General features: G+C 36.6%; 5 protein-coding genes across 12 annotated transcripts in view; 4 read left to right on the top strand and 1 right to left on the bottom strand.

The window, feature by feature from the left end:
* Positions 1-37,142: 37,142 nt before the first annotated feature.
* Positions 37,143-137,165, top strand: LOC141404342 (uncharacterized). Of its 8 annotated transcripts, none has more exons than XM_073987871.1 (7): positions 37,143-37,291; positions 58,412-58,803; positions 85,662-85,703; positions 110,902-111,256; positions 128,386-128,474; positions 128,532-129,328; positions 129,399-137,165. In XM_073987871.1, exons 5-7 carry the CDS (start codon positions 128,468-128,470, stop codon positions 130,569-130,571), a joined length of 1,977 nt encoding a protein of 658 aa, XP_073843972.1. In that variant the 5' UTR covers positions 37,143-37,291; positions 58,412-58,803; positions 85,662-85,703; positions 110,902-111,256; positions 128,386-128,467; the 3' UTR covers positions 130,572-137,165. The 8 variants fall into 8 exon arrangements, with proteins under 8 accessions (XP_073843972.1, XP_073843967.1, XP_073843968.1 ...); XM_073987866.1 differs by having other exon boundaries at positions 128,548-129,328; XM_073987867.1 differs by having other exon boundaries at positions 37,145-37,296; positions 128,548-129,328.
* Positions 137,166-164,711: 27,546 nt separating this feature from the next.
* Positions 164,712-165,789, top strand: LOC141404343 (uncharacterized). Its single transcript, XM_073987874.1, has 4 exons — positions 164,712-164,815; positions 164,882-165,024; positions 165,310-165,534; positions 165,618-165,789. Exons 1-4 carry the CDS (start codon positions 164,781-164,783, stop codon positions 165,749-165,751), a joined length of 537 nt encoding a protein of 178 aa, XP_073843975.1. The 5' UTR covers positions 164,712-164,780; the 3' UTR covers positions 165,752-165,789.
* Positions 165,790-171,876: 6,087 nt separating this feature from the next.
* On the top strand, positions 171,877-187,184 carry LOC141404344 (uncharacterized). The gene is made up of 3 exons (XM_073987876.1): positions 171,877-171,999; positions 172,068-172,472; positions 187,000-187,184. The coding sequence occupies exons 1-3, from the start codon at positions 171,951-171,953 to the stop codon at positions 187,062-187,064; spliced, it is 519 nt and encodes a 172-aa protein (XP_073843977.1). The 5' UTR covers positions 171,877-171,950; the 3' UTR covers positions 187,065-187,184.
* Positions 187,185-187,588: 404 nt separating this feature from the next.
* On the top strand, positions 187,589-198,001 carry LOC141404345 (uncharacterized). Its single transcript, XM_073987877.1, has 2 exons — positions 187,589-187,738; positions 196,959-198,001. Exons 1-2 carry the CDS (start codon positions 187,714-187,716, stop codon positions 197,918-197,920), a joined length of 987 nt encoding a protein of 328 aa, XP_073843978.1. The 5' UTR covers positions 187,589-187,713; the 3' UTR covers positions 197,921-198,001.
* A 37,431-nt stretch (positions 198,002-235,432) lies between these two features.
* Positions 235,433-288,358, bottom strand: part of Dscam4 (Down syndrome cell adhesion molecule 4) — a 349,041-nt gene continuing 296,115 nt past the window's right edge. Inside the window, exons 19-32 of the mRNA XM_073987499.1 lie at positions 287,158-287,275; positions 276,033-276,195; positions 270,253-270,750; positions 269,908-270,054; positions 250,163-250,315; positions 250,003-250,097; positions 249,055-249,941; positions 248,820-248,989; positions 245,540-245,683; positions 245,124-245,458; positions 244,991-245,063; positions 236,293-236,373; positions 236,050-236,218; positions 235,433-235,931 (exon numbers count right to left, since the gene is read on the bottom strand). Coding sequence (XP_073843600.1) covers positions 235,784-235,931; positions 236,050-236,218; positions 236,293-236,373; positions 244,991-245,063; positions 245,124-245,458; positions 245,540-245,683; positions 248,820-248,989; positions 249,055-249,941; positions 250,003-250,097; positions 250,163-250,315; positions 269,908-270,054; positions 270,253-270,750; positions 276,033-276,195; positions 287,158-287,275 — 3,181 coding nt within the window. The 3' untranslated portion in view covers positions 235,433-235,783. The remainder of the gene's footprint in view (positions 235,932-236,049; positions 236,219-236,292; positions 236,374-244,990; positions 245,064-245,123; positions 245,459-245,539; positions 245,684-248,819; positions 248,990-249,054; positions 249,942-250,002; positions 250,098-250,162; positions 250,316-269,907; positions 270,055-270,252; positions 270,751-276,032; positions 276,196-287,157; positions 287,276-288,358) is intronic.

Consider the following 288,358-nt stretch of genomic DNA (forward strand, 5'->3'; position numbering starts at 1 on the left):
GAATATTTTAAATCCTGTAGAAATGGGCGGAACTTGCCACGCCTATTTAGGTTATTTCCCGACGTAAACTTTCAATACGCCGATACACGTGTCTTCTTTTATTCGGTCCTCTTTCATAATCTGACCGAGTTATCGAGTAATTATTTTTTGTGTTGTACAGTGTAATTTTCCTCAATGGGAAACCTTCTATGAATATGAAATTATTGACATTTCCAATATACCCAGCCCAGTTAGTCATTATTTAACCTATTACAAAGAAATGTAAACAAAATTAACTAATTATATTACTCCTTACTAAGTTATGAGTACGGTGGCACAGAGCGTTGTGTCCGACTACAAATCCTAGGATTATGTATTCAACGCTCATCGTCGGCATGCGAGCTTTTTATTGACAAAATAAAGAACAGATGGTGGTTCACTTGTTAGCGTTTAAACAACCTTTAATCTTCGTACGAGTGTGTAGTGTTTTCGGCTAGAAACCAGAAGTTCGCATGATCAAATCCAGCAGAGAGTGAAATAAAATAAAATATGAAGTGTCTTGAAATTGAAAACAAATTCCACCACAGCTCTCCTAAAAATAGAAATATTTTTAGCTTATTTTTGAACTTCTAGTGGCTACAGAATAACTAATTATTCTGGTGATCATACAATAACTTGCAATTCAATGCGAAATGCCCTTGTTAAAATAGTGGGTTAGTAGGGGGTTTTGTATGTAGTTATCACTACAAAAAAGTACTATAAAAACCCGTTATTTAGTAAGGATTCTGTTTGCTGGGTAGTATCCCTTGTAGTCCACTTTCAGTGAAACACAATTTGTCGTTTTTTTAGTCAATTGAAAATATTTTAAGCATTATTATTCAAGTGGGTCAATGGTATGCACGCCCGCCTTGCACGCAGAAGGTCGGGGGTTCGATTCCCCGGCCAAGCAACATCAAACATGTTTCAACGGTGGCAAAATACCCCTCAGTAATGTTGGCGACATTTCCTGAGTATTTCAGCCTTGAAAAACTTCTCCACAAGTGGTGTCTTAAGACACGCCGTTCGGACTCGGCGATAAACAGTAGGTCCCATATCATTGAGCTAAATATGAATCGGGGTGCATTCATTGATATGAGAGAAGTCTCCCTTGTCCCGTATTGGATGTTGTGGAACAATGTTTTTGTTTTTTTTATACTCTCCACCATTTGTAACTACTCGAAATAATCATTGTAGACCCCACAAACTATATATATTCTTGATCAGCGTGCAATTCTACATCGATATAGCCATGTCCGTCCGTCTGTCTGTCTGTCCGTCTGTGGAAATCACTCTAGCGTCCGAACGGATTGACGTAGGTGGATGAAATTTTGGGAAAATCTATTGTATGTACGTAGGACTTTTGGTATTGAAAGCGGTCTATGTTGGTTCACGCTTTCGTATAGCCCCCATGCAAAATGACGCGTGACCAGCGTTGCCGACAGTTTTTGGTCGGAAATCGTCAAATCGTCAACAAAATTTGGAAAATCGTCATAAAATCGTCATCATGATCCAAAACTAGGTTTGGTTACCGTTTAATGCAATTTTTTAGTCGATAGGTTTGTCAATGAGACCGACAACATAAAATATACAACCCACAGCAATAAATATAACCCAATATCACTTAAAGGGTTATCCCTAGATGGGCAGACCACAAAAACTAATTTTCTTGAATTGTTTTCAAAGAAACTACCATTTTTTTACTTTTGGTATTTTTGTTGTTGAAAAATATTGCAAAGTCTTGTGGTGAATGGCTATCTGCGAAACCCCTTTTTGTAAAAGCGTTTTGCGATGCCAACGATGACTCGAAAACGAATGGGTCGATTATTGCACCTGGGTCGATTATCGCATTTTAAACAAACTTTTTTATACAAAAAAATTAACTGTCAAAGTCAAAATTTTGATTTTAACAAAAAAATTGACTGTTTTTTTTTGTCAAAAAATCTGGCAATTTTTTTTTTAAAAACTGTCTCTATTAAGGGCATTCCTTTTATTTATTTAATAAGCTCACCAAACCATGTGAAGATCGGTCAATTCGATTTCGAGCTATCGTTGGCACCGACTTCAAAAATGCCATTTCGAAAAAAACGCGTTCAAAGTATCAAGAAATTGTTCCCTCAAACATCGCTTGCTTGACAGTGTGACCGTCCATGTTTGTCGGTACACGTACATTTGGTACATTAAAGAGGACATGGGTCGGAAGTATTATATCTCGAACAATGTTCAAGGAAGATTTTCATTCATTAACAATCCTACATGAAAATGTTCAGCTGATGTAAATCCAATATGAGGCAAAAACTATGAAAATGCCTCTATTCCAGATATGTATGTGCCTAAATAAAGCTATTCTGTCTCGAAATTGTTTAAAAACATTAAAATATCTCATGAAACCGAGTTTGGAATATTGCTTTCCTTAAAGACTTTGGTGAAATTCTGGTCAAAATATAGTTATCATGTTTTATTTCATGCAATTCGGGATTACATGAAAAATCGTCATTTTGTACCATAAAATCGTCAAATCGTCATTTTTACAATTTTAGACCAAAAAACGTCAAAATGACGATAAATCGTCAAATTCGGCAAACACTGCGCGTGACGCGTCGTCGTTTTAAGGAATTTTTAAGATATTTGTCCCATTTAACCTCCGAATTGGTTGTAATTTGGTATTTTGTGCCTCCAGAGACCAAAAAACATTCCTACCAAAGTTGGTTTATATAGGTCCACGTTTTGGTATAGCCCCCCATATAACGCCCCATATAAAGTGCGCGTCATTTTAATATATTTTGAATGTATTAGTCTCATTTGACAACAGAATCGGTTGTAACTTTGTATTTTGTATTTCCAGAGGCTAAGAAACATTTCTACCATAAAACTTTTATATAGGTCCACATTTTGATATAGCCCCATAGGACGATATCTCCCGATTGTCGGTATTTTGAAGGTTTTGGCCTCATTATCACACCGAGATGGCTGAAATTTGGTATTTAGTGTTCGTTGGGGGTATGAAACTTTTCCCCAGAAATTTGGAGGTATAGGTCCGCGCCATCATATAGCCCCCATAGAACGGTACCTTCCGATTTTCGGTATTTTGAAGGTTGTGGCCACATTAATCCACAGAAATGACTGAAAATTGCGGTGGAGGGTATAAAAAGTTCGGCCCGACCGAACTTAACACTTTTCTTACTTGTTGTTATTCAAGTGTTTTGTTGGGATCTATAAACTATGCTATAATCATCGAGCAGAAATAACGAGGTAGCCTCAATACTAGGAGCGTTCATGATATTATAATAATGTTATTATACCCTCAGCATTTATGCTAACGAGAGTATATACACTTTCATACGGGCAAAATGTGCCTCATCGAAATAATGGTTTTAGACCCCATGTATGATTGGACGAAATGTGTTTCAGACAATTTGGAGTTGATTTAGCAATGTCCGTCCGTCTGTCTGTCCGTCTGTCTGGCTGGCTGGAGCGCACGATAACTCTCGAACGGATGAGCCGATTGGGTCCAAAAATTGGCTTTCGTAATATTTTGTCCAAACTTAGTTTAAGTTCGAAGATGGGTCCTTCGGTCCACTCCTTCCGGTGCCTCCCCACAAAAGTTAGAAAATCTTCGGAAAATTTGTGCGCACGATAACTCTTGAAGGGAATAACCGATTTGGTCCATACTTTGCACATCGTGAAATTTCTACCAGACTTAGATGAGGTTCCAATAAGGACTCAATCGGTCCGCTCCTTCGGGTACCTCCCACACAAAATTTCGGATAAGTTCACTTTAAGACCTGCTCTCGAATTATTTTGATTTTTGTTGAAGCGATTTGCATTCGCTACCTCCATTACGACGGTAAAAGTTTTTTCAGGGACAAGTCCATATTTCTTAGGAAAACAGACCGAAAGGTGTAAAAACCCCCTATGTCACCATATGTACCGGTCGGAGAGCACGATAACTCTCGAACTGTTCAACCGATTTGGTCCAACATTTGGTCTTCGTCATATTATATCCAAATGTAGTTTTATGGGGCAATACCGGTCAACAACTTCCGGTACTTCTCCACAATATTTAAAAAATTTCACTAAAATGCTAGGACGATATCACTTGAATGGGGCAACCAATTTGGTCCAAACTTTGGATCTGCTAACAGTTTGTTAAAATTTAGTTTAACTTTTAAAATGGCCCATATCGGTCCTCCCTAAGGGTACCTCCCACGCAAAAGTTCAACATTTGTGTCTTAGTGCAGTTAATTCCTAATCCACATTTTTGTCGGCAAGTTCAAACTGGCTTCACATTGGCTGAGGGTATATATCTGTCGGCAAAGCCGACTGACACTTTTTTACTTGTTATTTTTATAATTATAATTATCTCTTACGAATCAATTTAGTCTCGTGGCAAATGAAGTATAAATAAAAAACTATTTAATTGAAATAATATATGTACTTGTAGGTTTCAGTTATAGTGTACTTTTCTTATCAGTTTTTTTATTGGAAAAAAACCACAGAGCGTGATTCAGTTTTAGCTGTCTTTAGCATCAGTTAAGACGTAGGGGTTTGTTGAATAATTTGACGGTTGAACTAAATATGTAATGTCGAATAAAAGCGAACCTTTAAAACTCGTCGCTTTAAGCAATGGAAATTACTTCGCATGGGTATTATTCAATTTTTTTTTTTGGAACGCAATATAGCAAATTAATTTACTGAAATATTTGTTCAATACTGCAACAACAACAATTTGCCCCCACTGTATTGAATTATGACATTTCTCTTCGTATCATGACTGTGCTTGTGATTAACTAATTAAATGACTGGACGTGATGTCTCATCGATGCATGCGCATTCAATTGCACCAGACGTAACGTAAAAGTCAACAACATTGTTATCAGACATGTGATTGTTTCATTTATGGGGCAATCACACCGAGACGGAATTCAACGAATCATCATACGATTCCAAGATCAAAATGCAAACAAATACTCACGCCAACAACACAAGCCAAGAAAAACTGTTTCATCAATACTACTGCATCTTATATTCAGCAGCGACTTTAATCTGCCATTTTTATTCAAAATAATGTCTTTTATCATAAATTCAGCCACAACGAACTTTCGGATGATTTGGTCAGTTCTTCAATTGCATTTTTCATTCAAATTTTTATTTATTTATTTATTTATTTCAAATATTTATTATAATAAAAAATTACAATAAAATTATATAAAAATAGCACTAGCATCTAAGGCTATCGGCTAAATCATTCAAATTCTTTATAAGAATCGACCAAATCGGAAAACCTAACTTTTCTCGTCGGCGTTAAGGGTATACATGAGGCGCTCAGCGCCAAAACGGCCTAACCCGGCACTCCGTTCGTTACATTTTACAAGCATGCAAGGTAATATGTAGATACCTACAAACAACTACAAATTTTTTCCAAACATAAAAATAGTGAAATTCTGTGTGAGAGGTACCAGAAGGAGTAGACAAAGTCCATATTCGAACCTGATCTACATCTGGTAGATATATTAGGATGTGCAAAGCGTGGATTACATCGGTCACTCCGTTCAATACCGTACTTCCCGAATTATCGTACGCTCATTTTTCAACTTTTGTGGGGGAGGTACCTGAAGGAGTGGACCGATATGGCTTATATTCGACCTTAAACTAAGTTTGGACAAAATATTACGAAGACCAAATTTTGGACCGAATCGGCAGATCCGTTCGAGAGTTATCTTGCGCTCCAACCACTACACACGGCGTCATGGGGTTTTTATAATTTTCAGGCTATTTTCTCAGGAAGTATTGACTTGCCCCTTATGAAACTTGTACCGTCGTATAGGGGGCAGTGAATAAGAGTTGCTACAACAAAAATCAAAGCGATTCTAGAGCAGATCCGAAACTGAACTTTTCTGAAATTTTGTGTGGGAGGTACCCGAAGGAGTGGACCGATTGGGTCTATATTAGAATCTCATCTAAGTCTAGTAGAAATTTCACGAGGTGCAAAGTGTGGACCAAATCGGTTACTTCCTTCAAGAGTTATAGTGCGCACAAATTTTCTGAATATTTCCGAAATTTTTCTGGGGAAGTACCGGATGAAGTGGACCGATATAACCCATTTTCGAACTTAAACTAAGTTTGGAGAAAATATTACGAATGCCAAATTTTGGACCAAATCGGTTCATCCGTTTGAGAGTTATCGTGCGCACCAACCAGACAGACGGACGGACATACTTATTTGGGTCTAAACCATTATTTCGATGAGGCACATTTTGCCCGTATGAAAGTGTATATACCCTCTTTAGCATAAATGCTGAGGGTATAAAAAGATTGGCATATTATTCCTATTTTTAAGATACGACGTTGAGGAGGTAAGGCATCGATATTCCTTTGCATAATTCTAGGTTGTACTACCTGCTAAAGTAATGCAATATGGATTTTTTTAGTATTTATTTCAAGAGGTTGCGGTTAAATCTTTATAGTCAGTTTGACTTTTTTGGGCATGTGGGTTAGGCCGTTTTAACGCCGAGCGCCTCATATAAAGACCTACTAAACCTTAAATATAGATAGACGATATAATAACAATAACCCAGTAAAAAGTTTGCCTCCAAAGAGGCAGTTTAATCATATGCACAAGCGATTTGGAAGTGCATCAAATTATGCATTTTCACTCATGATTTTTTCAAGAGCGTGACTACTGAAAGTATGCCTTGGATTTATTCAGTTCCAAGATGCAATGCAAATGCAAGCCATTACAAAATATCCCAGAATAAATAAAAATAATTTATAATAAGAACTTTAAATAATAATAAGAACTTTATTACATTAACACAAATTATGAAATTTTTACATAAAATTCAATCGCAAATGAGTTTGTTTCCGCAACTCTCCATTTAATCCAAACTGAACTGTTCTTTCATCACCTACTTAAGGGGTTCTTATATTGTCTTCCCATCACCGGTTGAGATTTCGAGATGTCCACCAGCAGCACTCCATTAGCAAATTTTCTTTTTGAGTTACCGCAAAAATTTTCGCAAATAAAAAATATATTATTTTATAAAAAAAAATTTGGAAATTTACTTGTAGGGATCTGAAATCAACTGCTTTTTGAAGTGTAACGAACGGAGTGTTATTTTCACGACTCCGTTGAACTGCATCCCGACGCTATTCTAATGTGAGAAATGGATGTTGTAACGTGACCGTTTCATACAATTCTTACATCTCATTCGACCCGCATTGATATCCATCCCGCCTTAATATTTCCAATTTACAGTCAGTATCAAACTTACAAACTTACCCCATACTCAATAGTGGCCTATCATCCATCATATAGCATATGTTGGGTTTAGTGCAGTCAACAACAATCCCATTCAATAATAATTCTCATTCACTTCGTCCAACCACCCGAATATGTATTCTGGTTTTATTCACCCAAGTCGTCGATCACCAGCCGACAAAGTATGACAAGACGTGTGGCTCGTCCGCAGTCTCGTTACTCGTTAGCTACGATTCGAACACGCTCTTAGCAAGCTCCAAGCCTCTTAGCAAGCTCTAAGCCTCCTAGCAAGCTCCAAGCTCTAAGCAAGCTCCAAGCGTTTTGGAAAGCTCCAAGTCTCTTAGCAAGCTCCAAGCTCTTAGCCAGCTCAACGCTCATAGCCAGCTCCTAAATATTAACCGACCTCTTTCCCCCACAGCAACCCGAGCCGAGTCACACATCCGCCGACTGCCGACAACAACCCGAATACGACAGAGCCGCATACGCGACGATTGCCAACGAGCCGACAGCAACCGGAATACCGCAGAACCGATCCACATACCCAACGAGCCGACAGCAACCCGAGTCTTGTAGAGTCGAGCCACGATTGCCAATGAGCCGACATCAACCCGAATACTGCAGAGCCTAGCCACACACCCGACGATTTTCAGCGAGCCGACAACAATCCGAACGCCATAGATCCGAGCCATACACCCGACGTCTGCCGAGTAGAGAGTCACCCGAATAGCCGACAGCATCCGAATACACCAGAGCCGACGCAAACATACACGATTGCCATCGAGTCGACAACAACAACCCGGCTACCATCGAGCCTATTACAACAACGCGATTGGCACTAATTACACTGTAGAACACACAAAATAATTACAAGATAATTCGGCCAGATTATAAAAGAGGACCGAAAAAAAGAAGACACGGGTATCAGCGTTTTGAAAGTTTACGTCGAGAAGTAACCTAAATAGGCGTGGCAAGTTCCGCCCATTTCTACAGGTTTTGAAATATTCGACATCAGATTTCTTGAAATCCTTGCATTTTTGGTATAAAGTGTCTTTGGCAATATTACTGACAACAATGCGGGATATCTTTTTATGAAAAAAATTAAACCTCATGCGATTCACTAAAGGGGTCTTTTTGGTCCATTTTTTCAAAAACGTTTAAAAACTCCTTTAAAATGAGATCGTACCAGATCAAAATATTCTACAAATTTATTTGTCATAAAATTTTACTATAGGTCCACGAATACACCAAAACTCTAAATCGTACCTAAACGCCAGGAATCCGCCGAAAGTAAAATCACGTTTTAGGGTTAATGTTGTACTTTATCTGAGTTTATTATGTTTTGTCCCACAAAACTTCATTCTAGATAGAAGACGTCAAAGACAAAAATATTCTCCATCAAATTTCAATATAAGTCGCCGAATAAATGAAATATGTATGTATTTACAATATATATCAAGAAAATATATACATCAAATTTGCCAACAAAACACCCAAATATTTTTTGAATAAATTAGTTTTGGTCTTTTTTCGGGTTGAAGCATGAAAGTAACATGAAATTTAGTTCTAGACGAAAGTTGTTAAAAGAAGAAATATTCTACACACAATTTCACTATAAGTCCCAGAACAAAGTATATATCTAAGTAAAACGCTTTGCTAAGAAAATGACGTTACAAAATTAGATATTATAGGTAGATATTATTTGTTAAACTTTTAGACTCTTAATTAAAATTTATTCCATACTGAGTCAAAATCTACTTAAATACCGCACTTTTTGGGGGTTGTGTCAAAAGAAGAAATATTCCAAATCAAATTTCATTATGAGTCTCTAAACAAAAGAAATTTGTAGCAATAACATTTAACATCTCCAGAAGCTTTCGCTTTTTATACCCTACACCACTATGTGGGGAGATAATACCCTCCCCAGTTGGTTTTGGCCAAAAAGTTTGTAACGCATCGAAATAATGGTCGTAGACCCATACTTATATATACCAAAATGAATATCTCGACGTGCTGAGTCGATCTGGCTATGTGAGTCCGTCCGTCAGTCCGTCCGTCCGTCTGTCCATCTAAACCTTGTAATCACGCTACAGGTCGCAATTTTGATCGGATCGTCACGAAATTTTGGACGCTGATGGGGTTCCCGGAGGGGAAGAAGCCTATTGATTTTGGTGATGGTCGGATAATATTTAGAGGTCGGAAAGGGCAAAAAACTTAGGTGGATAAAAAGACAACGTTTTTTCCAAAGCGAATATCTCAGCTTCTGTATTGGGTATGCCAAAAGCAAAACCTGACAATGATAGTAGAAAATATCGGCTTTCTAATGATGTAAAGTAGGTGCTCGTAGGTGATCAAACAACGAAGATATCACAATCGTAGCAAATAAAACCCCAATTTTCATTTTTGCGATTTTAATTATTTTGACAAATATCATAGCTTTGGTTGAAAACTTTCCAAAAGCAAAGCCTGACTATGAAAGTAGAAGACCCCGTCTTTACAATAATGCAAACTAGGTCGGCGTAGGTAACCAAATAACGGAGATATCGCAATAGTCGGTAATACATCCAATTTTTCTATTGTTTTGGAAATCACGCTACAGGTCGCAATTTTGATCGGATCGTCACGAAAATTTGAGACGAAGAAGCCTATTGATTTTGGTGATGGTCGGATAATATTTAGGGGTCGGAATGGGCAAACACTAATTTGGAGAAAAGTCAACAGTTTATTTCAAAGCCAATATCTCTGTTTCTTTAAGAGGTATATCAAAAGCAAAACCTGGCAAGGAAGGTAGAAAATATCACCTATACAACGATGTAAAGTGGGTTGTCGTAGGTGGTCAAATAGCAGAGATATGGCAATAGTCAATAATGCATACCATTTTCCGATTTTTTTGTAATCACGCTATAGGTAGCAGTTTTGATCGGATCGTCGCGAAATTTTGGGGGTTAATTGGGGTCCCAAAGAGAAAGAAGCCTATTGATTTTGATGGTGGTCGGATAATATTCAGGGGTCGGAATGGGCAAACACTTATTTGGGGAAAGATCAACGTTTTATTTCAAAGCCAATATCTCTGTTTCATTAAGAGGTATATCTAAAGCAAAACCTGGCAAGGAAAGTAGAAAGTATCACCTTTACAACGATGTAAAGTAGGTTGTTGTAGATGGTCAAATAACAGAGATATGGCAATAGTCGATAATGCATCCCATTTTGGTGGTTAATGGGGGTCCCACAGAGGAAGAAACCTACTGATTTTAATGATGGTCGGATAATATTCAGGGGTCGGAATGGCTAAAAACTTATTTGGAGAAAAGGTCTACTTTTTATTTCAAAGCCAATATCTCTGTTTCTTTAGGAGGTATATCTAAAGCAAAACCTGGCAAGGAAAGTAGAAAATATCACCTTTACAACGATGTAAAGTAGGTTGTCGTAGGTGGTCAAATAGCAGAGATATGGCAATAGTTGTTAATGCATCCCATTTTCCGATTTGTTTGTAATCACGCTACATGTCGCAATTTTGATCGGATCGTCACGAATTTTTTGGGAGTTGATGCGGGTCCCACAGAGGAAGAAGCCTATTTAGTTTGGTGATGGGCAAACCGAGATATTGCAAAATTCAGTAATATACCCAATTTTTCCATTTTTATAATCACGCTAGAAGTTGGAATTTTGATCGGATAGTGACGAAATTTTTGGGCTTAGATGGGGGCCCCACATAGGGAGAAGCCTATTGATTTTGGCGATAGTCTGATAATTTTTAGGGGTCGGAATGGGGAAAAATTCATTTGGAGACAAATTCAAAGTTTTATTCTTTGTGAATATATCGGCTTCTAGTATGGGTATTCCAACGGCAAAGCCTGTCAATGGAAGAAGAACATATTACCTTTACATTGGTGTAAAGCAGATTGGCGAAGGTGGTCAAACAAGGGAGATACCAATTCTTCCATTTTTTGATCGGATGGTCACGAAATTCTGGTTGCTTATGGGGGTCCCAGAGAGAAAGAGGCATATTACGTTTGGTGGTAGTCGGATTATATCCCCCAAAAAAAATGTTTACCAGTGAAAAGCTTATGCACAGGGGTAGTGGTGTAGGGTATCACATGGTCGGCCCCGTCCCGACTATAGCCTTTGCTCACTTGTTATATATGATTTAGGACAATATTCTACCATTTTTATTCACATTTTCGTTATCTGCGGTCACAAAATATATTTTATTGATGTTTTTTCATAATAAATTCTTTCAGAAGATTATGTGTGCTCGATCCAAACTTTTTTTTGAAATATCTATGGTGAACATATATAGTGAAAATATTGACAACCCAGATCGGACTTTGAAAATTACGTATTTTAGTACTATAAACTAAAATAACGTCATGAGGATAAGTCATAGGTTCCTGATATTGTATGTGAAAATGCGGGGGATAGTTTACGGCTATTGTCCAGTGAATATATACCTGACATACGAGTCTTAACATCCATGGTTTTGGCATGGTCCCAAATACTCTAAGAGTACTCTAAGAGTATTTGGGACCATGCCAAAACCATGGATGTTAGGACTCGTATGTCAGATATATATTCACTGGACAATAGCCGTAAACTATCCCCGCATTTTCACATACAATATCAGGAACCTATGACTTATCCTCATGACGTTATTTTAGTTTATAGTACTAAAATACGTAATTTTTCAAACTAAACTAAATTTCATGTTACTTTCATGCATCAACCCGAAAAAAGACCAAAACTAATTTATTCAAAAAATATTTGGGTGTTTTGTTGGCAAACTTGATGTATATATTTTCTTGATATATATTGTAAATACATATTTCATTTATTCGCCGACTTATATTGAAATTTGATGGAGAATATTTTTGTCTTTGACGTCTTCTACCTAGAATGAAGTTTTGTGGGACAAAACATAATAAACTCAGATAAAGTACAACATTAACCCTAAAACGTGATTTTACTTTCGGCGGATTCCTGGCGTTTAGGTACAATTTAGAGTTTTGGTGTATTCGGGGACATATAGTAAAATTTTATGACAAATAATTTCGTAGAATATTTTGATCTGATACGATCTCATTTTAAAGGATTTTTTAAACGTTTTTGAAAAAATATACCAAAAAGACCCCTTTAGTGACTCAAATGAGGGTTAATTTTTTTCATAAAAAGATACCCCGCATTGTTGTCAGTAATATTGCCAAAGACACTTTATACCAAAAATGCAAGGATTTCAAGAAATCTGATGTCGAATATTTCAAAACCTGTAGAAATGGGCGGAACTTGCCACGCCTATTTAGGTTACTTCTCGACGTAAACTTTCAAAACGCCGATACACGTGTCTTCTTTTTTTCGCTCCTCTTTCATAATCTGTGCGGGGTTTCTTGTAATTTTAAAAAAAGTTCAATTTTGTTGTACAGTCTTATCAACACTCACATCTCATCCATATTCCTCACACATATTGTTCGTATATCCAACACCAAGAGTTTTATAATAAATATTGAAATTGTAAACACTCGTGTTTTTACTTAAGGTTTATGGGTCCTTAGGGCAACCCTGGCAGCGGCTGAGTTTACTTCAGTCCTAGACAAAACCATTGGATCGCATCCGAACGCGGTTAAAATGTAAGGAATTGGAGTGCCTTTTTCAAGGGATGTCAATCATTGGATCGCATCCGAATGCGGTCAAAATGTAAGGAATTGGAGTGCCTTTTTCACGGCTCTGTTTGAACTGGATCAAAGCATGCCGTGAAAGAACTAGTCAACATTGCGCTACTTTCCATTTATTTTGCTGGGAACTTGTACAATTATTTTATTTTTTTTTTTTTTTTGTTTTCCTAGACTTTACGCACTGGCAGTAAACATGTTTTTTGCCATTGGAAATTTTCATAACCGTGACGAAATTCGCAATATTGTTGCAACAACAAATTTTATTGAAGCCAAGCATTAAATTTTGCCTCGACCAACAAAAAATGTTGGCATTTCGATGTTTCTCTTCTTTGCGCTTCGCTAAGTTTTTGCTATGTGCAAGTCGTAAACAACTTACAATAGACAAGCGGCTGACAACAAGCGGTACTTTGTACTGTCATAATAAGCGATCGTAATGAGTAATTTTGAGATATGATTTTATAGTTACATGAAGTTATAGTTCTAAGTATTTTGAGGTTGATCAGAATTTCAAACCTTTGACTGAAGTTTGTCTTAGGGTTAGCAACAATTCGAAATAATGGTTGTCTGGTATCTTTTGATTTCCGTATTTAAATTGCTTGAATACACTTGCGTTTCAATTATATATGTGGTCAAATTTTGTTAAAAAAAACCTTTTATGTATATACTATCTTTGTTTTATCACTAAGAGCTCGAAATACCAAAAAACATCCAAGTACTTGGTCCTAAACGTAGAACTATGTTGACAGAAAACCTTAAATCAGGGATTGTCGATGTATGGGAGATATATCCAAACCGTCTATACCCAGACATTCAATGGGTTATGTTACGAGGGCTACTAGATAAGTTTAATTTTGAAATTTTTATAGTGACTTGAAAAAATCAATTTACCAAAGAAAGGAATTTACCTGTGAACATTTTCGTCCGATAATTTTTCACGTTTATAAGATTGTGAGTGTTCGAAGACGAACCAAATCCAAAAATAGTTGTTCGTAGAAGAAGCATTTCGAGGCACGTGGCGACTATTCCGCTAAAGCAATGTAGGACGGTCTATTCTGAGTGGTACACCATAATTTGATTGCCTGTAGTTTTGGGACAAATTCGAAAAACGAACAAGAGAAGGCGAATCATTGTGCACCATGACAATGCGAGTTCGCACACGTCCCCCAGTGGTTCGGGATGAAACAAACAAAACAAAACATGTCGGAGCAAAAGTATATAATATCTGAAAGTGGACACTCTCAGCTATCTTTGCGTAAAAATAACTTATTTTGGATTTAAACTTCTAGGCCCCTGTAGTTTGAATTAGACTAAAATATTGTACTTATAAAAAATAAAATAACCCACCTCGTCTAAACGCTAATGTTTCTTAAATACTACAAAATTATCTATCTATTAAAACTCTAAGGCTATATTGATAATACTTTCAGTGATCGGACTATTTTTCTCACGTCACGCACCCAACGCCAAAAATGTTTTGGTCAATCCCACGTCAGCGGGTTATCTCGTACCGGATTGACCCGGAACGACACAATATTCTTGTTCCGGCCATTGGCTGCCACCAAGCTCAACAACAACTGTAGCTTACGAGGGCGGTTCGGAAACTTCTTAGCCTATCAATGAAAGAGAATAGTTAGTTTTTCAAAAATATTTTTATTTTTCAATATAATCTCCTGAAACTTCAATACACTTAGTCCACGCTTTTCTAGCAATTCTATCCCTTGATTAAAATAGTTTTCCTCAAGGTCTTCAAAATAGTGGTTTGCATCTGTAATTGCATCTTCATTTGAGGTAAAACGCTTGCCAGCAAGGAATTTTTTTTAGATTTGGGAACAAGTAAAAGTCACTGGGAGCTAAATCAGGAGAATAAGGTGGGTGTTCAAGCAACTCGTACTTTAATTCGTTGATTTTAGCCATTGTTAAAACACTCTTGTGCGCTGGTGTGTTGTCTTGATGAAAAATTATTTTTTTGTGTTGTAAGCCAGGACGTTTTTATCGAATTTGTTCATTTCATTGATCCAAAAGGTTGCAATAGTACTCTGAATTTATTGTTTTACCCTTTTGCAGATAGTCAATCAATAAAATACCTTTGAAGTCCCAAAAACCGTTGCCATAACCTTACCAGCCGATTGAATTGTTTTTGCATTCTTTGGGGCACTTCCTCCAGCTTCTGTCCATTGTTGGATTGTTCTTTTGTCTCTGGAGTATAGTGGTGGATCCATGTCTCATCAACAGTTATGAAACGACGCTTAAAATCAATTTTATTATACCCTCCACCGTAGTATGGAGGGTATATTAAGTTTGTTTTTCCGTTTGTAACGCATTGAAATACTCATTTGCGACCCTATAAAGTATATATATTCTTGATGAGGGTAAAATTGTGAGTCGATCTGTGCCTGTCCGTCCGTCCGTCCGTCTGTGGTAATCACTCTAGCATCCACAAAAATGGAGATAGGACGCTGAAATATTGGGCAAATGCGTCTTTTGTTTGCAGGCAGGTCAAGTTCGATGATGGGCTATATCGGTCCACGTTTTGGTATAGCCCCCATATAACGGTACCCCCGATTTACGGTATTTTTTATTTTTAGCTACATTTTCAGACCGATGTAGCTATAATTTGACATTTAGGGTTCTTAAGTGTCAATAAACTTATATAACAAAAGTTGTGGGCATAGGTTCACGTTTTGGTATAGCCCCTATATAACGGTTCCCCCGATTTACGGTATTTTGACGTTATAGCTACATTTTCAGACCGATTTAGCTATAATTTGACATTTAGGGTTCTTAAGTGTCAATAAACTTATATAACAAAAGTTGTGGACATAGGTCCACGTTTTGGTATAGCCCCCATATAACGGTGCCCTCCGATTTACGGTATTTTGACGTTTTTAGCTACATTTTCAGGTCGATTAAGCTATGATTTGACATTTAGGGTTCCTAAGTGTAAATAAACTTATATAACAAAAACGTGGACATATGTCCACGTTTTGGTATAGCCCCCATATAACAGTACCCCCGATTTATGGCAGTTTGACGTTTTTAGTTACATTTACAGACCGATTTAGCTATAAATTGACATGTAGGGCTCTTAAATGTCAATAAACTTATATAACTAGTGGACATAGGTCCATGTTTTGGAATAGCCCCCATATAACGTTACCGCCCGATTTCAGGTATTTTGACGTTTAAATTCACATTTCTAGACCGAATTAGCTATAATTTGATATTTAGGGTTCTTAGTGACCAAAAAACTTATATTCGAAATAATTATGAACGTAGGTTCATGTTTTGGTATAGCCCCATATAACGGTACCTCGGTATAACGGATTTCGGGTCCCCATATAACGGATTCTCGGTATTTTGAGAATTTTACCTACAAGTTTTAACCGAATTATCTGTAATTTGAACATTTGACATTTGAAATTCTTAGTCACCACACCTCTCCACCAAAAATTGTCAAGAAAGGTCGAGGTATTGATAAAGCTCCCATATAAAAGTACCTCCCGATTTTCAGTAATTTGATGATTTTAACTACAATATTAAACCGAACTAGCAGTAATTTGACATTTGAAGTTCTTAGTGGTCACAACACCTCTCCATTAAAAATTGTCAACATAGGTCCATGTTCGGATATAGCTCCCATATAACGATACCTCCCAATTTTCAGTAATTTGCAATTTTAGCTAAAATGTTTAGCCGAACTAACTGTAATTTGACATTTGAAGGTTGTAGTAGTCACCACACATCTGCATCAACAAATTTTCAACATAGCCCCAATATAACGATACTCCCCGATTTTCGGTACTTGAGGATTTTACTTAAAATTTTTAACCGAACTTAGGTCCATGTTTTGGTGTAGCCCCAAAACAAACCTCCCGATTTTCCGTACCTTAGCTTTATTTTTTGGACGAACTTTCTGTAATTTGAAATTTAAAAGCCAACAAAGTTGTTTATTTAAGTTCATATTTTCGTATAGCCCACATACCTCCGAACTAGCTGTTAATGACATTTGAAGTTCCCACGTTATGTACCGATTTTCGGTATTTTGAGGATTCTAGCTACAATTTTTAATCGAATTAGGAGTTATTTGACATTAAAGGCTCCCAACAAAAACTGTCAACATATGTCCATGTTTTATTATAACCCCTATATAACGGTACCTCCCAATTTCTAGCCCACCAAAAATTGTCCACATACATAGTTAGGTATAGGCACCATAAAAAAAGGCCTATCGAATGAAACATTTTATGTATATTATCTGACTTTTTAACGTACCCACTTAAAGTTGGGGACAGGAATGAAAACTAATTATTTCATTTTAGTTCAGAATATTTTATGGTGGAGGGTATGAAAAGTTCGGCCCGGCCGCTTTTTTACTTGTTTCGCTTAAAACGATCCAAACAAGCTTGAGAAATGTTCATTCTTATGCGTTTTTGATCGACTGTTAACAAATGCGGCACCCATCTTGCAGAAAGCTTTTTCATCTGTAGTTCTTCATGCAAAATTAAATGGACTCGATCATTTGAGATGCCCATGATATTAGCAATTTCACGCACTTTTATTCGTCGATCATTTAATACCATATCATATGAATGAGCACTATCACCTAACACATTCACCATATCATTATGAATTTCTTGTCCCGATAAACCTTTTTTATGTAAATATTTAATGACAGCACGCATTTCTAATTTTTCCATTGTAAAAAAATTGCGGATGCGTCTTTTTTGAACACCTGTTTCTAGATGAATGAGTTGCCAGATCGAAACAAAATTTAACAAAACAATTAACTTTTTTCTGTTTATACCGCGCTTTTTGTGCTAGACTAAGAAGTTTCCGAACTGCCCTCGTACAGCGTTATGATGGTTACAACGTTTGGTGGTGGATGTGGTGGATTAGTTTGCCTACTGCACCAGTCTGTTCAATAAAGACCTTTCTCAAGCGAGACTCTAATGACCCGTACATGGAATGTATGAGGGTAGCAGTTAGGTGTGGAATTGCCGAGGTAGAGTTTCTGAACGTATACACCCTGCCAATAAATAGCAGTATTTCAGGTTACAAGCCTAACACTAGACGGCTTTTGGTAGGTCATAACCGTATGGTCTTGGGGGACTTTAATCCACCTGGCAAAGCGTCATTTCTTTTGGATCAGACCATTTCCCCATAATTGTCCATTAGCAGACGGCCTGATTTCCTCACCTCTGAACGTCGCACTTTCGTCAATCATGGGAAAACAGATTGGCCGAGTTTCAGAGAGTGCACTAATCACCGCTTCAGAAGTATGCCCAATCCTTCTGATTTTCGGGTGGAGGAAAGGAAGTTCCGAAACGTCATCACTGCTACAGCCGCTCGCCATACGTCGAATACACGAAGTGAGACCAAACTTCCCAGCAGAGGCTACGGGATTAGCAAATGGGCGTGATGAGCTTCGTCGAGTCAACCCCAGTGACCTTCGAGCCAGGGAGCTGACACTGGAAGTTAAGAGGTTGGTCGACAAGCATAAACGGAACAAGTGGTTAAATCATCTGAAGAGTTGCATCATTTTAGCCGGTATAAAATAATTGTGGGGGACGGTTAAGACACTCTCGAACCCTGGAAAAAGGAAGATAGTGCCTCAGTCACGTTGGCCACGTTACGTTGACTGACTCGAATAGGTACGCAAGTTATTTCAATCGACACTTTGTCGAGCAGCCCTGGAGTGACAGGGCGAAGAGAAGAGTACTACGTCCCATCAGATCTCTTCCTGTCGATGATGAACCTCTTCAGTTCGCAATCGTCCAAGGCGTTTGGCCATGGTGTAATCTCCATTGTAATGCTAAAACAGTTGGTTGTGCGTGGAGTGAAGTATCTCACTAAAGTTCTCAAACTGTCGCTAGCCACCCTCATTTTTCCCGAAGTCAAGGGTTCCTTAAGGCCTTAGTCCTTCCTAGCGTCAGAAATAGCTATCCAATTGCCGGTCATCAGCATAGATTCCGTGAGCAACAATCACGACAACAGTGCTGCACATCATTTCCACATATATTTGTCGAGGACTCAACCAGGATATGTTGTGTGATAGAAACTGATTCAGGAACAAGAAGGCCAAACCCCGTAGAGTGAAAAAGGGAGTTCCCCAAGGTTGGGTGATATCTCCGGAATTGTTTTACCTCTACCTCTCCTGTATTCCGCCCCTCCAGGCGGCAACGAGATCGTACCGTAGGCGGATAATTGTACAATCCTGGCGTCAGATACCTTCCCTGATGACATTTGTGAAAGACTGAACTCCTATTTAACCGATATTACCAATTTTTTCCACGCGAGTAATATTCAGATATCCGCCACTAAATTTATGGCCACTCTGTTCGCCACATGGACGGCGCAGGTGAGAATAGAGTTGAATGACGAGGTCGATGGTAGTAGAATTCCGACCACAATCTAGGGGTCACATTCGACAGCACCTTCTCATCGTCCGCGTATGCAGCAGCTAACTGCGAAAAACTGAAATGAAGGAAAAAGGTCCTCAAGTCCCTAGCCGGCAGCACTTGGGGTGCAGATAAAGAAATCTTGTTGACCACATAAAACGCGATGGCTCGATCTGTTTTAAGCTATGCGGCTCCAGTTTGGTTCCGGGGGTGTAAGTGGAACGCGAAAGAAAAATATTCAAACTTGTCAGAATGCCGCCCTGAGAACAGCAATAGAGTGCCTCCTAATGTGTTCAGTGGACCATCTACATGAGTACAGCAAAACAATGCGAAGCTTTCCCTGCAGTACTTACTCGGGTGTTACCGTGAGACCCATCCAAATCACTATCCGGAAGTTAGGTCCGAATTTGGTATTTAGTCTTTGGGGCTGCAAAACTTTTCTCTAGAAATTTTTCGGTACTAGATCACGGTTTGATATAGCCCCATAGAACGGTGCCAGCCGATCTTCGGTACTTTACAGGCTTACCGAACCAAAATGACTGAAAATTGGTATTTAGGCTTTTTCAGGGCTACAAAATTATCCCCCAGGAATTTGTTAGTAAAGGTCCACGTGTTGATAACGGTACCTACCGATTTTCGGCATTTTCAAGGGTTTAGCCTTATTATCACATCAAAATGGCTGAAAATTAGTATTTACTCTTTTTTGGGGTAACCAAAAATTTCCCCAGTAATTTGTCAGTACATGTCCAGGGGTCATTATTTTACAGAAATGGGTAAAATCCGTATGTAGTTTTCGTTGGGAATATACACGATTACTGCAGAGAAATGTCGGTATAGGTCCATGTATTGATATAGACCCATCGAATCTAACTCCCAATTCTCCCAATTTTAAACCTTATAGCCTCATTATCACACCGAAATGGCTGAATATTTGTTTTTAGTTTTTGAAAGCTGGTTCTCAGCTTGAATGGCAAACGATACAGCCTCATGTTGAATCTTTTAAAATCTTTAGTATTTCGGATTCTTAAATATTCTTCGGATTCTTATTGATATTCTTCAGTTAACATATTCCACTTCTCCTAGGCTTATGCCTTGCCGTGGCAGTACAACTCGTGGTGGAGGGTATAGCCCCGGATGAACTTAGCGCAGTTATTACTTGGTTCACTTTAGTTTCAATGGGTTTTCTATCTAATTCCCTATATATTTCGAACCCCTAACTAACTAATTATACAATTCGATTCGATCAAAAATGTGCTTCATCGAAATAACTGTTTTATACCCCAAGTATGTTTGGTCGAAATTCGTTTCAGACAATTTGGAGTCAATTTAGCCATGTCCGTCCGTCTGTCTGTCTGGCTAGATGTGGCACACGATAACTCTCGAACGGATCACCAATTCGAACCAAATTTTGGGTATCTTAATATTTTGTCCAGACTTAGTTTAAGTTTGAAGATGGGCCATATCGGTCCACTCCTTCTGGTACCTCCCCCGCGAAAGTTGAAAATTTTTCCGAAGTGGTGTTAACGATAACTCTCGAAGGGATCAATCTATTTGAACTATATCGGTCCACTACTTCGGGTACCTACCACACAAAATTCGGATAAAGTGAAGTTTAAGATCTCCTCTCGCATCGTTTTGAAATTTTTTTAGTAGGTTGTCCTTGCGGCTCCCTTTACGACGGTACAATTTTTTCCATACTTCCTGAAATATTGACCAAAAAGCTCCAAAAAACCTGACGGCACCTGACGCAAGATAATTTTCGCAGGGAGTTTCAGATTGGTGCAGACTTTGCACATCGTATTATTTCATCCAGTCATCTATCAGGTTGGAATATGGATTATATCGGTCCACTACATCGGGTACCTCCCACACAAAATTCGGATAAAGTGAAGTCCAAGAGCTTCTCTCGGATTATTTTGATTCTTTTTTCCGTAGACTGTTCAAGTGGCAACGGTACAATTTTTTTCCGGAGTGAGTCAACACTTCCTGAGATAATGGCCTAAAAGCTCCAAGACCCAAGATAACTCAAAAACTTTTTCAAAAATGTCATCAAAACTAAGTTTAACGTAATTTAATATTTCGAGTCCCTTTGGTTACTAAACATGTTTGGTATATATCAATGATTTGCTTCCAAAGCAAACTCGTGATACAAAATCAATATATTTTTTATACGGCATAATTATTGTATTTGGTTTTTTATACCCTCAGCCTTTAGGCTATGAAGGGTATATACACTTTCATACGGGCAAAATGTGCCTCATCGAAATAATGGTTTTAGACCCCAAGTATGTTTGGACGAAATGTGTTTCAGACAATTTGGAGTCGATTGAGCAATGTCCGTCCGTCCGTCTGTCTGTCTGCCTGTCTGGCTGGCTGGAGCGCACGATAACTCTCTAATGGATCAACCAATCCGGTCCAAAATTTGGCTTTCGTAATATTTTGTCCAAACTTAGTTTAAGTTCGAAGATGGGTTATATCGGTCCACTCCTTCCGGTACCTCCCCCACAAAAGTTCGGAAAAGTTCGGAAAATTTGTACATACGATAATTCTTGAAGGGAGTAACCGATTTGGTTCATACTTTGCAAATCTTGAAATGTCTACCAGACATAGATGAGGTTCCAATATGGACTTAATCGGTCCACTCTTTCGGGTACCTCCCACACAAAATTTGGGAGAAGTTCAGTTTAGGGCCATCTCTCGAATCGCTTTGATTTTTGTTTTTGCAACATGTATTCACTGCCCCCCATACGACGGTACAAGTATCATTAGGGGCAAGGCCATACTTCCTGAGAAAATAGCCTGAAAGATGCAAAAAGCCCCTATAACACCGTGTGTAGTGGATGGAGCGCAAGATAACTCTCGAACGGATCTGCTGATTCGGTCCAAAATTTGGTCTTCGTAATATTTTGTCCAAACATAGTTTAAATTCGAAGATAAGCCATATCGGTAAACTCCTTCAGGTACCTCCCCCACAAAAGTTAAAAAATGTGCGGAAAAATTGTGCGCACGATAACTCTTGAAGGAGTGACCGATGTAATCCATACTTTGCTCATCTTAATATATCTACCAGATATAGGTCAGGTTTGAATATGGACTATATTTGTCTACTCCTTCTGGTACCTCTCACACAAAATTTCGGATAAGTTCACTTTAAGACCTGCTCTCGAATCACTTTGATTTTTGTTGAAGCGATTTGCATTCGTTACCTCCATTACGACGGTAAAAGTTTTTTCAGGGGCAAGTCCATATTTCTTAGGAAAACAGTCCGAAAGGCGTAAAAAATACCCTATGTCACCATATGTGGCTGTCGGAGAGCACAATAACTCTGGAACTGTTCAACAGATTTGGTCCAACATTTGGTCTTCGTCATACTATATCCAAACTTAGTTTCATGGGACAATACCTGTCCACAACTTCCGGTACTTCTCCCCAATATTTAAAAATGTCACTAAAATGCTAGGACGATATCACTTGAATGGGGAAACCAATTTGGTCCAAACTTTGGATCTCCAAATATTTTGCCCAAATTTAGTTTTACTTCAAAAGTGGCCCATAGGGTACTTCCTAAGTGGCCCATAGGGTACTTCCTAAGTACCTAAGGGTACTTCCCCCACAAAGGTTCGACATTTGTGCTTTAGTGAAGTTTATTCCTAATCCACATTTTTGTCGGCAAGTTCAAATGTCCAAATAGGGCCACAAAATTCTGAAGAGACCTTAAATACATTCGATTCGGTGAAAGTTTCAATTCATATTGGCTGAGGGTATATATCTGTCGGCAAAGCCGAATGACACTTCTTACTTGTTTTTTTCATGAATGGCTGAGGGAGGGTATATCTCCGTCAGAACAGCTGACTGATACTTTCTTACTTGTTATACCCTCCATTATACCACCATTATATGGAAGGTATAATTAAATTTGTCATTCCGTTTGTAACACATCGAAATATTCATCGGAGACCCTATAATATATATATATATATATATATATATATATATATATATATATATATATATATATATATATATATATATATATATTCTTGATCAGGGTAAAAATGTAAATCGATGTCCGAGTGTCCGTCCGTCCGTCTGTTGAAATCAAGATACAGCTTGCAACTTTTAAGATAGAGCTTTGTAATATGGTACATAAGGTTTTATTACTCCTAGGATGTTTGGTATTGCAAATGGGCTATAGCGGTCCACGTTTTGATATAGCCCCTCCTGATTTTCGGTATTTTGAAGGTTTTGGCCTCATTATCACACCGAAATAGATGGAATTTAATACTTAGACTTCATTGGGGGTATACAAATTTACCCCAGAAATTTGTCGGTATAAGTCTACGCCTTCATATAGCCCCCATAGAACGGTACCTCCCGATTTTCGGTATTTTGCAGGTTTCGGCCACAGCAACCCATTAAAATGACTGAAATTTGGTATTTAGTCTTTGTTGCAGGCAAAAACCTGTTTGAGTGAATTTTGTCGCTATAGGTCCACTTTTCGATATAGTCCCCATAGAATGGTACCTACCGATTTTCGCAATTCTGAAGGCTATTACCTTAAATCCCACCGAAAGGCTGAATTTTTATACCCTCAGCATTTATGCTAACGAGGGTAAATACACTTTCATACGGGCAAAATGTGCCTCATCGAAATAATGGTTTTAGACCCCAAGTATGTTTTGACGAAATGTGTTTCAGACAATTTGGAGTCGATTTAGCCATGTCCGTCTATCTGGCTGGTGCGCGAATGAACCGATTTGGCCCAAAATTTGGTTTTCGCCATATATTGTCCAAACTTAGTTTAAGTTCGAAGATGGGTTATATCGGACCACCCCTTCCGGTACCTCCCCCACAAAAATTCGAAAATGATCGGAAAATTTTTACGCACGACAACTTTTGAAGAGAGTAACCGATTGGGTCCGTACTGTGCAAATCGTGAAATGTCTATTAGACTTAGATGAGCTTCCAATATGGACTCAATCGGTCCACTCCTTCGGGTACCTCCCACACAAAATTCCACAAAGGTTCAGTTTAGGACCTGGTCTCGAATCGCTCTGATTTTTGCTACAGCAAGTTGTATTCACTGTCCTCTATACGACATTAAAAGTTTCATTAGGGGCAAGTCCACACTTCCTGAGCAAATAGCCTGAAAGACGAAAAAACCTCCTATGACACTGTGAGTAGTGGCCGGAGCGCAGAATAACTCTCAACGGATCTGCCGATTCGATCCAAAATTTTGTCTTCACAATACTTTTACCAAACTCAGTTTAAGTTCGAAGATAAGCCATATCGGTTCACTCCTTCAGGTACTTCCCCCACAAAAGTTGAAAAATGTTCGGAAAAATTGTCCATACTTTACGCATCCTAATGTATCTACCAGATATAGATCAGATTTGATTATGGACTATATTTGCCCATTCCTTCGGGTACCTCCAACACAAAATTTCGGATAAGTTCACTTTAAGACCTGCTCTTGACTAACTTTGATTCATGTAACACCTCGAAATATTCGTCGGAGACCCCAAATGTGGTATACCAATCTTCATATATCGACGAGATAAAGCGATTTTGAGATGTGTGTCCGTCGGTCTGTCATGTTACACCTCGAAATATTCGTCGGAGACCCCAAATGTGGTATACCAATCTTCATATATCGACGAGATAAAGCGATTTTGAGATGTGTGTCCGTCCGTGTGTCCATCATAAATTGTTAACACGCTCCAGGCCGCAAATATGGACCAATCGTCACGAAATTTAGTATGGAGGTCGGGTTCAGGCCAGAATAGATCCCTATTCTTATTGGTGATGATTGGGAAATATTTAGCGGGTGAAATGGACCGTAAACATAATATTTATCCAATTTTCTAGCGGCTCTGTAGGCCTCAATAATAGTCCGATCAATGCGTAATTTTAAATAAGGTAAGAGTATATCACAAAGGAGAAGCTTGCAATTTGAGATGGCGATCGGATAATATTTAGAGGGTTAAATGGACCAAAACTTTTGTGTGAAAATTGTGAAAATTTTTGATATACAGCTTACATCTTAATACCTGGAAGTGACATTCCGGACAAGTGAGATATACTTGAAAGTGGAACGCTTGACCTTTCAATTGACGCCAATTATGTTGGTGTGCATGATCAGATAACAGAGTTACAGCCTAATATATTCCGTTATTTGTTTGTAGTGTAATAATAAACTCGCTAGAAGTCGCAATTATACATCAATAGTCACGAAATTTTGCACCGGATAAGAGCACAGGTCGAAAAAGATGCCTACAATTTTGAATGATGATTTGATATTCTTTAGCGGGTGAAATGGACCATTACTTTTGTATAAAAAATATAAAAATTTTATTTTTGGTCGATATTTTAATTCCTTGAGGACATACATATTTCGCAAAGTAGCCTACATATGGAAAAAAACTACTGACCTTTCCTCTGATGTAAATTGCAATAAAGTGTTTGCTAGATAATGGGCCTACTGCCTAATATATAATGGGTTCTGTGTAGAGAACCACATTTGTATCCCATGCTACATATTGTCTCTCCAAAAGTTTATGTAACACCACGAAATATTCGTCCTAGACCCCTTATTTGGTATGCCATAATTCATATCTCGACGAGATAAAGTGATTTAGAGATGTGTGTCCGTCCATTAAAAATTGTATACAAGCTTAAGGCCGCAATTATGGACCGATTGTAACGAATTTTTTAAGGAGGTTGGGTTCGGGCCAGAATAGAAATGATTAATTTTGGTGATGATCGTGAAATGTTCAGGGGATGAAATGGACCAAAAACAAAATTTTAACCAATTTTGTAGCGGCTCTGTAGGTCAAAATAATAACCCGCAAAATTTTAAACAAAGTTTGAGTTTATGATGAAGAAGAAGCGTACAAACCAACGTGAAGATCAGATAATACTTAGCGGGTTAAATGGACTGAAACTTTTGTGTGAAATTGGTACAAATTTCAATAACGTATCGGTTAAACAACGGAAGTAGTAGTACTACATAAGTGGGTTTCATTACATTTTAGTTTGTGTGAACTAAATTTTCCTTTCCTGCTACAAAAATGTCTTTGTCATGCTAGATAACTTTTTGGTTTTGGTCATAAGTATTATACATTACATCTCTGATATTTGATAATTAAATTTTCACAATCATTGAAAAGAAGTTCCGTGGAAAGCGATTGTCCAGGGATAGTGGTAGAGGGTATCCCATGGTCGGCTCCGTCCGACTGTAGACTTTTCTTATTTGTTTTTTACTAAAATTGTTTAGGACGGAATAGTGAAAACAGCTAGAAAATCATCATTATTTATCCTGTATAATTTAACTCTGCGTAATGGTCTAAATTAGTAACTTAATAAAATTGAGCAATTCTCATTGGTTCTCATTACCTTCGCTTACTGTTATTTTGTTTACAAAACAACGATCATTTTATAACCAATAACGCCTTCAAATATTTTTTTAAGATTTTCACTGACCACTCCCATTAAGCAACAAAAAAGTCCTGTCATTTATGCTTCAGAAATGCTTTGATCCGCCCATTTATGTTAACCAATTGACTGGCAATTTCGGTGAGTGGCCAAATTCCCTTTGTTCACACAGCACCACACACACACACCATACAAATCAACTCAACCGAGCCCTTCGGTAAAACTCTCTGTTTATGGGAGCCGACAATGAACATGACCCAGCTGCATGAACTTGAAATGGGTCACAGTAACTCTGAAAAGCATATTTTGAGTATGAGTAGTAGTTGGCTGATTGGTGACCATGCAGAAGATATATATTTATGTATGTGTGTGTATGGATTTCCAAACACATGCATACGACTTTTCGGCTATGTGCATTATTGAGGACATTGTTGTCCTCGTTTATCTTGCGCGTTGCATCCTGGAATGGGGTGATTTGTTTTGTAAGAAGAAAAGGCAACAAAAAAAAAAAAAAAACAAAAATATTGTCACGAAAAGAGAGTAGTGTGAGAGTTAATTCAAACGTAACAGAAATGGTGAAAATAACGAGAATGAAGTAGAGTTATTTATTTGTCTTTAAAGGATTAACAAGAAACAACAACAATGTCCTTGCATAAGCATAATATATGTTATGACATTTCAATTAATTGACAATTAAATTGATTCAAATTAATATTGTAAAGAGGCCATATGTGAGCTGTAGACCCCAAAACGTCCGTAATTGTGTCAATATTGGATATGCGTCATGTCTGCACGTGAGTGCATTTTATTTGTTTTGTGCAGCTTAAATGTCGTTATGCCACACTCGCAAAGAGCACATTACCGAGAGAGAAGAGGCGAAAACGCATAGATGTTTCGAGAGAAGTTTTAGAGGTTTTGTTTACTCGTTTATTGAACTCATTCCAAGTTGAAAGTACTTTTCACACAGGGATGGATATTTGAACATTAAAGGAATAGTTAATTTTGTAGTCAGTTGTAAAAATTAATATATTTATTTATAATTAGGAAAATATTATTGTTTTAAGATAAATAGAGTATGATTTACGCGCATATACTATAAATGTAGGAAGATAACAACAAAGGTGTTTTTAAAACTTCATAATATACAACTCTCTCTCTCTTTCTTGGAAACATAGCGTATGATAAATATATTAATCATACACAACAATGGTATATGCATTTATATAACATGTTCTCAAATCGTCTTTAGTTTCATTTAATGTAGACTAATTAGGGCGAAGATCGTTATTTGTAGATTTTTAATTAGTTTATACAATTAAGAACGGAGCACAGTGGTTCGGAATCGTTCTTCCTGGTCAAAACTCGGTAACTTTTGAACGGACGCAATGGACGATGTCAAAATAACAATGTCAAAGTTAAAATTTTAAGTATTTTTTCATATTTTGCACTAAAATATGAATGATTTTGAGTTATTCAAATGTTCCAATCTATTAAAAAAGGTGAAACAACAATAAACAGACCACAAAAATACAAAACAAGTAAAAAAGTATCAGTCGGCTTTGCCGACAGAGATATACCCTCAGCCTATGTGAATTGGAAATATCATCTGCGGACAGATCTAATGTATTTAGGGTCTTTTCAGAAGTTTGTGGCACTTTTTGGGCATTTGAACTTGCCGACAAAAATGTGGATTAGGATTAAAGTGGACCGACATAGTGCATTGCGGAAGTGGATCTTATTTTGAGAGTCATATCTTTTCGATAGATATCGCGCCCACTAATCATTTCAGTGGCATACTGGTCCAACAGGTGTACGTTGCACCAGTATGTCAGGAAGCATGGACTTGTCCACGGAAAACATAATGTGGGTGTAAATAGGACCACAAAGAACATCATCGGAATACATTTCCAAAGAATCTCCGAACAGACCCTAAACTGCACTTGGACACAAATGTTGAACTTTTGTGGGGGAGGTATCCTAAGGATAGGACCGATATGGGCCATTTTAGAAGTTAAACTAAGTTTGGACAAAAGTTGGCGAAGGCCAAATTTTGGACCAAATCGGTTTATCAGTTCGAGAGATATTGTGTTCTCCAGCTAATACATATGATGCCATAGGGGTTTTTACAACTTTCGGGCTGTTTTTCCAAGAAGTATGGACTTGACACTGAACAAAATTTTACCGTCGTAATTGAGACAACGATTGCAAGTTGTTTCAACAGAAATAGTCAACAGCAGGTCTTAAGGTGAACTTATCCGAAATTTTGTGTGGGAAGTACCCGAAGGAATGGTCAAAAATAGTCCATATTCAAACCTAATCTATATCTGGTAGATATTTAGGATGCGTAAAGTATGAACCAATCCGGTCACTCCCTTCAAGAGTTGTCGTGCTAACAATTTTCCCGAACATTTTTGTACTTTTGTGGGGGAGGTACCTGAAGGAGAGAACCGATATGGCTTATCTTTGAACTTAAACCAAGTATGGACAAAATATTATGAAGGCCAAATTTTGGATCGAATCGGCAGATCCGTTCGAGAGTTATCTTGCGCTCCAACCACTACACACGGTGTCGTAGGGTTTTTTGAACCTTTCAGGCTATTTTCTCAGGAAGTATGGTTTTGCCCCTGATGAAACTTGTACCGCCGTATGGGGGGCCGTGAATACAAGTTGTTACAACAAAAATCAAAACGTTTCGAGAGTAGGTCCTAAACTGAACTTTTCCGAAATTTTGTGTGGGAGGTACCCGAAGGCGTGGACCTATTGAGTCCATTTTGGAACCTCATCTTAGTTTGGTACAAATTTCACGATGTGCAAAGTGTGGACCAAATCGGGTACTCACTTCAAGAGTTATCGTCCTCACAAATTTTCCGAACATTTTCGAACCTTTGTGGGGGAGGTACCGGATGGAGTGGACCGATATAACCCGTCTTCGAACTTAAACTAAGTTTGGACAAAATATTGCGAAAGCCAACTTTTGGACCGAATCGGTTGATCCGTTCGAGAGTTATCGTGCGCACCGGCCAGCCAGACAGACGGACGGACATTGCTAAATCGACTCCAAATTGTCCAAAACACATTTCGTCCAAACATACTTGGGGTCTAAAACCATTATTTCGATGAGGCACTTTTTGCTCGTATGAAAGTGTATATACCCTCGTTAGCATAAATGCTGGGGGTATAAAAATGATCTTCGCCCTAATAGGCAAAATGTTCAAACAAATAAAATCAGCTAAGTCAGGCTGGGGTTTAAACCAACGTCCTCGAAAAAATACAGGAAAAATTGTGTTGCCACGGCGTGTTAGCGTTCAGAGCCAAACTCATTACTTTCAAAGGCAGCGCTAAGCGTTTGTCATAAAAACACAACTAAATGGGCAAATACCCATTGTTGTTGTAAAAAATAAGTAAAAAAGTATCAGTCGGCTTTTCCGACAGAGATGTACCCTCAGCCTGTGTGGATTGAAATAAGTTTTTTGCCAAAAAAAAAACATGTATTTTGGGGGGTTTTCAAAATTTTGGGCATATGAACCGACAAAAATATGGGTGAGATTAAAGCTCAAAAATTTGCGGGGATACCGATAGATAGGGAGGTACCGGAAGGAGTGGACCTAAAAGCACCAGCTTCGAATTCCATATAATATTCGAAGAAATATTACGATATCCAAAGTGTAGACGAACGTAGTATTCGAGCTCTCCAGCCACCACCTATTGTGCCATAGAGGTTTTTTACAACTTTCAGGCTGTTTTCTCAAGAAGTATAGACTTGCCACTGAAAAAGCTTTTAATGTCGTAATTGAGGAAGTGAATGCAAGTTGCTTCAACAAAAATTAAAGTAATTTGAGAGCTGGTCTTAAAGTGAATTTATCCAAAATTTTGTGTGGTAGGTACCCGAAAGAGTGGACAAATATAGTCCACATTGGAACCTGATCTATATCTAGTAGATATATTAGGATGTGTAAAGTATGGACCAAATCGGTCACTTCAATCAAGGTTTATAGTGCGAAAAATTTTTCCGAACATTTTTGAACTTTTGTGGGGGAGGTACCTGAAGGTGTGGACCGGTCGGGCTTATCTTCGTACGTAAACTAAGTTTGCACAAAATATTATGAAGGCCAAATTTTGGATCGAATCGGCAGATCCGTTCTAGAGATATTTTGCGCTCCAACCACTACACACGGTGTCATAGGGGTTTTTTGAACTTTTCAGGCTATTTTCTCAGGAAGTATGGTTTTGCCCCTGATGAAACTTGTACCGCCGTATGGGGGGCCGTGAATACAAGTTGCTACAACAAAAATCAAAGCGATCTGAAAGCAGGTCCTAAACTGAACTTTTCCTAAATTTTGTATGGGAGGTACTTGAAGGAGTGGGCCGATTATGTCCATCCATATTGGAACCTCATCTAAGTCTGGTAGAAATTTCACGGTGTGTAAAGGATGGACCAAATCGGTTACTCCATTCAAGAGTTATCGAGCCCACAAATTTTCGGAACATTTTGGAACTTTTGTGGGGGAGGTACCAGAAGGAGTGGACCTATATGGCCCATCTTCGAACTTAAATCAAATCTGGACAAAATATTTCGATACCCAAAATTTGAACCTAATCGATTGATCCGTTCGAGAGTTATCGTGCGCACCAGCCAGACAGACCGACAGACAGACAGACAGACATACGGACGGACATTGCTAGATCTACTTAAAATTGTCTGAAACGGATATCGTACAAACATACTTGGGGTCTAAAACCATTATTTCGATGAGGCACATTTTTGGTCGTATCAAAGTGTAAATACCCTCTTTAGCCTAAAGGCTGAGGGTATAATTACTTTTGAAAGAAGACAAGTTCGATGACAGTGAAGCCGCTCCACAGCCGATATGTCTGAAGAGCCTCCACCAAAGGCGAAACATGCATGTCGAAGAGTGGTGGTTGTGGGGGTCGAATCTTCGGCTTTCCTCATTGACTTGCAAAAATAAACGGTCATTAAGCTCGATTCCAACGAGAAATTAATTAAAATTAATATTAACATGTAAGAAGGCGGCCCGGCCGAACTTGTTATTCCCTCCACCACGAGTTGTATTGAAGCAAAATGGAACAATTAGAAGAAGACTAAATTCAAAATACCGAAATTTGGGAGATACCGTTCTATGTTGGCTATATCAAAACTTCGATCTATACCGACAAATTTCTGGCGGAAAGTTTTTAGATGGGGATATAGGAAAATGTGGAATATTTATAACCCCATGGAAGACTAAATAACAAATGTAAGCCATTTCGGTGGGATATTGACGTCACAACTCTTAGAATTACGAAAATCGGTGCCGTTCTATGGGGGCTATATCGAAAGTGGAACTATACCGACGAATTGCAGCCGCAATGGCTTTTACCTCCAACGTAACCTAAATATCAAATTTCAGCAATTTCGGTGGCTGATTTTCTGTATTTGAGGGTTGTGGCCACAGACCTTCAAAATACCGAAAATCGGGATGTACCGTTCTTTAAGGGAAATATGAAGGCGTGGACCCACCCATACCTAAAAATTTCACGAGGAAAGTTTTGTACCCCCAACGAAGACTAAATACCAAATCTCAGCCATTTTGGTGGATTATTGTGGCCACAACCTACAAAATACCGAAAATCGGAAGGAACCCTTCTATGGGGGATACACTAAGGCGTGAACAGTTGCCGAAACAAATTTGGGGGAGGTAACTAAGTAACAAATTTCAGCCATTTCGGAAGAATATTGAGGCCACAACCTTTAAAATACCGAAAATCTGGAGGTGTTGTTCTATGGGGGCTTTATGAAGGCGTGGACCTATACCGACAAATTTTATATGGAAAATTTTATATCCCAAATGAAGACTTCATACCAAATTTCAACAATTTCGGTGGAATATTGATGCCACAAACTTCAAAATACCGAAAATCGGAAGGTACCGTTCTATGGGGGCTATAGGAAGGCGTAGACCTATACGGAAACATTTTGTATGGAACGTTAGTACCCCAAATGAAGACTAAATACAAAATTTCATCCACTTCGGTGGATTACTGTGGCCACAACCTTCAAAATACCGAAAATCGGGAGGTACCGTTCTATGGGGGCTATATGAAGGCGTGGACCTATACTGACAAAATTATAGTGGTAAGTTGTATACCCCCATAGAAGACTAAGTACCAAATTTCAGCCATTTCGGAGGAATATTGTTGCCACAACCGTTAAAATGCCGAAAATCGAAAGGTATTGTTCTATGGGGGTTATATGAAGGCGTGGACCTATACCGACAAAATTCTAGAGGAAAGTTTTATACCACCAACGAAGACTAAGTACCAAATTTCAGCCATTTCGGTGTGATAATGAAGCTAAAACCTTCAAAATACCGAAAATCGGGTGGTACCGTTCTATGGGGGCTATATCAAACCGTGGACCGATATAGCCCATTTGCAACGAGGACTGAATGCGAAATTTCACCCATTTTGGTGTGTTAATGAAGCTAAGACTTTAAAAATGCCGAAATCGGGAGGTACCGTTCTATGGGGTCTATACGAAACGTGGATATACCTTATGTCGACTTAAAATTTTATGCTGATCAAGAATAGGGTCTTCGACGAATATTTTCATTTGTTACCATCTTATGGTGGAGGGTATAATAATATCTAAAGAAGTCCCACACGTCCATCCAATATCATATCTTCTTCCGGTATCTCCCCATAAAAGGCCAATATTTATACCCTACACCACTATGTGGAAAGGGTATTATATTTTTGTTTTGGTAAAAATTCATGTAACACCACGAAATATTCGGCGGAGACCCCCAATGTGGTATACCGGCGAGATAAAGCGATTTTGAGATGTGTGTCCGTCCGTGTGTCCGTCTGTCAATTATAAATTGTAATCAAACTCCAGGCCGCAATTATGGACCGATCGTCACGAAATTTGGTATGGAGGTCAGTTTCACATCGGAATAGATCGCTATTTTAATTGGTGATGATCGTGAAATATTTAGCGGTGTGTAAATTGTGAAAATTGTTAATATACAGCTTATATCTTTTTTTCCTGGAAAAGACATTCCGGGCAAGTAAGCTATACTTGGAAGAGGAACGCTTGACCTTTCTATTTATTTCAATTGTGTTGGTGTACATGATAAGGTAACAGAGTTACAGCCTAATATACCCAGTAATTTGTTGGTAGTGTTATCATAAACACGCTAGAGTTCGCAATTATCGCTCAATAATCACGAAATTTTGCACGAGGTAAAACTTTAGGTAGAAGAAGATGCTTACAATTTTGGATGATGATCTGATATTATTTAGTTAACCCGCTAAATGGACCATTTCTTTTGTATGAAAAATACAGAAAAATGTTTTTGGTCTATATGTATTTTATTTTCTAGAGGGTATATGCCGGAAAAGTAGACTACATATGGAAATAGAACTACTGATCTTACCCCTGTTGCAAATTGCAATCACGTGTCTGCTAGATAACGGGCCTACTGCATAATATATAATGTGTTTTGTGTAGAGAACCACATTTCCCTATTCCCAGTTTTTGCAATATTGCAAATTACATGGTGCCCTAACGTTTTTATTGTCCAATTGGATTTTTATACATACATTGCAGCATGGGCCGCTTTGCCACCCTTTTGCAAAACGATTCTCCAGCCAGGCAAAATCAAATTTTCAACGGTGGAAATATCTTCAGTAAGGCGACATTTTCTGAGTATTTCAGCCATATAAAACTTCTCTACAAGTGGTGTTTTAGGGCACTCCGTTCGAACTCGGCGATAAACTGTAGGTCCCATATCATTGAGCCGATGTGAATCGGTGTACACTCACTCACTGATATGAGATAAGTCTCCCTTGTCCCTTCTGAGATGTTTGTGAAACAATTATTATATTATTATTTCAGAATCCACAAAGTTATTTCTTACAATAAGTTTATTTGTTCCACAAAGAAATTTTGATTTATGAAAGGCTAATTCCCAGCGGTAAAGGTGTAGGGTATTACATGGTCGGCCCTATCCGACAGGGCTTACTTGTTATTTATGTATTGGTATATAGACATATCTATTGGTGATTGCTTACATTGACATCTGGAATTTTTACCGTAAAAGCTCTCGTTATGCCGAACACGTTGAATTTATTATTTCATAAACGAAATGAAACAAGTTGTTCCCTTTTACTTCAATAAAACTCATGGCGGAGGATATAAATTAGCCCAACTTGCGTTAAGCTGTCTGAATTGCACTGGGCAACAAAATTCTATTTTTTCAAAATTATGGGAAAAACTCAGAAGATTATAAAAGAAGAGCTAAAAATATGAGACACGTGTATCGGCGTTTTTAAAGTTTACATCGGAAAGTAAACAAGGTAGGCCGGGCAACTTCCGCCCATTTCTAGTTTTTTTTTCGAGATATCTTGGAATCCTTGCAATTTAAGTATGTTAGCAACTTAACAGTGGGAAATATTTTTGTTAAAAATGTTTACCCTCATGCGGTTCATCAAAGGGGTCTTTTCTTCTTTTTTCGAGTTGTTACATGCAAGTAATATAAAACTTGGTTTTACGTGGAAAGTGTCAAAAGAATAAAAAATCGACACAAAATTTCACTATGAGTTTTAGAATAAACCATATATTTAGGTATACTATTTTCTTTAGAGAATTAGATTAGAAATTTATATATTTTAGAATGAAATTATTTGTTTTAATGTTGGACTGTTAATTCTACATAATTCCATACTGGATCAAAATCTAACAAAATCCTTCACTTTTTGGGGATATGATAAAAAGAAGAAATGTTCCAAATCAAATTTCACTATAAGTCTCTGAATAAAAGAAATCTGTAACCATAACATATAACGTTCTTAGCAGCTCTTGTTTTTGATATAGGCTTAAGGGCCATATTTTACAAATTTAAATATCTTATTAATGGTTTTTCGTTATGAATTCATACGGAAGGTGTTGTGCGCTCCATTTAAATAGCTTCTGAAATATTTGTGGTGAATATGTATTTGAAAAATATAGTAAAACCCATATCGGAAGTTGTAATTTGCGTATTTTTAGTACTTTTAACTTAAATTACGCAGTTAGGATAAACCAATGGTTGTTTATATTGTATGGGAATATATAGGTGTCATATGGGCTCTCATATACACTATTTGTCGTGGTCGAAAATAATACAATGAAGGGAGTAACTTCTGCTTTGCCGACATTTACGGAAGTAACCCTAGAAATTAATGGGTTATTCTGAAACTCATTGTGAAATTTTGTATAGAATTTTTCATCTTTTGACATTTTTCACATTGAGCCAAGTTTTATATTACTTTCATGTATCAACTCTAAAAAAGAAGTTAAAAAATCATCAAAAAAGTTCATGTTTTTTCAGCAAAATTGATACTGATATTTTCATGATATATAATGTAAATATACATTTCATTTCTTTGGTGACCCATACTGAAATTTGACGAAGAATATTTTTGTCTTTGACGTCATCTCTCTAAAATTATGTTTGGTGGGACAATTTTGAATAAACACAGATGAAGTCCGACTTTAACCCTAAAACGTGTTTTTCATTTTTAGAAATTCCTGGCGATTTGATAAGAGTTGCAGACTTGATGTATTTTGAGACCTATAGTAAAATTTTATGGCGTTGAATATTTGGATTTGACATGATGACATTATAAATGAGTTTTTGAACGATTTTCGAAAAAAGGGCCAAAAAGTCCACTTTAATGAACCGCATGAGGGTTAACATTTTTAACAAAAGTATTCCCCACATCCTCTTCTGTACAATTGCCAAAGACACTATATACCTAAATTGCAAGGATTCCAAGATATCTTAACTTGAATATTTCGAAAAAAAAACTAGAAATGGGCGAAACTTGCCCGGCCTACTTTTGTCACTTTCCGACGTACACTTTAAAAGCGCCGATACACGTGTTTCATATATTTAGCTCTACATTCCTAATCTACTCAGTTTTCTTTATCATTTTTTTTTTTGTTGCACAGTGTTATTAAAGTGTCCATTCAGCGTTAGAAATAGTATCTCGTATTAGTGAATAACAAACAGGATCGCACACGATTTTTGTTGTCTTGAACTCTTTAGCGATTCGGATAAATTTTTGTTATAATATATTCCAATGTTTTTTACATCCGGCCATTAAAATGTTGCATATGTGCTTCAAGAAACGTCATTGGTGTTTGTAGTTGCACACAACATCCCATCTCTGATGTGACTGTCAAACGACAATGTTTTCTGTACAGCTTAGCGAGTTACCTTATGGAAAGGAGAGAAATAAGGAAAAAAACATGCACTCACGAGTGCAAAGCTGCGAGTACAGCTGAAACCCCGCTAAGTTGCAATGTGCAAGAAGAAAAAAACAAACACAGTTGCTTATGCACTACAGCTACGAGTACAACAACGTTGCAAACTGGCCGATAACCCAACCAAGTGGAATCGTAAAAAAAACGTTTCGCGACTCGTTTGTCTGTCCAATAAAACTTCGGTATTTTCCATGATGTAAATCAATTTAATGTGAGGTTCTAAAATCAAATTTAAATAATTTCGTATGAAAATACTAATCTGTTTATGAAACAAAGACTGTGGAAAATTTGTGATATGAAAATCGTAAAAAAAATCAAATGCAAAGTTTAAGAAAATATGAGAAAACACCTATTTTTTTCATTTTGCAAGTGTTGGCTGCTGCTGCACTGGAGTGTTATTGATTTTCTTCGTGGACTCGTTCGTCTTTCAGTCTGTGCTTTGTGTCATCGCTGTTGTTGTTGTTGCTGTATTCATTCAGTTGCACTTTAGTTCGTTGAGTTCGTTTTTTTGTTATTGCTCTATGCCGTGTGGTGGTATTGCAAAATCTGTGAAGGAATGAAAAAAAAATCACTTAAACTTTTATTCTTTTTTAATTTAAAATAAGAAAAAAATGGTGGTGTTAAAAATTAATTAAAATGTGTCGACGACAATGAATTGCAACAAATATTGAATAGAATTATTATGGTGTTAGAGTGAAATATAACAAATATTTATTATTGTTTATCAAGGAAAACTAAGTGTTGCCCTAAAACTGCATCGCGATTCTGGAGAAGAGTGAAGCTAAGCATTTGTGGGATGAAATAGACATATGCGAACAATACTGCCGGACATAACAAAGATTAATCATTAATGAATAGACATCGGATTTTTGCATGTTTCTTATTTCTTATCCGATTGGACTCAGGCGTTTGGATCTAGGCGTTTTAAGGGTCAATTTTTCGATATTTGGGGTCATATCAAAACATCCAAAAAATATGCAAAAAATATGCAAAAAAATTTGCAAAAAATATGTTCTAAATTAAGATAGTTGGCCGTTTAACGTCGATTTTTTAGCAGATTATTGTGTTATCGAGACATCTTACGACAGTGTGGTGTAGGGTATAAAAGTATGGTATTGTAATACTATTTTTTTTTAATTTTAAACTATAACAATAATATAAAATTTGATGAAATATCAAGTTCTATGTAAAATTCAATATTTTCTTTGTCATAATTTTTAGCTGGGTTGGTTTTTGTTCAAAGCGAACAAATCGATGTTAACACGTGCCACTGGGGTCTCGAAGTTATGAAAATCTCGATTTTTTTTGGCTATTTGGCGACTTCGGCGAACCATTTCTCTGGAATGGTTAAAGCTTTTTGTCCATATTAGGCATTAAATTAAAGACCACTCATTTTTTTCTTCTTAACATTTCTTGCTGAACAACAAAATACGTAAGTATTACTGAATTCGAGATAATAAAGCCAATGTCCCGAAAAACGTGACTAGGTACGGCTTAGGACGAAAATGGAGTCTATTAAAAAAAACAATGTCTTTTAAATTTTGTTCTAATTTAAATTTACTCAAGCGTCAGCCAACGTGTGGTTTTGGAGCTATCTGGGTACAGCTGACTACTTGAAGAACGATCTTCTATGTAGTTCGCAACTTTTAAGTTGTTTACCATCCCAGCAAAATAAATTGGAAGCAGTGCAATGTAGACTACTTCTATCACGGCATGTTTTGATGCAGTTCAAACGGAGTCATGAAAAAGGCACTCCATTCCTCACATTTTAACCGCTTTTGGATGCAATCCAAAGAATCACATCCATTTGCAGTTAAAATGCAGTGCCAAGGGTCAGTTAAAATGCAATGCCAAAGGGTTAGTTAAAATGCAGTGCTATGGAGTGCATCTTTCAGTAGTCTCGCTCTTGTAAAAATCATGAGTGAAAATGCATAATTGGATGCACTTCCAGATTACTTGTACATATAATTTAACTGCATCTTTGGAGGCAAACATTTTGCTGGGATCCTTTGCGCCTCCTGGAAATTCGGAGTTAATGATTAATCTCTTGAACAACAAGAATTCCCACATTTAATTATGCCAGACTTTTTCTAGGAATTTTGGCAGTTGCTCTTTTTGAAGTTTTGATCGAATATTTCTGAAGAAATTTCCATCTTTGCTTTGTTAAAATTTTTGTCGCCTTTTGGCTCTATACGGTGTTTTGCACCGTTGGATCAAAAAATGCCAGGTCAACAAGTTCATGACTAAGATACCACAGATTACTAAACATGTTGTTCTTTCCTTTTTCTGATATTTGTGTGTCAATGTTTTCATATTTCAATAGATTTTCAATTCTTTCAATTCTTGTTTTGATGCTAAACGTATCGTAGAATCTGAAGAACCATCTGTTCCGAAAAGAATCAAGCGTGGCTTCAAGAAAATCGTAACTATGAAATTGTCATTGGCACTGGACCCCTGTAAGGTGTCCTATAGAAACGTTACTAGTATCATTTTGGCTACAGTAGAAGCCATAGGAGAGAATCCCTACAAATATAAGATCTCTAGAAGCTTTATCCGTGGTCAGCGGAGAATAAACCGTGAAAAATACACGCAACAACTTCAAGGAACGAGGCTATTTGCGTGCACTGGCATGGAAAACTATTACCATGTATTCTTAAAACAGAGCAGAAAGAACGGGTTGCTGTTCTGGTATCACATGGGGGTAAAGAACAACTCCTAGGCGTTCCTGAAACTGACAGTAGCTCAGGGGAGAAACAAGACCTAGCAGTGTACAAATGCCTAGAATAATGGGGTCTCACCAGCTCGAGCAGATATTAGGTCGAGAGCTTCTGTACCACCGTACAGACTTATTAGAAAACTTGTTGAGAGGCATTTTTGACTGCAAGTTTGAAGCACATCCGTACATCAAACAAACATATTCAAGCGATTTCTATAGGAATAGTCTGCGATTGACAAATCAAAGTTCGAGGTAGGCGGGAATGTTTTAAAACTACTGACCAGCTCAGTTCCCAAGAACAAGAGGATAGCCCCCATATAACGGTACCTCCCGATTTTCGATATTTTGAGGGTTTAAGCTACATTTTGAAGGAACTGCCCGCAATTTGATATTTGTGGTTGCCAGTGGTCGCAAAACTTCTACATCAAAAGTGATCAACATAAGTCCACAAGAAGAGAGGCTATATTGGGTAACATTTTGGTATAGCTCTCATATAACGGTACTTCCCGACTTTCAGTATTTTGAGAATTTGAACTACATTTTTTTTGACTGAACAATCCGTAAATTGAGATTTGAGGTTCTTACGGGTAACAGCACTTCTTCACCCAAAAAGCCACAAGTGGTCGCAAAACTTCTACATCAAAAGTGATCAACATAAGTCCACAAGAAGATAGGCTATATTGGCCCACAGTTTCTCATTTAATGGAACTTCCCGACTTTCAGTATTTTGAGAATTTTACCTACATTGTTTTGACTGAACAACCCGTAATTCTGTGTTCACGAAACATCTCCACCAAATATTGTCAATATAAGTCCACACTGGGTGACATCGTGTTGCTATAGTATGCACACCCGCCTTGCACGCAGAAGGTCGTGGGTTCGATTCCCCGGCTAGGCAACATCAAATTTTCAACGGTGGCAAAATACCCCTCGGTAACGTTGGCGGCATTTCCTGAGTATTTCACCCATGTAAAACATCTCTACAAGTGGTGTCTTAGGACACGCCGTTCGGACTCGGCGATAAACTGTAGGACCCATATCATTGAGCTAATATGAATCGGGGTGCACTCATTGATGTGAGAGAAATCTCCCTTGTTCCGCCTGGGATGTTTGCGTAACAATTTTTAAGTCCACACTTTGATATAGCCGCCATATAAAGTTACCGCCCGATTGAAGACAATTTTTGATACAGAGATATAATTGAACAAAAGCTTTATAACCATATATATGTATCATTACACCGGATCGTCAAACACACCAGACAGTCAAATATTCATGTTGTCATTGGAGAGAATGAATATTAGTGGGATGGTGTCCTTCTTGCGACAGGAGTTGTAAAAGTCTTGCATAATTTTGATCGCACGCTCACAGCACGTGTTGCTTTGGTAAATTTTCATTGGACATTTATCTTTTTCCAGTGGGTCTTCGAGCATTTGAGAGTTACAGATATTTCTTTTAAATCTTCCGTGCGGAACTTTTTCCGGTTCTCAGGCATACGAAGAGCTAAAAAGGGCACGAGCGTTCATTGAATATATTTGCGATCTTCTTCTCTCACTGAAGTGACGAAAGGCACGAGGAAGGGGGAAGACAAAAACCGATGACTCACCTTAAGAACTATAGTTGGAGGCCGAAGGATTTTTATATATAAAAAGTATACTGTCGTAATTAAGACACGAGGACTACCTGCAGTAATAATTTCATGTCTATAAATTTCACATTTGAAATTTTGTGTGGGAGGTACTAGGAGAAGTGGTAATCTATATTCGAAAGGGATTTAAACGTAAAAGAAATATAACGAGGAACAAAGGTTGGGCCAATGTCAATTACTCTTTTCGATAGTTATCGTGCCCATCATACAATTTAGTTGGTCACCTTAAATTTTTCAGAGCTTTTGAACCATTATCCACTATCCTCGAACAACACTCAAGCTGCAGCTAAGTAAAAATATTGAACTTTTGTCGGGGAGGTACAAACAAATGTATTCCCATATTAACTTCATGGAATTTGATGTACGTTTGAAATAACTTTTACGATGTGCTAAGTTGCGACCGAATTGAATACTTATGGCCTGTTTCTCTAAGACGATTCGAGTTCAAATTCGTTCGAATAACCCCAAATTCCTGTTGTTGTAGGACATTTTTGTTTGATTGAAAATAAAAACAATTCAAACATTTTTCAAAAACAGAAGTTTGGTAGTAGTTCGAACGAATTAAGGTTCGAATCGTCTTAGTGAAACTGTTGGTGCCGGCAGGTTTATTAGAACTTTTCGAACATTATCTCAGGAAGTATGGGCTTGCCCCCATAAAAACTGTACCTTCATAAAAAGTTGCGGCGAGCACAACCAGCTGCAAAAAAAAATCATGCCGATCCGAGAAGTATTCCTAAACTGCACTGGTGCCAAACATTTTGAAATTTTGTGTGGGCGGTACTCGAACCGGTGCACAGTGCGAAATATGAGCACTTTAGCGGAACTTTACTAATAACTCTTAAAGGAAAGGGCGTAGATTCCTAAAATTTTGCAGAAATGTCTCTTATATTAGTGGCTAGTGTGGGGCTCAAATTGGGCCACATAGGCCCGCGGTTTCCCGTAGCGTTCATGTAACGCCGGCTGCCGTTTTTACGTTTTACATTCATTTTTAAATCGATTTTGCTGCAAATTGGTATATTCAGTTTTCAGCGGATAGAAAGCTTATGTACAAAATATTATCAATATAGGTTCGCGTTTAGGTATAGCCCCCATTGAACGGTACCGGTAGATGGGACCTATTTTAAATGTTACAGACACATTTTCCAATGTATTTGGTTGTATTTTAGCATTTTATGTTCTTCGTAGATAGAAAACCACTGTGCGAAATATTAGCATCGTAGATACACGTTTTTGGTATAGCCCCCATATGACGGGTTCCTTCATGTTAGGTATTTAAAATGTTGAAGACAAAAATTGCAACCGATTTTGATGCAAATGTGCATTTTAAGATATTAGCGAATAAACATCCTCCTCACATAAAATCTGTCAACATTGGTCCACTTCTGGGTGAAGTCCCACAACCCAACACATCTATTAAGGAGTAAAATGTCAATTTTTTGGTTTTGATTTGTATCTATAATGTTTATTGGTCCATTAAGCAGGTCTGTACCATTAATTTTGTTAATAATGTCTTTCAGATCAAGTTCAGGTCTGCACTGCATTACAATTTTAACGTATTTTGGTATTTGTACCGCAGCATCTAAAAATGTTGCACTATATGTAAATCACCAACATTTAGAAGTCAAAACTATCAAAAATTGCGAGAGGTTTCTTAATTTTACAGAAATTATCACTGTTAGAATTAGTGAGTCCATTTCTTCAAAACACAGTCAACAATGGCGTTCATTGTCGCGTTTACCTTCCACCTTTGGAAAATGCAACAGAATAAAATTCCCGAAGTCTTTTTAGAAAATCTTGAATATCTCCAAAGACCGCGCGATACCGCACCAGTTTTATAGCTTTGCGAACAGAGGAGAATCCAATCTTTCAGATTATATATATCTTAACACGTGAATGTACGTAATTCACTTTTGAAATGACTACGGAAAATAAAAAATTACAATTTTGAAAACATCAAAAAATCACTTCTTTCCGACTAAAATTGCACGAAAACAATAAGGGTTTTTTGCATTTTTTTAAAGTGTAAAATATCATAATTGTTTTGTAAAATATTAAGAAAAATTAATCATGGCATACTGAATTACCATATGTTCGCGCCACGCTATTTTTTTAATGAATCCAAATTACATATATTTCTTAGAAAAACAATTATGAAACAAAAGTGCAACTTTAAGTGCATTTTTAAGTCGTTTCGCGGAGTAAATCGCAAAACTGAGTATGGATCATTTGCAGTGGAGTACTTAGCTAACGAATTCAATTAAAATTTAATTAATTTTATGTACTTCAAAATTCCTTAAAGTTCCACTAAACTTCCCATATTTCGCACTGTGCGGTGGGCCTATATAGTCCATACTTGAAGCTAATCAATGACTGGAAGAAGTTTGGATGCAATCGTTTACTCATTTCGAGAATTATTGTGTGGTGTGCAACATTGTAGCAACAAGTTTTAATTTCTTTGTGGGGGAGATCTCAAGATAATTCTCGACCGGATCAACTAATGTTGTCCAAACATAAAATCTCTTAATATTTTGTCCAGTCTGATCTAAGTTCGGAGATAGCTCATATGGGTATACTTCTTTGGATACGTACCTCCCACATAAAATGTAAAAAAAATTCGGTAAAATGGTGCGCACGAAAACTCTCGAAGCGAGTAGTAACAGATTTGTTTAAAGCCTTGCTTATCGAAACATTTCTTCCAGATATATATGAGGTTACAGTATGGATTCTGTTGGTCCAGTCCTTCTGAAACCACCCCCACAAAATTTCAACATTTTTTAGCCAAAGTGCTATTTTAGGACATGCAATTCACATGTTTCAAGAAGGTCTATATCAACAACATCTTCGGGTTCGTTTCTCACAAAGGTTCAATCACTTCGATTAAGTGAAATTTAGGTGTTCGAAATTGTAATCGAAAGTGGTCCTTGTGATTCTGATTGAACTGAAAGCTCTAAAAATTCTACGGTAACCAACTTATACCGTTGGTTGGCAAAACAACTGTCGAAAGGAATGACTCTCAAAATAAGGTCAAGTTCGATGGACCATGTCGGTACATTCCTCAAGCTACCTTCTCCGAAAATGCTCAACAAATTTGCGCTATAATCCAGTTTAAGAGCATTTCTCAGGTCGCATGTAAACTGTAACATTGTACATATACATATATACATATTTTTGGTAGCCAATACTTCTTGAGATATGGATCCCGAAAATTTTTAATATTTTACCAAATATTTTAGTAGTATTTGTGGCTTTTGTATTTCACTGTGTGTACTTTTTTGAGTCATGTGTTATTCTGGCTCCACAGTGTGATAGAACACCAAAATTTAGAAGACACGTGTCTCGCCGATTTTTCCTATCTCATAAACATTCGCGGTTATTGACCTCCAAAGGTTTGAGGCTTTGATGCAAAAACGGTCATTTAGTCAGGACTATATCTTCCAAACCGTTAGGAAATTTGAATTTATCTCAGAGGCAAAGTTGTAGCTATTGTCTTAAAGAACAAAAATTGTGAACACACATAACCCATCAAAGTTCTTTTGTAAGGTCAAAATCGCCACGGACAAATTTCTTTTAAAATTTTTCTCAAGTTTTGTAATACAGCTATCAAACCGTTCAAATTTTATGCAAACAACCAACTACAAAAATGTACCTCAGATCTCAATAGACATCTTTCTAGAATATAAGAACCCTGAAGGAACAGGTCTTAATGGTCAAAATAGCAAAACAAATGCGATTTTTATCGTCTTTTCTCGGCTTCTGCTCCATAGATATTAAACCGTTCACCGAGTTTTCAGTGCAGTGTCATGTTACCATAATAAAAGAAAATCACTAATAGCACAAAAAAACATTATATTGAACATAAATATAATAAAGGATAATGGAAATACTTAAAAATATTCCAAACAAGTAAAAATGTATCAGTCGGCTATGCCGACAGAGATATACCCTCAGCCTATATGAATTTAAACTTTCATCTAAGGACAGAATGTACGAATATATTTAGGGTATTTTCCGAATTTTGTGGCTCTTTTTGGACATTTGATCTTACCGACCAAAATGTGGAGTAGGATTGAAGTTCAAAAGTGTTGCGGAGGAGGTAATTAAAAGAATGGACAGACTTGGTCCATTATGGAAGTGGATCTTATTTTTGGAGTCATATCTTTTCGATAGATATCACGCCCACTAGTCACTTCAGTGGATGACCCACTTTTAGACTAGTATGCAAGGAAGCATGGACTTGCCCACGGAAAATATAATATCGCTTTAAACAGGACCACAACGAACAGCATAGGTATACATTTTCAAAGGATATTCGAACAGACCCTAAACTGCACTTAGACACAAATGTTGAAATTTTGTGGGGGAGGTACCATAAGTGGAGGACCGATATGCGCCATGTTAGAAGTTAAATTAAAATATTAAGAGATCCAAAGTTTGGACCAAATTGATTGCCCCGTTCAAGAGATATCGTGTCATACCATTTCAGTGAAATTTTTTTAATATTGGGGGGAGGTAGTGGAACCGGTCAACTTCGAACTGAAACTGAAGTTTTGACAAAATATACGAAGGCCAAATTTTGCACCAAATCGGTTGATCAGTTCGAGATTTATCGTGCTCTCCAGCCACTACATATGGTGCCATAGGTGTTTTTACACTTTTCGGGCTGTTTTCTCAAGAAGTATGGACTTGCCACTGAAAAAACTTTTACCGTCGTAAGGGAGGCAGCGAATGCAAGTTGCTTCAACAAAAAAAGGTCTTCAAAAGGTCTTAAAGTGAACTTATCCGAAATTTTGTGTGGGAGGTACACGAAGAAGGGGACAAATATAGATCTGATAGACATATTAGGATGTGTAAAGTATGGACCAAATTGGTCATTCCATTCAAGAGTTATCGCACAATTTTTCCGAACTTGAACTTTTGTGGGGCAGGTACCTGAAGGAGTAGACCGATATGGCTTATCTTCGAACTTAATTCTTAATTTTTGCAACTTTCAGGCTATTTTCTCAGAAATTATGGACTTGCCCCTGATGAAACATATACCGTCGTATAGGGGACAGCGAATGCAAGTTGTTACAACAAAAATGAAAGCGATCCGAGAGCATGCCCTAAACTGAACCTTCCGCAATTTTGTGTGGGAGATACCCGAAAGAGTGGACCGATTGATCCCATATTGGAACCTCATCTAAGTCTAATAGAAATTTCACGATGTGCAAAGAATGGACCAAATAGATTGCTCCCTTCAAGAGTTATCGTGCACACAAATTTTCCGAACATATTCGAACTTTTGTGGGAGAGGTACCGGAAGGAGTGGACCGATATAACTCATCTTCGAACTTAAATTAAACTTGGACGAAATATTACGAAAGGCAAATGTTGAACCGAATCGGTTGATCCGTTCGAGAGTTATCGTGCGCTTCAATCAGCCAGACAGACGGACATGGCTAAATCAACTTCAAATTGTCTGAAACACATTTCGTCCAAACATACTTGGGGTCTAAAACCTTAATTTCGATGAGGCACATTTTGCCCGTATGAAAGTGTATATCCTCTCGTTAACATAAATTCTGAGGGTATAAAACCGGGCTAAACTTTTGGCTATAACTGTTAAAATCGCAAATGCCCGAAAATAGTTTAAACTAGTAAAAAAACTTTTAGGAAATCCATACATCTGTATTACATATTTTCATTATGACCAATATTACAACTAAAATAGTAGGTAACCCTTGCAAATCAGAGGAATAAATAATAAAACGAAGCTTAGCAGATTTACTAAACTATTCAATTTAAGTTAAGGCTTCAATAACAGTCCATTTTTTCTCATTTTAAACAAATTATTTTTTAAGCCTTTTTTCTCTCTAAGAACCGCGAAAAATGGGATAATAAGTTGATCTTTAACTTTTTAGAATGGTGACATGCATTTATTTATTTTTGTCGTTGGGCACATCCACTTGGCATTGGTATGAAATTGGAAGTCGATTATCGAAGTCGAGTTCTCAAAATTTGAGTATGTCTATGAAAAACTATTTCACTATAGGTTTAAATTTTGGAATACCAAGCTTCCACATTCTAAGTTTCTTTCACTTGAAACGCTAAAACAAATTCTCTCTCACTCTCCACCATTTAATGTACATATTTGAACACTACTGTTGTGTTTTTCAATGGGTGCTGCTATTGCCACCGAAGAATTCAAAACCAAAACAAAGTTCTCCTATTAAAAACAACAAAAAAAATAAATAAAAACAAAAACAAGACACAAACTCAACTTACACTAACAAATTTCCTACTTACATTAGGTTATGTCATGAAATTACCTACCACAAAACCTCATGCCACCATCTCTTGGAAAATACCAACTCTATCGTTTACGTATCTGTCTCACAGATACTCTCGCACGCACACATGTAAACTTCCGCCACCTACTGACTTTGGTGCTCAGCTTATGTTTGTTACTCTCGTCGTAGTTTGGATGGAAAATAAACAACATCGATACGGAAACAAGAACACAACCAGAAATGCACACGTATTCCAAACACAGCTATGATTCTTTAACGGTTGTCGTTGATATATGGGGTGACCAACACCACCACAATACTTATATTGTTTTTATTGTTGTCTGGCTGTTTACATGTGAAACGTTAGAGAAGAGCTTGTTAAGCAGTTGAGAGCTTTGATGAAGATTGAGATACTAATTTCAAAATATACTCTGAACAATCTGTTTGAATGTAGTGGAAAAAGTGTTGTTAATTCTTAGTGGTGAAAAAACGCAAATGGGGTTTTTAATAATTTTGTTAGAAGCTGCAAGAAAATTGAGTCAACATTGCATCATTTTATTTTACTACTACAAAAAAGGAAATTATGTAAGTTTTCGAAAGTAAAATCTGTGAATTAGGTAATTTTTTGTGTTAGAACTTCGGAGCGTATGATTAATATAAATTAGATATATTAGAATACGAATAATACGCCACCGTATTTGAACGTTAAAAGAAAATACAAAAGTTTACACAAAAACAAATAACAACGACGTTAAGTACGAATAATACGCCACCGTATTTGAACGTTAAAAGAAAATACAAAAGTTTACACAAAAACAAATAACAACGACGTTAAGTACAGCCGGGCCGCATTTTTATACCCACCACCAAGAATTGTACACGGTGCTCTTGAACCAACTTTAAATTAAAGAAACTTACACCTGGGAAGTTTTTGCTGATTCTAATAAAAAAAAAACGGCGGAGCGTTTTTGAAATAAATCGCGGTCAAAGTTCACATTTTTAGGGGTTTTTAGGTGTTCGCAATTTAGCTGGGCAACCACAAGCCGTATCAAAATGGAACTAAAGACAATGTTGTTGCAATGAATATTCTTTACAAGATTTCCTTTATGCTATTTTCATAGGTTTTATAATTTTTGTAGTCACGACATTGTTTTATAAGGAGGCGATACAGTCAGTGCATTGTCCCATTTAGAACTTCTATATATCAAAAATAGTAAAACCAAGGAATAAATCATAATCCTCTAGAGAATTTTCACAGCTACAACATTATTTCGATAGGACTTGCGGTTTCTAAGCAAAATCGTGAAAAACTAAAATTGTGAATTTTGAGCGCGATTTATTTAAAAACTCTTCGCCGTTTTTTTATTTTTTGTCTCATCTCTGCTCTCTCATTGTAGTTTCAGAATCCGCAAAAAACTTCCCAGCTCTAAGCTCCTTTCGTTAATGTTGGTTCAAGAGCACCGTGTGCATTGAAATAAAATGAAACAATTATGTTGTTTCCTTTGGGTTATGAAAGTAATAAGCCCTTCCCCCACCCTAACTGAAAAAATTGCTTTCTGATCATTGTCTTCGGGGAGCTTTTGTAACTTTTGAGAATCTGAAATACAAAGTTGCAATCAATACGGTAGACTAATCCTTTAACAGATTTCATATCGAGAGGTATCGTAGTACCTTGCAATCTAAGAACCCGCAATACCTATACTATGGGTCTTATTATATATGCCCACAATTTTCTGTAGGCATGTTTTATACACATATCAAATACTAAGTACCAAATATAAGTCAATTCAGTCGGATAATGTGGCTAAAACCTTCAAAATACCGAAAATCGGGAGGTACCATTCTATGGGGGCTATATCAAAACGTTGACCGATATAGCCCATTTTCAATGCAAAACATCCGAGGAGTAATATAAACATCTATACCAAATTATAATGCTCTATCTTAAATATTGCGAGCTGTATCTTGATTTCAACAGACGGACGGACGGGCGTATCAACAGATGGACATGGTAATATCGATTAAGAAATGTATGCTGATCAAGAATATATATACTTTATAGTATCTGCGACGAATATTTCGATGTGTTACAAATCGATGCCTTACTTTCTCATCCTCGTATCTTAAAAAATACCACTTTTCAGGAGAGATAAAAAACGATTTATCGTTTGATACATCGGTGTTTGGGTAGAAGATTAAATGCAATTATTAGGGAAACGATTACATTTATGCATAATAATAGAAATAATATAAAAATTTAAAAAGATTTAACTGACATCAAAACAAACATTGGAAACATATAAAATCCATAAAACGTGATCTTGAAGGTCAAAATCGGTTATTGATCCTACTGCCTCGAGACCTTGATATTAAGATAAATTATTTTTTCAGGCGTATATCTTCCAATCCTCATACACACCTACACCTTAATAGGAACCCTCACTCAAAATTTCAAGATTCTAGATCAAGCCGTTTCGCCTCTGTGTTGATTATAAGTAAATCACTCAAATCGTTCAATTTTAAGCACATTTTAGTTCTATTCGAACCCTTCTAGTACGAATTTCCAAAAACTTTGCCTTATCACACACCTAATCCACCTTTGACAATGTTATGCTGTCTAGCCTGGGAAATTCTCCTCGGTACTTCTATTCATTAGTTGTGAGATTCGCATTTTTTAAGTTTCATAAATTTTTTGGATACCGCATAAAATCGGTAAAATAAAAATGCTTATAACTTTGTTTATTAACGAAATTTGTCGGTAAGTTAGCCATCAAAATGAAGTTGTCGCAAAGTCCTACCGATAGCAGCAGTGTGGTCAACTTTTATTTGTGCTTTTCATTTATAATTTTTCGTGTTGATTTACCGATTTTTTCGGTGACCAATTACAGAATTCCACTACAGGTTTAAAATGTGAGGGAAACAAGTTCTAAGAGGCGAACATTTATTACGAATGATTTAGGTTTTTTAATTGTTGACGCTAGAATTACCGCGAGTGGTATCACACCAACTGTTAGAATATGAAATGTCAAATCCCTTTATAAAAAATTATTTTTGTTGTAACTTCCCCAACAACATAAAGAAAATTTTGACATTTCATATTCAAAATTTTACGATACCACTACCTGGGTAATTGTGCCATGGTTCAGATTATTTTTTGCCATAAATTGTACGTACAAATAAAAGGATTTAATTTAATTTTAATTTTTGAAAGTTGAGTGTTGTCAAAGGTAAACTTATAAAAAATTTTAATCATATGTTTGCATGACTCTACCTCTATTATTGTGTCATGATCGAAATGTAAAGTTCTGATGTTTTGGATTGTGCTTTTAAATTTGTAATAGTACATTTATATATAACCAAACCAAACAAACCCACAGGGTTTGAAATGTCAATTCCATTACATATACGTCAAACAAATCCTCAAGAAGAAGGTTAACCCTGCAAAAGGCTATAATATAAACATGCCCTAAGTTATTAAAATATTAATTTCATACCTGAAACCAACATAAGATTTCGGGCCGAAACGAGGATATCTCGAAAACTAGAGCAGATAGAAAAAAGCAGAAAGAGCATACGCGAAAAGCCTAGAAACCACCTATATCTCAAAAATGAGGTATGGAACACATAAGCATGACAACGACTATAATAAGTCACCTCCTGATTTTCTATTTTGAGGATTTAAGATTCATTTTTGACCGAACTACCGACTCATACTGGCTCAATGATATGTAGACAGAGGAATCCTATGCAAATGCGTATAGTGTTAGGATGGTCGTAGAGAAAATCTTATTAGACAGAAACTCGTTTTATCACAAAATAAAACGAATTAGGCATAGAAATTTTTGCATATTTTGCATATCGTGAATATATTGACATATTTTTAAATATTTGCATAAAATGAGCATTTGCAAAAACGTATGCAAACATATATACAAGGATTTGTGGTCTGAAAATCCCAACGAAATTTGTCAGTATAGGTCTACGTCTTCATATACGGTACCTCCCGATTTTCGGTAGTGTGAAAGTTGTAGCCTCAATATCATCATCGAAATGACTGAAATATGGTATTTTGTCTTCCTTGGGGGTATAAAACTTTCCACCTGAAATATCTCGATATAGGTCCACGTCTTCATATAGCCTCCATAGAACGTTACCTCCGAATTTTGAAGGTTGTGGCCTCAATATGCCTCAGAAATGGCTGAAATTTTTTATTAAGTCTTCCTTGCGGGTATAAAACTTTCCATCTGAAATTTGTTGGCATAGGTTCTCGTCTTCATATAGCCCCCATTGTACGGTACCTCCCGATTTCCGGTATTTTGAAGGTTGTGGCCTCAATATCCCGCCAAAATGGCTAAAATTTGGTATTAAGTCTTCTTTGGGGGTAAACAACTTTCCACCTAAAATTTGCGGGTTTAGGTGCAGGCCTTCGTATAGCCCCCATAAAACGATACCTCCCGATTTTCTGTATTTTGAAGGTTGAGGCTGTGGTTGTACATTTCACTATTTTATTGACGTGTCTGAAAAGAACTTTAAACAGAAAAATTGTACATTCAAACATTTTTGTACCTATTATTGAAATATTTGCTGCATAAGAAAATATGTAAAATGCGTATGTCATATGTATGTTTTGTTTGCAATTTAATCAGAAGCCAAAAATAAGCCCAATCCCAAAATTTGACATGAATCAGACCAAAAATAGGGGTTGCATAAAATTCCGCTGTCTAATGATGTGGGACCTACTTCTTATCACCGAGTCCGGACGGCGAGTCTTACGACACCACTTATAGAGAACAACAGTAGGGTAAATGCACAAAACGACCACGAAAACGCGACAATTTTCTGAGCGACATTTTTGCAGAATATTTCGAAGCTGAAAAACGTTATCTTGTGGTACTTTTATAGCGACTCTTAAAATAAAGTACGAAAAAGACATTGAAGGAAGCGAGTTAGAAGGTCGAAGTGCTCTACGAAAATAATCCTCATTCATTTTGACTGAAGACATGTCATCTCAAAAAATAAGCTAAATCAACAGTGAACAAAGTATAACGCTATTTCCTGATGGCTTACAGGGTCTCTAGCAAAACCTTCATCACGCCATAACGCGGAAGTTCGACTCACGGCGGATCTGTCCTTCGGGATTCTTAATATACTCATCAAGGGCTTTCATCTCCAAAAGGAATTATCTCTGCTCCAAAATTTGTGTTCACAGTGTATTTGAATGGAATAAACGTTGCTTTTGTCGTTAATAGGCAAAAGACCAGAAGTGGTAACATTTGTAAATGCTAATTTTTACCTAATGCTTGCGCCAAACTCTTGTGAATCATACTCAATCATAGAAATGTGCATTCTGCTCAATTTCGCAGACTATACCTGTATCTAATTTTGAGCATATTTTAATCAAAATTGACAGACATAGAACAACTATTCTAAATCAGGAAGTGTGTATTAATTTTTGGCCTGATAGGACTTTTGTAGGCGCTTTTTCTGAATGAAATCGGTGACATTATATATTCAAATCTGAACTAATTTCAAAAAGAATATACTTACTTTTACATACATATATACTTTTGTCAATCGGACAATATATGGGCCTTATTGTACCAAATTAACAAATGTTGAAACTGAAGTATGGGGTATTGCAACTCACGAACATTTGTACTATATCATACGTTTTGAACGCAATTCTGTAAAATCAACTGTTTTAGTACGATTCACAGAGGGACTTTTTAAACTAATAATTTGAGCGGAAGTTGTGGTCGTATTAATGAACAAAAAAAAAATAGGAAAACTACTTTGAAGGAAAGGAGTTTTTATACCCTCAGCCTTTAGGCTAAAGAGGGTACTTACACTTTCATACGACCAAAAATGTGCCTCATTGAAAAAATTGGTTTTAGACCCCAAGTATGTTTGTACGATATCCGTTTCAGACCATTTTGAGTAGATCTAGCAATGTCCGTCCGTCTGCCTGTCTGTCTGTCTGGCTGGATGGTGCGCACGATAATTCACGAACGGATCAATCGATTCGGTTCAAATTTTGGTTATCGAAATATTTTGTCCAGATTCGATTTAAGTTCGAAGATGGGCCATATAGGTCCACTCCTTCAGGTACATCCCCCACAAATGTTCAAAAATTGCCGCAAAACTTGTGCGCACGATAACTCTTGTAAGGAATAACCGATTTGGTCCATACTTTGCACATCGTGTAATTTCTACCAAACTTAGATTAGTCTCCAATATGGATTCAATCGGTCCACTCCTTCGGGTACCTCCCACACAAAATTTCGGTAAAGTTCAGTTTAGGACCTGGTCTCGAATCGCTTTGATTTTTGTTTACGCAAGTTGTATTCGCTGTCCTCTCTACGACGCTGTAAGTTTCATTAGGGGCAAGTCCATACTTCCTGAGAAAATAGCCTGAAAGTTACAAAAAACCCTATGACACCGTGTGCAGTGGTTGGAGCGCAAGATAACTCTCGAACGGATCTGCCGATTCGGTCCAAAATTTGGCTTTCGTAATATTTTGTCCAAACTTAGTTCAAGTTCAAAGATGGATTATATCGGTCCACTCCTTCCGGTACCTTCCCCACAAAAGTTCGAAAATGTTCGGAAAATTTGTGTGTACGAAACTTTTGAAAGAAGTAACCGATTTGGTCCAATTAGTGGCTTTTCTATACAATGTACAGCTTAATGTTTCAAAAAGAAGTTATGGAATACACTTCAGAGATGAAGTTCCTAATGTATGATTTTTTTGAATTTTGCCTCTATTTTGGACGCGCAACTGGATTTTTCTTAAAGCTTATTATGTGATTGTAGTACTTGCGCATACACATTTTTGCATGTATAGCTCGAGAGTGTAACCTTCACAGGATCCGAATCTAATAAGCCATGGCGCGTACCTCTCAAATTTCGAAAATTTTTAATAAATGTTTTTGAAAATTTCGAGTATTTAAATGCGATTTGGATGTGTAATTTCACCTTAAATAAATAGAGCGATACACCTGTTTAAAATGTGCGGAAACTGGTTTAAAAAAACTATACAGACATATAATAGGTTTTTCCTGTAAACTGAGTGCGATGCTACATCCATCATCATATTCAATATAGTTTTATTTTAATTTAATGCCACTATTGGAGTTCCTTTTGATTTAATATAATGATCAAAAAATATTCGCCAATAGGAATACTCTAAGGTAAAAATTTTTTGCAACCGAATATTTATTTATGGGGAGGGTATTATTGCTTTTAGCCAAAAAGTTTGTAACGCATCGAAATAATGGCCGCGGACCCATACATATACATATATGTATATATCAAAATGAATGTCTCGACGAGCTGAGTCGATCTGGCTATGTGTGTCCGCCCGTCTGTCCATCTAAACCTTGTTATCACGCTACAGGTAGCAATTTTAGTCTGTTCGTCACCAAATTTTGGCTATTGATGAAGGTCCTGGAGTGGAAGAAGCCAATTGATTTTGTTGATGGTCGGATAATATTCAGGGGTCGGAATGGGAAAAAAACTTATTTGGAGAAAAAGTCAACGTTTTATTTCAAAGCAAATATCTTCGCATCTATAAGGGGTATATAAAAAGTAAAACCTGCTAATGAAAGTAGAACATATCAATTTTACAACGATGTATAGTAGGTTGTCGTAGGTGGTCAAACAACGAAGATACCACAATAGTCGCTAATACAACCCAACTTTTCATTTTTGCGATTTTAATTATAAAGACGAATATCACAGCTTTGGTTGCGGAGCTTCCCAAAGCAAAGCCTTCCTATGTTAATGGGGTTCCCACAGAGGGAGAAGTCTATTGATTTTGATGATGGTCGCATAATATTCAGGGGTCGGAATGGGAAAAAAACTTATTTGAAAAAAAGGTCAACGTTTTATTTCAAAGCCAATATCTCTGTTTCTTTAAGAGGTATGTATATCAAAAGCAAAACCTGACAAGGAATGTAGAAAATATCACCTTTACAATGATGTAAAATGGGTTGTCGTAGGTGGTCAAATAACAAAGATATCACAATAATCGGTAATGCATCCCATTTTCCTATTTTTTTGTAAACACGCTACACGTCGCAATTGTGATTGGATCTTCATGAATTTTTTGGGAGTTGATGCGGGTACCACATAGGAAGAAGCCTATTAGGTTTGGTAATGGTCAGATAATATTCAGGAGTCGGAATAAGCAAAACGCTTATGGGGAGAAAAGGCAACATTTTCTTATAAATTTTCTCGTTTAAAGTTAAGACTGATGATCGAAATGTTTTTTTTTTCAAGTGAAAAAAGAAAGCCAAGGACTCCAGCCCACACAGTCACCAAATTATGTGACCTGGTTTCGCTGTTAGTTGAGCAGCTCTCCAGACATATCGACTGTGGAATGGCTTCTCACGGTGCGACTTAACTAATTTCAAATGAAAGGTGCTTACACCTGGGATGAGAAAAATCAAAAAACGAAAAAAATCGCCGAAGGGATTTTCAGATAAATCGCGGTCAAAGTTCAAATTTTAGGGGTTTATTAAGTTTTTACGATTTTGCTCAGAAACCACAAGCTTTATCGAAATCAGATAAGAGCGAATGTAGTAGCAGTGAAAATTCCCTATAAGATTGACCTTAATGTTATTTTCGTAGGTTTTACCATTTTTGAGATACAGACGTTCAAATTACATTTCTTATGCGAATATCTCCGCTTCTGGTAGGTGTATTCGAAAAGGAAGGGAAGAAGAAAAGATATCCTTTATATTGATGCAAAGTATGTTGGCGTAAGTGGGCAAACAACCGAGATATCGCAGAAGTCAGTAATATATCCAATTTTTCCAATTTTTGAAGTCACGCTACAAGTCGGATAGTCACGAAATCTTTGGGGTTGATGGGTGCCCCACAGAGGAAGAAGCCTATTGATTTTGGTTATAGTCGGATAATATTTAGGGGTCGGAATGGGAAAAAACTCATGTGGCGACATATTCAAAGTTTAATTCTTTGTAATTATATCGGCTCCTAGTAGGGGTATTCCAATGGCAAGGCCTGTCAATGGAAGAAGAAAATATTACCTTTACATTGGTGTAAAGTAGGTTGACGAAGGTGGTCAAAAAAGGGAGTTACCAAATATTCGCTAATGCATCCAATTCAATTTGTTTGCAATCACGCAACAGGTCGCAATTTTGATCGGATGGTCACGAAATTTTGGTTGCTTATGGGGTCCCAGAGAGAAAGAGGCATATTATGTTTGGTGGTAGTCGGATTATATTCCCTAAATGAAATGTTTACCAGTGAAAAGCTTATGAACAGGGGTAGTGGTGTAGGGTATCGCATGGTCGGCAACATTTTTTCAACTTTTCCTATAAAATAAAAAAATCAAAAATAATAGAATTTTTATTTTTTTCTTTAAAATTTCTTTGCATTTTTGCAAATGACATGTTTATTATTGCTCCGAACTTCACGACATAGGCTTAATTTTACAATCTCTGGATGTTGTTGTAATTCTTGTATTTATGTATATTGTAAGCATATGCGCTACTATTTCACAAAATATGGTTGCAAATACGTACACTTTCGTCATAAATTTGATATTTCGCGAATCCATTTAGGCATTTCGGTTTGATTTTTGCATCATCGCAAAGAGTACGAATTCAGTTAACGTTAATGATATATAACAGCCTATTATATCAAGCCACGATTTTTTTAGAATTTTTCTAAACATTCGAATTAAATCGTCTACATTTGATTTGGATGAAGATTTTTTTTCTTTGTCTATGTACAAAAAATCATGCATGTAGAATCAACACTTTTTTTGATTTTTTTTAAAGGAAAACTCAATTTTACAAATTTTTGCCCATATGCGGTTAATATAAGTTTTTAAATAAACTTTTAACATGAATTTCCCTATAGGTAGCCCTTAATTTCCGTCAATTTAGTTTTATGAAAAATTATGTTGGCATCACCTTCAATGAGATTTTTTTTTAAATGAGAGAATTGTGGAGAAATAAATTTACTCACACCTTGAAAAAACTTCAAATTATTCAACTACAAATACACTGCGCCATATAAAAACCACTATCAAAGGCCGACGAAAGTATCTCAGAGATGAGCATAACAACGAATTGTTGGTGTGCGCAAGTTTTATAAATGCTGGCTGGCATGTGACTGTGAGTGTGGTGTGTACGAGATTTCGTTCAACCGTTTACATTCGGTACATTCGGCGTACTCAAACGTTTAGTTAGTCAGTAGCCGTAAGATCATCTTGCGTGCCGGTTGTTTGGCGGATAAAAAATACCACTGATAAAAGCAAATTTAAGCTTTACACAATTTTCGCGAAAAGGAAAAAAACACAACATAACAAAAGTATCTCATTGTTGTTGTTTTTATACGTACGTGTTGATTACAATAGCTAGCAATTGTAGGCTTCCTATACAGCAGCAACAATAAGCAAAGTCACTTTGAAAATAACATGCAAATAATTCGTTAAATAAAAAAATACTACAACAACAGAAATTACAATATAATATGAAAAGAATAAAAATAAATAATAATAATAATGTCTGTCTACGTTCCTATATAATGAAAAGCAAATTTTATGAAATGAAATTGAATTAAATAAAAAAATACACATTCCTATTGAAAAAAAGTTGAAACAAAATCTTATTACAAATCTATATTCTTTTATTAACAACAAATAACAAAAAAAAAATTATTCATATTTAGGAAAGATGCAAATAAATTGTCTGCTAATTAAAATATGAAACGTTCAAAATTATCCAAGCGTCTAGAAGTTTTCTAAACAAAATAGTATCTAAAAGTAAACATAAAATAAAAAAAAAAATATTATAATAATAATTGCCCGAGTGTGATTTGGTGATTAAATCCAAAAAAATACCTACCTATCAAACAACTTCAACCAATTTAAACCCACTAACATATAAATAAAAAAAATCAAACAAGTGTTTTAAGCAAGAGAAAAGTTGCTATAAAAAATCAAAAATTTTGATATACAAATAATTTGATTTGTGCTAATTTGTTTGTGAAGAAATAAATGCCATTTTACTTGGATTAAGCGACAAAAGTGTGGTTGTCTTTCATCAAAGTCCCATCCAAAGGTGAGTAAGAAACAACTGCAAAAAAAAATGTTATGCCCACTAGAAAAAAATACAACTATAACTAGTTATTAGTTGTTTGTGTACCCTACACTATAAAGTATATATTGTGAAAGAAACAAGATTTATATTCAAAAATGGCAGGGTATTTAAGGCACCTACCGGTCGAACTTCCCTAAATCCAACTGTTGATTAAATAAAAATAACCTTCATTAAAGCCATAAAATTCCGTTCATTAGTGTTTCATTTTTGTTTTTGTGATAAAGGTGCCGAAACCGTTGTTATTTTTCAAATAACGTCATAAGTTCCGAAGTTTTAATAACCTTCACCATAAGAAAAGCTTAAAAAGCAAAATTAGATTTTTGAACTTTTCAAGTTGTATTAAAATCGTTTGTGTTACTTTGCTGTCAACGGAATATGCAGTTCTAAAATTTGCCTTTGAAATTATTTGTTTTAAATAATTTAATTATTTTATAACAATTAGATTTTTGAACCTTTCAATTTGTATCTTGAACTTTGAATCTGTCTTCGGATTTTGTCTTTTCAATTTCGATTAAAATCGTTTGTGCTACTTTGTTGTCAACGGAAAATGCAGTTCTAAAATTTGCCTTTCAAATTATTTGTATTAAATAATTGAATTATTTTATTTTAATTATTCTACCCTCAGCATTCATGCTAACGAGGGTATATACACTTTCATACGGGCAAAATTTGCCTCATCGAAATAATGTTTTTAGACCCCAAGTATGTTTGGACGAAATGTGTTTCAGACAATTTGGAGTCGATCTAGCAATGTCCGTCCGTCTGTCTGGCTGGAGTGCACGATAACTCTCGAACGGATCAACTGATTATTTTGTCCAAACTTAGTTTAAGTTCCAAAATGGGTTATATCGGTCCACTCCTTCCGGTACCTCCCACACAAAAGTTCGAAAATGTTCGGAAAATTTGTACGTACGATAACTCTTGAAGGGGTAATCCGATTTGGTCCATACTTTGCACATTGTGAAATGTCTACCAGATTTAGATGAGGTTCTAATATGGACTCAATCGGTCCACTCCTTCGGGTAGCTCTCACACAAAATTTCAGATAAGTTCAGTTTAGGATCTGCTCTCGAATCGTTTTGATTTTTGTTGTAGCAACTTGTATTCACTGACCCCCCCCCCCCCATACGACGGTACAAATTTCATCAGGGGCAAGTCCATACTTTCTGAGAAAATAACCTGAAAGTTGCAAAAAACCCCTATGACACGGTGTGTAGTGGTTGGAGCGCAAAAAAACTCTCAAACGGATCTGCCGATACGGTCAAATATTTGGCCTTAGTAATATTTTGTCCAAACATAGTTTAAGTTCGAAGATAAGCCTGCAGGTACCTTCCCCACAAAAGTTGAAAAATGTTCAAAAAATTGTTCATCGGTAACTCTTGAAGGAAGTGGCCGATTTGGTCCATACTTTACACATCCTAACATATCTACCAGATATAGATCAGGTTAAAATATGGACTATATTTGTCCACTCATCCGGTACCTCCCACACAAAATTTCGGATAACTTCACTTGAAGACCTGCTATTGAATCACATTGATTTTTGTTGAAGCAACTTGCATTCGCTGCTTCAATTACGATGGAAAAAGTTTTTTTGGGGGAAAGTCCGTACTTCTTGAGAAAGCAGCCCGAAAGGTGTAAAAATCCCTATGGTACCATAAAATTTATTTTATGGCTGGAGAGCACGAACTGATCAACCGATTTGGTTCAAAATTTGGCCTTCGTCATATTTTGTGTCCAAGTGCAGTTTAGGGTCTTTGGAAATGCATAACGATGCTATTCGATATGGTCCTGTTTACAGCGATATCATGTTTTCCGTGGACAAGTCCATGCTTTCTGGCATACTGGTCCAACAGTTACATAATGACCCACTGAAGTTACTCCCAAAATAAGATCCACTTCGATAATGGACTATGTCGGTCCATACTTTTAGGTACCTCTCTGCAACACCTTTGAAATGTATTTCTAATCCACATTTTTGTCGGCAAGTTCAAATGTTCAAAAAGTGTTTCAATTCACATGGACTGAGTGTATATCTCTGTCAGTAAAGCCGACTGATACTTTTTTACTTGTTTTGCACTTTTGTACTTGTCAAGATGAACCATGACCTTTTTTCGATTAAATTTCCATTAATATTTAAGATCGATTTAAGGTCATCTTTGTAATACGAGGGCTACTAGAAAAGTTTCTGGTCTGATAATGAAACCGAGAAATTTTAATATTTATCAAAAATTCAGTTTTTTGCGGTTGAACAATGATACTAGAAACCGGGAGTACCGTTCTATGAGGGGTGTATCAACACATCGACCTATCACAAGAAATTTCTGGAGGAAATGTTTGCCATTCAAACGAGTGCATTTCGGTTTGACATTGAGATCACAACTTTCAAAAAAGCGAAAATCGAAAAGTACACTTCTGTGGGAAGCTATATAAAAACGTGGATCTATACCCATAATTTTCTTCTGGAATATTTTGTACCTCCATCGAACACTTCATACCCAAATTCATCCATTTAGGTTTGATAATGACGTTGAAACCTTCACAAAACCGAAAATCATTATTATTTAATTTGAAATTCGAATTTTTCTATTTGTAACTCAATTTATTCACGGTGCTCTTGAATCAAATTTAAATAGAAGGTGCTTACACCTGGGAAGTTTTTGCGGATTCTGAAACTACAATGTTCATAGATGAGAAAAATAAAAAACAAAAAAAAATCGCTTTTTAAATAAATCGCGATTCAAGTTCACATTTTTAGGGGTTGTTTAGGTTTTTACGATTTTGCTTAGAAACCGCTAGTCCTATTAAAATAAGAATGAAGAAAATGTTGTAGCTATGAAAATTCTCTACAAGATTGACCATTACGGTATTTTCGTAGGTTTTACCATTTTTGAGATATTGAAGTTCAGATTGGAACAATGCACTGACTGTATCGCCCCCTTATAGAACAATGTCATGAAGGGTGCGCCTTAACTAACTTTTAATGAAAACCGCTTACACAGGGGAAGTTTTTGTGAATTCTGAAACAGCAATGTTCATAGATGAGAGAAATCCAAAAACAAGAAAAAATCGCTGTAGGAATTTTTAAATAAATCGCGGTCAAAATTCACATTTTTGGGTGTTTTTTAGGTTTTCACGATTTTGCTTGGAAACCGCAAATCCAATAGAAATGGAGCTAAAGAAAATGTTGTAGCTGTGAAAATTCTCTACAGAATTGACGTTTATGATTTGTTTTCAGGCTGTACCATTTTTGAGATAAAGAAGCTCGGTTTACATTTTTCGGTTTTTTTGTTAGCGTTTCGCGATTTTCTTGAATACGGCAAGTTTTATCGGCATGGGACCTGAGAAAATCTTATAGCTGTGAAAATTCTCTACAAGAGTGGCTTATGTAATTTTTCCTAGGTTGTACCATTTTTTTTAGATATATAAGTTTAAGTTGGGAAATTGCAGTCATGACATTGTTTTATAAGAAGACGATACAGAATTGAATTGAATTTGAAATGTCCCAATTTCAACTTCTATATCTCAACAGTTGTAAAACCTACGAAAATATCAATAAGGTCAATCTTGTAGAGAATTTTGATGGCTACAACATTTTCTTTACGTCCATTTTGATAGGACTTGCGGTTTCCAAGCAAAATCGCAAAAATCTAAACAACCCCTAAAAGTGTAAACTTGAATCGGGATTTATTCAAAAAGCGCTCCGGCGATTTTTTTTTTTTGTTTTTTGATTTTTCTCATCTATGAACATTGTAGTTTCAGAATCCGCAAAAACTTCCCAGGTGTAGGCACCTTCCATTTAAATATGATTCAAGAGCACCGTGTATTCCATTTGTAATTTGAATTATTTCATTTGTAATTCGAATTGCTTTATTTGTAATTCGACCGTTCTATGGGGCTATATGAAGACTTGGACATGTACTGCCAAATTTCTGGTGTAAAGTTTTATAGCCCCAACGAAAATTAAATAACAAATTTCAGTCAATTCGGTTGGATATTGAGGTCACCTTATATATAACCTTTTACATAGCGAAAATCGGTAGGTAGCCTCATATGGGGCGATATCCAAACGTGGTCCAATACTCATAATTCCATTCAAAAATATTGATAATGACGCTCAAACCTTCAAAATACCGAAAAGGTACCGTTCTGTGGGGGGCTATATGAAGACTTGGATCTATACCGACAAATTTCTGGTATAAAGTTTTATACCCCCAATAAAGACTAAATACCAAATTTCAGCCATTGCGGTGGGATATGGAGGCCACAACCTTCAAATTTTCAATACAAAACTTCCTAGAAGTAAAAGAAACTTCTATCGCTAATTATAAAGCTATCTCTTACATATTGCGAAAAATTATGTATTTAGAATTTTGGACGTATGAACTCGCCGATAAAAATATGGATTTAGATTAAAGCTCAAACATGTTGCGATGGAGATACTTGAAGGAATGGACCGACATAGTCCATTTTGGAAGTCGGTCTTATTTTGGGAATAATACCTCTCGATAAGTTTTGCGCCCACCAGTCATTGCTCACGAAAAACATAATATCGTTGAAAACAGGGTCAGCAGAAGCACCTTCGGTAAAAAAAATTCAAAGCTGTCTTTACACAGCCCTTAAACAGCACTTAAGCGAAATTTTTGTCCGGTATACACAGTTTTTTCGTATTCATAACATTTCACTTGTAATTCGATTATTCCATTTGTAGTTCTAAACATTTCAATTGTTATTCGCGAATTCCATTTTTAGTTCGAATTATTCTATTTGTAATTCGAATAATTTAATTTGAAATTCGATTTTTTCTATTTGTAACTTGTAATTTGAATTACAAATAGAATAATGCAAATTGCATATAGAATAATTCGAATTCAGAATGGAATAATTCGAATTATAAATGGATAAGTTCGAATTACAAATGGAATAATTCGAATTACAATTGATATATTCCGAATTACAAATGGAATTCTCGAATTACAACTAAAATGTTACCAATTACGAATGGAATTCAGAGTTTTTAGGTCAATTTCTCAGGAAGTATGGACTTGCCCCCCAAAAAAGTGTACCGTCGCAACTCTTTCCAAACTTTGTGTGGGAGGAACCCGAAAGTGTAATCAGTGATTACTAATCACACCAGAAGTTGCAATTTTAGTGATACCGACTGAACATTTTGCTTACAGTTAGCCCTCTCATTAACAACGGTATTGAATTTCGTTGAGATCGAGAAATATTTAAGGATCAAAATTGAGTAAACATTTTTGTGTAGAATTCCGGATGAATATCTTTCGTCTAGATGAGGTTTTGGGACGGAATTGCCTTATTTTAAAAGGTGAATATTTCAAAAAAAAAAAAAAATGAAAAATATCACGATATAGATCCTCGACAGTACTTGTTTGTGGTTACTGATTTCAACGCCAAAAGTACCATTTTAGTACTTTTTCAATTTTCTTCCATCCCTGCTATATAATCTCGTTGACCTAAAGGCTGAGAGTATAAAACTTAATTAGCACATGAAAAACTTGAGATTCTTTCAATACAAAACCAATAGCACCAAAAAATAATGGTTTTAGACCCGAAGTATGTTTGGACGAAATCCCTTTCAGGCAATTTGGAGTTGAGTTAGCCATGTCCGTCTGTCTGTCTGTCTGACTGGAGCGCACGATAACTCTCTAACGGATCAACCGATTCGGTCAAAAATTTGTTTTTCGAAGATGGGTTAAGTCGGTCCACCCTTTCTGGTACCTACCCCACAAAAAACTTCAAAAATGTTCGGAAAAATTGAGCGCACGATAGCTCTTGAAGGGAGTGACCGATTCGGTCCATACTTTACACATCCTAATATATCTACAAAATATAGGTTAGGTTCGAATATGGAATACATTTGCCCACTTCTTTGGATACCTCCCACACAAAATTTTGGATAAGTTCACTTTAAGACCTGCTCTCGAATCCCTTTGATTTTTGTTTAAGCTACATGCATTCGCTAAAAAACCCCTATGGCACCATATATAGTGGCTGGGGAGCAAGATAACTCTCGAACTGTTCAACAGATTTGGTCCATAATTTGGCCTTCGTCATATTTTGACACAAATTCTGGTGCTTCCCCCAATATTTTAAAAAAGGCACTAAAATGGTATGCACAATATCTTTTGAACGGGGCAATCAATTTGGTCCAAACTTTGGATCTCCTAATATTTTATCCAAATTTAGTTTTACCTCTAAAATGGCCCATATCGGCCCTCAACATTTTTGTTAGTGTCAGTTCGAAAATCCTTTGGACATGTTGCCGCCGCTGTTCGTTGTGGTCCTGTTTTCAGCGATATTATGTTTTCCGTGGACAAGTTCATGCTTCCTGTCATAAGATGACCCACTGAAATTACTGGTGGGGGCGATATCTATCGCAAAGATATGACTCCCAAAATAAGATCCACTTCCTTCATGTACCTCCTCCGCAACCCTTTTGAACTTTAATCCTAATCTACATTTTTGTCGGCAAGTTAAAATGTCCAAAAAGGGCCACAAAATTCTGAAATGACCCTAAATACATTCGATCTGTCCGTATAATAAAGTTCCAATTTACTTAGGTTGAGGATATATCTCTGTGGGATCATTAAGAACTTAATAATCTTGTACTTAAGCAAAACGGAAAGAAAAAAATCATTAAAAAAATTGTGTACTGTCGAATTCAAAATTTCGATTTAACTGAAAATATGGATAGTTTTTTTTCGCCATAGATTTCAAATAAATAAAATCTGCTGCGCCCGGCTGGGGTTTGAAGCCAAGTCCTTGAAAAACACAAGAAAAATGGTGTTGTCACGGCGTATTAGCGTTCAGAGCCAAACTCATTACTTTAAAGGCAACGCTGAGCGTTTGTCATGAAAGCGCAACAAAATGGGAAAATAACCATTGTTATTGTAAAAAAAAACAAAAAAATTGCATTGAAAGAAGAAAAGTTCGATGACAGAGAAGCGACACCACAGCCTATATGTCTGATGAGCCGCTCTACCAACGCCGAAACATGCATGTCAAATGGTGGTGATTGTGTGGGTTCGAATCTTCGGCTTTCCTTCTTCACTTGCAAAAATAAACGCTCATTAAGTTCGATTCCAACGAGAAATTAATTAAAATTTATATTAAAAATGATCTTCGCCCTAAGAGGGAAAACTTTCAAACAAACAAATATTTTCGATTTTCTAAAATTTGCAAGTGGACCCCCACCCCCCAAGAAATAAACTATGCAGCATTTTCCCCGTCCAATGTATTCAAGTCTTCGAGACTTAACGTTAATTTTGCAACTTTATTCAATCAAGGCGAACCTCCGACAAATTTTATTGTGTAGGGTCTAACAAAGTCCGTCCAGCCGAACTTTACTCTGTTTTCATTATATGTTGTTTATATGCATTTTCGTTATTATTACGAAAAGCAAATCCTGTTGTGTGCGCTATGCACGTGCATAACGCTGAAACTCTTCTCTCGCCATTCTCAATTTCTTTAGGAGTAGTTTTTTTTTTACATTTTGTTTTTCTGTTTTTTCCTTATGTTTTTTTTTGTATTCTTGCGATTCCTATTGTTTAACTTATGCATTACATCCATCCAGCGCAGCACCTAAAGCGTTTGTATGGGTATAGTTAGTCTCTTATTCACATACATACATACATATGTACGTACATATAAAACATAGATGGCAAATATTTATTTGCATACAACGCACTTTTTCTTTATAAGAGGGATAAGAATACGTGTACGTATATATAGATGTCTATGTTTGACTGCGTATCGACCCAAATAAACGTAAGGTCTCTTAAAATTTTTAAAAACACTTTTTTTAAGACTTAAGCAGTTCAATCCCTGATCAGAACATCAACATTTTCATCGTTGGCAAATCCCCTCAATGTAATGGTGGCTTACATTTTCTGAGTATTTCAGCCATGAACAACTTCTCTACCAGCCGTTCGGACTCGGCGAAAAACAGTAGGTCCCATATCATGAAGCCAATTTGTTTGTGCGTGCACTCATCGATATGAGAAAAGTTTTCCTTATACTTTGGGGGTTGTTGTGTATGTGAAATTATAACCACGTTCAGTTTTTAAGTGACAGCAATGGGAAATTTAAATTGCGGCAATTATAATCACAACATAATCTCTGTTCCAGAACCAGCAAGAATGTATAAGTTAATTATAATAGGGTAAATCACAACATAATAAAATTGTTCCAGAACCAGCAAGAATGTAAAAGTTTTACAAGATTTTATCACATTTTCTTCATCAATTTGAAAAGTATTTTTGTTCGGGATCACTTATAAAAAAATTAAGAAAATTATTCTGAATTTATAACAAATCTCAAAATTTTAAATATTTAGTTAATTTATTCTTTCTACGTTTTCTGTGCGTAATGTCAACTTTTTCAACACCCATCGTTACTTTTAAAAAGAATGAATACTGCATACACGCCTTTTACATACTTACATGTATGTGCACATATGCATGCATATTTTCTATGCACATTTGCTATGTGCATATACAGCTATATGTATGTCATAAAGCTGTGAATCATTATGTAAAGAAAAGAAAATAAAAAACAACGTTCGTTGAACTTTATAAGAGTATATGTATGTATGTATGTATTTACATGGCATAACACCAAACATTTATATTCATACAAAATATGTTCTTATATGTTGAACTCTTACTAAAGTTCTCTATTGTTAATTCACAAGACTTTTGTTGTTGTTGGTGTTGTTGTTATGTTTTAAAGTCTATTCTATATCTGTCATTTTAATTAAGAATATAATATGGCATCAACAGCACCAGAATATATCTACGATATTAACATAAAATACATTTCTAAAGCACAATTATTCACAAAAAAAAAAAATGGTCGGGTTCAATGATAATGAAATATTAAATGCTATAATTTGTTGGCACTTTCAGTTACCTTAGTTGAATCGATATATAATAAACCGAAAATAATCTCGTTTATTTGAAAATGTTGCCTCTTTTAGGCGAAGATCATTTTTTTGGTATTATTTTTTTAATTTTTTAATCGAGCTTTATGATCTATAATGCACGTGAAAAAGGAAAGCCGACGATTCGAACCCACACACCCACCACTATGTGACATGCATGTTTCGCCTTCGGTAAAGGCTCTTCAGACATATGTGATGTGGAGCGGCTTCGCTGTCCTCGATGTTTGCCATGTTCAACCACCTGGTACGTTTAATTTCGATAAGCTCGTAACCTTTGAGATGTGACACTCTTTGCGTGAATGAGCGATATATTCGTGTGTCTATAGATCCTCGTTTCTATTCAAACTTGCACTTCTATTCACACTATTAATTACATTATAGCCCAGTCAAAATAGACATTGAAATAGCAAAAATTCCCACAAAGCTTAATTTTGGTGGAGAGGTTGGGTTTGCCATTAGAAGCAACGTCCTAAAAGTCCCCATCGATCCCATGTGTGCAAAAAAAAATTAATTCGGGGTCGTTTATTATGTCGACTTGTGCCGTTAATCGAAATTTTAATTTTGACGGTCCGTTACTATTTTTAAATGGTTAAGAATATTTATACTTATCATAACTTCCGATTAACCTTGTTGTTTGTAACATATATAACATCACGGTGCTCTTGAATCAAATTTAAGTGGAAGGTGCTTAGACCTGGGATGTTTTTGCGGATTCTGAAACTACAATGTTCATAGATGAGAAAAATAAAACAAAAACAAAAAAATCGCCGGAGCGCTTTTTAAATAAATCGCGACTCAAGTTGACATTTTTAGGGGTTGTTTAGGTTTTTGCGATTTTGCTTGGAAACCGCAAGTCCTATCAAGATGGGAATAAACAAAATGTTGTAGATATCAAAATTCTCTACAAGATTGACCTTAATGATATTTTCGTAGGCTTTACAATTTTTAAAATATAGAAGTTGAAATTGGTACAATTCAAATTCAATTCAATTCTGTATCGTCTCCGTATAAAACAATGTCATGACTGCAATTTCCCAACTTAAACTTATATATCTAAATAAATGGTACAACCTAGGGAAAATTACATAAGCCAGTCTTGTAGAGAATTTTCACAGCTATAAGATTTTCTCAGGTCCCATGCCGATACGACTTGCCGTATTCAAGCAAAATCGCGAAACCCTAACAAAAAAACCTAAAAATGTAAACTGAGCTTCTTTATCTCAGAAATGGTACAGCCTGAGAACAAATCATAAACGTCAATCCTGTAGAGAATTTTCACAGCTACAATATTTTCTTTAGCTCCATTTCGATTGGACTTGCGGTTTGCAAGCAAAATCGTGAAAACCTAAAAATCACCTAAAAATGTGAATTTTGACCGCGATTTATTTAAAAATCCCTACAGCGATTTTTTTTGTTTTTAGATTTTTCTCATCTATGAACATTGCTGTTTCAGAATTCACAAAAACTTCCCCTGTGTAAGAGGTTTTCATTAAAAGTTAGTTAAGGTGCACCCTGCATTACATTGTTTTACAAGGAGGCGATACAGTCACTGCATTGTCCCACTTTGAACTTCAATATCCCTAAAATGGTAAAACCTAGGAAAATACCGTAAAGGTCAATCTTGTAGAGAATTTTCATAGCTACAACATTTTTTTCAGTTTCATTTTGATAGGACTTGCGGTTTCTAAGCACACTAGCGATTTATTTAAAAAGCGCTCCGGCGTTTTTTTGTTTTTTGATTTTTCTCATCTATGAACATAGTAGTTTCAGAATCCGCAAAAACTTCCCAGGCGTAAGCACCTTCCTTTTAAATTTGATTCAAGAGCACCGTGACATATATATATGTATACATATATTCTTGATCAGCATAAAATTCTAAGTCCACATAACCATGTGGCTCCCTCCGTCCATGTGTCTGTTGAAATCTAGATACAGCTCGCAATATTTAGAGCTTTATAATTTGGTATAGAAGTTTCTATTGACACTAGGATAGTTGGTATTGAAAGTGATCTATATCGGTCCACGTTTCGATATAGCCCCCATAAAACGGTACCTCCCGATTATCTGTAGTTTGAAGGTTGTGGCCTCAATGTCCAACTTAAATGTTTGAAATTTGGCATTTAATATTAGTTAGAGGTTGAAAACTTCCCCCAGAAATGTGTCGCTGTAGGAACACGTCTTCATATATCCCGATATAAGGGTCCCCTCGCGTTTTTCGGTATTTTGACGGTTGCCTTTGTGGAAATTCGACACTTAGTCTTCGTTTTCGTTATAAAATTTTCCACGTGTTATTTTTCGGTATAGGTCGAAGTTTGCATATAGCCACCATAGAAAGGTATCTCGGGATTTTCGGCATTTTGAAGGTTGTGGCCTTAATATCCACCGAAATTGCTAAAATTTGGCACTTAGTCTTTCCACCTGAAATTTGTCGGTATGGGCCTACGTTTTCATATAGTCCCCATAGAAGAGTAAATCCACATTATCGGTAGTTTGATGGTTGTGGCCTCACTATCTTACATTTGGCATTGGAGGTTAATTACTTTTCACGAGAAATTTATCGGTATTTAACATACCACCTGACATTCGTTGGTATAGGTCCACATCTTTATAAAATCCAAATAAAACGGTACCTTCCGATTTTCGTTATTTTGAAGGTTGTTGTCTCAATAATAAAATTGTTCCAAAAACATCCCAGGCGGGACAAGGGAGACTTCTCTCATATCAATGAGTGCAGCCCGATTCATATTAAGCTCAACGATATGGGACCTACAGTTTATCGCCGAGTCCGAACGGCGTTTTCTAAGACACCATTTGAAGAGAAGTTTTACATGGCTGAAAAACTCAGGAAATGTCGCCAACAAAAATGAGGGGTGTTTTGCCGCCGTTGAAATGTTGAGGTTGCCTAGCCGGGGAATCGAACCCACGACCTTCCGCGTACAAGACAGGTATGCATTCCATTGCACCATGGTGGATCAATATCCCACCGAAATGGCTGAAATTTGGCACATGGTCTTCGTTGGGGGAATACAAATTTTCAACTGAAAGCCCCACATAGGAAGGTATCTCCCGATTTTTGGTATTTTGAAGTTTGTGGCTCCAATATTCAACCGAAATTGCAGAAATTTAGTATTTTCAGTATAGGTCTATGTTTGCATATAGCCCCATAGAAGGATACCTCCCGATTTTCCCGATATTTTGAAGGGTTAGCTTTCTTTTCACACCGAATTGTCTGGAATTTTGTATTAAGTTTTCTTTGGGGTTACAAAACTTTCTCTCAGAAATTTGTAAATATAGGGTTCAAGTTGTGATATAGCCATATCAAGCCAAAATACCCTACATAGTCTTCGTTGATATAGCTCCCTAGAACCTGCCTCCCGATTTTCTGTATTTTGAAGGTTTTAGCCACATTATTCAATCTCAATTGCCATTTTGCTTCTTTTATTACTTCCAAATAACCTTGTTTTTAATAGGTACATCTCATATTTTTTCCAAAATGCCTCCAGCATGAGTCCAAAGATCTACTTAAAAGAAAATTTTACAACAAGAAAAACAACTTAACAAAAGTGTGTGTAAATATGCAAGTTGTTACAAACAAACTTGTCTGTGCATTTGGAGGGCACTGTCTTTAACTATGTATGTACGGGTAGCTGACTGGTTGGTTGGTTCGTTGCCTGGCTGGCTTGGCCAAGCGGTTGGTTGTTCTTTCGAAGTACATTGTACCTTAATAACCGACAGACACATTGGTTTAGGTGTTTGGTTTGCATTATTAGCCTTGTGATTTTCTCAGTTCAACTGCAGTTGCTGCATCTGTTGGCAAACAAGTTTTTCCCCAAAACCAAACAAAACAAAAAAGAAAAATACAGTGGCAAACAAAAAGAAATTGTAACTTTATGTTATGTTGTATGCAAATGTATTATGCATGTTGTTAGAAATAGAAGAAGGTATAAAAAGAAAATACATAAAACTTAGTAGAAGAGTAAAGTTAGAAAGAAAAAGAAAAACGAAAATAGATAAATGCGATAAAGCAAGGTTTGAGCTGTTTAAAACCCATCAAAATGTAAGGCATATAACGTTTGAAGTATACGGCATACTAATAAAAATCTATTATATTTAAAGTTAATATTTTAAATTCCAATGCTCACATAAAGCTATAAAAATCCCAAATGGATACATTAACCTAACCTTGCTAATTTCTAGGTTCCAAGAAATTCGTTATCTCATTTAAAAAAAGAGAGTAAACATAACTTTATCTATGCTATCTATTCCAAAACATTCTGTTTGGAAATATTTATGTGTGCGTGTAAGATTTGTTAGACATTACGAGGCATAGAGGTTAGCCAAAATTATACATAAAGAACTAATACAAAACTCATACCTCGATCTGTGGTCGTTAGAAAAAGCATATACATATGTATGTATGTTTATACCATCGGCCATTTCTATTACAAACACAAAAAAGAGTTATTTTTTCTATTATTAGCATTGAAAACGCTTTCTTTTCATGAGGCCAGACAGACTGAGGCGTTGGCATCCAAAGACATAACGCTTAAGCAAAGTTTAAAGTCCACAAGACACGAGCCGACTTTTTTAAATGAGTTATGCAAAATAGTACTTTTTCGTGGAACAAACAACAAAATTGGTTTTGTTTCGTTTATGTGAGATTTTAAATAAATAAAAAAGCTCCAAGACTATTAACACAATATTAATTAACGCTTAAATGGCTAATAATTGTTTTTTTATTAACATTTACTCTGGTCATGTGTGTATATAAAATTAAACACATAGTCATAATAACTCCGAAATTTTACCATCAACACCAACAACAAATTTTGGTATTAATTTAAAGACTGTGTACTTTCATTATCAGGTTTTACCGTCCTACAGATCCAGAGATATTCGCCATGAAATTCCACACATTAGAAATTGGGTTAGCTGAACGCATTTTTCTCTATCTCCAGTATTTAACGACTTTTGGTAACAATTTAAAGCCCAGATTGTCTTCGATAGTATTCTGTGCCGATTTTGTTATTCGTTATTACAATTCAAAGCAAAACAAGTAAAAAAACATAAGTTCGGCCGGGTCGAACTTTTTATACCCTCCATCTTAAAATATTCTGAACTAAAATGGAATAAATAGTTTCAATTTACATTAGGCAAGTTTACTTGCGGCAAGTCCCTGTTTGTAGGAGAGACACGTAAGGGGAATGTAAATGAAAAACAAGTAAAAAAGTATCAGTCGGCTTTGCCGACAGAGATATACCCTCCGCCTGTGTATATTGAAACAATTTTTTCCCAAAAAAAGGTATATATTTAGGGGGTTTTAAAAATTTTGGGCGTTTGAACCGACAAAAATGTTCATTAGGATTAGAGATCAAAAGTTTTGCGGAGAAAATACTAAAATGAATGGATCTACATTGACCATTATGGAAGTGGATCTCCAGCCACTACATATGGTGCCATAGGGGGTTTTTACACCCTTCGGGATGTTTGCTCAAGAAATATGAACTTGCCCCTGAAAAAAACTTTTACCATCGTAATTGAGGCAGCGAATGCCAGTTGCTTCAACAAAAACCAAAGTGATTCGATATCAGGTCTTAAAGTGAACTTATCCGAAATTTTGTGTGGGAGGTACTGGATGGAGTGGACAAATATAGTACATATTCGAACCTGATCTATATATGGTAGATATATTAGGATGTGTAAAGTATAAACCAATTCGGCCACTCCCTTCAAGAGTTACCGTACGAAAAATTTTTCCGAACATTTTTGAACTTTTGTGGGGGAGGTTCCTGAAGGAGTGGACCGATATGGCTTATCTTCGAACTTAAACTATGTTTGGACAAAATATTACTAAGGCCAAATTTTGGACCAAATCAGCAGATCCGTTCTAGAGTTATCTTGCGCTCCAACCACCTCACACGGTGTCATAGGGGTTTTTTGCAACTTTCATTCGATTTTCTCAGGAAGTATGGACTTGCCGCTAATGAGACTTGAACCGTCATATGGGGGGCAGTGAATACAAGTTGCTAAAACAAAAATCAAAGCGATTCGAGAGATGACCCTAAACTGAACTTTTCCGAAATTTTGTGTGGGAGGTACCAGAAGGAGTGGACCGATTGAGTCCATATTAAAACCTTATCTAAGTCAGGTACAAATTTCACGCTGAGCAAAATACGGACCAAATCGGTTGTTCCCTTCAAGAGTTATCGTGTGCATAAATTTTCCGAACATTTTCGAACTTTTGAGTGGGAGGTACCGGAAGGAGTGGACCGATATAGCCCATCTTCGAACTTAAACTAAGTTTGGGCAAAATATTACGAAAGCCATAATTTGAACCGAATCGGTTGATCCCTTCGAGAGTTATCGTGAGCTCCAGCCAGACAGACAGACGGACGGACATTGTTCAATCGACTCCAAATTGTCTGAAACACATTTCGTCCAAACATACTTGGGGTCTAAAACCATTATTTCGATGAAGCACATTTTGCCAGTATGAAAGTGTATATACCCTCGTTAGCATAAATGCTGAGGGTATAAAAATACTCGTACAGGCCATTTTCAGGCAATTCCTTTTATATATTTCGTATTTGACATTGTTTTGAAAACAAAACTTGTCGGAACAGAATGTCCATTTATAAACGCAAGAGGCAAGTTTAAAATTGCCGCAAGAAAACTCGCCTAATGTAAATCAGGACATAGTTTCCTAGTATGTGCAACAATTTTTCGATCACCTTTATATGGGGTATATACCAAAACATCGACCTATGTATGTGTCAGATTTTTGGTGGAGGAGTTTCGGGACCTCTCATTCCTTTAAATGTCAAATTACAATTTGTTAGGTTAAACATTTTAGCTAAAATCTCCAAGATATCGAAAATTGCGAGGTACCGTTTTATAGGGGCTATACCAAAATATGAACCTAGTGGACGATTTTTGGTGGAGGACCTCTGGGAACTTCAAATGTCCAGCTAGTTCGGTCAGAAATTGTAGGTAAAATTCTCAAAATATCGAAAGTCGTGGTACCGTTATATGGGGGCTATACCAAAACATGGTGGAAAAGTTTCGGGACCACTGAGAAATTTCAGTCTGTTCGGTCAGAAATTGAATGTAAAATCCTCAAAATACCGCAAATCGGGGTAGCGTTATATGGGGGCTATACCAAAACATAGTCCTATGTGTAGATATTTGGTGGAGGAGTTTTGGGGCCTCTGAGAACTTCAAATGTCAAATTACAAAGAGTTCGATTAAAATTTTTAGCTAAAATCCCAAAAATGCCGAAAATTTCGAGGAACCGTTCTATAGGGGCTATACCAAAAAATGAAACTATGTGGACGGTTTTTGGTGGAAATGTTTAAATGTCAAATTACAGCTAGATCGGTTAAAAATTTTAGTTAAAGTCCTCAAAATACCGAAAATCGAGGATTACCGTTATATGGGAGCTATACCAACACATGTACCTATGTTAATGATTTTCGGTGGAGAAGTTTCGTGACCACTGAAAACCTCAATTTCAAATTACAGCTAGTTTGGTTAAAAAATGTAGCTAAAATCCTCAAAATACCGAAAATCGGGGGTATCGTTATATGGGGGAATAGCCCCATGGGCATACATTGACAATTTTTGGTGGAGAAGTTTCAGGACCACTGGAACCTGGAAATGTCAAATTTAGCTAAAATACCTTAAATCGGTAGGTACCGTTATATGTGGGATATATCCAAATGTGGAGCTATCATAGACATTTTTAGTTTAGAAGTTTTTTGGTCATTGAGAACCTCATACCTCATATATCAGCTAATTCCGTAAAAAAATTAGCTAAAAGCCTCAAAATACTTTAAATCGGGTGGAACTGTTTTATGGGGCTTATACCAAAATGTGGGCCTTTCTCCACAATTTTGGGTGCAGAAATTTTCTGACCTCTTGAAACTCCAAGTGCTAAATTGGAGCCAATTTGGGCGAAAAGTGTAGCTAAAATCCTCAAAATGCCTTAAATATGGAGTTGACGTTATATGGGACCCATACCAAAACGTGGACCTATCTTCAAAATTTTTAGTGGAGAAGTTTCTTGGCCATTGGTGACCTTAAATGTAACTAAAGTCCTCAAAATATCTTAAATCGAGTGGTATCGTTATATGAAGACTATACCAAAACGTGGACGTATATAGCCCATTTTCGAACTTGACCTGCCTATGGAAGAAAGGCACTTGGGTGCAAACATTTTCTATCTCAATTGTTGCGGACGCTATAGAGATTACAACAGACGTCGGTCTGTCCGACGTGAATTGACCGTCATAGAATTTTATCCCCATCTCGATGTCTTTCAAACAGACAACCAAACTTAATATACCCTCCATAATATATTTTGGCAGGAATCAACGTCTGTCTGTCAGGAAGATGCGCGTGCGAAGAAGTATTTGGTAAACATTGAGGCGAGTTTCGATAAATATATATAAGCCAAGAAAAAAGTGATTAATTTCTGTGAGTCGATAGAAGGAGTCAACGGCGAAGCTAGGTTTTGAAGAATACTCTCCAAGGACCCCAAGAACCAGATGATACCTGGATAGACTCCGGTATTGAGACTGTAAGCATCCTACCAGGCACCAATTTTCCAGCCTGTAAGGACGTGGATACCGTCAACACTGAGTGTGATGACTTCTAAATCCAAACTGGTGTGGATATGGATCTAATTGGAAAGGTGTTTAGCAGAAACAAAATAAAATGGGCAGTCAACTCAGTCAAACCCTATAAATCACCTGGTCCAGATGGTATAACACCAACGATGCTCCAATTTGCATCAATGCGAATATACCAAATCCTGGAGGAGATCTATAGGGCTTGTCTGTCTTTTTCATGCGTACCTGGCCTGTGGAAACAGGTGAAAATTACTTGCATTCTTAAAGGAAGGATGTCTAGCCACTCCATACCGAAGGACTACAGACCCATTATCCAAACCTCCTTTCTCCTCAAAACACTCGAAAGATTGTTCGACCTGGAGATTAGGAGGCATGTAGACATCGTCTGTTTAAGTAACTGACATCATGCCTATATTTAAGGCAAATCCGTAGAATATGCACTTCAAGAGGTGGTGGGTTACATTGAAAGGAACATGGAAAGTTCAAACTTTACGCTGACCGTTTCTCTTGATATAGAATGGGTCTTCAATAATGTAAAACATGAATCAGTTAATCTGTCACTTAGAAATGACAGAACATTGGAAACCCTAAAATGTTGGGAAGATGGGAGACGAAGATTAGGAAACACTAACAAGAGGGACCATTCAGGGTGGAGTGCTCTCACTGTGTGCTGTGGCTACAACTACTGACGGAATTGGATGCCCTGATTATCCAATTATCTAATGTTATCGCTTACACAGTTAACGTAAAGCTGCTGGTTTCTGGCAAATTAAGGAGCCTTAACAATGCAATCTCGTTGGGCTAAAGCAAACGGCCTTGGAGTTAATCCAACAAGCAAAGAACTGGTACTCTTCCCTAGAAAACCTAAGCCGAGCAATTTTGTACTGAATGGAATGCAACTACAGATCTCGCCCGAAGCTAAATCTCTAGCTATAATTCTGGACTCTCAGCAACCATGGAAAAGGAAAGTTGAGGAGAGGGCGAAGAGAGGATAAATAGCATTCTCTTCGCTCAAGAATTATTTCGGGAAAAGCTGGAGACTAAACCCAACGATTATAAACTGGTTATATAACACTGTGGTGAGGCCCTATGGATCTCTTGTCTCTCACTCTCTAGCCCGAAATCGACATCCAGCAAAATATACAAGATGCAAAAAGCAGCCTCAACTCTAATGATGGGAGCCGCTAGAAGCGATTCGCAAGCAGCTCTGCATTAAATGTCAGGCAGCACGTTGTGCTGTAAGGCTATAGGCATGCTCCGAAATACTCGCTCGAATTCTACTCGCGATTTAAACTCCCTCGAATTCGAGCGGGAGTACTCGCGCCAGTAGAAAAAATAATTCGAGTATACTCTATTTTTACTCGTCAATCGCGAAGCATATTTCAGACTTGCTCGACTTTACCCGCGAGTGAAAAGCTGTTGTGGGTACGAGTACTTGAGGAGTACGAGTTTTTCATAAAAACAAAAATAGTGGGAGTGAAAATGCTCGAAATAGAGTACGAGTTTACTCGAAGTGTAAACTCGAGTAAAAAAGAATATATTTTTGAACAAAATTTTTTGAATAAAATTGCTGTGTAATTTTGGGGGGAAATTGTGGTGGCGCAAGTTGAGGGGGAGGGCATGTTTCCAGCATTTTCACTCCCACTGTTATTTTTAAACCAGGAGTACTCGCGAATGCTACCAAATAAAACAAAAGTACCACTCGCTGGTACTTTTCACTCTCGAGTAAAACCCGTCTAATAGGACTATTTGCTCGCACTATTCGAGTACTCCAACTCGCGAGTAATTTTCACCCGCGAGTAAAAACGAGGAAATCGGTGCTCTGGGGCAGACCTTAAAGTGGAAACTCAGCGACTACATATCACCTGTCTTGAGGTTTGTAGATGTAGATGTCGTTATCTCAATTAGAGACGACTGGAACCATAGTAACCTTCCTCTAGACGGTCTGGCATTCTATACAGATGGTTCCAAGATGAAAGAAGGTACCGGAACTGGTTGTGTAAGGAAAGGTCTTGAATACTCATACAAGTTGCATAATGGCTGAAGTGTATCACAAGCTAAAATTTTAGCGATCAGGAAAGCTACAAATTTGATGAACAGCCAGAATGATGATATCTTTGAACCGGTGACTATCTTTGTGGATAAACAAATTGCTCTTAAATCCTTTGACATCAAATTTGAGGCCGTTCTTGTGTGCAGAGCAGCCTTGGAAAAAATAACAAATGGTTTCAGACTATGCAGGATACCACGATTCTGGGACGCTATGGGAAACAAAAAGTCTATCAACCACTGACTCTATCAAACCAACCCTATGTCAACTTTTTCGGATAATTGTAATGTTCTTTGACGAAAAAGCCAAACAATTATAACATAATGAACCTAGGTGCAATGTGTCAAAGGCCATTTGGCCAACTCTATCAACCAACAGAACAAAGTCAATCTTCTACTTGACTCCCGCCATGAGCAATGGGCACTGCTAAATTAGAGTCTTTACCAGTAAAAGGAACGATAGAGAAGTTTTCCGCAAATCCAAAACATTCATTTCTCTTTCTTTGTTTTAAAGGAATTTCGATCCATAGACATTCAGTATGTACCATCCCGACAATTCATCTATTTCCTTAGTCTATTATCTGTCATTTGCTTTCACATTGCAATCAAGAGAATCTATTAAATTCTAAAAACGCCAAGAAAAAAAAAGAATATCTAAATTGACCCCCTAACAACAATACTACATACACACACATACATATGTATGTATTTACATACATATAGCCGGCAATTTTTTTCTCGTTGTTGTTTTTGTTATTCATCTTTTATTATGCCGTCAATCAGCCTTCAAAGAAACTAACCATTCCTGTGATGTATTTGGTTGTAGTTTGTGTCTGGTTTCTTTCCTGTCGAAGAAACATCAAAGGCATCACTGATTATTATTTGCTTTTTCTCTTGGCGAATAATTCATGCATTTTTGATGCGTTTGAGAATTGTTGATGAGATAAAGATGTTGCTACCACAAAAAGCTAACGGTGAACACAAAATAAAGAAAAGAACTAAAATAAAACCTAAACAAGTTTAATTGAGTATAGACTGTCTGTCTTAAAGCGATGCTATAATTTTACACACAACTATATATACAAATGTTTGCTTGTTGGTTTTGATAACTTCCGCCTCCAGTTTACCAAGAAATATCACACAATTCTGAACTACTGACCCAATTTTTGGGTATGCGTGCTGTTCGTACTGTGTGTCTGTGTATGTCCTCGGTATCTTTTGTGTTGTTGTCTTTTTTTTGTATTTGTCGGCAACCATTATAGCCCAGACATAAGGAGACAATCAGCATTCGGTATTTTATTGACTCTCTTCTATGCTCTCGTGCCATTTATTGAACCAAACAACAACAAACAGGATCTCATAAATATTTGATACAAATAAATAAAAGCTTTGGAATAAAACTTCGTAAACACCAAATGACTATCTGGCTGGTTGGTAGCTACCTAAAATGTATAAAGAGGAAACATTGTGTGTCTCAATGAGTGTATATGTATGTATGGTTGTGCTAACCACTTAATTCTCAATAGGAGGAAACAAAAACAAATGAATACAAACATTTATTTTTTGGAGAGAATCAAGGAGCATAAATTCACTTAATATGCTCCGCATTGTCAAACAGACTCATTTTAAAGGTATTTCCTTGGAATGGAATTTCTAACAAAAGCTTCACTCAATAAGGGCCATCGAACAAATGTGGCCAAGATGTAGAGAGACAGCTAATAAGAGAGACTGAGAGAGAGCGAGCGAGTGAAACAAAATATATTTAAACAGCGGAATATAACGCACACATACCTTGATATATGACCCAAAATTCTGTTACTCCTGCAAACACATTATATATTAATTTTTTATATACATATTTACTTACACCCACCACATTTGTCTCGATCTTGGGAACCAAGGATTTCCATATTACTTCTTTATGCCATTCAGTCGCCCTCGAAAACAAATCCTTTAATAAGTTTGATTATTTATTTAGAATTGTGGGAGGCACATGCCGACGAAGTGTATGTATAAATTTAGGCCAGACAGGAAGCGAATACATGTACATGCACAAATATACGTGTGTGGGTGGCATTGTTAGAATTATGTAATATTGAGATAACAGTTATATGGTACGAATACCTTATTACAGTTAGATAACAAATTTGGTAATTTTGGAATTAAAGAATAAAAAGGCTAATGGTGTTAAGTAATATAATAGCCAACGTCGATATTTTGAAATATTTTTGTTTAATTCTAATAGATTCTCAGCTACTTTCTTCATCTCCCGATTTTTTAGAAATCATATGGGCATGGGCTGAAACGTGTGGGAGAGCAGAACTCTGCGAAGTAGAGACAAAGGACTTCTTGCAGTATTTTCTAGATAGAAGATCTCATTAGGTCCATATATAAACAAAAGACTTCTTCTAAAGATAGAGGATCTCTTCTGTAGACATAAGACTTCTTGAGGTCATCTGTAGAAAGGAGACATGACTAGGACTTCTGAAGACAAAAGACCTCTTGGAATCTACTATATACACAAGGTCTTCCAAAGGGAAAAAGTGTTTGAGGTTTTTATAGACATTTTGCGATCTTCCATAGGCATAGGATTTCCTAAGGTCTTCTATAGACAGAAGATCTCTTGAGGTCTTCTATAGACAACAGACCAGATGTCTTCTATAGTCAGAGGACCTCTTGAGATTGTCTATAGAACTCTTAAGGAGCTCTTGTCATCGAGGATGTCAATATGCCAAACAAAAGACATTTTAGGTCTTCTACAGACAGAATAGCTCTTGAGGTTCTATATAGACAGAGGGACTACTTGAGGTTTTATATAGCCAGAATAACCTGTTGAAATTTTGTATAGACAGAAGATCTCTTAAGGTTTTCTATAGGCATATGACCACTTGAGTTCTTCTATAGGTATTCTATAATCAAAAGACCTCTTGAGGTTGAATATAGACATAAGCTTTTAAGTTCTTCTATAGACAGAAGGTCTTTTGAGTTCCTCTGTAGACAGGAGACCTTTTGAACTCTGCGAAGTAGATGTTTTTATAGACATTTTGCGATCTTCCATAGACATAGGATTTTCTAAGGTCTTCTATAGACAGAAGACCTCTTGAGGTCTTCTATAGACAACAGACCAGATGTCTTCTATAGTCAGAGGACCTCTTGAGATAGTCTATAGAACTCTTAAGGAGCTCTTGTCATCGAGGATGTCAATATGCCAAACAAAAGACATCTTAAGGTCTTCTACAGACAAAATAGCTCTTGAGGTTCTCTATAGAAAGAGGAACTACTTGAGACAGAAAAACTCTTGAGGTTGTATATAGACAGAATAACCTCTTGAGATTTTATATATAGACAGAAGATCTCTTGAGGTTTTCTATAGGCATATGACCTCTTGTGTTTTTCTATAGGTATTCTATAATCAAAAGACCTCTTGAGGTTGAATATAGACTTAAGCTTTTGAGTTCTTCTATAGACAGAAGGTCTTTTGAGGTCATCTGTAGACAGGAGACCTTTTGAACTCTTCGAAGTAGAGATTTTTATAGACATTTTGCGATCTTCCATAGACATAGGATTTCCTAAGGTCTTCTATAGACAGAAGACCTCTTGAGGTCTTCTATAGACAATAGACCAGATGTCTTCTATAGTCAGAGGACCTCTTGAAATAGTCTATAGAATTCTTAAGGAGCTCTTGTCATCGAGGATGTCCATATGCCAAACAAAAGACATATTAAGGTCTTCTACAGACAGAATAGCTCTTGAGGTTCACTATAGACAGAGGAACTACTTGAGGTCTTATATAGAGAGAAAAACTCTTGAGGTTTTATATAGACAGAATAACCTCTTGAGATTTTATATAGACAGAAGATCTCTTGAGGTTTTCTATAGGCATATGACCTCTTGAGTTCCTCTATAGGTATTCTATAATCAAAAGACTTCTTAAGGTTGCATATAGACTTACGCTTTCGAGTTCTTCTATAGACAGAAGGTCTTTTGAGGTCCTCTGTAGACAGGAGACCTTTTGAACTCTGCGAAGTAGAGACAGAAGGCTTCTAGAGGTCGTTAAGGTCAGAGAACCTGTTGTGGTCCATCTATTAACAAAAGACCTCTTGAGATCTTGGAAATATAGAAGACATCTTGGGGTCTTCTATAGTTATAAGTCTTCTTGAGGGCTTTTACCGACAGAAGACCTCTTTATGCCTTCTGTAGATAGAAGACATCTTGAGGTTTTCTACATCTTGACATCTTTTATTGATAGATGAATTTGTGAGGTCTTCTTCCTCTTTATGATTTCCTAGACAGAACACCTCTTGAGATCTTCTTCCTCTTGACTTGTTCTATAGACCTTTTAATAGGAATAAGATCTTCTGTAGTAGGATGCGCTGACTCATTTTTTGAGTTCCCGACAGAAATCGGTAACATTAAAACGCAAAGTTGTGAATGAAAAACTCAAATAAACTTAGGTAGAAGTTTAATACTACTTTCTATTTGTCGCTAACTTACCGACAAACATTGTTAATTACCGAACATTTTAATTTTACTGATTTTTGTCGGTAACTCAAAAAATGAGTTAGAGAATCGCATTACTGAGATCGTTAAAAGACGAAAGTCCTCATGATGTCTTAAATAGGCAGATCATCTCTGTAGGTCTTTTATAGACAGAAGTCCCCTTGAAGTTTTCTATAGAGAGATGACCCGTTGAAGTCGACTATAGACAGAATACATCTTAAAGACAGAAGACGTCTTCATGCTTTTGAAGACGAATGACCTCTTAAGGTCTTCTACATCCTGACATCATAAGCCGTCTTCATCCTCTTGACGACTTCAATAGACAGAAGGTTTTATGTGGTCATCTACGTACAGAAAACCTCGGAGACCAAAAGTGGTCTTCTATCTATAGAAGACCTTACTATAGATAGAAGACCACTTTTGGTCTCCGACAGAAAACTTCAAGAGGTCTCCTATCTATAGAATACTTCTCGGGGTCTTATATAAGAGGAAAAACCTCCTAGAGTCACATATAGGCCTCTTCAAGTATTTTATAGAGATGACCTCTTAAGGTCTTCAATAGAAAGGCTACCTCTTTAGGTCTTTTTTAGACAGAAAGTCTTTTGGATCTTATATATATAAAAACCTCTATATAGAGAAGTACTTTTTAGGTCATTTCCAATAGACAGAAGATCTCTTGATGTTTTCTTTAGACCGATGGCTTATTGTGTACTTCTATATACATAGACAGAAGACCCCTCGGGGTCTCCTACAAGAAGACCTCCTTAAGTCCCCTACAGACCTCTCCAGGGAGTTCATGGACAAAAGGTCTTCAATAGAAAGAGGTGGCCTTTGGGTCTTTTTTTAGACAGAAGATCTTTTGATGTCTTCTATAGACCGAAGGCTTATTGTGTACTTCTATATACATAAGACCTCTTACGCTCTTCTTTAGACAGAAGATCCCTCGGGGTCTCCTGCAAGAAGACCTCCTAAAGTCTCCTATAGACCTCTTCAGGTAGTCTATGGACAAAATACTACTTGAAGTCTTTAATATAGAGAAGACCTTTTCATGTCTTACTTAGAAAGTTTACCTTTTAAGCTATTCTTAAGACAAAAACCTCTTGAGAACTTCTATAGGTAGAAGATCTCTTTAGGTATTTTACAGACAGAAGACCTCATGAGGTCTTCTATATACAGAATAATTTTTTTTGAGATATTACATATACGTAAAATCTCTTAAGGTATTCTACAAAGGGGAAGTCCCCTTAAGGTCTCCTATAGAGAGAAGACCTCTTAAGGTCTTCTATAAGTAGAAGGTTTTCAATTAAAAAACATGTCTCCCATAGACTTCTTGATGTCTGCCAGACCTTTTCAGGTCGTCTATAGATAAACGACCTCATGAGGTCTTCTATAAACAGAAGAAATTTTGAGGTCTTCAATAGACAGAAGACTTTTTGAGGTATATCGACAGAATTTCTCCATATAACCAGGTCATGCCTAACTTCACAAATTGTGCCACTAGCTCCGATTTGTATGGAACTAAAACTGGTAGTAGTGTCGACTAAGAAGTCTGATCGGAGACTTTTCCGGGTAACATATAAACCTCGAAACTCATACAGTGGATTTTCTAATTGGTGCCTGCGAGATAGACAAGGAAGCTATGTGTACGGCAACTGCGCTAAAGAATCTCTCTAGGTAATCCCAATGGGGCATTGGTCGACTCATATTTTTTCGGTACTCCCGTGCAATTTTGCACCATGATGAGAGCCGTCAAGGTGAGATTCATGTAAATGCTCCTGACGTTATGTCCCATCTGATTTCGCAAACACCCTTGCCATAGTAAACTTAGTTCTGCGGTTCGTTTCCCGGGCCAGGCAACATCAAATTTTCAATGGTGGCAAAATATCCCTCAGTAATGTTGGCGAAATTTCCGGAGTATTTCAGTCATGTAAAACATCTCTACAAGTGTTGTCATAAGACACACCGTTCGAATTTGGCGATAAACAGTAAGTCCCATATGATTCAGCTAATATGACTCGGGGTTCACTCATTGATATGAGAGTAGTCTACCTTGTCCCTTCTGGGATGTTGCGGAAACATAAGTATTTATTAATGGATTTTGACATAACTTTATATGTTTTAATACCCTGGTTTGACACTCGTAGGATTCTGCAACCTAACTAAGTGGAGAGAAATCTTACCTTCGTCCTATTATATTTTAAGAAGTCTTAAAAAACGGTTTCAGATCTGTCGTCATTAAGTTAGATGTCACGATCCTAGTTTGCCCTTGTATGACTTAGCATGATCTCCTTTGGAGCTTTGATGGGAGTTCAATTGACAAAAAACATTTTGGAAGTTATGAATTTCAATAAAAATGTTTGTTGGGTTACCCTAATGTACTAAAATGTTTTTGTTATAATGTTATCAGCGTTTCTTTTGTATGAAAACCACCCCTTAGTTTAAAATTAATTTATTTTGTGGTCTTATTTCTTTATCAAAAATGTCCGAATGCAAATTTGAGTACAAAGTCACTTATGTCGATATTCTACTCAAGTCAATGAAATCAAAAGAATTTTTTAAAGATTTATTGAATGGATGAATTTTAAAAAGAACGCCACAAAGTAAACTTTTATATTAATTGAATTAATTTCATATAAAATGTATAAAATGTTTTGATGTAAATTTTTATTCAACAGATTTTGCTGGATTTTGGATCGTGCCCCCATTGGATCTATGCTGTAAGTTTCATATATTATTGTTATTGATAGATTTGAATTATTCTTTTATTTCGGTATTTTTGTTCATCAAACTTTGTTTCAAATAAGATTCTAAGTCCATGTTTTCCTTGCGGCAATTTTCAGTTTGATGGAGAGTGAGCTGAGGTTGGACAACCTCTCTCAACCACAAACTGACAATTGCCGCAAGGAAAATTGCCTAATGTAAATATGGACTAAGGAATTAGTTCATCACGTTACTATTAAAACAAAAGGTGATTTAATGTCATTGACAATTTTGTCACTTAGTCAGCTTTTCTATCTGTCAGTTGTCGGTTGTTTCTCTTGTCTTATCAAGCTGAATGAACAGTTGAAAAAATCAAACAAAAAGAAGATAATAAAAAAAAACAACCAAAATATATAAAGAATTAATATGCGTTGTTGTTGGATCATTGAACCAAAAGGTGTTTGTTCTACTCGTGGTTATTTGTGTTTTTAAAGGCCAGACAGAAGACCAAAAATCGTCTAGACTTTATAGACTTAATTAATACCTCAAAAATAAAATACAAACAAAAACACACTGAGCAAAACAATCCGTATACAATGAATGTAACAAAATTATGTTTTTGTTTTTATTTTGTTCAAAAATTAAAAATTAAGTAAAATTAACACGACAACTTCTTGCGAAAATATCCCTTTTTCACTGAACCGTACTAGAATGTGGGTGTAATCAGCAGTTTTAGAGTTTGCATTAGGCTCTGAATTAGAGCTGGCAAAAAATCGATGGCACTATCAACAGTATCGATTATTTTTTAAAAATTCAATATCGAGATATAGTTTTGTCTATCGATATTAAACATTGTTCCGCAACATCCCATACGGGACAAGGAAGACTTCTCTCATATCAATGAGTGCACCCCGATTCATATTTAGCTCAATGATATGGGACCTACTGTTTATCGCCGAGTCCGAACGGCGTGTCTTAAGACACCACTTATGGAGAAGTTTTTCAAGGCTGAAATACTCAGGAAATGTCGCCAACATTACTGAGGGGTATTTTGCCACCGTTGAAAAATGTTCGATGTTGCCTGGCCGGGGAATCGAACCCCCGACCTTCTGCGTGCAAGGCGGGCGTGCATACCATTGCACCACGGTGGTAGGATTAAAAACTTCTAACCTAAAATCTATTGAAATGAATATAAATTAAGCGGTTTTCGGTTTTGAGAATGTAAAAAAGTTAGTCCGTAGTTACAGGTAAAATTTTTTCTGAAAAGTAAATTGTATTTTTGTGTCTTTTTTAAATAAAATTAATTTCTGTTAAGTACTTGTGCAATATGTCAACAAAAACTTAGACATTTCCGACATTTTTATTTCCAAATTAGTGGCGATGACAAATTAACGATAATATCAATAGCTATCGATTTTTTGAAATTAAATATCGAAAATATCTAATGTTGGGAATATCGATTGTTTGCCAGCTCTACTCTGAATATGAAATTCTATTACCAACCTTCACTTGGTTCTAATCACCACCTATAATAACGTATACTTTACCTATCTGCGGCAACAATTATTGTCAAGTATACGCACTGCAATATTGCAACTATTCGATATTAATCATACGCAGTACCCACCAATCAACACACAAACACTTCTCTTCTTGAGACTTGTAGTTGAACAAATAATGACAAAAAATAATAACAAATAAACTGAACCAAGTGTCATTCGTCTCGAGACATATCCAACGTACATGTGTCTGTATGTAAAGAAGGGCGAAAAAAATACAGAAAACTCCCCTATTTGGTTATTGCCCTGAATGCTTTAAGCCACATAAGACATGTCTGCAGCACATATCCTAACTAACTATGCGTGTTGCTAATACCTAGGTTATGGTATTATTATTGTTGTTGTTTTTGCATAATGCTAGCTTCAATGGCGGCGATGAAGTTGGCTGTGGTGATGGTGCGTTTAGTGCATTTGAAATGGTCATTGACTCATTGACCCCCTTTTATGTTTGTGCTGCATGTAGAAGCCATGGTTTTATTTTATTTCTTGGTACATGGTTTTTATTTTTTGTTTCTGCTTCTATCCCACACACACTCACATGCATTGCTTTATTTACATACATATTTTTACGGAATATCCGTTTTGAAAATATTGCAATATCAGAAAATATTCATTACACGGGAGGATATCTAAATTAAATCTTCACTGCATATATGGTAGATCAATAGTAACCACACACGTTCAAGACCTCAACGTAGGTCCTATATTCCATGGAAGACCACAACTGAGTTCCTCTATTGTACAGAAGAATACAAATTAGTTCCTCTATTCTACAGAAGACCTGAACTAAGGTGCTCCATTCCATAAAAGACCTCAACGGTGGTCCCCTATTCCATAGAAGACCTCAGCGGAGATCGTCTATTCTATAGAAGATCTCAACTGAGGTCTTTTATTCTTTAAAATACCTCATCTGAGGTCATCTATTCTATAGAAGACCTCAACTGAAGTCCTCTATTCTATAGAAGACCTCAACTGAAGTCCTATATTCTATAGAAGATCTCAACTGAGCTCCTATATTCTATAGAAGACGTCAACTGAGGTCCTCTATTCCATAGAAGAGCTCAACTGAGTTCCTCCATTCCGTAGAAAATCTGACCTCAGGTCCTCTATTCCATAGCAGAATTCAACTGAGGTCCTCCATTCTATAGAAGACCTCAACTGAGGTCCTCCATTTTACAGAAGACCTTAACTGAGGTCCTCTATTCTATAGAAGACCTCAACTGAGGTCCTCCATTCTATGGAAGACCTCAACAGAGGTCCTCCATTCTATAGAAGACCTCAACCGAGGTCCTCTATTCTATAGAAGACCTCAACTGAGGTCCTCTTTTCTATAGAAGACCTCATTTGAGGTCCTCTATTCTATAGAAGACCTCAACTGAGGTCCTCCATTCTATAGAAGACCTCAACTGAGGTCCTCCATTCTATAGAAGACCTCAACTGAGGTCCTGTATTCTATGGAAGACCTCAACTGAGGTCCTCTATTCTATAGAAGACCTGAACTGAGGTCCTCTATTCTATAGAAGACCTGAACTGAGGTCCTCTATTCTATAGAAGACCTGAACTGAGGCCCTCTATTCTATAGAAGACCTCAATTGAGGTCCTCTATTCTATAGAAGACCTCAACTGAGGTCCTCTATTCTATAGAAGACCTGAACTGAGGTCCTCTATTCTATAGAAGACCTGAACTGAGGCCCTCTATTCTATAGAAGACCTCAACTGAAGTCCTCTTTTCTATAGAAGACCTCAACTGAGGTCCTCTATTCTATAGAAGACCTCAACTGAGGTCCTCCATTCTATAGAAGACCTCAACTGAGGTCCTGTATTCTATAGAAGATCTCAATTGAGGTCCTCTATTCTATAGAAGACCTCAATTGAGGTCCTCTATTCTATAGAAGGCCTCAACTGAGGTCCTCTATTCTATAGAAGACCTCAACTGAGGTCCTCTATTCTATAGAAGACCACAACTGAGATCCTCTATTCTATAGAAGACCTCAACTGAGGTCCTCTATTCTATAGAAGACCTCAACTGAGGTCCTCTATTCTATAGAAGACCTCAACTGAGGTCCTCTATTCTATAGAAGACCTCAACTGAGGTCCTCTATTCTATAGAAGACCACAACTGAGGTCCTCTATTCTATAGAAGACCTCAACTGAGGTCCTCTATTCTATAGATGACCTCAACTGAGGTCCTCTATTCTATAGAAGACCACAACTGAGGTCCTCTATTCTATAGAAGACCTCAACTGAGGTCCTCTATTCTATAGAAGACCTCAACTGAGGTCCTCCATTTTATAGAAGACCTCAACTGAGGTCCTCTATTCTATAGAAGACCTGAACTGAGGTCTTCTCTTCTATAGAAGACCTCAACTGAGTTCCTCTGTGCTATAGAAGACCTCAACTGAGGTCCTATATTCTATAGAAGACCTCAACTGAGGTCCTCTATTCTATAGAAGACCTCAACTGAGGTCCTCTATTCTATAGAAGACCTCAACTGAGGTCCTCTATTCTATAGAAGACCTCAACTGAGGTCCTCTATTCTATGGAAGACCTCAACTGAGGTCCTCTATACTATAGAAGACCTCAACTGAGGTCCTCTATTCTACAGAAGACCTCAACTGAGGTCCTCTATTCTATAGAAGACCTCAACTGAGGTCCTCTATTCTATAGAAGACCTCAACTGAGGTCCTCTATTCTATAGAAGACCTCAACTGAGGTCCTCTATTCTATAAAAGACCACAACTGAGGTCCTCTATTCTATAGAAGACCTCAACTGATGTCCTCTATTCTATAGAAGACCTCAACTGAGGTCCTCTATACTATAGAAGACCTCAACTGAGGTCCTCTATTCTATAGAAGACCTCAATAGAGGTCCTCTATTCTATAGAAGACCTCAACTGAGGTCCTCTATTCTATAGAAGACCTCAACTGAGGTCCTCTATTCTATAGAAGACCTCAACTGAGGTCCTCTATTCTATAGAAGACCTAAACTGAAGTACTCTATTCTATATAAGACCTCAACTGAGGTCCTCTATTCTTTTGAAGACCTCAACTGAGGTCCTCTATTCTATAGAAGACCTCAACTGAGGTCCTGTATTCTATGGAAGACCTTAACTGAGGTCTTCTATTCTATAGAAGACCTGAACTGAGGTCCTCTATTCTATAGAAGACCTCAATTGAGGTCCTCTATTCTTTAGAAGACCTCAATTGAGGTCCTCTAGTCTATAGAAGACCTCAATTGCGGTCCTCTATTCTATAGAAGACCTCAATTGCGGTCCTCTATTCTATTGATCTCAACTGAGGTCCTTTATTCTATAGAAGATTTCAACTGACGTCATCTATTCTATAGAAGACCGCAACTGAGGTCCTTTATTTTATAGAAGACCTCAACTGAGGTTCTCTTTTCTATAGAAGACCTCAATTTGGTTCTCTATTCAATTGAAGATCCCAACTGAGGTCTTCTATTCTATAGAAGAACTCATTTGAGGTCCTCTATTCTATAGAAGCCTCATCAACGTCCTATATTCTAAAGAAGACCTCATTTGCGGTCCAAAATTCTATTGAAGACCTCAACTGAGGTGCTCTATTGTATAGGAGACCTCAACTGCGGTCCTCTATTCTATAGAAGAGGTCCTCTTTTCTTTAGAAGACCTCAACTGAGGTCCTTTATTCTATAGAAGACCTCAACTGAGGCCCTCTCTTCTATAGAAGCCTCAACTGAGGTCCTCTATTCTGTAGAAGACCTCAACTGAGGTCCTCTATTCTATGGAAGACCTCAACTGAGGTCCTCTATTCTATAGAAGATTTCTGCTGAGGTACTCTATTCTATAGAAGCCTTAACTGAGTTCCTCTGTTCTATAGAAAAGTTTAGGTTTTAGGAGACGCGGTCATAATAATTATATATTTTCTAGTTGTTTCTTATATTATTTTTTGTTTTGTTTAGCCAGACAAATAATTTTTGTTTATTTTGAAGAAAATTCCAAGACATAAGAACAACAACAAAAAACTATCATCGTAAATATACAAAAAAAACAATGTTTTGTTGTAATGCGCAAATGCAATGCAATGTAAAATGAAAAACAACAAAAAACACAAACATGCATATGATGACGGCGATGACCGACCACTACCAACAAAGACGGCGATGGTGGCAATATTTGCCCGACAAAATCATTAACACTGCAAAAAACGGATCAAATGCATAAAACAGCAATTATGGCAGCCGATGGGGTGTCGGGAGGGCTTGAAAATAAATGAAAACATAAACGGCATTAAACTAAACTACAAAATGAATAGCAAACAACAAGCAAAGCCAATGTGTAAATAAACCATGAGAAAGTCCAAGAGACGGCTGGCTGGCCGGCTACAGCAACAACTGGTCAATGAGCTATGAATGACTAGCTGCTGCTACTGCTAGCTGTGTGAATGGTTGGTTATTGGCTTGTTGTTTCTTCTTTAGCCGGCTGGCTGGGTGGCAGTGTTGCAATTGAAGGTGGTTAACAAAATATCAACGTATGGCTGAGACTGTGGCCTTTAATGAATTGTTGCCGTTGTTGTTATTGTGCCATAGTCTACGAACTATCGACGTCAGTTGATACAATAAATATTTTTTCTGTTTGTTTTTTTTTTTTTTGTTTATCATCGACTCAATGTACAATTTAAGCATTTTGTTTTTGTACCATGTCTCGTTGCAGTTGCTGTTGTTGTTATTGTAGACACCATAGCTCTGTAGTCGTTGTCGTCGTCGCAGTTGAATTAATATGATTGAGGCCATTTGTTGTTATCGTTTTTCATTTATTCCACTTTTTGCGCTCTGTTCGTCGTCTTCTTATCGTATTCGTCAAATGTGACGTTGTGTCTACAACTGATTACATTGTTGTTGTTGCTGTTGTAGGTTTTTTTTGTGCTGCTTTAATTGTAGACATATCACATGTGGGGACTTTCGGTATTGAATGTGCCAATTCCAATTGTAAAATTGGGTTTTTGGCCATTTCCACTATTGGGAGGAGAATTTTTTGAAATTTTTTTACTCTGCTTTGGATATAGAAAAAATATATTATGTTAATAATCTTTCACTAGAATCCGTCTTCTGTGATTCTATGTTTTCTTCTTCTCCGATTCTTCTATAAGAAATGTGACTCATTGCAACAACTGTTTTAGACCCCAAGCACGTTTGGACGTAACCCGTTTCAGACAATTTGGAGTCAATTTAGCCCTGTACGTCCGTCTGTCTGGCTGGCTGGTGCGCACGATAACTCTTGAATGGATCAAGCGATTTGGCCTGAACCTTGCACCTCCTATTATTTTTTGTTCGGGTATATGCCACACAAAACTTCAAACATTTCCGGAAAAGTGCAGTTTAAGAAGATGTCTCGTATAGATTTGCAATTTTATGGAAGTACGTTGACTAGGGTGATGACATTTCCAACCTCAAATCCCTGTATCGTATTTTATAAGTATTTACTTAAGATTTGATAAAATCTTACATATAATTTTACATACAATTTTCGGGTAATTTTTTGAAATCACAACCTTTAGGCCCTTACTGAAAGAAGGGGTGCTTCTATAGACCCTTTCTCAAAGAAAGGGTGCTTCTATAGATCCTTTCTCAAAGAAAGGGTGCTTCTACAGACCCTTTCTCAAAGAAAGGGTGCTTCTATAGACCCTTTCTCAAAGAAAGTGTGCTTCTTTAGACCCTTTCTCAAAGAAAGGGTGCTTCTATAGACCCTTTCTCAAAGAAAGGGTGCTTCTATAGACCCTTTCTCAAAGAAAGGGTGCTTCTATAGACCCTTTCTCAAAGAAAGGGTGCTTCTATAGACCCTTTCTCAAAGAAAGGGTGCTTCTATAGACCCTTTCTCAAAGAAAGGGTGCTTCTATAGACCCTTTCTCAAAGAAAGTGTGCTTCTTTAGACCCTTTCTCAAAGAAAGGGTGCTTCTATAGACCCTTTCTCAAAGAAAGGGTGCTTCTATAGACCCTTTCTCAAAGAAAGGGTGCTTCTATAGACCCTTTCTCAAAGAAAGGGTGCTTCTATAGACCCTTTCTCAAAGAAAGGGTGCTTCTATACACCCTCTCTCAAAGAAAGGGTGCTTCTATAGACCCTTTCTCAAAGAAAGGGTGCTTCTATAGACCCTTTCTCAAAGAAAGGGTGCTTCTATGGACCCTTTCTCAAAGAAAGGGTGCTTCTATAGACCCTTTCTCAAAGAAAGGGTGCTTCTATAGACCCTTTCTCAAAGAAAGGGTGCTTCTATAGTCGCTTTCTCAAAGAAAGGGTGCTTCTATAGACCCTTTCTCAAAGAAAGGGTGCTTCTACAGACCCTTTCTCAAAGAAGGGGTGCTTTTATAGACCCTTTCTCAAAGAAAGGGTGCTTCTATAGGCCCTTTTTCAAAGAAAGGGTGCTTTTATAGACCCTTTCTCAAAGAAAGGGTGCTTCTATAGACCCTTTTTCAAAGAAAGGGTGCTTCTATAGACCCTTTCTCAAAGAAAGGGTGCTTCTATAGACCCTTTCTAAAAGAAAGGGTGCTTCTATAGACCCTTTCTAAAAGAAAGGGTGCTTCTATAGACCCTTTCTCAAAGAAAGACTGCTTCTATAGACCCTTTCTCAAAGAAAGAGTGCTTCTATAGACCCTTTTTTAAAGAAAGGGTGCTTCTACAGACCCTTTCTCAAAGAAAGGGTGCTTCTATAGACCCTTTCTCAAAGAAAGGGTGCTTCTATAGACCCTTTCTCAAAGAAAGGGTGCTTCTATAGACCCTTTCTCAAAGAAAGGGTGCTTCTATAGACCCTTTCTCAAAGAAAGGGTGTTTCTATAGACCCTTTCTCAAAGACTTCTATAGACCCTTTCTCAAAGAAAGGGTGCTTCTATAGACCCTTTCTCAAAGAAAGGGTGCTTCTATAGACCCTTTCTCAAAGAAAGGGTGCTTCTATAGACCCTTTCTCAAAGAAAGGGTGCTTCTATAGACCCTTTCTCAAAGAAAGGGTGCTTCTATAGACCCTTTCTCAAAGAAAGGTTGTTTCTATAGACCCTTTCTCAAAGAAAGGGTGCTTCTATAGACCCTTTCTCAAAGAAAGGGTGCTTCTATAGACCCTTTCTCAAAGAAAGGGTGCTTCTATAGACCCTTTCTCAAAGAAAAGGTGCTTCTATATACCCTTTCTCAAAGAAAGGGTGCTTCTATAGACCCTTTCTCAAAGAAAGGGTACTTCTATAGACCCTTTCTCAAAGAAAGGTTGCTTCTATAGACCCTTTCTCAAAGAAAGGTTACTTCTATAGACCCTTTCCGAAAGAAATCACTTAAAATGTTAGCTTTCAAGTTTCATATTTGGTCTGGATATTATATTGCTCATTGTAACAATCGACTTGGTTTTATCGTTCTTTGCTATCAGGCTCATTTTAGTCGGCTCTTACCATAATTGGGGTGGGGGTTTCGTAACAGTTCATTATTTTATGATGGCATCTGTTTACAAAATTAACCAAAAATACGCATTTCCTGATATTTACGTGGAAATATTATTGCCATAATTAATTTGCATGTCAATATATAAAAATCAACATTTCAATTTTCTTTCACATTTTCTTCTTCTCTTCCTTTTTATTTTGTCAGATCTTTCTAATTAATGTTATAATGCAACTATGTAACACTTTCTTGTGTAAAAAAATAAACAAAATTAATGCAATTAAGTTCCTTGGTGATTTATAACAACATTCATTGTCCCTGTTGTTGCTGTTGTGTTGCTACACATACCTACAAAGTTGTTATTTAGAATCGCCTCTAGATTTATTACGTTTTCTGGCTGATGTAATAGCCGCTGGCTAAATACCGCGTTACACGTGTAGCCTTTTTCTGAGGCAAAAATAGAATTCGTTTGCAGACATTCTGCAACAATCGCCTGCTGTGCAATTTTTAATTGAGTATTTTCTGTCTACGGTTCGACAGCATTAGCAGGAGCAGCAGTATAAGCGTTCTTATCTATTGCTTAGCATTTAAGGTTTATTTTATAATGCAGTTTTTTGTTTGTCGACTTGCAACATTGTGTGCAAAAGTTTTATTTTTTTTTTGCTTAGTGGCCAATTTACATGCTTAATATGTATTGGAGTGCATGAGTGTTTGTGTCAATATACTACATTTATTACCGTCTGCATGCTGTCTGATAATCTACATCATTTATATTTACCCATTTTATAGGACAGTGGAACCGAGTGGGAAGAATTTGCATCATAGGGACAGTAAACGACTGTTGCTCTTGTTTTGTTAGAGAAAAAATTAGTGAAACAACATTTCGGAGGGTTGACGTTTTTTATTTGGGATGACGACTTCTATTTTGCTTTTTAACATTTCGTAAAACTCTTTTGCCGTCAAAAATGTGTTCCACTGCACTTTTGTTTGTAACAAGTCTAGCTGTGTGCCCTTGTATTTGTAGGGGGAAAATATTATACATTTCAATGAACTTTTATTGCTCATTAACCAAGTGTTGCTGATTTGAAAAAGTGCCACCACTTATTTCATATATTAAAGTTGGTTTAAAAGTTGGTTGTGCCAAAAAAATCATGTAACACCTCGAAATATTAGACTCCGCCGCCCTTTCTATTCAAGATTCAGGCTGTAATTGTGGACCAATCTCTAAGAAATTTTGAATGAAGTTCTGGTTCTAAAAATTGTAAAAATCGTATCGGATTTTGATAAAGATATATGGTGGCCGAAATACCTAAAATCAGTAAAATATGCATATCGGAGCTATATAAAAATCCGATCCGATTTTCACAAGTTTTTGTAGGGTTGGTTTTTGACTTTTTCGTAAACATTCACCCTTGGCCCCATACAAATTACTATGGAAACAAAGATTGCACGGGTGGCACTGGTTAACGTTAACCGATCACCATAAAATTTCATAAATAAGGTTTTGGGATTTTATGATTTGAAGTTTTATAATTTGAAGTAATCGGTTAAAATTTTAGCTAGTGGTTTCGTATTCAGCTATCTTTACTATAATTACCACTTTTAGACGTTTTTTCTAAGGTTTATGATAATTTAAAGAAAAGAAGTGATCATTCAATAAGCAATTGATACATCTCAAACCTCAAAGTACTTATTTGCTGATAGCTTTAACAAAAATTGTCATATAATGGTTAAATTGCAATACTTGATGTCAAACAATTTACTCATATATTTACTTATCTTTTTTTTTTGTGGGATTTGTCTTTACAATTTAATGTTAATCTTGAATTTTCTAATAAAATTTCAAGTTCAAGGTTGTGACAAACAAAGCCCATCTCTTTTCTTTTTCTTTTTGCTAGTAAATAAATGCCAGAAATAAGATTGATTTCAATTAGAGCTAAGCTAAGCAATAAATACTTTCTGCAATTGTATTGTAAATTTCAAGTTCAATGTCAAATGCGGTGCTCATCTTTCGGCCAGTTTTGGATATGCATATGAATACCATAGGGATCATGATGAAAATTTGCCAGTAAAACAAGATCAACAGCAGCAAATTGTCAAACGTTTGAATTCAATTACCTTGACATTAATTGAAAAGTCAGTGAACTCGTAAAGCAAAACAAAAAAAAATCAAAAAACAGAAAACAATGATTATCTCTCTGATCTGAAAAATGGGCACATTGTTTAAATTTGGTTAGCAGGAAATCCCAATATTTCGTTTTTTTATTTTTATTTCATTATTTTAAGTTGACACGTGCAAACGGGAATGGAAATAAAAGTCCATGTCACATGGAGATTAGTCAGTCAATTTCATGTGTACTTACATACAGATATGTACATTTACGAGTATATGTGTGCTGGCCGTTATCATGGCAAAATAATAGTTGAATTGAAAATTATGTTTCTATGCCATATTTTTGTCCATCATTTTGTGATATTCATTAGCATGTCTACATTTGCTCAAATATTGGTTTAAAAAATTTTTATTAATTGTAATAAATAAAGTAAATAAATTCCATATTATAATAGTGTGTCATAATACCTACTGTGGTGGGTAATGGACACCAAATTTGAGCCAAAAGCAAGGAGAAGATAATCGCTCCCGAAAAACGCAGTCCCATTCTTTATACTGAGTTAGTTTCCATATGCATGTATACCCTACACCACACTGTGGTAAGGGGTTTTATGTCTTTGTGCATTTGTATGTAACATACAAAAGGAAACGAAGTAGACCCATAGTTCCTTTTGGGAATATACATATAATCACTTTCTGAGTCGATTTACGTGTACGTCCATCTGCCCACGTATTTTTGTTCGCAACGTACAGGTCGAATTCGGTCTAGAAATAAGTGTGCCAAATTATATCGAAATCGGTTCAGATTTGGATATAGCTCCCAAACATATTTTACATATTCACAGTCGTGAAGCATATAGGATCAAAGCATATAGTCGGCCCCGCCCAGCTTTGATCCTTTTCTTACTGGTTTTTCCCTGATTGTAGGTATTTGGTGCGCCAAACAACCAAATTCTGTCCAGTTTTGATAAAATTTGGAAAATGTCACCAAATTCGGACTAGAAATACACATTTTCTTTAGTCCTATTTCGAAGGGACTTGCGGTTTCCAAGCACAATCGTGAAAACCTAAAAAACCCTAAAAATGTCAACTTGAATCGCGATTTATTTAAAAAGCGCTCCGGCGATTTTTTTTTGTTTATTGATTTTTCTCCTATGAACATTATGGTTTCCGAAATCGCAAAAACATCCCAGGTGTAAGCAAAGTAAAGTTGCTTCAAGAGCACCGCGTTAATGAAATGTCATTTTAATGAAATTTGGAAATTGAGACGCAGTTTTATCTAGAAAAAATTTCGCCATACTATGAAATCGTGGTGCAAGGGTTTCATAGTTGACCCCTCCCGACTGTTTTTATGCTCTCCACCATAATATGAAGGGGATAATTAAAATATTCGTCAGAGACGAATTTCCCAATTTTAGGTGGGGTATACAACTTTCAACTTGAAATTTGTTGGTATGGGTCCACGGCTTCATATAGCCCCCATAGAACGGTACCTCCGTTGAAGGTTGTGGCGTCTTCGTTGGGGGTATTAACATTTCTTCCTCAAATTTGACGGTATAAGCCAATGCCATCATGTAGCTCCCATAGAAGGGTATCTTCCGATTTTCGGTATTTTGAAAGTTTTGGCATCAATATCACACCCATATGCTTGAAATGCGGTGATTAGTCTTCGGCGGGGAATATACAACTTTCCACCTGAAATGTGTCGGTATATGTCCATGCCTTCATATAGCCCCCATAGAACGGCACCTTCTCGATTTTCGGTTTTTTGAAGGTTGCGTCTTCAATATCCCACCGAAATGGCTGGAATTCGGTAATTCGTCTTCGGTGGTTGCATTAATCTTTCCACCTGCAATTTGTTGGTAGAGGTCCATGTTTTCATATAGCCCCCACATAACAGTACCTCCCGATTTTTGGCATTTTGAAGGTGGTGCCCTCAATGTCAAACCGAAGTGCCAAGAAATAAGGAGTTAGTCTTCGTTGGGGGTATAACACTTTCCATCACTTTCGGTATTGGTCCACTTTAACATGTAGCCCCATAGAACTGTACCTCACGATTTTAGTTATTTTGAAGGTTACCGCGTCATTATCAAACCGAAATGGATGAAATTCGGTATTTAGTGTTCATTGTACAGCATCTCAAAATAGAACAAGTAAAAAAGTATCAGTCGGCTTTGCCGACAGAGATATACCCTCAGCCTGTGTATATTGAAACAATTTCTTTTCCAAAAAACGCATGTATTTAGGGAGTTTTAAAAATTTTGTGCGTTTGAACTGACAAAAATGTTGATTAGGATTTAATATCAAAAGTTTTGCGGAGGAGATACTAAAAAGAATAGATCTCCATCCACGTCATATGGTACCATAGGGGTTTTTAGACCTTCAGGGATGTTTGCTTAAGAAGTATGAACTTGCCCCTGAAACAACTTTTACCATCGCAATTGAGGCAGCAATGCAAGTTGCTTCAACAAAAATCAAAGTGATTCGAAAGCAGGTCTTAAAGTGAACATGTATCCGAAATTTTGAGTGGGAGGTACCGGGTGGAGTGGACAAATATAGTCCATATTTGAACCTGATCTATATCTGGTAGATATATTAGGATGTGTAAAGTATGGACCAATTCGGCCACTCTCTTCAAGGGTTATCGTACGCACAATTTTTCCGAACATTTTTGAACTTTTGTGGGGGAGGTACCTGAAGGAGTGGACCGATATGGCTTATCTTCGAACTTAAACTATGTTTGGACAAAATATTACTAAGGCCAAACTTTGGACCGAATCGGCAGACCTGTTCGAGAGTTATTTTGCCCTCCAACCTCCTCACATGGTGTCATAGGGGTTTTTTGCAACTTTCAGGCTATTTTCTCAGGAAGTATGGACTTGCCCCTGATGAAACTTATACCGTCGTATGGAGGGCAGTGAATACAAGTTGCTAAAGCAAAAATCAAAGCGATTCGAGAGATGTTCCTAAACTGAACTTTTCCAAAATTTTGTGTGGGAGGTACCCGACGGAGTGGACCGATTGAGTCCATATTAAAACCTGATCTAAGTCTGGTACACGCTCCACGATGGGCAAAGTATGGACCAAATCGGTTACACCCTTCAAGAGTTATCGTGCGTACAAATTTTCCGAACATTTTCGAACTTTTGTGGGGGAGGTACCGGAAGGAGTGGACCGATATAGCTCATCTTCGAACTTAAACTAAGTTTGGACAAAATATTACGAAAGCCAAAATTTGAACCGAATCGGTTCATCCCTTCGAGAGTTATCGTGCGCTCCAGCCAGCCAGCCAGACAGACAGACAGACAGACGGACGGACATTGCTCAATCGACTCCAAATTGTCTGAAACACATTTCGTCCAAACATACTTGGGGTCTAAAACCATTATTTCGATGAGGCACATTTTGCCCGTATGAAAGTGTATATACCCTTCATAGCCTAAAGGCTGAGGGTATAATTATCAGAACAGGTTCACGTTTTCATATAAGCTTTGTACCAGAACTAAAAAGTTTTTAAAATTTTTAGGACTTTTACACATTTTACCCGAAAACCCGTTCCCGTACTCAAAAAAGTTGTAAAATGTTCACTTCTCTTTAAGCAAAAGTATCGCCGAATGACGCACTATTTAAAAACTTTTTACTCGAAAAATTTTAGCGTGTAAAAAATAGTAACATGGATGCCGGCGTCTGATTGCCTGGTACGTCGACTTTGACATTTGTTTCAGCTTTTTGACGCTTTTTTCCCATTTTTGCGTTCTCGAACTTTTTGAAAAAAAAACTTTGTGTGAGAACAATTTTACTCTCTTTTACGAGTTTTTCTATTAAGAAGTACGGATACAAAGCTATACATATGTATCTTCCATAGAACGGTACCTCCATTTTCGATATTTTGAAGGTTGAGGCCTCAATATCCCACTGAAGTGGCCGAAATTTGGCATTAATTCTTCGTTGGGGTTTTTTTATCTCCCCACCTGCAATTTATCTGCATAAATCCATGCCTTCATATGCCCCCCCTAGAACGGCACCTCCCGATTTCGGTATTTTAAAGATTGTGGTCTCAGTATCCCACCAAAATGGCTGAAATTTGTCGGTATAGGTTCATGTCTTCATGTAGCCGCCATAAAGCGGTACTTGCCGATTTTCGATATTTTGAAGTTTACCAATCCCCTGGTCGCATGGGACCGAAACTGGAAGTAACTCGGTTACGAGATCTGACCAGAGGTCAATTTTTCTGGTACCGCAGATGGTATGGAATAATGGGGAATCTCAACTCTCCACCATGCCATCACAGATCTTTTAGATCTTGTCGGGGGCACTTTCAAACATAAATCGGTTGCCGTTCGCCAGCTTCAGAGCGGAAGAGGTAAATGGTCGTCGCCCCTCACAGTGGGAAAGCTACGTCCATGTAAATGTGGTGACTAGACTGCTACATCAGTGTAACACTTGTGTTGCACTCTTCCCATTCCCCGATCGTGCCTAAACTCTTTCTCACTTTGGGTGAGCAATCCCGTGTTGTATGGACAAAAAACTGGTAATTTCGACGACGAAGTCTGACCTGAGACTTTCTGGTACCGCGGGAGTCAGGAGCCCCTAGATCTGTTGATCTAGCCTGACTATCGAGAGGCACCTATTGGTTGCAATGCAGTGGTTGTGGTTTTGACCCACCTTCATATAGCCCCCAGTATCTCCCGATTTCCGGTATATTGAAGATTGTGGCCTCAATATCTCACCGGCATAGCTGAAATTTGGTATTTAGTCTTTATTTGGTGTATTAAACTTTCTACCTCAAATGTGTCGGCAGACCTCATGACTTTCGGTATCATTGGCACTTTGAATGTTTATCAAACCGATATGCATTGAATTCGGTATTTAGTGTTCGTTCTCAGAAGAGGCTTATCAATATAGGTGCACGTTTTCAGATATGTAGCTTAAATAGAACGGTACCCCCGATTTTCGATGTTACGAAGCTTGTGATTTCAATATTCCTCTGAAATTTGGTATTTCGTATTTTTTGGGGGTATAAAACGTTCCACCTGAAATTTATCTGTATAGATCCGAATTTTATATAGTTCCCATAGAACTACACCTCACGATTTTCGGATTGTGGCCTTAACACCCAACGGAAATGTCAAAAATGTTGCATTTAGTCTTTGTGGTAGGCAACCAACTTTCCATCTGAATTTTTTAGGTATAGGCCCACGACTTCATACAGGCCCCATAGAATGGTACCTCCCGATTTTCGGTATTTCGAAGTTGGCCTCAATATCCCACCGAAATGACTGAATTTTGTTATTTAATTTTCGCTGGGTGTACAAAACCGTATAACAGGTACAAAGCATACCTTGCAAAAAATTAGGCAGGCCTACGCTATATTATAGCACCCATGTAAGGGTACCATCCTACTCAAGGTTTGTTTTTAAGATTTTAGTCACTTTTTATTGGTTATTTCATTGGTTGTTAATTGAAATTTTATGTTCCTAGAATGTTTATATATGTCCGGGTTTTAGTCTAGCCCCCCCCCCCCCCCCATGAACCGGTAGTGCTTTTTTGTCAAATTTTCTAACCGAAATTGCTGCAACGTGGTATTGGGTATTGTCAGGGGATAGTGGAGTTCAATGTGGAAAATTCTAAATATTGATCCAAGTTTTGGAAAGAACGACGATGACCCACCAAGTGACTTCGTTTAAAATGTTTGCTAATTTTTCCTTCCGAAGTGGATGTAACTTGGTATTTGGAATCTCAGTGGGTAGAAACACTCCACGCGGAAAATTATCAATATTGAGTAATTATAAGAAGTTAAGGTAGGGGCCTTAAAACATTTAATACATTCATAAACAAAAGGAAACTAATTGTTCCTGTTTACTTCAATACAGTGTGTGGTGGAGGATATAAAAATTTCGGCCTGACTGTACTTAACGCACTTCTTACTTGTTTTTATTTCATAATATATTTATAATTACTTCATTTCCAGCAATTTCCATTTGCCTTTAAAGGGTTAATATAAATATTTCTACATTGACTTGGAATGTTAATAACACAAGTGTTGTAGTCTACAACAGCAGCGGCATGTAATAATTATATATCAAAGACCTTGAAATACTATATGAGAGATAGAATGCAATACTATATGGAAAAAGCATTTTTTTATTGTCTCTCAAACAATAATCATATATCAAACAACAAATATTCTCAAACGTTTGCCATTCATTTTCTAATCTTGATTTTGGGATTGTTTTTTTTTTCAATTCTATTCTGTATGTCTGTTAAAGTTAGCATTTTGTGTTTTGCTCTTAGATAATTGCCTTGCTGTTAGAAAATAATTCTGTGGATTTGTATGATACGATCAACGATGACAGCTGACAGTAGCTTGAAAATAATTTCATTATACATCATTGCCTTTTAAAACAATTGTGGATTTTTAGCGGGTGGTGGATAAAAGCCGAAAGCTTATAATAGTAAAATATCACTTTTCAAGGTTTCATTCAGTTAGAATAACATTCTGATTCATCTCAGCACAAAATAATGGACTCGTGTCATAGTTTCCAAGACCGTAATTATAATATTTGACAAAAAACATAAAACCCTTAATGTTTTTTTGTTTTGATAACAACTTGCCTTTTTACTAATAGTCACCACGATCGAAAAAAAGTTTAAACGTAATTTTTCTTTTTAAAAATAATTCCATTTGATGTTGCTATGGCTTGAATTCATTATTTTTTGTATTTGAAACAATACTCATTGTTGTTGCTTAATTTGTCATGTTCGACTAACCTTTCAGTGAATGCCAGACGTTGTTTGAGAAACAATGTTTATATAAAAAGGGGGGTTTCACTTAGTGGAATTTTTTGAAGTTGTCCAGTGATAAGAAGAGTGTTTTTGTTTTGGAATAATAGTACAAGTATGGAGAAAACCAAATTAGTAACAATGACCAGACATACTTTCAGTAAGATAAGATAGAACGTTAGAAAAAAGAAACGAAGAACTACACACTCGAAAACAAAAATTTAATAAATAAATAGATAAAAAGGGACCGGAATAAAATTGGTATAGTCTTCAACGTGAGGTTAACATGAAAATTCATCAAATGTGATGATATTTTCATGGATATACCTAAATAACTGTACCTGACATCAGTGTTGGGTGCTGTAAAAATTGTATATATGCAAAATATTAAGCTGTTCCAAGCGAGTATGATAATAATGCCGAAAATCTCTCTGCCAATAGTAAGTTTTAAATTTGTCAAAATTATATTTTTACCAAAACGTGCAGTACTTGTCAATATCTTATCTGATAAATTTTCAAAAATAAGACTTAACCCTTTTAGAAATGGGGTAGTAACAAAACAAAAATAATAATAATTTATGTATACCTAAATACGCCCAAGGCGTATAATTTATAATTATAATTATTATAATTTATGTGTGTATGTTCTTCGAATTTTACGAATGAAACCATCTTATATGTTTTCATCGAAGTTTTTTTTAACGGAAATTCGGTCATAACATATTTGAGTAATATGGACGCACAGAGGGCGTTGTTGTGGCAGGAAGGTGAATATTCTTGTACGTTGCGTCGTGTGTAGGTATGGCTGTAACATAAACATTAAAGCTTATTTACTTACACATTTATTTAATTATTTATTAAAGTCAAAGAAATTTGAGTTGAACTGAACGAAAGCAAGCATGTAACACTTTTCTGAGGTAGGTACCGGTAGCGGTTGTTCGATATAGCGCATTTTCGAACTTAATTTAAGTTTGGAAGAAATATTACGATGTGCAAAGTTTAAAACAATGACAGTCAATTAATTTCGTGTCCACCAGCCGTTTTAGTTGGTCATCGTATGCTTTTTTAGCGTTTGGGGCATTATATCAGAAAGCCTGGACTTAGCTACGAAAAACAGTATTTCGCTGCAAACAGGATCATAATAAGAACCTTCTTTAAAATTTTTAAAACGATTCTGGGACAGCTCTTAAACTGCAACTTTGTCAACATGTTAAACTTTTCAAACCAAATTTAACGATGTGCCATATTTTGGCAATTCGAATACTCATATAGTCGGTTGCGGAGGTGGTGTATTCGAAATCATATCGTAAATATGGACTTGCCACCGAAAAAGTTCTAAAATCGCAATAGGGGCCACGAGGACAACCATCTGCAAAAATATTTTTGAAATTTGGGTTCGAACTTGTGATGGGTTAAATGTTGGATCCGTTATTTCTTTCGAGAGTGCTTCTATATACAGAACATCCCTTAAGGCAGCCGTATATTTAAAGAAATCTCTTTAGGAGATTTTTTATTTCTAGAAGACCCTCACAGTGGGTAGAAGAAACTTTAGAAAGTCTTAGGCTAAAAACTGTCAAATTTTCAAAAAAAAGTCAAATGGTGGCCAATTTGTTGCCTAGGCCAGAAAATTATCGAGCAACCTTCGTAGTGACGACACTTAAGGAGGTTGTCTATTTATAAACAAATTCCTTTAGGAAGTTTTCTATCTATCGAACAACCCTTTAGTCGTACTTTTTTACCCGAAGAAGTCGCTTTTGTGTAGATCATATTTAAACCTCAGCATCTATGCTAACGGGCAAAATCTTCCTCATCGAAATAATGGTTTTAGACCCCAAGTGTATGTGAACGAAATCCGTTTCCGGCTGTCTGGTGCCCACCGACTTTGTCCAAAATTTGGCTTTCCACTCTTTCGGTATCTCACCCACAAAAGTTCGAAAATTTTCGGAAAATTTATGCGCACGACAACTCTTTAAGGGTGTAACCGATTTGGTCAGTAGTTTGACCATCGTGAAATTTCTACCAGCCTTAGATGAGGTTCCAATGTGGACTCAAAGAAGGATGATAGAACGAATGTTACATTCAACGGGGTGGCAGCGACCGAAGAACCGCGCGTGTTATCACAGGTGGAATTTTTAGTGCACCTCGAGAGTGATAGGGCGAAGTGTCGAAAAGCGAAATCATTCAAAGAGTTGGCCACCATACTGAATATCAATGGAAATGCTTAAGCAACTGGATGAACCTGGAGTTGGGTCTTTCACAAGTGTCCTTAATTTGTCGTTAGCCACCCTTATTATTCCAGAAGTTTGTAAAGTTTGCGGGGCAAGGATGTCAGCAGGTTCCAATATAGTTCCTGAGAAAATAACCCGAACGATGTAAAAATGCCTATGGCACCATGTGTAGTGGTTGGAGCCCAACATAACTCCTGAATGGATCTGCAGATTCTGTCGAAAATTTGGCCTTCATAATATTTTTTTTAACTTAGTTTAACTTTGAAGATAAGGCATATCGGCCCACTCCTTCAAGTACCTCCTCCACAAAAGCTTAAAAATGTTCGGAAAATTTTGGTCCATACTTTACACATCTTAATATATCTACCAGATATAGATCAGGTTCCAATATGGGCTATATTTGTCCACTCCTTCGGGTACCTCCACACAACATTTGAGATAAGTTCACTTTAAGACCTGCTCTTGAATCACTCTGATTTTTGTTGAAGCAACTTGCATTCACTGCCTCAATTACGACGGTAAAATTTTTTTCAGGGGCAGGTCCATACTGCTTGAGAAAACAGCAATGAAAGCTTAAAAAGCCTATGGCACCATATGTAGTGGCTGGAGAGCACAATAAATCTCGAACTGATCAACTGATTTGGTCCAAAATATGGCCTTCGTCATGTTTTGTCCAAACTTAGTTTTAGTTCGAAGATGGCTATACCGGTCCACAATTTCCGGTACTCCCCCTAATATAAAAAAATGTCACTAAAGTGGTATGTACGATATCTCTTGAACGGGGCAACCAATTTGGTCCAATTTATTGTTCTCCTAGTATTTTGTCCAAATTTAGTTTAACTTCTAAAATGGATCATTTCGGTCCTCTCCTTAGGGCACATCTCCCCCCAAAAGTTCAACAGTGTCTAAGTGCAATTTAGTGTCTCTTCGAAGAAAATGTTTTAGCTGTGAAAATTCTCTAGAGGATTGACCGTTACAATTTGTTCCAAGGTTTGTTAAAATATAAAGTTTTTTTTTTTTTTTGAGATATAAAAGTTCAGGTCACATTCTTAGGGTTTTTTGTCAGGTTTTAACGATTTGCTTGAAAACGGTAAGTCTTATCGAAATGGGAGAGGAGAAAATCTTATAGCTATGAAAATTCTCTACAAGATAGGCTTTCTTAATTTTTTTCATAGGTTATACCATTTTCGAGATATATAAGTTTAAGTTGTCCCAATTTAAACTTCTATATCTCGAAAATGGTAAAACCAACGAAAATATCATAAGGGACAATTTTGTAGAGACTTTTCACTGCTACAATATTTTTAAGTTCCATTTTGATAAGGCTTGCGGGTTCCCAGTATGTGAATCCGCAAAACTTCAAAGTTGTAAGCTCCTTTCATTTAAAGTTAGTGCAAAAGCACCGTGTCTACAGAATACCCATTTTATATACATAGTTCGACATGAAGGACTCCTAAATGTGTCATCATCCAAAGCCTTTTTCTCTCACATTCTCAGCGTGTCCACCTGACAGGAGGATATTTCAAACAATGCTGAGATGGCGAAGACTAATATGAGTGTGCCTCCCTTGACTAAGCAAGTCAACATGTTTGCAATAGCAAAATCTGATACGAAAATAAACTCGAACATATTTTATTCTATTGCAATTACCGAAAACCAAAATTGTTAGCGGTTTAGAAGATAAGAGTTTTACAAAATTATCCCTTTAGATATCAAGGCCTCAAATCTTTGGGGGCCTCTATAGCCGCGAAAGTGGAAGTGATAGGAAAAAGAAAATAAGCGCCGGGACACGTGTCTTCTTATTTTCTGTCAGAATATGGTTAATTTTTTCCTGCCGCATGGTTGCACGAAAGTTATGTTTCTAACTTTAGTTGTTATATCATTGTTCCACAAATATCCCAGAAGGGACAAGGGATACTTCTCTCATATCAATGAGTGCAACCCGATTCATATTAGCTCAATGATATGTGACCTACTGTTTATCGCCGAGTCCAAACGGCGTGTCTAAGACACCACTTGTAGAGAAGTTTTACAAAGCTGAAATAGTCAGGAAATGTCGTCAACATTACTGACGGGTATTTTGCCACCGTTGAAAAGTGTTTGATGTTGACTGGCCGGGGAATCGAACCCACGACCTTTAGCATGCAAGACGGGTGTGCATACCATTGCACCACGGTTTTTGGCACGTTCGAAATTATCGCATATTGACTAGGTGCGGTAAAAATTAGAAAGCGATTTGGGGACATCACTTTAACGATTTAGCGAAAATTTCTGAACTTTTATTAGAGAAGGTATTATGTCCATATCATGGAACGCAGAAACAATGTTCTTCCATTCTATAAACCAGCGACGACCACAGAAATACTACCAAAGCGAATACATGTATGAACGTATGAGTGAAAAAAGCAACAACCACATTATGTTTTTGTTTGTTTTCATTCATTTACACTGTACGTGAGAGAGAGAAGCAAATGCATAAACAACTCAGTGGGCGCCCTCACTATACGATCTAAGCAAAGAAGCTCGTCCCTGCTATAAACCGATTAGACTACAAGAGCTGTTTGAAATACAACAAAAACTCAACAATCTGAAACCGAGCCTTAAGTTTAGTTGAGGTATCAGAAAACGAGGACCACTATAGGCAGGAGCCTTTATCGTTGCCCTAAAAAAAAACTTGAGTTATGCGTGAAACCAGAAAGTCGAAGTAGTTAAATCTTTAGCTCTTATACACCATCTTTATCATATCATTTTCCACAAATTCAGACAGAATTTTACGAATTATCTTATTCATCAATTTTACCCATATGATCAAATAAATGTAAATGTGTTCTCTTTTATCTACAATTCTGTTTGTTTAAATTGTGTAACAAAAACAAAGCAGACACATATAACAAAACTAGTACACAATATAAAACAACAAATTCAACAGGCAACAAAATTTGTATTTGTTTTTGTATTAACCAATTGAGAACGTGCACAAACCATGGTAGCTTAAATTGGGTCAGTTTTATAATGGATTTTTAATTGTTCATCAGGTTGAGATGATTAGAAGCTAATATCGGAATTCCTGGAAACGATAGCTACACCTTTTTCAAATATAATTCGAAACATTTTAGTTGCAATTCGTAACATTTAATTTTTAATTCGTAACATTTCATTTGTAATTCGAATTATTCCATTTGTAATTCAAAATATTCCATTTGTAATTCGAATTATTCCATTTGTAATTCGAAATATTCCATTTGTAATTCGAATTATTCCATTTGTAATTCGAAATATTCCATTTGTAATTCGAAGTATTCCATTTGTAATTCGAACTATTCCATTTGTAATTCGAATTATTCTATTTGTAATTCGAATTAGAAATGGAATTTTCGAATTACAAATGAAATGTTACAACTACAAATTGAATTATCAAATTACAATTAAAATAATTCGAATTACATCTGAAAAGGGTGTAGTCCTTCGTAGACACGTTCCATGGATAGCAAAGAATACCTATTTTAAAAATTAGCGTTCTGGTATTCCGCAAAGGCGAGTGAATCGGTCTACAAAATTTGACGATTGTTTAAAACGAACACAATTGTGCACAAATATTTTTTTTTAATTTTTTAAATATTTTTTTTTTTTTTTTTCATTTCTATTTTTCCTTTGCTTCCCCTGTTAACTGTTTATTGTTATTGGCCACAAAAATTCTTTTTTACGCCATTTTAATTTTTTTAAGTCCACACCAAATAAACGCGAATTTCACATTTTCAATTACCCAGCTTAATATCGTATGTACATAAATTTAGTATGTCTGTATTTAAAAAAAAAACGAAAAAAAACAAAAACCCAACAACAACACAATCAGTCTAGACTAGATAGCAGACATTAAAAAATTACACAAACAAAATTTAAGCCAACCGACAGACCACAACGTCAAAAGCTAACCAGAAACACACATGAAATACAAAAAAAGAGACTAAAATAACCAACAAAAATCAACAACGAAACAGACAAATATGCGGCATGCAAGTGTGAAAACCTCAAATGTGCTACTTAACCCCATCAATGTAAGGCAAAAAATATGAATTATGTTGGTTGGTAATGTAATAAGTTTCCAATGAAAAAAATAAACTAAATAAAAGCTTTCAATTCATCTATCATACGCTCTTAGTCAACAACAATTTATTGACAAATGGATTTGTGATAATTTCTTTTGCCACTTGGGAACAAAGTCCGACGTGTCTTTGTTAGATTATGTTATCAGTGGTGGTAAAGAAAATGACAAAAAGTGGAAACAAATAAATATACTTCTACTTATTTGAAAGCTTTTTTGGTGGGTGTTATAACATTGTCACTATTTAAGCTCTGCTGCCAACTCTTTCAAACTTTCTCTCTAACTCATCCGACAAGGTCGTTGTTTGTGGTGATTATGGGGTAGTAGTCGGCGGAGGCTTTGGCGTTATCATCAATGCCATGTCTGATGTTTTCGAAACTAATTAACAATATTAATGTAGAACAAACCAAATAAAAAGAGGAAAATAAAATAACAGACAGACTAGACATATGGGCATATCACATGTGCTGACAACTTGGCGACTTAAAAAAGAAAATAACAAATAAGCATAAGCTTTTCGAAATGAAATTTAAAATATTTGTTAATGTGTGCGTTTTTTAATTTCCTGAGAAACAAATAGAACCAGAAATGTATGCAAGGCTGCTAAGCATTTAGCTAACCACTTCACTAAAAGTGAGTGCGTAGAGCAGGTAAATTATTTATACAGTTTACGCATGAGTATTTCGAAAAACTCCAAAGGGAAACATCGGATGAGGAACTAACTCTAATCAAGATGCTATGAGAGTTTTTTTTTTGATCAGGAAGTCTATGATCGTTGTCAAATGTTAATTAAAATTAGTATAATAGGCTATGTAAGCTTTAAAATAGGTCTCGCCGAATTTCTTTTTTATTCCATTTGGCCATAGAAAGTTATACCTATTTCACCTATTTCAGTTTTTTTGCTGTGTAGAATTATGTTTGTCTCATCTCACGGGATGTTATATTAATTTTTTCTTGATTTACATATTAATATAATTCTTCTTTGTATAACATTTAGATTTTATTATTTCACTAATTTAATTTAATTTTATTATCTTTTTAGGAAACTGAACGTATACTATTTTTAGCTGTGGATTATAAAGAGCAACAGCAACACCAAATCCACACCAGAATAAGACAACGTCACTAGCGTAGTATAAACGGAAAAAAAGTACGAGACAAAATTTCATATCTACTTTGTGCTTCAGTTAGCTCACACAGTCTTCACAGTTGATACTCCGTTTAACTTAAACCAAATGAAATTCATTTATGTGGATATAGTTTAAATACCAGAAACACAACAACAAACATTTCGGAGGATATTCGAATAAATCTTCAGTGCTCTGGCGTTACATTTTCAACCAGAGCCGGAAAATTCATACATCATTTTAAACACTGAGCCGGAACATTCTGTATCCGTAAGTATCTGATATTTTTATACCCTCCACCATATAACGTATTGAAATATTTTGTAACGTATTGAAATAATCATTTGCGACCCTATAAAATATATATATTCTTGATCAGGATAAATTCTGAGTCAATATATGCATGTTCGTCCGTCCGTGTCAGTGGTAATCACTCTAGCATCCATAAAAATGGAGATAGGACGCTGAAATTTTGGAGAGATGAGTCTTGTATTTGCCGTTAGGCCAAGTTCAATGATGGGCTATATCGTTCCACGTTTTGGTATAGCCCCCATGTAACGGTACGGCCGGATTTCAGGTATTTATCGCTTTTAGTTACATTTACAAAGCGAATAACTTTAATTTGACACTTAGGGTTATATATACTCATATTCCGAAAATTATGGGCATAGGTTTATGTTTAACTCCCAATTTTCGGTATTTTGAGGATTTTTGCACAATTTTTATTCGAACTAGCTGTAATTTGACACTAGGGGTTCTCAGCGGTCACGAAAATTCTCCACCAAAAATTGTCAACATTGGTCCATGTTTTGATATAGCCCCCACATAACGTTATCTCCCAATTTGTGGTATTTTGAGAATTTTAGCTAAAATTTTTAACCGAACTAGCTGTAATTTAACACTTGAAGTTCTCTGTGGTCACTCGTCAACGAGTTTTGGTATAGTTCCCATATAACGGTGCCTATCGATTTTCGGCATTTTCAAAATTCAAAATGATCCTCGAACACTTAAACAAAAATGTTGAACATTTGTGTGGGTGGTACCCCAAGGAGTGGGTCGATAGGTCCCACTTTTGAACATAAACTAAGTATGGACACAGTATTTCGAGATATATGTAGCGTGTACCATGTTAGCGAATATTTCCGAACATTTGTAGGGAAGGTACCGGAAAGAGTGGACCTATAAGCACCACCTTCGAATTGTATCTAATATTGGAAGTAATATTACGATATGCAATGTGTGGACCAACGTAGTATTCGGTTCGAGAGGTGTCGTGCGCACCAGCCACTACACTTGCTGGCCTTAGGGTTTTTTACAGCTTTCAGGTCATTTTCTCAAGAAGTATGGACTTGCCACTCAAAAAACTTAAACCATAGTAACAGGGGTCTTGAATGCAACCTGTTGCAAGAAAAATCAAAACGATTCCAGAGGAGGTTCTATTCTGCACTTTTCTGAAATTTTGTGTGGGAGGTATACGAAGGAGTTGACATATATAGACCATTTTATAAACTGATCTATGTTTCGCAGAAATATCACGATGTCCACAGTATAGACCAAATCGGTTAGTGCCTTCGAGGGTTTTGAACTGTTGTGAGGGAGGTACCCAAAGGAGTGTACCGCTGTTGCACATCCTAGGACTTGATATAAGTTTGAGCAAAATATTACGACAGCCAAATTAGGGATTGAATTGGTTTATCCGTTCGACAGTTATCGTGCGCTCCATCCACTACACATGGGTTTTTAGAGGAAGTATGGACTGCGGGTTTTTAGAGGAAGTATGGACTTGCCCCTGAAAAATTTTGCACCGTCGTAACGGTGGCAGCCAATACCAGTTGTTACAACTAAAATCAAAGCGTCACATAAATTGGTTGTTGTATGGGTTCGAATCGTCCGCTTTCCTTTTTCGCTTGCAAAAAATGAAGCTCAGCTCTAAACGAGAAATTTAATGAAAATTAAAATAAAAATTATCTTCGCCCTGCAGGCAAAATTTCAAAAATAAAAATCAAAAATCAAACCCGAAGAACTGCACCAACATAGTCCATATTCGAACTTCATCTTTGTCTGGTAGAAATATGACGACATGCCAATACTGTGTCCCTTCGAGAGTTACACTATGCAACACTGAAAATGCAAACAACTTCTAGTATGCATTTTTTGAAAGTACATATTTAGACCACAAAAACCCTAGTAGGGTTTTGTCCTGTCAGATCCAGTTTGGATTTTATGGCCTCATCTAAAACAGGCTAAATCTATTTTTTTTTTTGCATTTATCAGGCCTTTATCTCAGGAACGAATAGGAATTTAGCCTTGCTGTCTGTAGCAATATTGTAGCCCTAAACTAGTATAACTTATCTTTTGATAAAACTACATAAAAAAACTCCATCTGGGGCATCAAAATCTATAAAATATAGATAATTTTACATAATTTCTGAAATGCTGGTCAGTATCGGATAAACTATTGTGAGTTGAACCAAGTAACCTTTTGCAAAAATCTTCCGAATAAAGTTCTCAACAACTCTTACGAACATTCTAAAACTCTAAAATGTTTACTTCATGTTGTGTCAGCGGTATTTTGCATAATATCTTTTACAACACGTATTTCAAACACAGTTCACACCAACAGTTTATTCTCGCATTTCGGATTTCACTACATTATTGACATTTTTATTAAATCGTCGTTGAAAAAAGTACTGAAACAACGGCATAGAGGCATTCTACAACAATGACATGTTCAGAAGAATGTGTACTACATTCCAGGGAATATTTTTCCAAAAGAAAATATTCAGAAAAAATTAACGGTTTTGGAGATACGGTGCGAAATGTATAAAAATTGTGGAATTTTTTCATATATTTTGAAATTTGAGACAATAAATGTAGTTTTTCGAGTTCATTATTTCTCCAAATATTTTATTCTTGTCCTTATCTACAAATTTGCTTCAGAGGTGAGAAGAAGATTCGCATTGGTTTCAGGGATATAGCTCCGAATTTCTTTAAAAACTCAATATTTAATCATGTTTAGATGGGGCCATAAAATCCGAGGTGGATCTTACACAATAAAACCCAACTAGGGTTTCTTGTGGTTTGGGTCTCTACTTTCAAAAAAATCCTCAGTTCGAATTGTTTTCACAAGATCACCTTAAAAATGTTGCACAATGTTATCGCGAGCATAATTTTTGTCAAAAAAGTAAACTCTTGTGGGAGAGGTACGCGAGGGAGTTGTCTGATATGGCCTATCAGAGAAATTTAACTAAGTTTGGACAAAATATTACCAAAGACAAATATGAACCAAATCGGTTAATCCATTAGAGAGAAATATAACGACATACAAAGTATGGGCCAAATCGGTTGTCCCTTCGAGAGTTATCGTACGAATAATTTTTGTCAAAAAAGTAAATTTTTGTGGGGGAGGTACCCAAAGTTTGGACAAAATATTACCAAAGCCAAATTTGAACCAAATCGGTTAATCCATTAGAGAGTTATCGTGCAATGCATCCAACACCACATTGTGCTGTAGCGGGTTTTTACAGCTTTCAAGCCATTTTATCATGAAGTATGGCAGCGAATGTCAGTTGTTACAACAAAAATTAAAACGATTCGACAAGAGGTCTTAAACTGCACTTTTTCCAAATTTTGTGTGGGAAGTACCCGAAGGAGTGGACCGACTTAGTCCATATTCGAACCCGACCTATATCCGGTAGGAATAATACGATGTGCAAAGTTTGGAACAAATCGATTTCGGCCTTTCAGGGTTATGAACTTTTGTGGGTGAGATACTCGAAGAGGGGACCGATATGCAATCGGCAAAACAGTTCGAGAGTTATCGAGCGCACCAGCCAGCCAGACAGAAATACGAACGGATGGACATAACTAAATCGACTCCAAATTGTCTGAAACGAATTTCGTCCAATCATACTTTGGATCTAAAACCATTATTTCGATGAGTCAAATTTGAAGTGTATGTAGCCTAGGGAAATGAATTTTTGACATTTTTTCTCAAAAATTATTTCGTGTAGTGAGAATAAATGAACTTTGTCCTATTAATGCCTAGAATAATACTCATTCCATTTTATTATGAAAAAGGTTCCGCAAAAATTACTTTGAATAAAAATTGAAAAATTCTTTGAAATGAAAAAATTTTTTCTCAACAAAATTATTTCCTGTTCAACGAATGTATGTCATTTTGCCTATTAATGACTAAAATAACTTTTATTCCATTTAAATTTTAAAAAAATGTCCCGCACAAACCACTTTTAATTTTTATGATATATGAAATAAGGTTATATATAATATGGTATATATGTTATAATACGACGATAAAATTAGTGAGAAACAGACAGTTATGTCATTTTGGTTGTGTCGTGTGCCCCCATACCCTGAAGTATCTGCTTATAACATAGACTAATGAATCATATAGACATAGATTTGCTCTCAGCATTTATCTTCGAATTTTCGAAAATTGGTAGATGACGTTAGTAGTTTTATTTATAGTTACTATAGATTTGAAACTATTTATTCTGATAAAAGACAACATGTGGATAATCTTTGGCCAGATCTACATCCTCATATAAACAAATTCAACAAAATATTGCAATTTACCCGAAAACATTGTGCAATTGAGTGAAAAGATTTACCAGTTTTCGTAAGGGCGACACCTACAAAAAAGAAGCACACTACAATCTCTATGGCTATGCGATTCATTAGTCTATGCTTACGACTTCAAAAAATTGTCAAAAGTTCTGAAAAATAAAGACTTTAAAACTTTTGTGTGCGGAAGCTTTTTTTTATCAAATCACTTTATAATTAAGATTTTATGCAATCTTAAGTAAAATCTCATCAAAATATCATACAGGGACACGAAGTTGTAGAAAGGTCATAACCCTAATGTACTCTCGTTAGCATAAATGCTGAGGGTATAAGAATGATATTAGATTAATCGGACGATAAAAAATTGGACCTAGGTGTATGCCGTATTACTCGTAGAAAAATGCGTTTTCATCAGAAGCCCTAAGGTTACCCATATCACAGGGAAAAAAATGTCTTCCAAACATATGTGTTGTGTATATCTCCCACGGCCTAGAATAATATCCATTTAATGATACCTAAGCCCTTAATGCCGTCTTTACTTGTTGTTATGTGATAAAATTTCATAATTCAAAAAGATGTTTTTTTACCCATAAAAAGGCGAAATCATTCTGATATTTTATATAAAAATGATAATAACATGGTGGACACGCACATACTGCATACATACCCAAGTTCCATAGTTAAATGTCAAACATCTTTTTTAGTTTATTAAATTATATTAAAGAAAAAAATTACTCTAGGAATTTGGTTTTCTCTCAATAATTTTTTCATACGAAGCAGAAGAAGAGAATTTTGGTTTCTTTTCACCAAAGCAAAGAAAAACAATACTACAATTCTAGCCAGACATAAAACACCAAAGGGCCCCTAAATAATAACAACGGCAACAACAACAACGATATTTATAAAGGAGATGAAAAAGAAGAAGAAGAAAAAATGTAGGCGCATTAATGACGCAGCAAAATGTATTTAATTTTTGTCGGCATAGAGAAGGGTAGATGCTGAATGGCAATGAAGGACATGCTCATCAGGCAAGTCATGTCGTTGATGATGGGCAATGGTGACGAAACTTTGCCATTTGATGAAGGAAGGAAAACGTAAAGTTACACGTGCCAGACAATGAACAGCAACAACAACGAAAAAACCCTCTGTTTACGTCTTCATATTCAGACTCAAGTCTCCTACTCAATCACCGCCACCACAGACGGAGAGAGTAGGTGCCACACTTTGAGAAGGATAAAATGGCTTTGTTGTAGCACCGATAGCTATCAGGGAGTGGGAATTTTTATTCCATCTGTCTGGCAAAACTCTCTTAACGGTATTATGGTTTGCTAAAATTCTCCGTGTGTGTATGTGTGTTAGCAAGTAGGGAGTGCATGAGGGAGAACAAAAAGTCCTTGAAGCTAAACATAGGCAGACACTTAAATTGCTTTTATTGACTTTCGAGGAAGGGGAGCCTACAACAACGGAAAATAAATGACTGCCTGGTTTTGTGTTTGTATTTCTTTGTTGTCCTTGTCGTGTTTGTATAGATGTTGTACGTGTGTATGTATATATTTTGTCTGTCATGTTCAGCAATATAATACTCCTCCTGTCTGCTTTTAGGCTCCCGTTTGTAAATTATGTAATATTTTATTCTCATTCACAAAACAACCCACGTACATACATAGTAAATGAATAGACACGCAGACAGACGGGTAGGCATACCATACCTTAGTAGGAAACTTCTGAAAATCCTCGGTTTGTAAATGAGAGTCGGCAGTTACAAAAAAAAATACAACTTTTGTGTGCGATAATATTTATGCTGAATTATTTATGAAATACCTTTACAATTTACGTTGCCAGGAAATTGTAATTGTGTACCAGCGCGTTGAGAAGCGTAGCATGTCCACCTTGAATACAGAAGGTCGTGGTTAGGACAACATTACATTTTTTCGACGGTGGTTAAAAGTGATTAGTGTAACGTGGGAGACATTTCATCAGTATTTTAGTAAATCTTCTTACACATTCGAACTCGACGATAAAAGGGAGTTAATATGGATCGGGGTGAACTTTAGAAATATTTCTGAGAAATTCATATTAGAGCGATGAATTTGTTACAACCTCATATCCTTGTATCATATTTTCATGAGTTTTTTCGGAGTGTATTAACTGACATGAGGGAGTCTTCTTCGACACATCGGGAATGTTCCTGAGAAATGCATATTAGGTTCATGATTTTTAACAACAACATATCCTTGTGTCATATTTTCATGAGTTTTCATATATGAATAGAAAAAAAAAAATCGTACATAAATACAATGGAACCTAAGAAATGAGGTAGAAAATACCTATTTTTACAGTGTTTTATTTAACTTGTTTAATTGTAAAGACATAACAAGGTGCCACTAAAAACCAAAACGACGGGCAAGAGACGTGAATCCGGGTCTTCTAGTAACGACAATATATTTATACCCTCAGCATTTATGTTACCGAGGGTATATACACTGGGAATCTGACATTTTGACCTTTTTTTCAAAAATGATTTCTTGTAGCGAGAATGAATGAACCTTTGTCTATTAATGCCTAATATAACGTTCATCCCATTTAATTATTAAAAAGGTCAAGCACAAACCAATTTTAAAAAGAAAATTGTTTGAAAAATTCTGTGAAATGAAAAAAAAAAAATCTCAAAAAATTATTTCCTGTTACACGAATGAATGACTGCTTGCCTATTAATAACTAAAATAACTTTTATTACATTTAAATACACTGTGCAACACTGGAAATGCAAACAACTTCTAATGGGCATTTTCTGAAAGTACATAACGAGACTACAAAAACCTTAATTGGGTTTTGTGTTCTTTGATCGGGTTTAGATTTTATGGCCTCATCTAAACCTTTATCTCCGAAACTAATAAGAATTTTGCTTTGAAGTCTTCAGCAATTTTGTAGCCCTAAAATAGTGGAACTTATGTGTCAAACAGATGAACTAGGAAAAACTGCATCTAGCGCATCAAACTCGTTAAAACATAGAAAAGTTTACATAATTTCTGAAATTCTGGTCAGTAACAACTAAACTGTTGGGAGTTGAAACAAGTAACCATCCTAAAAACTTTCCAAATAATGTGACCATCAATTCTTCAGAACATTCTGAACCTCTAAAATGGTTATTTAACGTTGTTTAAGGGGTATTTCATGACATACCTTTTACAAAACTTATTTCAAACAATTTTGCTTTGAAGTCTTCAGCAATTTTGTAGCCCTAAAATAGTGGAACTTATGTGTCAAACAGATGAACTAGGAAAAACTGCATCTAGCGCATCAAACTCGTTAAAACATAGAAAAGTTTACATAATTTCTGAAATTCTGGTCAGTAACAACTAAACTGTTGGGAGTTGAAACAAGTAACCATCCTAAAAACTTTCCAAATAATGTGACCATCAATTCTTCAGAACATTCTGAACCTCTAAAATGGTTATTTAACGTTGTTTAAGGGGTATTTCATGACATACCTTTTACAAAACTTATTTCAAACAATGTTCACACAGGCTGTTTATTCTCATGTTGGGAATTTCAATGAATTATTAAAATATTTACCAAATTGCTGTTGAAAATGTTTTAGGAGAAACGCTGTGAAATATACATAAATTATAGAATTTTTAGATATTTTATAAAATTTGAGGCAATAAATGCAGTTTTTTGAGTTCACTTTTCCTCCAAATATTTTCTTCTTGCTCTTATCTACAAGTTTGCTGCAGATGCCAAAACAAGATTAGTATTGGATTCAGAGATACAGCCCCGTTTTGTTTTAAAAATTCGAAATTTAACCATGTTTAGATGAGGCCATAAAAACCGATCACGATCTAAGAAAACAAAACTCAAATATGGTTTTTGCCTATTGGTCCTCTACTTTCATAAAATTCTGGACAGAAGTTGTTTGCACGCGATTGGCTCAAAAATGTTGCACAGTGATATTGAACAAGTAAAAAAGTATCAGTCGGCTTTGCCGACAGAGATATACCCTCAGCCTGTATGGATTGAAATACTTTTTTCCCAAAAAAACGTATGTATTTAGGGGGGTTTTCAAAATTTTGGGCGTAGGAACCGACAGAAGTATGGATAGGATTAAAGCTCAAACATTTGCGGGGATATCGATAGATAGAGCTTTTTATCACACTAGCCAACGAAAAACATAATATCGCTGTAAACAGGGCTACCAGGAAAACCTTCGGTAAAAATGTCCACAGGATACACGAACAGACTCTTAACCACACAGTAATGTAGAGCATTTGTGTGGGTGGTGCCACAAGGATTGGACAGATAGGGCCCAAATTTGAACATAAACTGAGTTTCGACAACATTTAGAGATCCAAAGTTTGGACCAATTAGCGAATATTTTCGAACTTTTGTGGGGGAGGTATCGGAGGGAGTGGACTTATAAGACCACCTTAGAATTTCATCTAATATTCGAAGAAATACAACAATATCCAAAGTGTGGACGAACGCAGTATTCGGTTCGAGCTCTCTAGCCACTACATATGGTGCCATAGGTTTTTTTTTAAAAAATTTTCGGGCTGTTTTCTCAAGAAGTATGGACTTTTTGTACCTTTCAGGTTATTTTCTCAGGAAGTATGGACTTGCCCCTGATGAAACGTATACCGTCGTATGGGGGGCAGTTTATAGAAGTTGCTACAACAAAAATCAAAGCGAATCGAGAGCAGGTCATAAACTTAACTTTTCCGAAATTTTGTGTGAGAGGTACCCGAAGGAGTGGACCGATTGAGTCCATATTGAAACATCATCTTAGTTTGGTAGAAATTTCACGATGTGGACCAAACCGGTTAAATCCTGCGCACGATTTTCCGAACATTTCCGAACTTTTGTGAGGGAGGTATCGGAAGGAGTGGATCGATATAACCCATCTGCGAACTTAAACTAAATTTGGAAAAAATATTACGAAAGCCAAATTTTGAACCGAATCGGTTGATCCGTTCGAGAGTTATCGTGCGCTCCAGCCAGGCAGACAGACGGACGGACATGGCTAAATCAACTCCAAATTGTCTGAAACACATTTCGTCCAAACATACTTGGGGAGGCAAAAAGTGCCTCATCGAAATAATGATCTTAGACACCAAGTATGTTTGGACGAAATCCGTTTCAATTTGGAGTCGATTTAGCAATGTCCGTCCATCTGTCTGTCTGGCTGGAGCGCACGATAACTTTAGAACGAATTAACCGATTTGGTCCAAAATTTGGCTTTCGTAATATTTTGTTCAACCTTAGTTTAAATTCGAAGATAGGCCATATCGGTCCACTCCCACGCATACCTCCCCCACAACAGTTCAACATTTTTCGCAAAAATTATGCGCACAGTAACTCTCGAAAAGACTTACCGATTTGGTCCATACATTGCACATCGTAATATTTCTACCATACAGAGATCAGGTTCGATCATAGACTATATCGGTCCACTTCTTCGGATACCCCCACACACAAAATTTCGGAAAAGTGCAGTTAAGTCATCCTCTTGAATCGTTTTGATATTTCTTGGAATACGTTGCACTCAAGGCCCCTATTGCGATGGTACAAGTTTTTTGAGTGTCAAGTCCATACTGCTTGAAAAAATGACCCGAAAGCTTTAAAAATCTAGACGGCTAGCAAATGTAGTGGCTACTGAGCACGACAACTCTCGAACCGAATACAGCGTTGGTCCACACTTTGCACAACTTAATATTTCTTCGAATATTAAGGTGGTGCTTTTAGGTCCACAGCTTCCGGTACTTCCCCCACAAGAGTTTGAAAATATTCACTAAAATGGTAAGCGCGATATTTCTGTGAGTCTGTTCGAGGGTCCTTTGGAAATGGGCTATTTCGGTCCATTGCTTTAGGTACCTCCCCCGCAAAAATGTTGAGGTTTAATCCAAATCCTTATTTTTTTATTCCTACCTCCCAAATTTGAAAACTCCTAAATACATACGTTTTTTGAAAAAAAAAGGATTTCAATTCACACAGGCTGAGGGTATATTTCTGACGGCAAAGCCTACTGACAATTTTTTGATTGTTTAATATGTTTTTGAAAGTATAATCGGTGTGGTCCATGGCACAATTATCAAGGTATCACACCAGCTGTTCGAATATGAAATGTCAAAACCATTTATAAAAAAAATTATTTTTGTTGCAATTTCCCCAACAGCATAAAGAAAATTTTGACATAACATATCCAAAATTTTACAATACCACTACCTTGGTAATTGTGCCATGATTTTGTCTTAATTCCAACTATTCTTTCCGAGAATGTTCCCTATATTCCTACCAGAACCAAACAAAATGTTGATGCTTTTTAAATAATTATTAGGGAACATTGGATTTTATTTGGTTAGCCAGTTTGGTTTAATATTTCTCTTTTTCCAGCCATGGTCTGGTCTTAATTCCAACTATACTTTCCGAGAATGTTCCCTATATTCCTACCAGAACCAAACAAAATGTTGATGTTTTTTTAAATAATTTTTAGGGAACATTGGATTTTATTTGGTTAGACAGTTTTCTATTTCTATTTTTCCAGCCATAAGCATTAGCATATACATGTATCTTCCGGCAAACCGCCTAAAATTGTTGCATTGTTTTCTTTATCCATTTTTTCTATTCGGCGGCCGGCATGATCTTGTTTTGTTTGTGTCATATGCCATAAAAATTCCGCAAAAATATTTTTGTCTAACGTTTTCGTAATTGTGATTGGGTTAATCATTCGATGCTGGTGGCTGACTGGCTGGCTAATATATATTTTAATGTTAAGGAATTTATTTTTAGCCAATGTTTTGAGATTCATGAGTTTGTCAATAACGAAATTTGTTGCAAAGCATCTTTTTTTTTCTAATGTCCCCCATAAACGACACTGGCAATTAAAAATACGACGTTAAACAAAACTACAAGATATACATATGTATGTACAAACATACTATGTATATAAAAGGCAGTGAATAGCTGCTGTGGCAGGAGCGTATGGGAGATTTTGAATAACAAGAGGTTTCAGAATTATTTATATATTAACGTTAAGGAGAACTATGTCGTTGTAGGTATTCTGAAATATTCAAAACTTCTATATATTGTCGTAATTAATCCTGCTTACGTGGGAGTTGGGTTTCCGTATTCTCCAAATTTTAAGCTTTCTTTATTTAAAGAAACTTTATGTGGACACCTCTTTAAATCCAACATCTGCTAACCGGGCATATTTTTTTGTTTGCCACATTCATTTGCCTTGGCATAAAGCCAAAATAATATTCCACTATTTTTTTTTCGTTTAGTCAATAACAATTCGCACGAGATTTTTGTCCTAAAAATAACTTGTACCATCGGCAACGGCAACAACAACAGAAACAATGAAATATGTCCGTCGCCCCATGTGCAAAAATATAAAAACAATGCAATACGATTCGCTTGGTCGCTGCTGTGCACAACACAATTCACTTTAGACTCTTGTCAGACGCAACGTCTCGACAGATTTATATTTTACGTTTCATTCGGCCAACCAGCCTGCCTGTCTGTCTGTTGGTCTATCTATGCCGAGGAGAGAACGACCATCCGACCGCATGGTTTGTAAAGCAAAGTGCGCGCCAAGTGAAATATTCAAATTTCACCGAAATGAAAATGTAAATTTAAAGATCTTGTTGTGAATGTAGATTCTACATAGTAGGTACAAATAATATACGTATGTATGACCGACCAACCGACCGACAGACGACCAACAACAACAATAACACACAAATAAAATACCATAACGAAATAATCAGTTACAAGCTAAAATAAAATAATATTTTTCTCTCTATTTGTGCAGTTGATTTTTATACCCTACACCACTATGTGGGGAGGGTATTATAAGTTGGTTTTGGCCAAAAAGTTTGTAACGCATCGAAATAATGGTCGTAGACCCATACTTATATATACCAAAATGAATGTCTCGACGAGCTGAGTCGATCTGGCTATGTGTGTCCGTCCGTCAGTCCGTCCGTCCGTCCGTCTGTCCGTCTGTCCGTCTGTCCATCTAAACCTTGTAATCACGCTACAGGTCGCAATTTTGATCGGATCGTCACGAAATTTTGGATGTTGATGGGGGTCCCGGAGGGGAAGAAGCCTATTGATTTTGGTGATGGTCGGATAATATTTAGGGGTCGGAAAGGGCAAAAAACTTAGGTGGATAAAAAGACAAGGTTTTTTTTCAAAGCGAATATCTCACCTTCTATATGGGGTATACCAAAACCAAAACCTGACAATGAAAGTAGAAAATATCACCTTTCTAATGATGTAAAGTTGGTGCTCGTAGATGATCAAACAACGAAGATATCACAATAGTAGCAAATAAAACCCCAATTTTAATTTTTGCGATTTTAATTATATTGACGAATATCACAGCTTTGGTTGCAAATTTTCCAAAAGCAAAGCCTGACTATGAAAGTAGAAGATCCCGTCTTTACAATGATGCAAACTAGGTCGGCGTAGGTAACCAAATAACGGAGATATCGCAATAGTCGGTAATACATCCCATTTTTCTATTTTTTTGAAAATCACGCTATAGGTCGCAATTTTGATCGGATCGTCACGAAAATTGGAGGGTTAATGGGGATCTCACAGATGAAGAAGCTTATTGATTTTGGTGATGGTCCGATAATATTTAGAGGTCGGAATGGGCAAACACTTATTTGGAGAAAAGTCAACATTTTATTTCAAAGCCAATATCTCTGTTTCTTTAAGAGGTATATCAAAAGCAAAACCTGGCCAGGAAAGTAGAAAAAATCGCCTTTACAACGATGTAAAGTAGGTTGTCGTAGGTGGTCAAATAGCAGAGATATGGCAGTAGTCGATAATGCACCCCAATTTCCGATTTTTTTGTAATCACGCTACAGGTCGCAATTTTGATCGGATCGTCACGAAATTTTGGGGGTTAATGGGGGTCCCAAAGGGAAAGAAGCCTATTGATTTTGATGATGGTCGGATAATATTCAGGGGTCGGAATGGGCAAACACTTATTTAGAGAAAGGTCAACGTTTTATTTCAAAGCCAATATATATGTTTCTTTAAGAGGTATATAAAAAGCAAAACCTGGCAAGGAAAGTAGAAAATATCACCTTTCCAGCGATGTAAATTAGGTTGTCGTAGGTGGTCAAATAGCAGAGATATGACAATAGTCGATAATGCATCCCATTTTCCGATTATTTTGTAATCACGCCACAGGTTGCAATTTTGATCGGATCATCACGAAATTTTAGGGGTTAATGGGGGTCTAACAGAGGAAGAAGCCTACTGATTTTAATGATGGTCGGATAATATTTAGGGTCGGAATGGGCAAAAAATCATTTGGAGACAAATTCAAAGTTTTATTCTTTGTGAATATATTGGCTTTTAGTAGGGGTATTCCAACGGCAAAACCTGTCAATGGAAGAAGAAAATATTACCATTACATTGGCGTAAAGCAGGTTGGCGAAGGTGGTCAAACAAGGGAGATACCACAATAGTCGGTAATGCATCCAATTCTTCCATTTTTTGCAACCAAGCTACAGGTCGTAATTTTGATCGGATGGTCACGAAAGTTTGATTGCTTATGGGGGTCCCAGAGAGAAAGAGGCATATTATTTATGGTGGTAGTCGGATTATATTCCCTAAAAGAAATGTTTACCAGTGAAAACCTTATGCACAGGGGTAGTGGTGTAGGGTATCACATGGTCGGCCCCGTCCCGACTATAGCCTTTGCTCACTTGTTTATTTTATTTTTTTTTTTTAAATGGCCAACCGCATAGAATTTTGTGACAAAAATATTTGCATACATTGTTGTTGTTTTCCAAAGGTAGGAAGTTCTTAATTCCAACTGATTAGTGTGTAAACAAATTGTTTAGCACATTTCATAATGTTCAAAGTTCATTGGGTCCAAATTAAGACCTCTTGACCCGCAGAAATCTGAAGTAGACCACAGAAAGTTCTTAAGGTTTCCTACGAACAACATTTATATGGGCAACAAAGGTCATCTTGAGGCCTTAAGAGGACTCCTTGAGGTATTTACCGTAACAGAATATTTCTTGCGAACTTTTTTATGTGTATATGAGAAGATCTCTTGAGCCCACCCATGTAAATCCATGTAAAATTTTTGAGATCTTATATTGACGAAAACGGAACTCTTGAGGTTTTGTAAAGATATCTTAAGGTTTTCAATTAGCAACAGATGATCACTGCTACAGACTACATAAGGCCTCCAGAGGTTTTTTACAAACAAAAGGGCTCTTAAGGTCATCTAAAGACAATAGAATACCTCGTGAGGTCTTCTATAGACAAAAGAAGATCTCTTGAGGTCTTCTATAGACAAAAGAAGATCTCTTGAGGTCTTCTACAGACAACAGAATACCTCTTGAAGTCTTCTACAGACAACAGAAGACCTCTTGGGGTCTTCTATAGACAACATAAGACGTCTTGAGGTCTTCTATAGACAACATAAGACGTCTTGAGGTCTTCTATAGACAACAGAATACCTCTAGAGGTATTCTATTGACAATAGAAGACCTCTTGATGTCTTCTATAGACAACAGAATATGTCTTGAGGTCTTCTATAGACAACAGAAGACCTCTTGAGTTCTTCTATTGACAACAGAAGGTGTCTTGAGGTCTTCTATAGACAACAGAAGATGTCTTGAGGTTTTCTATAGACAACAGAAGACGTCTTGAGGTCTTCTATAGACAACAGAATACCTCTTGAGGTATTCTATTGACAACAGAAGGCGTCTTGAGGTCTTCTATAGACACCAGAAGACCCCTTGAGGTCTTGAGGTCTTCTGTAGACAACATAAGACCTCTTGAGGCCTTCTATAGACAACATAAGACCTCTTGAGGCCTTTTATAGACAACGGAAGACCTCTTGAGGTCTTCTATAGACAACAGAAGACCTCTTGAGGTCTTCTATAGACAACAGAAGACCTCTTGAAGTCTCTATAGACAACAAAAGACCTCTTGATGTCTGCTATAGACAACAGAATACCTCTTGAGGTCTCCTATATACAAGAGAAGACCTCTTGAGGTCTTCTATAGACAACAGAAGACCTCTTGAGGTATTCTAAAGACAACAGAAGACCTCTTGAGGTCTTCTAAAGACAACAGAAGACCTCTTGAGGTCTTCTAAAGACAACAGAAGACCTCTTGAGGTCTTCCTTAGACAGCAAAAGACCTCTTGAGGTCTTCTATAGACAACAGAAGACCTCTTGAGGTCTTCTATGGACAACAGAAGACTTCTTTAGGCCTCATATAGACAACAGAAGACCTATTGAAGTCTCTATAGACAACATAAGACTTCTTGAGGCCTCATATAGACAACAGAAGAGCTCTTGAGGTCTCCTATAGACAACAGAAGACCTCTTGAGGTCTTCTATAGACAACAGTAGACCTCTTGAGGTCTTCTAAAGACAACAGAAGACCTCTTGAGGTATTCTATAGACAACAGTAAACCTCTTGAGGTCTTCTAAAGACAACAGAAGACGTCTTGAGGTCTTCTATAGACAACAGTAGACCTTTTGAAGTATTCTAAAGACAACAGAAGACCTCTTGAGGTCTTCTAAAGACAACAGAAGACCTCTTGAGGTCTTCTAAAGACAAAAGAAGACCTCTTGAGGTCTTCTATAGACAACAGAAGACCTCTTGAGGTCTTCTATAGACAACAAATGACCTCTTGAGGTCTTCTATAGACAACAGAAGACCTCTTGAGGTCTTCTATAGACAACAGAAGACCTCTTGAGGTATTCTAAAGACAACGGAAGACCTCTTGAGGTATTCTAAAGACAACGGAAGACCTCTTGAGGTATTCTAAAGACAACAGAAGACCTCTTGAGGTATTCTAAAGACAACAGATGACCTCTTTAGGTCTTCTAAAGACAACAGAAGACCTCTTGAGGTCTTCTATAGACAACAGAAGACCTCTTGAGGTATTCTAAAGACAACGGAAGACCTCTTGAGGTATTCTAAAAACAACAGAAGACCTCTTCTATAGACACCAGAAGACCTCTTGAGGTATTCTAAAGACAACAGAAGACCTCTTGAGGTCTTCTAACGACAACAGAAGACCCCTTGAGGTCTTCCAAAGACAACAGAAGAACTCTTGAGGTCTTCTTTAAACAACAGAAGACCTCTTGAGGTCTTCTATAGACAACAGAAGTCTTCCTGAGGTCTTCCACAGAAAACAGAGGTCTTCTCTTGACAACAGAAGACCTATTGAGACAACAGAAGACCTCTTGAGGTCTTCTATAGACAAGAGAAGACCTCTTGAGGTCTTCTATAGACAACAGAAAACCTTTTGAGGTCTTCTATAGGCCTTTTATAAACAAGAGAAAATTTCTTGAAGTATTCTATAGACAACAGAAAACTCTCGAGGTCTTCTTTAGACAACAGAGGACTTCTTGATATCTTCTGTAGACAACAGAAAATCTCTTTAGGTCTTCTATAGACAACAGAAGACCTCTTGAGGTATTCTATAGACAACATAAGACCTCTCGAGGTCTTCTTTAGACAGCAGAAGACCTCTTGAGGTCTTCTATAAGCAACGGAGGCGACCTCTTGAGGCCTTCCAAGACACCATAAGACCGCTGTGAATTACAATTTCTTTCCACTCATTAATATGAAAGAAGTCGCCCTTTGTTTCTTCTGTGATATTCGGGAACTGATATTTGTATATAATCTCCATATTTATGTCGAAAACAAACCTCCCTAATAAATACCCCTCACATAGCAATAGTAGCCTTCTAATAATTTCTGCTTTGCCTTCCATTCACAGTATTAACCTTTCATTTCTTCCTTTTCTTATCTCATTACAGATGCTATCGGTACAGACGGCCGGCTGTGCGGGAATGGAGCGGCTCGGCGTTCCGACCCGCACCTCTTTGAATACCCCTCCAGATGATAGGTAAGTAACTATTTTTATCCTGATTGATTTCATCTACCACAAAATGCCTAATAATAGTTTCATCCTTATTTAGGGGTCAATATATTTGTAGAATGCAAATAGATGCTGCCAGAGATCTTTTGGGTGTACGTAATAGTGATCCTGTGATTTGTGGCAGTAGTAGTAATAATCAGCATCATCACAACCACCAACAGCAGCAACACCAACAATCACAACAACATAATAGACACCAACATCACAATATTAGTGACCAGACCCACCTTCAGCACCACAAACAACAACAGCAACAATACCATCATCATCACCATCATCAACAACAGAAACTCCTTGTCCGACATCGCACATCAGGGTCAAGCATTAGCCCAAACACAACAGCAACAACAGCATCACATCCTACCTCAGCCAGTGTTAAGAGTGGCAACAATAGTATTAGCAACAATAACCTTAACAACAATAGCAACAATTACAACAACAATTTAACGTCAATGACCAATAATACGGATGGTAACAGTGGCCTTAGCAAGGGTGCTATTCCAATTGTGTCCGCAAGCAATAGCAACAACGGCACCACCAACGCCCCCACCACTAGCCACAGTGCCAAAATTAACAAAATGTGCTGTGTGGGTTGTAATAGTAGTAGTGGTGACAGTAGCAGCAATAATACCCTATCATCTTGCTGCAGTACTGTGGGTTCCCAGTGCTCCCTAAGTTCACACAGTCACGATCACCATCAGCACTATCAGCATCAGTTACAGCAACAGAAAACACTTTGTTGTCCCCATCATGTTCCTTTGCCAGATAGCGAATGGATACCCACGGACCAAAGGTCCGGGCAAATGCGTAGCAGTTATCAGGTGAGCATTACATACATACACAATCTAAATTATAAATGCTAATCGTATTATTTGTTCTCTTTCCCTTTAGCATTCGGAAATAACACGCTCCTATATTAAACCACCACCCAATAAAACGGTTAAAGATGTTCCAGATCGTTCGTCGTACAACTATTATTCCTCGTTAGCGCACAGTTCGAACTCAGGTTTGCATTCCTTAACATCGTCCCAGTCGTTGCCTCTTAGCAGTTCCACGGCCAGCATGGCCAGCAGCGGTACCTCTAGTAGTAGTGGTAGTGGTGGCGGCGTGACATCACAAACCAAATCAAAACCAAATGTGATTACAAAATTTTTCTATCGTAAGAGTTCACCGAAATCTCCCAACAATGTGGCAACCGGCTCCACATCATCCTTATCAACAGCATCGGCATCAACATCATCATCACTGACAGGTTTTCCGGCAAATTCAATGTATTCTCTATTGAACTCCTCATCGTCCGTGGCATCGTCATCATCATCGTCGGATTTATCATTAGGTTCTTCAAATGCTACACTATTGTCATCAGTCAGTGGCAGTACTTCGTCCACGATGTCTTTGAATTCACAGCAGGCATCGGCTACCACACCTGCCTCGGCCCTCAATTTGGCCCCCTTGGCTGCATTGCCTGTGTCCACAGCAGCTACACTAAAAACAACACCCTGTGATTATGGTCCCAATATGCAACACAACTCAGGAACAGGCGTTAATAATATTTCATTAGGTCTGGTGCCCAGTACCCAATTACTAACTACCATTGGAGTTTCGTCACATCCCACAGCTACAATCACAACATTCCCACACACAAATGCCATGGAGCGTATACCAACACCACCCCTGTCGGTAACAGTACCCATTAATAATGCCTACCAACAGCAGCAACAAAGACAGCAACAACAACAACAGCAGTTGTTACTTGAATGTTTGGTGGGTGATTCAGCATCCGTATCCAGTACATTGCAAACTATAAAAAGTAGTTCTTGTAGTCCCACACTAAGTGCCACCACCGCCAACTTCTCCAATTCCGATACAAGCAGCAGCAGCAACAGCAATGTCACCTCCAAAGATGACTCTGTCCAAATGGAATGTCAATCGGGTAATATAACACGCAACAACAGCAGCAGTAGCATGCAAAGTTTATCCTCAGCAGTAACAACAACAGCGGCGGAATGTAATTGCCAACATCCCAATTGTAAATATTGTAATGCCGGTGTAACATCAGCGTAGTAGATGGGGTAGTTTATAATTTAAGAAGAAAGAACAGATAAAATTAAGAAAATCGTCTGAAACAGAACTTTAAAGGCAATATTAATGTTGGAAGGTAGATTTAAGGCATCTTGAGGGAAGGAAGGTCTTAGACATTTAAGTAGGAAACTCAAACTCGGAGAATTGATAATTTTTGTTTCACAATTTTAAGGGAATGCCAATGAAGTACCGCCGTGGTGCAATGGTTAATATTACCGAGTCTTTATATAAACAATATTATTATATTTCAACGGCGGTAGGAGGTTACACCAGCGCAACGTTTGTTTACATTACCAGAGTAGTTTTTTCCATACAAACAGTAATTTAATTCAATTTATTTGAGCTTAAATAGAATCGAAAGAATATTCCTTTATGCTTTCTGGCGTGCTTTTGGGAAAATATCCTCAGCCTTTAATTTATTTTAGGCGATTTTAGACCCCAAGTATGTTTTAACGAAATCGTCCTCAGACAATTTGAAGTCGACTTAGCCCTATATGGTTGGCGGAATGGTACACACTGTAACCCTCGGATGGTCAACAAATTGAATTCCAACTGTACTCCTCGTAATATTTTCTCCATACTTAGATCTAGCTTAGAAATGGGCCAATTCGGTCCACTCCCTTGTGTACCTCTTCCATTAAGATTCAAAAATTTTCGCTAAAATAAGGCGCACGAAAACTCCTAAAGGGAGAAAGGAGAAAGAGACTACATTTATGAAGATGGCCCTATTTCGATGATTTGTTCCAGTTAGTGTACCTCTTCCACAAAAGTTCAACAATTTTCGCACGAAAATTTGTAAAGGGAGAAAGGAGAGAGAATACATTTATGAGGCTGACCTTATTGTGTGGATCTAGTGCGGTGGTGCTCAAAATATTTTGTGCATTAGTCTCTCTGAGCGAGTCTTTCCTTTGCTAAACCACGAAAGATTGAGAATAAAGAGAACATATGTTGTTGAAGTCAAGTTAACGTATATGGGTGATCTTCGCTGATCTAGTGTATGGATCTCGTTATGTTTTTCCAGTTGGCCTTAAGACATCTAATATTAGAAGTGAAGGAGTTGAATTTTTTTAGTTTTATCCATCTTCTACCCTCAACCTTTAGGTTTTATTGTCCGTTGGGATTTATATCAGGACGCCCTTTCTGAGTTATAGATCCATCATAACGGTTTGACATTTTGAGTTCTCATTGAAACAGTAGTCTCCTTTCCGAAATCGAGCCCCCATTATTAAATTTTAACCGAATCTGCTGCAATTCGGACTTTCGAGTTCACTTTGAACAATCAATTCCTCAAAATTGTATTTTTCATCGTCCACAGTTGTTCCGTGTCTCCTCGATGCCTTGCGTGTTGATACCATAACCTGGTATTATCGTCTTCTAATGCTAGATCCACTTTAGCAGACTCTTTCCAGAGCTCGCAGTTACGGCTCGCTTTGCGTCGCGTATAAACTTCACCAGCAAAATGTTAAATGGGTCACACTATAGAATGTCACCTTGTCTGAAACCTCGTTTGGTATTAAAAGGTTCGGAGATGTTCTTTCTCGTTTTGACTACGGATCTAGTTAATATTATTTTATTAAGTTTGCTGGAATACCAAGAACAAGATGTCGTGCATATGACCGCCGCGGCTTTGCTGGCACACACGCGATCTTCTAATGAAATTTTCAATGCATAAATGCTGAGGTCTTTCAGTAATGCAGCGTCAAATTTCCTCTTTTAAGGCTTGAGCCGCGGTCGGCTTATTCGCGTAAACCATCGACTTCAAAAAATCCCAAAGAAAAAAATCTAAAGGTGTTAAATCGCACGATCTAGGCAGCCAATTCTGGTCTCCAAAACGCCAAGTAACACGACCGGGAAATGACTGATGCAGTAATTGAATTGTTTCGCTGGCTGTATATGGCGCCATCTTGTTGAAACTACATGTCCTCCACATTCATTTCTTCAATTCTAGGCAAGAAAAAACTGGTTATCATTTCACGATACCGAACATCATTGACTGTTTACGCTTGACCTGCCTCATTTTCATAACTAACCAGCCCCAAACCACACCACACAGTGACACGTTGAGGATGCATTTGCTTCTCGTGAATCACTCGAGAATTTTGTTCACCCCAAATGAGATAAGTCTGCCTATTGACGAAGCCAAGATGGAAATGGGCCTCGTCACTGAAGATGATTTTATCGGCAAAATCAGCATTTTCATGTTGTCTCTCCAATACCCAATTAAAGAATTCCCTTCGCATGAGCAGCTGGCATCAATTCATCAGTGACACGTTGAGGATGCGTTTGCTTCTCGTGAATCACTTGAGGATTTTCCTCAACCCAAATGAGACAATTATGCCTATTGACGAAGCCATCAAGATGGAAATGGGCCTCGTCACTGAAGATGATTTTATCGGCAAAATCAGCATTTTCTTGTTGTCTCTCCAATACCCAATTAACGAATTCCTTTCGCATGAGCAGCTGGCTTCAGTTCCTGAGTCAATTGAACTTTGTATGCCTGAAGATGCAAATCTTTCGTCAAAATTCGCCGTATAGTGGATTTGGAGGCACCAATTTGCTGAGCTCGGTGTCGAATTGAGGTGGATGGAGTTTGAGCGACATCATCACGTACAGCTGGTCGAAGGCGTGTTGTTGTCTAACTAACAGACCCACTTTCGGCAAATTTATCCATTAATTTCTTTACAGTTGACAGTAGCCGCAAAACTTTCACCATTTTGGTAAAACAATTTCACAATGAGAATGCGTTGTGCATTTATGTAGTGATCCATTCCTACTAACCTCGTACCTTCTACTAGCAAACAATAACAATTGTTCAAATGTCAAACAATGACACTTCGAATGGCGCCAAATTTAAAAATTGCGTTCTAGTTGGGACACTTTTAGGATTTGCCAGTTCTAAAAGCGCATTGGTATGTCCGGATTACTGTATTGTCCATACGTTTTAGACGTTCAAACAATACGACCGATAGAACTGTGTATCCCATGGGTGGGTCTCTGCGTTATTCTTTCTTGCTTCTAATCGTTGGGTATGCATTCCTCCAGCTAAATTTTGCTAATAAACTGATGCATACTCCTTATCAATATGTCACCACGGGTCTTGAAAATTTCGACAGGTCAGGTCTAAAACCACAATGGTATGACCCGATTATCCCACTGACCTAAGGTTTTAGTCGCTATCACAATGTGATCGCTATGATATGGGTAGGAGACTTATGTCACACACAGTGTTCTGGGCTACCAATCGTTGGGTATGCATTCCTCCAGCCAGATTTTGCTTGTCAACTGATGCATACTCCTTATCAATATGTCACCACCCGTCTTGAACATTTCGGCAGCTCATGCTGACGTATTGTTCTTCAGCTGATTAATTGTTGTTTTGACCTGGCTTTGGCTAGGTGGTAAATACTGTCGTTTGTAATTGGTTCTGAGATAACTTTATCTCCGCGCATGTTTGATACCAAAAGCTTGGTATGATGGCCCTTCAGATCCTCAGTAAATTATTTGTATCTGTCACCTGATTCCCTTCATCATCTTTGCAGGAGAATGTGTCTGCACCATATCCTTCAATCAGGTGTTTTACGCTTTCGAACTTCATTCTGGTTCCAGTACATCTCCAGACTCCATGCTCACTCTCACGTTTTTTCTGCTTTTATGTTTTTTTATCTGAATATACACTTCTCCTCTCCTTCCGATATTTTTCTTTGCGCTTCGTATTGCTAATGACTGTAGGATTGCCCTGTATGCTGCGTTCTTCTCTTAAGTAGCCTTACGATACTCCTGATCGTACCATGGAATTTTTGGTGTTGCTTTTTGATAACCAAGTATAGATTTTGTGGCAGTTTGAAGAGAGTGGTCTATTCATAGTCACCGCTCTTCCACATTATCGGGACAAGAAGTGCCCAGCATCTGGGTATGTTGAACGGAGTAGGAGAATAATTTCCCCCTCAGTCTTGTTAGAAATTTGTTTCATTCATTCGCAGTATCTTACCATTGACAATGACAAATGGCGCCCAACGAGGGCTTAGTAAGATCTTGTAATACAATTCTACATCTACTTTGTTAGCGATTAAACCCTCTGTAATCTTATGATTGTTGGGGTATAGTGGCAGAGCTATCCCCTCAGTCTGGTTAGAAATTTTTTTCACTCATTCGCAGTATTTTACCATTGACAATGACAAATGGCGCCCAACGAGGGCTTGGTAAGATCTTGTAATACAATTCTGAATCTACTTTGTTAGCGATGAAACCCTCTGTAATCTATTGATTGTTGGGGTATAGTGGCATAAAAATTTCTTCACCTAAATACAACGATTAATGGCCCCTCATTGGGCGCCATTTTCTATTTGTAGTGGACAAATAATTTAAATATAAAAGAGGAAAGTGAAAATAAAAATTGAACTCTTCAACTATCTGATGATATTCTTGTCAGGCCATGTATCCTTTGTGTGCCTGACATGTATGTTAACGGTTACGATTTGTTTCATTTATTCCAAAAACCTCATCACTAACCATAAGGTCACATTAGGCAAATATTCGCTCCAGCAACAGGCAGTGTGCCCTTAAAGAGAGCAAGTGAGCATAAATTTCAATGCATTATTTACGCTCACTTGCTCTCAGTAAGCGCACACTGCCCGTCGCTGGAGCAAATATTTGCCTAATGTGACCTTACCTTAACAAACTTAACTTAAGAGGCGCCTCTAGCGAGGGATGGCCATTTAAAATTGCTTTGGAAAAGTGAATTTGAATAATTCGCATCTGCATTGCTAACGAAGGAAACATCTGCAATCTATTGATTTGCAGGAACTAGTAACATATTTCTTCAATTTAGTAGAAAGACAGGTGGCCCCTCGTTGGGCGCCATTTGGTATTTTTAATGGAAAAATTGCCAAAAGTTGAAATTCTTTCAGTTATCCAACGGGTAATTTTCTTCAAAATGAAAACTCTGTTGCTGTCTCCTGAAGTATTAAATGTTGGACGCCACAGTGTATCCATATCCTGAGTATTTCAGGTACAAGACAAGACAAGATATTCTGACGCGGCAATAATAAAGAGGCCAAAATTATGTAGCTTAAATAAAAACGGTATGCCATCATTGATATAAAAAAACTTCGAATTGTTTGTTTAATCAAGTTCTTTACCCAAATGTCAATGAGAAGCCTTCTCTAATGAATAGATTTTTTTCTTGATTATCAAATGTCAAATTTCTTTCCAACATTAGGTCAAAGACTGTTAAGCAAAAATTATGATAACGACTTTACGTGTACTAATTCGCATACTAAAAATTCTAGACAATTAACTAAAAACAAAAACAACAAAATATATGTTAAAAGCAAGAGATAAACAAAAAGTAGTACTCAAACAAGAAACTATCAAAAAATACATACATATGTATGTATTGCCGCAAATCCTCCAACATAGAAAATTAAAAGAAAAAACAAAACAAAAAAACTGCTGCGAAATATAAATGTCCAACATTTTGTTTAATTTTTAAACTTTAATTTAATAGAATAAATTCTAATAGTAAACCATATGAATGTCTGTCTCTACACATATTAAGTATATACCACATACACATGCATACTATATACATAAATACACCAACACACACAACAATCATTTCCATTTGTAACTAGTGTCGCTATTAAATATTTTATTTAATAATATTGTGTAAACACATTATTACTATTGCAAATTATATAAGAAACAAATTGTAAAGTTTAATATTTATTTCTGTTTTTTTTCTAAATTGTTATAAACAAAGACATTTTAAACAAAATTTTTGCATAAAATAAGTTTTTTAGTTTTGTATTGCCAGAGTGTTGAAAACACAAAAAATCGTAGAACTGCTTGAAGATTTAGTTTTTATTTTATTTTTTTTTTCTGTTAGGCCAAATTTTTCCTAAAGTAAATTTATACAAAAATATTTTGTAATGTAATTTTTTGTTTTAATTTTTATGATAAGTAAGTAATTTTTTTATTTAATTTAACTAAAATTAAAAACGAGAATTGATTTAATAAGTTAAGGACAAAATAATTGCAACTTCCGTCTACCTTATTAAATCTATCTTGTTATTGATGGCAATATTTGTAGTTTGAATTGTTTGAATTTTAGGTTTTTGTTAGCTTTTTTTCACCCCTTTCTCCAATTCAAATGGGTCCCTGGCAATACCTAAAACCAAAATCAAAAAGTATTTTTTTTCTCTTTTATTGGAATTGTTTAAAGAAAATTAATTTGAGATGCCAAAAAAGCATTATTTAAGACAAATCACTTGTTTGAATAAACAAACAAAAAATAATAATAAATTATACATTTACGTTTTTGTATAAAGTTAAATTTTTTGTTTGTAAACAATTTGTATATAACTAAAAGATTTATAAAAAAATATTATTAATTTAGTTATTAATTTTTAGATAATTAAAAAAAGAAGAAACAAAGACAATTTATTTGAAAAAAAAAATAAAATGAGAACATTGATCCGTATATTTAATATATTTATCTTATTTACAAAAAACAACATTTTATTTTATTTAATAAAACAATTCAATTATTCAAAAAAACATACAAACTAAAATAAATTTGTTTTTCTTTCAAACGGGTACTCACAGAATGGGTGTTTGTACAATGATGATATGTGCTGCCAACATTTAACCACCCCCTCATTTGATGTTGTTGTATTTGCATGTTTCCTTCTCCTGTATATTCTTCAATATATTATACTTCGGTATCTGAGATTTTCTGCGCTATAACCGGGGCAACCTATAATTGGCTTCGAACGAACGTACAGACTAAACCAGATGTCTTATCTTCAATTAGATCAGCAGTGATATAGGAAAGGGAAGACGCTCTTACCACTTCTAAGGTACAAAATATTTTGAACAACCCTGTGCTACAATGTCCCTGTTTCTACGATGTCTTCTTTGCTCCATAGAGAATCTGTGGAAAATAAAACCAACTTGTTTCCAAACAGACGGTCCTCTATATTCCATTTATTTCCTTTTAATCGCCCAAATCCTTTGGATTATTATTCTAGTTTTGAAGAGAGCTTCTAGAGTCGCTACCAATCGGCCTTCCAGTGCCTCGACGTTTCATTTTGCAAGACCTTCCGTCCCTCTGGACGACAAAAATGACTGTGAAATCTATCGGACCTGGGCTGAACTCAACAAAACTCTAAAACCATAGTCATCAAGCTCTTCTGGATAGCAAAATTTGAAAGGAGGTTTTTCGGCCCTCTGTGGACAAAATAAGACTTCCTTACGGAAGACCTTATTAAGACTTGTCGGTCACATCTCGCCCGTCCAGATAGCTAAATATTGTTTGGTAGACCTGTCGGCCCTCGGATAAACTCCTGCTAGGAGAATAAAATGCAATTACATAGTCATTGCAACGGCTTACTTACTTACTTAGTTGGCCCATTACAGAACATTTGTTCCATAGACCGAACTAAGAAAAGATCTCCATTCCTCTCTGGTTTTCGCTTGACTTTTTGAAATACCGCGCCTTTTCATTTCTTCATCCACTTGTATGCTCCATTCAAGCTTAGGCCTGCCGATTCTGCGTGCACCGCCATGTGGCACGTATTCATACGCCTTTTTAGCGGGTTCATCATCGCTCATTCTCACGATATGGTCTAGCCAACGCAATCGTTGCATCTCGATACGTTTAACTATATTCATGTCTTTGTATAGCTTATATAGCTCGTGGTTCATACGACGTCCATATTCACTGTCAACGCAAATCGGCCCGTAGATCTTTCGAAGAATTTTCCTCTCAAACACACCAAGCACTGCCTTATCTGCTTGCGCAAGTACCCATGCTTCGGAGCCATACATTAGCACGGGTAGTATCAGCGTTTTGTATAGTGTTATTTTTGTTTGACGAGATGTGGCTTTGTTCTTAAATTGATTACTTAGACCATAGTAGCATCTGTTGGCCAATACAATTCTTCTTCTTATTTCACAACTGATGTTGTTTGTTGTGTTTATGGCAGTGCCGAGGTAGACGAAGTCTTTAACTACATCAAAATTGTAGGTACCAACTTTCACAGTTGGCCCGAGCTCTATGGACGCTTTGCGCGTCGACACCATCAATTTGGTCTTTTTGCCGTTTACCGCCAGACCCACTTTCGCAGATTCTGCTTCGACCTTCCTAAAGGTATCAGTTACTTCCTTTACTGATCGTCCCATGATGTCTATGTCATCAGCATAGGCAAGTAACATGTGGCTATTGGTGTAAATTGTGCCATTTCTTTTGACATTTGCATCTCGTATTACCTTTTCCAGCAAAATGTTGAATAGGTCACACGAAAGGCTGTCTCCTTGTCTGAAACCTCTTTTGGTAAAAAATTCTTCGGACCTGAGGACCTAGTATCAGTTAAAGTCATCTTACAAAGCCGGATGAGCTTTGCGGGGATACCAAATTCAGACATTGCATGGAATACCTTTGATCGGAGGGGACTGTCGAATACTGCTTTAAAATCGACAAAAAGGTGAAATGTGTCGATCTGCATCTCTTGGGTCTTCTCTAGGATTTGCCGCAGGGTAAATATCTGGTCAATGGTGAACTTGCCAGGTCTAAAGCCACATTGGTATGGTCCAATTATTTCGTTGACCATTAGTTTTAGTCGTTCGCACAATATCCCTGACACTATCTTATAGGCAATAGGGAGAAGACTTATGCCCCTATAGCTGGAGCATACAGTCTTATCTCCTTTCTTGTGGACGGGACATAGGATGCTCAGGTTCCAGTCGTCGGGTACGCGTTCTTCCTGCCAGATGGTGCTAACTAGCTGATGCATACATTTTATCAGCGCGTCGCCTCCGGTTTTAAACAGCTCGGCTGGTAAGCCATCGGCTCATGCTGCCTTATTATTCTTCAGCCGTTTGATTGCTGTTTTTACCTCATCTTGGCCGGGCGGTATACATTCTATACCATCTTCTGGAATTGGATCTGTGGTATCATCGTCTTCGCTACTATTGGATACCAGCAGATTGGAGAAATATTCCTTCCATATCCTGAGCACGCTATCTGTATCTGTTACCAGATTACCTTGCTGGTCTCTACAGGAGGATGTGCCTGTACCAAAGCCCTCTGTTTGATGTTTTACTCTTTGGTAGAATTTTCGGACTTCATTCTGGCTCCTGTACATCTCGATTTTTTCACACTCCCGCCTTTCCATTTCTCTCTTTTTCTTGCGGAAAAGACGTTTCTCTTCTCTCCTTTTCTCCCGATATTTCTCTCGTGCGCTACGCGTTACTACTGATTGTAAAGTAGCTCTATACGCCGCATTTTTTCTTCGGTAGCAGCACGACACTCCTGGTCATACCATGAATTCCTTTGTGGAGGTCTCTGGAATCCAAGTATGGATTTTGCGGCTGTTTGCATGGAGTGGGTAATATTTTGCCATTGTGTTGTTATATTATCGGGACAAGGAGTGCTCGCGTTAAGCAATTGGGCTAGTTGAGTGGAATATGCTGTGGCTATCTGTTGTGTTTGCAGCCTATCGATGTCCAACTTCCGCGTTGTGTCTGTCCGTGCTTTATTTGCAACGTTTAGACGGGTACGTACCTTTGCTGCAACAAGGTAGCGGTCCGAATCAATGTTTGCGCCTCGGAACGATCATACATCCAACACGCTGGATGAATGTCTTCCATCTATCACAACATGATCAATTTGATTACTTGTTCATTGATCCGGAGACAGCCAGGTGCCCTTATGAATATCGAGATGATTAAATCTGGTACTGCTAACTACCATGTTTTTGCAGCTGCAAAGTCTATCAGCCTCATACCATTGTCAGATGTTTCACTGTGGAGACTGAATTTCCCGACTGTTGGGCCAAAGATATTATCCTTTCCAATTTTGGCATTAAAATCGCCTAGAATGATTTTAATGTCATGGTCAGGGCAACGGTCATATGTTTCTTCTTAGCGCTCGTAAAATATATCTTTGGTCTGTTCGTCCTTTTCTTCAGTGGGAGCATGAGCGCAAATAAACCTGATGTTGAAGAATTTAGCTTTTATTCGAATTGCAGCAAGTCTTTCATTAACTGGGGTGAAGCTGGATACCAGATGTTTTAGTCTCCGACTAACTACAAATCCGCAACCAAACTCATGCTTTACGTCATGGCAGCTATAATACAGTGCGTCACCTTTAGGTGTTGTTGTGACGCCTTTCCCAATCCATCGTATTTCCTGTACGGCAGTAATATCGGCCTTGTACTTTTCAAGTACGTCTGCCAATGCGAAGACTGCACCTTCTCTATAAAGAGTGCGAACATTCCAGGTGCAGATTCGCAGATCATGGTCCTTAAAACGTTTGCGGGGTTCGTCAACTTTAGAGGGGTTTGTTTTTCTTTTCTTTCGTTTTTTCATAGTAGGCTGTTTTTTCTAGGGGAGGGGTACTAACCCGACGCCCAAACCCAGGTTTTTAACGTTCTTATGGGGTGTTAAAGGCAGTTCCCCAGGTGACACCACGGGGAGGTCAGTGTCCACTTGAGATGAAAGAGGGACCAAGATAAATCCTGGGCTTTGCCATGTTAAAACCGGTCAGAACCGTTCCTTGGAATCTTCCATCCCCTATGTCACCCATTGCAACGGCTACCATCTGCAAAAATTGCAACACAATCCGATAAGTGGCCTTAAACTGGATTTTACCTCTAAATTCATCTAAATTTTGGAAGAAACATAACGAAGTGTAAAGTTACTTATTTGTGGACCGTAGATTGTTTTGATGCTTTTGTACCATTATCTAAGGAAGTACAGCCCAAAAAAAACAGTCTCTCAAGCAAAAAAAAACATTTTTTTTTTCTGGGATGGGTACCCAAAGGAGATTACCATATATTCGTATAGAAGACAAAGAGATCTACCTATAGAACACGGGTAGGTCTTCGTATGAAAAACCTATATGTCTTCCTATAGAATACCCGTATATATTCGTAGAGTAGTAGGAACTAGCGGAGAAAGCTAGTAAACATCCGTATAGAAGACCAGTAGATCTTCGTATAGAAGACAAGCAATATAGAAACTATATCTTCTTATAGTGCGTATTCTTATAGAGGACCAGTATGTCTTCGCATTAAAGACCAGTAAATCTTCGTATAGAAAATCAGCAAATCTTAGTAAAGAAACCAGCAGGTATTCGTTGAGAAGACCAGAGGATCTTCGTATAAAGTACCTGTAGATCGTTTTATAGAAGACCAGTAGATTTTCACATAGGAGACAAGTAGGTATTCGTATGAAAGGCCACGCGCTTCTTTGCAAAGACAGTAAAGTGAGGGCGTCCACTGAGCTGTTTTTGCATTTGCTTCTCTCTCTCTCACGTACAGTGTACGTGCACATAAACAAACGATGAACATCATGTGGTTGTTGTTTTTTCACCCATGCATCATACACACATGCTTTAGTATTGATGGAAATATTATGGGCGACACTGCTTTAAGCACAGAGAGTGTGCATTAGAGTGAAATAACAACAAAAACAATGGGATTAAGACAGACTATTAAAACAAACAAAAAAACAAGTAAGAACGGCGCACAATGGTTCAAGAAACGATTTTCCTGGCGAAAAATAAACATTTTGTTTTGTCACAGATATTTAATTTCTATATGGGATTCGATAGTAAACATACTTAGTGTTTATTTACAAACCTTTTGCCTTTTTTATTTGTAAATAATAAGTAGGTATTTTATGTTTTCTAATTTCAAGTGTTTGGTTTTATTTTGCGTGATAATTCAATGTATGTGAATGTGTGTATGTACAATGTATGTTGTTTTTAGATTTTGTTTCAAACAAAAGGTAAGTTTTAATTAGTTTTTAATTTTAGACAAATTTCACAAAGTGCAATATTAGAAAAAATTTAGTGCAATTTTAATTTTAAGTAGCAAATGTTTAATTATTTATTTAATTTATTTTATTTGTACTTGTTTTTTGCGTAATTCTCTGTTGTATTTAGTAACAATTTTTTGTGTTTAAGTTTAACTTTTGGTGTTGTAAACGTAACAAAATGTAACTTTAGTGTTTTTAACTTGTTGTTCTTAACGTTTAATAGAATTATATCGTTTTGATGTTTCAACTTGTAACTTTCACTGGTGTGGGGAATCGCACGCTTTAATGATCACTGACGGAATAGATTATCGCTGCTCTTTGTACGGCTTTTAATGTTGACAAATTCCAGGATTCATTGGAAGGAGAGCAATAGGTTGATAGTTAGCGGCCGCAGTTTGTTTGTATATGTGTATATATGTAAAAATGTACATAGTGCGGACCGCTAATCAATTTTGAAGAAGACAACTTTACAGTGCTGCTCATAAGTATGGTCAGAGACCATACATTCTCCGCCCCCAAGACTCAGTGCTTAAATCATCCTTCTAGTTGACTGGCAGGTTGCGTATTGGTATGCTGCAATCTGGAAAAAACGAGAAGCAGTACAATGTTCTTTTTTTAAAAAAAAGGGGTCCGACTAATTAGTCGGAAAATAGCTTGACCACCTTCGTTATGGGTCGGCTGATGTTACCACCAGCAGTCTTTATGTCTACCACTCTTACGTTTTGGTCGATTCCCTGGTGGGTCTTTATAATTCGTCCTAACTTCCAATCAGTTGGAGCTGAACGTTCATCCTTAAGTACAATTAAATCACCCTCCTTAAGATTGTCTTGTTGATACTTCCATTTAGTACGTCGATGGAGCTCATGCAGATATTCAGTTTTCCATCTATTACAAAAATATTGGGAGATAATTTTCAAACGCTTCCACCTATTGACAATGCTAACATCTTGGTCTGAAACATCGGGTTCGGGAGGGGCTAAAATTGGTGTACCGATTAAGAAGTGACCTGGGGTCAGAGGCGACAAATCGCTAGGATCCTCACTAGCTGGACTTAAGGGTCTTGAATTAAGACAAGCTTCGATTTTTGACAAAATTGTGGAAAATTCTTCGAAGGTAAAAGTCATTTTTGGTATGCATTTCTTCAAATGTGTCTTGAAAGACTTCACGCCGGCCTCCCACAAACCGCCCATGTGTGGAGCGCCGGGTGGAATAAACTTCCAATCGAGATTTTGATGGGAATTTTGTACAATCGCTTTATTTTGTAATTCTTTCATGAACAAGAGTCTGTCTTTCTTTAGGACATCGACTGCTCCAACAAAATTGGTTCCGTTGTCGGAGTATACACAAGATGGGCATCCACGTCTACTAATAAATCTGGAGAATGCCGCTAGAAATGACTGAGTCGAGAGGTCACTAGTTGGTTCGAGGTGTATGGCTTTCGTAGCAAAGCATACGAAAAGGCAGACATATCCCTTTGTAATAAGACATGCTCTTCCCGTAAAGTTTCGTATGCTGAATGGTCCCGCAAAATCTACGCCAGTGTTAGTAAAGGGTCTAGATAGCAAAGTTCTTTCTGGTGGGAGTGAAGCCATAATTTGATTCTCTGTTCGTCGCTTATACAGAATGCAGACTCGGCAATTCCGAATAGTCTTTTTGATCAGTGATTTGAGTCTGGGTATGCAAAAACCGGATCTCAAAACTCTCAACATCAATTGGTTCCCACCGTGTAAAGTCACCTTGTGAGTGTGTTCGACTAGTAAAGTAGTAAATCTCGCATTGTGCGGAAGAATGATTGGGTGTCGTTCTTCGAAAGTGAGTGCTGGTGATTGAACCAATCTACCATGAGCTCGCATAATACCCTTTGGATCTAAGTATGGGTTAAAAGATAGCAAAGGACTCTTTGCAGGAATTCTAGATCTTTTCTCTAATGCTTGAAACTCTTCTGGGAAAAAGAACCGTTGGGTGCGAATTATACTGGCACGTTTGCCGGCCTGAATTTCATCAGCAGTAAGTTCAACTTCAGATTTTAGAGGGTTTTGTCTACAAACAAGGGTGTTTTTCCAAAATCTGAGTGCTTGCGCATATGCTCTGTATACTCTTGTTAACGAAGATATGTTTCTCATGGGGTCTTTTTCCGTCATTTCTTCCATATTTAGCATCAGCACTTTCGATGTTTTTGCTTCCAGTGTAACTTCGCAAATTTCTTTCGATGGCCAACTATTTTTCGGTAATTTTAACCAATCTGGCCCATTCCACCAGAGTTGGTAATTATTAAGCTCGCAGGGTGAGCATCCACGACTAGCAATGTCCGCTGGGTTATCCTTAGAATCAACGTGGGCCCAATTCTCTATTCCAACATTTTCTAAAATTTCAGATACACGGTTTCCCACAAACGTTGACCAGTGACATGGGGGCTTTCTCAGCCATGCAAGGACAATTGTTGAGTCTGTCCAAAAGTGAACGTTAAACTTTGAAATTTGGAGATTGCTTAATATTGTTGATACCAATTTTGATAAAAGAACAGCTCCACAAAGTTCGAGTCTGGGAAGTGAAATTTTCTTAATTGGGGCAACTCGTGTCTTAGCAGTTAACAAAGATGTTTTTATTTCATTATTTGTGTCTCGGGTTCTGATGTATAAAGCTGCAGCATATGCGCTCTCAGACGCATCACAGAATCCGTGAATTTCCACGTCGTTGTCTGGAGAGTAATTTATCCACCGAGGAATCTTTAAGTGTTCAATGTCTCTACTATTCTTAACAAAGTTCTGCCAGTTCATCATAGTAATTGCTTTCAATATGTCATCCCAGTTAATCTTGTCCAACCAAATCTGCTGCATCACTAATTTGGCGACAACTACAATGGGAGCAAGCCACCCACATGGGTCGAACAGCTTGGCAATTGTCGATAGGACTTCTCTTTTTGTGTAAGATGTTTTAATCTCCATTGTGGGTTGTGTGAACGAGAAATAATCACCAGAAATATTCCATTTTATTCCAAGCGTCTTTGTGGAGGCATCATCGGAAATATCGAGTGAATTAACTGGATTTAGTTGTTCTTTGGCCATATCCTTTATTATTTTTGGGTCGTTAGCTGTCCATTTCATCAGCTCAAAGCCAGCCGATTCCATAGCAGCCGTTAACTCTTTGCGAGATTTAATAGTATCTTCTATTGAATGACCTCCTGCTAGAACGTCGTCAACGTATAAGTTTTCCAAAATAACTTTTGAGGCAACTGGGTATGTGTGTTTTGTATCTTCAGCTAATTGTATAAGTGTTCTAAGCGCCAAGAAGGGTGCGCAGTTTACGCCAAAGGTAACAGTTTGTAATTCGTAATCCTCTATGGGGTCAGACGGAGATTTCCTGAATAATATTCTTTGAAATTTTGTTTGAGTAGGATCCAATAATATCTGCCTGTACATCTTGGTAACGTCGGCATTATAAACGTATCGGAAAAATCTCCACTTCAATACTTGCAACACGATGTCTTGCTGTAAAACTGGACCAGCATACAAGTTATCATTCAGACTTCTTTTATTTGAAGTGGGACATGATGCATTGAAAACTACACGCAATTTTGAAGTAATCTTTTCGGGTCTAATTACTGCATGGTGCGGTAGATAGTAATTTGGAGTCTTGGTGATATCACTTGGAGAAATTTTCCTCATGTGTCCCAGCTCAAGGTATTCAAGAATTGTACTATCATATAATTCCTTAATTTCTGGGGTCTTCATGAGCTTTCTTTCCATCCGATAAAATTGAGCTAGAGCAATATTTCTTGAGTCTCCAAGTTCTTCGCATTTTTTAAAGGGGAGGGTCACTATGTATCGTCCTTCCGTGTTCCTTTTAGTAGTCTCCAAGTAGTTTTGCTCACAAAATGCATCTTCATCTGATCTCAAAACCTGTTTTGGGGTATCCTCCACCTCCCAAAAACGTGTTAAAATTTTCTCAATTGATATGGTGTTGCAAAGTGATATTTGTCTCTTCTTTTGAATTTCATCCTGCAAGGGTCCGCCAATTATCCATCCAAAAACTGTTTTTTGGGCCAAAAGGGATCCAATTGACTTCATAGGTGCTCCAATAGTAAATATAAGGGGTCCTATGTCCATCCCTATTAGGAGATCAACTGGTTGGCTGACGTAAAATTTCGGGTCTGCTAACTCCAAGTTCGTAGCATCGCGCATTTGTGTTTTTTCTAAGGTATATGGTGGTAAATTTGAAGGCAAAGATTTCAAAACTGGGGCCCAAACTTCCAATTTAAAATTTGGGTCAAATCTAGATCGTAGTTTAAAAACGCATGCTTTAGCAGAAGTTTCCGAAATGAGTTGGTTTATTCCAGTAACATGAACAAGATTTCGTTTAGTTGGCAAACTTAAACGATTTTTTAACTTCTCTGTAATGAACGTGGATTGTGATCCAGAGTCGATTATCGCACGTGCATCATAAAAATGACCATTTGCCTCAATTTGCACTATGGCTGTGAAAAGTAAAGTGTCTCCGGGATGTTGATCTCTATTTCCACCATCCTGGAGAGTCAAGGTTGTAATATTTTCTGGTTCTTGATTTGTTGTGGACTGTATAATTGTAGTGAGAGCAGTAGCACTGGTACTAGGTCGTGCTTCCTCTTGAACTGTAGTTTGTATTGCAGATAGGGTCTCCTTTCCCTTGTGTAACAAGGTATGGTGTTTTAAATTACAAGTTCTGCATCCAAAACGGCTTTTGCATTCTTTCACGCCGTGATTAGCAGATAAGCAATTATAGCAAAGATGTGAGATTTTCACAACATGAATCCGGTCATTCACGTTTTTAGCCAGAAACTGTGGGCAATCTCGTATAAAATGGTTGTCTTTGCAAATTTGACACGAATTTTGATATTGTGTCTTGGGTTGCTGAGGAGCATTTGCATTTAATTTACCCGTTGAACTCTGAACATTCTGATTTATATTAGTTTGAAAGCTGCTTGTGAACTTCATTTTCTTCGAATTATCTTGTCTGTATGGAGTTTGTTGATTTTGTTTCGAAAAACTTGGCATTATATTTCCGACCGATTCCAAAGTTTTGAATTTGTGGGTCAAAAAATTATTAAAACCGCTCCACGTTGGCAGTGTCTTACAATCTTCAAGAGTATTCTCGAATTCTTCTAAAAATGTTCTTGGAAGTTTGCTGGAACAAATATATACTAATATTGGGTCCCATCCTGAAACTTCAACTTTCAGAGTCTCTAAAGTTTGAATGCAGCTATTCACCGTTCGCTGTAATTTCTGAATGCTGTGACTTGAGTCGGAAGTAACATTTGGTAAATTGAATAAAATTTTCAGTTGCTCGTTCACCTGCATCCTCTTATTTTCATATCTGTCTGTTAAAATCTTCCAAGCTAGCTCAAAACCGTCATTTGTAAGAGGAACATGGCTTATTAATTCTCTTGCTTCACCAGAAGTCTTCTGGATCAAATGAAAATATTTCTCCACATTACTCAACTTTGAGCCTCTAATGTAGATTGCTGTAAATAAATCACGGAAACTGGGCCAAGAATTATAACCTCCCTTAAAAACGTCTGTGTCACATGCTGGTAATCTTGAAATTGCTGTTGAATCGTTTTGCTTCTGCGCCATCAGGGTCTCTCGTTTTATTTTCTCCTCTGATTCCTTCTGCTTTAGCGTCTGAATTTGTCCATTGACTGCTGCAATCGCCTTTTTATAAATATCAATAGCCTCTAAGTAATGTTTCCTCAGCTGGTTTTTATCGATTGGTTTTTGTCCCTCTTCTGGCTCATAATCGCGGCATTCCACATAAGCTTTCTTTACTTGGTCGTAAAAAGAGTTAAGTTCCACTCGTGATGCCTCCAGGGTATGTATGTCGTCATCAGTGTTAGCAATGCTTAAAATTGAAACGTGATCCTGCAAGTCATTAACGCAGTTTGCAAATTTTGAGCACTTAGCTTTATCCATCCTTATGGTAATGAGGGTCAGACTTTAGAACAAATTTTTGTTTTACAAAGGTTTGACAAAGTTGCCCTTTACGAGGACAAAGTATTATTTTTATTGGGTCTTTAAACCAAATCAAGAATTTTGTCTTTGCAAAATCTTTGTTGTTACTTCCCAAATAAATTGACTTGACGACAAAAGGATCTAATTTTGTAGAGAGCCAAGGACAGCAAATAAAAGTATTTGATAACAAATATTTCCAAACGAAAAGCCAGGAAATGAGTCAAAAATTTGGATAATAAAACCGCTGGTAATTATTTAGTTGAGTAAGAAATCTTATAAAAATGCTTTTCCACAAAAGATATTATGCAAATTCAAGAAACGATAGCAAAAAGAATCATAAACAGAAAAATTCCAATCCAAAAAATATTCGACTAGAAAAGGTGTGTTGGGTTGCACAGAAGAAATTATAATTTTCAAAGAGTCGTGTACCAAAGTACTTTAAAATCACTTAATTCCTTTGTTAGGAGGATTTTATAATTTGTTAAAGCTCAAAAAACAGTATAATGTAGAGTCGAAACCAGACAATAATCAAATCAGAAAATGTTAAGAATCCCAGCAAAATGCTGCAATCGCGACCAAATTTTTGAGTCGGTAGAAAAATTTCAGCAAAAAATTTAAAAAACTCCAACAGAAGAATGATTTGGGTCAAATGTAAAATATTTCAGCAAAGTTTAAAGTAATTTTAAGTTTCGAAGAAAAAATGGCAGCAATATGTTGTAAAAAAAAATCACAGAAAATGTTTCAGCATAAGAATTCAAGAAAGATGAAAGTATTTTGTATCGAGAACAAAAATTTCCATCAGCAAGAATTCAAAAAATTGTTCAAAAGTTTTCAAATAGTTGTGTAAATTCAGGTTAAGCGTTTTCAAAGAAATGTATAGAAAAATGTTTAGGTAAATGTTTTAAGGTTAGTTAACCTAAAAATCACTGCGCTTGTATGTATACCAAATGCTTTGTAAAAAATGCTCACATTTTTGTGGTTAGTTAACCTCAAAGTATTTTAGCGCTTGTCCACCAAACGCGTCTATTTATCAAAAAGGCGCAAAAAATTCCAAGAATTCCCAAAAGTAATTTATTGGGAATCCAATATGGCGATTATATGTAAATATTTAGCAATGTTCAAAAGTGTCTGTGTCTCCAAAAAAAGTTCCCACAAAAATTTATGTAAAAATTGCAAGGTTATGTTTGTTAAATGATGACGCCCAAAAGTTGCGCCAAAATTTGCATATAAACGCTATGTATGTGTTTATTGTAGTTGTTGTGTAAAATATTCTATTTATGTAAATTATTGTGTCACAATTATGACGCCACAAATTTGCGCCAAATTGCAAAAAAATCTCTTGTTGTGTATGTAAAGAGAATATTCCAAAAAAATGAGACAGCAAGATTCCAAAAAACAAACAGTTATTTCCTTTTCTTTCAGTTATTTCCTTTCAATAATTTCGAAGAGAATTGATTTGTAAAGTGTTTGTGGCAATATGAAATGTTTTTCTCCAATATGGCTCCACCAACGTGTAATGTAGGAAAAGTTTAATTATGGCGGGTCAATTTCATAAAGGTCCCACTGTAAACGGACAGATCTTGAGATTAGGAAGAGAGGAAAGAGAGTATATTTCTTGTTCCAATTTCCAATTTTTCCAGTAAAATTATCTCCCTTTGAAAACACACTGGTAATTTCCCAATTTTTGGAAGAAATTTCCAAATTTTCCAACTATTCAAGGAGAGAAATAGAGAGTCGTGTATGTATGTGTAAAAGTGTGGACGTATTTGTGTATTCCCACGAACAAAGAAAGGGTCAACATCAGTCCTTGGTTGCAAAATGTTGTTAAACTAGGGTCAAAGGATGTCAAATTGTATGTTTTATAGCGTTTTAATCTTTAAGGTACAGTGTCGGTGTCAAATTTCGCCGCACCCTGTAGTCCTTTCCACGCTTTCAAAGCACAAAAAAACTCATTGGTACTCACTTTGACTCTCTGTGTATAGTTGGGAGTGTGTCTGTGTGTTTTTACCCTGGTGTTGTGTCCAGTGCTTCTTCTTCCTCTCTGTTTTGGCGCCTTGTGTTGTTGTTGTTGGTTTGTAATTGTTATTTGCCCGAGCCGACCGATAATTAATTGTTGAATTTTGTTGATTTGTTTTGTTGTAAAAATGTGCCAAAGTTCTGTTTTTCTTATTTATTTGTTGTTTTTCACAATGTTCCACTGTCCTGTTTCACTATTTGTTGTTGCTATGTTCCACTTTTTGATAATGTAATTGTATTGTTCACCAAAATTATGTAGTTTTTGTCATTTGGTTTCACTGTTTATTTTATCTGTGGCCCACTGTAGATTTTGTAGATCTTGTATTTGTTGTTGTAATTCACAGTATGTTGTTGTATTTTTGTGTGTTTCAATATTTAATTAAATATTTAATTGATTTTAAATTTTTTGATAATAATCACTGGGACCACTGTATGTTGGGGTCTTTTTTTATTGTTTCTTTTCTCACTTCTCCCACAATATGTTTCTATGTTTGTTATTGTTGTGCACTGGATGTTTCCAAAATATCACTTGTTCGTATTGTTGTTGTATTTAAATGTAATTTTACCGGCTTTTTCTCACTCTTATTGGAACACTTTTGTTTGACATTTTTCGTTTTTCACCTTTATCACTGTCACTATTTTTATTCCAAAATGTCTTTTTTGTTGTTTTTGTACTGTTGTAACACTGTTTGTATGTAATTTTGTTAATTTTTCCACTAAATTATTTATTAACTGTCACTCGTTTGCTAATTGGTATTGTTTGTTTTGATTATTTTCTTTTAGTTGTTCAATATGTAAGTGTTCACAGGAATGAACCAGGTGTTCAAGTTCACTTTTTAAATATGAAGAACTATTTATTTTATGATTGAAAATTATTATTTTTTTAATTTTGTAGTTTTTTTGTCTCACAAATCACTTTTTGCACTTTTTAATTAATTTATAAAAACACTATCCGACTCGAAGGACCAAATGTTTATTTACAAACCTTTTGCCTTTTTTATTTGTAAATAATAAGTAGGTATTTTATGTTTTCTAATTTCAAGTGTTTGGTTTTATTTTGCGTGATAATTCAATGTATGTGAATGTGTGTATGTACAATGTATGTTGTTTTTAGATTTTGTTTCAAACAAAAGGTAAGTTTTAATTAGTTTTTAATTTTAGACAAATTTCACAAAGTGCAATATTAGAAAAAATTTAGTGCAATTTTAATTTTAAGTAGCAAATGTTTAATTATTTATTTAATTTATTTTATTTGTACTTGTTTTTTGCGTAATTCTCTGTTGTATTTAGTAACAATTTTTTGTGTTTAAGTTTAACTTTTGGTGTTGTAAACGTAACAAAATGTAACTTTAGTGTTTTTAACTTGTTGTTCTTAACGTTTAATAGAATTATATCGTTTTGATGTTTCAACTTGTAACTTTCACTGGTGTGGGGAATCGCACGCTTTAATGATCACTGACGGAATAGATTATCGCTGCTCTTTGTACGGCTTTTAATGTTGACAAATTCCAGGATTCATTGGAAGGAGAGCAATAGGTTGATAGTTAGCGGCCGCAGTTTGTTTGTATATGTGTATATATGTAAAAATGTACATAGTGCGGACCGCTAATCAATTTTGAAGAAGATAACTTTACAGTGCTGCTCATAAGTATGGTCAGAGACCATACACTTAGGAAACCAAAAAATTAGGTCAAAATATTGCAACGTGCGGGCGTGGGGTGCCCCTAAAAGCGAACATTTTCCCCATGTTTGAGAAATACGTAATTTTTGCAAACTTCTGGAGAAAGAAATAGATATTTTTCGGAAACTATAACAGATATTGCGTCCATTGTTTTTTGTTAGGTAGGCAGGATTGTGGCATTTAAAAATAGTTTAACCAAATTACGGTAGTGTTTAAATAACATGAGCTATGTTATTTTTCCTCCGGTACTAAATTTTATGAAATTCCAAATTAAGTGGACTAAAACTTTTGTGGAACAACATGGAACAATGTTCTGTTTTCACAGAAAGATGCCCGAAAGTCTCTTCTTTCAGCCCATATATACTTTTGTGCCCGTCCCATTCCGTCCGTTTAACACTTTTTTAAATTTATTGAAATTGAAAAAATGTGTGTTTTCCATACCAATTCCCATATGAGTTACATAAATTACATAAGTTTTGTGGAAACACAAGGAGTATTTTTTTTTAATTTTTGAAAAAATTTAATTTTTTTTGTAAATTTTTTTATTGACAAATTTGTGAAAAAAATTTTTTAAATTTTTTTTCAGTTTTTTTTTTTTTTATTTTTTGATATTTTTATAGTTTGTTTATTGGCGTTTGACAATATTTAATATATAAGAAGATATAAAAAACACAGATATTTTTATGAAAAATAGCAAAAAAAATTAAAAAGTTTACCTTTGACCTTTAATTCCTCTGCAACTGCCAGACCGAATTTTCAACGGAAAGCTGAATTATGAAAATATCTATATCCATTCAAAAGTTACGGAATTTTGACCAGGAAAAAAAGGTTCTGAACCACTGTGCGGCGTTAAGTTCGGCCAGGTCGATCATGTTATACCCTGCACCACGAGTTGTATTGAAGTAAAATGCAGCAATTCGTTTCTTTTCGTTTATGAAAAAGACTAAATACCATATTCAATAAGTTCGTTAAAACAATGTGGCTAACCTTCAAAATACAAAATACATTCGGGAGCTACAGTTCCATGGGGGCTAAATCAAAATGTCGATCTATACCTACAAATTATTGGTGAAAACTTTTTAGGCTCAAAGAAGACTCAATATCAAATTTCCGATATTTCGGTAAAACCTTCAAAATACCGAAAATCAAGCGGTACGCTTCAATGGGGGATATACATATATAGGAATATTTTATTACCCCATGGAAGACTGAATAACAAATTTCAGTCTTTCGGTGGGATACTGACGTCACAACCTTCATAATTAGCTCCGTTCTATGGGGGCTGTATCGAAACGTGGACATAAACCGACGAATTTCAGTCAGAAAGCCTTATTTACCTTCAACAAAAACTTAATACCAAATTTCATCCATTTCGGTAGTTTATTGTGGCCACAACTTTAAAAATACCGAAAATCGGGTGATACCGTTCTATGGGAGCCGTATAAAGGCGTGGATCTATACCGACAAATTTCTGGAAAAAAATTGTATACCCCAACGAAGACTAAGGACTTAAACCTTCAAAATACCGAAAATCGGGTGGTACCGTTCTAAAACCGGGTGGTAGCGTCCTATAGGGGCTATATCTAAACGTGAACCGTGCTGTAGCTCGTTTTCAATACCAAATATCCTAGGAGTAATAGAAACTTCTATGCCAAATTACAAAGCTCTATTTTAAAAATTGCGAGTTGTATCTTGATTTAAGCAGACGGGCGGACAGACGGACATGGTTATATCGACTAAGAATTTTACCCTGATCAAGAATATATTTATAGGGTCTTCGATGAATATTTCGATGTGTTACAAACGGAATATATATAATTGTTCCACAAACATTCCAGATGGGACAGGAGATACTTCTCTCATATCAATGAGTGCACCCCGATTCATATTAGCTCAATGATATGGGATCTACAGTTTATTGCCGAGTCCAAAAGGCGTGTCTTAAGACACCACTTGTAGAGAAGTTTTACATGGCTGAAATACTCAGGAAATGTCGCCAACATTACTGAGGGGTATTTTGTCACCGTTGAAAATTGTCTGATGTTGCTTGGCCGGGGAATCGAACCCACGACCTTCAGCGTGCAAGGCGGGTGTGCATACCATTGCACCACGGTGCCACACATACTATGGGAGGGTATAAAAAAACAACGCCACCAATGTTCGAATAAAAAACACTGGCACGGTTGTATGTGCTGGTTTTTGCTGTTATAAGCGAACCAACAGCTATGTAAAAAAAAAAGAAAAAACCACGCCACCAATGCTCGAGTGAGGCAAAAAATTTTTCCATTTGATCCAAAAACCTTATATATGAAAATTTATGGCGATCGGTTAGCGTCAATCCTAGCGATCTTTGTTTCCATAGTAATTTGTTGGATTCCATACCCTGCAAGCATTTTCTATCTCACATTACCCAAAGCAGTCACTCCCAGGCGATATAAACACACACCCGCGGTCTCGCATTCTAATCGATGAAGTCTAACCGTTCAGGAAGAAATGAATCACGTCCACGGCACTACCTGTGAATGCCGCTTTCGAGACTTTCTAGAAGTTCTTTTAGCAATAAATTTGGTTGGACGAAAAGAAAATATATTTTTATTTTCTTCTGCTTTTTTCATTGTTATTATTCTTGTATTTTTTATTATTATTCAAATTATTTTTCCAAAGTACATTCGGACACGTCAGTGAAACCCTGGATGGCCTTAGCGCGTCTCAGGAACTAGGAGGATGTCAGCACGTATTCCCAAACAAAACAAAAAGGTACCCTCACCTAGAGAAGCAGGTTTTGCTGTAGGCCAATAACCCACACAAGTAAAAAAACATATTACAGAAACGATTACAAATTCATATCAAACAACCCCTCTTACGATGACGACCTTTGGCTTTAAGAAACGGATAATGATTGGTACATGGAACGTTAGAACTCTCTCGGAACCATTCAGACTACAACAAGTATACAGGGAGATGAACAATTATAAATTGGATATTCTTGGTCTGAGTGAGACAAGACTGATACAAAGTGGAAGCATCCCACTGTCCAATGGCCATAAATTCCTTTATTCTGGCAACGTATCACACCGAATTCATGGGGTAGGATTACTCCTAACATGACAATTTCAGACCGTATAATCAAAGCTACATTCAATTCCCGCTTTCGGAAGTTTTCGATAATTCAATGCTATGCACCCACCCAACCTGACAACGATTCTGCAATAGACGAGTTCTATTCACAGCTTGACGCCACCATGAGCATAATCCCAGACGGATATATCAAAATTATAATCGGTGATTTCAATGCAAAAGTCGGGAACAATAACACCGACATTCAAACGGTTATGGGGCCACATGGCCAAGGCAACACGAGAAACGAGAACGGTGACCGACTCGTAGACTTTTGCTCACGACATAGCCTATATATTGGAGGCACTAGATTCAAGCATAAAGATATTCACAAATATACGTGGCAATCACCTGACGGCAGAACTCGAAATCAAATTGATCACATCATTACGAGCAAACTTTTCGTGGGTTCATTAATGGATGTGAAGGCGAGACGAGGAGCAGACATGGATAGTGACCACCAACTGTTGGTTGGCACCTTCAGGCTTCGCCCTGCCGTCATCAAGAAGAAAAAGAAACCCCGCAAATACAACATAGAAAGACTGCAAAATCAAACCACGAGTGAAGCATACAACTCCGCATTGAGATTGTACCCAGCAAAAATTTGGATCCGGTAGTCATTACGTAACACATAACAAAGTAATGTAAACAAGCTTCTTTTCCCATTACAAGTAATCTGAAAAGTAATGGGATACTTCTTAAAAAAATTACAAGTTAAACCTACTTACTTTGCTCCTCACTAAGTAATGATGACGGTGGCACAGTGAGTGTGTGTCCGACTATAAATCCTAGGGTTGTGTGTTCAACGTTCACTGTCGGCACGCGAGTTTTTTTTAATTAAAAAATAACAGTTCGTGGTGCACATGTGTACTGCACATTTAAGTTCTTAAGCAACCCTTAATGTTCGTGTGCGTGGCACAGTGTGTAGTGTCTTCGACCAGAAATCAGAGGGTTCGTGGGTTCAATTCGGGCAGGCAGCGAATTAAAATAAAAATAGAATTTTTTTCAATTTACTTTTCAACTTCTAGTAGCCACAGAATAACTAGTTATTCTAGTGGTCATAAAATAACTACAAACTGAGTGCGACATGCCCTTGTAAAAATAATGGGGAAGAAAGGTGGTTTGCGAGTAGTTACGGCTGCCAAAAATCCCTTACAAAACCCATGATTTTGGGAGGACTTTTTTTGCTGGGTATGAAGGAATTAACGAAGCAACAACATGTAAGCAAAGCGCTCAGTCTGTCCTTGGCTGTGCAACAGAACGCAGAAAACCATGGATAAGCGACGTAACATGGTCTGAAATAAATAACAGAAAAACACTAAAAACACGCATGGATTCTGCACGCACCGACGTCGAAAAAGCTGCGACAAAGGCGGAGTATAGAAGATCACCAACTCTGGCGGATATACTAACTCCTATCATTCGAAACCTTTGGGTAACCGGGCAAATACCAGATGATTGAAAAAAGGGGGTCATAATAACAATTCCAAAAAAGGCAATCTAAAAGAGTGCAAAAACTGGAGAGATATCACTCTATTAAACTCCATTGCCAAACTCATGGCAACATTGATCCTGCAGTAGGATACGCCCAGCTGTGGAAAATATGCTACGATGCAAACAAGCTGGTTTTCGCCCTGGAAGATCTTGTGCTGACCACATAAACACTTTGCGCATTATAATTGAGCAGTCCAGAGAATACAACTCGCCATTATATTTAGTTTTTGTTGATTTCGAACGAGCCTTTGACACTGTGTCACGAGACGCGCTTTGGAACATCCTGGCTCTCAATGGTATTCCCAACAAAATAGTGGAACTCATTCGGGAGCTCTACAGAAACTCTAGCAGCTGCGTACGTTTTTATGGTGAAGAAAGTCCACCTTTTTCTCCTACTGCCGGTGTTAAACAAGGATGTATACTATCACCAACTTTATTCCTTATAATGCTCGATTATGTGATGCAAACAACAAATATAGAAGCTCCTTATGGCATTAGATGGAACCTCAACGATCGTCTTAATGACATTGACTACGCTGACGATATTTGTCTGATGGCTCACCGTTTTGTGGACATTCAGGAAATACTAAACAAACTGGTAATAAATGCAGCAAGCATAGGTCTCAAGGTAAACATCAAGAAGACAAAAATGATGAGGATTGGCACAAATGTAACGACCCCTCTGACCTTAAATGGAACTGCTATAGAAAATGTCGAAACCTTCGGCTATCTCGGAAGCATAATATCAGCGAACGGCGGATCTGAAGAAGATATATTGGCTCGCATCAACAAAGCCCGAGTAGCCTTTCAAGCGCTCCATAAAATATGGCAATCCAATAACATAAGCCGTAAAACTAAACTCAGAATTTTCGACAGCAGTGTGAAGTCGGTACTACTTTATGGCTCCACCACGTGGGGCTACACTAGGGTTATGACTTTTTGACATTTTTCCTTAAAAATTATTTCCTGTAGCAGGGATGAATGAACTTTTGCCTATTAATCACTATGCTATCGTTTATTCCATTGAAATATAAAAAAAGTTCACGCACAAATCGATTTTAAAAAAAATAATTTTTTGAAAAAATATATGAAATGAAAAAAAAAATTTTTTCAAAAAATTATTTTTTGTTGCACGAATGAATAAATATAAGCCTACTAATAACTATAATAACGTTTATTTCATTCAAATATTAAAAAAGTCGCGAAACAAGTCACTTTGAAAAAATTTTAAATTTTTTGTTTTTTGTTAAAAAATTATATTTTTGTATAAAAGCGTTTACGACATTTTTACGATTCTCAGAATTGAAGAAAAATAGTGAGAAACAAATTGTATGTCATTTTAATTATCTCACGTGGCTCTAAAGTTAATTTTCAATTATATATCTGTTTTCAGTGACTTCAAAAAATTGTCCATAATTTTGTTAAATTCAAATTTTAAAATCATTTTGTGCGTGCGGTTTTTTCACCGAATCACCTTATAATTAAGATTTTATGTAATCTTATGGCAAAACTCATCACGCTATGATACAGGGATATGAGGTTGTAAAAAAATCATAACCCTAGGCTACACACAATCCAATATAAAGAAGCTCCAAACGTTCATAAACAGATGTCTTAAACAAATACTACGCATATATTGGTCCAACACAATAACAACATTCGAACTGCTAGAACGCACCAACAATGTACTTGTTGAAAAAGAAATAAAGAAGCGCAAATGGACCTGGATCGGTCATGTTCTCCGAAGGCCTGACGATGATGTGACAAAATCAGCATTACACTGGAATCCTCAAGGCCAGCGAAGACCAGGAAGGCCACGAACCACTTGGATAAGAAAGGTCAAACAGTAATACGAAGCCCACAACAAGACATGGAACCAAGTCAAGAATATCGCTAATGACAGAAGAAGATGGAGAGAATTCGTAATCGCCCTATGTTCAACATGAACCTTTGTTAAATATATTTATTTGCATCTGTATTTAGATATATGTAACAAATAAAAAGGACATATATCTACATTCGTTTTTAAAGAACTCCTCTTAGTTGAAATTGTCGTATACATTAATTTTGTAATTTTAAAAATGTGATATTGTTCAAAATGGATCAAAAATGCATTTGTTATTGTAAAATGATAAAGGATCGCTATTTTATAGAAAAGAATTCCAAAATGCGATTACTTCTGATAGAGGAAGTGAGAAACTCACTTCCAAATGCTGGCAGGGTAGCGATTTGTAAACTTATGTAGTATTCGTTTTTAGCCATAATAAAGAACTGGTATTTTCTTTTTCATCGATTGGAAAAAAATGCTGGCCTGTAGAGCAATTTTCTGAAAATTCGCCTTTGCCCCCATACAAAATACTATGGAAATAACGATCGATCAGGGGGCACGGGTTATCGTTAACCGATGGTCATACATTTTTGTAGAAATCTTTTCTTTTTACCGACTTACAGTGGTGTGAAAAATAATAAGGACAGCGACATTCACAATTTTGGTCGCTCCTAAAATGTGTAAAATGGACGAATTTGCGATGGAAATTTGTTTTTGAAAATGTACATGTATTGCAATAAGAAATCCCGTTACGATTTTGGTTTCTTTCTGTTTAGTTTTTATACAAAACAAATATTTTTCGTAAAATCCGTGATTTCTGCTGTGAAAAATAATAAGGACAGTTTTTCGTTTTAGTAGAAATAAATTGATATTATTCTTTTGTGATTCTTTCCTGTTAGTAAATGTTTAAAATTAATTATTTGCTATTCAATAAATGTTAAATCTAACGGTATTTTTTAGTTTTTTTTTGCAAATATGGTTAAAAATGCGCATTGTTATCACGCTACTCGAGAAATCATTAAATGTTTACGTAAAGGAGGAAATTCATACAGAAAAATTACAGAAAAAGCTTAGAATCTTTAAAAACAATGGTGGAGGATGCAGCTAAGTGAACTTCAAAGATAAAAGTCGTAGCAGAAATCCAAAAATTGCACCTGTAATAATAAATGCGTTATTCGATGATTTAAAAAGATCCTTTTACCACATCTTTACAAATAAAAAAACTACTTAAATATTAATTTTGACGCATCCACAACTCCTAAAACCCTCTGTGGTGGCTACATTAGAGCTCACAGTGTCAGAAAAGTATCATTTTAATCGAAAAATTATACACTTCTCACGTTGTGGTGTAGGGTATACAAATATTCAGCAAATAATACAGTTTGCTAGAAATCACATCGCTTGGCCTAAGAAAAATTGAGTACCATTCTTTGGTCTGATGTAACTAAATATATTGTTTTGTTCCGATAGAGGATTTTATCAGGGTTGAAGACCTAAAAATCTATAATATAACCCAGAATATACTCTGAAGGCGGCTAAATATGGCAGAGGTAACAGCATGGTGTGGGGCTCATTTTCTTACTATGCTGTGGGGTCTCTATACAGTATTCAAAGTGTTTTTGAAATCACCAGTTTACATTGAAATTTTGAAAAATATAATTCTGCCGTATGCTGAAGGTGGTGTGCCTCTCAAATGAGTCTTCAGCAAGGTTAATGACCCAAAAATGACGGCAATGTAAAAAAGGTGTTCCAGGATAATAAGGTTAAGTTGTTTGAATGACCCATACAATCCCTTGATTTGAACCCGATTGAAAAATGTTGTGGAATAAAGTTAAAAAATCAAGCAGGGGAAAGTTTCCATCAAATTATGGCGACCTTTGGCAACTTATACAGGTTGCGAAGGACGCGATACCAGTAGAGAAGTGCCAAAATTTGGTCGACTCGATGCCCAGACGATGCGCTTCCGTTTTAGAAAACAAAGGATCGTCTACAAAGTATTAATGACACTGAAACACTTTATCTACCATTATTTAGTAAAAACCTGCATTAATTTCTTTCAAGTTTGGTCCTTATTAAAATATGTCAGGAAGTGTCCTTATTATTTTTCACACACCAAACTACGACAATTCGCATAAAATATAAAGCAAATATGGTTACAAGCAATCAAAATATTTTTATAATACTTTTCTTAACATTTTAAGAAAACAATAAATTTTATAAACTAATGTAATTTTCACTTTTTAGTCAGTTTTCAATGTAATCTTGGTTATGGATTGAAGTGTCCTTATTATTTTGCACACCACTGTAGCTGAATTTAGTATTTGATCTTCGTTGAGTGTATAAATTTTTTCCATCAGAAATTTGTTTGTTTTATTCACATTATTCAACCGGAATAACTGAAATTTGGAATTTAGTCTTCGCTAAAGGTGCAAAACAGTTTTATAGGTACAAATAGGTCCACGTTTCGGTATAGCCCCCATATAAGATGCATATTTTGACATATATTCATATATTTGCATAAAATGAGCATATCCAAACCATATGCAAAAATATACACAAGGAGTTGTGGTGTACCGACATGGCTGCAATGTGGTATTAAGTCTTCGTTAGCGGTATAAAACTTCACACCTGAAATTTGTCAGCATGGGTCCACGTCTTCATATATCCCCCATAGAACGGTACCTCCCGATATTTTGAAGGTTGTGGCCTCAATCTCACACTTAAATGGATGACATTTTGTATAAAGTCTTCGTTGCTTATATAAAACTTTCTACCTGAAATTTGTCAGTATAGGTCCACGTCTTCAAAATCCCCATAGAACGGTACCTCACGATTTTCGGTATTTTGAAAGTTGTACACTCAATATCCCACCGAAATGACTGATATTTGGTATTTTGTCTTCGTTGGGGGTATAAAACTTTCCACCTGTAATTTCTCGGTATAGGTTCACGTCTTCATATAGCCCCCATAGAACGGTACTCCCGGATTTCTGGTATTTTAAAGGTTGTGGCCTCCATATCCCTCCGAAATAGCTGAAATTTGGTACCTTGGGGGTATAAAACTTTCCACCTGATATTTCTTGATATAGGTCCACGTCTTCATATAGCCTCCAGAGAACGGTACCTCCGGATTTCTCGTATATTGGAGGTTGCGGCCTTAATATCCCTCCGAAATGGCTAACATTTGGTACTAAGTCTTCATTGGAGATATAAAACTTTCCATCTGAAATTTGTCGGTATAGGTCCACGACTTCATATAGCCCCCATAGTACGGTACCTCCCGATTTCCGGTATTTTGAAGGTTGTGGCCTCAATATGAATGAAATTTGGTATTAAGTCTTCCTTGGGGTAAACAACTTTCCACCTAAAATTTGTCGGCTTAGGTTCAGTCCTTCATATAGCCCCCATAGAACGATACCTTCCGATTTTCGGTATTTTGAAGGTTGTGGCTGTGGTTATACATTTTTCTATTTCATTGACTTGTCTGAAAAGAATTATAAACAGAAATATTGTACATACAAACATTTTAGTACCTATTATTGAAATATTTGTTGCATATGCAAAAATGTATGCATTTTGCATATGTCGTATGTTTCGATTGCAATTTAATCAGAAGCCAAAAATATGCCCAGTCCCAAAATTTGACATGAATCGCACCAAAAATAGAGTTATCATGCCCACAATCTTGGCGAAAAATGTTGAACCTTTGTGGGGGGGAGGTACCGGAAGGAGTGGACCGATATGATCTATCTTCGAACTTAAACTATGTTTGGACAAAATATTGAAAGATCCAAAATTTTAACCAAATATGTTGATCCTTTCGAGAGTTATCGTGCACTCCAACTACTACACGGTATTATATGGGTTGTTTGCAGTTTTCGTGCTGATTTCTGAGGAAGTATGTACTTGCTCCTGAAAAAAATTATATAATGTATAATGTATAATTATATATTATATAATGGGGGTAGTGAATACAAGTGGCTGCAACAAAAATCAAAGCGATTCGAGAGGTACCCGAAAGAGTGAACCAATAGGGTCAATATTGGAACCTCATCTATGTCTGGTAGAAATGTCACGATGTGCGGACAATTTTTTACCGTGCGGACAATTTTTCCGAGCATTTTTCAACTTTTGTGGTGGAGGTACCTGAATGAGTGGACCAATATGGCCCATCTTCAAACTTAAATCAAATCTAGACAAACTATTTTGATACCCATAATTTGAACCGAATCGAGAGTTATCGTGCGCACCAGACAGGCAGACAGACAGACGGACAGACATTGCTAGATCGACTCAAAATTGTCTGAAACGAATATCGTACAAACATACTTGGTGTCTAAAACCATTATTTCGATGAGGCACATTTTTGGTCGTATCAAAGTGTATATACCCTCTTTAGCCTAAAGGCTGAGGGTATAATTAAATGATGCATTACTGAACTTCAATGCATTTGGTGCGGAAACTTTTTTCGCAATAGAGAAAAAATGACACAGTATTTCATACTAGTTTTTCATAGCCGTGTAATCCGGTGGTATTTTTGATATTTGCCAAAATTGCATAAAAGTTATAACCCTAACATACATATATTTGTACTATATAAATCTATTATTTAGTAATGAGATTTTTTGTTAGTTTGGATTTAGAACAGTATACTCTTCTCTTCCTGCATGTTCTGATTTTCCTCAGCAGCTCTTAGAACATACTTTTTGAAAAGCTTTTATAGGTAATTGATTTATAATTTTTACCGATTTTTTTTCTCTGCGACGCAAAACAAGTTACAGATTTCCACTAGTGAAGGGAAATTGCTGAGACATCGTTTACGAGGGTCACTAGAAAACTATCTGGCCAAGCAACACGCACTGTTGCCTAAGCGTACTCAGGACAGTTTGACATACGATCATGTGTTGGGTTGTTAACAGTGGCTCACTTTGCAAAAAAAATGGCATTTATTTGTGAGCATTTTCGTCCGATAATTTTTTATAACTTTCGACGTGGATAATCACGGCAAGAGTGCATCGATCAAATTAAATCTTTGTATGTCGATAAAGGGCCATCCTATATCACTATGAAAAACTGGTTAATGAATTCAATAGTGGCCGACACTCGCCAAAAGACGAAGGTCGTAAGGGGTTTATAAGATGGATCCAGGTGACGAATCATGGAACTATGCGTATGAGCTCGAAAAATATCAATAATCGCCAGAAGTTACTGTAAAAACGTTCAAAAACCATGTTTTGGAGGTGTTTCAATCAAACAACTGTAAACAACGCAACACGTGGTCGCATGTCAAACTGTCCTGAGTACGCTTAGGCTAAAAACTGTCAAACTTTCCAAAAAAAATGTCAAATGACGCCTAGCGACACTGCATGTAGCCAAGGCAATATAGTTTTCTTGTGACCCTCGTAGCACCATGAGATGACATTGGACACGCTGTGAAGAGACGACTTAGTATTTAGTTGTGTTCTTTTACTTACCTGAGGTTATCATTTTTACCATTTGTTACCATTTTTAACCTGCAAAGCGTTCCTTAACCCCAAAAAGTGGTAAAACTCGAAGCAATTTTTAAGAGAGAGAGAGAAAGAGGTGTATAAAATGGGAGAGCTAAAATGCCTTCCTCTTCTACCACAGGATACCAGACAAATTTCTTCGGGTAAAAAATGGTAGAACTGATTTTTCGACATTTGTTTGAGGATTATATGACAATGAAGAAAAAAATGAACAAAAACAGAAAAAAACAGCGAACGCTGATAAAACAATATTAAAAACTGTTAAATTAAATAAGAAAAGTGAATTTTTATTATTTTTTTTTGCATTTCTGGTAAAACTGTTTATGAGAGAGCAATTTTGACCGTTTTCTCTTTTACCACTTTAACCATTAAAAAGTAAAGAAACAAAGCTTTTATGTGTACGAGAATATGTATTCCAATTAAATGCAATATATGACAAAGAAATATGTACGGCAAATCTTTTAGCCGATTTAAATTCGATAAAAAAGGTAAATAGGTTGTATTTTTTGTGGTAACACTATTTCATTTAATTTTTATGTGATATAAAGTTTGTTGTTGTTATGCAGTGGATACAAAAATAATTGTTTTACATAGATACACTTCTTTGAAACATTACGAAGCCATGGAGATCACACATAATAAACAAACCTAATACAAGATAGGGAAACAAATTTGTGTTGCCAGTCTAATATTACCTGCCGTGGGGAAAACAAAAGAAGAAAAGAAGTTTGAGTTTAACAAAATGCCAGCTGATCCCCAAAAATATGATGGCAAGGTGTAAGTAATTTCTTTACATCTATAAAAGCTCTGTTTGCTTATTGATTAAAATGTTTCTGCCTACAGAAAAGAGCAAATTGATATGGAATTTATGGCTCGTCGTAACTATCCCAGAAAATGGTTGAAATTTTACAATGAAACGCCATGGGATAATATGTACAATCCAAACAATTTAAGCATGCAAATAAAGGAACAATTAAAATCCGATGGTAAGCGGTCAATTTATGTGTAAAGCTATTATCAAAACTAAAGTAGTGTTTGTAGTGTATTCTGTGGTAATTTATACTTCGCCATGAAAACTTTTGTTTTCACATTTGACATAATGGTGGCCATTTAGTGCAATTTTCGACTTAACATAGCAATCTCGCTATTGTCTCAGAATATATTTTACAGAGTCACTACTACTACAGCTGGATGTATATTTACATATATTAAAGCTTAATAAAAATTAATGTACATATTTATTTAACAACAAATGTATTCAATAATTTAAGATCAAACTCCCTATAAATACACCAAAGAGGGTGATGGCCACTTCGTTTCACCTGGTATGTATAATTCGCTTTTGGCCCAGTGTCGTTGTGGTAGACCGCGTTCGGACTTACATTTATTAAGATGTTTACAAAAGGAACAGAATAAATATTTAAATAAACTTCCCGATGAAACGCAATTGGAAGGTGGCAAAATGGAACAACTGAATTTGCCAAAGACATCGAATGGTTAGTTGATTAAACAAATCATATTCATGGATTGGTATATTCGAACATACTCACATAATTTTCTTTTGAAATTCTTGTTGCAGCATTCGTTGGCTGGCATAATAAACAACCGATATACAAACAGTGGGAGGAATCCATTAAATACAAGTCGCCAATTTATGATATGCCTGGAGAAAGAATAACTGCTACACCATATAATGCCTTAATTATCGGATAAAATTAATATTTTAATAAAATATACTAAAAATCCTTATCGTAAAGTAATTTTTAGAAGTTTTTTTTTTTTTGTAATTAGACTCTTCAGTCACTTAAACCCTTCCTTGAACTACTACAGTAAGAAATTATCATTCTAGAACAGCGTCAGGCGAGAGAGCGTCCACGTGCGCTCATTTAACGTTGCTCCCTCCACACACACAATTCAACCCATTGAAAAGAATGCACTCACACAATGACACCCCGTAAAGTATGTAATAAAAAAGTATGGTGCCTGACACTGTTCTAGAACCATTGAAGTAGGGGAAGCAAAACGTTTCTCAATATTAAAATAAACAAGTAAAAAGGTATCAGAGATATACTCTCAGCCTATGAAAATTGAAACTTTCGTCTACGAATAGGTACAATTGTTGAATTTTTGCTGGGGAGGTACCATAAGGAGAAGATCGATATTGTGTGGGAGTTACTTGAAGGAGTGGACAAATATAGACCATATTTGAACATGATCTGTACCTGGTAGATATATTACGATGTATAAAGTATGGACCAAGAGTTATCGTGCGCACAATTTTTCTGAACATTTTTGAACTATTGTGGGGGAGGTACCTGAAGGAGTGGGCCGATATGGCTTATCTTCGAAGTTAAACTAAGTTTGTACAAAATATTACGAAGGTTAAATTTTGGACCGAATCGGTAGATCCTTTCGAGAGTTATCGTGCGCTCCAACCACTACACCTTTCCGGCTATTTTCTCAGGAAGGAACTTGCCCCAGATGAAACTTGTACCGTCGTATGGGGGGCAGTGAATATAAGTTGTTACAAAAAAAAAAAAAAAACGATGCGAGAGCATGACCTGCTCTGACCTTTTGCGACTGACCCCAAATTTTCTGAAAAGGATTTCGTCCAAACATACTTGGGGTCTAAAACCATTATTTTCAAGAGTCACATTCTGCTCGTATGAAAGTGTATATACCCTTGTTAGCATAAATGCTGAGGGTATAACTATTGGCTACATTTCCGGAGTAAGCTTGATAAAGCTTTCCAACAACAAGAGCTCCCATAACATCGAGCTAAAAACAAGGTCGGACTAATATTTCTGCTGGGATTGAACATGCGAATTTCTGAATTGTATATACCAAGTTAAATCGACTTCAGTAAAAAATCCAGAAAACTTCAAATCCCACCACAGGTAATTTGGACGGGTTTTTTAGCAAAAAGTAGATTTTTGTACTTTTAATAACGCGAGTTTTCTAATTTGATTCGAAGAAAGAACATGTCAAATTCTATGAATGTGCAATTTGTTTTCAAAAAAAGTCAAAACTCGCGTTATAATTCGAAGTTAAAAACAAAATTTCGAAGACAAAATAAAAAATTTTAAAAAATATAAAAACTCAGAGCAGAATTTAAACGCAATTTGTAAGAGTTTGGTAATAACCAAATACATAGATATGATATTCAGTGGAATAGTGGCGGTGTACTTTCTGTTTTATGAAACAATTTTCTTCAGAATGTTTGTTACAGCGGAAAAAATAGTCGTATTGGATACAACTTAAGAATATTTTTTTACAAAATTATAGTTTTATATTATAGACTTTTACAAAATTCTGCCACCGGGAATACCTTCAGCAAAAGGTTCTGAATCAACGATATAATATACCAAGTTGCGATTTTTTGCATTTTTATACCCTACACCACTATGTGGAAAGGGTATTAACTTTTGTTTTGGGAACAATTCATGTATAAAATATTCGTCGGAGACCCCCAATGTGGTGTACCAATCTTCATATCTCGACGAGATAAAGCGATTTTGAGATGGGTGTTCGTCCGTCCGTCCGTCTGTCCATTATAAATTTTAATCAAACTCCAGGCCGCAATTATGGACCGATCGTCACGAAACTTTTTATGGAGGTCGGGTTCAGACCAGAATAGATCCCTATTTTTATCGTGAAGTATTTAGCGGGTGAAATGGACCAAAAACATAATATTTATCCAATTTTGTAACGCCTCTGTAGGTTGCAATAATAGTCCGATCAAAGCGAAATTTTAAATAAGATAAGAGAATATGACAAAGAAGAAGCTTGCAATATGAGATGGCGATCAGATAATATTTAGGTTAAATGGACCATAACTTTTGTGCGAAAATTGCGAAAATGTTTAATATACAGCTTATTTTTTTTTTTTCCTGGAAGAGACATTCCTGGAAAGTAAGTTATACTTGTAAGACGATCTTTTGACCTTTCCATTGCTGTCAATTATGTTGATGTACGTGATCAGATAACAGAGTTACAGCCTAATATATCCAGTTTTTTGTTTGTAGTGTTATCATAACACGCTAGAGGTCGCAATTACAGCTCAATAGTCACGAAATTTTGCTGGAGGTAAGACTTTAGGTTGAAGAAAATGCCTATAATTTTGCATGATGATCTGATATTATTTAGCGGGTGGCATAAACCATTGCTTTTTTATGAAAAATATACAAATTTAATTTTTGGTCCATATTTTAATTCCTGGAGGGCATATACCGGCAATGTAGCCTACATATGGGAAAATAACTACTGACCTTTTCCCTGTTGCAAATGCAATAATGTGTCTGCTAGATAACGGGCCTACTGCCTAATATATAATGGGTTTTGTGTAGGGAACCACAATTTCCTCCCATGCTTCAAATTGTCTCTATCATGACAGAGAAATTTTCAGTTCAGTTATCCAGTTGGATGTTTTATACAAATATTGCAGCATGGGGTCCCCTCGCCTTTTATTTTATAGCTCAGGATTTACAGTAAAGGGGATACATACAAAATAGACCAAAGATGTGTCTAATCGAAATAATGGTTTTAGGCCCCAAGAATGTTTGGACGAGTTTCGTTTCAGACAATTTGGAGTCGATTTAGCCCTGTCCTTGTCTCTCTTACTGTCTAGCTGGCTGGTGCGCACGATGGATCTGCCGATTCGAACCAAATTTTATACTTCGTAATATTTTGCCCAAGAGATATGAGAGAAGTCTCACTTGTCCCGTATGGGATGTTCGTGGAACAATTATTATAATATTTTACCCAAACTTAGTTTAAGTTCAAATATAGGCTTTATAGGTCCACATCTCCCCCACAAAAGTTCAAGATTTTTTCGAAAAATTGTGTGAACGATAACTGGCGAAATGAGCAATCGATCGATAAATCGGGTAAGACTATGTCGATCCACACCTTCGGGTACGTTCCGCACAAAATTTGAAATTTAAGAGTCCTCTCGTATCGTTTTGAATTTTTTTCAGCAGTTTGTCCTTGCGGTCCCCATTACGATGGTACAATTGCAATAGCAAGTCCATACTTCCTGAGATTATGACCAAAAAGCTACAAGAAACCCTGAAAAACAAACAAGAAATCTAAATAAAATGGTAAATTCGCAAGATAACTCTCAAGGGGATTTTCTGATTGGTACAAACTTTACACATGGTATTATTTCATCCAGTCATGTATCAGGTTGGAATATGGACTATATCGGTCCCGACCTTCAAGTACCTCCCACACAAAATTTTAGAAAAGTACATTTTGAGGACTTGTATAGGATCTATTTGAATTTTTTGAAGGAAGTTCTTTTGCGGTCCCTATTGCAACGGTACAATTTTTCCGGTGTAAGTCCATACTTCCTGAAATGATGGTCCAAGGGAGGGACAAGGGAGGCTCCTCTTATATCAATAGATTCATATTAAGTTATTGATATGCGACCTAGTTTTTATCGCCGAGTCCGAACGGCGGGTCCTAAGTTGCCACTTATAGAGACGTTTTTCATGGTTGAAATACTCAGGAAATATCCCCAACATTACTAAGGGGTATTTTGCCACCGTTGAAAATTTGATGTGGCCTGGCATGGGAATTGAACCCGGAAATCCAGCGTCCAAGGCGGTTAAACATAGCTAATTCCTAGAGGAATTAGCCGACCATGTGATACCACAACCTCTCGACTTTAGCCTTTGGTTACTTGTTTTTTGTTGGTCTAATTTTAATACAAACAAATAATTTTAATAGGATTGTTCAAACATTTGCCGTTTACGCATATTGTGTTGAGCTACTTCTTCTTGGGGGTTGGTTACGCTTGGTTGGTCTTGAAAATTTCGTTGTGGCTTTAGTTACAATTTTTAACCGAGCTGTAATTTGATATTTAAGGTTCTCTGTTCTCCACAAATAATCTTCAACATACACGGTGCTCTTGAATCAAATTTAAATGGAAGGTGCTTACACCAGGGAAGTTTTTGCGGATTCTGAATCTACAATGTTCATAGATGAGAAAAATCAAAAAACAAAAAAATCGCCGGAGCGCTTTTTAAATAAATCACGATTCAAGTTGCCAATCGCGAAACCCTAAAAATTTAAACTGAGCTTCTTTATCTCAAAACTGTACCACTTTTGAGAGAACAAATCATAAACGTCAATCCTGTAGAGAATTTTCACAGCTACAACATTTACTTTAGCTCCATTTCGATTGGACTTGCGGTTTCCAAGCAAAATCGTGAAAACCTTAAAAACACCTAAAAATGCGAATTTTGACCGCGATTTATTTAAAAATCCCTACAGCGATTTTTCTTGTTTTTGGATTTTTCTCATCTATGAACATTGATGTTTCAGAATTCACAAAAACTTCTCCTGTGTAAGCCGTTTTCATTAAAAGTTAGTTAAGGCGCACCCTTCATGACATTGTTTTATAAGGGGGCGATACAGTAAGTGTATTGTCCCAATTTGAACTTCAATATATCAAAAATGATAAAACCTACGAAAATACCGGTAATGTGAATCTTGTAGAGAATTTGCATAGCTACAACATTTTCTTCAGTCTCATTTTGACAGGACTTGCGGTTTCTAAGCAATCGTGAAAATGTAAACAACCCCTAAAAATGTCAACTTGAATCGCGATTTATTTAAAAAGCGCTCCGGCGATTTTTTTTGTTTTTTGATTTTTTTCATCTATGAAAATTGTAGTTTCAGAATCCGCAAAAACTTCCCAGGTGTAAGCACCTTCCATTTAAATTTGATTCAAGAGCACCGTGCATATGTTAATGGTTTGGTATAACCCCCATATTACGGTACCTTCCGTTTTTCGGTATTTTGACCGTATTACCTACATTGTTTGACGGAACTACCCATAATTTAATATTTAAGGTTCCCTGCATTTTCAAAACTTTTCCAACAAAAATTGTCAAGATAGTTGAACACATTTTTAGATTAGATAATTTAGGGATAGTCGAAAAGTTTTTGTACCCAAAATTGTGGACAAGAAAGGAAACTAATTATTCCATTTTTTAACGACTTTTTACTTGTTAAATTTTTGGCGAGTCTCCGTCGGCAGAGCTGACTGATACTTTCTTACTTGTTCATTTTCCGATTTACCAAAAATCCAACATCTTGCCCATGTCTCGTTTCATGGCACATATAATACACTGAGCGACTTTTTATCTGCTTAGAGTCCGGAATATCTAGGTGGGGTCGTCATCATTAGGAGAGCTCGTTGTTCCTTTCTTTCGTTTTTTATAGTGATGATTTTTGCATAGAGTTGATTACTAACCCATGGTCTCTGTCAAACATAATCATACATAGTAACAATATGAATCCAGTCACCATGTTCTTCCTCCACCTGTATGGCACCTATGGGCTGATGAAAATTTTAAATGAAAAATATTTTCTTTATAAAACTTTTAAATATTACATTTATTTTATTCTCCCTTGTCCCATCTGGGATGTTTGTGGAACAATTATATTATATATTATATTTATTTTTTATAAAAGTTTTCTTTTAAAGTTTTCCTTTACTTCCTTTTGTTGCACTGGTCCACACTTACTTTTACGATAGACTACTGTAAGTAGCCAAGTTTACAGTCTAAAACAGGAATAATAATAATCTTTTTTTTATATGGTTTCACATTACTGTGATCTTACTCTGCTGCTATGGAATATTAATTACGAATGAGCAGAGAAACATCAAAACTGGATTTCTCCCATTTAATGTTTACCTATTTTCGCCTGAGTAGATGCCGGGAACAATGGTTGTTAAGAACATTAAAAAAATATTCATGACTAAACCAGAAATAGTACTTACTTAAATATGCTCTCCAGAGACACAACACTGTAGTAGATATAAATTTAGTATCAGCAGCATTCTCAATGCATTAAGACACTCACAAATAGTACAGCGGATAGTACAACACATTAAGCAAAAATGGAATTTTACAACATCCATTTGGTTGCAGTGAAACAAGCCTCTAGAAGTACTTAATTTTAATTAATAAATAATAAACATCGAAAATAATTTTTGTTTTGTTTCCTACTTTGCAAGAATTGTTTTGGCTGTGTGCGATGTGTATTTGCCAATTGCCGGTGTCAAGCCATCCTCAATTTGGGTTTGGTCGTAATGATGTTCGTTCAGCTCCGAGTGCAATTGTGGTTAGGCAACTTTTACCTGGCCAAGAACTAATATTTAGTAATAGTGAAAGCCCAAACAGTGTGGAAAGCTTAACGGAAAGGCCTAATGTAAGCGGCATTTATCCCGTTTTTGTAAACAATGTTCCGGTTTATCCTACATTAACTCCATTTTTACCTCAAACCACAACACCATCGCCGCAATTTCTCGAATGCATTCAACGATGTCCGACAACTTCGGAATATAATCCGGTGTGTGCCAACAATCGTCAGATGTATGGCAATGCACAGAAATTCAATTGTGCCAGACGATGTGGAGCAAGTAAGTTTAAGAAGCAAACATTCATTGGAAAATACGAGTACTAATTATAGAAATCACATTAGCGAGCGGTAACTAAAGCAATTGTTAAATATGACTAATTATATTTCAATTGTTCATTCGACATGCTTGTAGTTATGTTTCTCCATAACAAAGTGTTTAGTGAATGAGATTTGGGATATAATAACACGGAAACTCTTTTTATATAAATACAAACTCATATACAAGGAAGCTGTGGGCATATGAAAGTAGATCAAGGTATGAAAGGAAGTCGAAAAATAGAAACCTCAGAAATCATGTGTAGCGGCGTTTTAAAAGTTTACGTTGGAAGTTCCTTGTTCCTGATGGCAACATTTTTGTAGTCGTCTGGGCATACATATCTACATTGAGGTTATTACCTTTTATGCAAATATGTAAAATACCAACACATAGCCGTGTAGAGCATGGAATACGAAAGAAAGACTCTTCCAGTACAGTAACACAATTGCATGCTCTCGTTGCATCACTTGTCATCACCTCCCCCAACAGTCATGTCAGAAGGAATCTTCGTGAACTAGATGGAGCGGTCCAATGTCGTTTGAATAGAAAGCAGTTTGAATAATATTCACTCAGATCCAGTAGCAAGAGGCATAAACAAATATCGGATGAATGCGGCGCTCGGAGTACATCCCCCATATATGTCAGCTAAGAAAAGTCAGCTGCCGCGACAAAACAGAGTAGTTTTGGCTCTACTGCGCACGGAATGGAAAAACCCTACTTCCTGAGAAAATAGTCTGAAAGATTCAAAAAACCCCTATGACACCGTGAGTAGTGGTTGGAGCGCAAGATAACTCTCGAACGTATCTGCCGATTCGATCCAAAATTTGGCCTTCATAATATCTTGTCCAAACTTAGTTTAAGTTCGAAGATAAGCCATATCGGTTCACTCCTTCAGGTACCTCCCCCACAAAAGTTCAAAAATGTCAGGTTCGAATATGGACTATTTTGGCCCATTCCTTCGGGTACCTCCCACACAAAATTTCGTAAAAATTCACTTTACAACCTGCTCTCGAATCACTTTAGTTTTTGTTGATGCAACTTGCATTCGCTGCCACAATTACGACAGTAACAGTTTTTTCAGGAGTAAGTCCATACTTATTGAGAAAACAGCCCGAAAGTTGTAAAAGACCCCTATGTCACCATATCGTCGGTGTCATGCTTAAGTGTTCCATACGCCATTTTTTACTTTTTGAGATACAGATTGTTTCTAGGGTTTTCCGGTATGCTCTTTCTGAATTTCTAGTCGGCTTTCTCCTATCTGCTCTAGTTTCCGAGATATCCACGCCTCGATGGGAAAGCATAAACTTTTTTCAGTTATGAAATTAATATTTTAAAAACTTACAAGTTTAAAAACACATTTCAAAAATCAGTATTTTAATTTTCGATTTAGAAGTATTTAATTTATTGAGGCAAAGATGGAAAAATTTTTTGTCATTTTGTTCCATGTGATTTACAATATTTCAAATTTTTTGTCATAAGTGCGGATATGGAACAAATCGACAAAAATTCTTTTTTTAAAAAAATCTCTATAACTTATATATTCCAATAAATATTCCTTTAAATTTTTGCAAATAGGTTCTATACACTATTATTAATATTTCTAGTCAAAAATATAAATATTTGCTTTAGCCAGCTCCACACAGTTGTGACGCAAAACATTAAAATGCGATTATCTCAAAACAGGCAAATGGCGTATGGAACACTTAAGCATGACACCGACGATATGTAGTGGCTGGAGAGCTCCAACCGAATACTGCGTTCGTCCACATTTTGGATATCGTAATATTTCTTCGAATATTAGATGAAATTCGAAGGTGGTGCTTATAGGTCCACTCCTTCCGATACCTCTTCCACAAAAGTTCGAAAATATTCGCTAAAATTGTACGCGCGATTCCTCATAGACGTAGCAACCCATTTGGTCCAAACTTTGGATCTCTAAATATGGTCGAAACTTAGTTTATGTTCAAATTTGGGACCTATCTGTCCAATCCTTGTTGTACCACCCACACAAATGTTCAACATTTTGGTGTGGTTAAGGGTCTGTTCGAGGATCCTTTGGACATTATTACCGAAGGTTTTCCTAGTGCCCCTGTTTACAGCGATATTATGTTTTTCGTAGGCTAGTGTGATCCCCGCAAATTTTTGAGCTTTAATCCTATCCATAGTTTTGTCGGTTCATACGCCCAAAATTTTAAAAAATCCCTCCATAAATACATAAGTTTTTTTGGGAAAAAAGTATTTTAATCCACACAGGCTGAGGGTATATCTCTGTCGGCAAAGCCGACTGATACTTTTTTACTTGTTTAATTCTACACTTCAATAGTAATTTTAATTCCAAATTTCAGGTTTGCAGGTGTCTCTATCCGTTTAACCAAATTTTTATACCCTCAGCATTTATGCTAACGAGGGTATATACACTTTCATACGGGCAAAATGTGCCTCATCGAAATAATGGTTTTAGACCCTAAGTATGTTTGGACGAAATGTGTTTCAGACAATTTGGAGTCGATTGAGCAATGTCCGTCCGTCTGTCTGTCCGTCTGTCTGGCTGGCTGGAGCGCACGATAACTCTCGAACGGATAAACCGATTCGGTTCAAATTTTGGCTTTCGTAATATTTTACCCAAACTTAGTTTAAGTTCGAAGATGGGCTATATCGGTCCACTCCATCCGGTACCTCCCCCACAAAAATTCAAAAATGTTCGGAAAATTTGTGCGCACCATAACTCTTGCAGGGAGTAACCGATTTGGTCCATACTTCGCCCATCGTAAAATGTGTACCAGACTTAGATAAGGTTTCAATATGGCCTCTATCGGTCTACTCCTTCTGGTACCTCCCACACAAAATTTCGGAAAAGTTCAGTTTAGGGCCATCTCTCGAATCGCTTTGATTTTTGTTTTATCGACTTGTATTCACTACCCTCCACGGTACACGTTTCATCAGGGGCAAGTCCATACTTCCTGAGAATATAGCCTGAAAGTTACAAAAAACCCCATGACACCATGTGAGGTGGTTGGAGCACAAGATAACTCTCGAACGGATCTGCCGATTCGGTCCAAAATTTGGACTTAGTAATATTTTGTCCAAACATAGTTTAAGTTTGAAGATAAGCCATATCGGTTCACTCCTTCAGGTACCTCCCCCACAAAAGTTCAAAAATGTTCATAAAAATTGTTCGTACGGTAACTCTTGAAGGGAGTGGCCGAATCGGTCTATACTTTACACATCCTAATATATCTACCAGATATAGATCAGATTGAAATATAGACTATATTTGTCCACTCCATCCGGTACCTCCCCCACAAAATTTCAGAAAAGTTCACTTTAAGATCTGTTATCGAATGACTTTTATTTTTGTTGAAGCAACTTGCATTCGCTGCCTCAATTACGATGGTAAAAGTTTTTTTAGGGGCAAGTCCATACTTCTTGAGTAAACAACCCGAAGAATGTAAAAACCCCCTATGGCACCATATGTTGTGGCTGGAGATCCACTTGCATAGCGGTCAATGTCTATCCATTCCTTTTAGTATCTTCTACGCAAAACTATTGATCTTTAATCCTAATCAACATTTTTGTCGGTTCAAACGCCCAAAACTTTTAAAACCCCCTAAATACACACGTATTTTGGGGAAAAAATTGTTTCAATATACACAGGCTGAGGGTATATCCCTGTCGGCAAAGCCGACCGATACTTTTTTACTTGTTTCTTTTCGTACACATAAGAACGAACTACCAAAACCATTTCCTTATATCAACACCACTTCCCAACATTGATTCCCATACCAAATATGAAAAATGTAACTATATCTGTTCAAAATATACAATTGGTACCAAATTTAGTAACTTTTAATACGTTTCAAATTTCGAAAAGCCCGTCAGTACATCTCTCTAACTCCCCATCGGCGACCCTCGTTCTAAATTTCAGAATTCTGGCTCTTTCCGTTTGCCATATTTAGTACCTTCTAGTACTTTTCGGGTTTCAGCTCTATCCGTTCACCTAAATCCAAATTGTACTAAATTTAGTACCATTTAGTACTTTTCGTACACATAAGAAAAAACTTCCAAAAGCATTTCCTTACATCAACACCACTGCCCAACCTTGATTTACATACCAAATTTTAAGATTTTTGCTATATCTGTTCAAAATATACAATTGGTACTAAATTTAGTAACTCTTAGTGCTTTTCGAATTTCCAGAAGACCCTCTCCATCAGTGATGATCGTTCCGAATTTCAGAACTCTAGCTCTTCCCGTTTGCCATATTTGGTACCATTTCGAATTTCCAAAAAAAAAAAAAAAACAGCCTTATCTCACCCTTACCAACTAAGCTAAGCTCAGCCTTTAGGCTAGAGAGGGTATATACACTTTGACACGGCAAAAAATGTGCCTCATCGAAATAACGGTATTAGGACACAAATTCGTTTCAGACAATTTGGAGTCGATTTAGTCATGTCCGTCCGTCTGTCTATCTGGCTGGCTGGTGCGCACGATAACTCTCGAACGGATCAACCGATTCGAACCAAATTTTGAATATAGTAATATTTTGTCCAAACTTAGTTTAAGTTCGAAGATGGGCACAAAAGTTCAAATTTTTGCTGTAAAATGGTGTGGACGATAATTCTCGAAGGGAGCAATCAATTTGGTCCAAACTTTGCACATCGTATTATTCCTTCCAGATATAAATCGGGTTCGAATATGGACTATATCGGTCCTCTACTTCGGGTACCTCTCACACAAAATTAGGATAAAATGAAGTTTAGGAGCTCCTCTCGGACCGTTTCGATTTATTTTCTGTAGGTTGTCCTTGCGGCTCCCTTTACGACGGAAGAATTTTTTTCTTGCGCAAGTACATTCTTCCTGAGATATTGGCCTAAATGCTCCAAGAAACCCTGACGGCACCACACAAAATGACAAATCCTCTGTCGAAATTGAACATGCTTCAGCTTGTGATTTGTCCAATTTTTACGATGATTTATTATAAAAAACTCGTTTGCCTAGGGGAGCTTTGAACTCACAGCTCTAGGTTTAATAGACGCTCACACGCTCTAAGCTAAAGTTCTCATTACTTAGTAATGAGTGGTAATGCAGAAGGTAGCATGTTTTTTCTAATGGGCTATTCGACTAAAATGTCTTCCAAAGTTTTGATGGATAAAAATCGAAATTTATTGCCATAGAAACCGAAACATTTAATTTTTCTATTCATGTTGGTTAGAGAATACCGGCTGCACAATTGGCATGTTCTTAGAATTTTGTGCCCTTGTGTGTACGTTTAAACTTGTCGACAAAATTATCGAGATTTCATGGATATTTTAATGATTGTGGACGTTCCGAATAAATGCGTACATTTTGCTAATAAAATTGATTTTTGCTGATAAATTGATTGATTAAAGCACAAAAGTGTTGAACTTTTGCGGAGTAGGTACATGGAGCAATGGGTCAACATAGTCTATTTTGAGTGCGGATCTCATTTTGGGATTCCTTCATTCATTACCATCCTTTTTTACCACGCTCACCAGCATTTTCAGTTGGTCACCGTAGGATTTGGAGCTATTGGGCGATTAGGCCATTTTAGGCCTGGGTTAACCTTCTTTATCAGGATTTATTTGAAATATGAGCAATGGAATTGACATCGTGTGATACATAAAACAAATTGATGAATCAAAATGAGATGACAACACATACATATGTACTTTTTTCGATTAGAGCGCGCTCTATTCTCGTCTGTAAACATAAAGGGAACAGTTGTTTTGTTTGTTTGTCAAGGCTGTTGTTTACATTTTTAGGTTATGTCATACAAAAAAACATAACCAGGTATGAAGCAAAAATCATAAACTGTATTTAAAACAAGTAAGAAAGTATCAGTCAGCTGAGCCGACAGAGATATACCCTCAGCCAAGTATCCGAAGGTTTTTTAGCTGTTGGGAAAATTTTCCAGGATGGAAAGGGCCGCAAAAAACTACATGTTGCAACAAAATTCAGAATGATCCAAGACGAGTGCATTTTTTCCAAACTTTGGGTAGAGTGTACCCATAGGAGTGATCCGATGTAGTACATATTCGGACCTAATACAAATCTGTAGGAAATATTTTTTTTCTTTATTAGTCTATGGATATTTTCCTTACAGACTATATAATTAAATATGTTGTACTTAATTTTCTGAATTTAAATATATTACAATTTTACTTTTCAATTTACAAAGTTTGAGCTAATCGATTTCTCTCTTAAAAGGTTATTTTACACATTAGCCAGTTTAGGTGGTGCCGGTAGGATTTTTGGACCTTTTTGGGTCATTATCTCAGGAAGTATGGACATTCCCACGAAAAAAAATTACAACGTCGTAACAGGGGCCGCAAGTGCAACCTGCTGCGTCACAAATTAATAAGATCAGAGAGGAGTTGTTAAACTATACTTCTTCCAAATTTTGTGTGGGAGGTACTCAAATTAGTCGACCGATATAGTCCATATTAGAACTCGATCTATGCCTGAAAGTAATATTACCAATAGCAAAGTTTGGCTCAATTCGGTTATTCCCTCCTAGAGTTATCATGCCCACAATCTTGGCGAAACATTTTGAACATTTGTGGGGGAGTTACCGGAAGCAGAGATGGTCTGTATGACGATTTTTTAGGTTTTCGACTGTAAGAAAGTTGTAAACGTCGGAAACGTCATATACCCGTAGAAAACGTATAAAAAGTAGTAAATGTCATAAACCTCAAAAAAATGTATGTTACCATCATATTTTTCACTTAATATTAATTCTGCAAGCCTGTCTTTGTTATTGAAGAGGGTCCGTACCCTTTTTGAAAATAACAGCATATTTTTATTAATATTTTAATTTTTAAAATAACTGAAGTAATTGAACAATAAATTGGATTACGCACTTAGTACGCCATCTACAATATATTCCGAACACTACCACTACTTTGCGTAGATTCAAAGAATTTGCGGGTGAAGTAATAAACAAACATATGTATAATGCCCATATAATATAAAAAATATATATACATTTTAGAGTGAAATCTTTTTATGCCTGTTTTGTAATAAAATAGGATCTCAAAAAAATAATAATAAAATGAGTTTTATTATTATGGAAAAACATCGATTTTTAGGTTATAAAATTCGTTTGTTTATTCTGTCAAAAACCTTGTTTGTTTGGCTAGGATTACGACGTTTCCGACGTATGTAATATACGTCAGAAATGTATGTCATATACGTCATCATTGTAGACAGACCATCTCTGACCGGAAGGAGTGGACCGATATGGTCTATCTTCGAATTTAAACTAAGTTTGGACAAAATATTGAAAGACCCAACATTTTAACCAAATATGTTGATCCGTTCGAGAGTTATCGTGCACTCCAACTACGACACACGGTATTATATGGGTTGTTTGCAGTTTTCGTGCTGATTTCTGAGGATATATGGACTTGCTCCTGAAAAAAATTACATCGTTGTAATGGGGGTAGTGAATACAAGTGGCTGCAACAAAAATCAAAGCGATTCGAGAGCAGGCCTTAAACTGCACTTAAGCAAAATATGGACTAATTCGGTTACACCCTTCAAGAGTTATCGTGCGGACAATTTTTGCGAACATTTTTGAACTTTTGTGGGGGAGGTACCTGAAGGAGTGGACCGATATGGCCATCTTCGAACTTAAATCAAATCAAATCTGGACAAAATATTTCGATACCCAAAATTTGAACCGAATCGATTGATCCGTTCGAGAGTTATCGTGCGCACCAGCCAGACAGACGGACAGACAGACAGACGGATGGACATTGCTAGATCGACTCAAAATTGTCTGAAACGCGTATTGCCAGGCGCCATTTGAATTTTTTCTTCGGATAGTTTGACAGTTTTTAGCCTAGACTTGCTCAGGACAGTTTGTCGTACGACAATTGCTCAAAAAAAGGTTCCTGTGAATTGGTACAAAGAAATTGAGCATAAAATCGATCGCGGTGCTTCAAACGACGTTTATAAGATCGTGATAGACGACGAATCTAGGATCTATGTTTAGGAGCCTGAAACAAAGTATGAATCGGCCGTTTGGGTCTTCGAAAGCGAGCCAAATCAAGCGAAAGTTGTTCATGTAAAAGCACTTCGAAGCAAAAGGTTGCCTGTTTCTTCAGAAAAAACTGACTGTGTGGCTACTATACGGCTTGAGAAATATAGGACGGTGTGGTACACTATAATTTGTTTGCCTGAAGTGTCCTGAGAAGTTCGAAAAGCGAACAAGAGAAGACAAATCATTCTGCATCATGACAATGTGGGCTCTCACACATCGATTCAAACCAGCGCCTGTTTGACAGGACAAAACGTGGAATTGATGGGTCATCCGTCGTACAGCACTGACTGGGGATCCAATGACTCCACTTGATTCCAGCACATCAAGAAAAAAAAAGAAGTGGTCAACGATTTTTGTTGCCTGAAGATGCTGTAAAAGCGTTCAAAAACCATGTTTTGGAGGTGTCTCAATCGGAGTGGAAAAAGTGCTTCGCCAATATGTTTGAGCGCACGAAAAAGTGTATAAATCATGCTGGAGACTACTTAAGAAAACAATAAAATCGTTTTTGATGGTAAATATTCGCGTTTTCATTGTTAGGCCAGATAACTATCTGGCCGTCGTAGAATAGAATACGTTGTAAACATGTTCGAGTCGATCGGACAAAAATTGGCTGAGTTATGAGCGTTAGAAAGGGAAAAATTATTGTGATTTGTATGTAACATCCATAGTACAATTACCCAGGTAGTGGCATCGTAAAATTTTGAATATGTTATGTCAAAACTTTCTTTATGTTGTTGGGGAAATTACAACAAAAATAATAATTTTTTTTAAGGGATTTGACTTTTCATATTCGATCAGCTGGTGTCATGGTAACATCGAAGTTTTAAACCCGGGGCCTAATTCTCGCATACGTGATCGAGTTATTTCGATCGATATTTTCAGTATTTGGATTACGGCATCCGTTGTCGAAAACATTTTCGAGTTGAATCTTTCGAGTTTTTGCCCGCCACACATTTGCTGTCGAAATGATTATTTTTGTGGCAAAAAACGAACTTTAATGGAACATTTTGCAATAAAACTAATCAAAATCACATACTAATGACTTTTTCCAATAAAATGAGTAAAAAATAGACAAAAAGTGGCTGTTTCTTAAAAATTAAAAATATATTTTCCAATGTCAGAATGTGATTTTAATATTTTTACATAGTGGAATTTTTTTCGGGTCACTATTACTTTTAATTTTTCACAATTTTCTATTATTTTGTACAATTTTCATGTTTTCATTTCATTTCAACGCGCACAACAACTTGTTTGTTTGTAATATTTTGTGTTTATCATATGTTTCATTGTTCGATAACCGTATGTATCGATAACTTTTTTAAATAATTTCGATCGTATAAGGGAATCCAAAAATTTCGTTCGTTCGTAATTTGTCTTCGAACAAAAACTCGCTCGATAACGGATGAGAGAATTGGGTCCCCGATTTTCTCGAAATGACATTTTTGAAAGCGGTGCCCACTGTAGCTCGAAGACGGCTGATCCGATCTTCATATATTTTTGTGGGATTATTATGCGCATTCAAAGCTAGCCCTTAAGCGTGATATTAAAAAAAATTTTTGACGGATTTATTGCAAAAAAAACTTTCCATTTTTCGTTAAAAATCGAAAGTTTTCATTTTGACAGTTCACCATATTTAAAAAAATTGGTATTTATAATTCCGTTCCGTTTACGGAAAAGTTTATAGTGTTCTTAATGATCCCACAAAAATATATGCTGATCGGTTTATTCGTGTTTGAGCTAAAGTGTGCATCGCAAACTGCTTTAGTAAAAACAGTGTTTCGTAGGCGGGCATTTAAAAAAAAAATCTATGCAATATTTTTTAAGCAAAAAAATCCGGAAGTAGCTCCAGGTGTGAGCTCTCATAAGAAAAACGATTTATTTTGTATATGGTTATTGTTGACCTTTGATCAGTAATTTTCTTCTTCTAATAGTTTGGCTTAAGGTCATAAAGAATTAAAAACAGAACATTTTCGGTTTTTATACCCTCAGCCTTTAGGCTAAAGAGGGTATTTACACTTTGATACGACCAAAAATGTGCCTCATCGAAATAATGGTTTTAGACCCCAAGTATGTTTGTACGATATCCGTTTCAGACAATTTTGAGTAGATCTAGCAATGTCCGTCCGTCTGTCTGTCTGTCTGTCTGTCCGTCTGTCTGTCTGTCTGGCTGGCTGGTGCGCACGATAACTCTCGAGCGGATCAATCGATTCGGTTCAAATTTTGGGTATCGAAATATTTTGTCCAGATTTGATTTAAGTTCGAAGATGGGTTATATCGGTCCACTCCTTCCGGTACCTCCCCCACAAAAGTTCGAAAATGTTCGGAAAACTTGTGCGCACGATAACTCTTGAAGTTAGTAACCGATTTGGTCCATACTTTGCACATCCTGAAATGTGTACCAGACTTAGATAAGGTTTCAATCTGGACTCAATCGGTTTACTCCTTCGGGTACCTCCCACACAAAATTTCGGAAAAGTTCAGTTTAGGGCCAATTCTCGAATCGCTTTGATTTTTGTTTTAGCAACTTGTATTCACTGTCCTCCATACGACGGTACAAGTTTCATCAGGGGCAAGTCCATACTTCCTGAGAAAATAGCCCGAAAGTTGCAAAAAACCCCTATGACACCGTGTGAGGTGGTTGGAGCGCAAGATAACTCTCGGACGGATCTGCTGATTCGGTCCAAAAGTTGGCCTTAGTAATATTTTGTCCAAACATAGTTTAAATTTGAAGATAAGCCATATCGGTCCACTCCTTCAGGTACCTCCCCCACAAAAGTTCAAAAATGTTCGGAAAAATTGTTCGTACGGTAACTCTTGAAGGGAGTGGCCGAATTGGTCTATACTTTACACATCCTAATATATCTACCAGATATAGATCAGGTTCAAATATGAACTATATTTGTCCACTGCATCCGGTACCTCCCACACAAATTTTGGGATAAATTCACTTTAAGACCTGATATCGAATCTCTCTGATTTTTGTTGAAGCAATTTGCATTCGCTGTCTCAATTACGATGGTAAAAGTTTTTTGAAGGTCAAAGAAAACTGTAAACTTTGAGAGCTTCTCTTGCAAAACTCACTTTTCAGACTTAGCATACTATTATTTGGAGGTGTCGATATGTTGTGGCTGGAGATCCACTTCCATAATGGTCAATGTCGATCCATTCCTGTTAGTATCTCCTCCGCAAAACTTTTGATCTTTAATCCTAATCAAAATTTTTGTCGATTCAAACGCCCAACATTTTTAAAACCCCCTAAATACATACGTCTTTTGGAAAAAAATTGTTTCAATATACACATGCTGAGGGTATATATCTGTCGGCATAGCCGACTGACACTTTTTTACTTGTTTGTTTTTATTTTTAATATCCGATATTTCGACTATCATCGAAAGTCATCATCGGGGATTTTATTCACTTTAAAGAGAAACAAATAACATTTTCTTACATAATTATATAAAACAATCATATAATAATAATTACATTGTATTGCAACTAATTGTTGTTAAACTGCTACCGTTTTTTCATCCTCGTCTGTTGAGAATAACTTGCCAACTAAAGTTTTTGGTGTTTTTCTATTGTGTTTCTATAAATCTGTGCACAGTGTTCCGTGTCAGACTTGTAATTCATTCTATTTTCTGCAGGTACATTGACGATGTGCAACATTTCTAATATGAATCTGCGTTTGTAGTTGCTCTCCTGAGCCAAAATATCTACATCTTTGAAATTAGGTGTGTGTCCTTCTCTGGCACAATGGGCTGCGAGAGCGGTTTTTTGCTCTAGAGGTTTGTTTTTAGCTTTTTGATCGGATTTGTGGGAACTGAGCCTGGTTTTGAGCTTCGTTTTTGTTGTTCCAACATATGTCTGCTTACATATGTTGGATCCGTCACCGTTGCATTTTATTTTATAGACAACATTTGATTTATCTTCACGTGGAATTTTTGATTTTGTTTTACTAAAAAAGTTGTTGTTGGTGTTGCTGCTTTTGAACGCTAATTGATAATTTTCATTATTATATAAATTAGAGTGTGAAAATCTCTCGGAAAAACCTGGGATATATGTAGATCTTTTGTATATTTTTTCGACTTTTTGTACGTTTTTGTCAGATCTGTTGTTGTTCTCTACATGTTTAATCAAACCGTTTATAGTTTTTGAAGGAAAATCATTCATTTTTAGAATGGTTTTAATTTTCATTATGTTTTTGCTGTGAAACTTCTTGTCACTTATGTTCAGCACCCTGTTGATAAAATTTGTCGCCGTATTAATTTTCATTCTGCTAGGATGTTTCGAGTGGTAGTTGATGATCCTACCGGAGGCAGTTGGTTTTTGATACCAGTCCAATAATAATATATTATTCTGCCTGTGTACTATGGCATCAAGGTATGGCAATTGGTTATTTGATTCACCTTCCATGGTAAAGCGTAATTGTCTGCTAAACCCATTTAGAGCGTTTAATGTATTTCCTACTTCGTCTTTTTTAATAACACAAAATATGTCGTCGACATATTTTGTTAATAATTTTGGTTTTATGGTCAGTTTTTTTAAGGAATCATCGATAAGTTTTTCCATAATGATGTCTGCGATGACTGGTGATATTGGTGATCCCATTGGCATCCCTTTAAGCTGCTCGAATACCTTGTCCTTGTATAAAAAATATCTTGCATCCTTAATGCATATAGTTAATATTTCAATGAAAAGGTTCATTGGGATGTGTGTGTGGTCCTTAATAATTGTCCAATTTTCTTTTATAGTATCGATCGCTAAATTAACTGGGACACTTGGGAACAGGGAAACGACATGGAACGATATTAACATTTCATCATCTTCACTACGTTGTTTATTTATTCTTGATTTGAAATCTATCGCGTCTTTAATATTGTATTTAGAATTAGTAGTAAGTACTTTTAGAATTTTAGCCATATACCTTGAAAGTTCGTATGTCGGAGAATTTACGAAGGAACATATAGGGCGCAAAGGAGTTCCATCTTTGTGGATTTTAGGCAGTCCATAAATTTTTGGTGGAAGGGATGTTCTACTTATTAGTTTTTGTTTTTCTCCTTCATTTATTATATTTAGATCAAATAATTTCATTACTAGTTTATTGTTCTTTTCTTGCAATGCCGATGTAGGATCTTTTCTTACGCGTTTATACGTACACATATCCGATAATATTTCGGTCATCTTTGACTCGTAGTCTGTTTTTGAGAGAACCACTGTTTTTCCGCCCTTATCTGCATTGAGTATCAAAATATGTTTGTTACAAATAAAAACAAAAAACCGAAAATGTTCTGTTTTTAATTCTTTATGACCTTAAGCCAATCTATTAGAAGAAGAAAAAAAACTATTTATCTAAATAAAATTGTAGGGTAATAGGCTTTAGGGCCATACAGCAAATTTCTCATTTTGTTTAATTTGCTGGATGGGCTTATTGACCTATTTATCGATACAGAGTCGGCGGCAAAAGGGAACTGATGAAGTTGTTTGGTGACAACTGAAACTATAGTCTTCCCAACCTCCGCCCACAACTAATCAATGTCATATCCACTGTCAAATATTTTGTTGTTATTCAAATATTTGAATACAACAAAATATGGACTCGAGCTGAAATAAACACAAAGATGTAAAAAAATATATAATGAAAAATTGCTTTTTGGTGCTCAATAAGAGGCATAACCCCTTAAGCAAAATGTTGATGTATCCCATAATCGGCCCTGATGTATGTCTGGTGCAAAGTATAGGCCAAAATCGGATCGGGAGGTATCAGAAAGAGTTGACTGATGTGGTCCATCTCCTAACTTGTTCTAAGTTTGGACCATATACTACGAGTGCAATGTTTGTACCAAATCAGTTGATCTTTTCGAAAGTTATCGTGCGCACCAGCCCGACAGACAAACTGACACACAGGTCTAAATCAAGTCCAAATAGTCTAAAGGATGAGGAACCCTCATTGTAATAATTTACTCAGAAAATGTAAAATCTTTTCAGCGGTTTAGGAGTCCATAATTTTACGATCGCCCGCTGAAGAAAAGACTGTTTCAGCATCCTCAATCAGGTATGCAAACATACACATACAAATAGACGGATGAATGTCAACAACAAATGGGACAGAGGAAATAAATAAGAAAGAGTAATAATGAATGACGTCACAATTTAAGTTACAACTGAATCATCTAAACAAATATGGGAGACAGATTATAACTAAAGGAATAGAAAAATAAACATGGAAAATTTAGAATATGCTATAATTGTCTGGTTGTAGTAAATTCTACATAGTAGTTGTTGTTGCTATACTAACTCAAATAAAGTAAATGCACAATAAAAATTTACATTACAAGCGTTTACATAACTTCACTTTTAATAAAATCCACTTTTGTATTCACAACAGTCACATTTTAAATAATAATTTTAATTTTCTGATTTTTCCAGATATTGAAATAGTACGAAGAGGAACCTGTATGGACCTTTTAAGATCACAAATGACGAACACTTAAGCCGAAACGAATTATGCAGCTTAACAACAGAAAATAATAACAAATCATAAAAAACAATGTTTAAGTTGTGTGTATTAGAGTAAAGAAAAATAATTATATAGAAATAATAAATTAAATAAATAAGTTTTATTTTTTGATAATTTTTATATTATAATTAATAATGACTCTATTTCGATGCATAATGCAATACGAAAGCCATAATTTAGACCATGGTACACATAGCCAGTTATAAGAACTTATTCTACAAGAGAAATAAATATCTTCCGGTACTTCAGTGGTACATAACTACGTATATGAACATAAGTTCAGTACATTCAGAGATTAATCAGTAAAATTGTAGAGTTTCTTTTCATAAACTTTTGCAACAATCCCCCTGCCACAAATGTTTAACTGAATATTTCACAATTGATGAAACAATAAAAACAGACGCACACTCTTGAAAATATAGAAAAAAGTACACAATTCTCAAAACAAAATAAACTTATAAATAATGGTGATGATGATGGTGATTATGAACATCATCTGTCATATGGCAAGTGATAAGAATTTCAATTGCTGGTGAACAATTTGAACAAAAAAAGAAAAATATTTTTTAAGATCAGTTTCAATTTAGAAGTTTGTCGTAAGAGTTGTATTAGTAGATTGAAAAATGAGGAGGAGACACAGTGAAAAAGGTATTTGCAATTTGACACGTAGTAAAAATATTAAGTGATTGAAGTGCTAAATATGGAATACACATACATATTGATCAATGAAAATAAATAAAGACAACAATTCACAGAAGCGTGGCGTAATATTCGATGAAGACATACCAATGGGTTGGTGAATGACTTCAATATAAAAGTTCTAAATGGCTATATAGAGACTTGACCTATACCGACAAATTTCAGGTGGAAAGATGTATACCCCCAACGAAGACAAAATGTCAAAATTCTGGCATTTCGGTGGAATATTGACACAAAAACCCTCAAAATACCGAAAATCGGGTGGTACTGTCTTATATACAGACCTATGCTGTCAAATTTCGACAACGAAGACTAACTGACAAATTTCAGTTCGTTCGGTGGGATATTGAGGCTACAACCTTAACCAGTAGGCCAGTAGATCTGTATTCAGTCGACTTTTTATTTGGAGCATTAACTATGTCACTGCCGCCTTTGGATGAGTAATCCATGTTGCGGTTTATACGATGTCGATATCCCTCGACTGTATCATCCATAGATGTTTCGAAGAAATTTCCAGCGGGATGTTAACAATTTATTAGAGTTGTTAAATCTAGTGAATTAACTCAGTGACATAGTTCGTTTGCGTATGAGTTATTTCATAACAAAAACAAACGACCGGCGTCCCCTGAACTACATATATAGAGGTTCAAACGAACTAGATTTTAACAACTCTGTTGAATTTTACCAACAACTTGATCCACTTCTCTAAATTGTTTAAGGCGACTGTTACCGCCCCGAGTCACGTCTCAATATTTTCCACAATCTCCTATAATTCCTATGTAGTCTGTGGTACATTTGAAGTCGGATCGGGAAAGCAAAACCCCCACGCAACAGGATGTTTGCAAAGAAACTATGAAAATTCCTTACCTAAAAGCAGAATACAGCGAAACTTTTGTCTCTCTGTATAGACGAAACTAGAAAACATAAATAAGTCAGCATTGCCCGCAACAAATTCTATCTAAATCTTCTTATATTGCAAAAATCCCAATTGGGAGAGGATTATGAAAACTTATGGAGAGAAGTATGGAGAATAATGTTGTAGCTTTATCACAAAGACTACTAACAATTTTATTACGAGAATTGTACAAAGGAGAGACCCTAAATATTCAACATTTACGAGGGCTACTATATACGTGTTGTAGAAGCCGTCTACCATTTTTATACCCCCAACATTTATTCCAACGAGGGTATATACACTTTCATACGGGCAAAATGAACCTCATCGAAATAATGGTTTTAGACCCCAAGTATGTTTGGACGAAATCCGTTTCAGACAATTTGGAGTTGATGTAGCCATGTCCTTCCGTCTGCCAGTCTGGATCTGTCGATTCTTTCCAAAATTTGGCCTTCGTAATATTTTGTTCAAACTTAGTTTAAGTTCGAAGATAAGCCATATCGGTCCACTCTTTCAGGTACCTCCCCCACAAAAGTTCAAAAATGTTCGGAAAAATTGTGCGCGAGATAGCTTCTAATATATTTACCAGATATACATACACACGGTGTGCCTTAACCAAATTTAAATGGAAGGTGCTTACACCTGGGAAGTTTTTGCAGATTCTGAAACTACAATGCTCATAGATGAGAAATATCAAGAAAGAAAAAAAAATCGCCACAGAGATTTTCAAATAAATCGCGATTTAAGTTCACATTTTTAGGGGTTCTTTAGGTTTTCACGATTTTGCTTGGAAACCGCGAGTCCTATGTAAATGGGCCTAAAGAAAATGTTGTAGCTGTGAAAATTCTCCACAAGATTGCCCTTTATGATATTTTCGTAGGGTTTTACCGTTTTTGAGATATAGAAGTTCAAACTGAGACAATGCACTGACTGTATCGCCACCTTATAAAACAATATCATGCTCAGGACGTCTTAACTAACTTTTGATGAAAACCGCTTACACATGGGAAGATTACGCGGATTCTGAAACAGCGATGTACATAGATAAGAAACATAAAAAACAGCAAAAATCGCGGGAGGGATTTTTAAATAAATCGCGATCAAAATTGACAATTTTGGGTTTTTTTAGGTTTTCACGATTTTGCTTGGAAACCGCAAGTCGTATTGAAATGAGTATATAGAAAATGTTGTAGCTGTGAAAATTCTCTATAAGATTGGCCTTTAGGTTTTTTCGTAGGTTTTACCATGTTTGAGATATAGAGGTTCAGTTCAAATTTTTAGGTTTTTATCTAAGTTTTCAAGATTTTGCTTGGAAACCGCAAGTCATATCAAAATGGGACTAAAGAAAATGTTGAAGCTGTGAAAATATTTTCCTAGGTTGTACCATTTTCAAGATATATAAGTTTTATTTGGGAAATTGCAGTAATGACATTGTTTTATAAGGGGGCGATGCTATCAGTGCAATGTCACAATTTGAACTTCTATATCTCAAAAAGGATGAAACCTACGAAAGTATCATAAAGGTCAATCTTGTGGAGAATTTTCACAGCTACAACATTTGTTTATGCCCATTTACATAAGACGCGCGGTTTCGAAACAAAATCGTGAATACCTAAAGAACCCCTAAAAATGTGAACTTAAATCGCGATTTAGTTGAAAATCCCTCCGGCGATTTTTTTTTTTTTTTTTGTTTCTAGATATTTCTCATCTATGAGCATTGTAGTAGCTCATTCCATTTAAAATTAGTTAAGGCGCACCGTGTACATCAGGTTCGAATATGGACTATTTGTGTAGACTCTTTCGGGTACCTCCTACACAAAATTTCGGATAAGTTCACTTTAAGACCTGCTCTCGAATCACTTTGATTTCTGTTGAACCAACTTGCATTCGCTGCCTTAATTACTATGGTAAAAGTTATTTCAGGGGTAAGTCCATACTTTTTGAGAAAAGTTTCAGTTCGAAGATGAGCCACACCTTCTGGGAGGTAACAGATTTAAAAAATGTCACTCAAATGGTATGCACGATATCTATTGGACGGGGCAACCAATTTGGTCCAGACTTTGGATCCCCTAATATTTTGTCCAAATTTAGTTTAACTTCCAAAATGGCCCATATCGGTCCTCTCCTTAGGGTACCTTCCCCACAAAAGTTCAACATTTGTGTGTATGTAAGTGCATTTTAGGGTCTGTTCCAAGATCCTTTGGAAATGTCGAAAAGATATGACTGAAAATAAGATTTACTTCCATAATGGACTATGTAGGTGGATACCTTTAAGTACCTCCTCCGCAACACTTTTGAATTTTAATCCTATTCCACGTTTTTTTCGGCAGGTTCAAATGTCTAAAAAGGACCACAAAATTCGGAGAAGACCCTAAATACATTCGATCAGTCCGTAGATGAAAGTTTCAATTCACATAAGCTGAGGGTATATTTCTGTCGGCAAAGCCGACTGATACTTTTTACTTGTTTAGAATAAAATTAGTATTGTTTGACGAACGACCATGTGTTGCGTCTTTTACAGTGACTAGAAAAATTAATTTGTCAAAAAATGGAACACTTGTGAACTTTTTCTTCCGATCATTTTTACACCTTTCGATTATCACGGAAAGAAAGCATCAATGAATTTAAATCTTTGTATGGCGATGAAGCGAATCACCATTCTATAGCACTGTGAAAACACTGGTTTAATGAATTCAATCGTGGCCGACGCTCCCTCAAAGATAAAGGTCGTCCAAAAATGACCGTTGTCTCAGAGAACATTGATGCCGTGCGTGAACTGATAATTCAAGATCGTCATGTGACATTCGATATTACATAAACTCCCATCCGTAAAAAAAGTTTGATATCGTTGGATCCGGCACAATTTGACAATCGCTCAAAAAAGGCAACTGTCGATTGGTGCAAAGAAATGTTGAAAAAAGTGAGAACGGCGTTAAGTTCGACCGGGCAAACTTTGCATACACTCCACCACGAACTGTATAGAAGTAAATGTGAACAATTAGTCTCCTTTCTTTTACGACAGTACTATGCTCTTCCTCTACGTCATGGCATACTGCTTGGATGAACATGATATCTTAATTGATGATAATCAATTTATATTTAAATAAATTTCTGAGTTGAGGTTTGCTACCCATTTAGATTCCAAAATATCAAGTTACGGACACTATGTAAGGAAAATGAATTAAAACTCGTTAAACGTGGACGTCACCGCTGTTCTTTTTAAAACGTGAACAAATATTTGCAATTTTTCGGATTGAGTTTTTTTATACTCTGACAACACACAATATGAAATTTCAGCAATCTCGGTTCGAAATTGTCAAAAAACCTCAAAACATAAAATTGGCCAAAACCAATTTTTTGATTTGCAGGGGATTTCAGATTACAGAAATTTCAGTTATTCTGGTGAATAATGTGGCTAAAACTTTTAAAATGCAGAAAGTTGGGAATACCGTTCTATGGGGGCTGTATAAAAACGTCGACCTGCATCGAGAAATTTCTGGAGAAAATTTCAAAGTTGTCCTCGATTTCTTTTTTTTTTTTTTTGATTTTGTGTGGGTGCTACGATGCCGAAAGCAATACCCGCATTGATTGCACCAGCGATAAACCTGCTGCTGCCAATACCATCCTCCAATCCAAACGAAAGATACTTTTGTGTGGTTCTAAAGCTTCCAGACCTAGCTAGATCTTCTTCGAACTTATTTCACATTTGGAAGCAATTTTAAGATGTCGAAATCGGATAACTAATTCGTAAGTAATCGTGCTTATCAGTAATTTTAGTTATTGCCGGCAGATTTTTCAGAGCTTTTGGGCTATTAAGTCGGTGGATCAACTGGGATCAAAAGGTGTCATCACCCAAAAAGTGTTGGACAATATAGACCTTCTTCGGACTTGATGTACATACATTTGGAAGCAATTTTACAATGATCAAAGTTCACAAAGTTCTTACTTACTTACTTAGCTGGCTCATTACAGAACATTTGTTCCATAGACCGAACTAAGAAAAGATCTCCAATTCTCTCTATTTATTGCTTCGGGTTCATCATCGCTCATTCTTATGATATGGCGTAGCCAACGCAATCGCTGTATCTCGATACGTTTAACAATATTGATGTCGTTGTATAGCAGATACAGCTCGTGGTTCATACGACGTCGATATTCACCGTCAACGCAGATTGGTCCGTAGATCTTTCGAAAAATTTTTCTCTCAAACACACCAAGCACTGCCATGTCTGCTTGCGCAAGCTCCTAGGCTTCCGAGCCATACATCAGCACGGGTAGTATCAGTGTTTTGTAGAGCGTTATTTTTGTTTGACGAGATGTGGCTTTGTTTTTAAACTGCTTACTTAAACCAAAGTAGCATCAGTTGGCCAATACAATTCTACTTTTTATTTCACAACTGATGTCGTTTGTTGTGTTTACGGAGGTGCCGAGGTAGACGAAGTCTTTTACTACCTCAATATTATAGGAACCAACTACCACAGTCGGTCAGAGCTCAATGGACGCTTTGCGCGTCGACACCATCAACTTGGTCTTCTCACCGTTTACCGCCAGACCCACTTCAGCAGATTCTCCTTCGACCTTCATAAAGGTATCAGTTACTTCTTTTACTGATCGACCCATGACGTCTATATCATCAGCAAAAGCAAGTAACATGTGACTATTGGTGTAGATTGTGCCACTTCTTTTGACGTTTGCCTCTCGTATAACCTTTTCCAGCAGGATGTTGAAGAGATCACACGAAAGACTGTCTCCTTGTCTGAAACCTCTTTTGGTACCAAACACTTCGGAGAGGTTTTTTTCCTATTTTAACTGAGGACCTCGTGTCAGTTAAAGTCATTTTACAAAGCCGGGTGAGCTTTGCGGGGATACCAATTCAGACATGGCTTGGAATACCTTTGAGAGTAGAGGGCTGTCGAAGGCTGCTTTGTAATCGACAAAAAGGTGGTAGGTGTCGATATGCATCTCTTGGGTTTTCTCCAGGATTTGCGCAGGGTAAATATCTGATCAATGGTGGACTTGCCAGGTCTAAAGCCGCATTGGTATGGTCCAATTATTTCGTTGACCATGGGCTTTAGTCGTTCGCACAATATCCCTGACACGATCTTGTAGGCAATAGGGAGTAGACTTATGCCCCTATAGTTAGAGCATACAGTTTATCTCCCTTCTTGTGGACGGGGCACAGGATACTCAGGTTCCAATCGCCGGGTAGTCGTTCTTCCTGACAGATGGTGCTAACTAGCTGATGAATACACCTTATCAGCGTGTCGCCTCCGGTTTTGAACAGCTCGGCTGGTAAGCCATCGGCTCCTGCTGCCTTATTATTCTTCAGCCGATTTATTGCTGTCTTTACCTCATCTTGGATGAGCGGTATACATTCAATACCATCTTCTGGGATTGGGACTGTGGTATCTTCGTCGTCATCGCTGCTATTGTATACCAACAGTTTTGAAAAATGTTCTTTCTATATCCTGAGTACACTATCTGTATCAGTTACCAAATTACCATATTACCTCCTTGGTAGAATTTTCGGACTTCATTCTGGCTCCTGTACATCTCGATTTTTTCACACTCCCACTTTTCCATCTCTCTCTTTTTCCTGCGGAAAAGACGTTTCTCCTCTCTCCTTTTCTCCCTGTATCTCTCTCGTGCGCTACGCGTTGCTACGGATTGTAAAGTAGCCCTATATGCCGCATTTTTCTCTTCGGTAGCAGCACGACACTCCTGATCATACCATGGATTCCTTGGAGGAGGTCTCTGGTATCCAAGTATGCATTTTGCGGCTGTTTGTGTGCAATGCTTTGCCATTGCGCTGATATGTTATCGGGATGAGGAGTGCTTTGATTAAGCAATTGGGCTAGTTGAGTGGAATATGCTGTGGCTATATGTTGTGATTGCAGCTTACCGATGTCTAACTTTCGTGTTGTGTCTGTTCGTACTTTGTTTGCTACGTTTAAGCGGGTGCGTACCTTTGCTGCAACAAGGTAGTGGTCCGAATCAATGGTTGCGCCTCGGAACGATCGAACGTCCAACACGCTCGATGAGTGTCTTCCATCTATCCAACATGATCAATTTGATTTCTTGTTTTCTGATCTGGAGACAGCCAGGTGCCCTTATGAATATCGAGATGATTAAATCTGGTACTGCTAACTACCATGTTTTTTGCAGCTGCAAAGTCTATCAGACTCATACCATTGTCAGATGTTTCACTGTGGAGACTGAATTTCCCGACTGTTGGGCCAAAGATATTCTCCTTTCCAATTTTGCATTAAAATCGCCTAGAATGATTTTAATGTCATGGGCAGGGCAACGGTCATATGTTTCTTCTAAGCGCTCGTAAAATATATCTTTGGTCTGTTCGTCCTTTTCTTCAGTGGGAGCATGAGCGCAAATAAAGCTGATGTTGAAGAATTTAGCTTTTATTCGAATTGCAGCAAGTCTTTCATTCACTGGGGTGAAGCTTGATACCAGATGTTTTAGCCTCCGACTAACTACGAATCCGCAACCAAACTCATGTTTTATGTCATGGCAGCTTTTCAAGTACGTCTGCCAATGCGAAGACTGCACCTTCTCTATAAAGAGTGCGAACATTACAGATGCAGATTCGCAGATCATGGTCCTTAAAACGTTTGCGGGGTTCGTCAACTTTAGAGGGGTTTGTTTTTCTTTTCTTTCGTTTTTTCATAGTAGGCTGTTTTTTGTAGGGGAGCGTTACTAACCCGACGCCCAAACCCAAGTTTTTAACGTTCCCCAGGTGATACCACGGGGAGGTCAGTGTCCACTTGATATGAAACAGGGACCAAGATAAATCCTGGGCTTTTCCATGTTAAAACCGGTCAGGACCGTTCCTTGGTATCTTCCATCCCCTACGTCACCCAGTTCTACAGGTCGTAATTTGGATCGGATCGTCACGAAATTTCGAAGGTTAATGAAGGTTTTCCCGAAGGAAGAAGCCTATTGATATTGGTGATGATCGGATAATATTTAATAAAAGTCAACATTTTATTCCAAAGCAAATATCTCAGCGTCTATAAGGGGTATACCAAAAGCAAAGGCTAGGGAAGTAGAAAATATCACCTTTACAACGATGTAACGTAGGTTGTCGTAGGTGGTCAAACAACGAAGATATCGCAATAGTCGCTAATAGAACCCAACTTTTCATTTGGGGTCCATCTAAAAGCAAAGCCTGACTAAGAAAGTAGAAGATCCTATCTTTAAAATTATGCAAAGTAGGTTGGCGTAGGTGATCAAATAATAGAGATATCGCAATAGTCGGTAATACATCCCTTTTTTCAAATTTTTCTGCAACCACACTACAGGTCGGAATTTTGATCGGATCATCACGAAATTTTCTCACAGAGATAGAAGCATATTGATGTCGGTGATGTCGATAGTAGTCAAATATAAAATTATATATTAATTTTTTTTGTTCAGTTCGCCTTAAGTCATTTAGTATAAAAGCCAGATAGGTGAAAACTTTCGTACCTCTCTAAAAGAAATATTTTCGAGTGAAAAGATTATGCACAGAGGTAGTGGTGTAGGGTACCACATAGTCGGCCCCGTACCCACTATAGCACTTTCTAACTTGTTATTTTTCTTTCTTTGCCCACAATTGTAGCTGGAGAAGTTACTTGATCACTAGAAACCCTAAATGCCAAATTATAGCTAATTCGGCTAGATAATGTAGCTAAAACAACCAAAATACTTGAAATCTGGCGGTACCATCATATGGGGGCTACAAGAAAACTTGGACCTATGTCCATAATTTCTGGTGGAGAATTTTCTTGGTCACTGGAAACCCTAAATGTCAAATTATAGCTAATTCGGTCTGAAAATGTGGCTAAAAATGTCAAAATATCTGAAATCTGGCGGTACCGTTATATGGGGGCTATACCAAATCGTGGACCGATATAGCCCATCTTCGAACTTGACCTAAGGTCAGACCAAAAACATATGTGTACAAAATTTCGGCCATGTAGTATGACTCATTCGGAAGATAGCAAGATTACAACAGACGGACGAACCGAAAGACGGACAAACAGACAGATGGACAGGGCTAAATCGAATTAGAATTTTACGCTGATCAAGAATATATATACTTTATAGGGTCGCGAATGATTATTTCGATGAGTTACAAACGGAATGACAAATTTAATATAAAAAACTTGCTACGAGTACCTTACAAAGTATGTGTGTTTAGCAACTTCATATAAAGACTTTAGAAGAAAACATAAAACTTATACACTTTTCAACTAACATAATTTTTGTCTTTTTTAGCTATTGTTTGCATACTTTTTCTGATTTATGCAATATCCGCTGTACCGAAGGCAACTAGCTATGTATCCCATCGTAAACCCAATAACACTTATGCAACTGGCTATAGGCCTGCAAATAATTCCTACTCGAACAACAACAGTTGGTTAACACCGGGCTATAAACCTGCCAATAATTCCTATGGCCACAATCAATGGACTCGACAAGTTTATAGACCTTCAAACAACTCTTATCCAAATCCAAATCAATGGAATCAATCGGGTTATGCGCCTGTCAACAACCAATGGAATCAAACAGGTTACAAACCTGCAAATAATTTAGCTCCTTATAATAACTGGAATCAAACAGCATATCGGCCATACAACAACACACGTTATCACAGAGCTGTACCTGGTTATAGACCTCCTCAATCACAAGTATATGGTCAAAATGGTAACAATTATTCCAACTACTACCATCAACCATCATCGGCACCAAATTATAATCCTGCTGTGGGGTATAACAATAATCCATCTAAATACTATCCCTCACCTCAATCGGCTGGTGGACATACAAAAAATTCTACATATTTCCAGCCATCCGCTCCCACTAACCATGTAACAAACTCCCACATTTATCCTTCGCTACCAAATAATGGAGCAAATAGACCACAACAACCAAATCAATCATCATGGACACCTAGCAATGGACAGACGCAACATTTATATCCTCAATTACCCAATAGCTATGCTAATACAACACAGACACCAGTGCAACCACCACAAGGTCCACAAGGTCCAGCAGTTAATTCCAGACCTCCTGTTCCACCTAATGTTGGCAATAATCCGACAACAATGTCTCAAGGTTCTCAAAACTGGAATTCTCCTGGTGGATTGGCTGCTTTAAGTTATTCCCAAGTTCCACACAACCAACCAAACACGCCAAACACTAATATGGGCTATATGGGAAATCAAAGAAAATACTAATTTAAATTGTAGTAACAAATTCTGAAAATGTTGCATAATTGATTTACAATAAATTTGACATTTTTTTCTGAAACATACAAATTCACATTCAATTGTTATATCGCCTGTCACGCACGAAAAGGTCGTAAGTCCATTTTCAGAAATTTTTTAGGAGGAAAAAAACATGCCACCGCTTTTAGTATTAAAGAATTTATTATGGTGGTAGAGGCAGTATTCTTCTCATTAATTCTCGTTCGATTTGAGGTCTAAGATTTGGTCTAAGAGGTACATTGAAAAATTATGAATCCACCGAAGCCCCACACATTCAACCATTACGTTTCACGTATGGTTAGACCTATCATCAGTCATATTAGAATGTTATTTTAGTGGGTGGACGAAGGCTTAGCTTGGAAACTAGCATTTATACTACAAATCATTCGACAATTATATATTCCAATTATTTATTTATTTTAATTTTAGTTATTTAATTCCAATCTTTTCCTATAGTCCGACATGGCTAGTAACCCTATTCTTATTCTTCGTTTACCTGTAATTTGTTTGATCAGATCCCATCGCTTTTGGAAGATAATAGAATGTCTTTGGACTTACTATAGAATAGAATATTTATACTTTACTCAACAATGTAGAAAGGGTATTATAATTTCTTTGTCCACTACATATAGAACAACGCGAAATATTCATCGTAGACCCTTGCCATTTTTCATGTCTTGACGAGATAAAGCGATCTAAGTATGTGCGACCGTCCGTCCATAAAAAATGTAATAAAAACTCCAGACCTCAATTATGGATCGCCACGAAATGTTGTGGGGAGGTTAAGTTCTGACCAGTAGAGACCCCATTAGTTGTTGGTGATGACCATAAGGGGTGAAATGGACCAAAAACAAAATTCTTATCCGATTTTGTAATTATTGGAATAATGGACAATAGTCCGAATAGAATAATAGTCCGACCGGCCCGAAATTGTTGGAAATATTTGAGTTTTAGGCAAAGAATAAGCATGCAATTTAACATTATGATTCCGGGGGTGTTTATTAGTTCACCTACCGGGCGCGTCCTCACCGTTGGATAGGGGGAAGCGGATGATCGTATTACTTTGTTCTAGATCTAGAGAATTCACTTTGTGACTAAACCTGTTCCTGAGCGAATTAGTGCGATCACCAGCCTCAGGGAATTTATTTTCCCCGGATTTTCCCTTAAAACACAATATGAAGAAAGTTGAACAATATGAAAAAGTTACGGTGCGGTAATAAAGTCAGTGCCGGCGGATGTAGTTGATCTGCCTGTGAGTCACACCTCGTGGTTATCTCTCCTGTGGTCGAAGATACTGCGACAAGCACACAGCCTAAGGGTAAATACAGGAAGGAAGAGACTGAGAAACTAAGGGGAAGTTCATGCTCGACCCAGCCTTCAGACTCCGAATCCGATAGCGAAAGCAACAAAAATATAACCGTCATGGAAAACGAAGTGAGCGACAGCATTGCAAAGCTTACAACACTCAAAAAACAGCTGTCAGGGACTCAACGGCGCAAGTTCAAGAAGCAACGGGCAAACAAAAAAACTATACGCGCAAGATGCTCCCAAAGGGCTCATGAACATTGCCTCCAATTCTTCGGAAGTGGGTAAGACGATAAGATCTCCCGAAGACAAAAAAGTAAAAGAGCTCCACATCTTGAAATGTATCGGGAAAACCGTGTCATGAACCACTGGTAGGGAGCCGCCATCTCACTCCAAGATAGCCAAGAAACGCTACAGGGACGAACTATGCAGTGATCGATACCAATAGATGTTCCGGAAAGCTACCCAAAGACCATCTTTCAGATATTGAGGAATTGGTCAACAATAAAATATTGGATCATATAATAAACGGAGGTGATCCAATACAAAGCATCACCAAGCGGGGTCAAAGCGGACATGATGATGGTCCAACTTGCCCAGCATGCAAACCTTGCCGCCCTCAAGGATATTGTCAGCAACATAATACCTCCATGGGAAAGTTCAACTAAGGGGTAGTTTACACTATATGTAAATGTCATATGACATGAAATTTTTCATCGTTATATATTCGCTAATATGTGTAATATTGGAGATTTTTCTTACGCCATTTACTATGTGCGTCCACACCAGCAAAAATGTAAAAAAACGACGTCTCCACATTGCCTCCGTGGGTAAATATGGAATGTTTTTATTTCATGTCATATGACATTGATAGATAGTGTAAACTACCTCTAACTAAGACTTCGGTATTTGTCAGATGCTTACTAGGCGTTTACACACAGACAGTATTGGCAAGACAATAGTAAAGTTACAAACCATTTTCACCAATACATTCATACTTTCCTCTACCCTGCTAGCAATTGGAAGTGAGTTTCTCACTCCGTCTACAAAAAGCAATCGCAATTGACTCTCACTTTTTGTAAAAGAACGACACTTTAGGATTTTACAATAACAAATTTATTGCAGTCCTGTTTTGATCGTCCCCAATAACTACTTAGAGTCAGCGAAAAAGATCGAAATGCGATTATTGATTGTTTACACAAGCAATCCTTACGGCGTACGACTATCGCGTGTGCAAACACTTTTTATCGCCTATGCAGACACTTTCGATTGTTTAGATTCATTTAAGGCGTGTACAGCCTTGAACTAATATAAACCATTTATCAATCTGCTGTTTATATGCCACGGTGGTGCAGTGGTTAGCATGTCCGCTTTGCACTCGTAATGTCCCGGGTTTGATTCCCAGGCCAGACAACATAACATTTTTAAAGTGACAAAATTAACGTAGACGACAATTTCAACAAAAAATAGTTCTTTGAAAACATATGTACGTTGGAAAAGTAATTACAATAATAAAAAACTAAAAAAATAGAAACAAAAAAAAAATAAATTTTTTTTTTTGTCACAACCAATTTTATCGCTAAACTAACTTTTTTCACAATATCGACTTTCACAGGTAGTATCTTGGCCGTAATTCATTTCTTCCCGCATGGTTAGACTTCATCGATAAGAATGCGAGCTCGCAGGCGAGTATTTCTATCGCTTGGTAGTGACTACATCGGGTAATGTGCGAATGAAAATGCTGGCAGGGTATACATATTTAAACATTTATAAATGTATTTGTAAAAAAAGGTAAGCACCTATAATTTAAATTTGGTTCAAGAGCACCGTGCATACAATTAGCAACTTTTAATTTTTTTGTTTTTACCTAAATCCACTCATACCCAGCAAAAAGTTTGCCTGCAAAGAAGCAGTTAAATCATATGTACAAGTGATCTGGAAGTGCATCAAATTATGCATTTTCAGTCATGATTTTTACAAGAGTGTGACTACTGAAAGAGGCACTCATTGCACTGCATTTTAAATGACCCTTTGGCATTGCATTTTAAAATTACAAAATATCCCAGAACAAATAAAATACATTTATTATTTGTGTAAAACAAAAATATTAAGAATTTTATTATATTAACACAAATTATGAAATTTCTCCATTGAATTCAATCGCAACCATGCGTGTTTCCTCCGCTCTCCATATAATCCAAGCTGAACTCTTTTTGCTTCATCTGCTAAATGGGTTTGATATTGTCTTCCCATCACCAGTTAAGATTTCGACATGTACTCCAACAGCACTCCATTGGGAATTGGAGTGCCTTTTTCACGACTCCGTTGAACTGCATCCGGATGTTGTTAAAATGTGACAAGTGGATGTGATTCTTTGGATTGCATCCAAATGCGGTTAAAATGTGAGGAATGGAGTGCCTTTTTCTCGACTCCGTTTGAATTGCATCAAAACATGCCGTGAAAGAACTAGTCCACATTGTACTACTTCCAATTTATTTTGCTGGGTATCTATTCGTCGGCTTGTTCGGTCGGCCTCACGAAGTTAATAAAAAGACATACTTTGCCATCTAGTGTGCGATAGTGTAACATCACGCTATTCCATTACATGGTGCAAAGACATACAATCTTAAAGATTGGACATCATGCAAAATTTTTTAAATTTTCATATTCAAGCATAGAGGGCGTTTATGTATAACATACAATTAACAGAAACAAAAGCGTACACCAATGTGAACTATGTTAAATATAACATAATTCATGTCACCATATTGTAACCTCACATTATGTTAGACCACCAGTACCATCTGCCGATGTATAGTAGCAATGGAAATGTCCCATCTTGTAATATTGTATATCTTTGCATGGTGTTTCATAAATATGCCATAGACTAATCACATATAGACAACAGAATGCTTCTTCTTTAATGTTCAAACAAAGACATACAATCTTAAAGATTGGACATCATGCAAAATTTTTAAAATTTTCATATTCAAGCATAGAGGGCGTTAATGTATAACATACAATTAACAGAAACAAAAGCGTACACCAATGTGAACTATGTTAAATATAACATAATTCATGTCACAATATTGTAACTTCGCATTATGTTAGACCACCTGCACCATCTGCCGATGTATAGTAGCAATGGAAATGTCTTATCGTGTTATGTTATACATCTTTGGTTCAAAAAATTGTCAAATTAGGATGGCGTTAGTGTGTTCACCATAAGAATGTGTGAAAACATTAATGTTCGAAAAACATAAATTTACACATTAATACAAATATATTTGCTCATAAGCCACAAAAAACCAAAAGGATGCCTACATAGAATGATTTTTATACCCTCCACCATAGTATGGAGGGTATATTAAGTTTGTTTTTCCGTTTGTAACGCATTGAAATACTCATTTGCGACCCTATAAAGTATATATATTCTTGATCAGGGTAAAATTCTAAGTCGATCTGAGCACGTCCGTCCGTCCGTCCGTCCGTCTGTGGTAATCACTCTAGCATCCACAAAAATAGAGATAGGACGCTGAAATTTTGGGAAAATGCGTCTTTTGTTTGCAGGCAGGTCAAGTTCGATGATGGGCTATATCGGTCCACGTTTTGGTATAGCCCCCATATAACGGTACCCCCGATTTACGGTATTTTGACGTTTTCAGCTACATTTTCAGACCGATTTGGCTATAATTTGACATTTAGGGTTCTTAAGTGTCAACAAACATATATAACAAAACCTGTGGACATAGGTCCACGTTTTGGTATAGCCCCCATATAACGGTACCCCACGATTTGCGGTATTTTGACGTTTTTAGCTAAATTTTTTAGACCGATTTAACTATAATTTGAAATTTAGGGTTCTTAAGTATCAATAAACTTATATAACAAAAGTTGTGGACATAGGTCCACGTTTTGGTATAGCCCCCATATTACGGTACCCCCCGATATACGGTATTTTGACATTTTTAGCTACATTATCAGACCGATGTAGCTATAATTTGACATTTAGGGTCCTTAAGTGTTAATAAATTTATAAATTAGAAGTTGTCGACATAGGTCCACGTTTTGGTATAGCCCCCATATAACGGTACCCCCCGATTTGGGGTATTTTGACGTTTTTAGCTACATTTTCAGACCGATGTAGCTATAATTTGACATTTGGGGTTCTTAAAAGTCAATAAACTTATATAACAAAAGTTGTGGACATAGGTCCACGTATTGGTATAGCCCCCATATAACGGTACCCCCCGATTTACGGTATTTTGACGGGTTTAGCTACATTTTCAGACCGATTTAGCTATAATTTGACATTTGAAGTTCTTAAATGTCAATAAACTTATGTGAAAAAACTTGTGGACATAGGTCCACGTTTTGGTGTAGCCCCCATATAACGGTACCTCCCGATTTACGTTATTTTGACGTTTTTAGCTACATTTTCAGACCGATATAGCTATAATTTGACATTTAGGGTTCTTAAGTGTAACTAAACTTATATAACAAAAGTTGTGGACCTAGGTCCAAGTTTTGGTATACCCCATATAACGGTACCCCCGATTTACGGCATTTTGACGTTTTTATCTACATTTTCAGACCTAGCATCCACTCTAGCATCCACAAAAATAGAGATAGGACGCTGAAATTTTGGGAAAATGCGTCTTTTGTTTGCAGGCAGGTCAAGTTCGATGATGGGCTATATCGGTCCACGTTTTGGTATAGCCCCCATATAACGGTACCCCCCGATTTACGGTATTTTGACGTTTTCAGCTACATTTTCAGACCGATTTGGCTATAATTTGACATTTGAAGTTTTTAAATGTCAATAAACTTATGTGAAAAAACTTGTGGACATAGGTCCACGTTTTGGTGTAGCCCCCATATAACGGTACCTCCCGATTTACGTTATTTTGACGTTTTTAGCTACATTTTCAGACCGATATAGCTATAATTTGACATTTAGGGTTCTTAAGTGTAACTAAACTTATATAACAAAAGTTGTGGACCTAGGTCCAAGTTTTGGTATACCCCATATAACGGTACCCCCGATTTACGGCATTTTGACGTTTTTATCTACATTTTCAGACCTAGCATCCACTCTAGCATCCACAAAAATAGAGATAGGACGCTGAAATTTTGGGAAAATGCGTCTTTTGTTTGCAGGCAGGTCAAGTTCGATGATGGGCTATATCGGTCCACGTTTTGGTATAGCCCCCATATAACGGTACCCCCCGATTTACGGTATTTTGACGTTTTCAGCTACATTTTCAGACCGATTTGGCTATAATTTGACATTTAGGGTTCTTAAGTGTCAACAAACATATATAACAAAACCTGTGGACATAGGTCCACGTTTTGGTATAGCCCCCATATAACGGTACCCCACGATTTGCGGTATTTTGACGTTTTTAGCTACATTTTTAGACCGATTTAACTATAATTTGAAATTTAGGGTTCTTAAGTATCAATAAACTTATATAACAAAAGTTGTGGACATAGGTCCACGTTTTGGTATAGCCCCCATATTACGGTACCCCCCGATATACGGTATTTTGACATTTTTAGCTACATTATCAGACCGATGTAGCTATAATTTGACATTTAGGGTTCTTAAGTGTTAATAAATTTATAAATTAGAAGTTGTCGACATAGGTCCACGTTTTGGTATAGCCCCCATATAACGGTACCCCCCGATTTGGGGTATTTTGACGTTTTTAGCTACATTTTCAGACCGATGTAGCTATAATTTGACATTTGGGGTTCTTAAAAGTCAATAAACTTATATAACAAAAGTTGTGGACATAGGTCCACGTATTGGTATAGCCCCCATATAACGGTACCCCCCGATTTACGGTATTTTGACGGGTTTAGCTACATTTTCAGACCGATTTAGCTATAATTTGACATTTGAAGTTTTTAAATGTCAATAAACTTATGTGAAAAAACTTGTGGACATAGGTCCACGTTTTGGTGTAGCCCCCATATAACGGTACCTCCCGATTTACGTTATTTTGACGTTTTTAGCTACATTTTCAGACCGATATAGCTATAATTTGACATTTAGGGTTCTTAAGTGTAACTAAACTTATATAACAAAAGTTGTGGACCTAGGTCCAAGTTTTGGTATACCCCATATAACGGTACCCCCGATTTACGGCATTTTGACGTTTTTATCTACATTTTCAGACCTAGCATCCACTCTAGCATCCACAAAAATAGAGATAGGACGCTGAAATTTTGGGAAAATGCGTCTTTTGTTTGCAGGCAGGTCAAGTTCGATGATGGGCTATATCGGTCCACGTTTTGGTATAGCCCCCATATAACGGTACCCCCCGATTTACGGTATTTTGACGTTTTCAGCTACATTTTCAGACCGATTTGGCTATAATTTGACATTTAGGGTTCTTAAGTGTCAACAAACATATATAACAAAACCTGTGGACATAGGTCCACGTTTTGGTATAGCCCCCATATAACGGTACCCCACGATTTGCGGTATTTTGACGTTTTTAGCTACATTTTTAGACCGATTTAACTATAATTTGAAATTTAGGGTTCTTAAGTATCAATAAACTTATATAACAAAAGTTGTGGACATAGGTCCACGTTTTGGTATAGCCCCCATATTACGGTACCCCCCGATATACGGTATTTTGACATTTTTAGCTACATTATCAGACCGATGTAGCTATAATTTGACATTTAGGGTTCTTAAGTGTTAATAAATTTATAAATTAGAAGTTGTCGACATAGGTCCACGTTTTGGTATAGCCCCCATATAACGGTACCCCCCGATTTGGGGTATTTTGACGTTTTTAGCTACATTTTCAGACCGATATAGCTATAATTTGACATTTAGGGTTCTTAAGTGTAACTAAACTTATATAACAAAAGTTGTGGACCTAGGTCCAAGTTTTGGTATACCCCATATAACGGTACCCCCGATTTACGGCATTTTGACGTTTTTATCTACATTTTCAGACCTAGCATCCACTCTAGCATCCACAAAAATAGAGATAGGACGCTGAAATTTTGGGAAAATGCGTCTTTTGTTTGCAGGCAGGTCAAGTTCGATGATGGGCTATATCGGTCCACGTTTTGGTATAGCCCCCATATAACGGTACCCCCGATTTACGGTATTTTGACGTTTTCAGCTACATTTTCAGACCGATTTGGCTATAATTTGACATTTAGGGTTCTTAAGTGTCAACAAACATATATAACAAAACCTGTGGACATAGGTCCACGTTTTGGTATAGCCCCCATATAACGGTACCCCACGATTTGCGGTATTTTGACGTTTTTAGCTAAATTTTTAGACCGATTTAACTATAATTTGAAATTTAGGGTTCTTAAGTATCAATAAACTTATATAACAAAAGTTGTGGACATAGGTCCACGTTTTGGTATAGCCCCCATATTACGGTACCCCCCGATATACGGTATTTTGACATTTTTAGCTACATTATCAGACCGATGTAGCTATAATTTGACATTTAGGGTCCTTAAGTGTTAATAAATTTATAAATTAGAAGTTGTCGACATAGGTCCACGTTTTGGTATAGCCCCCATATAACGGTACCCCCCGATTTGGGGTATTTTGACGTTTTTAGCTACATTTTCAGACCGATGTAGCTATAATTTGACATTTGGGGTTCTTAAAAGTCAATAAACTTATATAACAAAAGTTGTGGACATAGGTCCACGTATTGGTATAGCCCCCATATAACGGTACCCCCCGATTTACGGTATTTTGACGGGTTTAGCTACATTTTCAGACCGATTTAGCTATAATTTGACATTTGAAGTTCTTAAATGTCAATAAACTTATGTGAAAAAACTTGTGGACATAGGTCCACGTTTTGGTGTAGCCCCCATATAACGGTACCTCCCGATTTACGTTATTTTGACGTTTTTAGCTACATTTTCAGACCGATATAGCTATAATTTGACATTTAGGGTTCTTAAGTGTAACTAAACTTATATAACAAAAGTTGTGGACCTAGGTCCAAGTTTTGGTATACCCCATATAACGGTACCCCCGATTTACGGCATTTTGACGTTTTTATCTACATTTTCAGACCTAGCATCCACTCTAGCATCCACAAAAATAGAGATAGGACGCTGAAATTTTGGGAAAATGCGTCTTTTGTTTGCAGGCAGGTCAAGTTCGATGATGGGCTATATCGGTCCACGTTTTGGTATAGCCCCCATATAACGGTACCCCCCGATTTACGGTATTTTGACGGGTTTAGCTACATTTTCAGACCGATTTAGCTATAATTTGACATTTGAAGTTTTTAAATGTCAATAAACTTATGTGAAAAAACTTGTGGACATAGGTCCACGTTTTGGTGTAGCCCCCATATAACGGTACCTCCCGATTTACGTTATTTTGACGTTTTTAGCTACATTTTCAGACCGATATAGCTATAATTTGACATTTAGGGTTCTTAAGTGTAACTAAACTTATATAACAAAAGTTGTGGACCTAGGTCCAAGTTTTGGTATACCCCATATAACGGTACCCCCGATTTACGGCATTTTGACGTTTTTATCTACATTTTCAGACCTAGCATCCACTCTAGCATCCACAAAAATAGAGATAGGACGCTGAAATTTTGGGAAAATGCGTCTTTTGTTTGCAGGCAGGTCAAGTTCGATGATGGGCTATATCGGTCCACGTTTTGGTATAGCCCCCATATAACGGTACCCCCCGATTTACGGTATTTTGACGTTTTCAGCTACATTTTCAGACCGATTTGGCTATAATTTGACATTTAGGGTTCTTAAGTGTCAACAAACATATATAACAAAACCTGTGGACATAGGTCCACGTTTTGGTATAGCCCCCATATAACGGTACCCCACGATTTGCGGTATTTTGACGTTTTTAGCTACATTTTTAGACCGATTTAACTATAATTTGAAATTTAGGGTTCTTAAGTATCAATAAACTTATATAACAAAAGTTGTGGACATAGGTCCACGTTTTGGTATAGCCCCCATATTACGGTACCCCCCGATATACGGTATTTTGACATTTTTAGCTACATTATCAGACCGATGTAGCTATAATTTGACATTTAGGGTTCTTAAGTGTTAATAAATTTATAAATTAGAAGTTGTCGACATAGGTCCACGTTTTGGTATAGCCCCCATATAACGGTACCCCCCGATTTGGGGTATTTTGACGTTTTTAGCTACATTTTCAGACCGATGTAGCTATAATTTGACATTTGGGGTTCTTAAAAGTCAATAAACTTATATAACAAAAGTTGTGGACATAGGTCCACGTATTGGTATAGCCCCCATATAACGGTACCCCCCGATTTACGGTATTTTGACGGGTTTAGCTACATTTTCAGACCGATTTAGCTATAATTTGACATTTGAAGTTCTTAAATGTCAATAAACTTATGTGAAAAAACTTGTGGACATAGGTCCACGTTTTGGTGTAGCCCCCATATAACGGTACCTCCCGATTTACGGTATTTTGACGTTTTTAGCTACATTTTCAGACCGATATAGCTATAATTTGACATTTAGGGTTCTTAAGTGTAACTAAACTTATATAACAAAAGTTGTGAACCTAGGTCCAAGTTTTGGTATACCCCATATAACGGTACCCCCGATTTACGGCATTTTGACGTTTTTATCTACATTTTCAGACCGATTTAGCTATCAATTGACATTTAGTGTTCTTAAATGTCAATAAACTTATATAACTAGTGGACATAGGTCCATGTTTTGGAATAGCCCTCATATAACGTTACCGCCCGATTTCAGGTATTTTGAGAATTTTACCAACAAGTTTTAACCGAATTATCTATAATTTGAACATTTGAAATTCTTAAAAAAAGCCCCCATAATATGGTACCTCCCGATTTTCAGTCATTTGATGATTTTAGCTACAATATTAAACCGAACAAGCAGTAATTTGACATTTGAAGTTCTTAGTGGTCACAACACCTCTCCATCAAAAATTGTCAACATAGGTCCATGTTCGGATATAGCTCCCATGTAACGGTACCTCCCAATTTTCAGTAATTTGGCAATTTTAGCTACAATTTTTAACAGAACTAACTGTAATTTGACATTTGAAGGTTGTAGTGGTCACCACACATCTGCATCAACAATTTTCAACATAGCCCCAATATAACGATACTTCCCTATTTTCGGTACTTTGAGGATTTTACTTAAAATGTTTAACCGAACGTAGGTCCATGTTTTTGTATAGCCCCAAAACAAACCTCCCGATTTTACGTACCTTAGCTTTATTTTTTGGACGAACTTTCTGTAATTTGAAATTTAAAAGTCAACAAAAATCCTGCAACAAAAATTGTTCATGTAAGTTCATATTTTCGTATAGCCCAGATACCTCCGAACTAGCTGTTAATGACTTTTGAAGTTCCCACGTTATGTACCGATTTTCGATATTTTGAGGATTCTAGCTAAATTTTTTAACCGAATTAGGAGTTATTTGACATTAAAGGCTCCCATCAAAAACTGTCAACATAGGCCCATGTTTTATTATAACCCCTATATAACAGTACCTCCCAATTTCTAGCCCACCAAAAATTGTCAACAGTTAGATATAGGCACCATAAAAAAGGGCCTCCCGAATGAAGCATTTTATGTACATTATCTGACATTTTAACGTACTCACTTAAAGTTGTGGACAGGAATGAATATTTTATGGTGGAGGGTATGAAAAGTTCGGCCCGGCCGAACTTAATGCTTTTTTACTTGTTTATCATTTTAAGTGTTTCACACTCAATAACAATTTCTACCCCTCATCATCGAATTGAGTAGCTATGGTGCGGAAAAATAAAAAAAACTCAACACTTTGAGTATGTACCATGCGCAAAATATGCCGGTGTGGCATCTGGCGGAATAAGATAACCTCTTGCAAAGATGTATAACATAACAAGATAAGACATTTCCATTGCTACTATACATCGGCAGATGGTGCAGGTGGTCTAACATAATGCGAAGTTACAATATTGTGACATGAATTATGTTATATTTAACATAGTTCACATTGGTGTACGCTTTTGTTTCTGTTAATTGTATGTTATACATTAACGCCCTCTATGCTTGAATATGAAAATTTTAAAAATTTTGCATGATGTCCAACAAAGATGTATAACATAACAAGATAAGACATTTCCATTGCTACTATACATCGGCAGATGGTGCAGGTGGTCTAACATAATGCGAAGTTACAATATTGTGACATGAATTATGTTATATTTAACATAGTTCACATTGGTGTACGCTTTTGTTTCTGTTAATTGTATGTTATACATTAACGCCCTCTATGCTTGAATATGAAAATTTTAAAAATTTTGCATGATGTCCAATCTTTAAGATTGTATGTCTTTGTGTCCAATCTTTAAGATTGTATGTCTTTGCCTCTTGTTTTAAATAGGAAAAAATCGGGGTTCGTGTATTGGAATATGGGGACAGCGGGGTTCGTGAATTGGAATGATTAGTCTATGCTACATGGTGTTTCATAAATCTGTGAATATTGAGCAGTCACATACAGATGGCGCGCAAGAGTATACATTGTGTTCAACAATCATTACAATCCTGACCGGTTCTTATAGCTCATTTAGATTAGCCATAAATCCTCGACTGGATTTAATAAATCCAGTACAAATCTCATTGCATTTAGATATACATTTTGAAGGATTTAAATGGCAGTCAGCTGATTTTTGTTCATAACACAATTACCAAGGTAGATGCATCAGCCCATCTGAACGAATTTGAAACGTCAAACGAATTTTTTTTAAATTGAATTCGTCTCAAAAAACATACGTCAAATTGCAAATTTATTCTTGTATACTGAAAATGTTAGCACATTATGCTACTAATGCTAACTAAAGAGCAAAAAAAGAATTATTTTATCGCAGTTTGCCCATCTAAAATAAATAAACGAATTATTTTATCGTTTAGACATCATAAATATTAGTCTTGGTTGATTAAAATCAACTTTGTACATCAAAACAAATTAAATATTTCCACCTTGTTTACAAATTTTTACATTTTAAATTATTTTTAGTGTAGCAATTCACCGATGCATCTACCTTGTTTCTTGTGCCAGCTTGCAACTTTGTGTATTTTCTAGCAACATGTTGCAATAAACAGAGTTGTATACGAGGATTTATGCCAGATTTAAAACAAATCCACTCAATAGGAGGATTTATTTTTGTATGGGAAATCTGGTAGATTTTGGCTGGATTTAGCAAATAAAACCTGATAATGGGCTAAATCCGGCTAATGGTGTCATATCTAAATGGCATATTAAAACCAAAGATGTATAACATAACAAGATAAGACATTTCCATTGCTACTATACATCGGCAGATGGTGCAGGTGGTCTAACATAATGCGAAGTTACAATATTGTGACATGAATTATGTTATATTTAACATAGTTCACATTGGTGTACGCTTTTGTTTCTGTTAATTGTATGTTATACATTAACGCCCTCTATGCTTGAATATGAAAATTTTAAAAATTTTGCATGATGTCCAACAAAGATGTATAACATAACAAGATAAGACATTTCCATTGCTACTATACATCGGCAGATGGTGCAGGTGGTCTAACATAATGCGAAGTTACAATATTGTGACATGAATTATGTTATATTTAACATAGTTCACATTGGTGTACGCTTTTGTTTCTGTTAATTGTATGTTATACATTAACGCCCTCTATGCTTGAATATGAAAATTTTAAAAATTTTGCATGATGTCCAATCTTTAAGATTGTATGTCTTTGTGTCCAATCTTTAAGATTGTATGTCTTTGCCTCTTGTTTTAAATAGGAAAAAATCGGGGTTCGTGTATTGGAATATGGGGACAGCGGGGTTCGTGAATTGGAATGATTAGTCTATGCTACATGGTGTTTCATAAATCTGTGAATATTGAGCAGTCACATACAGATGGCGCGCAAGAGTATACATTGTGTTCAACAATCATTACAATCCTGACCGGTTCTTATAGCTCATTTAGATTAGCCATAAATCCTCGACTGGATTTAATAAATCCAGTACAAATCTCATTGCATTTAGATATACATTTTGAAGGATTTAAATGGCAGTCAGCTGATTTTTGTTCATAACACAATTACCAAGGTAGATGCATCAGCCCATCTGAACGAATTTGAAACGTCAAACGAATTTTTTTTAAATTGAATTCGTCTCAAAAAACATACGTCAAATTGCAAATTTATTCTTGTATACTGAAAATGTTAGCACATTATGCTACTAATGCTAACTAAAGAGCAAAAAAAGAATTATTTTATCGCAGTTTGCCCATCTAAAATAAATAAACGAATTATTTTATCGTTTAGACATCATAAATATTAGTCTTGGTTGATTAAAATCAACTTTGTACATCAAAACAAATTAAATATTTCCACCTTGTTTACAAATTTTTACATTTTAAATTATTTTTAGTGTAGCAATTCACCGATGCATCTACCTTGTTTCTTGTGCCAGCTTGCAACTTTGTGTATTTTCTAGCAACATGTTGCAATAAACAGAGTTGTATACGAGGATTTATGCCAGATTTAAAACAAATCCACTCAATAGGAGGATTTATTTTTGTATGGGAAATCTGGTAGATTTTGGCTGGATTTAGCAAATAAAACCTGATAATGGGCTAAATCCGGCTAATGGTGTCATATCTAAATGGCATATTAAAACCAAAGATGTATAACATAACAAGATAAGACATTTCCATTGCTACTATACATCGGCAGATGGTGCAGGTGGTCTAACATAATGCGAAGTTACAATATTGTGACATGAATTATGTTATATTTAACATAGTTCACATTGGTGTACGCTTTTGTTTCTGTTAATTGTATGTTATACATTAACGCCCTCTATGCTTGAATATGAAAATTTTAAAAATTTTGCATGATGTCCAATCTTTAAGATTGTATGTCTTTGTTAAAACGGTTTTTACAAACATCCGGTATTGCAAGTGAATAACGCCCAATTCAAAACAACAAAACTGTGAAATAAACAGGAAATTAATAAATGCCACATATTCAACGTTTTATATTGCTTATTAAATTTATAAATGTCACAGAGCATTTCTTCAATAAAACACCACATTTGAATATTGTGTTACATATTCTGTTTTTATTGTATTTAATTTTTTGGGTTTTCATTTTTTTATTTGACACATAATTTATTTGTTTGTTTGTAGGTAGATTTGAATAAATTTTCTGCACTGTTGTGTTACAATTTTCTTGTCTTGTTCATGTTCGGTTCCTCATTTTCAAACATGGGATTTTTCTTAGTAACTATTGTTGTTATTGTGTCATTTGTGTATGTTGTTTGGTTGTTACTATTTGTTTATTTAATGTTAATTATTGTTAATACTTTCTCATTGGCCAATATAGTGTATGTATATGTTGCCATTTTGTATTTATATTTGCATACATTTGTGGTTGTTGTTATTTACAGTACAATTTGAAATATTCACTTTGGATAACTATAATCGATTTGTTTTATATTTTCATGTTAATAAAATAGTGTTGCTTGTTTTGTGTACTTTTTTTGTTAGTTATAAACAATGGTTGTCTGTCATCAACTCTAATCTCAGTTGTCTAAATGTATGTACATACATACACATACATACATATGTGGATTTCCTTATAAACCTATCTAACAAAAAATACATATTCTATACGAATTAATTAATGTATGTATAAATATTACAATATATTTATTGTAGATGATTATTTTTGTATTCATACAGTGCAACATAGTATGTTTTTCCGGACGGGGACCATTTCGACACCTCCAAATAATAGTATGCTAAGTCTAAAAAGTGAGTTTTCCAGGAGAAGCTCTCAAAGTGTGGAAATTTTTTTGAACTTCAGTACTATGCTAAGTCAATTTTTGTTTATAACTTCTGTTCGGATTGACCGATCATTACCAAAATTTGACAGAATTTAAGTTAAAGGACGTTCGACACCTCCAAATAATAGTTTGCTAATTCTGAACAGTGAGTTTTGCAGGACAAGCTCTAAAAGTTTGGAAATTTCTTTGACCTTCAGTACTATGCTAAGTAAATATTTGTTTATAACTTCTGTTCGGATTGTCCGATTATTACCAAAATTTGACAGAATTTAAGTTAAAGGACGTTAAATATAAAAATGTAAAGAACTTGAAAACATGCTAAGTCGACTTAGCATACTATTGTTTGGAGGCGTCGATTTGTCAAAAATGTTTAAGGCATACAAATTAAAAGGCAAAATTTTTGGGGCGATTTTCAAGTGGTCTCACATTAGCAAAACTAGTTGTGTTGTATCAATGTGATGTGAAGCTTTATAATGTTCGATTTCCCAAACAGTACCAGGCAAAATTAATTGCAAGTATTTCCATGTGATACAATGATTTTACTGGCTCATTTGCATGAGTTCAAAGGAGGTATGAATACTCAATGATTGAGATCTAATCACATTTTGTCCTGTTGATATTATGAGATTAGAACAAGATTCCCCCATTATATTCCATCGCTAAAAGTAGTGAAAATTTGAACGGGCATAACTTCTTTTTTCACAACGGATTTCTATTATTCCTAATTGTATTGGTATGAATCAACCACTATAACTTAGTCATTTATTATCCGATTTGAAAGACATTATTCACTCATTTAAAAGGAAAGAGGAATAATAGAAATCCGTTGTGAAAAAAAGAAGTTATGCCAGTTAAAATTTTCACTACTTTTAGCGTTATAAAGCACTAAAACGAAGTAACACAAACGGACCAAAGTATTTTCGTTGCACACGGACCAAAACATAATAGAATTGTTGCATCAGAACCCTTGAATATTTTTCCGGTCAACTTTTGTCATTTATCGATATTTTCGAAAAAAAGGCATTTCAGGCCTAAAGTGCCTGAAAGAGCTTTTCAATGCGTTTGCGATGTACAAGAGAGTTCTTATCTATTGTCTTGGCTACAATTTTTGTCTTGGTGTTGGATTGATAATCTCAATGGTTGGCTGTTATATGCCGAAATATGCAAAAAACGTGGATAAGAAACTTCAAGTCAAAATCGGGAGGCTCGATTTTCAGTGTAGACATTTGTAACGTGACCGCTACATTTCATAGCCGCTTCTTAAATATTACCCCTCATCAACACAAAACTATATTTTATCACCAAACGCATACATAATTTTAATTTCAATGCCCACTCGATTAGCTATGTTCTGAAGTAATTCTCAATTACTTCAGACAACCAGACGGATATAATATCTGGTTGTGGTGGCCGAATTTGTCGAGTGCTGGCGTTAAACGAAGTACAAGATAAGACGTGTGGCATTGTCCGCAGTCACCTGAACCGAACCTAGCAACTGCCGTCGGCCCTGCGATTCGTTCGCTCCTGTCGATCCGTTCGCTCCTTGCGATTTGTTCGCTCCTGTCGATTCGTTCGCTCCTTGCGATTTGTTCGCTCCTGTCGATTCGTTCGCTCCTGCCGATTCGTTCGCTCCTGCCGATTCGTTCGCTCCTGTCGATTCGTTCGCTCCTTGCGATTTGTTCGCTCCTGCCGATTCGTTCGCTCCTGTCGATTCGTTCGCTCCTTGCGATTTGTTCGCTCCTGCCGATTCGTTCGCTCCTGTCGATTCGTTCGCTCCTGTCGACTCGTTCGCTCCTGTCGATTCGTTCGCTCCTGTCGACTCGTTCGCTCCTGACGATTCGTTCGCTCCTGGCGATTCGTTCGCTCCTGACGATTCGTTCGCTCCTGGCGATTCGTTCGCTCCGTTACCTAACCATTTCCGACTCTTCTCTTTGCAGAGTAGCAGAACCGACCGTCAACAGCCGAGTACGATCAATCACCCGAAAGCCGCCCAGCCGATTGTCGATCCAATACCGAGCCGAGAACTGCCGAGAAGAATATCGCCGACAACTGCCAACAAGCATCCGAACACCCCCGAACGAGCAAACACACCCGACGACTACCCACGAGCCGACCGTATCCGACGGCATCCGATTACCCAGAGCCGAGCAATACATCCGACGATTGCCGACGAGCAACCAACAATCGAATATCACCGAGCCGATCCACATATCCGACGACTATCGAGCCGACAGCCAACCGAACTCGATTACCAGCGTGCAATCCGTGACTGTTCACAATTCCACCAACCACTACTGTTAATACTGAAACATTGAATATTCTGAATACTTCGTAACTGTATTAATAAAGCATTAAAACTTAACTAAGTGTTTTCCTTCCTTAAGGTTTGTGGGTCCTTAAGACGACCCTGGAAACGGCTGAGCTAACCTCAGCCTTCGGTAAAACCGCTCGTTATACATTTTGGCTCAGTACAATCCAAATTCAAATTCAAATCGCCCCGGCCTAGTATATACACTTTCATATTGGCAGAATGTGTTTCATCGAAATAATGGTTTTAGACCCCGTGTATGTTTGGACGAAATCCTATGTCTGTCTGTCTGTCTAGCTGGAACGCACGTTAACTCTCGAACGGATGAACCAATTTGATCCAAAATTTGGCCTTCGTAATATTTTGTCTCAATTTTAAATTCGAAGATGAGCCATATCGGTTCACTGCTTCAGGTAACTCCCCCACAAAAGTTCAAAAATGTTCGGAAAAATTGTGTGCCCCATAACTCTTGAAGGGAGTAACCGATTTGGTCCAAAGGCATAGGCACATCGTGAATTTTCTACCAGACATAGATGAGGTTCCAATATGGATTCTATCGGTCCACTTCTTCGGAAAAGTTCAGTTCAAGACCTGCTCTTGAATCGCTTTGATTTTTGTTGTAACAAGTTCAAACTTCCTGAGAAAATGGCCCGAAAGATGTAAAAAACGTCTATGGCACCATGTGTAGTGGCTGGAGCGCACTATAACCCTCGAACTGATCAACCAATTTGATCCAAAATTTGCCCTTCGTATTACACATCGGCCGACAAATTCCGGTACCTCCCCCAAACATTAAAAAAATTCACTACAATGGCACACGCTATATCTGTTGAAGGGAGTAACAGATTTGGTCCAAACTGTGCATCTCCATATATTTTGTCCAAATTCGAAAATGGCCCATATCGGTCTCCTCCTTATGGTACCTCACCCACAACAGTTCAACATTTTTTTTTAAGTGCTCAAAGTGTTTGAAGATCTTTTGGAAATGTTTACTGATGCTAATCATTGTGGTCCTGTTCACAGCGATATTATGTTTTTCGTGGGCTTCCTGACATAGTTGTCCAAAAGCTCTACTTAGAAGATCAACTAAAATGACTAGTCGGCGCAGTATATCACCAATATTTTTGAAAATTTAACATAGCTGAAGCCAAGGTTTACCCTTTTAGAATACGCGACTTGTGGTTCTATATCATACAAATTAAATATTTTTGGATAAAATGAAATGTTGTTGGACGTGGCAAAAAATATTGGCCTTAAAAAATAATTTGTGTGGAAGCTGTGGCTATATTTATGTTAAAAAATGGGTAAAAATGGGTTGATGCCACCATGTCTTTTTTTGTTTTCTCTCGATTTGTGAGTAAACCACACTTCTCTCGATTTTCCTGTCAAAGTAAAAGTAGAAGCAAACTAAATAAGGATCATCTCACTAATGTATTACATTTCAAAATTTCGTCTGCTTCTACCATTAAATGATGCTGACATTTTGAAGCCAGTTTTACAGTGTTTTTGACATTTTCTTCTAATTTCATTCCGCAAACAGGTTTTACAAAAAATCGTATATAGGATTGTAGAACTCGCGATTCTGAGTTATTTGATATGTGTCGTGAATGTAGTCTACACAGCTTCATAGAAATCTGCATCCAAATACGGAAATTTTGTGCGAACAAATTTCTAAAAATCATATATTTCGGGTCTAATTTGTAGAATTGTCATTCGATTTCCTCGTACTTGATTGCACATTTTAGTTTTTTACGTTCCGCATCTAATATGCCATTCCCCGTGAAAATCCATCCACTAAAACGCGAGTTGCAAGAAAGTCCAAAGTAGAAAAATCACCTAAAATTTTTTTTGGAAATATCGCGTATTTTATCGCGTTTTCTGCGGTTCGTTTCCAGTGCAATGAAACACCTAATACAGCATCTTCGTTTTAGCGGAAACAGAGTTTTGAAAAATTCACTGATAAGGGAACTACATTCATTTTATCCCAAAAAATAGTGTGTGATGCTACATCCAAGGTTCTTAATTGATCGCCTTGAAATAGATATATATCGATGTAGATTTTCATGGTGGACATTGAAATCGGATGCGGACAAAAATTGTATGCACTTTGCGCAAATTAGCCATATTTTATTGGTATTTTAATGCTGATGCTACATCTTAGCCTCCAAATTAAATTTCGAAAAATATATACAAATTAACAGATATGGTCTTGCTGTACATGAAAATCACATGCGGACAAAACGAATTTGATAATTACGCGATTTACACGTATTTTAAAATGCATATAAATAAAAATGGGTTATTTGACCTCTTTTTCCATTTCAGAAGCTTTGACATATATCCTCATCAACCCAATTAGCTTCCCTAATGGGAAAGCTTTAATATGAATGTCAATAAAGCAAAATCCGTCTATTTTGTTAGGAGATTTAAGCAAAATGAAGGAAGTATTCCTATAAATTTTTACAATATTTTCTACTACATAATGCATGTGAAAAAAATATTTTTTCAAACAAGAAATTATTTTTTGACCAAAATATGTGCTTATTTTGGCTGTAACATCCAAACTATAACACCAATCTGTACGATTGCAGTCTCATTTGATACGCCGTGAAGTTTGGATCCACAACAATTTTTTATGTAATTATATGACCACTAAATGGGCTTTAATTTTGAAAAAAGTACACTTATATTCAATAATTTAGCAATTTTATGTACATTCCGCGAATTCTGTGTAAAATTTTGCAGGTATTATGCAATCTACTCGCTGAAGTCACTTCGAGAGAACTTTTTTGTAACAATTGTGTTCATTAAAATAATTAGCGTCTTTATAATATTTTCTTTCTTAAAAAGCGAAATAAAAGCGCCATAACTTTTGTCCGCAACAACCAAAAATTGGCTCGCGACCAGATTCGTACTGGGAATCCTTTTCTTAACCTACATATCAAAAATCGTTGATGTAGCGCGAAAAAAATTTATCGTTTTTTTCTGAAATGGAATATGAAATAATTGACAATATTCCTGATATATCAAAAAAAAAAAAAAAAACTGATTCCCGGAATAAGATCCACTTTCAAAGGGAACTACGTCGATCAATTCATTCATGTACCTCCTCCGCATCACTTTTGAGCATTATTCTTAATCCACATTTGTGTCGACAAGATCTCCTTATACATAATTTTTTGTGGAAAAAGATTTAGGTTTTGTAGCCGATGTTCGATCTGTCCGTAGGTGAAAGTTTCAATTCACGTAGGCTGGTAGTCGGCTGTCGGCTTTTTTACTTGTTTATCTTCATATCAAGACGGGATCTTAAAAATTCTTATAGCCTATATTACTTTGCTGTAACAGACGGTTTTTAATAAGGAAAAAACAAACGTTTTTTATTTTATGTATATTGATTTACATTTTGTCTGTTCAAGGCAGGGTTTCGGAGTCTACGAGTCGGAGTCGAGCAATTTTGATTGATTCGGAGTCTGAGTCGAAAAAAATAACTCTATTCCGACTCCGGGCAACTGTATACTATACAAATTTAGAGAACGCTTAAAGGTTGGAGTCTAGTCTTTTCATCTCTATTTTGATTACAAATTGCATGTCCAGAATATTTTTGGTCAAGTTGATCCTTTATTTTTGTTGCAATTAACGTCTTTTATATAAGTCCTACAAGTCTTCTGTCAGAAGATCTACTTGTCTTCTCACAAAAATCTACTGATCTTTTCATCTTGTCTTTTGTGAGATGTCATCCTTGTCTTCTATTAAATGACCTATGAACAACATTGTGGTCCCTATCGGAAATCTTACTGATTACACTGTGACATAAAATGGAAGTCAAGGTCTGGGGGTAGAAAACTCCTGTTGAGAACGAAAGCCCCTATTGAATATATTAAGAACTCCAAAGGACCCATAGCAGAAGTTTCTGAGTTATGACGTAAAGATTTTTTTATTGACCCCTCAATAAAGCTTGAGTAAGTAGATTTATATCTTTGGTTGGCGATATTGTTTCATCATTTTGAGATGAAATGTTTTTATGGATTATTTTGTCCTTCTAGCTCAGTTACATCCATGTCTTTTTTTGTTCTTGAACCGAAAAATAAACACAAGATCAGATTTTCTACATGAAAAAAATCTACAGAAAAGTTCATCCGAAAGTTTTGGTAATGACATCAAAATCGATCGATTTTAAGGGGTTATGGCCACTTAAAAATTTTACAAAATCGACAATTTTTATACCCTCAGCATTTATGCTAACGAGGGTATATACACTTTCATACGGGCAAAATGTGCCTCATCGAAATAATGGTTTTAGACCCCAAGTATGTTTGGACGAAATGTGTTTCAGACAATTTGGAGTCGATTGAGCAATGTCCATCCGTCTGTCTGTCTGTCTGGCTGGCTGGAGCGCACGATAACTCTCGAACGGATGAACCGATTCGGTTCAAATTTTGGCTTTCGTAATATTTTGCCTAAACTTAGTTTAAGTTCGAAGATGAGCTATATCGGTCCACTCCTTCCGGTACCTCCCCCACAAAAGTTCGAAAATGTTCGGAAAATTTGTGCGCACGATAACTCTTGAAGGGAGTAACCGATTTGGTCCATACTTTGCCCATAGTGGAGCGTGTACCAGACTTAGATCAGGTTTTAATATGGACTCAATCGGTCCACTCCGTCGGGTACCTCCCACACAAAAATTTGGAAAAGTTCAGTTTAGGACCATCTCTCGAATCTCTTTGATTTTTGCTTTAGCAACTTGAATTCACTGCCCTCCATACGACGATATAAGTTTCATCAGGGGCAAGTCCATACTTCCTAAGAAAATAGCCTGAAAGTTGCAAAAAACCCCTATGACACCGTGTGAGTAGGTTGGAGGGCAAAATAACTCTCGAACAGGTCTGCCGCTTCGGTTCAAAGTTTGGCCTTAGTAATATTTTGTCCAAACATAGTTTAAGTTCGAAGATAAGCCATATCGGTCCACTCCTTCAGGTACCTCCCCCACAAAAGTTCAAAAATGTTCGGAAAAATTGTGCGTACGATAACTCTTGAAGAGAGTGGCCGAATTGGTCCATACTTTACACATCCTAATATATCTACCAGATATAGATCAGGTTCAAATATGGACTATATTTGTCCACTCCATCCGGTACCTCCCACACAAAATTTCGGATACATGTTCACTTTAAGACCTGCTTTCGAATCACTTTGATTTTTGTTGAAGCAACTTGCATTCGCTGCCTCAATTGCGATGGTAAAAGTTGTTTCAGGGGCAAGTCCATACTTCTTGAGCAAACATCCCTGAAGTTGTAAAAACCCCTATGGTACCATATGTAGTGGCTGGAGATCCATTTTTTTTAGTATCTCCTCCGCAAAACTTTTGATCTTTAATCCTAATCAACATTTTTGTCAGTTCAAACGCCCAAAATTTTTAAAACTCCCTAAATACATGCGTTTTTTTGGAAAAAAAATTGTTTCAATATACACAGGCTGAGGGTATATCTCTGTCGGCAAAGCCGACTGATACTTTTTTACTTGTTATACCGTACACCACTATGTGGGGAGGGTATTATAAGTTGGGTTTGTCCAAAAAGTTTGTAACGCATTGAAATAATGGTAATTGGCATAGGTGGCCAAATAACGGAGATATCGCAATAGTCGGTAATACATCCCATTTTTTTCATTGTAATCCTGCTACAAGTCGCAATTTTGATCGGAAATTTTGGGGGTTAATGGGGGTCCCACAGAGGAAGAAGCCTATTGATTTTGGTGATGGTGAGATATTATTCGGAATGGGCAAAAACTTATTTGGAGAAAATGTCAATGTTTTATTTCGAAACGAATATGTCTGCTTCTGTTAGAGGGATATCAAAAGCAAGGAAAGTGGAAAAAATCACCTTTACAACGATGTAAAGTAGGTTATCGTAGGAGGTTAAACAACAGAGATATCACAATAGTCGTAATGCATCCCTTTTTCAATTTTTTATGCAATCACACTTCAGTTCGGAATTTTGATGGAGACCTCAAGAAATTTTGGGGGTTAATGGGTGTCTCACAGAGAAAGAAGCCTATTGATGATGGTGATAGTCGGATAATATTCAGGAGTCGTAATGGGCAACAACGTGTGTGGAGAAAATTCCAAGTTTTATTTTTTTTTTCGAATATCTCGCTATCCCAATTTTAAAGAACAGATAGAATGGAATAGAATGAAATAGAAATAGAAATTTCGAGTCGATCGGACAAAAATAAGCTTAGATAAAATGACAAAATTCATTCTGATTTGTATGTAACATCGAAGTTTGAAACGCGGTTTTCTCAAAATGACATTTTGGAATGCAGTGCTGTAGCTCGAAAACGGATGATCCGATCTTCATATGTTTTTGTGGGATTATTATATACATATGTACATATAAAAAGCTTGTACTTAAGCGAGAGACTTTTAGTTAAAATCGAAATGCTGATTTTGACAGCTCACATTTTTTTTCAAAAATTTATATTTTTTAATTCCGTTTCGCTTAAGTACAAGTTTATTAGGTTCTTAATGATCCCATTAAATATATGCTGATCGGTATATTCATTTTCGAGCTACAGTGGGCACCGCGAACTGCTTTAGTTAAAACAGTGTTTCGTACAAAGTGTTTCAACAAAAAAGAAATGCAAAAGTAGCTGAAGGTGTGATCTACCAGAAAAAAAAACAAAATCTTTTAAAAACGTTTGGTAGATTTCTTCTAAAAAAATCATGAAAAATGTAATTTTTCGTCCTCAATAAGTGGCCATAATCCCTTAATTATACCCTCAGCATTTATGCTAACGAGGGTATACACACTTTCATACGGGCAAAATGTGCCTCATCGAAATAATGGTTTTAGACCCCAAGTATGTTTGGACGATATGTGTTTCAGACAATTTGGAGTCGATTGAGCAATGTCTGTCCGTCTGTCTGGCTGGTGCGCACGATATCTCTCGAACGGATAAACCGATTCGGTTCAAATTGTGGCTTTCGTAATATTTTACACAAGCTTAGTTTAAGTTCGAAGATGGGCTATATCGGTCCACTCCTTCCGGTACCTCTCCCACAAAAGTTCGAAAATGTTCGGGAAATTTGTGCGCACGATAACTCTTGAAGGGAGTAACCGATTTGGTCCATACTTTGCCCATCGTGAAACGTGTACCAGACTTAAATAAGGTTTAAATATGGACTCAATCGGTCTACACCTTGTTTTAGCAACTTGTGTTCACTGCCCTCTATACGACGGTACAAGTTTCATCAGGGGCAAGTCCATACTTCCTGAGAAAATAGCCTGAAAGTTGCAAAAAACCTCTATGACACAGTGTGAGGTGGTTGGAGCGCAAGATAACTCTCGAACGGATCTGCCGATTCGGTCCAAAATTTCGTATTAGTAATATTTTGTCCAAACATAGTTTAAGTTTGAAGATAAGCCTTATCGGTCCCCGCCTTCAGGTACCTCCCCCACAAAAGTTCAAAAATGTTCGGAAAAATTGTTCGTACGGTAACTCTTGAAGGGAGTGGCCGAATTGCTCCATGCTTTACACACCCTAATATATCTACTAGATATAGATCAGGTTCAAATATGGACTATATTTGTCCACTCCATCCGGTACCTCCCACACAAAATTTCGGATGAGTTCACTTTAAGACCTGATATCGAATCACTTTGATTTTTGTTGAAGCAACTTGCATTCGCTGCCTCAATTACGATGGTGAACGTTTTTTTAGGGGCAAGTCCATACTTGTTGAGCTAACAGCCCGAAGAGTGTAAAAACCCCCTATGGCACCATATGTTGTGGCTGGATATACACTTCCATTCCGTTCCTTTAAGTATCTCCTCCGCAAATCTTTTGATCTTTAATCCTAATCAACATTTTTGTCTGTTCAAACGCCCAAAATTTTTAAAACGCCCTAACTACATACCTATTTTGGGAAAAAATTGTTTCAATATACACAGGCTGAGGGTGTATCTATCTGATACTTTTTTACTTGTTTTCAATGTTTTTTGTCCCTTTTATGGCCAAAAACGTAATTTTGTTAAGCCAACAATTTAAATTTTGTTATTTTCTGTCCTCCATTTCCTCAAAATATAATATTTTTTACAAAATCGATCGATGAATGACTGAATTTTGATGTCTTTGTTAAGCCCAGACAAAATATATGACAATCGGATTATTAGTTTTCGAGCTAGAGTTAGCACCGCAAAACGCTTTACAAAAACATGATTTCGAAGACGGTAATTTGCACCAAACATCTTAATGTTTTTCAACAAAAATATCAGAAAGCAGATTAAGTTATGCTCTTTCAGATGAAGACAAAATCTATTACACAAGTTTCGTAGTTTTTTAGAAAAAAAAAGCATAAAAAAGGGTTTTTATTGGGCTTTTTAACTGGGGATCACCTGTTAAGGCTCTCGAAGAACTCTAAACTGCTGGCTTATATCCATTTTAAAACCTGCATGTAGTCTTTATGATTTGTATTGCGCCTTCATTTTTTTCGTATAGTCTTGTGCCAGACCTTGAAAATTTTCATGAAAATGTTTTGAGCTTATGGGTAAGAAGGGAGAAAGGGATCTCCTTCACCTCCTCTCTCTCCTAGAAGTTAAAAAATGTCATGTTATATTTTCAATGTCTGGCAATTTTCTCACGAAGAAAAGTTCCTCGCAGAATATTCTCGTGCTTGTATTTTGTTGTTATTTTCCAATGTAATATTCAGTAGAAACAATATAGATATGCATTTTACTTCTGTAGTTAAGTATTATATTCGAACGGATGTCCTTTTTAAAGAATATGTTAGGAAAAACCAATAGATTAGCCTATATGGGCCCAAATATACGAAAAAGTTAAATAAAAATATGTGCACATTTTATTAATTTTTAGCGGTAGTATATGAATTTACCCTCGGAGTCGACCGGAGTCGGAGTCGTGAAACAAATTGGTCTGGAGTCGACTCAAAAATACCTCGACTGCGAAACCCTGGTTTAAGGACAGCAAGAGTCTACTAATTTTTACTATTTTTCCGATTTGATAGTATTAATATAATATTTTTGTATTATAACTAACAACAAAGATTCACAATTTATTTTCTATATTCACATTTTCACAAAATGTGTTTTAAAACGAAACATTTGCTACAACAGTCAGCCAAAACAAAAAAAAAAAACTTTCCACTTTATGTCGTCGCACAGAGGGGAAACATAGGCCTAAAGTTGCTCAAAACTTAAAATATAAAATCGTTTTTTATGAAAAAAATGTTGATAAACGGCAACCAGACTCTTTTCTACATTTGTTATAACCATCCTCGACTTTGTAAGATTAATCAATCCTATGCAGCAGTCGATTGAACTCAGCCATACTGAAAACAAAAAGTAAATTTTCGAAAACTAAGAAATTAGGTGAACATTAAAATGACATTATTTTCGCGAAAATTTAAATTTTTCACGTTTTATTGTTTTTGTACAGTCTCGGAACAAGATTAGCATTTAAAAATTTCAGATTGATTTTACATCTTTGCTCTTTAATAATGGTGATACATATTCTCTTTATGAAAAATTGTTTATGATAATTTTTAAGATTACTACATGTTCAATAGTGAAAAAGTCTATTTCCCCGTCGTTTCCCGACCATACTTTCTTCTAATGTTTTATGCGCTTGAGTCTCAAATATCAGATTCAATCATAAAAAATTGCGCATATTTGCGCCATTCCGAAAAAATCCAATTTTTCTCAACTAAAATATGAAATATTTTTATATGGAATCGCAAGGTTTACTCACACTAAATTTTGTTCCGCCTTATAACCGGGACTCTTATTTATCAGACTAAACCAACACCTATCAAATATGTTTGCATTATTCAGAAACATTCACGGCTTTTCTCAGGTGAATTGAGAAAAATTTAATTTAAGTGAGTTTCAAAAAATAAAATTTGGAATGAAATATATGTATATGGGACTATATATATATCTGTACCGATTTGTTTGAAAATTGACTCAATGTTTTTTTTATGCCAGTTCAGGTTGCATGTGTCAAATTTCAGTGATTTTGGTGCATTTTTATCTCATATCAGATGCGAATATATATGGAAGCTGCATCCAAATCTGGACCGATTTTCATTATTTTCTATAGGATTAATCCTTGTACAGAAGATATGCTTTGTGCAAAATTTTACATCAATCCGACTATAAATGAGCTTTCTAGGGCTTTTGATCAACTTTTAACACAAATTTCCCCTCTGTGCGTCGTGAAGTAAACTTCTAGAAATTTTCAAAAATCACCCTTAGAAATTCCACTATACTTTTCATACAGTTTACACCGTCCGAGAAAAAAGTGTGTTGCACAGTATTTATTAACAAAGAAAAAAGAAAATAAAAAAATTTAAATTTCCTAAAATTTATGAATATTTTGTTAAATAAAATTTATTTATTATTATTTTATTATTTGTTTTCATTTATCAGTTGCTTATTTTCATTGTTAGAATTTTTTTAATTTCTATATATAAAAATAATAATATAATAATAACTTTGGCCATTATAAAAAGATTTAGTGTAGTTATTTTCTCTTCATGGATAAAATACTATTTGTTTATAATTAATTTCGTAAGTGTTTTTCGATTTGGTTTCCATCATTCGTCGTTAGTTTTGCATATGTTTCTTTCCAAAATAAGACAGGGCTACTTACTATACAGTATGTTTCTGTGTAATATATGATTATAATGTAAGGGAGACTGTACGATGCATTTATTTAATTGGTTTATGCAAATTAAATTGTACAAATTTTGATAAGTAAATTATATAAAATTTTTATAAATCTCCTAATATGACTTACATTATAAACATTATCATTTACAAATTAGACTGTGGCACCCTGTCGTTTTCCTTTTATTAATATTTTCAATATATAGTTACTGGTTATATAATAATAAATAATTTTAAATAAGTTTTGTTACGGAAGTATTTTAAATTTTGTGTATAATTTGTTGTTTTGTTATATTTTTCTAATACTTTGTTTGTTTTGTTGTTTCAAGTCTTTTATAGTACTCACTTAGTTTAGGTGTTTATGTATTTTTTGTTTGTTTGTTTTTAAAAATAAATGCAATAAATTGAAATCAGTCAATTTTTGAAAACAAATGTGTTCTTTTTTTATTTACAACTAAAATTTGTTTATTCTTAAAAAATGTACAACATTTAGTTTGTGTGTCAGTGTGTCTATTCAAAGAGAAGAAAATAAACTTTGTTTATTGGTATTTTTCGTAAAGGCTTTATTCTGATAGCCGAAGAAAAGTAAATGTTGTTTAACTTAGTCCTCTTTCATCTCAAGTGGACACTAACCTCCCGTGGTGTCACCTGGGAATCTGCCTTTAAAGCTTGTTAAAGGTAGTGAGGTAATATGTGCCACTCGTTCACCCATAAGAACGTTTAAAACTAGAGTTGGGCTAGTAACCCATCCCTCCAAAAAGAACATACTATGAAAAACAAAGAAAAGAAGAAAAAAATACAAACCCCTCTCATGTGTACGAATCCTGCAAACATTTGTTGTCCTTCCCACAAACTCAAAATTATTATTGGCTATTTTAATGTCAAAATTGGAAAGGAGAACATCTTTGGCTCAACAGTCGGGGAAATTCAATCTCCACTGTTAAACATCTGACAATGGCATGAGGCTGATAGACTTAGCAGCGGTAAAACACATGGTAGTTAGCAGTACCAGATTTTAGCATCTCGACATTCATAAGGGCACATGGCTGTCTCCAGACCAACACTAGTAAGGAAAGGGTCAAAGTCGGGCGTGGTCGACTATATGACTGCGAATATGTAAAATATATATGAGAGCTATATAAAAATCTGAATCAAATTTATTTCTAGACCATATTCCGTCAAACGTTCCAAATTTCATCAAAATTGGATAGATATAGCGTGTTTGGTGCATCAAACACCTCAAATCGACCAAATATATATACTCGTATATGAGAGCTATATCCAAATTTGAACCGATTCTTACCAAAATAAATAGGGTTCGTCCTTGGGGCAAAAAATTATCTTCAGTAATTTTTATGCGAATCGAACAATAAATGTGACCTGCACTTTGTTTACAAAAATACATGGACATACAAACGGAATTCCGCCAAAGGAACTATTGTATGACCAGGAGTGTCGTGCTGATACCGAAGAGAAAAATGCGGCATATAAAGCTACTCAACAATCAGTAGCAACACGTAGCGCACGAGAGAAGTATCGGGGAAAAATGAGAGAAATGGAAAAGCGGGAGTGTATTTTTTCACGCGAGATTAAGAGGAGGAAGAATGAAGTCCAAAAATCCTACTAAAGAGTGAAACATCGAACAGATTGCTTTGGTACAGGCTTTGCTCAGGGTATGGAGAGAGTATTTTTTCAAACTGCTGGTATCCAATAGTAGGGAAGACGACGAAGATAACACAGATCCAATCCCAGAAGATAGTATTGAATATATTACCGCCCGGCCAAGATAAGGTAAAGACAGTAATAAACAGAAGAAGGCAGCAGAAGACGATGGCTTAACAGACGAGCTTTTCAAAATCGGAGGCGACACGATGGTAAGGTGTATGAATCAGCTTGTTAGCACCGTCTGGCAGAATATGGATCCTGATCATCCTGTGTCGCGTTCACAAGAAAGGAGATAAGGCCGTGTGCTCTAATTAGAAGGGCATATGTCTCCTTCCTATTGCTTATAAGATAGTGTCAGGGATTTTGTGCGAAGGACAACAGCCTAAGGTCGCATTTAGACCTGGCAAATCCACCATTGACCCTACGGCAAATTTTGAAAAAGACACAAGAGATGCAAATCGGCACTTACATTTGTCGATTTTATAGATCAGTCTTCGTCAACCTCATTCGTTCAATGTTATTTCAAGCCTGTTATAATATCAATGAACTTTTCCGAACAGTTCAGTACCAAAAGAGGTTTCAGACGAGGATCTGGAAAAGTTTGTACGAGATGTAAACGCCAAAAGAAATGTTACTTGCTTATGCTGACGATACCACATGTTGCTTGCTTATGCTGACGATATTGGCATCATGGGTCGATCAGTAAAAGAAGTAATTGTTTAGAAGCTTGAAGGAGAATCTGCTAAAGTTAGTCTGGCAGTTAACGGCGACAAGATCAAGCTGATGGTATTGAATCGAAATGCGTTCATAGAACTCCGACCAACTTTGGACTTTGGTCCATATAATCAATCTTGAGGTAGTTAAAGGCTTTATGTACCTCGACACACATTGGTCACAAATTTCTGGAACCTTCTTCAATTATTACCTTTTTATACCCTACACCACTATGTGGGGAGGGTATTATAAGTTGGTTTTGGCCATTAGTCGGTAATGCATCCCATTTTCCATTTTTTTTGTAATCACGCTACTGGTCGAATCGTCACTAAATTTTGGGGATTTATAGATATCGCTATAGCCGCTAACAGAACCCAACATTTCATTTTTGCAATTTTAATAATAATGAGTATCACGGCTTTGGTTGAGGACCTGCCAAAAGCAAAGTCTGACTATGAAAGTAGAAAATTCCATCCTTACAAGGATGCAAAGTAGGTTGGCGTAGGTGGCCAAATAACGAAGATATCGCAATAGTCGGCAATACATCCCATTTTTACATTTTCACGAAATTTTTGGTTTTAATGGGGGTCCTCAGAGCAAAAAACCTATTGATTTTGGTAATGGTCGTATATTGTTCAGGGGTCGGAATGTGAAAAAAAACTTATTTGGAGAAAAGGCCAACGTTTTATTTCATAGCGAATATGTCCCTTCTGTAAGAGGTATATCGAAAGCAAAACCTGACAAGGAAAGTAGAAAATATCACCTATACAACGATGTGAAGTAGGTTGTCATAGGTTTTCAAATAACAGAGATATCGCAATAGTCGGTAATGCATCCCTTTTTCCATTTTTGGTGTAATCACAGATCTGAATTTTGATTGGATCCTCACGAAATTTTGGGGGTTGATGGGGGTCTCACAAAGAAAGAAGCCTATTGATAGTTGGCGTACATCCCACTATTCCATTTTTATACCCTCAGCATTTATGCTAACGAGGGTATATACACTTTCATACGGGCAAAATGTGCCTCATCGAAATAATGGTTTTAGACCCCAAGTATATTTGGACGAAACGTGTTTCAGACAATTTGGAGTTGATTTAACCATGTCCGTTCGTCTGTCTGTCCGTCTGTCTGGCTGGCTGGCTGGTGCTCACGATAACTCTCGAACGGAGCACCCGATGCGGTTCAAAATTTGGCTTTCGTAATATTTTGCCCAAACTTAGTTTAAGTTCGAAGATGGGTTATATCGGTCCACTCCTTCCGGTACCTCCCCCACAAAAGTTCGAAAATGTGCGGAAAATTTGTGCGCACGATAACTCTTGAAGGGAGTAACCGATTTGGCCAACACTTTGTACATCGTGAAATTTCTACCAGACTTAGATGAAGTTTAAATATGGACTCAATCAGTGCACTTCTTCGACATCGTGAAATTTCTACCAGACTTAGATGAAGTTTAAATATGGACTCAATCGGTGCACTTCTTCGTGTACCTCCCACACAAAACTTCGGAAAAGTTCAGTTTAGGACCTGCTCTCGAATCGCTTTGATTTTTGTTGTAGCAACTTGCATTAGCTGTCCCCCATACGACGGTACAAGTTTCATAAGGGCAAGTCCATACTTCCTGAAAAATAGCCTGAAAGGTGCAAAAAACCCCTATGGAACCGTGTGTAGTGGTTGGAGCCCAAAATAAATCTCGATCAGATCTGCCAATTCGGTCCAAAATTTGGCCTTCGTAATATTTTGTCCAAACAACCATATCGGTCCACTCCTTCAGGTACCTCCCTCACAAAAGTTCAAAAATGATCGGAAAAGTTGTGCGCACGATAACTCTTGATGGGAGTGACCGATTTGGTCCATACTTTAAACATCCTAATATATCTACCAGATAAATATCAGGTTCGAATATGGACTATATTTGTCTACTCCTTCTGGTACCTCTCACACAAAATTTCGGATAACTTCATTTAAGACCTGCTCTCGAATCACTTTGATTTTTGTTGAAGCGATTTGCATTCGTCATCTCCATTACGACGGTAAACGTTTTTTCAGGGGCAAGTCCACATTTCTTGGGAAAACAGCCCGAAAGTTGTAAAAACCCTTATGTCACCATACCATATGTGGCGGTCGGAGAGCACGATAACTCTCGAACTGTTTAGCCGATTTGGTCCAACATTTGGTCTTCGTCATATTATGTCCAAACTTAGTTTCAGCCCCCACAGACTTTGCAGCTGCAAAAAACATGGTAGTTAGCAGTACCAGATTTAATCATCTCGATATTCATAAGGTCACCTGGCTGTCTCCAGATCAGGAAACAAGAAATCAAATTGATCATGTTGTGATAGATGGAAGACATTGATTCGGACCACTACCTTGTTGCAGCAAAGGTACGCACCCGCTTAAACGAACAGACACAACACGAAAGTTAGACATCGATAAGCTGCAATCACAACAGATAGCCACAGCATATTCCACTCAACTAGCCCAATTGCTTAATCAAAGCACTCCTCATCCCGATAACATATCAACGCAATGGCAAAGCATTGCTCAATCCATGCAAACAACCTCAAAATCCATACTTGGATACCAGAGACCTTCACCAAAGGATCCATGGTATGATCAGGAGTGTCGTGCTGCCACCGAAGAGAAAAATGCGGCATATAGGGCTACTTTACAATCCGTAGCAACGCGTAGCGCACGAGAGAGATACAGGGAGAAAAGGAAAGAGGAGAAACGTCTTTTCCGCAGGAAAAAGAGAGAGATTGAAAAGCGGGAGTGTGAAAAAAATCGAGATGTACAGGAGCCAGAATGAAGTCCGAAAATTCTATCAAAGAGTCAAGCATCAAACTGATGGCTTTGGTACAGGCACATCCTCCTGTAGAGACCAGCAAGGTAATTTGGTAATTGATACAGATAGTGTACTCAGGATCCAATAGCAGCGAAGAGGACGAAGATACCACAGTCCCAATCCCAGAAGATGGTATTGAATGTATACCGCCCAGCCAAGATGAGGTAAAGACAGCAAAAAATCGGCTGAAGAATAATAAGGCAGCAGGAGCCGATGGCTTACCAGCCGAGCTGTTCAAAACCGGAGGCGACACGCTGATAAGGTGTATTCATCAGCTAGTTAGCACCATCTGGCAGGAAGAACGAGTACTCGAGGATTGGAACCTGAGTATCCTGTGCCCCGTCCACAAGAAGGGAGTTAAGACTGTATGCTCCAACTATAGGGGCATAAGTCTACTCCCTATTGCCTACAAGATCGTGTCAGGGATATTGTGCGAACGACTAAAGCCTATGGTCAACGAGATAGTTGGACCCTACCAATGCGGCTTTAGACCTGGCAAGTCCACCATTGACCAGATATTTACCCTGCGGCAAATCCTGGAGAAGACCCAAGAGATGCAGGTCGACGCCTACCACCTTTTTGTCGATTATAAAACAGCCTTCGACAGCCCGCTGCGTTCAAAGGTATTCCAAGCCATGTCTGAATTTGGTATCCCCGCAAAGCTCATCCGGCTTTGTAAAGTGACTTTAACTGACACGAGGTCCTCAGTTAAAATAGGAAAGAACCTCTCCGAAGAGTTTTGTACCAAAAGAGGTTTCAGACAAGGAGACAGCCTTTCGTGTCATCTCTTCAACATCCTGCTGGAAAAGGTTATACGAGAGGCAAACGTCAAAAGAAGTGGCACAATCTACACCAATAGTCACATGTTACTTGCTTATGCTGATGATATAGACATCATGGGCCGATCAGTAAAAGAAGTAACTGATACCTTTATGAAGGTCGAAGGAGAATCTGCTAATGTGGGTCTGGCGGTAAACGGTGAGAAGACCAAGTTGATGGTGTCGACGCGCAATTCGTCCATTGAGCTCGGACCGACTGTGGAAGTTGGTTCCTATAATATTGAGGTAGTAAAAGACTTAGTCTACCTCGGCACCTCCGTAAACATAACAAACGACATCAGTTGTGAAATAAAAAGAAGAATTGTATTGGCCAACAGATGCTACTTTGGTTAAAGTAAGCAGTTTAAAAACAAAGCCACATCTCGTGGTGCAATGGTATGCACGCCCGCCTTGCACGCAGAAGGTCGGGGGTTCGATTCCCCGGCCAAGCAACATCAAACATTTTTCAACGGTGGCAAAATACCCCTCAGTAATGTTGGCGACATTTCCTGAGTATTTCAGCCTTGAAAAACTTCTCCATAAGTGGTGTCTTAAGACACGCCGTTCGGACTCGGCGATAAATAGTAGGTCCCATATCATTGAGCTAAATATGAATTGGGGTGCACTCATTGATATGAGAGAAGTCTCCCTTGTCCCGTATGGGATGTTGTGGAACAATGTGTTACATCTCGTCAAACAAAAATAACGCTCTACAAAACACTGATACTACCGGTGCTGATGTATGGCTCCGAAGCCTGGGTACTTGCGCAAGCAGACATGGCAGTACTTGGTGCGTTTGAGAGAAAAATTCTTCGAAAGATCTACGGACCAATCTGCGTTGACGGTGAATATCGACGTCGCATGAACCACGAGCTGTATCTGCTATACAACGACATAGTTAAACGTATCGAGATGCAGCGATTGCGTTGGCTAGGCCATATCATAAGAATGAGCGATGATGAACCCGCTAAAAAGGCGTAAAAATACGGACCGCTTGGCGGTGCACGCAGAATTGGCAGGTCAAGGAATAGATGGCGCAAACAAGTGGATGATGAGATGAAACGGCGCGGTAATCCAGAGTGCGAAGCAACAAATAGAGGGAAATGGAGATCTTTTCTTAGCTAGGCCTATGGAACAAATGTTCTTTTGCTGGATCTAACGAGAAAAATCCATTTTTGCGGCCAGGTGTTCATGCAATATCAAATGTTAGTTGGTGGCAGAAATGCCCAAGGATGTTTTTATCTCACGGTATATAACATGGCGATCTTGCATTATCCGTTCACGCACGGCTTAATTTTTTTCTGGCACAACGGCCGATTTTGTGCCACCCTCTCAAACTTCGTTTTTTGGCTAGTGTCGGTCACTATTGAATTCATTAAACCAGTTTTTCATAGTGCAATAGTGCTTTATCGACATACAAAGATTTAATTCGATCGATACACTCTTGCCTTGATTATCCACGTCAAAAGTTGTGAAAAATAACCGGACGAAAATGTTCTCAAGTACATTCCATTTTTTTTGCAAAGTGATTTTTTTAAGTCACTGTAAACAATAAAGGTCCTATGGCAAACTGTCCTGAGTATGTCCAGGCTAAAAACTGTCAAACTTTCAAAAAAAAAAAAAAAAATGGAATGGCGCATGGCAACCCGAGATGTTGCCTGGGCCAGATAGTTTTCGTGCAGTCCTTATATGCCAACTATCAGTGTTTTCGCGACCTATCAGTGGTTTCACCAGCTACCTTCAACAACTTAGAAAGGCTAATATGAGCCACACAAAACATCACCCATAAGAAAGAAAAAACAAATACCAAAAACAAAGAGACCAAAGTCTCCCAGGTTAGCTCAGTTTTAGGGGCCTTGTTGTCATGTTTGCTTATATCTTGCAACATTTGAATATATTAATTAAAAATTGGACAAAATTTTCTCTTTGAATATCGAGTAGGGTGTTCCCAACACCAGCGGTTATTTCAAATATGTACGCTGTGTGAATCTTCAATGTTCTAGTGATTGTTACTGGATTTAGATGTGATCGATGATGTTGGTGCATTTGTGTTGGTGACTAGAACAATTCTAATTACTTCCTTCCTTCATTCGTTTTTTAGTTATAATCATATTTCCTATTATCCTAAATTATTTTACTGGTTATTTGTCTAGATTTTTCTTTTGTATATATTTAAAATAATAATATTTTGTATGCAGTTTCTTGTCAAATGCATCCTTCCTTCCTTTCTAAATATTTGTTAGTGTGCATTTTGTTTACTGGGGTGTGTGTATTTTCATTTATATACAATCTCAATTACATTGTTTAATAATAGTCACTTTCAGTTTATAACATTTTACATCGATATTTTTTTTGTCTCTATATATTCAACATTTACACAAATACATTAATATGTTAACATAAGAAAACAAAACATATTTTTTGGGATCTGGGCCCACCACGAGTTGCTCATCATTGAATTTCATTCAAAATGGTTAGCAACTGCTGTGAGTTTTTCTCTTCGTCATGTTTTTCATATTCTCTTTGACCAAATAAAATCATTTGCCTAATTCAGGGGAATTAGAGTGTGTTTGGGTGGACGGGTGCGATCGTCCAGTGGTTTACTATTAAACATTTATCTGAAAGGTCTCCCTCTGTAGTTTACTGTTGGATCGCACCCGAGGAGATGTTTGCGATTTATTACTGGATTTCTCATCGGAAAATCGAGCAGGTGGATTTATATGATCTTGATAGTTGGGTGGAAAGTTGGCGATGCTAAAAATAAGAAAAAAACATGCAATAGATTTAAGATTTGTTTTTATTTTATTTTGCAATTGAAACCATTAATTATGGTGTCAGCATACTGAAGGAACGTAATTACATATAAACTTACCTAAATGTTGTCTCATCATGATTACTGGAATAGCCACTGGATGAACGAATATGTCGTTTTCCCGTTGTTCCAGTTTTATTTCCTTTACGTGTTGTATAGGGTGGTTTCAATTTGCGACTCAAACTGGTTGGAGTGGCATCCGATGAGGATGATGATTCATCTTGAGTTTCTAAAAGAAATAAATTCACAATAAATAGTCACATTAATTGTATTTATAAAAAAAATTTACACAGCTTCCTTTACCTCTTTGTGGCCGATATTTAGCCGAGTTCATAGCTCTCGCTGATACATCGTTATCCGATTCAGAGCCAAGTGTGTCATATTCTGTAATTGGTATGTGAAGTGTTAGGATTTTCCTAACTTCGGAATCTGTCGAGCCTGGATTATCCGATTCTAGAACAGTTAGTACGATTTGATGACGGATTTTGAAACGATTGATTTTGAGATTATGATTGAGGTTGAGATAAACGATGATGTCGATGATGATATGAATGAATGTAAGAAAATATATATTTACACAATACATACATACATAAATACATATATAGAGAATGATGACATGTAATGAAATAAAGAAACAAAATATCAAATGGTGAACGACATTTATTTGGAGGATAAATTATGGTGAAATAAAATGTAATTGTATGTAAAATAAATTAGAAGCCATTGTTAATTGAAAATTTCATAAAATCGAAAAATCATAGAATTTGTTGTAAAACTTTCAAGTCGAGTCGATCGGAACAAAATTGACTGAGATATGAGTGTTGGAAGAGGAAACATTCATTGTGAGTTGTATGTAACAGCCTAAACACTACTAATCCGATTGTCATATAACTATTAGGGTTATGACTTTTCGACATTTTTCTCAAAAATGATTTCCTGTAGCGAGAATGAACGAACTTTTGCCTATTAATGCCAATAATAACGTTCATTCCATTTAATTATTAAAAAAGGTCACGCACAAACAGCTTTGCATTTTTTTTTTTTTTTTTTTGAAAAATACTATGGGATGGAAAAAAAATTCTCAAAAAATTATTATATTTTATATAATGATATGGCAATAAAATTGGTGAGAAACAGAAGCTTATGTAATTTTGGTTATGTCGTGTGGCTTGTTTTGATTCATATACATACGAGTATGTTCTTAAAGTGACACCAAAAATTGTTCAATAAAGCACATACAGTGTTGCGCATATCAAAAGCAACAAATCCCGGAGTTTGCATTAATTCAATTTTTGGATCCGTTGCAATCTTTAAAAATGTAATATTTTGTGCCCAGTTGTTCTTTATTATGTACAGAGAGCTTTCAACAAATTATTTCTGTACTTTGTAGTTGGATGGGATAACAACAACAACAATATTGACTGATCCTCGAGAATGGGGAGTGCAAAACAAAAGCAACAATAAAATATTATTAAAAATTGTAGTGTCATCCGTGTTAAATAACTGTACTTTTGACTTAAATTTGTCTTTTGGGGCATGGTGGTGTCATTTTAGAAAGAATTTGCATCTGTTATCCTAACAGCGTTGCCACTTTTTACCACTTTTCCCAGGGTCTGGGCAAAATTTCATAATACCCTCAATTCAAAATATGTTTCTCTCATATAAAAATTTAAATTTTGAAATATTCATTCGGAAAGTGGATTAATATCAACCATTCTTTTGTTTGCCGTATAATAAAAAAGTTATACAACCGAATATTGGTAAACACAATACATCCTGGTGTAAGCCCCTTGAGACCATCGGCACATTGTGGCTAAAAACGTTGGGGAAACTTTAAAAATAATGCGAATAGGAACTTCCAAGAAGTAGTTGGGGCTCTTATTTCCGATATATGGCCCAGAGTACTTCGTAGAAGAGGTTTTGAAAACAATTTGAAAAGTTATACACTGGCCAAGAAACCATTGTCATACCCAAAGAAAGATAATATATGAAACACTGGTAGAAAATTCAATGTTTTATATGGTTTAAAGGACCCAATATGATTTTTTTTATTTTATTTTTAATAAATTATATTAAAAATAAGATTTAATAACAAAAAACATAAAAAACCGAATTATTTAGCCATATGACAATGTTTTACGCACTGTTGGTTGAAACAATGGGTTCTTGACCGTTGTGTTGTTTGAGTTGGGAGATGTATAACTTTTCAAATTGTTTTCAAGACCACTTCTACGAAGTACTCTGGGCCATGTATTGTGTTTACCAACATTCGGTTGTATAACTTTTTTATTATACGGCAAACAAAATAATGGTTGATATTAATCCACTTTCCGAATGAATATTTCAAAATTTAAATTTTTATATGAGAGAAACATATTTTGATTTGAGGGTATTATGAAATTTTGCCCATTTTTAAAGATTGCAACGGATCCAAAAATTGAATTAATGCAAACTCCGGGATTTGTTGCTTTTGATATGCGCAACACTGTATATAAAAAGTTAAAAGCTTTTTGTGAGTGAGCTTTTTTATCGAATTACCTTATAGTTAAGTTTTTATCTAATGATTGGTAAAAGCTCATCAAAAGATTGTACATGTTATATGAGGTTGTAAAAGTCTTAACCCTAATAGCTATGTGGGCTTATCAAGGACATCATCTGTCGATTTTATTTTTAAAAATTTTTTTGCCCGTGTTATTTCCGAAAAACTTTAGTTTTTAAGCCAAAAAATTAAATTTTGGTTTTTTTGGTTCCACCATTTCCTTTAAACCTAATACTTTTTTAAAAATCGATCGATGTAGCCCTTCATCGAACATTGTAGTTTCAGAATCCGCAAAAACTTCCCAGATGTAAGCACCTTTCATTATACCCTCAGCCTTTAGGCTAAAGAGGGTATTTACACTTTGATACGACCAAAAATGTGCCTCATAGAAATAATGGTTTTAGACCCCAAGTATGTTTGTACGATATCCGTTTCAGACAATTTTGAGTAGATCTAGCAATGTCCGTCCGTCTGTCTGTCTGTCTGTCCGTCTGTCTGTCTGTCTGGCTGGCTGGTGCGCACGATAACTCTCGAACGGATCAATCGATTCGGTTCAAATTTTGGGTATCGAAATATTTTGTCCAGATTCGATTTAAGTTCGAAGATGGGCCATATAGGTCCACTCCTTCAGGAACCTCCCCCACAAATGTTCAAAAATTGTCGCAAAACTTGTGCGCACGATAACTCTTGTAGGGAATAACCAATTTGGTCCATACTTTACACATCGCGTAATTTCTACCAAACTTAGATGAGGTTCCAATATGGACTCAATCGGTCCACTCCTTCGGGTACCTCCCACACAAAATTTCGGAAAAGTTCAGTTTAGGACCTGGTCTCGAATCGCTTTGATTTTTGTTTACGCAAGTTGTATTCGCTGTCCTCTATACGACGCTGTAAGTTTCATTAGGGGCAAGTCCATACTTCCTGCGAAAATAGCCTGAAAGTTACAAAAAACCCTATGACACCGTGTGTAGTGGTTGGAGCGCAAGATAACTCTCGAACGAATCTGTCGATTCGGTCCAAAATGTGACTTTCGTAATATTTTGTCCAAACTTAGTTTAAGTTCGAAGATGGGTTATATCGGTCCACTCCTTCCGGTACTTCCCCCACAAAAGTTCGAAAATGTTCGGAAAAATTATGCGCACGATATCTCTTGAAGGGAGTAACCGATTTGGTCCATACTTTGCACATTGTAAAATTTCCACCAGACTTCGATGAGGTTCAAATGTGGACTCAATCGGTCCACTCCTTCGGGTACCTCCCACACAAAATTTCGGAAAAGTTCAGTTTAGGACCTGCTCTCGAATCGCCTTGGTTTTTGTTGCAACATCTTGTATTCACTGTCCCCTCTACGAAGGTACAAGTTTCCTCAGGGGCAAGCCTATACTTCCTGAAAAAATAGCCTGAAAGTTGAAAAACAAACCCTATGACACCATGTTTATGGGTGGAAGCGCAAGATAATTCTCGAACGAATATGCCGATTGGCCAAAATTTGGCCTTCGTAATATTGTTTCCAAAGTTAGTTTAAGTTCGTAGATAAGCAATATCGGTCCACTCCTTCAGGTACCTACCCCACAAATGTTCAAAAATATTCAGAAAAATTGTGCGCACGATAACTCTTGATGGGAGTGACCGATTTGGTCCATACTTTACACATTCTCATAATATCTACCAGATATAGATCAGGTTCGAATATGGACTATATTTGTCCACTCCATCCCGTACCTCCCACACAAAATTTTGGATAAGTTCACTTTAAAACCTGCTATTGAATCACTTTGATTTTTGTTGAAGCAACTTACATTCGCTGCCTCAATTACGATGGTAAAAGTTGTTTCAGGGGCAAGTGCATACTTCTTGAGAAAACAGCCCGAAGGGTGTAAAAAACCCCTTATGGCACCCCCATGGTCTATGTCGGTCCATTCCTTTAAGTACCCTTTCCGCAAATTTTTTGAACTTTAATCTTAGTCAACATTTTTGTCGGCTCATACGACCAAAATTTTGAAACCCCCTAAATACATAATTTTTTTGTTAAAAAATGTTTCAATTTGCACAGGCTGAGGGTATATATCTGTCGGCAAAGCCGACTGATTCTTTTTTACTTGTTTAAAGTTAGATTAGGGTAAAATTCTGAGTCGATGTATGCATGTCCGTTCGTCCGTCTGTTGTAATCACTCGAGTATCCACAACAATTGTGACAGAACGTTGAGTCTTTCACTTGCTGGCAGGTCAAGTTGGATGATGAAACATATTGGAACCGCCTGATTTCATGTATTTTGAAGTTTTTAATCACATTTTCAGACCGAATTAGCTATAATTTGACTTTAAGGGCCATGTACCTCCAGATTTTCGGTATTCTGAGGATTTTAGCTACAATTTTTAACCGAATTAGCTGTAATTGGACATGTGAGGTTATCAATGGTCACGAAACATCTCGCCTACAAATTGTCAAAATAGGTTCATTTTTTGATATAGCCCTCATATACCGGTACCTCCTGATTTTCGGTATTTTGAGGATTTTAGCTACAATTTTTACTTGAACTAGCTGTAATTTGACATTTGAGGTTCTAAGTAGTCATGCAACTTCTTCTTTAAAAATCATCAACATAGGTCCATGTTTTGGTATAGCCTCCATATAACGGTATTTTCCGTTTTTCTGTATTTTGAAGGTTTAAGCTACAATTTTTGACCAATCTAGCGATAAGTTGATATTTGACTCTCCATCAAAAATCATCAACATAGGTCCATGTTTTGATATGGCCCCCATATAACGATACTTTCCGATTTTCGGTATTTTAAGGGTTTTAGCTAAAATTTTTAAGCGAACTAGCTAAAAAAATCATCAACATAGCTCCTTGTTTTGGTATTGCTCTCATATAGCGGTATTTTCAGGATTTTAGCTACAATTTTTATCGAACTAGCTGTAATTTGACGTTTAAGGTTCTTAGTAGTCACGAAAGTTCCCACAAGAAATCGCCAACATGGTAAAGCCCCCATATTATGGTACCTCCCGATTTCCCTTATTTTGAGGGTTTGAGGTTATCTGTGGTCACGAAATTTATCTACCAGAAATCGCCAACGTAGGTCTATATTTTGATATTCCCCCATATAATAGTACCTCCTGAATTTCGGTATTTGCGTTAAATATTTAACCGAACTAGCTGTAATTTGACATTTGAGGTTCTCAATGATCACGAAACTTCTTTACTAAAAATCGTCAACATAGGTCCATGTATAATACTCACATAACGATAATTTCTAACATTTGGTATTTTGTGGGTTTTAGCTACATTGTTTGACGGAACTACCCGTAATTTGACATTTTAGTCTTAAAACTTTTCCACCCATAATTGTCAACATAGGTCCACACTTTGATATAGCCCCCATATAAAGGTACCATCTGATTGAATAAATATTTATACCCTTCACCATAATATGGAGGGTATAATTAAATTTGTCATTCTGTTTGTAGCACATTGAAATATTCATCGGAGATCCTATAAAGTATATATGGTAACATGGGGCGGCTTCGCCACTGGGGCGCCTTCGCCAGCACCGATTTTCTTGATAATTATAACTGCTACAGAAATGCCGTTAAAGGGAAAATTGTGAGTTTAACGAAGATCTTTCATCTCCCAAAAATTGGAATTTCTATCAAACATATGATTGCTGATGCACGCGGTTTCATGTTTTTGGGGTTTTGCGAATAATATTCATGGTAGGTATATTTTGTGATATCTTGTATACCTTTTGTGATATCAAAATTATATTTTATACCTTTAATAGACAACTACTGAAGAATATAAATCCAAATAATTTGCATGATAAAAGTAATTATAAATGTCAATATATTCATATTATGAACTATGTAGGGGGTGGGGCGGCTACGCCATGATAGGGGTGTTGTGGGTTAATGTGAGAAATATGTCAGGTTTAACCTAAATTGTTTATGCTATTAATATACCACGCTATAATGTGAAGTTGAAATCAAATATTGTGCTAAACCTATCTAATTTGGCAAAAATTTCATGTTTATGCCTAAATTCAAGGTACCTACTTCAATTAACGGCTAGAATATGTTTCTTTTTGTAAATTTTAGAATAATTTTTGATTATTAAATACAAAACATGTTCCTTTTATGCATAATGTTGATATTTGGGGAGGAAGTATGGTAAATGCCAGTTTTAGAGTCCGTTGATATATGTCCTATTCGATGGCGAAGCTACCCCATGGGTGGGGAGGCTTCGCCACTTTTTAGACATTTTGTAAATACTCAAAAATAATATTTTAAAAACAAAATGATAATCATTTATATATCAAAACTTATAGTCAAGACATGCTAATATTATTACTAAAAATAATATTTGGAAAAACTTTAATGATGTCGATATGAGAACATTTTGAACAAAAACGTGGCGAAGGCCCCCCATGTTACCATATATTCTTGATCTGGGTAAAATACTAAGTAGATATAACCATGTCAAGATACAGCTTGCAATTTTTAAGATAGAGCTTTGTATTTTAATATTGAAGTTTCTATTACTCCTAGGATGTTTGATATTGCAAATGGGCGATACCGGTCCACGTTTTGATATAGCGCCCATGTAACGGTACCACCCGATTATCGGTATTTTGAAGGTTTTAGTCTCATTATCACACCGAAATGGCTAAAATTTCGTACTTAGCCGATATAGGTCAACGTCTTCATATAGACCCCATAAAACGGTACCTCCCGACATTCGGTTTTTTGAAGGTTGTGGCCTCCCGAAATGGCTGAAATTTGGTATTTGGTCGTAATTTGGGGTACTAAATGTTCCATACGAAATTTGTCGGTACAGGTCTACGCTTTCATATAGCCCTCATAGAACAGTACCTCCCGATTTTCGGTATTTTGACGGTTGTGACCTCAACATTGTTCAAAATTGGCTGCAATTTGGTAATTAGTCGTCGGTAATTAGTAATTGGTAATTAGTTGGAGGTACAAAACTTTGCCCAAGAAACTTGTCGGTACCGGTCCACGCCTTAGTATAGCCCCATAAAGGTCGTTGCCTCAATATTCCACCGAAATGGCTGAAATTTTGTATTTGGTCTTCATTTAGGGTATAAAACGTTCCATACGAAATTTGTCGGTATAGGTCCACGCCTTGGTATAGCCCCCATAGAACAGTACCTCCCTATTTCCGGTATTTTGAAAGTTGTGGCCTCAAAATTCCACCGAAATGTCTGAAATTTGGTATTTGGTCTCCATTTGGGATATTAAACTTTTCATACGAAATTTGTCGATATAGCCCCACGCTTTCATATAGCCCCCATAGAACGGTACCACTCGATTTACGGTATTTTGTTTTGGCCTCATTATCACACCGAAATGGATAAAGGTTGTGACGTCAATATCCCACCGAAAGACTGGAATTTTTTATCAGCATAGATCCGCGGGTTCCTTTATCCCCCATGGAAGCGTACCTCTAGAAGTTAACGCCGTTCTTACTTGTTTAGATTAGATTAAATAATTTAGGCATTTGGGGTATCCGTGGTCGAAAAATTGTTGATCCTAAAATTGTAGACAGGAAAGAAAACTAGTTATTCCATTTTAGTTAAGAATATTTTATGGTGGAGGGTATTTCAACAAAAGTGTCCTATACTAATGAAGACATTCTGAGCTTTAAATTTCCATTTTGTGAAATTTTATTTCCATTACGGGTATAACTGAGTGGACTGCTTGGAAATGAAACTAGTCCATCTGTGCTTTAAATTAATGCCAAATATCTTGACATTGATGGTAAAATATCAGAGTTATTGGAAAAGCCAATTTTAATATTTTGAAGTGTTTATTTTAATGACAAATACCTCTGCTTCTATTTGGTGTATTCGAAACATGTAACACGCTAACGAAGAAGATGAGCAAAGCTTTAAATCAATACTAAGAAAATTGTCGACAGTAGTGAAATATAAAATTAGTAATCATTTTGGTTCAGAGAAATGTTTACAGGTAAAAAGCTTATGATCAGGGGTATTAGTGTAGGGTATCACATGGTCGACCCCGCCAAGACTTTGAACACCTTGTTTTCAAACTAATTATCGTTCATACAATATTGCTTAGTTTTTTTAGGTACATGTTGCGGAGATGTTCACTTTCTTCTTTCGCCTAATTCAAATATTTTTTGTGACTTTCAATATGCATAATCTGTCAGTCTACGCATAATAAAGCCCTATTTTTAATGGCTTCAATAATAACAAAAAATATAAACTTCTGTAATGATGAATGAATTGTTATGGTATAGCCAATTGGGTTATTTGCTGATATTCGCATAACAAATTGATTGGGATTGGGGAAAAAAACAAACCCAGTCAAGAGGATACATGCAGGTTTGGAATTTGTTTAAGGACTTTCTTTGAAATATTCTAATCTCTTTGCAAATATTCATTGAGAGACAAGCTCTACCAACTGATTACACTTACCTTGACTCTCAGAATGTGGATCTCGTAGTCGGCCAACCTTTCGTTTCACTTTTGTGTATTCAGGTTCTTTAGTCTAAAAAACATATTTATTCAATACTATTAATTGTTCATATTATTAAATGTTTACACTTACATGATAACTATCTGGTTTAACGTCATGATATACAAATGAACCCCTTACTGAGTGATAAGGTCCACTGTACACATTACCACTATACGAACTTTCACTGTAGGGTTGTTTATTCAACTGGAATGTTGCATACGGGCATATGTCTTCGATGTATTCATTACCTTCGGCCTTACCGAAACTTCCCGAATCATTGGAATTGGAGGTACGTGGTGGTCCTACATTGGGGTTACAACGTACCGCCAAGTATTGCTGATCACGATTCTGTTTATTTTGCAGCTGTGTTAGTGATGGTGTTTCTGACATGGATGATGATGCCAGGCGCGTTTGATTGTTAATTTCTAATGAAACAGGGATAAATACGGGGCGTTTAAAAGAAAAGATAGGGCATTTTGCATTAACCCAAATAAAGTTATACTCACTTCGCTTGCGTATTATTAGGACTGCTGCTACTAAGCCAAGTAGCATAAAAAGTGAAATGCAAATTGGCAGCAAAACTTTAAAGTTGGCATAAAATGGACTATCTGTTATGGTGGGCATGGCATTCGAGTCGGTGTTGTAAACGACTGCAATGAAATTGAATGGAAAATGAGACAAATTAGAAACTGTTTAAGACATTTGCGACTGTTCAATAAACAATTCTCAGTGTGAAGTTCTGACAAATTTGAGTTCTCTGCTACTGTGTTGCACTTAATAATATGTCAATAAGGTTTCTTTATCTGCATTCCTGCTGTTGCCTGTGAGGGACTACTCCATCCATATCTCACTTAAACAAACCCTTTTTGTGTAATTAGTGGTCTGAATTGTTCTACATTCTACCTTTCTACATTTAGCTGAATTCTGTTGTTGTTCGTTCGTATATCATTTTCAGTAATCTGTTCAATAATCTGTTAATATAAAAAATTCTCCAACATGGACTGGCTGCGTCTATTAGGAATCGGGAGACGGGTGAGTTGGTTTAGATAGGCAGCTAAACAGGTATAGTACCTTGTTCGCTCACAAACCATACGCAGGTAATTAGACGTCTGCATCGCCCAGATCATGTGCAAATGCATTATTGTGAATGCTATCCAAACCTACCTGATAGGCTCGTTGTGGTTCTCGTGTGTACATTTCAACCTCCCTCACTAGATCATGGAGATCTTCCCTGATGTGTCTTGGTGGGGGAAGCTTTCCCACAAGATTATGTCAGTAACTCTCACTGCGATAACATCCAAGTAGGTACTGCATCGACAACATCCTGTTGTGCTGATGCACCCGCAAAATCTTCGGCTCCTTATGACAACGGTCGACAGGTGTCCTTGATCCTACTTTTGATATTGTGGAAAATAGCTGGGGATTGTGCGAATGACTTAAACATGCTATCGAATATTCTATATAGTTTGTGGTCGGAATCAGGACAGCATCGACCAATATATTCAGGGAAGGCCTCATTTCAGCCGTACATATGAAGAATAATGTGGAAGTGTTCTAAGCAGTGGATATTTGCATATTCCTCAGATGGAAGAACTGCACTAAGTCACCTTTGTAGGTATCGACGATAGGATCCGACGCAAAGATCGACAATCATTCGCATACATTCATATCACTATGCCGTCGGGAGCATATTAGGGAGTCTTTGAGGGTGTCTCAATAACGATGATTCTGACAACGAAGTTCGAGTTACGTTTTGGACAAATCAACGCTACGTCGTGACTGAAGTCCAATTTTCCTTCATCCTAGTGACTTCTTTGTTGTCAAAAGTACCGACTCCAATGTTGCTCCAATTCCGATGATCAGTTGATTTTTCTGTTTTTACGTCTGTGTTGTTGTTGAGGATTTTGCGAGGGTGTCTAAATGATGATAATTCTGACAACGTAGTTCGAGATACGCTGGGATATGAACTGGCGCAGAAGGCAGCAACATAACTCCTATCGTAGTAGTCCTGTATACAGCTAAGTCTAGGGCAGCCTCCTGCAAACATTACATCTCGTCGGTGTTGACATATGGTGAATGCGGATATGTTAAACGATACAGATCCATGGTCCGGGGTTCTTCTGTATCCCAGCACGGACCAAAGGAGCTAGGAGAAGACATTCCGAGATTTATGGGATATATTGTTGTACCCATTAGTTTAAAAAACTTACGTACTTCTTGGGTAAGTCAACAGTACGTCGACAATGGTGCTCTATGTTTGCCCCAATTAAGACGATCAGTTGATTTTTCTATTTTTGTTCTTTAAACCATCTATTCCCTGAGTCTGGGGGAAACTAAACAAGCTCACTTACTAGTATCACCGTCTCTGTTGGCAAATTTCGTCTCACTTAGTCATTTGGACCGTTATTTCGACCAGCAAGGATGTAATAAGTTGCTGCAGTATAGATGATGTTTCAGAAAATCCTTTCTACGGCCCGAAAATCAGATTTGGACAGTTCCCTAAAGCAGTTATTGGCATACTTACTGAAATTTGGTAAGTTGGCTTTTTAATGATGAACAAAATCGCGGCGTTAGAGGTGATGTAGGTGCCATTTACTGGAGATAGCGTGGCTTATAGCGATCGAATATTGCTATTGCTTATAAGCACCAGACCAAAAATCTTGAGAAACACACATCCCCATATTGAATGCTGCCGAGGAACAGCTAATTGGGGTGGCTTCACAAATCATGTGGGCAGAACCATCAGCCTTCTCCTCTGGGAGAAGGGTGTCAGTTGTCCCAGATCCGCACAACTAACTGTCCGAAACGTGTTCTCAGATTGCCTCACTAACGACGGAGAAGGTGGATTAATCATCTTAACAGCAACTAGCTGCTGCACGAAGGCTGCACGTAAATAACCTAGCCTACGCCACACAGCGTGTTACATGAACACATGGCCGCAAAAAGGACTTTTCTCATTAGATCCGGCAAAATTGGACAATCGCTCAAAACAAGCTCTTATAGAAATTGTGAATAAAAACGATCGCGGTACCTCAATCGACGTTTATAAGATCGTCACAGATGACAAATCTTGGATCTATGCTTAGGAGCCCGAAACAAAACAGGAATCGCCAAATCCAACAAAATCTGTTCATGTAAGAAGCACTTCGCAGCAAATGGTCGTTTGTTTCTTCGGCAAAACTGACCGTTTGGAGACTATACGGTTTGAGAAATGTAGCACAGTTAGTTCTGAGTGGTACACTACAAATTGTTTGCTAGAAGTCTCCTGAGAAATTCGAAAAACGAACAAGAGAACAGGAATCATATTGCATCACGACAATGCGAACTCTCACACATCGATTCAAACCAGCGCCAGTTTGACCGGACAACACGTAGAGTTGATGGGTCATCTGCTGTACAGCTCTGACTGGGGATCCAGTGACTTCATTTGATTCCACCATATTAAGAAAACAAATACCCCTTTGAAAAATTACAAGCAGGCGCTCTTAGCTAAATATAAAACTGTCAGCAGCTCTGTGTGAACATTCTCTTTAAGAGACACACAATGGCGTAGTCAAGAGAGGACAATGTTGTTTCAGTACAACATTTTATGTTGTTTTCTAGACTCTTCTTTCCGGGCTGCCATCTACCAGGTCAACTAAACCATCACATCGTGGAGCACTGGCAATGAGCAAGGGTTCCAGTCATCAATCAAACAATTTAATTACGTCCCAGTCCATTTTTAAAATTCCACTTGCTGAGATGTTGCTTATATTTCTATTTCTGATATTAAATTATTTTACTTACAACCATTTCCTTGTGTCGATAATGTTGTAAAATTGTACAGGGCTGTTGTAGATCCAGCATTATTGTGAGCTGTCACTTTAAGTTGATATTTGGTGCCTGGTTGTAAATCACTAACCGTATAAATGCGCTCCGTAGAGGGTATATGATTGGATACCACATTCCATGTGGATCTAAAAAGACAGAATAAAACATTTATTTCTAAAACAACTGACCACATCCCTTCAAAAAAACTCACCTTCCATAAACTCGGGATTCAATCATAAAATATAAAATACCACAACCTCCATCACCCCACGAATCCAACCAACAGGTAACGCTTGTCGAATTATTTGTTATCATTTGTGAATGTTTCGGCTGTACCGGAGGATTACCCTTTGTGTGTGTATTGACAATATCACAGGGTAGGCCAGTGCCGATTTTATTAAATGCGGTTATATACAATTGATAGCGGGTGCCACACCACAGGTTGCTGAGTAAATGTGAATAGGATTTGGCATCGACTTGCAGCTCTTCCCAATCGCCATTGTCACGTTTATAGTTGATCACATAACCCAATATGGGACTGCCACCATTACTGTTGTCCGACCATTCCAACAGCAAACTATCCGAATATGCACTAATTACGGTGAGATTAGGAGCTTCTGGTGGCACCTTAACCACAACACTATAGACAATTTCATCTTTGCCCCAAGTATTTTCCACACTGCAGGTATAGTTGCCGGCATCGGTGGACTGTACTTCACGTATATACAGGGTGCCATTTTTTGCAATTGTTTTTCTGGCATTTGTCTCCAAATTGTGGCCATCCAGCCGCCATATGGTAACTGGAGCCGGGGAGCCTACTTTACGACATGTTAACTCTAAATTCTCCTTCCAAGGTGTGACAACACGCTGACTAAAGGAGACAATACGAGCAGGTACCTTATTATTCGGTGGCACAGTGACCACATCCGTTTTTTCTCCTTCACCAACTTTGGTCGATGCGGTTAACCAAAATTGATAGGTTGCAGACTCTTGGGTGCGTTGGGTCTCGTGCATTTCCACATAGGGTCCCAGGATGCGTTTGTGTGTACCCTCTTCACGACCACCCTCTAACATGGACATGTAAAAGGTGTAGCCAATCTGTGGATGAAGATGGAAATTAGATTTTTATATAAGAGTGTATTTAATAGAGGGAACTTACAATATCGCCATTTGGAAACTGTGGTGGCAACCAGGATATAATAATTTTGGTGCTTGATGCTGGAATAGCTTTAATGGATTGCGGTGCTGATGGAACTGTAGATACAAAACGAAAATTTTAATGTATTATTTAAGAATACATGAGGAAATCTATTTCTTACCATCCTCATGAGTCCGACAATAAAACGGTTTGGTTTTCACACCATCTCCCACCTTAGTATAGGCCAATACCCACACGGAATAGTTTGTATATTTACTCAGTCCTTCTAATGTAGCATATTGATTATTTGATTTCACAACCTCAGGATCTTTTTCTGTAAAATGAAAACAAATAGGGATTATATTATGAAATAAAATTATGTATAATATATACACGAGAATTTTAGGAGACGTAATCCAAGAATCCAAATGTGTTATTGGAAAAATACAATTTATGGTTAATGATTGTCAGAATGCAATCATCGCGAGCTTTTTTAAATTGATTCTCTTTCGAGTTGAGCTGTTATGAGCTAAGAGGTGCATTGAAAAATTGGGAGTCTACCGAATTCAACCATTATGCTACGTTTCGCGTGTGGTTAAGACCGATCATCAGGCATATTAGAATGTTATTTTAGTGGTAGACTAACGCTAAGCTTGGAAACTAGCATTTATACGTAAATCATTCGAAAATTGTATATACGAAATAATGTCCGACTTGACTGGTAACCTTATTTTTCAATGCATTATCACAAATGCTATGGCAGCTTTTTTTAGCCAGACGATTTGATGGTTTGATGATGATTTGATGGAAATTTGACAACTTCTTTGCAAAGGATTTGATGAGCGATTATGCTCAATTGAAAGCAGCCTTCACCAATAGTAAGAAGAAATGAGCGAAACAGGCGGCTGAAGAGACAACATGAAGTTTCCCTTCTACCCAGTTTGTCGAAAATCGTACATTTTTGGGTGCCAAAATCGTCAAAAAATCGGTAAATTTAATAACTTCAGTTCAAATTATTACTAAATTCGATACACATAAGTTAAAAAATGAAATGTAGCGATTATTATATATTTTTGTGGGCTTATTGAGTACATACACCAACCACCCCCCTCCCCCACTTGTCGCTTCTGGGATGTTTGTGGAACAATTATACTATATTATTAAGTACTTAAAATGTTTATTTTAAAGAAACTTTTTTTTTTAATTTAGAACGTTTTTTGTCCAGAAAAAAAAACACCAAATTTTTTTTAACAAAGTATGACTTTGACATTGCCCCATTTTTTTAAATCAATATTTTTATCTTCCCTCGCCTAAAGACAAGATTTTTAGGTACTTAATAAGCCCATCCAAATATGTGTTGATCCGTCCAGTCGTTTCCGAGATTGAGAGGCCACCGCAAAACGTTTTTTTAAACCGTGTCTCGTAGATGGTCATTTGCCGCAAAACTATGCAATATTTTTCAACAAAGAGTTAAAGAAGGTAGATCAATATGTGTATTCCCCCTTGAAAATATATCTGTTAACAAGTAAAAAAGTATCAGTCGGCTTTGCAGAGATATACCCTCAGCCTGTGTGAATTGAAGCGTCCATCTATTGACAATATCGAATCTACGGATTAAGGATTTTGTAGCCCTCTTTTAAATTGGTTTGAAGCTCAAAAGTGTTGCGGAGGATGTACTTTAAGGAATGGACCGATATAGTCCATTTTGGAATTGGATCTTATTTTGGGATTCATTCCTTTTGATAGATTTTGTGCCCACCAGTCATTTCAGTTGGTCACCTGAAACTTAGAGGTTTTTTGCCACGATGTCAGGAAGAATGGAATTGCCCACGAAAAACATGAAATCGCTGAAAGAGGAGAAGCATCGGTATAATTTTCCAAAGGTTCTTCGAACAGATCCTAAACTGTGCTTTAACAAAAATGTTTAATTATTCTGAAGTAAAACTACATTTGGACAAAATATTAGGATATCCAAGGTTTGGACGGTTGCTCCGTTCAGCAGATATAGCGAGTACTAATTTAGTGACATTTTTTAACTTTTGGTGGTGGGGGAAGCTGCCGGAAGGTGCGCACCGATTGTACCGATCTTCCAACTTAAACATAGTTTGGACTAAAGGCTACGAAGGCTAAATCGTGGACCGAATCTTGTGCCATAGAGGATTTTTACAACTTTCTGGCTATTTTCGCAGGAAGTATGGACTTGCCCCAGATAAAACTTGTACCTTCGTAATGGGGACAGCGAATACAAGTTGCTACAACACAAATCAAAACGATCCGAGAGTAGGTCCTAAACTAAACTTTTCCGAAATTTTGTGTGGGAGGAACCCGAAGGAGTGGACTGATAGAGTCCATATTGGAACCTCATCTATGTCTGGTAGAAATTTCACGATATGCAAAGTATGTACCAAATCGGTTACTTCCTTCAAGAGTTATTGTGCGCACAAATTTTCCGAACATTTTCGAACTTTTGTGGGGGGTACCTGAAGGAATAGACCGATATGGCCCATCTTTGAACTTAAACTAAGTTTGGACAAAGTATAACGAAAACCAAATTTTGGAACAAATGGGCTCATCTGTTCGAGAGTTATCGTGCGCACCAGCCAGCCAGACAGACGGACATTGCTAAATCGACTCCAAATTGTCTGAAACACATTTCGTCCAAACATACTTGGGGTCTACAACCATTATTTCGATGAGGCACATTTTGCCCGTATGAAAGTGTATATCCCCTCGTTAGCACAAATGCTGAGGGTATAAAAAAGAATGGTACATACTTCATGAAAAAAAAAAAAAAACAAACAAAAAATTATAAAAACGTATGTTTTTTGAGATCCACAACTACAGTGCCTGGCATAATTATTTTGACAAGTTTGAAAAAATTATGTGTTTGGTTTCATACCAGATTTGTCTTCTACAGAAATATGAAAAAATATTCTGGCCAATCGTTTACTAGAGTACTTAAAATTAGTAATAAATTTGCACTTTTGTAATGGAAATAAAATTTCACTGCGTGACATAAGTATTTTGACAAAAATGCTCTATTGACTTTTAGACCTCAACAATTAAAAATGTCTTATTTATATTTTTGATTATTATCAGTTACGGAAAAGAAGTAATATATTTTACACACGTTTGTACCATTATGGACCCATTTGCGGATCGATATTGCAAGAATATAGGGATATTCAAGAGATTTATCATTATACAACATTTTCGATGGTTTCTCCCATTATCTCGAAAAGCGTATTTTAAGATGAATTATGTTCAAATATATTTTTATCAGTCCACGATATGCTCTGCCACAATGGTCAGGGGTGGTAAATGATTTAAATTAAAAATCTAATTGACAATGTTTGTATCTATGCTTTATCAACCGAGTGGAATAGCAAAATATAACCTCAAATTATTATTTTCTTCTAATTTCTAGAGGTTCTAGTCTTAACAACGATCTTGTTTTGACATCGAAATTACTCAGAGGATGAGGATTTGTCTGCATAAGTAAGATTAGATTTGTAATTCTGCTCTATTTACCGTAATTTCACATTTTCTGCCTAGATCTTGCATATTTACAGCGTTTTCAGTATTTTGATATTTATCCGTTACAAAATAAACAGATAACTGCAGCAATTTCTAATCATTAGCTACATTTATCACCGAAACTGTAATTTTAAATTTCGTTACAACTTGTGACACCAACATTCCCCATTTCAATTTAAAATCTGTGATTGTCAAGTACAGTTTTACTTAAATGTTAATAATTTAGCTAAAGCAATTAATTTTGGTACCAAAAGGTACGATTAAGTACCAAAAGTAACATAATTATGACGTGTCAAAATACTTACGTCGTTTCGCTTTTGCCTCCGTATTTAAACATTCGCCTACATAATCAGAAATTTAGCTGGAATTTCTTTGATCCATTATTATTTCTATTTAGCTGAGAGGTCAAAGAAAACCCCTAAGCTGTTAATATCCCGTTTTATGAATGCTGACAATAATTATATTCCTTGTGAGACAAATGTAGATTTTGTCAAAATACATAATTATGCCGGAGACTGTCGGTGTTACCCTTACAAAAAAAATTATACAAATATAGCTTTAATGCCCGTAATTTCTAGCCCTGGGTAACCGGGTAGGTAGCTACCTATTAGTTATCTTTACCTACGCGTTTGGTAATGTCTACGTGCCATTTACCGAGGCGTGTAAATTTTGAAAACGTGTGGTATCATTGGTGATTTTCATTCATGATTTCGTAAAAACTATGCCACATATAAGTGTTTTAAAATTTTTAACACATTGGCAACGATCAACCAAGCAGAATCCTTGGTGTAAGTGTGATTTTTCAGGTTAACCTTCTTTATGAGGATTTATTTGACATACACAATGGAATTGATTTAGGTGTAGTTGTCTTTCAGACATCAGTGCCTACCAACTACATTATTTACACAAAACGCAAATTTTATGTGGAAAGGTTGCCATAACTAAAAATCGACATTTTAGAAGTAAATTTTTGTTTTTCGGTCCAAAAATCGTCAAAATGCTGATAAATCGGCAAATCTGGCATCACTGCTTCTACCTCATTCGTGTCTTCTGTCACTTCACTTTAAGCAGATCCCAATTGTTTGCAATGCACCATTCTTGCATTCTTGCGTTTATTCTGAGCCTGAAACCCGGAACTATTTGGGTAATATCTGTTCATTTATTTCTTAATCATGACCTGATCACTGGTTCAACAAACAATTTTTAAATAATTTTGTGCGTGATGTTTTTATGTTGGGGCTATATCATATGAAGGATTTAGTTAAATTTGCAGTCCTTTCGAAGTAGAATCGAAATTTTTATTAATCGGCCCACGATTTGATATAGCCTCCATAGATCGGTACCTCCCGATTCTCCCACCGAATTGGCTGAAATTTGGTCTTCTTTGGGGCTGCAAAAGATTCTCCCAGAACATGTTCAGTATATGTCCATTTCTTGATATAGGCCCAATGCAAAGGTACCTCCCGATTTTCGGTATTTTTAAGGTTTTACCCACATTATTTCGCCGAAATGGCTAAAATTTGATATTTAGTCTTCTGTGGAGCTACAAAACTTTCTCCCTAAAATTGTCAGTATAGATCCACATGTTCATATAGGCCCAATGGGAAGGTACTTCCCGATTTTCGGTATTTTTCTAAAAAAACTTTCCCCCCAGAAACTTATCGGTATAGGTCCACATTTTGATCTAGACCTCATAGATCGGTATCTTGGGATTTTCAGTATTTTGAAACCTATAGGCACACTTTCTCACCGAAATGGCAGAAATTTCTCATTAAGCCTTCTTTGAGGCTACAAAACTTTCTCGCAGAAAATTTTCAGTAAAGGTTCACGTTTTGGTAGAATGGTACGTCCCGTTTTTCGGTATTTTTAAGGTTTTAGGTATATTCTCCCACCGAAATGGCCTAATTTTGGAATTTAGTCTTCTTTGGTGCTACAAAACTTTCTCCCAGAAATTTGTCAGCATAGGTTCACATTTTGATAAAGCTCCGATAGATCGGTACCTGCGCATTTTAAGTTTTTTTTAAAAAGCTTTAGACACGTTATCTCGCTGAAATGTGCTATAATTTGACATTTAGCCCTCCCTGGGGCTACTTTTGGTGTAGCCCCTATAAAACGGTTCCAACAGATTTTCGGTATTTTAAAGGTTTTAGTCGCATTGTCCCACCGAAATGGCTGAAATTTGGTATTTAGTCTTCTTTCAGGCTACAAAACGTTCCCTTAGAAATTTGTCAGTTTATCTATAGTCCCGTTGAATGGCACCTTACGAATGTCTTAGCCACATTATCTTACCGAAATGTCGGACATTTGCTATTTAGTCTTCTTTGGAGCTACAAAACTTTCCCTCAGAAGTCTGTCAGCTTATGTCCACGTTTTAATATAGCCCCCATAGAAGTGGTATTGCGAATTCTCAGATTGGAAGGTACTACGATACCGCTCGCTGTGAATTCTTTTAGAGAATTGGTGTACTATAGCGACTGTAACTTGGTATTTCGGATTATAAATTTACGTATTTTGAAAGTTGCTCACTAGGGCGACCCAATTTTGTTTTGTTTTTTTTTTTTTTTGAGACTCCTATCCCCTAACTTTTTTCATGGCGATTCCATAGTAATTTGTATGGGGCCAAATTACTAAGGAAACGAATATCGCTAGGTTGGCACGTAAACGATCGTCATAGAATTTCATATATAAGGATTTTGGGTGAATAGAAGACATCGATTGCTCATTGCATGTTTCAAAGAAAGCTTCAGTCATCGTGGAGGAAGAGCTAAGAACTTTCATAAATAAAAGAAAACTATTTGTTCCATTTTACTTCAATACATCAAATTGTCTGAAATGGTTGTGATCTTAAGATATGTTAAATCATTCTATCTATGATACTTATAGAGTAACTGATTTGTATTTTTAAAGAAGAACTTTAGAACGCCACACATGTATGTAGTTAATCCGCCCTACCATATCCTTTGCTATGTTTTATTTCAACTAAATTTAGTTTCTACTAACCATTCAATTGTGTGTGGTTAAATAAGCGGAAGTAACTTTTATTTTAGGTCTTGCTTGTCAGTGTTTATTTATCATTCATATTTGATTTTAAATTGATTCTGTGTACGCATTTGTATGCTCTGAAAATGTTTGTGGTTACATAGTCGATAGAAAAATCTATTTTCGATATCGCACTTCAAATGAAATTAGTTTTTAATTTATTAACATTCTATGAGGTATGTTTAGTATTTTGTAATACATACACATATGCATATATATGCAAATATAGAAATTGCGTGTGGAACCTCAAGAAATAACACAAGGACATACGTACGATGTTATGATGTGTGCTGTCTTTTTTGACAATTTAAATAATTTTTTTTAAATCGAAAGTTAAGGAAGAGATGGATAGTTGATAAAAAATACGAAAAATGATTCCATTTGAACCAGTATTAAAGAAGTTATGAGTATTTCTTTGCATATAGTTTTTACAGAATTCGATTTTTTTAAGGCGCCAGCCTTTTGTTTTCTGAGGAGTAGCATCATCAGAACAAAATATTAAGGCAATTAAAAACCACTGTTTGCAAAAGTCTCCGAATTCTCTAAGAAACCATATGTGGTGAAATAATCAAAAATATGTTATCTTTCTGCTGTTGCATTTAGTTTATTATTATGTTTATTATTAGAACATCAATCAATATTTTGAAATTGAATTTTATGTTCATTTAATAATTGTATTAGTATGTTTCCGAAACGAAACTCTACAGCAATTGACGGTGTGCATGTGTATGTTTTGATGATATTTGTGGTTAAATTGAGCATTGAGAATAAAATCTATTTTTATTTAACTTCATTATCTTTTAATAAAGCCCATTTAGTTTATAACCACATTCTATTTTCGATTTTTGAAGGTAGAATGCAAGGTCTATACACGCAGAAAAATATATGTTAGAAGTATGTTTGGATCCAAACAAATATTTGTTTGGGACTGATTGCAAACAAGTATATGTTTGGATCCAAACATAATTTGTTTGTGCCCCAACAAATATATGTTTGCAACATATTGTAACATATCTCAATTTAATATGTTTGGGTACCAACATATTTTTTATGTTAGAACATATTTTTCATGGGTGGAGAGGATTTTTGTTAAAGAGAGTAACAACAGGGCTCTCGCAGCTGCGGAATGCTGGTTTATAATAAAGAGCTGTGTGCATGGTGTAATTTTTCATCAGTGTTCTAGAGAACATCGTTGAGTAAAGACGGTAAAGTGAGTGAAAAATAAGTGTTTTGTCTTTTCTTAAAGAAATTGTGCTTTTTAATAAATTAAATGTCCAATACATTTTTTAATGGAATCAAAAAGGTGAATGGAAATATTTTATTGGACAAGGAAGAAATCGCATTTAATATTGGTAATTACATCAATACATTTTTATACCCTCAGCATTTATGCTAACGAGGGTATATACACTTTCATACGGGCAAAATGTGCCTCATCGAAATAATGATTTTATACTCCAAATATGTTTGGTCGAAATCCGTTTCAGACAATTTGGAGTTGATTTAGCAATGTCCGTACGTCTGTCTGTCTGGCTGGAGCGCGCGATAACTCTCGAATGGATCAACCGATTCGGTCCAAAATTTGGCTTTCGTAATTTTTTGTCAAACTTAGTTTAAGTTCGAAGATGGGCTATATCGGTCCACTCCTTCCGGTACCTCCCCCACAAAAGTTCGAAGATGTTCGGAAAATTTGTGCGTACGATAACTCTTGAAGGAAGTAACCGATTTCATCCATACTTTGCACACCTTGAATTTTCTACCATACTTAGGTGAGGTTCCAATATGGACTTAATCGGCCCACTCCTTCGGGTAGCTCCCACACAAAATTTCGGATAATTTCAAATTAGGACCTGCCTTCGAATCGCTTTGATTTTTGTTTTAGCAACTTGTATTCCACTGCCCCTCATACGATGGTATAAGTTTCATCAGGGGCAAGTCCATACATCCTGAGAAAAAGCCTGAAAGTTGCAAAAAGCCCCTATGACACCGTGTGTAATGGTAGCAGCGCAAGATAACTCTCGAACGGATCTGTCGATTCGGTCCAAAATTTGGCCTTCGTAATATTTTTCAGGCATAGTTTAAATTCGAAGATAAGCCACATCGGCCCACTCCTTCAGGTACCTCCCCCACAAAAGTTCAAAAATGTTCGGAAAAATTGTGCGCACGTTAACTCTTGAAGGGAGTGACCTATGTAATCCATACTTTGCACATCCTACTATATCTACCAGGTAAAAATCAGGTTCTGGTACCTCTCACACAATATTTCGGATAAGTTCACTTTAAGACCTGCTCTCGAATTACTTTGATTTTTGTTGAAGCGATTTACATTCGCTACCTCTATTACGACGGTAAAAGTTTTTTCAGGGGCAAGACCATATTTTTTGGGAAAACAGCACGGAAGTTGTAAAAAACCCCTATGTCACCATATGTGGCGGTCGGAGAGCACGATAACTCTCGAACTGTAAACCGATTCGGTCAAACATTTGGTCTTCGTCATATTATATCCAAACTTAGTTTCATGGGACAATACCGACCCACACTTCCGGTACTTCTCCCCAATATTTAAAAAATGTCACTAAAATGCTAGGACGATATCACTTGAATGAGGCAACCAATTTGATCCAAACTTTGGATTTCTAATATTTTGTCAAAATTTAGTTTAACTTCGGTCCTTCCTAAGAGTACCTCCCCCACGAAGTCAAAATTTGTGTCTTAGTGCAGTTAATTCCTAATTCACATTTTGTCGGCAAGTTCAAATGCCAAAAATTGCCACAAAATTCTGAAGAGACCTTAAATACATTCGATCTGTCCGTAGGTGAAAGTTTCACTTCACACTGGCTGAGGGTATATGTCTGTCGGCAAAGCCGACTGACACTTTTTTACTTGTTCATATACATACATACATACCCAGCAAAATGTTTGATGCCAAAGATGCCATTCAATCATGGGTGCAAGTGATTTGGTATGTCATCTTTTTAGCATCTTCATCGATGAATTTTATATGAGCGTGGACGACAAAAGATGCTTTTCATTTTTGGATCCAAAACATGTCGTTTACACCAATGCTTTAACATGTCATTTTCACCAATGCTTTGGCATGTCATTTCCTTCAATGCTTTGGCATGTCATTTTCACCAACCCTTTGCAATGACCTTATCATTACGACGAGAGTTTTAACAACATTGGTTTTGATTTCGAGTCTCCGACAACATTAATACTATTGTAAATAATTAATCCTATATATTTAGAAAAATGTGTATAAATAAAAACACAAAATTTATCTCTATTGGATCGATGGGATGGGTTCAAATGCTGATGAAAAGATCGGATCTTTCACGACCTCTTTTACCTCTTTTGCAAGGGTTCAAATGCTGATGAATGCTGATGCATGAAATCACGTCATCGCATGGAACCCCTTCCTTCAAATTTTGCTGGGTATATTTGAAATATTGATGTACCTATTTATTACATTATATAATCATTTGATTCTAGATGCCGATTTCCGCTGATGATTTCAACTTTGAAGAAAATGTGTTTTATTTCACAACTAAGAACAAGCGTTCAACGATGTTTCTATATAATTTTTTTTCTCTTTTAAAGTGCGACTTTTTATAATTTATTTCATTCAGTTTTTCTTTTATTAAAGTGTGTTATGTATTTCCTTGGAATTTTGTGTGTACCTTTGTGTCTTTGTTTCTTTGCTTTTTTTCTATGCCCTTCTGTTTAGTTTGCAAACAGTTTGGGCAAAATCCCAACAACAACAAAATATAGCGGCTCGGTGGAGCAAAATTGGAGACAACCAAAGCGGAAAAAGGCACACAAAAGAAAGAAATGAAAATTACTAATTTCTGTTTCCGAACGATATCGGGTTTCATAACAAAAAGTTATTTTATTTTCAAATTAATAAAATGGCAATCTCGATTCGAATATTTATTAGTGCAAAGATTAAATAATTGATTTCAATTTAATGTATATTCAACGAATACGACTTCGCGCTCGCACAACAAAACTTCAACTTAAATGTAGAAAAAAATACAGCAACAATGTCCCAAATTCACACAAATTATGCCGGCGAGTGACATCTCATATGGTGTTGCCATATCGAAAAGTAACTTATATGCAGAGTTACCGCATCGGTCTCGCCGCCCTCTATTCTCGGCTTAACGGCGCTTCACGAACGTGAACATTCCGGCCTCCGTTCAGTCTTTCGGAATCACAAGTTCTGAAAAGACTGGAACAAAAACAAAAGAAATTAAAATAAATGATGTGGCTCTTCGCCACGATTACCAATATCAATTTAGACAACGAGCGATCAACAAACAGGATTCCGTACTCGACCTCATTGCAATCTTCTGACGCAGGGTCCATTCATTGGCATCATACTGTACTTCTTGTCTTCATTCTTAACATGCTTCCTTCCGTAATTGGTAGGTCCCATCACGACGCCGACCTTCGGTAAAACTGGTTCCATTCTAAGACTTCGATTCAATATAGGATTGGACGAACAAGGTCCACCTATAGCAGTACCATTGGACGAACTAGGTCCACTTTTAGTTTTCTCATTGGACGAACTAGGTCCATTTTGAGACCCAACTTTCGAATAATTATTCGATGTAACTTTGGACGATCGAGGTCCATTATCTACAAAGGCTTTGGACGAACGAGGTCCTTTTAGCACGGTACATGAGTAGGACAATCTTTGTCCTTTCAACGATAGGGGTACGGACGAACTAAGTCCCTTTCCCTTTAAAGTCGGCAATTTATCAACTGATCGTCTATTTATATGTTGTTGACAACAATTAATTTGTGGACTGTATTTCGAAATTTGTGGTAGTTTACTATCTACCGAAGTGTAACATGATATCAGAGAATTGGACTCAGTAATTGGTCCCGTTAACACCCAACCAAAAATAGTTTCTTGTGCCACAAGTGACTCTAAAACATTCCTTTTAATTCCATCCAACAAAATTTGAGGATATATATCGCCTCCAATCAAGATATCGATTTCGCTACCTTTTCCGAACTTTGGGTCTGCCAACGGTAAATTACCCAACGAAAATGAATCTGGTACGACTATAGAATAACTTGGCAGCTTATCAGTTAAATGTGGCAAAACAACCGCAGAAACTCGAACTGCCATATTCTCCAAATGTGGAGATTCTAAAACGAATTTACATTGCTGCACCGACGATCCTGCAGAAGCATTATTTAATCCTGAAATCCTTGCATTTATCTTTTCCACTGGCAAGTTCAGTTTTCGCTGCAACCTCTCCGAAATAAAAGTTGCTTGAGACCCAGAGTCGATCAATGCTCTAGCCGAAAATAAAACACCATTAACGTCAATATTAACAGTGGCAGTTCCCAATAAAACCTGACTACGAGTATTGGCAAAGCAATTCTGTACCCTCGCCTGCTGGCTTGTACTTGGCCTAACATCCACATTGTCATTGGAATCCGAATTAGACTGTGATTCCAGATGCAACATAGTATGATGTTTCCCATGACATTTGGAACAACTGGAACTACTCATACAATCCTTCAATAAATGATTATTGCCAAAGCATCGTATACATAAACTGTTCCTTTTAACAGCACTAAACCTCTCTTTCTGGTTCATTTTCAAAAATGTTGGACAATATTTCAAAATATGGTCTTCTGAACAAACAAAGCAATACCGTTTATTCACTTTAGAGCCATAATGGTCCAATCTTCTACTTGAGGAAGGTGCGTCTATGCAATCAACTATTCGTGAGGACTGTAAATTTTTCAAATCATACACGGTTTCCAACGATTGAAACCTTGCCGTCAAAAAGTTGTCCAAATCTGACCATTTAGAAATTTCAGTCTTATTACTGACTGTTTGTTCCCACAGAGACAAAGTATTCAACGGAAGTTTAGTGGAACACAAAAATACAAATATTGGGTCCCAACTGTCTATGTTGACCTCATGTAATTTAAGAGCAGTAATACAATTATTTATGTCTCTTTGCAAACGTTTGATTTCTCCTGACGATTCATTTTTAGCAGATTCGAGACTAAAAAGTATTTTCAACTGGCTGTTTACTAATATTCGCTTATTTTCATACCGGTCTTGAAGGTTTGACCAGGCATTTTCAAATCCAGAATTCGTCAGAGGCGATTTTTTTACAATCTCCAGGGCTTCATCCTGGGTACTTTGGCGCAAATAAAATAACTTTTCAACTGGGGTAATAGATCTACAGTCAATGTACACCGCGGTGAACATGTCCCTAAAGGACGGCCAAGAGAGATAGTCACCATAGAATATCTCCGTAGTACAAGGCGGTAAACGCAAACCATGATCGGGCACCCTATTTTCCAACGAATTTGTTGCCTGGTTAGTTGTGAGCAGTGTGGACGTCAGAGCAGATTGATTCAAGAACGTTTGCGATAGCTCTCCCATTTGAGCGGCGCAGACGATGTAGGCTTCTCTACATTGCCTAAACAGTGCTGACGCTTCCGTCTCTTCATCTGTTCCGTCACACTCAACACACAATTGTTCATAAGTCGATCTAACTTTCTGCCAAAGACCCTTAAATTCTTCCTTACGAAGTTCTATGGTGAACATAGTATGGTTGCTCGGAAGAATCGCATTATATTCCTTCTCAAAATCTAGGAATAGAGCGGCAAGCTTTCTAAATTTCACAATAATTTTTGGCTGTGACATTTTGCTTCAAAAAGTTTCAAAAGTCCGACAAAATGCTCTTTTAAGCGATTTTAAAAATCAAATAATTTTAAATAAAATATGTTTTATTTACCACAAAATATTAACAAATTTGTTTAGAGGAAAAAAATCGAACGAAAATTTGAATTTTGATCAACAAAAAGGAGTTGCGATTAATGAAAGGAGGAGTCACCTTTTTATGACAAGTCTCCTTTTCACTTATATTGCACCTGTCGAAAACTAAAGGCAATAGGCCGCAACCTACATAAACCGAAAAGAATGTTTGAAAATTGTGAAAGCGAAAAAATAATTCAAAAAACAGAAATATATTCTTTATTGTAAATATTTTTCCCACAGATCACTACAAATTTCATATTTCCTCGCAAAAATTCCAAATTCTGTACGATATACACGACACACCTTTTCATTGCAAGTCTCCTTTTTGGTATGTCACATATGAGGAGCGAAAATCTCTTCAAATATTTATTTACAAAAACAACGAGCTTTTATGTTGCACAAGAATAATTTAATATTGGTGAAATAATGCAATATTTATTCAAAAATTCTCTATTTAAACTACATATAAACAATGCAGACTTTTTCCAACGAAATATTATTGCTAATGCAAAAACAATATCCACAGTAGAAAGCGAGATAGCGACACAACAAAATCTTGCAAAAATGTATATCCACTTTATTTATTTCCACTAAAGGCGGATCACAACAATGTACATTATTCCAAAAAAATATTTTTTTCCTTAAAATGACACTCGTTATTTTTTATTAATTAAAAAGTATTAATTACAATTAATCACTTCTAATATTCCCGATGGGATAAAAAATCAAAACAAAACAAAAGAGCTAGAAAAGAAGAAGCACAACAGTGATAGTTGTTAGTGCTTTTCTCTCACAACGACGATCAGTTGTGCCGCGTTGCCAACCACACTTCAGAATTATTAGGTGGTCGGTCAACAGTGCAAACGTATTGCAAATTCAATAAACTTTTATTTTAATTAAATTTCAATAACAAAACTGAAATTTTTATTAAAATATACATAAATAAATACCTTTATCCCAAAAATGTACAAATTTTCTCCTCGTTGCTCCAGATCCGGCTCGAAGGACTATGTTTAGTTTGCAAACAGTTTGGGCAAAATCCCAACAACAACAAAATATAGCGGCTCGGTGGAGCAAAATTGGAGACAACCAAAGCGGAAAAAGGCACACAAAAGAAAGAAATGAAAATTACTAATTTCTGTTTCCGAACGATATCGGGTTTCATAACAAAAAGTTATTTTATTTTCAAATTAATAAAATGGCAATCTCGATTCGAATATTTATTAGTGCAAAGATTAAATAATTGATTTCAATTTAATGTATATTCAACGAATACGACTTCGCGCTCGCACAACAAAACTTCAACTTAAATGTAGAAAAAAATACAGCAACAATGTCCCAAATTCACACAAATTATGCCGGCGAGTGACATCTCATATGGTGTTGCCATATCGAAAAGTAACTTATATGCAGAGTTACCGCATCGGTCCCGCCGCCCTCTATTCTCGGCTTAACGGCGCTTCACGAACGTGAACACCTTCAATAAAAAACACCACCATTTATAAATGTGTTTACATGTTAAAAATAACCAGTGAGCCCTTGCCGAGAGCAAGTGAGCATACATTTCAATGTGTTTCACATTGACATTTACGCTCCCTTGCTCTCAGAAAGCGCCCACTGGTGCATGTGTTTGTTTTTTTTTTTGCCTTTGGGTTTGTATTTGTTTGCACCAAAACATATATATGTTTGCAGGACCCAAATATGCACAATATGTTTCTAACATATGTTAGAGAGGCCAGTTGTTTCTGTGTGTACAAAGTAGACCAATCATTATGCTTCCTATCAAAAACATTTTTGTGATTTGAAATATAAGGTCTGTCTGGTTAATGATTCGCTTGAGGGTTAAATTAACCAAAAGATTCCTCGCATTTTTGGAAGAAATATTGCCAAAGACACTATATATCTAAATCGCAAGGATTCCATGGAATCCTAATCAGCTTTGTCGACAGTTCCTGATCGGGAATCGTCAAAAAAAATAATAAAATCATCAATGACGATCTTGAAATACTAGTTCACGCATGGCATCAATGTTCTCTGGCACAACGTCTGTTTTTGGACAACCTTCACGATTTTCGTCATTGAGCGATCGTCGCACAGTGGTTCAGGAATCGATTTTCCTGGCCAAAACCCCAATTTGATGTTGTCACCGATTGTTAATCTCTATATGGAATTCGATAGTAAACATATTGAAACTAAGGAAACCAACAAATTAGGTCAAAATATTGGAAGATGTGGGCGTGGCGTTCTCCTAAAGACGAAAATTTTTTCGCAATTTTGGAATATACGTAATTTTTGTAAATTTCTGGAGAAAGAAATATATCAGGAAAAATGTCTAAAATTGTCTTTTCCATTTCAAAAAAATCAAAAAATATTTTTGATACTACATCAATGATTTTTGGTACATAGATTAAGAAAAAAATCAGCATTCCAAATCTGTTTTCGTTACTAACTTTGATCGTTGCGCGCAAAAGATATGGCCGTTTTAATTATGATAATTAGAAAAAATTCTAAAAAAATCGAGGCTTAATATAGTTAGCTGTTATATCCTATTATCGTTAACTGAATTCGTAACCTTTGCGATGATGCAAAAAATAATCGCAAAGTCTCAATGGATTCGCGAAAAATCAAATTTGTTAAATAATTTCACGTACTTACAAACATATTTTTGAAACAATAGCGCTCATACTTACAAAAAATATATAAAAAATTATAACAGAATCCAGACATTTTGAGGAATAAAATGAAACCTAAATTGTGAAGGTTGGAACTATAGTATTCATGTTATTTGCAAAAATACGAAGAAAATATTACGAAAAAATTAAAATCATATTATTCTAATTTTACTTTTTTATGGTTTTATAGGAAATGTTGGAGAAAAAATGTTTGAGTTCTTCGGCATTTTCGTCAAAATTTCACGCAATAATGACGATATTCCGTTGTAACAAATTTTTCGCTTATAGTTTCCCTATTGGATAATATTATTAGAACCTTATATTAAATCACAAGGAATTCCAATTGTGGCATAACGTTAAAATAATGTTATATTGAATATTACAACATTTGAGACGCATATAAACCGCATAATTATAAAAATGACATGATGCGCATCCGATTTTCCAACACAGCGAATCAATCCCTCTTATTTGATGTACAGTTTGTCAAATTCTATTTGGCGACCACGATGTAGCATCTTCTGCATATTAGGGCGCAAAATACAGTAAAATGGTCATAATTTCCGCGAAGTTCATTTACATTTTATGCGCATCCGATTTCAATAATCACCATTAAAAAATACATCATTCAATGCCGTTTCAAAGCGATCCATCAAGAACCGTGGATGTAGCACTCAATTTTTAGAAAAAATCTATTATATCTCTGGATTTACGAGAGTTTTTAAATATCTGTTTTCGCGCAGTTTAAACACGCGTATCGATCTATTTATTTAAGTAGAACAGACACATCCAAAACGCGTTTTAATATGCGATATTTTCAAAACAATTTTTTGCAAATTTTCGAAATTTGAGGGGTATCATATCCGCCGATCTAGTGGGTGGATTTTACGCGTCGTGGCTTGTTAGATTCAGAACGTAAAAAAACTAAATTTACGCGGGTTTCCACTAAAATCGAATGACGTTTGTAAATTTGGACCAAAAAAATAGGTTTTTGAGAAAAATGTACGCACAAAAATTTCGTGTTTGGCCGCAGATTACTGTGATCCTGTGAGGGCTACACCCTCATGTTATACATTAAAAAAATGCGAAATCTCGAGTACTACAATCAAATAATAAGATTTTAGGGAAATCCAGCTGCGCGTCCCGATTAGAGCAAAAATTCAAAAAACCCCATTTTTCAGGTTTCAAAATGTCAGCATCTGTTTGAGGTAGATACAGTGGATATATTAATAAATCATACATAAGAAACTTCAACTCTAAAGTGTACTCTTTAACTTCTCCTTTGAGCATTAAGCTCTACATTGTGTTATAAAACCACTAATTGGAAAATAACATAATGAAACTCGTTTCCTTCAACGATTTTTTCCGATTTTTTTACATTAGTACGACCACAGCTTCCGCTCAAATTATTATTTTAAAAACCCCTCGGTGAATCGGGCTAAAACAGTTTATTTTACCGAAATGCGGTCAAAAGTTATGGTATAGTAAAACTGATCGCGAGTATTATGTGTTTTCGGAGGCTAAAAAATATATCTACCAACGTTTGTTTATATAGGTCCACGTTTTGGTATAGCCCCCATATAACACCTCGTATATAGTACGCGTCACTTTACGATATTTAGAATGTATTAGTCCCATTTGACCATAGAATCGGTTGTAACTTTGTATTTTGTGTTTCCAGAGGCTAAGAAATATTTCTACCATAAAATGTTTACATAGGTCCACGTTTTGATATAGTGCCCCATAGGACGATACCTCCCGATGTTCGGTATTTTGAAGGTTTTAGCTTCATTATCATACCGAAATGGCTGAAATTTGGTATTTAGTCTTCGTTAGGGGTACAAAACTTTCCCCCAGAAATTTGTAGGTATAGGTCCACGCGCTCATATAGCCCTATAGAACGCTTCTTCCAGATTTTCGGTATTTTGAAGATTGTGGCCACATTAATCCACCGAAATGGCTGAAATTTGGTATTTGGTCTTCATTTGGTGTATTAAACGTTCCATATGAAATTTGTTGGTATAGGTCTACGCCTTTATATAGCCCCCATAGAACTTATCTCCCGATTTTCGGTGTTTTCAAAGTTGTGGCCTCAATATTCCCCAGAAATGGCTGATATTTGGTATTTAGTCTTCGTTGGGGGTATAAAACTTTCTCCCAGAAACTTGTCAGTACAGGTCCACGCCTTAGTATAGCCCCCATAGAACGGTACCTCCTGATTTTCGGTATTTTGAAGCTTGTGACCTCAATATCCCACCGAAATGACTGAAATTTGGTAGTAAGTCTTCGTTAAGGATATACAACTTTCCACCTGAAATTTATCGGTATAGAGCCGCGTCTTCATATAGCCCCCATAGAACGGTACCTCCTGATTTTCGGTATTTTGAAGCTTGTGACCTCAATATCCCACCGAAATGACTGAAATTTGGTAGTAAGTCTTCGTTAAGGGTATACAACTTTCCACCCGAATTTTCGGAATTTTTGGAATTCACTTCAGTACAGTTCGTGGTGGAGGGTATAAAAAGTTCGGCCTGGCCGAACTTAGCGCTTTTCTTACTTGTAACAACCTAAAGAGATTCAGGAGGTGTCACTTTTTGCAGAAAAACAACGGTTTGTGATGGTTTGTCCGCTGGTAGAACCATCAGCCCATATTTCTTCATAAATGATGTCGGTGAGAACGTAACCTTCAATGGTGATCATGATAGCCGTATATTTGATGCTTGAAAATATAGCTCATGATCTCGGCTATATTTTGGTTTCAACAAGCAGACGCCCACATGACATCAATCAATGGATTTACTAAGAGAGCACTTCGATGAGCAGACAATTTCAAGGTTTTTGACGATCGATTGGCCACCAAGATCGTGTGATATCACACCGTTAGACTTTTTCCTGTGGGGATATGTAAAGTCTAAAGTGTATGCGGACCAACCCGCTTCAATTCAGGCCTTGTTGCAAAAAATCACGCGTATCATTCGTCGGTTACCAGTCGAAAAGTTCAAACGATTCAGGGAAAATTGGACTCTACGGACAGACCGTCTAAGACGTAGACGCGGCCAAAATTTGATAGACATAAACGTAAAAAAAATAAATGCCAAAGAATGTTCTTTCGAATGATGATAAACATTTCAATCAAGGCATATTTATACAAGGTAGAAGTGACAATCAGCTGTATTCCTATTTTTTTTTTGTAAATTTATTTTCAAAATGTAATAGGGTCTACTGATGAAATTTGAAACTTCGAAATTTGCTACCGTAAAATATTGCTTTCATCCTAAACGTGTAAAAAAGATTACCTACGAGTGTTCTGAATGTTTTATATTTACATTTTGATTCAAATTTGTTCTACTTTATAGGATTTTCATAATGTATTTATGTTTTTCCTAAAACAATTTTTGGAACGACCCTATTATTCAATATTTTCTTTGACAATTAATTTTCAATAACAACAATGTTGTTTTTGAAAATTTGTTAGTTGTTGTAATTCATGCATTTACCTTATATAAATTTGCCTTGATATCAATTATAATTTCCTGTGTTTTTTTTTTTCTTTAAAAAAGTTAGGAACGTCACCCTATATAAGTCATAAAATAAAGCATGACTAAAATTTTTGCTATCGACAGATCCCAGTTTAAATAACTCAAATAATCCTAAATAAAATTGCCATTATTAGTATTTTAATTTAATATACTTCACATACTTCACAATATTTTCCCCAATTACCTCCATCATATTATTTAAACACTCAACCCTGGGGCACTCTTTTCCAAATAATTGACTGGTTTGTGTCACCGAGGAATATTTGACAATTAATTGGTAGTAAACATACACACATATACACATCCATATTTACATTTCATCTCTGGAATAATTACTTACCATATAAGTCTTCGGATGATATGTAAAATATTTTATATCCTTTAATTTTGCCATTCTGACCATCAATGTCTGGCGGTGACCATGTTACATAAATCGATGTCGAACTCAAGACATCACATTGGGGACTCTCCGGTGGTGAAGAGGGAACTGTAATGGTTGAATGCAAACAAATACAGTTTAAAGTAAAATTGTAAATTTTATTTGTGCCCTTGGTAAATGGTTTAGTGCTTGAATGGCCATTCAACGGTTGGATACGTAAGCACTAATACATCTACTTCCACTCTCAGGCTGGTTAAAATGAAATGAGTTAATTTCCTGTTACAACATCATCACAGACTGACTTACCATCCTCTAGTGTCTGAACTGTGACTTCCTTGGTGGGTGGGCCACTGCCTTGGCTGGTGTAGGCTTGTACGATTATATGATATTCCGTATATTTATTGAGATTACTTAAAACTGTCTCACCACCATAGTGGGAACGTACTTCAACCGTTTTGAAACTAAAACCCATTGTGGGATTGATTTCCAACGCCTCAGGCATCAACGACATCTGATAGCCCACATAGTAACCCAACAGAATGCCATTCCAATGATCACGTTCCGGTGCATCCCAGGCGACACTAATCTCTGTTGAGCTTTTCGCCTCTGCCCTCAAGTTGAGCGGTGGTGCTGAGGGTACCTCCTCGAGTGTTGTCACCTGTACTACCTCCGAGAACTCAGATGAACCTAATTTATTTTCTGCTGACATACGTATGTGATATGCTTTGGCCGGTTTCAAATTGGCAATGTTGACAACAGTTTGTGAGCCAGTTATGGTGATATGTTCGGCATTTTGCCAAATGTCTAAAGTGTTGTGAAGTAAGCGGCAGATGGGAGGGGGAGAAAAGAAGAAAATTATTAAGACATGTTGGAAATAAAATAGTAGTAATAATAATGAAATTCATATGTCCTACTAGAGATAACCACAAATGTTGCATATCAACTGTACATACATACATATGTATGTATGTAAAGTTGTGTTTGCTGGCGTTAAATAAGGCAATTAAAATTGTAGAAACACAGTGTTCAAGATGTGCATTATTATAGATATTTATGTAATTATGTGTAGGAAACATACATATAGATACATATATGCGTTGTTTACACGTATCTACAGATTTACTTTTAAGCTAGGAAAGGCCCCAAACGGAGAAAGTTTGAGGGCTTTCCATGATTAAAAGTAAATTTGTTGAGTCTAATATACATAAATATCTATAGCTACATATGCAGGCGTACGTATGTATACATATTTAAAGATTTGAATGCAGCCTACAGATAATAATGCAGATAATAACAAATCTGCATAATTTTTGTAAAAGTCTAAACATAGCTCTTTAAAAGACAGAGGACCTCTTGAGGTCTTTTATGAACAGAAGTCCTCTTGAGGTCTTCTACAGACAGAAAATTTATAGAAGTTTTCCTCAGAACCAAAACTTCTTGAGGAGAAAATACATTTTGAGGTCTGCTGTAGACAGAAGACATAATGAGGTCTTCTACAGACAGAGGACCTCTTGCGATCTTCTATAGACAGGAGACTTCTTGAAGTCTTCTATAGACAAAAGACATCTTGAGGTCTACTATAGACAGAAGAAATTTTTAGGTCTTCTTTATAAAGAAGACCTCTTGAGATCTTCTATAAGCAGAAGAACTCTTTAGGCATTCTATAGAAAGAAAAAACCTCCTGAGCTCTTCTATAGACCTCTCGACAAAGTACCTCTTAAGGTTTATAGACAGAAGACAGTTTGAGGTCTTCTACAGTTAAAGGGCCTCTGGAGGTCTTCCATAGACAGAAGAACTCTTGAGTTGTTCTATAGACTGGAACCTTTTGATGTCTTCTATAAACAGACAACTTCTTAAAGCCTGCTATGTACAAAACTGTTCTTGAGATCTGCTATAGAAAGAAGACCCCTTGAGGTGTTCTATAAACAGAACACCCCTTGAGGTTTTCTATAGACAGAAGACCCCTTGAGGTATTCTATATGCAGAAGACCCCTTGAGGTGTTCTATAGGCGGAAGACCTCTTGAGGTCTTCTATATACAGAAAACTCCTTGCGGTCTTCTATATGCAGAGGACCCTTGACGTCTTTAATATACAGAAGACCCCTTGTGGTCTTCTATATACAGAAGACCCCTAGAGGTGTTCTATATACAGAAGACCTCTTGAGGTGTTCTAAAGGAAGAAGACCTCTTGACGTCTTCTATAGATACAAGACCCCTTGCGGTTTTTTATAGACAGAAGACCCCTTGGGGTCTGCTATATACAGAAGACCCGTTGAGGTATTCTATATGCAGAAGACCCCTTGAGGTCTTCTATAAACAGAAGACCCCTTGAGATATTCTATAGGCAGAAGACCTCTTGAGGTCTGAGATCCGCTAAGGTTATCAATAAACAGAAGGCTTCTTAAAGTGTTCCATATACCAAATATGTACATCTTGGAGTAATTTCTAAACAGAAGACCCCTTGAGATCTTCTATAGACACAAGACCCCTTGCGGTCTTCTATAGACAGAAAACCCCTTGAGGTCTTCTATAGACAGAAGACCCCTTGAGGCATTCTAGAGACAGAAGACCTCACGGAGTCTGCTGAGGTTATCAATAAACAGAAGGCTTCTTAAAGTTTTCCATGAACGAAATACATCTTGGGGTAATTTTTGAACAGAAGACCCCTTGAGATCTTCTATAGACAGAAAACCCCTTGAGGTCTTCTATAGACAGAAGACCCCTTGAGATATTCTATAGGCAGAAGACCTCTTGAGGTCTGAGATCCGCTGAGGTTATCAATAAACAGAAGGCTTCTTAAAGTGTTCCATATACCAAATACATCTTGGAGTAATTTCTAAACAGAAGACCCCTTGAGATCTTCTATAGACAGAAAACCCCTTGAGATCTTCTATAGACAGAAGACCCCTTGAGGTCTTCTATAGACAGAAGACCCCTTGAGATCTTCTATAGACAGAAGACCCCTTGAGGTTTTCTATAGACAGAATACCCCATGAGGTATTCTATATGCAGAAGACCCCTTGAGGTTTTCTATATGCAGAGGACCCCTTGAGGTCTTCTATATACGGAAGACCCCTTGAGGTGTTCTATATACAAAAGACCCCTTGAGGTGTTCTATATACAAAAGACCCCTGGCGGTGTTCTATATACAGAAGACCCTTTGAGGTCTGCTATATACAGAAGTCCACTTGAGGTCTTCTACATACAGAAGACCCCTTGTGGTCTTCTTCAGACCAAAAACATCTTAAAATCTTCTATTTACAGGAGATCTTTTAAGGCCTTCTATTTACAGGAGACTTCTTAGGGTATTCTATAGACAGAAGGCCTCGTGAGGTCTTCTTTAGATGGAACACTTCTTGAGGTCTGCTGTAGATAGAAAACCTTTTGACTCCTCCTTGAGACAGGAGACCTCATTAAGTTCTCTGAGGTTATCTATAAGGGAAGGCCTCTTAAAGTCTTCTATAAATCAAATGCTTATTGGGGTAATTTCTAAACAGAAAACCTGATGGGGTCTTCTATAGACATCAGACCTCTTGAGTTCTTCTATTGACAGAAGATCTCTTTAGGGCTTCTAATGTGGGATATTCTATAGGCAGAAGTCTTCGTGAGGTCTTCTATAGACATAAGTCTTCTTAAGGTCTTCTATAGGCAGAATACCTCTTGAAGAATTTAACAGACAGAAGACCTCTTGAGGTCTTCTATAGACATCAAACCTCTTGAGATATTCTATTGACTGAAGACCCCTTGAGGTATTTTATATACAGAAGACCTCTTGAGGTATTTTATAGGCAAAAGACCCCTTGAGGTCTTCTCTAGACAGAAGACCTCTTGAGGTCTTTTATAGACAGAGCACTTCTTGAGGACTTCTTTAGACCGAAAACATCTTATGGTCTGCTATTTGCAGGAGACCCCTTAAGGTCTTAAGAAGACATCTTGACGGTTTCCTCTGTCAAAAGGCTTCTTATAAAGACAGAATACCTCTTGAGGTTTTCTATAGATAGAAGACTTTGTGAGGTATTCTATAGACAGAAGTCTTCGAGATGTCTTCTATAGACAGAAGACCTCTTGAAGACTTTCGCAGACAGGAGACCTCTTGAGGTCTTCTATAGACATCAGACCTCTTGAGATATTCTATTGACTGATGACCCCTTGAGGTCTTTTATAGACAGAAGACCTCTTGAGGTGTTTTATAGGCAGAAGACCCCTTTAGGTCTTCTCTAGACAGAAGACCTCTTGAGGTCTTTTATAGACAGAGCACCTCTTGAGGTCTTCTTTAGATCGAAAACATCTTATGGTCTGCTATTTGCAGGAGACCCCTTAATGTCTTATGAAGCGCTCTTGAGGGCTTCTACTGTAAAAAGGCTTCTTATAAAGACAAAAGACTTCTTGAGGTCTTCTATAGATAGAAAACTTTGTGGGGTATTCTATAGGCAGAAGTCTTCTTGAGGTCTTCTATAGACATCAGACCTCTTGAGATATTCTATTGACTGAAGACCCCTAGAGGTCTTTTATAGACAGAAGACCCCTTGAGGTCTTCTCTAGACAGAAGACCTCTTGAGGTATTTTATAGGCAGAAGACCCCTTGAGGTCTTCTTTAGACCGAAAACATCTTACGGTCTGCTATTTACAGGAGACCTCTTAAGCTCTTCTGAGGTCTTCTGCAGACAAAAGACTTCATGAGGTATTCTATAGACAGGAACCTTTTGGAGTAATCTATAGGCAGAAAACATCTAAGTCTTCTATAGACAGAAAACATTTTGGCGCCTTCTACAGACAGAAGACCCCTTGAGATCTTCTAAAGGCAGTAGAATTCTTGGAAGTCCTCTCAAGTTCATCTTTAGGCAGAGGAGTTATTGAGGTATTCTGTAAACAGGAGACCTCCTTAGGTCTTCTATAGATGGAAGACCTTGAAGTTATCTATAAACAGAAGAACTCATGTTTCAATCATCCTCTCAAGCCGCAGCTAACTTCGACAGCCTGAAAAGTAGAAACAAGCTCGACAAGTATCAAGCCTGCTACTTTTGGTTGAAGGATAAAGAGAATTTATTGTCCTCTAGTAAGGGGAAAAGTCGGGCTTTGACTCCATAATAACGTGATTTTGTCGTAGTACCATGGGTTCATCATATGGTGGATATGAAACCTCCGCAGAGCTAGCCAGGAAAGAGAGATATATAGATAGAAAGTATCTAAAGTGGTGGGTCCGGATAAAATCTCCATGTTCCTTTTAAGGCGCAGGATGAACCAGGCGTTAAGTACCTCACCAAAGTCCTTTACCTACACCGAAAGCTACGTAATATGAATGAAATCCTATGTTGTATCAATGAAATTTGTCATTGATTTTGAACCAACGTAGAGCTTCATTGAATAAATGAAAAAAGTTTCATTGAAGTAAAATTAACGAATTTGTTCATTAATGCAATGAAAATCCTTTATTGACGCAATGAAATTTCTTCATTGATGCAATGAAACTTTTTCGTTAATGCAATTAAAATCCTCCATTGATACAACGAAGCATTTTTCTTTCAGTTTTCAATACCTGATTCGTCGTTCATGAATACTTGTCAAATGTAAAAAGCGGTCCCCTTACCATCAAAAGCATGTTTGGATCAACAACGTTCTGGTTTATGCAATGATTTAATTTTTTAGGCTATCTAAATTGAACTGCAACGTACTGAATACTTGGTGATTGGACTATTAGCGTCTGGTTTAAAGATTTCCCGAATTATCGAGACTATTTATACTGTTCTTACAACTCTCTCGTTGATGGTTTTATTTGTAACTTTAAAATCCCTATTAAAAACACTTGTGTCACGAAATGTAAGTGCCTTAAATAATTCCGAATTCTCTTCGTTATGGCAATATTAATTAATCGAACGAATATTACAGCACTTATGCCGATTAACATCTTTCAATTTGCTACAAATGAAAATACTGACATCAGCGAATATGAAATGAACACACACACATACATGAATCCACAAATATTTATGCATATGTGGGTGTATATATAAATATGCAATCATTAAAATCATGTCAAGGAGTGGGGGCGGAGGACACATGAAACTTGCTTGCTACCCCATACTTACCCGATATTTGTTTATAGAATATGTGATATTCTTCGATTGGACTATTGCCAGCAAATGGCTGACTCCATGTCAGCTGTAGACTTCGTGACTGTTGTGAATTAATGCGCAAATTCTTAGGTTGTTCGGGAACTTCCTGTACAATTAATTGTATCGTCATTTCATCCTATAGGAGAGAAGAAGAATATGAAGAAAGGAGAAGGGTAAATATGAGAAACAGAAATTAAAACATTCTCTCGCATAATGGTATGGCATATTCATCATTATTATTATTATTAAAAAGAAACGACAAGAAATATTATTCCACCCTGCCATATGTGGAGTGCATGCAAATTTGGTTGATGCGACAGAATCCTTGGTAGTTGATTTATTTTGGCAGTTTTGTCATTTCACCTCTGCTTTAATGAAAATGTATGGAAAATAAACAAAAACAAACAAATACCATTAATGCTGAACACAAGACTACCAATAATGTAACGACGATTGACGACAGTATGAAGATGTATGCAAGAAATTAATTAAAGGTAAAATTCAGGGAAATTGAAAATTCACAATTTTTTGGGGGCATTTGTGTGTTGAAATAAAATACAAAACGGTAAAAGTCCAGATGGTGACCGCTCCTAGCACATAAAGGGACAATATTTATTTAAAGTTTTTTCTTGCTGGAGAATAATAGTAGTAATAATATAATCCCAGCAACTTTTTATGAAAGAGTTTAAGTGCGATGCCATAATTTCATTGGTGCATTGGTTCAACTAAAGTCGTGTAAGGTCCGATAAGTTTTTCAGCACTCCACGAATGCTAAATACAAGCCCTTAACTATCCAAAATAGTTTTCGGCATTATAACCGATTTTATGAATTATAAGAACAGTTGGCGAAAAGTTGTATCTTTTCTTCAACTTTTGAACCAATGTAATGAATCCAAAACACATTCTGGAAAAGAACAAATAAAGAAGCGTTATGTTCGGTCCGGTCTAACTTTTTATACCCGGGAGGTAGCTTTATATGGTGGCTTTACCGAAAGATGGACCTATGTTGAACATTTTTGATAGAGTAGTTTTGTGACAAACGTAAAATTGCAGGCAATTTTGTCAAAAAGGTAGTTAAAATCCCCAAAATACAGAAAATAGGGAGGTACTGTAATATGGGGGTCATACCAAAACATGGACATATGTCGACAATTTTTGGTGGAGATATTTTGTGACCTCTGGGAACCTCAAGTGGTTAATTAAAAGTATTACGGTCAACAAGTATTCTCAAAACCGTCAAACTACTGAAAATCGGGAGGTACCGTTATATGGGGGCTATACCGAAACATGGACCTATGTTGAAATTTTGTAGTGGATATGTTTGTGACCTCTGGGAACTTCAAACGTCAAATTACAGGAAGTTCGATCCAAAATTGTTGGTAAAACCCTAAAAAAACGAAAATCGGGAGGCAGCGTTAAATGGGGATTGTGCCAAAACATGGACAACCGGGAAACTCAAATGTTAAATTATTTGGTAGTTGGGTCAAACAATTTTATTTTACAAATTTTGGTGGATATATTTTATGATCTCTGGGAACCTAAAATGAGTACTTACGGGTAGTTCGGTCGAAAATATTGCTAAAATAATCATCGGGAGGTACCGTTATATGGGCGCTATACCGAAACCTGGACTATGTTGGACATTTTTGGTACAGGTAGCTAAAATCCTCAAAATATCGAAATTCGGGTGGTACCGTTATATGGTGACTATACCGAAACATTGGCCTATTTTAAGGACTATTTGTGCAGATGCTTCGTGAGAATCTCAAATGTACTGTTCATGGGAACCTCAAATGTAAACTTACAGATATTTCGGTCAAAAAAGTTGCAAAGCCCTTAAAATACCGAAAATCGGGAGGTACCGTTACGTGGGGGTTATACCAAGACATCGACAATAGGGTTATAACTTTTTTCACTTTTTTGCAAATATCAAAAATACTACCACATAACCGTGTAGACCATAGAAAAATATTAAGAAATGCGTTGTAAATTTTTTTTCACTACAGTTAAAAAAGTTTCCGCACCGATTGCATTGAAGTTCAGTAATGCATTTTTTAATTTTATCTGTCATAACAACATATTTGCTTTTGATTAAAATTTTAATTTTTTTTTTGTATTCTAATTTAAAATCATTATCAAACCGTTCTGGGCCAATTTGTTCTCAAATCGCGCCATTTCGGAGCAAATTGCAATTTTTGGTTTTTCTTTATAAACTCGTGAATTTTATGTTTATATTTTTTGTACCTATCGGACAAGAGAATATGGGGTCAACGAATTCGCGAAAGTTACAGGCTGTTTTTGTTGACTTTGACCGTGAGAATCGTATTTGTTTTCTATAAATATTTTTTTTAGACAAAGCAAATTTAAATTTTTAAATAGAAAAAAAATATGAAAAGTGCTTTAGTAATCGCAGTCGGTGCGGAAACTTTTTTCACCGAATCGACCATAGAAACGCGTTTTCATTATTAGGACAAAATTCCACACATGGTACTGGTCGTGCAAATATTTGTTCTTTTTATACCCTCCACCATAGTATGGAGGGTATATTAAGTTTGTTTGTTAAGTCTGTCCGTCTGTTGTAATCACTCTAGCATCCGCAATAACTGAGATAGAGCGCTAAAATTTTGAACCCGAGTGTCTTTTTTGCATAGGTTGCAAGTTCGAAGACTAGCTATATCAGTCCACGTTTTAGTATAGCCCCTAGTAATGGTTCGACTCTATTTCAAGTAACTTGAAGTATTTTTTGTACTTTTTCTAATCAATTTTATTTATTATTTATTTTTTTATTTATTTACTTTTAATCCTAGGTGGTGCAATATGTTCGTGATTTTTTTCAATATTTTTAATCTTAGGTGGTGCCACATAAAAGCGAGGGTGATTTCATAGACCCTTTCTAAAAGAAAGTGTGCTTCTAAATAGGGCTACAACTAAAAAAATACTACACCAGTACCGTGTCGGGAATTTTGTCCTGATAACGCAAACGAGTTTCTAAAATCGATTCAGTGAAGAAAGTTTCCGGAAAAGACTGCGATTTCTAAAGCCCTTTTCATATTTTTTCTATTTAAAAGTTTAAATTTGCTTTGTCTGAAAAATATTTTTAGAAAACAAATACGATTCTGTCCAAACATATTATATGTTTACACCCAATTATATTATATTTGTTGCATTTTTTTCTCCGTGTAGCAAATTGAAGGCTATACATTTTGCACCGTGAATGAAGACGCTCCTGTGTGAATAAGGGGAGATTGCCATAACTCGTCGCACATCCTTCGACATGTAGCACTAGATCTGATGAATGATCTCCGTTGGCTAAGACCACTTCCCTATAATCTTCTCCATAAAAGATCACCCGACTTCGCAATTTCTGACCGTAATACTTTTCTGTACCACGGCAAAGCTGATTGGCAAATGTTTTAGAGAATTACCCAATAGGGTTATTACTTTTTGACATTTTTTCTCAAAAATGATTTCCTGTAGCAGGGTTGAATGAACTTTTGCCTAATAATCACTACGCTATCGTTTACTCCATTGAAATATAAAAAAGTTCACGCACAAATCGATTTTAAAAATATAATTTTTTGAAAAAATGTATGAAATGAAATTTTTTTTTTTTATTTTTGCCTTATTAAGGCGAAGGCTATTTATAGTGATATTTAATTAATTCTCTTTCGAGTTGAGCTGTTAGGCCTTTAGAGATACATTGAAAAATTATGAGTCTACCGAAGTCCCACGCATTCAACCATTACACTACGTTTCACGGGTGGTAAAGCCGATCTTCAGGTGTATTAGGATGTTGTTTTTGTGGCAGACGAAGGCAAAGCTTGGAAACTAGTATATATATCGCACCATTAGATAAATGTATATGCGAAATTATGTCAGTTAATTGAAACTACAAACTTTTCCTATAGTCCTGCTTGGTAATCCTATTTTTCAATGTTCACAAATACTATGGTAAGTTTTATTCCTACATCATTAGTAATTGCTCTTCTATATCAGAAGATTTTATTTTTTTGATTTGATCATCAATTATTGTCTACTAAAGTTTTGACAACTTGATGGTGGCTTAGAACGCTACAACATCCTAACAACATCCTAATACACCTGAAGATCGGCTTTACCACCCGTGAAACGTAGTGTAATGGTTGGATGCGTGGGACTTCGGTAGACTCCTAATTTTTCAATGTATCTCTAAAGGCCTAACAGCTCAACTCGAAAGAGAATTAATTAAATATCACTATAAATGGCCTTCGCCTTAATAAGGCAAAAATAAAAAATAATTTCAGCATGAGCCAGGCTGGGATTCGAACCTGGGTCTCCGACAACTGAGTGCCAAGGTTGCCGGCGTCTTAGCGTTCTAAGCCACCATCAAGTTGTCAAAACTTTAGTAGACAATAATTGATGATCAAATCAAAAAAATAAAATCTTCTGATATAGAAGAGCAATTACTAATAATTAGAGTTGGGTAATCTAGTTCCTAGTTCCTTGTACTAGTTCCAAAACGTATGATTAACATTATGAAATATAACGTGTGATAGTAAGTATACGCAGTTTGTTCAAAGAAATATTGAAAAAGGTCATGCACAAACCACTTTGAAAAAATTTTTAATTTTTTTTTGTTTTTTGTTAGAAAATTATATCTTTAAATAAAAGCGTTTACGACATTTTTACGATTCTCAGAATTGAAGAAAATTAGTGAGAAATAAATGTTATGTCAGTTTAATTATGTCATGTGACTCTAAAGTTTATTTTCAATTGTATATCTGCTTACAGCGACTTCAGAAAATTTTCCATAATTTTGATAAATTCAAATTTTAAATCATTTTGTGCGTGAGGTTTTTTCATCGAATCACCTTATAATTATGATTTTATGTAATCTTATGGCAAAACGCATCACGCTATGATACAGGGATATGAGGTTGTAAAAAAGTCATAACCCTATTACCCAATCACGGCTTCCGAGAGCTGTCCATTCGATCAAATTCTCGGGTAGCTGAGAGAATTTTCTGGAACATCATGACAGCTTAGGTCGCTCACTACATACCGGCTACGCAAAATTAGATCAAATTTCCCAGGCAATCAAGCCAGCAAATAAGCGTGATGAGCTACGTCGTTCGAACCCGAGAGATAGAAAAATTACTCTTAAAGTCAAAAGGCTAATAGACGAACATGAACGAAAAAATAGCTATACCGGCGTAGGCAATGAACATTGTCACATGATTAAATATATTGTACGTAGTAGTTAAATAACTCCGCCGGGAAATTACTTTCAACTCGAAATTATCCAAAGCATCTCGATAAAACCGGAGTTGAGTATATAACAAGTCACAGTGCGCTTGCAGCAACTTTAAATGGAAGGTGCTGTATGGAGATTCTGAAACTACAATGTTCATAGATGAGATAAATTAAAAAAAAAAAAACAAACAAATCGACGGAGCGCTTTTTAAATAAATCACGATTCAAGTCGGCATTTTTAAGGGGTTTTTAGGTTTTTACGATTTTGCTTGGAAAACGCAGGTCCTATCGATATTCCACAGAAGAAAATGTTGTAGCTATGAAAATTCTCTACAATATTGGCCTTCATGTTATTTTCGTAGGGTTTACCATTTTTGAGATATAAATGTTCAAACAGGGACAATGCACTTACTGTATAGTCTCCTTATAAAATAGTATCATGACTGCAATTTCCCAACTTAAACTTATATATCTCAAAAATGGTACAATCTAGGAAAAAGACACGAAAGCCAATCTTGTAGAAAATGTTCATAGCTACAACATTTTATTTTGTCCCATTTCGATAAGACTTGCGGTTTTCAATCAAAATCCTGAAGACCTGAGAAAAAATCTGAATGATTGATCTGTACTTCTATATCTCAAAAACGGTAAAACCTACGAAAATATTATGCAGGCCAATCTTGTACAGCTACAACATTTTCTTTAGTCCCATTTCGATAGGACTAGCGGTTTCCAAGCAAAATCGTGAAAACCTAGAAAAATGAAAATGTGGACATAGACCGCGATTTATTTAAAAATTCCTCCAGAGATTTTTCTTGTTTTTCGATTTTTTTTGCTGTTTCATTGCTGTTTCAAAATTCACAAAAACTTCTCTAAGGTAGCGATACAGTCAATGCATTGTCCCAATTTGAACTTCTATATCTCAATAACGGTAAAACCTATGTAATTATTTTAAAGGTCAATCTTGTAGAGAATTTTCATAGCTACAACATTTTCATTCGTCTCATTTCGATGGGACTTTGGGTTTCCAAGCAAACTCATAAAAACCTAAAAATGTCAACTTGAAAAGCGTTCCGGCTATTTTTTTGTTTTTTGATTTTTGTCATCCATGGGCATTGTACTTTCAGAATCCGCAAAAGCTTCACAGGTGTAAGCACCTTCCATTAAAATTTGCTTCAAGAGCACCGTGAAGTGTCCTCAATTTGTCTTTAGCCAGCCATATTGTACCATAAGCCTGGAATGTTTGCATAGTGGTCCCGCTACTGAAGCCAGGCAATGAGTTCAGCAGATACGAAGATCCAGTGGCGAAGATCCTAGAGGCACTACTGCTCCCCATGATGAGAAACAGCTTTACAGTTTTCCAACATCAGCATGGTTTCCGTTAAATGTATAGCATTAAACGCCATATCCGCACATATCTGTCGGGGAATGAACCAGAACAAGCCGTGAGACCTGGCAGTCATGGTGGGCTCTTGACCTAGCGAAGGCTTTAGATAAAGTCCAAGCTGTTCGAGAACATAGAGAAGGTATTCCTCTAGTCGTGTTTGAAACGTTTGATAACCCACTGTATGTGTGGACGCCAAATTCGAAAATAAGACCGCTAGAGTGAAACAGGTTGTTCCCCGATGCACAGTGGTCGCTGTCATTAGCCAAAATTAAATAAATGAAAGTCTAGTTTTTGGTACCAAATGTGTTCATATCTATTCCTAACATGTTAAATTTCTCTAAAATAAATTTGTTATGGGTTACTTCTTACTCTACTCTTTGAGAATAGCAGCACAAAAGAAAAATTTTAACAGGTTGGATTTCGAGGTGAATTTAATGCAAAAGTTAGGTGAAAGTAAAATATTAATATCAAACTAAATGAACTCTATATTGACCAAATTTAATTCGAATATTGAAAAACAATGTATTAACATAATTTTTATGCAGTTTTGTGTTTGTTAATTTTTGAGATTCATTATTGAATACGCGTGTTGGCTGAAGGAAGTTTGTAATGTAATTTCATCAGTATAATTAAATTTCATGTAAAGTTTTAGTTATGTTCCCCCTCATTCCCCACAACGATTTTTCTTTTTAAATATCAGTAGTAGTCTAAAATTCTATTTTCAAACTATCAGTTGCGTCTTTCGGCACCCAAAATACTGAGTACACCTTTCGGGGTGTTTTTGTCATTTTTTCAAAGGTGCATGTGATGCATTTCAGCTTTTTAAATATATAGAAGAGACATTGTGCGGTTTAGTTATATGAAGGATGCGTCAAAATGTGGTCCTCAATGTAAAATTTGGAAAATTCAGCCATTTTGATTGATTATTACGGCTAGAACCCTAAAAATACCGAGTATTGGCCGGTACCGATTTATGGGGACAACATCAAAGGTGGACCTACATTAATCGACAATTTTCTTGGGGTAACCTACCTCCAGGAAAGATTAAGGGCATTTCGGCCATTTCGAATTAATAACTTATATAAAACCTTCAAAATTCCGAAAATCGGGCGGTACCATCATAACGTGGACCCAATTAAATTTTTTTTTGAAGAAGTTTTCTAACGCTTGCGAATACCGATAGCCAAAGTGTAGCCAATTTCATTGGAAGATGTGATCAAGACCCTCAAAATTCCAGAAATCAGGGGGTACCGTTCTATGGGGGCCATACATAAAGTTGCACCTATGTTGATTTTTTTGCTTCTTTTTATTTGTGTAGCTAAACTAGCCCACGGTGCGCCTTAACTAATTTTAAATGGAAGGTGCTTACACCTGGGAAGTTTTTGCAGATTCTGAAACTGCAATGCTCATAGATGAGACAAGAAACAAAAGAAAAATCGCCGGAGGGATTTTCAAATAAATCGCGACTTAAGTTCACATTTTTTGGGGTTCTTTAGGTTTGTAAATGCGCCTAAAGAAAATAGTGTTGCTGTAAAAATTCTCTACAAGATTGGCCTCTATGATATTTTCGTAGGTTTTACCGTTTTTGAGATATAGAAGTTCAAATTGAGACAATGCACTGACTGTATCGCCTCCTTATAAAACAATATCATGCTCAGTGCGCCTTAACTAACTTTTGATGAAAACCGCTTACACATGGGAATATTTCGCAGATTCTGAAACAGCAATGTTCACAGATAAGAAAAATAAAATAACAGAAAAAATTGCCAGAGGAATTTTTAAATAAATCGCGATCAAAATTCACAATTTTAGGGGTTTTTTAGGCTTTCAAAACCGCTTGGAAAGCGCAAGTCGTATCGAAATGAGTCTCAAGGAAATGTTGTAGCTGTGAAAATTCTCTACAAGACTGACCTTTAGGTTTTTTCGTAGGTTTTACCATTTTTGAGATATAGAGGTGCAGTTCAAATTTTTAGGTTTTTATCTTAAGTCTTCAAGATTTTGCTTGGAAACCGCTTGTCATATTAAAATGGGACTAAAGAAAATGTTGAAGCCGTGAAAATTCCCTACAAGATTGGATGATTTATTTTTTTTAGGTTGCACCATTTTCAAGATATATAAGTTGAATTTGGGAAATTGCAGTAATGACATTGTTTTATAAGGAGGCGATACAGTCAGTGCATTGTCTCAATTTGAACTTCTATATCTTAAAAACGGTAAAACCTACGAAAATATCACAAAGGTCAATCTTGTGGAGAATTTTCACTGCTACAAAATTTTCTTTAGGCCCATTTACATAGGTCGAGAGGTTTCCAAGCAAAATCGTGAAACCCTAAAGAACCCCTAAAAATGTGAACTTAAATCGCGATTTATTTGAAAATCCCTCCTGTGATTTTTTTTTGTTTCTTGATATTTCTCATATATGAGCATTGTAGTTTCAGAATCTGCAAAAACTTTCCAGGTAAGTTCGACCACAGTGCGATGCAAGGTAACATCTTCGACGGCATATAGATCGTAAGGTAAGCGCATTAAGGGCAGTTATTCCATATGAGGCATATGAATATATCCACCACCAAATCCACTGCCACACTGTTCATCACCTGAACGGCTGAAATTACGATCTCACTGAGCATATTGGTCGATGGCGTCCTGATTCCGACCACTAACTACCTATATATATTGGATGTAACGTTCGATATTCGTTCGCGACTTAGAAAGAAACTTTTTTGACCTTCTATAAAGCAATAGGTTGGTCTGTGGTAAGCTATGAGGCGCCAGTGAGATATGTAAATATTGGCACAGTGGAAAATATTCATATTGGTTGAGACTTCGTCTCAGACGGTCCATCCGTTGAGTCCATTTTTTATTGACTTGTTCAAGCTTTTCAACTGGTAACTGGTGAATGGCACGTCTGATGTTTTCCCCCATGAACGGAATCAAAGCGGCTTTATCCGCATTCAATTTTGACTTTACATATTCTCACAGGAACAAGTCTAACGGAGTGATATGATACGATATTGGTGGCCAGTCGACTGGTCCAAAACGTGCTCACCGATGTGCTGAAACCAAATGTCGTCGTGATTACGAGCTTTAATTTCAGACATCAAATAGTCGGCTATCGCAGCGCAGTAAAGGTCGCCATTGACGATGAAGACCTTACCGGCTTCATTTTGAAGAAATAGGGTCCGACGATTCCTCCGACCAACAAATCGTTATTTTTTTCTGGATGAAGTGGCAGCTCTTAAATCTCTTTAAGTTGCTCTTCTTCTCAAATGTGGCAATTTTGCTTCTTTACATACATATGTTCCCACAACATCCCCGAAGGACAAGGGTGATTTCTCTCATGTTCAATTTTGCTTCTTTACATACCTACAAAGCCAGAAATGTGTCTCATCACTGAACAGAATTAGGCTCGAAACACACACCCCACGTAATAAAGATGAACGATTTGTAAACGTTGTAGAGGCATAAGCTTTTCCTTGATGAAATGTCAAACAGTACTAAACAAAAATAACATGAACACCTGACACAACTTACGCGTGATCTGTCAAAAAAGGCTGTTAAAAAAAGTACCTCTTTTTGGATCACCCGTTATAATGACACAATGCGAAGAGAAGACATAGAGCTCATGTAAAAGATGATATTATGCGACGGTCCATGATTTGCTCAAGAATTGTCGAGACCCTTTACCAAAAAGGCACGTCCATCATACTGCCGAAAGTACTTGACACACTACATTTCATATTTTACGATCGCTTGGTATTAAATACCATTAGAAACCAAACCTGAAAGATAAATACCGTTGACCTAATTTTCAGGAAATTTAGCTTCCATAATAAGGAATGAGGCTGACAGACGGTAAAACTTTACCACCACCAGAAACCTTCTTGGAAAAAATTCTACAAAAATATGTGATATACCATATGTCAACTTTCACTTACATATTTATGGAAAAACGGATTTAATTAAAAACTCACTTTTGACAAGTGGCCCGCTTATTTATTGAAACTGAAACTGATAACACGTAAGGTATTAATCAATTGAATTTATATATGTATGTCTATATGTTTGCATATACATATCTCCTATTAAAGCTGTCAACCTAGATTGTCAATGACTCGCCATTTGTGGCATTCATACAATTACAATTACATGTATTACATTTTTGTGCTTTTCTCCCCACTTCTTCTGGTCTCTACCCCACACACTCACATACCACACATTATGCATAATCCGAAATTTAACTTCTCTCATTGTGACAGTTGAATAATTGTGCAACCATAGCATGGGGTACAATGAAAATGTAAAATATGCAAGACGTCGTTTGCCACTAAGCTTATGGAACGTATGTACATAAATATGGAATTGTAGATATGCCATACCATCGTGGTGGCATGTGTACATTTGTCAGTATATTAAATTGTATGTATAGCTGTGCTTAAGTATATGTCATAGGTATTTTTTTTTCTATGTTATACTTACCTCTCCAAAGGTATTCGTTGCATGACACACATAGATGCCAGTATCCTGACGATACGTATGTGTAATGCCTAATTCAGATACCATGCCATCGTCAAGTATCTGATCACGTATTGTGTATCTGTAACGTGAACAAAAATACCAAAAAAATATTTAAAATAGAATATGAAATAAGACACAACATGCTCTCTTGTTGCTGCTTAATGTATTTATTGTATGATATATTATTTTCATATTTTGAAAGGGGGTATAATATTGAGTTATGATTTAAATTTTAAGTGCATTTTGTTTTTATGGGTAAAAAACTTTAAAATTATTAGTGGATGAGGAAAGGGCGGCTATACGCCAAGAAAAATGTGTGTTGAAATGAAAATTATGCTGTAGGGTGATGTTGTGGATGATGTCTGTTAAGAAACATCATTGATCAGCTTTATCCTGCGAAAGTCCAGAATTTCTCTTGGATCTTCTATCGTCTGTCCCGCTATTATTTACGATCTCCTTAAATGCTTAAAAGGGTAAAATCTGGGAAAATGAACATGGATTTTTAGGGCCCTTTAGAGAGAAAACATTGGCACAACTTCGCGTATCACTAAAATAGATAGGCATCCTCGTCTCTGGGACCACCAATCCAATCAAAATTGCGACCTGTAGGATGATTACTTACTTACTTACTTACTTACTATATCCGTTGGGATGAGTTCCTACATAAGATTACATTAAATCTTAATTATAAGGGGATTGGGTGAAAAACCTCACACACAAACTGATTATAAAATTTGAATTTATCAGAACTATGGGCAACTTTTTTCAGTCACTGTAAGCAGATATATTTATAATTGAAAATAAACTTTAGAGCTACATGAGATAACCAAGCAGACATAACATTTGTTTCTCACAAATTTTCTTTAATTCTGAGAATCATAAAAATGTCGTAAAAGCTTTTTTCAAAGATATAAAATATAAAAAATTTTCAACATGGTTTGTGCATGACCGTTTTCAATATTTGAATGGAATAAACGTTATTTTAGTTATTAGTAGGCTTAAATTTATTCATTCGTGCAACAAGAACTAATTTTTGATGTCATACATTTTTTTAAAAAAAGTATTTTTATACCCTACACCACTATGTGGAAAGGGTATTATATGTATCACCGCGAAATATCGGTCGTAGACCCCCAATGTGGTATACCAATCTTCATATCTC

Source organism: Musca autumnalis, unplaced genomic scaffold (assembly GCF_047663935.1).
Source record: "Musca autumnalis isolate F117 unplaced genomic scaffold, ASM4766393v1 scaffold_4, whole genome shotgun sequence".
NCBI lineage: Eukaryota > Metazoa > Arthropoda > Insecta > Diptera > Muscidae > Musca > Musca autumnalis.

Bases quoted from the DNA above. Each gene is read 5' to 3' on its own strand.
- LOC141404343 (XM_073987874.1), top strand. From the start codon at position 164,781: ATGCCAGCTGATCCCCAAAAATATGATGGCAAGGT. The intron at 164,816-164,881 runs GTAAGTAATTTC...TTCTGCCTACAG, and splicing joins CAAAAATATGATGGCAAGGT to AAAAGAGCAAATTGATATGG. The intron at 165,535-165,617 runs GTTAGTTGATTA...TTCTTGTTGCAG, and splicing joins TTTGCCAAAGACATCGAATG to CATTCGTTGGCTGGCATAAT.
- LOC141404345 (XM_073987877.1), top strand. From the start codon at position 187,714: ATGAGGAGGAGACACAGTGAAAAAG. The intron at 187,739-196,958 runs GTATTTGCAATT...TGTCTTTTTTAG, and splicing joins GAGGAGACACAGTGAAAAAG to CTATTGTTTGCATACTTTTT.
- LOC141404342 (XM_073987866.1), top strand. From the start codon at position 128,386: ATGCTATCGGTACAGACGGCCGGCTGTGCGGGAATGGAGCGGCTCGGC. The intron at 128,475-128,547 runs GTAAGTAACTAT...ATCCTTATTTAG, and splicing joins AATACCCCTCCAGATGATAG to GGGTCAATATATTTGTAGAA. The intron at 129,329-129,398 runs GTGAGCATTACA...CTTTCCCTTTAG, and splicing joins AAATGCGTAGCAGTTATCAG to CATTCGGAAATAACACGCTC.
- LOC141404344 (XM_073987876.1), top strand. From the start codon at position 171,951: ATGGAATTTTACAACATCCATTTGGTTGCAGTGAAACAAGCCTCTAGA. The intron at 172,000-172,067 runs GTACTTAATTTT...CTACTTTGCAAG, and splicing joins AGTGAAACAAGCCTCTAGAA to AATTGTTTTGGCTGTGTGCG. The intron at 172,473-186,999 runs GTAAGTTTAAGA...TGATTTTTCCAG, and splicing joins TGCCAGACGATGTGGAGCAA to ATATTGAAATAGTACGAAGA.